Here is a 288,358-nt window from a genome sequence, read left to right on the forward strand (position 1 = left end):
TTGATTGATTTCAACTTTGGTGGTTGAGGGAGACACATGTTTAGGAGGATTGGAGAATTTCTTCCTTGGATTCACCATTTGTGTTATAATTGATCATCCTTCGAGCTGTTAGGATTTGTGTGAAGGTTCTGGCTCTGAAACCAATTGTTGGAAATACTGAGAGGGGGGGTGAATCAGTATTCCTTTTCAATTGTTAATTTTACCAGTTAAATCAATTATATTTGGAACACAAAATGAGAAATAGGAATAAATCATTTTATTAATATAATCTTTATAATGAATCAAGTACAATATATAAGGTTCCAACCCTTGACGAAGCCATCGATCTTCAATCCCCAGGATCCAACCTATTGCTAAGCACCAACTTTTTCTTTTGTGAGGCTCCAACCTCTAGGGCACCGACCCTATCTTCTCAACGCACCAACAGAGTATGTTGAAACTTCAAGGTGTCTACAATGAACTGCACTAATTATAGACTTCCTTTCCTTTGTTTCTTCTTTTCGCTTGTCCTTCGACTTCCTTTGAGTTCATGAGTTCTGAACTGTTACTTCCTTTCGATGTTCAATACCCGACATCAATACTTAAGGTGAAACATTTAACTTGTATTTATATATGTTCCACCTATGACCAAAAAGACACGTCTATTGGATGGAGTCCAACTTTTATATTAAAAATATATATCGGAGGGGCCTTTATGTTACTTTTATCATAAACTTGTTTATTTTCTGAAAATCATATATCAACATAGCTAAAACCACATAATGGATGGTCCCACCTACCACATCATCACCTTAATCGCAATTGCAACTTCTGGAGGTCTTCTCATAACATAGTTGATTCCCCTACTGCCAATGGAGAAGATGTGGCATACAATAAATTGTTTTTGATAAGCCCGTAGGGTCCACAACTTTATCGCAATCGGCGGTTTGAAATTTCTTTGAAACATGCAATTCAGTGGATGTGATATCATACTGAGTCATAGTATAGTGGTGCAGTCGACTCCACAGTAATATCACAATCAGTGTTTTAATGTGACATGCTTTAAGACTTGCGCTATGACAATTCCGATACAGTAGATGTGATATTTCATAAAGGTGTATTATAATGGTCCAGCGGGTCCGTAACTCATATCGCAGTCGAGGGTTTTGAGCGGTGGCAAGGCTTTAAAGTTCGCGATGCAACGGATGTGATATATTTCAATAGAGTTGTTACCATAAACAGTTCGGGTCCGTATTACATATCGCAATCGGGGGTTTTGTGCGGTGGCATATAATAGAACCCACCGATATTATATATGTCGATATGTTAACTCCTCTGGTTTGTTTTATTCCATGCACTGTGAACTTTTAAAGGGTTTCCATGGTTTATTCCTTCCTCCGATATTTCTCCTTAGTTCCTCTAATATGGCTCTTATTCTTGGGCATATGCTTTTTCTTAGCTTGTCGCTCCTATGACTTCCGATAGCTACTCTTTGATTCTTGATGGCTTCCAATGACTTCTTCCTCTTACTCTTTGGCTTCATGATGGTTACTCTTGCTTCGATTTATTTTGATGGCTTTCCTCGGCTTTCGATAGCTTTCCTCCTTGGATGCTCCTTGCGTCCACTTCTTCTACTTTGTCTGCATATCTATATATATATATATATATGGAGGACCCAAGAACTGAATACAAGATATATATATATATATATATATATATATATATATATATATATATTGTGTATTCAGTCCTTGGGTCCTCCATGGGCAACATCATGTATCATAATAATTTTCCATCACAAACACTGCCATATTATAATAAATGACAACCTTAATTAACAAACCCTTCAACCTAGAGTAATTATTTCAAACCATCTTTTGATTGGAAGTTAGCCCTTCCAATCTGAGAGGGCTCTCTCAATATTTTTTTAGAATACATATGTTTAACTCTGGTTTTCTATTTGATTTTTTGAGTGAAAGAGTGTGAGGAAAGCCACCATTGGGCATGGAGCCAATTGAAAAACAACAACAAACAACATTATTTTATGGAAGTTGAGGCATCTTTGGTTTGCTAATGTGGAAATGAAAATTCACAGTAATCACAGCAAATTGAAGGAAGTATGAGCAATGCAACATTGCATTCCAAGTAATCAAATAAGCTCTGAAAACTAATAACAAGGGAGCATGATAGGATAGGACTGAAACCATAATGAATCTTAGGCTAAAACAGAGTATGTTGAAACTGTATTTTCTATTAATTGAAAACAATACAATAGTGGTCTTCTCACTACATCGATCCCCTCTTGCAAAGTCAAAAATATACCTATTTATAGAGAAAGATCTCTTTACATAATCTGCCACCTGGGATAGATTCAATCAACAACTATGAGATCGAATAAAACCTTGAGCCTTCTAAGGGATTTTCTATTACAACAGAGTTCAAATAGAAATGGGAGTTGTATGAATTGTTACAATAATTAAAGCACTGTATTGGTGGAAACTCGAACATCTGGCTCTTTGAATCTGCTATGTTGTTTGCTATTGAAACGTGCTGAAAATGCCTCGTTGTATTCTTTTCCTTTTCTTCTTCTGTTGTTATTTTAGTTTAATCATTTTCCCCTTTTGCGTTAACTTATCCATTTATAGACTATTGGGAAATTTGGGGAAATAATTTTTAATCATAATATATTCGTAGCAAAGGGGGCCAATTCTTTCGGAAATCTCATTGTGGTTTGTGATTACGAAGGAAAGCAGGAGGGAAACTTCTCTCAGAATCGTTCATGCAGGATGGGCCACGTGGCAGCAGGGGATTGGGGGAAAAGAATACAATCGAGACAGTGAGTTATAACAGTAGCGTTAATGGAGGATAGGAGAATGGAATGGTAAGCGGGAGTGGGATCAGGCAGGAGAGGCGGAAAACCTCTTTCGGAGGGGGTCAGGAGTGGTAAACGGTATTGAGAGGGGGGCGTGAAATTCAGCGGTGGTGACACATAGGAGAGGGACCGGCGGGGAGGAAACCGCTTTTCGAACACCCCCCCCGGGGCGATAAAGGGAAACATGGCGGGGGGGGGCGCTGAAAAGGCCTGGGGAACCATCGATCTGGGTGGAATCAATCTTGGTCGTCCAAAGATGGGGAGTGTTTAATTAATATGTAGACTTTGAAAAGGGATGGACCCAACATCCCTTTAAATCCCTTGTATAAAATATCACATTCGTCGGCTTTGATCGCATCGCAAATGGAGAGGGGCCTGTGTATTACATGAGCGGGTATAAGAGAAGCGGACCTGAAAATTTTAAAATATAGTGTGAAATCCTTTCGGATCCTTGGAAATCGCAATGGCAGGGTTATTGCAATCGGCGGGGACTTATCAGTGATCGAGACATGTGATATGCGATATCAGTAGAGGGGGAAGGAAATTTGTGATATTGCAATCGGCGATCCGAGGGATATTACGATATACAAATAGCAATCGCAATCATCAGGAAAAGGGACAAGCGGAGATGTATGCAAAGGAAAAAGGGAAGGGTCGATAGTGATGTATTCTTTGGGACTCAGCTTTATAAAAAGGGTTGCGGCATATCATAAAGTATTTCAAAGGGGAATGGGTCATGGCTAGAGTTTGGAAAGGGTGAATGCAGTTAGAGTTAGAAATGGGGAAACACGACTAGAGTTGGAATGGGTGAAAGCAGATGAAATGGGATGAGTGAGAGAAATGGGTTTTAGAGAATATGGGAATTTATTCAAAACAATTAGAATGGATTTGTTCTTCCTTCTTAATCTCCAAATATAATGCACGGAAACTTCTTTCAGAAAAACAACAGATAGATGAAAAGATCAGTGGTGGAAAACCTTGACTAATAAAACTAAAAATATTTTTATGAATTATCATGGATAACATTGGCTGCAAAGGGGATGTTGCACCCCTTTAGTGCAGCAAAGAACCAGCATACCAGTTGCCTAACCATTTAGCTGATCCCAATATGAAGACTACATCAAACCCACTTCACCAAACTAAAAAGAAAACTGCAACATGTAATCTAAACTTGAAGGAAATTCTTTCCCAACAAGCTTATTTATGTCCTACTCTAAGATCTGAAAATCCACCTACTTAATTCAAATAGTACAAAATCTCCAGTATAACCAGTCAAACAGCAGATTCGACGCTTGGGTTGCTTGACTTTGTTTGAACAAAATCAGTAGTGGATCATATATGTGCAACTCAGAATAAAAATTCAATCCATGACCTAAGTTGATAAATGGAAGAGACTTCACTTTCACTGATGACTATAATAGACTTGCAGTAGAACTCATATTGAAAATATTCAAGCTATTGTTCTACAAGCAATGGACTCTCCATGAAACATTGATCTTCAGAATTCTTTAAGAGTGGAGTCATCAGGGTAATATCACAACCTTCAGAACTTATGATTTCCTGTTACCCTCGAGAATCAAAAAGAAGAGACTGGAAGAGAATCCTGGAAAAAGGATATTTTCGGCTCCTGGCAGACGCACCAAAATGTTATCAATCGGGCTGGTGGGGGTTGGGTTGTGTCAACCCTTCAACCCAACGTAACTATTTCAAACTAGATTTTGATTGGAAGTTAGCCCTTCTAATCTGAGAGGGCTCTCTCAATATTTTTTTAGAATACAGATGGCTAACTCCGGTTTTCTATTTGATTTTTTGGGTGAAAGAGTGTGAGGACAGCCACCATTGGGCATGGAGTCAATTAAAGAAAAACAACAACAAACAACATTGTTTTATGGAAGTTGAGGCATCTTTGGTTTACTAATGTGGAAATGGACATTCACAGTAATCACAGCAAATTGAAGGAAGTTGGAGCAATGCAACATTGAATTCCAAGTAATCAAATAAGCTTTGAAAACTAATAACAAAGGAACAAGATAGGATAGGACTGAAACCGGAATGAATCTCAGGCTAAAACAGATTATGATGCAACTATATTTTCTATTAATTGAAAACAATGCAATAGTGGTCTTCTCACTACAACGATCCCCTCTTGCAGAGTCAAAAATATATCTATTTATAGAGAAAGATCTCTTTACATAATCTTCCACCTGGGATAGATTCAATCAACAACTATTAGATCTTATAAAACCTTGAGCCTTCTAAGGGATTTTCTGTTACAACATAGTTTGAATACAAATGGGAGTCGTATGAATTGTTACAATAACTAAAGTGTGGCACTAGATTGGTGGAAACTCGAACATCTAGATATTTGAATCTACTAGGATGTTTTCCGTTGAAACATGCTGAAAATGCCTCGCTGTCTTCTTTTCCTTTTCTGCTTCTGTTGTTATTTAGTTTAATCATTTCCCCTTTTACATTAATTTATCCATTTATAGACTATTGGGAAATTTGGGGAAATAAATTTTAATCATAATATATTCATAGCAAAGGGGGTAAATTATTTTGGAAATCTCATTGTGGTCTGCATTTACGAAGGAAAGCAGGAGGGCCACTTCTCTCAAAACCATTCATGTAGGATGGGACACATGGCAGCTGGGGATTGGGGGAAAAGAATACAATCGGGATAGTGAGTTATAACAGTTACTTGAATGTAAGTCGGGAGAATGGAACAGTAAGCAGGAGTGGTGAAAAACTGCTTTCAGAGGGGGGTAGAAGTGGTATACAGTATTGAGAGGGGGTGTGAAATGCCACAGTGGTGACACGTAGGGGTGGGGTTGGCAAGGAGGAAACTGCTTTTCAGACCCCCCCCCCCCCGAGACCGATAAAGGAAAACATGGCAGGGGGGCCAAGAAGGCCTGGGAATCGTCGATCTGGGTGGAATCAATCTGGGTCGTCCAAAGATGGGGGGTGTTTAATTAATAGGTGGCCTTTGAAAAGGCACGGGCCTGATAGCCCTTTAAATCCCTTGTATAAAGTATCGCATCCGTTGGCTTTGATCGCATCGCAAATGGAGAGTGGCCTGTGTATTACATGGGGAGGTTATAGGACAGGCGGACCTGAAAACTTTAAAATATAGTGTGAAATCCTTTTGGATCTGTCGGAATCTCAATAGCGGGGTTATCGCAATCGACAAAGAGTTTTTATCGGCGGGGACTTATCGGTGGCTAGGACATGCGATCTGTGATATCGGTAGAGGGGGAAGGAACTTTTCGATATCGCATTTGGCGATCGGAGGGATATTGCGATATACAATATAGCAATCTCAATTGGGAAAGGGGGTGAGCGGAAATGTATACAAAGGAAAAAGGGAAGGACCAACAGTGATGTATTCTATGGGTCTCAACTTTATAAAAAGGACTGCGGCATATTATAAAGTATTTCAAAGGGAAATTGGTCACGGCTAGAGTTTGGAAAGGGTGAATGCGGCTAGAGTTAGAAATGGGGAAACATGGCTAGAGTTGGAATGGGTGAATTCGGATGAAATGGGATGAGTGAGAGAAATGGGTTTTAGAGAATATTGGAATTTCTCCAAAACAATTAGAATGGATTTGTTCTTCCTTCTCAATCTCCAAATATAAAACACAACAACTTCTTTCAGAAAAGAAAAAAACAGATAGATGAAAATATCAGTGGTGGAAAACCTTAACTAATAAAACTAAAAATATTTTTATGATTTATCATGGATAACATTGGCTCCAATGGGGATGTTGTACCCCTGTGGTGCAACAAAGAACTAGTAGACCATTGGCCTAACCATTGGGCTGAAACGAATCTAAAGACTACATAAAACCCACTTCAAAAAAATGAAAAGAAAACTGCAACATTTAATATAAACCTAAAGGAAATTCTTGCCCAAAAAGCTTATTTATGTCCTACTCTAACATCTAAAAATCCATCTACTTAATTCAAGTAATATAAAGTCTCTAGTATAACCATTCAAACAGCAGATTCAACGCTTGGGCTACTTGACTGTGTTCGAACAAAATCAGTAGTGGATAATATATGGGCAAATTAGAATAAAAATTGAATCCATCACCTGCGCTGATAAATGTAAGAGACTTCACCTTCACTGATGACTGGAATAGACTTGCGGTAGAACTCATCTTGAAAATCTTCAAGCTACTGATCTGCAAGTAGTTGAGTCACCATGAAACTTCAATCTTCAGAAATATTTAAGAGTCGAGTCGCCATGGTAATATCACAACCTTAGGAACTTCTGCTTTCATATTACCCTCACAAATCAAAAAGAAGAGACTCGAAGAGAATGCCGGAAAATGGAGCTTTTCGGCTCCCGGTAGACACACCAAAATGTTATCAACCGGGATGGTGGGGGTTGGGTTGTTTCAACCATTCAACCCAGTGTAACTATTTCAAACCAAATTTTGATTGGAAGTTATCCCTTCCAATCTGAGAGAGCTCTCTCAATATTTTTTTAGAATACAGATGGTTAACTCTGGTTTTGTATTTGATTTTTTGGGTGAAAGGCTATGAGGACAGCCACCATTGGGCATGGCGTCCATCAAATAAAAACAGTAACAAACAACATTGTTTTATGGAGGTTGAGGCATCTTTGGTTTACTAATGTGGAAATGGACATTCACAATAATGACAGAAAATTGAAGGAAGTTGGAGCAATGCAACATTGAATTCCAAGTAATCAAATAAGCTCTGAAAACTAATAAAAAAGGAGCATGATAGGATAGGATTGAAACCGAAATGAATCTCGGGTTAAAACAGAGTAAGCTGCGACTGTATTTTATATTAATTGAAAACAATACAACAATGGTCTTCTCACTACATCGATCCCCTCTTGCAGAGTCGAAAATCTACCTATTTATAGAGAAAGATCTCTTTACATAATCTACCACCTAGGATAGATTCAATCAACAACTACGAGATATAATAAAACCTTGAGCCTTCTAAGGGATTTTCTATTACAAAAGAGTTTGAATACAAATGGGAGTCATATGAACTATTACAATGATTAAAGTGCGGCAGTCTATTGGTGGAAACTCGAACATCTAGCTCTTCGAATCTATTGTGTTGTTTTTTGTTGAAACATGCTGAAAATGCCTCGCAATCTTATTTTCCTTTGTTGCTTCTATTGTTATTTTAGTTTAATCATTTTCCCCTTTTACATTAATTTATCCATTATAGACTATTGTTAAATTTGGGGAAATAATTTTTAATCATAATACATTCTTAGCAAAGGGGGCCAATTCTTTTGTAAATCTCATTGTGCTATGTGTTTACGAAGTAAAGCAGGAGGGCCACTTTTCTCAAAACCGTTCATGCAGTCTAGGCCACGTGGCAACTGGGGATTGGGGGAAAAGAATACAAATGAGACAGTGAGTTATAACAGCTGCGTGAATGGAGGTTGGGAGAATGGAACGATAAGTGGGAGCGGGATCAAGCGGGAGCGGAGAAAAACCACTTTCAGAGGGGGGTAGGAGTGGTGTGCGGTATTGAGGGGGGGGTGCGAAATGCCGCGGTGGTGACATGTGGGGGTGTGACCAACGGGGAGGAAACTACTTTTTGGACCCCCCCCACAACCGATAAAGGGAAACATGGTGGGGGGGACGAAAAGGCCTGGGAACTATCAATCTAGGCGTAATCAATCTGGGTCATCCAAAGATGGGGGGCCTTAATTAATAAGTGGCATTTGAAAAGGGACGGACTCGACATCCCTTTAAATCACTTGTATAAAATATCTCATCCACCAGCTTTGATCGCATCGCAAATGGAGAAGGGCATGTGTATTGATGAGCCCCAATTTTTGGTAACAAATTGGGCTCATTTGGCCTACTTACCTTGCTCAACCCTTCATCTTTTATCACTTATGCATTCATTTCTTGGTATATTCGTGTTATTTGTAGGAAGAAGGGTAGGCATTATATCTATGTGGCTAATACATGATGATTTCAAGTTTTTTTGGCATTAAAGGGAGCAAAGACCATGCAGAAGGAGACAAGGAGACAGCAAAGGTGGCATTGCAGGTTTATAGGGAGGTTGTCTACAGCCTTAAATGACCTCCCTCGTGATCTCCACCCTAACTCCGAGCTCCAACAGCTCTCCCCACCGAGCTTAAAGGCAGCCAACGGATTCTACAGGAACAGCAGTCTACAGCAGTTTACTTTTAGTTGGACAGCCGAGCTCCATTAATTGAGGAAGCCAGCTTGATCCTCATCATGTATAAATATTAAGGCCATGGCCTTTGATAGGAGCTTTTTGAACTTTTGAACTACTATTGCAATTTCTAAGCACGAGCTACAGCTCGGTTTTTGCTTTTTGTAAGCCAGTTTTGGCATGATATTAGACTCATGATTATTCAATAAAGGCAGGCAGCTTCGGATTCAATTCTGAGTTTTTAAGGGAGCTATAGCTCTCAGGTTAGGGCCCAACCTGAGAGCAATAGACCTCCTCTTCCTTGTATTGTTATTTGTCTTTCCTTTCAGCACTTTATTCCTCTGTTTTGCATTTAGAGATTACAGTCTGCTGATTTGATTTCTTTTATGTGATTGAGTAGGATTAGTTTACGGTTCAAGTGCTTTTAGTTGCTTAGATTAGAGTAGGAGGATCAGCATTCATTAGAGATCCAAGGAAAGGCTGACAGTGCACTCACTGCCATCTCTGTTTAGAGATTGGGGGTGTAGACCGTACCAGCCACCAAAAAAACGCAGTCATACACTTTCACTCAAGCTGCAACACAGTCATTTCAATCGTAGATTCATCCATGCATTCTGATCTTGAGCTGTATTTCTTCATTCCAACTCCATGCATGATTTTTCTCTGAAGTTTACATTGCTGTTCGTTGATCTAATAACACAGTTAGGATAGGTTGATGAATTCTTGGTTTTGTGCAGATTTGTTTCCTTTACACTGCGTTGCATCACTCTGTTATCTTCTTCTTCTTCTCAACCACACCTAAAGTCACCTACCCAACCTCTGTTCAGCTCGTTTGCCTTCCAACACTTCTACTGTTCACGTAGCTCCATCTTTTTGAACTTTTCATTACTTCCACCCTTCTATCCACCAACCAACTGTACCCACTCTTTCCTCATCTCATATCTCTGTCCCTGAGCCATCATAAGCTCCCTTTCCATTCTACCTATCCACCCATACAACTCCTCCACTCCTCCATCACCCAAAACTCTAACCATAGCACATCCTGTAGAAGTTAGCAGACTTCCTGTAGAAATCCCGAGCTTCCTGTAGGATCCCCTGCAGACATCCTATAGAAACCTGTAACCTCCGTTGTCGAGCATCTGAACGTTGTGGACTTCTGTGGAATGATGTTTTGGATCCTTTGGAACCTCTCCAAGCCCTCCTGACCTTTCCCAAGCTTTCTTTCCCTTCGAACTACCCCTGCGCAGTCAAACCCTAATAAGAAAAAAATCATAATAACTCCAACCACTTAAGAAAAAATACAAAAACAATGTTCTTTTCAGTAGAAGTAGCTTAGTTTCATGCATCTCATATCACTAGAAGTAATGGCATCATTTCTAGAAGTTTGCACTCCCACCATTGCATCATAGAGATTAGACTAGTCAGATTAGGGTTTACTAGGGTTTCCCTGTTTTGTTGGCTTTCAGTTCATTATTGCAAAGTAGGTCAATTTCCTTTGAGATAGTCTTCATCCATCATTTAGAAAGCTTCTTCTGAGAACATATAGAAGTTGGCTTGAGCCCTAGCGGACTTGTGCCAGCTGACCAAGTGACAGCTGCGACAAGAGCTAGTACTTGTGCATACAGCACCGTCGCTTCCAAGTTTGTTACGAACTACCGGGTTGATAAAATTAGAGATAGGAAGCTCCAGGAGTTGTAGCATTATTGCTACAATACTGGAGCCCACCATGTATTACATGGGGGGTGTATAGGATAGCCAGACCCGAAAAATTTAAAATATAGCGTGAAATCCTTTCGGATCCATTGCAATCGCAATGGCAAGGTTATCCCAATCAGTGGAGATATTTTATCGGTGGGGACTTATCGTCGGCCAGGACATGCGATATACAATATCAGCGAATGGGGAAGTAACTTTGTCATATTGCAATCGGCGATTGGAGGGATATTGTGATATACAATATAGCAATCGCAATCGGTTTAAGGGGACGGGTGGAGATGTATGCAAAGGAAAAAGGGAAGGACCAATAGCGATGTATTATGTGGGTCTCAGCTTTATGTCTAGTCAATTTAACGTCTTAAATTGCTCTACATAAATTATCAATCCGGGTATCGTAAACTGATGAAGTGTGGTGCACCATATGTGCTTAGTTAACCTTTCTCTTACTTCGTTGTTTTATAGTTTATGTTGTTTTTGGGGTTTTGTTCTTGTTGGTTTTCTAAAGTGTTTAATGCAAATGGAAATCCTATTCTAAGGTCTTAAGAATACTTTTAAAGGACAAGTATGGATAAAGATTTCAAGACAAGGCCTATGTCCCTAATGGTAACTTCCAAAACTTAGCACTTCAAAAGAACTTAAAACATGTTATTGATGGAATTAGTATTTAAACAAAAGTGTAAATATACAGCTAGTTCAATCAAAATAAAATGCAATAACCAAACAATGAGCTAGTGACTATGAGACCCAGTATCCTGCTGCTTCAGCAGAAGGACAAGATGATTCTATCATGTCATTAGTCATTAAAAGGCTATGTGCATCACTAATCTACAATCAACCGGTTGAACACACTTGCATGAATTAAAATTGCATGAATGAAAAATCTAATCTATCAAACTTGAAAGCAATTTATGTACAGCTAATATACAGAAGCATAACAAAATTAATGTAAAACAATAGTAATCAAAACATCTTGTTATGTACAGCTAATGTACAGAAGCATAACAAAATTAAATGCAGAATTAAATGACAACTATACAAGGCTTTAGTGTGCAGGGGCCCTCTGCCACTTGCATGAATTAAAATTGCATGAATGAAAAATCTAATCTATCAAACTTGAAAGCAATTAAATAACATAATGAAATCAAAACAATATTTACAAAATGAAATCTACTCTACCTTACATTCTACAAAGCAATATTTACAAAATGAAATCTACTCTACCTTACATTCTACAAAGCAATATTTACAAAATGAAATCTACTCTACCTTACATTCTAATATGCTCCATGACATCTACTTCACATCTCCTTCCATGTTGAGAACATCAAAGCTTTATTCAATTTCTTCAAAAGTACAAAGTACAACAAAGTTCTCCAAAGCTTTCAAAAGCCATCAAGGAAGAATTACAAACTTAAGAACTAGGGACTAACAAGCTTAAGCTAAAATAGACTAACAAATGAAGGAGAGAGATCTCCTATTTATACAAAAAGATGAGAGCCATCTTATTAATGAGAGTCCATGAATCTCTCCCTCTACCTCTAGAGTCCTAATCAAAATAGGAACTGATAAGACACATGTCTTCTTAGAGTTACAATACAATTAGGAGATGTGACACATATCCTCATGATCCCATGATTCTTTCCAACCAAATTCGAATTTAGCCTTAGAGTGCCACATAAGGGTCTTCTAGAAGTCTCCTTTCAACCTACACATGTCAACAACCTCAACCCATTTGTTAGGTATAAGCATATGCACATTATTTTCTAATTTTTAACCACAAATTCACTTAAAAGACTTAGAATTAATAAAGATTGGAAAAACATAAATGTGGCCCAATGATAATGAAAGTGGGATGAATGTGGTGACATAGTAGTGAAGTGGAGGTGATATAATGGACATAATAGTGAAAGTGTAATGGAAATGAATGACATTTTCAAGGCTCAACACTTTATAAAAAGTACTGCAGCATATTATAAAGTATTTCAAAGAGGAATGCGTCATGGCTAGAGTTTGGAAAGGGTGAATGCGGTTAGAGTTATAAATGGGGAAACACTACTAGATTTGGAATGGGTGAATGCAGATGAAATGGGATGAGTGAGAGAAATGGTTTTAGAGAATATGGGAATTTATCCAAAACAATTAGAATGGATTTTTTCTTCCTTCTTAATCTCCAAATATAAAGCACAGCAACTTCTTTCAGAAAAACAACAGATAGATGAAAAGACCAGTGGTGGAAAACCTTGACTAATAAAAATAAAAATATTTTTATGAGTTATCATGGATAACATGTCCAATAGAAATCTAAGTCTTTTGTTAGTAAACCAAACAAAGGTGAAGAAATTTTACTAAAATATTTGATAAATCTCCTATAGTATCTAGCTAGTCCTAGAAATCTCCTAACATCATTTTGTCTTTGTGGAATATGAACCCTTATGATAATTCCAATTTTATTAGGGTCAACCTAAATCCCCTCCTTAAAGATGAAGTGGCATAGAACAAGTCTTGCATTCATAGAAAATTAGAACATTTTTTGGCTTAAAGAGAGATTCATTTATTTGCATATTTTCCAAGCTTTGAACAAGTTAGATAGGGCATCCTAGAAAGCCTCTCCATAAGGCATGAAACCATCCATATAAATCCCAACCGACTAATCTGTAAGATTAGAAAAATACTCAATACCACCCTCTGGAAGGTGGGAGGGGTATTACACAAGGCCAATGGGAGGACCCTATAGGCAAAGATCCCCCATGGACAGGGGAAAGTAGTCTTATCATGGTCTTCAAGACTTATTTGAATCCGATTATACCCATTGAAACCATCCAAGAATGAAAAGTTATTTCCTACAAGAGAATCCAAAACTTGGTTAATAAAATATAAAGTAAAGTGATATTTCTTGGTATCCATATTAATCTCTCTGTAGTCAATACAAACTCTCCATGTCACATTCTTTTTGGGAACAATGACTAAAGGTGTCACCCACTCACTGTTTAAAATAGGATAAATAAAGCCTCCATCTAAAATATTTTGTAATTCCTCCTTTATAATGTTCTTTAGTGCAAGTTTCATCCTTATTTGAGGTTGGCAAATAGGTTTATGGTCTTCTTTGATGTATATATGATGTGAATAGACTGAGGGATAGACTCCTTTCATCTCTTTGTAATCCCAAGCAAAAGAATCAAGGATTTTCCTTAAAACAGTGAGCAATTGTTCCTCTTGAACACTTGAAAGGAAAATGATGATTTTCAGAGTTCTATAGGGATTTATTTCTACATTTTTTACAGTATTTTGATTTTAAAAAACAATGATTAACTTTTCCCATGGATTGTCTTCAGGATGTCCTAAAGGTTCCTCTTTTAATCCATCAATTTTCATGGACAAGCTAGACTTATTTTGCATAAAATTAACAATTAGACTATCCTCATCCAATTGTTAGCTACCAATAGTGGCTTCTAATGTACAAATCGTGTAGGGAGATGAGTGATAAAGTTCTTTCTCTTCTACCCACATAGAAAAATAATGTGCATTAAGGGGTTGAGCAGGGGGATAAAGAAAATCGTATTTTGTTAATTGATCATTACCCACCACCTATGAGTGACCCCTATAAGAGAAAGTTTCTCCTATATTTGTCTTCAACTGGTAGCCAAAAGCCCCTTGCAGCCACTTGATAGCTCAATGTGCTACCATTATCCACCACCTGAGCCAGCGATTGTGTATCTTTTCTCATTTTTCATGATCATATGTTTGAAGGTGGGCCTTCCAACCCCAAAGGTATGATTTTTCATTATGTAATTGGGTATTTATGTTTTCTTTTCTTAGGCACATTTTGACATGGATTAGTGGGGGAATTTGGCAAAAATAATCGGCTTGATCTATACCCTTGTTCCCTTACCTCAACTTTGAGGTTAGTCTTGTATCCTAGTCATGTGGGATCTCCTTTATGGGCTACCAGCTTTAGGAGTGGCACTACATGGGAAACCCTAATTTTGGTTTTATGGTTCTACTTCTTGACACCATATATCTCACTCCCCTTCACTCTTTACAACCCCTTTTCATACTTTTCCCATCCGGGTCCACATTTTTCCATTGGGTCACAAAGTGTTACCCTCCCCCTCCCCTCATCCACATTTGAGTCGAGCCTAAAATGATGCCCCGTAGGTTGATGCAGCTAAGGAAAATTTAAAATCATAATTTGGCCACTTACAACAGGAAATGTACCACAAAATGCAAAAGATGGTCAAGACATAAAAATTTAATGCATGGGAGAAAGCCAAACATGAGCTCTACCACCCTTTATGGCCATCACCCTTGTTCCTAGGACCCCTATGAGTTCCCCCCCCCCCCCCCCCCCCCCCTTCATCATTAAGGAACCTACAATTATCCCAAACCCTGGTGGGTGATGAACTTCCCAACCTTAAAGGGTTAATCATTGCTACATCATGCTCCCATCCGCTGGAGCCTCGAGCAATAAAAGAAAGAAAAACAAATAAAAGGAAAAAGGCATATGAATAAGGTTGTAAAAGCAAAGGTAAGGGTAACTTGTGTACCATGATTTCTCCTGCCTACATATACACACCCAATGTATGGGATTCCCTCATTATAGATACCCTTGTAGCATGGCATGTGTCTTGGAGCCTTCCCTATTGCCCCTCTATGTTCCACCGTCATTTCACATGACACCTTCCATTTGATGGATGTACCATGGATTTGTCTCTCCCCTAGAGGTTGAAACCAACTAATAGGGTCCTTTAGTAACCTCTATTTTCTAGCAAGGAAATGTGTGTACCTTCTAAAGCTCATTTGGAAGGGCATGCCACTATGAAGTGTCCACTTTTTCCCTTGATTCGCAAGCTTATTTCCTCAATTGCACTAATGGCTTGTTGTATTGGAAAGTAAGGAGACACATTGGATCTTATACAAGATTGCGGGTGAGTCTTCATCTTGGACTTGGTCTCCATATACAGGATACAAACCCTCCAAAGGGTCATAATGGCACTTATAGGGTGAGCATTGAGAGCCATGGGCCCCCACCACAACAGATCATTGATTTCCACACCATGGGGTCCTTCATAACCACACATTTCTTTTTCGTGCCCCGGTCATACAGAGACGATGATGTACTTGGATAACGTTGCCCAACTGGCCACACACTTGCACCTAACACTTGGCGGTTGATCCAAGGCCTATATGGGGTTTGTCTCATCTGGAGATACATGGGAGGGAATGCATCATCTTCTATCCTTAACTAGTGGAGCATCAACTTTGTATTTAGCCATTATAGACCCATGAGACCATCGATTGTGCCCCACAACTACTTGGGAGCACCATAGGATGTTTTTCTTGGAAATCAAGGGGCCACCCCCTTGATCATAATTTTTGGATCCCTCCTCTTCATCATGGCACTTAGAGGACTCATTTTGTCATTCCAACAACCCTTCCTACTCCATTATGCACTATTTCGGCCCCCTTGGGATGGCTCATCATTCACTTTTGTAGTCATTTGGTGGGCTTGTCACCAAAAGGGTTGTTGTTTGCACATTAAAATATTATTAGGGGCTTAATTAGGCTAATTATACCAAATCAAACTTGTGAGAGGCTCATATAAATTAAAGAGACCTCATTTGTATTTGATCATCACACTTGGGAATTTCAACCCTCTCACTAGAGTTTTTTGAATTGCAATTTGTGGAAATATTTGGATGAATAAATGAATTTTGATTTGTGGAAAGATTTTTCTATCTATCTTGGAACTTATTGTTAACAAGAATGTGGATAGATATACTCTTATTTGTCTTGTAAGTGCAATGTAATTCTATATTTTTGTTTTAATGGATGTTTGATAAATGGAATTATTTTCTTATGGTGAAATAATGTTCCCTAATTAATGTGAATTAGTGGAATCATTGAAACTATTGAAGAGTTTTGCATGTGTTACTCATTGGACAAAGAATAAATGAATTCTCCTAGAGGACTATTTTCATGCGGACCCTTGAAAATCCATAATAATTTCCATTGAAGTATAAAAGTCGAAATTTGTTGTATAGTTGCATCCATAGAGAGAGAAGTTTCTTCTTTAGGCCTCCTTGGAGAGAGAGGTTTTTTGAATCTTTATCATTTTGACTACAATCTTCCCAATAGCTAGGCATTGTTCCTAGATCCTTGATGATCACAATAACTCAACGAGGCATCAATCTTTTCACCGTTTTCTTCCTCCTTTTCCTCTTCCCTTCAAGAATTAGTGGCCTCTATAAGGCCTGATGCGAAATCATTTAGGAGTGATACCTTGCAAAACTAATTGGACAGGATTTTGCGTTGTTCTTTCCTCTAGCTCTCCTCTGATTTTGGAGTCATTCTCACGGTTCAATCTTGAAATAATTGATGTCCTAGATTTTGTACCAAGTGGGAACCCTTAAATATGCTTTGACTTGGGGATTTCATGAAGGCTTGTAAGTTATAGCTTATCATTCAAAACATTTTCTCTTATCTATCTTAACCTTGGCTAAGCCTTTATCTTGGCATACCTCTCAACCTTAGGTCTAGCATAGTATCTCTCTCTCGAGGGGTTTTTCATGGAAATTCATCGTAGATCCTCCCAAAGCTCATGCTTTAATTTAATATTTCCATTGAATGAGCCATCCTTACATCACCTCGAACCCTAGTATAGAGGTACTAATCAAAAGTGACGGTTACTAGGGCTCCTCACGTCGTTTAAAATCTAAGAGAAGAAGGGGACATAGGCTATGGTGATAGTGGGCCTTGTCCCAAATTATTATGTGCCTTCTAGCTTTAGCCTACAAATTAAGCTTGTTAGTTTGTGCAACAACATTTTTGGCATCGTTGTTGGGGACACAAGACGTGTGTCTTGTTTCCTTAGGACATCATTGATATATCATTTTGGCGACTCCATTGGAAGCATGAAGCCCTAGTTCGTCATTGAAATTTAAGGTCAAATGCTTGTAGGGTTAAGCAAGCATCTCTCTAGGAATCTATCATTTCACCCTAGTGACTCCTACATAATTGATATGTGTAAACCTAATAACAGGTCTTGTTTCGATGAATTCCCTACTTTGGACATCACTTCCATCCCTGGGCATCCTAATCATGTCACTTAGAATATCATACTTGGGATGCCCAAGTTTGATAGTGATCCACTTTCTACAATTAATAATGTAGTAAGGTTTGTTGCATATACCTCAAAGGTTAAAGTAATTCACCAGGATTTCCTCATATTTCTATTCATGAGATCCCTCCAAGGTCATAATTCATGTCTACATAATTGTGAACCTTGGAGTATCTCATATATTGAAGAATTTTTTGATAGATTTCTTAAACATTTTCAAGCATGCCAACCATTAGATATTCAAGAGGAGGCCTTCATTGAGCATTATGAATATATTTGAAAATAGATCGTGCTAGCCCTTTGGGCTTTGATATCAATGATTACTTACATATTGAAGATGGGAAATGGGAAGTTCATGGGAATTTTTTTGTCAAGGTCCCTATCTACAACACCAATGATGATGATATCAATGAGACCTTGTCTTTACTCACAATCTTGGGGATGTAATTGAGTCACATGCAAACCCTTTCTTCAACCCTTCTTACGGTATCGCTAATAATGAGGAATCCTCTTTCCCTCTCCTAAGTATGATCATCATGAGCAACCTGCTTGTTGTGTCTCTTCATGCCATCAGTCTCCATTTCCTTCCGATCATAACCTTATGATGGCCATAAAGCACGATATAAATGATAAGGACCATCATGAGGATGATATGTCTAAGGTTTCCATTCATCGTAGATTTATGAGCTTAATTGTTGACATCGCTATATTTTGGTTAAAAGAGAGGATCCCATGGAGTAGGTTGCATCCCTTTATTCCTTCTTCACCCATGATACTCCATGTGGGGTCATTTTATTTTCTCACTCCTACCCTTGTGACCTTCCATATGGCCATTCTTGCTCATGTCTTTGGATCTATTGCATGAGAAGAAAGTGTTCTCATATTGATTGGATGATATGTTGGTTTCATTGGGTCTATGCTTACATTTAGTACTTTCATGGTGTAATATGCATGTTAGAGTAGGATGCATTGCATATTGATTTTGCATTATAAATTAACATCATATCATATTTTTCATGCTATAATAGGTGCATTTAGATTAGAATTTCATATATTTTATTTCATGTTGATTTTTAAGGACTAAAAAAATCATGGGCGATCAAAGTACACCATCAAAATATGTTGCCCCATTTAATTTGTTTGTGATGTGCAGGTAATAGGTCTATGGTCCTAAGATATTGTTGGTGTTCTCATGACCTCCCTATTCGAGTACATGGTTTATGCACTCTACTGAGAGCTCATGTCCCAGTAGGAACCAGATGTTACCCACCACCTATAGGTTGTTATTTTTTGTAGCATCAGATGTGTTCTAGCCACGAAATTTGGTGGAGAAGCTAGAATGCATGAGATCTCTAAAACCTAGAAATCGTTTCTGGAAATTCCACCTAGATATGACTTAATTAGTTATTAACCTATTTTTTAATGTTTCCTAAGTCTAAACCTAGGAAAATTGGTTAATAAATCAGAATTAACTAAGTCAAGGTAATAATATACTAGAACCCCACACAGAACGACTTCAAGATGATCCTATCCCTTTATTAAGTTTTAATCTTGGTCGTTGGTGTTCCAACATATGATTATAAGAAGAAGTCGATGGGCACTTGAAGAATACACTAGTAATGCATATGATCTAGATTTAAGCAGGAACGCAACCAATTACAGAGATAACCATAAATATAGAGATACAACAGAGATAATACCTCATTTCATTAATGTAAAATACTGAAATACGCTTACAAACAGAAATGGAAATGAACTAGCTTGGGCGATGGTAGCTTATCTTTGAGGAGAGATGTGGCGGCTACATGCCTCTGAATTGTATTACAATGAGGCTCAAAGGCCTATTTATTGTTGAGAAACAATGGAAAACCCTGACCCTAGGGGATGAAGCGCCAAGTTATGGGCCCCGTTTTAGGTAAGTTGGTACATCAACTTCCTGGGGTCGTAACTTTGGCATACGATCTCCGTTTAATGCGCACAATACCTCGTTAGAAAGATCTATCTAAGGAATACAACTTTGGGAAGAGAAACATCAATCCGTGGACCCATGCTTCTCCCAATTTTCCCAAAGAACGTTGTTTAGGGCCTCAAAACAGCTCTGAAAGTTCAGGACCCGAAAAAAACTGCCAAAAATAGTAAATTGTTCTACTAATAAGGAAACTAAAAAACTGAAAGAAACAATGGTGGGGGTCCAAGTGGAATTGGCGGGTGGCCACCAATATCCACCTGGATCATTCCTCCCCCCTTAGGAAGCAATGGTCCCCATTGTGTTGAGTTCCTCCATGAGATGAGGAAACTTCTGCTGAACTTGGTCCCTAGTGAACCACTTGCCCTAGTGAAGGAGTTGGCTTGCTTTGACAACTCGATACAGTTGGATCTTCTGCTGGTGAGTGTGCTTGATCTGCATGTCCATGATCCGATCAGTTGTAGCTTGTTCCATGCAATCTGGATTTAAATCTATTGGTGTGAGTTGTTCTGCCATGTCGGATGTGTCTAGTAATGGTGGAAAGTATGGCCGAAGGCGGTCCACATTGAACAATGGGTGTAGGCCAAGGAATGGGGGAATGTTAAGCTCAAATGCATTGTCTCCCACAACCTTGGTAATGGTGTAAGGACCATATTGGAGTGATTTGAGTTTCTGATAGGCTCCGGTAAGGCATTCCTTTTGCAAATGCAACTAGACTTTGTCTCCCACCTGAAACTTGTGTGGTACCCGATGTTGATCATGCCGCTACTTGTACTTGGCATTTGATTTCTCTTAAATGTCATGGACTTGCTAGCGGATATGTTGGATGTGCTCAATGAATCTGTTTTCCTTATTTGTTTCGGACTAGACATGAGCCGAATCTGCCTGAGTAGCTGCAAATGGCATGGCCACATCAATGGGACATAGTGGCTCGAATCCCAAGCCCACCTGAAAAGGGTTGTGGCCATTCGAGTGGTGGAGAGCTCGGTTATAGTTGTGTTGAACATAGGAGAGGCTCTCATCCCATGTATGTGGATGCTTTGATTTTTACATGCGCAGAATGTGTATGATCATCTTGTTGACAACCTTTGTCTGGCCATCAGTCTAGGGATGGAAGGTTGTGGACTTAGTGAGTTTGGTGTCCAACGTTGACCAGAGACTGGACCAAAATGTACTGAGGAACCTGTTGTCCTGATCTGAGATGATAGACTGTGGGATCCCAAAGTGTACCCACACTTGTTCAAAGAAGAGTTTAGAAGTGGCTTCTGCTGTGATATTCTTCTTGTAGGCCACCATAATGGCCATCTTTGAGAACCTGTCAACGAACAAAAAAACACAGTCGTTTCCATACTTAGTAGAAGGAAGGCTCGACATGTAATACATGGAGATGGATTCCCAAGTTCGACTAGGGGTAGGCAGCAGAGTATAGAGGCCTTTCTTCTTGATGGTCAGTTTCGCAATGGCGCAGGCAGTGCAAGATCTGATGTACTTTCAAACCTCTTGTCAAAGATTCGGCCGACAGAAATACTTATGCAGTACTGCCACCGTTTTCTCGACCCTGAAATGCCCAGTAGCTCAACTATAGTGTGCTTCCCAAATCATCTTGTCACGCTCGCTTGAAGGAACACAAAGGTGACCCAGGTGGCATAACAAGGCATCCTTGAGGTGAAAATATGGAACATGCTGACCCTCCAAGAGTGTATGGTACATGTGGCCGAATTTTGGGTCGCTTTTGTAAATAAGTGGCCAATCAGAAGTCTCGTGCCCACAAGAGTTGAGCACGGTGGTTAACGCCATGATCGATGATCAACTGAGGCAATCTGCAACATTATTGGTGTTTCCCTTCTTATACTTGATATTCAAATGGAATTGTTGCAGGTATGTGGACCACTTCTGATAGTGATCATTTTGCAACTTCCCTTACGTCTATATGAACTGTAGGGGCCGATGGTCTGTGTGGATGACCGTTTCCTTCCCCAAAATGTAATGCTTCCATTGTCGGCAGACCTACACAATGGAATACATCTCTTTGTCATAAGTGGGATGATTCTGGACTGTGTCTGAAAGTGTCTCACTATGACAGACCACTAGATTCCCGTGTTGAGTAAGAACTGCCCCAATAGCATAGTCAGAGGCATCTGTCTCGATCTCAAATGGTTGTTGCAAGTATGGTAATGAAAGCACTAGTGCCGAGCAGAGGTGATGTTTCAACTCTGTGAATGCCTTCTGTTGAGATTCAGACCAAAAGAAATTTTCTTTCGCTCCTCCCTTGGAGACTTGACTCAAGGGCCAATTGATATGAGAAAATCCCAACACGAACCTGCAATAGAAGTTGACAAGACCCAGAAAGCTGCATAGCTTTGTCATAGTGGTTGGAGATGGCCAATCCCGAATGACTTGGATCTTGGCTGGATCCACATGCACCCCCTGTTCATCAATAATGTATCCCAGATATTGAACTTGGGTCATGCCAAAAGTGCATTTCTCCAAATTGGCACATATGTTGTGTTGCCACAGTGTTTCAAGAACCTACCGGATGTGGTGGAGGTGATCTTCCCAACTCTGGTTGAATATCACGATGTCATCCAAGTGTACCACTACAAATGAGTTGGTGAATGACCGCAAGATATCATCCATTAGCCTCATGAAGGTTGGAGGAGAATTCGTCAACCCGAAAGGCATAACCAGCGATTCGAAAAGGCTCGTCTTGGCTTTGAAGGCAATATTCCACACATCGGAGGGTTCAATTGGTACCTGGTGATATCCTGACTTCAAATCGGTCTTGCTGAAATATTTTGCCCCCTTTAGTTGGTCTAGAAGGTCATCAATCCGTAGGATCGGGTACCTATTCCAGACAGTGATCTTGTTCAGTGCCCTATAGTCAATACAAAGTCTCCAAGTCCCATCCTTCTTATGTACCAACATGATCGGGCTCCCACAGGGCGATGATCTCAGTCAGATGTGACCTTTCTGCAGCAGCTCTTGAATCTACCTCTTGATTTCATTGTTCTCCAGAACAAAGCACCAATATATTGGTCAATTGGGCAACGGCGCACCTGGGGTCAGATCGATGGAATGCTTGACCTGACAGTGCAGAGGAACCCCTGCGGGGGAGGTGAAGATGTCCTCGTACTCCTCCACGACCTTGTCCATCTGTAGTTGTCATGCAGAGGGGCATGTCTAGAGGTCGTGGCCACCGTCCTCTTCTTTCCTTCAGGGTGTATCATTAGGAAAACAAATTTCCCGGTTTTGGAAATGAGCTCACTGCATTGTTTTGCAGTAACCAAAGAGATGGCAGTAGGCGGTGCTACGTCTAGTATCTTGTACAACTTATTTCCCAAAGTAACAATAACAACATGAGGCCTTGAATCATATACAGCATGTCACTTCCACAAGTATGGTTGGCCTAATAATACATCACAAACATCAAGGGGAGCAACGTCACTCAATACCTTATCTGTGAAGGGCTTGATGTTGTATGGGAGGCGACACTTCTGGCTCACGTGAAGAACCTGTCCTTGGTGAAGCCACCCGATGGTGTACGGTTGTGGATGTGATGTGGTTGGCAAGCCTAGCCGCTTCATGACCTATACCGAAATGAGGTTCTTTTGGCTCCCGCTGTCGACAATGAACTATAGCAGGGAGCCCTTTACCCACATCTGGGAGTGGAAGAGGTGCTCCTCCTCCTCTGGATCTTCGGGTTCCTCCTTCTAGATCTTCGTGGTGGCAACGATGGCGTTGGGCTCTGCATCGATAATCTTCTTCCCTTTGTCATTACCCTTATCGGGTTCTGACTCGGAGTCTAAACATGCATCTAATTCTGAATACTTTAGCTCGACCACCAGTGACTGCTTGGCCCGACACTCACTTTTGTTGTGAGTTGATCTCTTATGGAACTCACACCACTTTCCCATGTCCTTCTGTAGCTTCGCAATGTTTTTCTTTGCTTTTGGCTTTGTGGGTTGTCTTGGGCCACCCCGCCTTGATTTTGTCCTTTTTTCGGTTTGGGGGTGCCTTTCCTTTGCTTCGGATTTGTAGATCCAAAGTCTCACTTCTTCTGTTTAAACTTCTACTTGATCTTGATAGCATTTCGGTACACCGTGCCTAGCGAGGAGATTTCCAGGAACTCCATCTCGTCCTAGATATACGTGTGTAGGAAGCCACAGTATTTGAGTACAAAATGTAGCTCAGAATCCTTGATACCCAACTTTGTGCGAAGGGTATGAAAAATATTGGTAAACTCCAGCACGTCTTGGTTCCTTCCCTGCCACAGCATGGTCCACTTTATGTATCTATCCTCATAGCTTCTGATAGGGTAGTATTGCTCCTTGATGGCATTCCGGAATGAATTCTAAGTGGGTGCAGCTGAAAAAGTGAATCCATACTTTCATCCTTCTGCTCGCAGTAGGTTTCCCACCAATCCTTGATGTGGGGGGCGGATTTGAGAAGAGAGAAAGTAATCTTTTCCCGGCCAAAAAAATCATGAATAGAAAAATACCCTTCTAGCAAATTTAACCATTTATCTACAGTGTCTGCATCTATTTGACCCTCAAATATGGGAATGTCAAAGTTAACTTGTACCTTAAAGGGTGTGGCGCTTCTAGAGTAGCTGCTGGAAGTAGATGTGTCACCCCTGGGTAACCGCTGAAGGATTTGGGCAAAGTTGTCCATCATCGCGTTCCTTTGTCGCTCGAGGGCCTCTTCGAGCAAGATTTTGATAGGATCTCCTACCCAGTCATCTTTCTTTTCATCCACCATGGGAATCTGTCAGGATTTGCAAGGCTGGTCTTGCAAAGGTTCGACCAGTTCAAGCCCTAACTCCTTATATCCTGACCTTGTTGGGGACATGCAAAGAAAAACAGAGAAAGAGTAAACCACTCTGATACCACTGATCTGGATTTAAACATGAATGCAACCAATTACAGAGATAACCATAAATACAGAGATACAATAGAAATAATACTTCATTTCATTAATGTAAAATACTGACATATGCTTACAAACAAAAATGGAAATGAACTAGCTCGGGCGATGGTAACTTATCTCTAAGGAGATATGTGGCGGTTACATGCCTCTGAACTGTCTTACAATGAGGCTCGAAGGCCTACTTATTGTTGATAAATAATGGAAAACCCTAAACATCCAAAACCCTAACCCTAGGAGATGAAGCGCCAAGCCATGGGCCCCGCTTTAGGAAAATTGGTGCATCAACTTCTCGAGGTCGTAACTTTGGCATATGATCTCTGTTTGACACGCACAATGCCTCCTTAGAAATATCTGTCTGAGGACTACAACTTTGGGAAGCACCATCGGTCCAAGGACCCATGCTACTCCCAGTTTTCCCAAAAAACATCGTTTAGGGCCTCAAAACGGCTCCGGAAGTTCAAGACCCGAAAAAAACTGCCAAAATTAGTAAATTTTGCTACAAATAAGGAAACTAAAAAACTGAAAGAAACAATTGTGGGGGTCCAAGAGGAATTGGCAAGTGGCCACTAATATCCACTTGGATCAGCATATTCATTGGAAGATCGATCTAGCAACAGCAGAGTTCGACTCAGAAAGGGACGCAGGTGTCATAGGAGCATAAACAACGATCATGTGGAAGTTTTCCAGATCTGGAGAGGCAGCAGCAAGGAGGTTGAGTTATTCCCAGTGAGGTGGCGTAGAGGACTACAGAGTTGCTTCAGAAGAGCAACTTGATTTAGTTGGTGGAAAAATCGTTTTCAGTTCTAGAGTTCGGGTAGAGGTTCCAGAGTGTCGAAGAAGAGATTTCCTCAACAGAGACAAGCATAATGACTTTAGCATAGGCAGTTCAGAGGCTAGACATTATAGGTTATGCACAAGAATTGTGCAGTGGTTGATGCAGAGAGTCCAGGAGGACGAGTTTTCTGAAGGAAAGTTGTGTTGGGTTTTCTTGTGGAAGAAGGGTAATTCCCTTACATAATTTTGGCCATATTTTCTTCTTGTTTCGATTGCTAGTTGGGCATCGATAGATTGTACTCAGAATTCACTCATGCATAATAATAAAAGCCTCATCTACTGCACTCATTTTCCTAAGTTGGGTTTTTCCGAGGACAGTTGTCCAAAACTAACGGTGTCATATTTTTATGTGTGTGCTAGTATTTTCTAAAATTCCAACACTTTTTTTCTTTCATAGTACTTGTTTGTGAAAATCACAGTGTGAATTATTTGGTATTTTCCACAGAAAGCTACAATTAAATTGTTAAATAAATTAACAATTAGGAAAATAATTTCCAATTGCTATGATAGATGAAATTTTCACATGGTTTCAAAGCGTGGGTGTTTAGCCAAGAAGCTCAAAAGCAGAGGAGAGAATTTTACTACTCAGAGGAAGCAACAAGATGAAATTCCTAGAGATTGTGCAGTTCATTGATAGGCAGGGCGAATTGCTAGGGCAGAAATTTGATTTTCAGTTGCAGGGTTCCAAAAAAGTTGAGTTTCTCAAGATAGTGATTCCAGCAATTAGAGGGAGCAATAGCAACTCAGAATTTTGTTGAGCAGATTCCTTGGTTGGACGCAAACGGTTTTGCAGCAGTGGAATCAACATCGAGTGGAAGAGAAAAGCACACACAAAGAGAAGAATTTCGAGATTTCTCATAAGGCTTCAAGATCCAGTTTTCTAGAGGATATCCTAGATTTCCAATTGTAGCAGTTAGTGCGGGTTTGCCAAAGAAACCAGTTCAAGTTGTTGGGATTGCAGTTCCTGTGTCAATTTTCGGAGGACATTCAGAAAGGTTGAGTGAGTAGTCTTAGAGAGCATCTAAAGGCAAAGATAGGCTTATAGTAGCAGTTTTTTCATTCTAGGAGAGAGCGCGAGTTTCAGAGCTGGTAGATGAGTAGGAAAGGGAGGAGATTCCTGTTTATTTTCTTCAGTTTTGAGTTTCAATAATTTGCAGCTCTACAGGGATGATTGTACGAGATTTCCAGAGGAGGTCATGCGAGTCATCTAGAATGCAGATCTAGGTAGCAGATCAACTTCCAGTTGTCAGAGGCAGATCCTCAAGGAAGTGCAAGTTGTCTAGTGTGAGTTTCAAAGAAAGGAAGGGTGCCAGCCAAAGACTAGGCTCAAAAGGAGACAGTGAGGAACCAAAACCAGGAGAAGAGTATGAAACTGCAACGTGCTGAATGGGCAAGGTCCAGCATAGTTGCAACAAGGAGATCAGTCAGATCAATTCCAGATTATTGCAACAGGACCATCACCCTCACTACAGGGGGGCATAGTATCATAGTAGTAGATTTAGTGTCAACAGGCACAGTCATTCATTTAGATGGTAGTTTTAGATCTAGTTGCATTGATTACACGTGAGATAGTTGCAAAGCTAAATGTTGTGACACGGGCAGTACGAATTGCCTAATTGTAGTATGCAAGTGCAATTCCATCCATAAGATTCCTAGCGTGGAACTACGCAGTCCAGTTTCCAGTGCAAGAGGACAGTGTGAGCTGCCAGGAGGGAGCAAAGAGATTTACCATAGGGAGATCGAGACCCAGAAGGAGTGTAGCTTCAGAGGGAGAAGCCCTATGGAAGCTAGCACTTCAAGGTATGGGGATATTAGACTCATTATTGTAGTAGTTGCAGCAGCAGTGCCAAAGCATCAGAAGAATAGTAGCAGCAGCAATATGAGTAGATCAGTTTTTTCCATGTTCGTAGACATACCTCTAGGAGTTAGGTGGGGTGATTTGGTGATGTAACCCCAGAGGGTTGCAGAAGTTTGGGCAATATCCTTGAGGAGTCCTCCTCATGGATCATTACGTTGCTACGAGGGGTCATAGTATTTAGTAGCAGGATGGATCAGTGTTAGTAGTTGCAGTCATATTCCCGAGCGAAAATTGCATATACTAGTAGTAGTCATAGAAGCGCAGTGCAGTGTTGATAGTAGAGAAGGTGGCTGAGTGCAGAGTTAACAGCAATGCATATTCTTTAGTGGCAGTGCAGAAGCTAGTAACAGTCAAGACTCAGCAGACAAATACATCATACTGAACATAGATGATTTAGTATTTTGGATGCTTCTCAGTAGCAGTAATTCTAGTTGCAGCCACAACAGATCAGAGGGATTTGCAGTGCAGATGCAGGGTTGGAAGCATTATGGAAATGCTAGTAGTAGCATACGTGTATCATCAAAGTTTTGCAGTGGTTGGTGGGAAGTATGGCCAGACATCAGCAACGTGACAATAAATAATATAGACACAGAGTGATGTGGTAGGGTGTGCAGCACTAGAACACAGTCATCGCTAAGAGGGAGTGTTAGTTTTTATATTATCAGACGTGTTCTAGCCACGAAATTTGGTGGAGGGGCTAGAATGCATGAGATCTCCAAAACCAAGATATCATTTCTGTAAATTCCACTTAGATATGACTTAATTATATTATTCACCTATTTTTTTATGTTTCCTAAGTCTAAACTTAGGAAAATTGGTTAATTAATAAGAATTAATTAAGTCAAGGTAAGAATATTCTAGAAACTCACACAGATCGACTTCAAGATGATCCAAGCCCTTGATTAAGTTTTAATCTTGGTCGTTGGTGTTGCAACAAAGGATTATAAGAAGAAGTTAATGGGCACTTGGAGAATACACTAGTAGTGTGTATTCCTTAGCATATCGAGCTAGCAGTAGCAGAATTTGAGCCAAAAATGGACTCATGTGTTAGAGGGGTAGAGACAGTGATCCAGAGAAACTTTTCCAAATAAGGAGAGGTGACAACAAGGAGGCTAAGTTATTCCCAGTGAGGCAGTGCAGAGGACTTCGTAGTTTCTTCAGAACAGCAACTTGATTTCGCTGGTGGAAAAATCATTTTCTGTTCCAATGGCTGATCAGAGGTTCCAGAGTCTTGGAGAATCTATTTCCTCAGCAGAGATAGGAATAACATCTTCATCAAAGGTAGTTCACAGGCTAGACATCATAGGTCATGGGAAATCACTGCGTAGAGGCTAACGTAGAGGGTCTAGGAGGACACATTTTCTGAAGGAAAGTTGTGTTGGGGTCGTTTGTGGAAGAAGCGTAATTCCCTTACATAATTTTGGCCATACTTTCTTGTTGTTTGGATTGGCAGTTGGGCATCCATATATTGTACTCATAATTCATTTTTACATAATAATAAAACCCTCATCTGCTGCACCGATTTTCCCAAGTTGGGTTTTCCCGGGGAAAATTGTCCAAAAATAATGGTCATATTTTTATGTGTGTGTGCTAGTATTTTCTCAAATTTAAGCGATATTTTTCTTCCGTAGTATTTGTTAGTGAAAATCACAATGTGAATTATTTGGTATTTTCCATAGAAAACTGCAAATAAATTGTTAAATAAATTAACAATTAGGAAAGTAATTTCCAGTTTTTGTGATAGATGTAATTTTCATATGGGTGACCCCTATAGGAGAAATTTTCTCCAAGAATTGTCTTTAGCCAGCAGCCCCTTGCAACCACCTGATAGATCGATGTGCCACCATTCTCCACTACTTAAGCCAACTATTGTGTACCCTCACTCATCTGTCATGATCGTATGTTTGAAGGTGGGCCTTCCAACCTAAAAGGTATGACTTTTCATTCTATAATTGGGTATTTAATTTTTCTTTTCTTGGGCACATTTGGAAATGGATTAGTGGAGGTATTTGATGAAAAGAATGGGCTTCATCTATACCCTTGTTCCTTTACCTCAACTTGGTGGTTAGTATTGTATCCTAGTCCCATGGGGTCTACTTTATGGGATACCAACTTTGGGAGTGGCACTACATGGGAAACCTTGATTTTGGTTGTGGTTTTACTTCCTGGCACCATATATCCAACTCCCCACTGCTCATTACAACCCCTTTTCACACTTTTCCCATATGGGTCCACGTTTTTCCATTGGGTCCACAAGGTGTTAGACTCTCCCTCCCCTTGTCCACATTTGAGTTGGGCTTGGAATGATGCCCAACAGGTTCATGCAGCTAAAGGAAAGTTAAAAGCATAATTTAGCCACTTACAATAGGAAATGTACCACAAAATGCAAAATATGGTTGGGACATAGAAATTTAGTGCGTGCGAAAAAGACAAACATGAGGTCTACCCCTCTTTATGGCCATCACCCTGGTTCTTAAAGCCTCTATGAGTGCCCCCATTTCATCATTAAGTAAACCATGAATATCCCATCCCCTGGTGGGCGATGAATTGCCCAACTTTAAGGGGCTAATCATTGTTACATCATTCACATCATGCTCTCATACCCTGGAGTGTCGAGCAGTAAAAGAAAGAAAATAAATAAAAGAAAAAAGGCATATGAAGAAGGGTAGAAAAAAAAAGGTCGGTGTAACTCATGTACCAAGATTTCTCCCTCCTACATCTACACACCCAATGTATTTTCCTACATTACAGCTGCCCTTGTACCATCGCATGTGACTTGGAGCCTTCCCTATTGCCCCACTTTGTTCCACCATCATTTCACATCACACCTACCATATGATTGATGTACCATACATGTCCCTTCCCTAGAAGTTGAAATCACCTAGTAGGGTCCTTTATTTACCTCTCTTATTGAGCATGGAAACACTTATACCTTCTAAGGCCCATTTAGAAGGGAGTGCCAATATGAAGTGTCAACATTTTCCCCTGATTAGTAAGCTTATTTACTCAATTACACTAATGGATTGTTGTACTAGAAGGTAAGAAGACACATTGGATCTTATACTGGATTGCAGGTGGGTCTTCATCTTGGACTTGGTCTCCCTATACAAGATCCAAGCCCTCCAGAAGGTCAAAATGCCACTTATAGAGTAAGCGTTGAGAGCCATGGGCGTCCACCAAAATAGAGCATTGATTGCCACAGCATGGGCTTCTTCAACACCACACATTACTTATTCATGCCCTAACCATGAGACGATGATGTACTTGTACCATGTTTCCCAACTGGCCACACACTTGCACTCGACACTTGGCAGTTGATCCAAGGCCTGAATGGGGTTTGTCTCATCCGGAGATACATGGGAGGGAATGCATCATCTCCTACCCCTCACTGGTGGAGAATCGGCTTGTTATTTAGCCACGGGAGACCCATGAGACCATGGATTGTGCCCCACAACCACTTGGGAGTGCCACAAGATGTTTTTCTTGGAAATCAAGGAGCCACCCCCTTGGTCATCATTTTTGGAGCCCTCCTCTACATCATGGAACTTAGAGGACTAATTTTGGCCTTCTAATGGTCATTCCTACTCCATTATGGACTATTTTGGCTCCCTTTGGATGGCTTATCATTCACTTTTGTATCTATTTGTTGGGCGTGTCACCAAAAGTGTTGTTATTTGTACATTAAAATATTATTAGGGGCTTAATTAGGATAATTAGACCAAATCAAACTTGTGAGAGGCTCATATAAATTAAAGAGACTTCATTAGTATTTAATCATCACACTTGGGATTTTCAGCCCTCTCATTATTTGTTTTCGGTCTACAATTTCTGGAAAGATTTGGATGAATAAATGCATTTTGATGTGTGGAAATATTTTGTTATCTCTCTTGGAGCTTCTAATTTGCAAGATTGTGGATGCATATACTCTTCTTTGTCTTGTAAGTGAAATATAATGCTATATTTTTGTTTTAATGGATGTATAATCCATGGAATTATATTCATATGGGAAATAATGCGCCCTAATTAATGTGAATTAAATATTGAATATTTTTTCATGTATTATTCATTGGACAAAGAATGGAATAATGGCCCGAGAGGATTATTTGCATGTGGATCTTTGAAACTCCACAATAATTTTCATCAAAGTATTTAAGTCGAAATTTGTCATGTAGTTGCATCCGCTGCTTCTTTTGGCCTCCTTGGAGAGTGAAGTTTCTTGAATCTTGATCATTTTGACTCCAATCTTCCTAATAGCTAGGCATTGATCCTAGATCCTTAGTGATCACAATAACTCAATGAGACATCATTCTTTTTACATTTGTCTTCCTCCTTTTCCTTGTTCCTCCAAGGATTGGTGGCCTCTCTAGGGTTTGGTATGAAATCCTTTAGGAGTGAGATCTTACAAAACTAATTGGATAGGATTCTGTGTTGGTGTTTCCTCTAGCTCTCCTTTGATTTGGGATCATTCTCACGGTTTAATCTTGATATTATTGATGCCCTAGCCTTTGTACCAAGTGGGAACCGTTGAAGCTACTTCACTTGGGGATTCTTGAAGGTTTTCAAGTTAAATCTTATCATTCAAAACCTTTTCTCTTATCTATCTAGACATTGGGCGAGTCTTTATCTTAGCACATCTCTCAACACTAGGTCTCGCATAGTATCTCTCTTTCAAGGGGTTTTTCGTGGAAAGTCGTCCTAGATCCTCCCAAAGCTCACACTTTAATTAAATACTTCCATTGAATGAGCCATCCTTGCCTCACTTTCAACCCTAGTATAAACATTTGGGGCAATTTGGGGCTTCTTTGGATGAGGAAGATTGTCCAATGGAGGGAATTTATCTTTGAGCTTCCAAATTAACAAAAAAAAATGAAAGTTGGCTCTGGAACAGACGGATGGGGTACATCAACTTTGAAAATCTTATCAGAAATAGTTAAAAGGATGATGTGAGAGAAATTTCGTTGATTTCGAAACCAACCAACACTACATGTAAACATTGCAAACATGGAAAACAGACAACAGTTGAATTCAAAACCAAGGAACATTCCACGTCAAAAATATTGGAACTAATACACACTAATCTATGTGGACCGATGAAGACTAAAGGGCTAGAGGGTAAACAATAATTCATGCTAATGATTAACAATTAGACCAAGATGAGAGAAGTTAACTTTTTGAAGAAAAAGTATGAAGCATTTGTGTTGAGAAGTGTAGCAAGAAAGTCTCAATTTGACTTTGCCTTATTGAAAAAATTTGAATTTCCACATCAGCAGACAACTTGGAGGCAATTAACTGATGTGAAATGACTCTTTTCACTCAGTTAGCTCAGTAAATTTGAGTTAGAGGGCTTGGAGTTCAGTTATGCATGTGTGATTGTTAATTTGTAGCAATCCAGTTTAGTTGTTTCCAGTTGTATTCAGTTAAAATAGTTCTAACTATTGATAGAAATAGTTGGAGTTCAAATATGCAGTGGGATAACAGTCTAACTCAGTGATCATCTAGTTAACTCATCAATGAACCAAAAATATCTAGTGCATGTAGAGAATTCGAGTTCCCCAGTTGTGGAGGAGTTTCCAATGCAGTGTAACATTAGTTGTAGACTAGCCTTGAGTGTACAGGTGTTGCAGGCAATCAAAGATGCAACCTTGGGAATTGCACAATCAATTGGAGGAAAATTCCTAAAAAATAGGGGCAAATTCCCCGATATTTATGCAAGGAAATAGGGGTTCAAGCATAAGCATAAATTGACTAAGTCTGGGTCAGAGCTTCTCATTTAGCAGAGAGAACAGTTATACACTTGCAAGTTTAGCTCAGAGTGAGAAGACAATTGTAATACATTCTCTATTCATTTGTTTAATGTAAGCAAGATTAATGGGTTTTTACAAGTTGGTTTCCCCTAGATAAATTTGTGTACTTGTGTATGTCATTGATGCATGTTTGTGAATGTTGTTCTACATTGTGAATTAATTTTCATAGAGCAGTAGAGTAGAAATGTGTCTCTTAATTTAGATTAACTTTCTTGAGAAGTTGCAATTATATCACCATATTTATACATGGTATCAAAGAAGGATTCACATTAGAACAAGAATTTTGATGTTGTTTCTCAGGAGGTTCTAATTTGCAGCTTCATTGTAGCATGATTTCTTCAGAGTTGGGAGAATGACCTTCAATGGACGAGATTAGAGTATGCCTTGGAAGGCATCTTGAATTCCATTTCCTGGAAGGATCGCATGGAGGCAGTACTCGATGAAAATGGATTGTTGGAATATGTCAAGATATACATTCCAAAACCAGGATCAATTGATGCCTAGAACCTAGCCCAATGGAATAAATATGTAGGCAAGGCGAGGAGAATAATCTTGGAGGGAGTGCAATACCACATTGTCTCAAATATCCATGGGAAAGAAACTCCTTTCGCAATGTGGAAGGCACTGACTGAGCTATTCGAGAATAGAAATGACCATAGAAAACTGGCCTTCAAATACAAACTTTGAAACATCAAGATGTAGAAGAATGATACTATTTTGCACTATCTCACCAGATTTACACAAGTTCAGGATGAGCTTTGATGTTCTCTTTAAGTTTCAGATTCAAATACTTTTGTTTGACCTCAAACTTTGATTTTTTCTGCTTATTTTTTCAATTTTGATTTATGAACAAGTTTTAGCAGTGCTTCTTCTTTTATTAGCTGCAGTTAACTTTGGCTTAGCTTTTGAATTTGCTGCCAACTTTTTCATGCATTTAGCGTTCCGTTGTGTTTGGATTTAACTACCGAATTTGCCACTGAATTGTCACTTTATAGTTGGCTCAACATGGTGCAAAAAATAGTTATCGACTCATCCACACCACTGTTAAATTTCTATGCCAAATGTTATTAAACGAATGTTTCCAATTCTACCGCTTGTGGCCTTTAGCACCCTTTGTTCTGGCCCTTTACCTATTTTATGCCATAAGACCAGGTCTATGTGACCACTAGCTAGGCCTTTAGGTGCTAAGACGCTTTTTACATGTTGAGGGCCAAATTCCTTTGTTTTATGATCCACGCCCTTGGTATTGTTTCTACGTAAAATGTCCAAACATCGTGTCCTAGCACTAATCTTAGAGCCCCCAAGCCCAATGCTTTCTATTTTTGCCCCTTTGTTATTATGTCGCACCCCTAGTTTATTTCTACATGAAATGACGAAGGGTTAGGGCTTAGCCCATAGCCCTTTCTATATTGGCGCATTATCTCCCAATGGATTCACTTGGGCCCTCTTTATAAACCACTGACATCTATCTGTCGAGTCGACGTGTCCCGTGGGGACCGCCCCAACTCCTTTTTAATTGGATGTCACTGCCTGTTTTCAGTGTAATGTGTCCTGACACTTTCCTCTCCCTGTGCTTCCACTTCGTGCACTTTAAAAATCCTTTGGGTTGGGCCTTGCGGGCTTAACTATCCTATGGGGTCCTCCCAGCCTCATTTAATTGGTTGTCGTCTGCCAACCTGTCAATGTCGACGTGTCCCGAATCTTGCTACCTAACACCATCCTCTTGTGCACTGTCAATAAACCGTCGGGCTCCAACCAATGGGGTGATGTCACTCTGATGTCACCTATGTCACATGTCATTCAATGTTTGGTGACACATGTCACCTATAGATGGGCCTTTTGGGTGCCCGGCAATGCCAAATATGATTGCCACGTGTCCACCATTGATTGGCCTATGTTGATTTGATCACTTGCATCTTACGGGCTAAGTGTATGTTGTCACCTTTCCTGTCAGAAGAGAGAGAAAAGTGTCTCCGAATCCTTCATTTTGCAAGCAATTTCTTTGTTAGAGTTTTTAACAAAAAACCACCTAGTTCAAGCCATTTCTTTTTTTTTCACAAAAATCCTCAAGGTCGGCTCTCCTTAGCGTTGCATCTTTGTTATCCTCTTGGGATGCACCTCTAACTAGCCCTCAATGAGCTTACCTGTCTTTATGGGGCCTCCGATCATTTTTCATTGGACAATGCTCTATTGTCGTGTCCCGGCACCAGTCTCCTGACACTTGACATTTTGTGCACAAAAAGGTTGAGCCGAGGTTATACTGTCAGGCTTACCTCCACTGGGATGGCATCATATGCTAGCGTCATCCCGCTCCATACATCTCAGCACTTAAACTTGTGCGTTCGTTGCAAACTGTTGGGGTATTTCTATCGGGTGTGCTCCACCTGACATTAGAGGAAATTTTAGCCTAAAAGTGTCGATGAAATTTTCACACAATTTTCATGTCATAATATGTAAACCAATCAAAATACTTTAAATTTAGAAAGAGGTACATGTCTTAAATAATTTTAAATTCTTTAATTTGGGTATCCATGAAATATTTTATTATTAATTTGTGTATCGGTGAAATATTTTATTAATATGATTTACCTACCTTATCCATATGAATTAGAATATCAAAAAAGTTATTAATGCAATATAAATCTTGATATTAATGAAAATATATAAATTAAAAATTTGGGACCATTTGACATTAATAATTATACCTTAAAAAAACACCAAAAAAATAGTTAAAAATATAATATATATAGATAGTTAAATATAAACTATAAATATAGACTTAATTCGTAAAAAAATAGTTAAATATAAAATATAAAACAATTAAGTATTTAAACAAACAAACAAACAAAATATATATATATATATATATAGTTTAAAAAATGGTTAAAAATGTATTCTAGAGAGGACAAATTGTCAAATTCCAACCAAGAATATAAAATATATAGTTAAACATAAAATAGTTAAATAGTTAAAAAATATATTCCATAGAGGACAAATTATTGGATTCCAGTCAAAAAATATATTTAGGGCAAAATTGTGGCCTCAGGACACAACACATTAAAAAAACACCAAAAAATAGTTAAATATAAATTATATATAGAAGTTAAATATAAAATACAAATATAGACAATTAAATTTAAATATAAAATAGGTATAGGCAGTTATTTTAATAAAAGTATCATATATTGAGGGATTTCGATAGAAGTAAAAAGTTACAAATAATATATTAAAAAAAATTATTAAATCTTGTGCTAATAAATATTGTGCAACATAGATAAAGGTAAAGTAATATTAAAATATTGTCTACATGGCACTGTTTATTAATTTCTTGATTTTTCCTTAGGAGACAACTTTTAGTTTGAAATTTCCTCTAATGGCCAATAGAAACGCTCCTCGCTATTGTGATGTCCATCAATGTCAGCCCAGAACTCTTTTTGGCTACTCCGCCACCCTTGCCACTGGGTTTGGTACTTCTACCATCTTTGGATATGCACCAAAACTCATCCAACCAACTTCTTATTTCTGCTATCTTTGACTTGATATCACCAAACTTTTGTTGGCTCTATCTTATGACCGAGGCCATTTTCAAGCTTCTGCATATCACTAGAAAACTCTTTCAGAGCTCTTTCCATCTAATTGGGGTTCACCTATACTTGAGGTGGTATGATACACAAAAACTCGCTCTAAAGGCTCGGCACACCTCTTATCCATGTTGCTCCTTAGTTTTGCTTCTTTTGCTTGGAACCTATTCTATTGAGGCATCTACCTGATACATGTGCCACCTATTTCCATTCGTTGACATCAATGACAACATATTTCGAACACAAGGAAACTCATTTCTCTGCTACAAGATTCTAATTTTTTTTTGTGCAATGGAGGTTATTAAGAAAGAGGAAAATTTTACATTATGTTCTATAATGCCAAGGAGGGAGAAAAAAATCAAAATGTAGCTCAATCCATTCTATTCCTTCATCTTATTATGCTCATGACATGAATACTCAATAACTCATCTTTCTACCTTACTGAAATAAAAGTTATGGCAATTACAAGGTATTCTTTTAAGAATTGGAAGGGTTCTTCAAGTATTTATACCAAATGATGGTGAAGAGAATTCGTATTTACCCATTTCCTGATGATTCTCCTCCATTTCTTGGGATTTGTTGGCAATAGTATCCAAAATACAGCTTCCTATAGCACCTTGTGATTCTTTTGTAGTACTCATTCGCAGATCCTGTAGCTTCCTCTAGAATCTGTGAAGGAGGTATCTTGGCTATGCCATCCTCCTGTAACATTGGTGGGACTCCCTTAGGCACTAAAATATACTTTTTCATGAAAAATGGCATTCATGAGTCTAACTTATGTGGTTATTGGTTGAGGTGATTGGCTCAGCACATTATGTGAGATAGCCCCCACCTACCACGTCCGCACACCATACTTTGTGATGAGTAGGCATGTTGGCCCACTTCCTTAAGTTCTCATCTCCCCGTTCTCTTTTTCCTCCGCATGTGTGGGTGATGTAGGATATAATTGGTGTTTACTACCAAAGGTGGTCGAGACTAATCTACCAAATTTGTCCCATAAAACCTCTTCCTCCATACACTAATAACATTTTTTAAGCTAAGATGAGTTCGTAAGAGAGTTTAAGAGCACTTCATACCTGAGCCTTACCCAAGTGTGCTTTCGCAGGTGATAAAGCTGGTGATGTGACTACTAGAGCTACTTATGTGACTCTTGGAGCTACTAATTTGACTACTGGAACTCCTCCTAATGATCTTGAAGTTATTGGTGATGCAATCTGGAAGCTTCAACAATGCCTTTGGAGGTGTTCTGTAGTTTTGATTTTTGATGCAAATTTATCTAGTTTAGGTATCATGATGTTGACTCTCTTGACTCATGACAATAAATCCTATGACCTATCAAACACTAGAAGCACTAAGAACGTGCGTTTACATAGAAGGCCATCAATAATGAGCATGAAACTATAGATTGAAAGCATCATTACATTTGATGTATAGATTGTTGTTCAGTTTTCATTGACACATTATTTGGCAGGGAGTTGGAAAAGTATGGTTTTTAACTGAAGTAAGGGTTTCATTGAGCATCAATGTAAGTGGGTCATTGTCCCAAGAACGGGAGCCCGCCATTTATTTTATTCATCTCTCTTTTGAGGGTAGTTGGGTGGTGCAAGGCATGAGAGTGAGGTCTCCTTTAGGTTGTACCCTGAAAATACTTTAGAGTGGCAACGTGATGCTAAGGCAAGTTGGAGCTTGTAGGGTGTTGGAGCATCCTATTAGTGGAAGCTGATAAAATAAGGGCATTGGAGTGTCCTTCCAATTGGAGTTGGTAAATTGAACGCTTTTCAAGAGTACTAGGGTGTTGGGGCTTTCCTTTAAATTGGAGATGAAGCATATTTTGTACTCATAAAATATTAGAGAAGCATTCAGTGGTTTTTCTCCTCCAACGGTTTCCACCTAAAAAATTTGTGATGTGTTGATTGATGCAGTATTTTTCTTTCTATAAATAATTGAAAAAAAAAAAAACTAAATGTAGGTGAAATACTAATTGACCGCCCTCTCATTGTTTCCACAACCACTTCCAAGGACACTATTGTTCATACTGTATGTTATGCTTCAGTGATGGATGATGAAGCGTTCATTGATTTTTGGAGAGCAGTCGTGAAAGGGGATTTTGTTCCACTATGGGAAGATGAGATACTTCCAAGGAATGGAAGTGCCTCCCTCAGTAAGGGGGAGTGTTGAAAATTGGGTATTTTGGGAGGTACTCCTACAAGCCTTGGGTGTTAGGTTTGTGAGGAGAAAACCCACAAAATGGAGTGTTTGTGGGAAAAGTACCCAAAGTTGTGGGGTTGGAACCTAGGGAAATAAATATTATATTCTAATTAGCGTTGACGAGTCTCATAATAGATAAAGAGGGCTCCTAGGGCACCTATTAGAGAGATATAAATAAGAGGCCAAAGGAGAGGCCAACACACAAGTGCCAAGTGACTTCATTTGTGCAAGGAGAAAACCTAAAAGAGTCATGACTATCCAAGAGAAGATCGAGTGAGGAAGCATGTTATATTTGGAAAACAGAAAGAAACCGCGGGACTATTCTAGGAGGTCAAGCTTTTTGTGAAGTGTTGTATTGTGCCCTAGCCTAGGCTACAACCAAGAAGGAGACAATCTAAGGTCTGTTGGACTAGACAAAGTTGAACAAGTCAAGCCAAAGGGATAAAAGGGTGGTCGCAACCACAAGAAGTGACTCGTAGCCAAGGAAAGATAGGACAGAACCTGTTTTATGGCTAAGTAGAGAAATCGCAGCCTGGTCAGGGTTGTGTTGTTGTTGTGGCAAACACCCTCCAAAATTTTTCCTACATTAGAATTTTGGAGCCTACCTGTGATCCCATGATCTATCACCTTAAGTTGTTCATGGTCACTTCGCAATTGGTTGATGTTTTTTCTGAGTGTCAAAGCCACTTGCTAACACGTGCTCAAGCTTGAAAGTCAATGCCCACCCTTCCAAACAAACATTGCGCAATTCCCCATAATAGTGCTTGCGCAATCTTTGGAAGCAATGTCAGTGCAATCTTTAGAGACAATGCGTTGTGCACTCCTAGAAAATGCACTATGTAATCCATGACACTAGTCAGTGTGCAGCGTCAGTTGATAGATTCTTTCATTCCTAGTTGCAATTGTACCATCACTTGAATGAGTTTTCTCAACTATTGATTTTGCGCACTTTTTGCTTTCGCAAGTGTCGCTTTCACTTTTGCATCTGTCATTTTTGCTTTCTTTCACTTTCACAAGTGTCGTTTTTGTGTTTTCTTTGTTATAACATGTGTTGTTTTCACTTTTTCCCACTGTCGCAATTGTCATCATAAACGTTTGTATTTTTACATGTGTTGCATTTTAGCACACCACTGGAGGTTTATCTAGCGCATTCTTCTGCATTAGTTGATCATATATATCATAAGAATATGTGCTAGACACACTCCCACAGCTTAGCGCACTTTCTGGTTGCATTCGGCACTCATGTCGTAACATGTATTCTAAGTGTCACAAAGTGTTGGTTCAACTGTCGCGGTTAGAAACAAGTGTTGCTTTGATGTTGTTTCAAGATATGCATGTGGATTTTGAGTTTGTGTATCCTCTTGGCATGTGTTGTTATTTTAGTGTGAGATCAGCATGTGTCACTGAAGTCCACAACTGCGCAATACACTAAGTTTGTCCCTCAATCACTGTGCATTTTACAGTTACAGTAACTAGTCATGTTCCTCCTGCTAACTAAGATCCTACACTACACAATCCTTGTCCTGGCTTACTCCCTATTGTGCATTGCATAGTTACATTGGACAATGAGGTCTTCCTTCAGTCATTGTGATGCCCAGCTGCACAATCCATGTCTCTTCCTTCTTGGTCACTCCTCAATACAGATCATTGGTCTGCAAGATCAGAACCTTGCCTTCTGGACTCCCTCATTAAGCAAGAAGACTTGTCATGCCCTCCTATATTACACATTGCGTAGCTCCGGTCATTAGTGAGGCATCCTTGAGTCCCTAAAACTCTCAACTGCCCAATTCCCAGCCTCCTTCTCTCAAAACCCTTGCATGTTGTCTCATCTCAATCAGCATCTTCCATGAGTAAGAAGAGGTAGAATAGGTGGTTTCTAGATTGATGTTGGCTTATCATGAGCAATCACCATTTGCAAGTATCATCATCACAACATGACAGGGTAATGCTTAAGAGAGGTCATCAAGGAGAGGCCATCAAGAAGAGGCTACAGGAGAGTAGTTATGAAGGAGCAGAGGAAGAATCATCATGAAGAACACAAAGGAACCTTGGATCAAGACAAAGAAGTTGACTTGGAAGGTTTCAACATTCACCTAGACCCTTTGGAGGGTGAAAATGAAGAATAAGCAAAGATCTATCATGAGGTCAAAGTCAAAGCAGCAAAGAGAGCAACTTGGCATTGCCATATCATCATGAAGTTCCATGTCATCATTTCCAAGTCATGGCTTGTACAAGTGTCATCACAATTTCATATGTGTCAATGGGTCTTTCCACATGATGCGGAGTGTAATTATGTATTTAAAAAAAAAAAAAACATAAATGTGTGGAAATCCAAGAGTCACATGTGGAATATGAAAAGTCACATGTGGACCAAAAAGTCAATAGAAGTTCAAAGGTCACTTAGGAAGTCCAAGAGTCATGAGGGAAGCTCAAGAGTCATGGGGATATGAAAGTCACTCCTCTTGTTCTAAATACATCCTCATAACTCAAGCAAATGGCTTTTGGAGGCTTATGCTTTAGAGAGTCGGCCTTGGCTTCTCAAGCTTGACATAGAGAGAAGATCATTCCTTGGAGAAGCAAGAAGTGACTTAGTGTTCCACTACTAGAGTTAGTGTCTCACCATTGTAACTATGTACTTGGATCTTTCACTTAATTATCTAGAAGCTCATTGAGCCAACACATTCTCATGCATGTATCATGAATATTGTAAGACTATTATTTAGATGTTTATGGAATATGTTATGTTTATATGTACTAAAAAAAATGAACTATTTCATTGGTTTTGGTGCGCATCTTGTTGAATGTGTGTTGTATTTGCTTTAATGATTGTTATGTCTATGTGAACTATTTCACTAGATAATTAACGAATCTTTCCTTGTTCTCATGTGCCTCTCTTAGGATAGTACTATTACTTTCCTTCTAGAGACTCACTCTTTACTCCCCTCTCATGAAAGTCTCATTTTACACATTGCAATTGGTGTTTCACAGTGTCAACTTACTTACTGATTTCAAAGGTTATGTGCATACTCTCTTATGTTATTCATTGCAACCAAGGAAAACCTTAGAGTTATGGTGGTTGGCTCAATATTCTGGAAGGGACTCCTACTCCAAATAGTGTGAGGTCTAATTGGAACTTCACATCAGGGAGACCCCTTGGTTAACAGATTTCTAGCACTGTCATTAAACTAAGCACATGGCTACACTGCGAAAAAGTAGGTCCGTTGAAAGGAAAAAGGGTTAACCAGCAGTGGAATGAGGGCTAAAGGGGGCAGCCCAAGGCAAGGAAAGGTTGGTTGAGGTGATAGCAGGTAGTCTATGGGTTGAAGGGATAAGCCTAGCCTTACGAAGTTGATTGAGCTGCCAAGGGGGATGAAGTGGACTGTTAGCCTAAATTGAATTGGTTAGGCATTGTTTGGTGGCAAAGGAGAACCAGGACTGAAAGAGGTTGTTTTCCAAGGACAACAAACAAGAAGTAAGCTGATTTGTTTTGTCTATGTTTTTATGAGTAGATGAGGGCCAGAAGAATTAGGCTTCAACCCTAGTTATAATAGTATCATGGTTTGTAAAGGGCCAAGATCTCTGCTATGAAAGCCCTCTGGATTTCTTGTTGATGGACTAATAAGAAAAGTGTTTGGGCCAATAAATCTTGTGTATTATTGTTGATTTCACTGTTGATATATTCTATTGTACAAAGTGCTTCATTGTTGGGCATCTCTAAGGCATAGACATGACCTAGGGTGCAAGGAAAATTCAATAGATCTCACAATGGTGTTTTCTCCCTAGGTAGGGGTGGCTAAAGGTCAACCCTATTAGGTGTTTCAAGACCCTAAGAGGAAGTAACATTTCCATGGTCCACCCTCAAATTGATAGTTGTTGGTGAATGGTAATTATGGTAACAAAGGGAATAAGAATTCATGGCCAAGTGCCATGGTCAAAGGGACAAGCGGATGGGGGTGTCCACATCCCAAGTGTACAAATGTGAGGGAGTATTCGTAGATGCATGAGTTACCAATTCATCCTTTGTTTTTCCACCCCTCATTCACATTTTACTTCTTGATTTTTCTTTGTATTACTGTGTATAACTCAAGGGTTGGAGCTTACTTTGTATAATGTAACAATTGTATTACCCCTCTAAGACGAGTCATTTTATCACTCATTGTGATTGGGACATGAAAGGATTCCAACATTTGATGTAATGGAGCAATGAATACTCAGGGACCAGGAAATGGCCATAATGAATGAGATAGAGCTCATGTTAGGCTTTTTCCCATGTGTTAATCTTTGTCCCCAACCATCTTTTGCATTTTGATTTTCCTTCTTTAGTTTTTTAATGGTCATACACTCTTTCTATTTCTTTAAGCCGCATCGACCTCCTAGGGCAAAGTTTTTGGGCCCTACCCAGGTATATGGATATATGGGTGTCATATCCCAAAAGAACTAGCAAGAAGTTGAACCCAAAGAATGGAGGTGAAATATAGGCTTGTAATGTAAGATGAAAAGTGTTAAGTATGACGTATGAGAAGATTAATTACGCTATCTCAATCAGCACTCCCCAAGTAGTGCACCTCCTGTCCCCAAAGGGTCTTAATGGACGTCCAACTGGCCTAGGATCAAAGATTAACCCCCCAATAAGTTGAGCGAACAAGATCACAGTCAAAGTCCATCAATCTTCTAGATCACCCCATAATCCATACTAAATGCCCAAAACAAACAAGTATAAGCACTCAATTGCAAAATGATCAAAGTACCTCCTAAGAGGAATTTGACCTTCATCCATGTGCCCATGTCGGATGGGTGAGAAGTGGTTGATGCAAGTGGCAGAGATAAATGGCATATCATCAGCTAATGGGGGTTGGCAGGGGTTGTTGGTTTTCTAGCTAACTAGTTGGCTATCAAAATGTAGGAGGAAAAGTTTGCTCTTATGGGGTTACCCATTTTGGTGGGTAACAGTGAAAACATGGGTTGCTTTTGAGCTCCGACATATTGTAATTATATAAATTCTCAACATAGATAGTTCATTTACCAAGGAATATCCAACATAAGAATAAAGTAGTTTGAAGTCTACATATGATCAACAATATGCATTTAATTATGAATACGATATATGATAAATTGATCATTACAATGTCATATAAAGATATATGCATTAACTAGTAATAATGGTTGATGGATCATGTTCCTTGGTTATGTCCAATCCTTAAGTTAAAATATGTCACTAAAATTTCTATTAGTATTTAATGTTATATAAAATCAAATCATTAAATTAAGATACATCATTTCATTTTATTATTATTATTGTTGTTGTTATTATTACAACACATGTGTTAGTGTGTGTATTCATTACACTCCAAAAACATTAGGGTTGAAGACAAAAGGAGATATCAATCCAATGAAGAATACACGAGATATTTAAGTGTTACTCTCCTCACATCTCTGACATGAGATGATGGACAGAAAGTATGAATGAAAGGACCCTCTCCTTCCTTTATTCAAATAATTAGTAAGGGAGGTCAACAATATAAAGTGGGCCTCAATCTCTACAAACAACCTAACCTACAAACGTTGGTCAACACATGGCCTGCAACATTCCAAAAAGACGTAGGTCAAACTCCACGATAATGTCAAGAAGCAAAATTCCAAGGCATAAGAGCTTCACAAGATGTGTATAGTTTTCCTCTTTCTCAAGCCTCCAAACACTCCAACACCTCCAAAGCAATGTGTTCTTGTTGAGAAATCTAGGGCATTAGCATTAGGTGATTTCTCTTCTATTAGAGATTGCTTGTGAATGCTTTAAATTAGGATCTTCTTCATGTTAGATTATTAGCGTTCTTCTTCATCAAACAGCGACCAATGCATGAACATAAATACACAAGAGACACAACATGTAGGCTATGAGCCAGGGCCAAAACCTCTCACTTTTTGAGAGGAAAACCCGCACAAATTCTTCTTATAGAGATTCCAAATGACGAATACCAAGACCAAGACCCTTGACATATTAACTACTCCAAGACCAAGACACATGTTCTCTTGTCAATACTCTTCTTGACTCCTCTTCCACTTAGATCTTCATCATTGCCTTGATACCGAGATCTTCATTACTGCCTTGACATCAATGTTTCCTTCACGAGCCCTTATCACAGAGATATGACACCTTACTATGCTTTGACATGACACTGAGATAAAGGTACATATCACTATAAGGTAGCATCTAGCTATCCCTTTATCCTCCTTCGACTGATTTATCCGAACCTCTTCACTGCCACTGTGATCTGAGCTTCTGTCTCGCTGCCACCTTAGACTTGTTGCCACTGTGACTTGTTGACTGTCCATCCGAAATGCAGAGAGAGACATCCTATTCAAAACAAAGATCCAAGCTTACTTGTTAACTATGATAGAAGTTTGAATTTATCACTGTTGCAATCCATCCAAAACAGAGATCGAACTACTTGGAGACTAAACTCATCACTGCTCTCTTCATCCGCACTGTTGACTGTAGTTCACCGAAAACTTCAAAGGAATCTGAACTTTTGTTGCCACCGAAAACTTCAGAGAGAGATGACCAAAATTTTGTCTTTGGGGAATAGGTCGAGGTGCCTATTTATAGTGGTTTGTCTGTCATATATAAGTCGACATGAGTTTATGAACCGGTGTGTCTTCATTATGTGAGCCGACATGAGTTCCTTTATTTATCTTGAGGCTGACATAGGAAGAGGACTGTGTGCTTGTCGTTGGAGGGCTATTTAGACATTTTCATAGACTCATATACATTGATACATGCTCAAGAAGAGCTCTTCATACATGACATTAATTCTTTGACTTAAATGACAAATCCTAATGCTCTCAATGGTATCCATCTAAAATAAAATCACTTGCTTATGAAACCCATGAAGCAAGGCTTACAATAATAATTTTATTTTTATTTATTACATCATTTACAAAAGTCACAATTACATGTCATTCTGAAGACTGAACCTAGTTACACTTTTCAACAGTTCCTTGGGTCCACCACACCTACATGACCACTCCCTTAACCCCAAGCATCCTCAAGTATAAGGCATCATGCAAGCAACAAGTATATGCATGCGTCCAAGGCTCAACACCCTCCAAAATGCCAAGCGCTCCACCAAAGCAAGCTATCCTCAAAATAAGAAACTCTACCTCAACATGGCCATCATCAAGAAGTCACCAAGCCATCAAGGTCTCAAACACCCAAGAGAATCTCACGCAAGCATCAAGAAAAATCTAGCAACCAAGAGTAAGCCACCACCACTTTGTAAGTCCATCACAAAACAATTAAGAGTCATCCATATAGACCATGCACCTCACATTGCATGAAGCACCCCCACACATGATATAAACAATTTTAGGGTATCCTTAAAAGCTAACATAATGGTCAAATCAAATTCAACCTTGTTTTGCATTTGGTTCTTCAAGATATTTACAGATTTGATCAATCCTCCAAAAAAAATAGCACACAAACAAGTACACAAATAATTCCTTCATTTCTTGAAATTTAAAGTGTAGCTTTTGAGATCCATATAATTTCAGAACCTGCCCTGTTACATGTGACATTGTCTAAATTCAAGCTAATGAGAAAATCATGGTTTGCAAAAGTCAATTACACATTTTAAATTATTGGTACAAAAAATAATACAAAAAATGTCTAGTAAAGAAATATAACAAAAAGAAATTCATTGCTGTTGCATAAAACTAAACAGGATACGTGGTGAGAAAGAAAACAACAATAAAATCTAGAATGGAATAAGAGATGATATATGCTAAGAACACTTAAAGGCAATATCCTATTAATATATCATGATCACAGTTCAATGCGCTATATTATAGCCCAAGAATTTGCCATTTGCCTCATCATTGCATGTAGAATTTCATGTCTATATGTGAAAGAAAGTGGCTATAAGAGAATATGTGCCACAAGCAAACAATTTCTCGCATGTACAAACAAGCATCAGTTCAGTTATAACTAGCTGTGGCCATATTCTAAAACACAGAACCACAGCAAATGAAGGTCAACATGAAGCAATAAGAGGCCAATAAGTCATCCACCATATGGACATACCTATAGGCCACATAAAGGGTATTAGCAGAAACGGCCCCATGTTGATAGGACCATGGAGGGACTGGTAAACCGTAGCAGAACCACACAAATTGATTATAACCTTGCTTTCCTTTTCCATAAAATTGGGCCTTTTGTCTATTCACAGATTCTTTTTTTCATACCAGCTTTCATATCCAATAACTTTCGCAGATAGACTGAATACATTTAGTACATAAATGCATATCTTAATAGGCTTGGGAAATGTTACAATGATATAAATCTAGAAAAACAAGCAACTACACTTTGAACATTTTAACAACATTTGAAATGCATTCACCAGCAAGCTCAAAGAGTAGGCTGATTTTTCTTCCTGTTCTCTCGAGCACACCATCAAAATGGACTAACTTTTCTAGCTAGCTGCAACAAGATCTCTGGAACAAGGCGTCTTCTTGGAGGTGCAGCAGCATCATCTGCTTGTGCCAATGGATCCCCTGCATGAATGACTGAAAGAAGATCCCGTAGAAGTTCATCTTTTCCTCCTCGCAATGGGTCCTGCACATAACAATATGCAGTCACTACAAACATGAGTGTTTGTGACCCCAAAACCACATACTTATTTATCGTACAATTGACAGATATTCAAGGGGGTCTAATAGATCTACAGAAGGAAATTGTATGCAATTGTTCTAGATCTATATTATATTTCCTCCATACCTACCTGGCCAAAAACTCATTTTGACTTCTAAAAATAATTAAACCATATCAACTCAAACACTTGCCAAACAAAAGACAGCAAACCATTTTAACACAAGGTTAACAAACTACTACCATTCCCAGGACAAACCCAACAATTAGTCTAAAATGGCTTCAATTCATTTGAAAAGTAAATACAACATTCATCAGGAATACTTATTTGATGCCAATCTGGATGTTCAAATTGGCAACTAGAGCCAAATATTACTTTCGGCAGCCCATTTCAAGAAGATAATTGTGCCATTCAATTTCTCTTTTCGAGGGGACCAAAATCGACTTAAAGATCACTAAATTTGGATAACGGAAAATAAGTTTTAAAATAAAGCCCACTCACATGCAAATTATCAATGTCAGTCTCTTCCCCAATGTAGGCTTATGAAGCCCAAACATCATGTCTCTTGACCCTCACCGAATTGTATAAATAGAGGTGATCTCCAACCTCATTTGCACTCATCATCTCATGAGAAATTCATGTCTGAGGCAGCTGAGCTCAGGAAGAGGACTAGACAAGGAAGATTGGGGACTGTTTGGGTTATTTTGAAGGCCACATAGCTGTAGGAGGATAGCCACAGGTTCTGAGGCAACTTCTGGGCAGATTGTGTATGGGTTTTGTATCTCATGCAAGTCCTAAAGAGCAGCAGAAGACAGCCGTATTCTCTGGGAAGATGTGGGAAGGTTGTCAGTGTGGTTTATGGCCCCGTCTCATGATGCCGCAGCCCTAGAAGACAGAACAGATAGGCTGCAGGCCTTACCTACCCCATATCTGGGTGCCATGAGGGTAGTTTAGGGCTGGCAAATAGCCCTGGACCATTGCAAGTTGGAACAGAGATAGAGGAAGCCTAGCTCCAGTTTGGAGGAGATTGCGTACGCTAATGTGGTCTGCATCATGTTTGTTGGGTGCCCTAACTTGTGGATAAAATCTACAGCAGTATATTTAGAATCAGAGATATGTATATTTAGCTACGGACTCTAAGAAATCCTAATCAGATCATGCCTCTTCAGCAGTTTGACTCCAGGGCAAAGTTTGTCTCCTTCAGGATTACAATTTTTGGGCCATCATTTTATCTGCAATTTGTCAAGTCTATTTTGACTTAGAATTATTGTACTCTCTCTCTCTGCTGAGCACTTGATATTAATAATAAGGAAGATTGATCAAGGGTTGTCCCCATCTTGGGGTTTTTCCCTGGCTTGAGCCAATTTTGTGTTCTCTTGTCTTGGCTTGTTCTCTGCATTTATGGTTTATGTTCTTTCTTCAGTGGCCATCAATGTCATAATGGTTTATGTCAGTGAAACACCACCCATATAAGACCCGCAGGTCTTGGCGGGTTCTATACCAAGCCGGGTCAAGCGTATAGAACCCGCGCTTAAGACCCGGACTCGGCGGGTATTTTATTATGTCCGACTACCCGTATAAGACTCGTGGGTATGTTGATTTGGGGTAGCATTGGATGTGCTCTAGCCGTGGAGAGGCTAAAGCACATGAGATCTCCAAGACCCCGAAATAGTTTGGGGAAATTCCACCCGGTTAGAGAGATATTAAAATAATTAATATTTTTAATGGGTTCCTAAGTCTAAACTTAGGAAAATAAAAATATTAATGGCCATTAATATAAAACTGGGTGAGAATGTTCTAAAATAATTAGATCAAGCCAAATCTAATCTTAGCCGTTGAATAGAGATTTAATCTCGGTCGTTGAAGACTCAACAGAAAAGTATAAGAGGCTTGAGGGTCAGTTGGAGACACACCAAGATTGATCAATCAGTTTGATTTTCTAGAGCAGGGTTTGCTGAGAAAATTCGAACAAGTGATCTGAGTTGCAGTGAGGGGCAGCGAGTGCATAGCAGAGAGGCAAAGATAGTGTCAAAGGACAAACGCAGAGGCAGAGGAGGCTACGCAAAGCCAACAGAAACCACGCAGAGGGCCAGAGTGACCGCACAGAGGCTAGCAAGGCCTGCGTGGGTGACGCAGAAGGCCAGAGAGCCAGCACAGAGCAACAAAAGCCTGATGCAGGGGACTTTTGAGTGACGCAGAGGCCAAGAGGGCTGACGTAGAGCTTCAGAGAAGCGTCAGAGAGATTTTCATGGGGCAGACTTGCTGAATATCTGCTTCTGAAGAGAGGTATTACTGCCAGATTGATTTCTCTGTTGGGTGAGCTAGTTTGGCACCCTAGTTGTACTCAAGAAAGTTGCTTAATAATAAAACACTCAGAATCGTTGCACCGGTTTTCCAAAGTTGGGTTTTTTCGGGGACAATTCTCCAAAAATAATAATGTCCCTTGTGTGTTTGTCTATTCTTTCAGTTGATGATCTGTAGATGGTTGAGACTGCATTTGTGTTTATTTTCAGTATTTATATGGTTAAATAACTTGTTAAAGGAATAAACAAGTAGATGAAATAAACCAGATAGTGCAGGAAGAATTTCTGACGTGTTAAACTTAGAAATTTCAACATGGTATCAGAGCGTTGCAGATCACAGGAGAACTGAAGGCACCAGTGAAATCAGAAATTTGCAGCAGAAACAGCTGCCCGGAGAGATAGAGTTGTTCCTAAGCAGAAGGCAGCAAAGAAGGAGTGACGCAGAGGGCCTGCGTCATCATTTCAAGCCAGAGAGAGGGCCAGCGCAAAAGTAATAAGAGACAGAAGAGGCTCACGAAGAGCCACGTCATCCTACTCAGCCAAGTAGGAGTGACGCAGTTGGCCAGAGGAGCGATTCAACCTTGCCGGGATTGCGCAGAGCTAAGAGGCTCAGTTTCTTCAGCTGCTAGGGCCTAGGGAGCTATGGGCAGATTGTGGATTGTGAAGCTGGTGGGGTGTTGTTGTTGTCGAAGCAGAACAGTACCTAACGGGACAGAACCAAGGTAGAGGGAGTCGCTACCTAGGCGGATTTCTAGCCAAGAAATCCATATCAGTGTTGCAGGAGCAAAAGGGATCAGAGAGGAGCAGTTCGACAGTTGGCAGGAGGATTTCCAGAGGGAAATCAAGACTCAGAGGGAGTCGAGGAGAGGATTTCCAGGAGGGAAATCGAGACTCAGAGGGAGTCTAAGAGAGAACTTCCAGGAGGGAAGTCGAGACTCAGAGGGAGTCGAGGAGAAGAGTGGAGATGGCAATGAACAGACTGAGGGATCAAGACAGGTTGGACAGGGCATCCAACTTTGTCATCTGGAAGGCCAGGATCCTGCCTGTTCTGGATAGACATCACATCAAGGGCTTCACCTTGAGAACTGTGGCTATCCCAGTCAACCCAACTGATAACGAAAGGTATGAGGATGCAATGGCCAAGGAAAAGCGTATAATCCTTGATGGGGTCAAGGATCATGTAGTTCAACATATTGCCGAGAAGAACACGGCAAAAGAGATGTGGGATACCTTGACAACATTGTATCAAGGCACTTCCGTGCAAAGGAAGATGCTACTAGAGAATCAGCTGTGGTCGTATCAGATGCAGAAGGGAGAGCAGATAGATCTATACCTCAGCAGGTTGCAATAGATTCAGGACCAACTTACTTCCATAGGGGCCATGCAGGATCAGGAGTTCATGGTGAGGACCGCCATGAATGCAGTCTCCGAAGATTGGGAGATGAATGCAGTCCCCAAAAATTGGGAGACATTTTTCCAGAGCATTTTGGGCAGAGCTAATCTTCCAGGATGGGAAGAGATGTGGGCAGCTCTTCGCCAAGAAGAGATCAGACGGCTGACCAAGGCGATAAGTAGCAGCAAAGGAGGTCGAATCAAGAAAGAGCAGGAGGAGGATGCGGCTCTGGCATCTATGAGACAGCAAGGGAAGAGGAAGAAGAAGGATATCTCCAAGATAAAGTGCTTCCATTGTGGGGAGTTGGGTCATTATGCAACTCAGTCTCCCAGGAAGAAGAATACGGGAGAGGCCTCTAACTCCAAGGCAGCTTTGGCTAAGGCAGAGAAAGAAATCGAGACAAATTACGATTGTGCCATGAGTGCTCATGCCCCTCTAGAGAAGAGGTGGGGTGACATCGAACTGTAGTCAAGAGGACTACAGGAGATGTGGGGCAGGATCCTTGACGTACCCAAACTCTTGGATCATATCTGGCTACGGGAGCCCCGAATGACAATAGCAGGATGATGGATGTCAGGTGGAACAAGATGCGGATGGAGCAACAAGGCAATGCTAGAGTGCAGAGGTCTGGAGTAGCGTAGTGGAGGTTGCAGCAGTGAGAGAGACACAGAGGTGTTTGCAGCAACACAAAGGCAGAAGAAAAGACACTAGATAGCAGCAGAGGTAGCTTCAGCATCAAGAGGGTTCCAGGATTACAAGGATGTCAGTAGTTGAGCAGATCAGTTACTTACTTCTCAATAACTGAGTTGCAATGCAGTGATTAGCAATGGTAGTGCTACGGGCAGCACGATGCAACATGATGAGAGAGTTGTAGTGCAGATGCAGTGTTGGGAGGAAGGACGAGCAGCAGCACAGATGCAGAGGGACCTGTAGTACAGATGTAGCAGTGGCAGTCGCAGAGCCATGGGCAGCAATACAGGAGGCAGCAGTGCAGAGGATGTTGGGCAACAGGCCAAGCATCAGCACAGGTACCCGTGCCGGATCATCAGGGTGATGTCCAGTGGTGGAGCATTACTAGAGAACATTCCTCTCTAAGAGGGAGTTTTGATTTGGGGTAGCATCAAATGTGCTCTAGCCATGAAAATTGGTGGAGAGGCTAAAGCGCATGAGATCTCCAAGACCCAGAAATGGTTTGGGGAAATTCCACCCGATTAGAGAGATATCAAATTAATTAATATTTTTAATGGGTTCCTAAGTCTAAACTTATGAAAATAAAAATATTAATGGGTATTAATATAAAACTAGGTGAGAATGTTCTAAAAGACATGGATCAAGCCAAATCTAATCTTAGCCATTGATTAGATATTTAATCTCAATCGTTGAAGACTCAACAAAAAAAGTATAAGAGGAGGCTTGAGGGTCAGTTGGAGACACACCAAGATTGATCAGTCAGTTCGATTTTCTAGAGTAGGGTTTGTTGAGAAAATTTGAACAAGTGATCTAAGTTGCAGCGAGGGGCAGTGAGTGCATAGCAGAGAGGCAGAGATGGTGTTGAAGGACTAGCGTAGAGGCAGAGAAGGCTACGCAGAGCCAGTAGGAGCCACACAGAGGGCCAGAGAGACTGCGCAGAGGCTAGCAGGGCTTGCGTGGGTGATGTAGAAGGCCAAAGAGCGAGCGCAGAGCAGCAAAAGGCTGACGTAAGGGGCCTCTGAAAAATGCAGAGGCCAGGACAGCTGACGCAGAGCTTCAGAGAAGCGTCGGAGAGATTTTCGTGGAGCAGACTTGCTAAATATCTGCTTCCGAAGAGAGGTATTACTGCCAGATTGATTTCTCTATTGGGTGAGCCAGTTTGGCACCCTAGCTGTACTTAAGAAAGCTACTTAATAATAAAACCCTCAGAACTGCTACACCGGTTTTCCCAAGTTGGGATTTTCCAGGGACGATTTTCCCAAAATAACGGTGTCCCTTGTGTGTTTGTCTATTCTTCCAGCTGATGATCTGAAGATGATTGAGACTGAATTTTTTTTTCAGTATTTATATGGTTAAATAACTTATTAAAGGAATAAACAAGTAGGTGAAATAAACCAGATAGTGTAGGAAGAATTTCTGACATGTTAAACTTAGAAATTTCAATAGGGTATGCTATAGAACCCACATTGGACCCCTATAGAATCCGTCGAACCTCAAAAGGCACATTTTTTCTTTTTTTTCTTTTTTTCTATTCTAGAAATGAGGTGGAGAGAAAGGGAAATTGGAGGGAAGAAAATGCTTTATAAGCACCTCTTTCCCTTCCATTTGTCATTCACTTGTCATTTGAGTGTTTGGCTAATTTCTATGAGTGTTGAGTGACTCCATTGCACAGTGAAGAAGCTCTTGGAGGAGGCTCGAGGAGGCTTCATTGGATCAGACTCAGCTTCAGGTAGGCTTCATGAACCTTGTTTGAATGTTTTCCATGTAATTTTTTTGTATTCAATTTAGCAGTTAGCAATGGCAGTGCTATGAGCAGCACGATGAGAGGGGATGTAGTGCAGATGTAGTAGTGTCAGTGGTAGGGCCATGGGCAGCAGCACGGATGCAAAGGAAGCTGTCGTACGGATGTTGCAGTGGCAGTGGCAGGGCCATGGATAGCAGTACACAGTGTTGCACGAAGCGCCCCCCCCCCCCCGGTTCCAAGCCCCGAAGCGCGTCCCGTACGGAAGCGCCTAGGAAGCTTGGCCGGAAGCGCACTTCCGAAATTCGGAAGCGCCGCTTCGGCTTTTTTAGACGCTTCCTGGAAATTTGGAAGCGCTGGCGCTTCCGAAGCTCCGAAGCGCGCTTCGTACGGCACTTCCCAGACGCTTCCCAGACGCTTCCCAAACGCTTCCCAGACGCTTCCGTACGCTTCCAGAAAAGCTTCCGGAAAAGCATTTAGAAAATCGTTTTTTTTTCAATTTTTTTTTAAATTTTAGGTGAGTTTGCTTGTTGGGGGTGGGTCCACCTTGGGTTAGGGTGACAAATGAAAGCAAAAAAAAATATAAATATAGCAGATGCTCCCTCATGGTAATGTTAAATTCTTAAAGTAAAAGTGACATTCTCCTTTATTTTTCATTTTCATCCTTTTACTTAAATTTTTAACATTACCATGAAATGACTCAGAATGTTTGAGAGTGGTTCCAGCCTCATTGGACTTCATATGGAGAAAATAGAATTTCATATCCTATTCAAAATTCAGCAGACTTAACAGTTTTCAGGTATTCAGGATCAATGGGATTGTGGCATTTCATTAGATTATATCAAGTATGAAGGTATGCGATTAGCATTTAATCAAGAGCACCAAGCCCTATATGTACCCTGGTGTTGGTGGTGTTAATTGTTGAACTCCTTTGTCACGCGGCACGCCCTTAGCAAAAAATTACCTTTCAATCAAGTCAAAATCATCGATCAAACATGTTAAGCTTTTTCTACCATATTTTAAGTCTTGAATTAGGTAGTTTGATCAAAATTGGGCAATGTTGACTAATATCCCTAGACAATCGAGGTAGAGGCAAAGGCTAGACAAGAGGAGAAGAATCTAGATTCTAGATCATTAATGTACAATGGATGTTATATCTATCTTGATTTATGCAAAAATATGCATGTTTTCATGTCTTCTACAATTAATTTGGTATTTGGGATGTTTGTTTTGAGTATAAATGCAAAAAAATATAAAATATATATATATATATATAGCAGACGCTTCCACGGACGCTTCGCTTCCTAGATTTTTGGAAAATGACGCTTCGGCGTCCCCGCTTCCAAAAAACGCTTCCGCTTCGCTCTCGCTTCGTGCAACATTGGCAGTACATGATGCATCAGTGCAGAGGATGTTGCGCAGCAGGCCTAGCATCAGCACAGGGACCGATGCTGGATGATAAAGGTGATACTCAGTGAGGAGTATTACTAGAGCACAGTGCTCGCTAAGAGGGAGTGTTGATTTGGGGTAGCATCGGATGTGCTCTAGCCTTGAAAATTGGTGGAAAGGCTAAAGCACATGAGATCTCCAAGACCCAGAAATGGTTTGGGTAGAATCTAACCAGTTTGGGAGATATTAAAATAATTAATATTTTTAATGGAATCAAACTTAGGGAAAACAAAATATTAATGTGAATTAATATAAAACTGAGTTAGAATGATCCAAAAGTCATGGATCAAGCCAGATCTAATCTTAGTCATTGAATTGTCAACGAGAAAAGTATAAGAAGAGGCTTGAGGATCAGTTGGAGAACACATTGAGTTGATCAAGAATTCGATTTTCTGGGGCAAGGCTTGTTGAGGAAATCGAAGGAGTGATCAGAGTTGCAGTTGAGGGGCACTGAATACAATAGCAGAGAGACAGAGATAGTACTAGGAGTATCAGCGCAGAAGCCGGAAGAGGGTTGACGCAGAGCCAACTAGAGGCTACGCAAAGGCAGCGAAAGGCCATGCAGAGGCAGCTAGGAGCTACGCAAAGCCTGAGGAGGGCCAGCGTGGGAGACGCAGAGGCTCCATAGGCTGATGCAGAGCCCTGAGAGGCTGACACTGAGCCAAATAGGGTAATGTTGGGCCAGAGAGGCTGACACAGACCCTAGAAGCTGATGCTGGGAGATTTCGTGGGAAAAATTGGAGCTTAAATCTGTCTTCGACTGAGAGGTACTATTGTTGAGGGCATTCTCTGTTGGGTGAGCCATTTCTGGCACACAGATTGTATTCTGAAACTACTTAATAATAAAACCATTTGATAGCTGCAACTGTTTTCCCGCATTGGGTTTTTCCGGGGACATTAGTCCAAAAATAACTGTCACTTGTGTACTTATTTCTTTCAGTTGATGATCTGTACGTGTTGATACTGTGCTTGTATTTATTTTCAGTATTTACATGGTAAATAACTTGTTAAGTAAATGAACAAGTAGGAAGAAATAAATCAGATAGTACAGGAAGAATTTCTAACAGATAGACTTAGAAATTCCAACACAAACATCTTTTGAGGCCATTACCTCAGCCATTTACAATTTTTGTACTAGCATTTTCTATATTAATAAAATAAGGTTGAGTTCTATTGCATGTGCATTCTGTCAATTTTCAGTTGCAGTTCATATTTTCCTGTTTGTCGATTAATGTTATGGTTTCAATTTGTGAAATGTGTTTGTGAAATTAACAACATAAATTATGAAGCAAATTTTCTGCAAAAATTTTATTTGGGATATTACATAATTCCTCTGCATGTATAAGACTTGGCCTTTTTCTTCAAGGATATTGGAGTCAACATATTTGCACATAACCAAGAGATACATAAGAATATACCATTAATGCTTTGCTCTACAACATGTATATGATCATGTAAATATTGCTTTTGATTATAATGTTGCTCAAGATATAGAAGCTAAACCAATGTATATATGACGCCAATGTAAATATCTTGCCACTAGTGCTCATGATTGTGAATCCATATAATGCAAGGACCATATAGCAGTGAGACATACAAAACCATATCATGTCAAGACCATATGTATCATTACAATGTCGAGACTGTATATGATGTGCAGAACCATGAACATAAATAATGTTGACGTTTCTAAGTTTACTTAGTTAGAAACCCTCCATGCACTTTATCTGATTTATTCCTACCTACTTGTTATTTTCCTTAACAAGTTATTTACAATGTAAACACTGAAAATAAACACTAATGCATGCTCAACATATTACAGATCAACAACTAAAAGAAACAGAAACAAACACACCTTATGGCACCATTATTTTTGGACTAATGTCCCTGGAAAAACCCAATGTGGGAAAACCGGAGCAGCTATCTGAGGTTTTTCTTATTAAGCAATATCAGAGTACAATCTAGGTGCCGAAACTGGCCTACCCAATAGAGAATTTCCTTGGCAGTAATACCTCTCAGTTTCTGACAAATTTCCTGGCTGAAACCCCGAATAATCCTTCCGATAGCTACTCAGCACCAATCTGCCCCAGAAACCCCAGTGTCATCCTCTCTCTGGATTGCGTCAGCCCCCCGCTGCCTCACGCTGGCCCTGGGAAGCCCTGCGTCAGCCCTCTGGTCCTTTGCATCAGCCCTCTAGCTCTTTGCGTCAGCAACGCTGGCCTCTCTGAGGCTCTACACAGCTCCCGGCTGCCTCTGCATGAGCCCTGGTTGGCTCTGTGTCACTCTCCTTGGCTACTGCGCTGCTCTCCTGGCACTATCTCTGCCTCTCTGTCCTCAAATGCCCCTCAGCTGCATCTCCCGATCACTAATTCTATCTCTCTTTGTAGTAGACCCCGCTCTAAAGAATAGAATGACTGATCACTCTGGTGTGTTCTCCAAGTGACCCTCAAGCCTCCTCTTATACTTTTCCTATTGACATATCAACGGCCGTAATTAAGTTCCTAATCAACAGCTAAGATTAGATCTGGCTTGATCTATGTCTTCTAGACCATTCTAACACAGATTCATATTAATACACATTAATATTTTATTTTCCCTACTTTTAGACTTAGAGACTCCATTAAAAATATTAATATTTTAATATCTCCTAATCTGTTTAGAATCTGCCCCAAACCCTTTCTGGGTATTGGAGATCTCCTGTGCCCCAACCTCTCCACCAAATTTCGTGGCTAGAGCACATCCGATGCTACCCCAAATCAACAAATAATAGTGCCAACCACTTATATATATTTACGCAGAACAGAGAATATATATATATATATATATATATGAGACCATCCCAGTGATACCGATTTCAATACTGCTTTTGCCATACCATACCAATTTATTGATATAGAGGAACTGTATAAAGCCATACATGTTTCCATACAAGCCATAGTAATGATGCCAGACAGATAATTAGAATGCAAGCTATTGAAAGCTAGAACGCAAGCCTCCTATAGTAACGTGAGATCCATAACATACTAAGGTATGTGAGAGTCTTGTGAGAGAGTAGAGAATACGAGAATCTTATGCGATTCAATGAGCCATTATAGTCATGCAAAGATATAATGGCAACACCACAGATTTGATTCATAATCGAGGGTGATGCCATGAATTGTGGAAGAACTAATATATCGATACCATAATTATATTTGAGTGTCGACTTCATAAACAACTTTGCCTGCACCAACCAAACTACCATGGTTGTGAGACTAACCATCGCAAAGCTATAACAATTGAATCCCCATAATACCAATGTGGGCATACTGTTATGATGCCTAAGATAGAAATGTGATCACACTGTAATGATGCCTAGAATAAGAAATGCAACCATATTGTAACAATGCCCAGTGATCATACTGTAACGATGCCTAGGATAGAAATGCAACCATACTGTAATGATGCCCAATGATCATATTGTAATGATGCCCAACGATCATATTGTAATGATGCCCAAAATATAAATGCGACCATACTATAATGATCCCTAGCGATCATACTCTAACGATGCCCAGGATAGAAATGCGACCATATTGTATGAGAATCGTCCTTATAGTAAGGGAGGTTTTGCAATCGAGAGAGAGAACCTGTACGAGCCAAGGCCATAAACATATGAACCTCAAAATCGAGTCTTCTTAAGTTATTTGATTCTACTCCAATGAGACAAGGGCTATCTAATTATATAATTCGATGTGAGTTCCCTTTTGAGAAGTCGACCTCAAAATTAGAGGGAAATTCTCATATTTCAAATTTTGAATTTTGCCCAAATAGTTTTTTCTTTTTTATTTTATAATTCTTCTTTTAGCAGGATGGGCTTCATATGGGGCTTGAGTTTCCCTAAGGGAAAAAATTTCTCGATGCTGACCAATTTTAACATAGAGTATACAATTCAACAATATGATGAACAGAAATCATCTCAGCTTTATTATAATAATTAAACTGGGGTTTACAAGATGATACAACTAATATAGTTGAGATGGAAAAGTTGGCCTCAAGAATCTGCTCCAATGTTGCACTGGCCCTCCAAAACTTAACTGAAATGCAACTGTTATGCTCTCTTGTGAATTCTGGATGAATTCACCAAGGGGAGAGATGGGTACTCGACAACTCTCACTAAATCACCCAAGCATTTCTATCATGGGGCTATTGTGGAAGCTGGGAACTCCCGGTTCTCCAAACCTCTCCACAAGAAAGAAGCTCAACTCCAAGATGTTTCCAAATGGTCTCCTCCTCTTTTATAGATCTGATGGACTCCTCTAGAAGCCTTTATTTTATTATTATTTTAATCACTCATTACTTTTTCCCTCCTATTATTTTAATTAAAACACCTTTTAATTCAAGAAAATGGTAAATCGGCCACCATCCTATCTCATGCCACTGAAAGTCACTTCTCACCATCTCATCCTATAGATCTTCTTGTTCTGGTTCAAACGAGCTATTACACTGGGTGTTCTATCAAATATTCCTCCTGGAATGCCACCTTAAGCGTAATTAATTGAGATAGACTCAATAATAACTTTGGTTTACGAGAATTATCAAAATGCAACGGTGCAAAAAGCAAGTTGTGCGGAACTGATCTTGATGATGGAATATAGCAAGCGAACTCCTCCAAACCCCATAAAGCCCCTCCAGAAGCCCTTGGGTCTGCTAATGGAGTAAACCTACTTCTCTGACCTAGCTGCCTCCAACCCTGGAAGTCCATCCTGACTACATCACAAGGAATACCAAAAAAGGAACATCACAAATCCTCCTTCCCCAAGATTGCTTTCCCTCTAGCAATCCATTTCTGTGGACCAATCTGGTGATCCTGTGCAACTGAAAACCAATACCCAGATCCCATACAGACCATCGGGTGATACCATGCCTTTGTGCCACCCAATCATGGATAGATCCCTTAATGCCCAGAACCCAGACTAATCTCTGACTCATCCTGCCATCAACAAATCCTCCTGGATCCCAATGCCACCATGGCCAATCATCAGCACCCCTATCCCATGGCTCTAACTTTGTTCTGTCTCTGGCTATAGATGTTTCTCCATCAATCGCATACCAACTCATTACTTCTCTCCAATCCAACCCCTAGCACAAACCAATGTCAATCCCACCCTGTTGGTGTTGTGATGGAATGCTGAAGAGTTGTCAACCTACATCATGCTACCAACTAGAGCATGTAATATCCCTTATCTCTAAGGGCCCCTGTTGTACTATGCTTCTGACAAAGATTGACACTCCATCAATAGGATACCAACTCATGATCTCCTGCCAATCCAATGCATGGACACTTGTGTATGGAACAAGTCTACTATGTTGATGTGGGTCCATGCTCAACTCATGTTGTTTTTCTCAATCAATCAACACGATCTGTCTAAGAAATCTTGCCCCCCTCTCTCTATAATGGGAAGAAGTGGACAAGTTGTGCTACTAGCCCTATCCATGTACTCTTATAGAGGATTGTTTCCTCAAAATGTTGCAGCTTTGTTGGCTACCACTACATTTGTTTGCGCCTTATCAATGGGTAGAGCCAAAGATGGGTGCACCACCATCTCCAAAATATCCTCCCTCGTCTAACAGGAGAATCTATGCTCCTCTAGTCTACCAACCTCTTGCAAAACTATCCTGTCAGGCTCCAGCACCTACTAACGATAAGTATCTATAAGTACTACAACCATATTAGTTGTCTATGCATCTATCTGCTCCGCCAATGGCCGTCCAAACAACAGTTGTTCTTCTTCCTCCATCATGAGATCAACATGAACCACTAGCTAACCCTCAAAAAATGGCCCATCACGCACATTATGCATATCATCCTCCTCATCTGACTCATGCCCCACCATATGTTGCTCATGCTGAATCGTCACTAGTGACTCATCTCCCTGAATGTCTCCCATGGGGTCTACCGACTGTTGATCATATATACAAGAATGTATGTTTGGCCAGTTGTTTACAACTCCATATGACTACTCATGCTCCTCAGATGCATCATCGTAGGAACCCATGGACTCAACCATAAAATAAGAATCCTCATCCGGAAAGTTAGAAGAAACATCCTCCTAATCTACATCTGCCATCTCCTCTATATCACTCAAGCATGAGTGGTCAAGTCCCCAAGATTCCTTGCAGATGAAGCAAAGACCCTTCCTCCTTAGCTCATTCTTGTTGCATGGTTGATTACCACATTTATTAGCAACTCCTCCTGGGTCAACCATCTCTTGAACAGTTTTTTGTTTTGCTTAACCAACCCCTCAGCTAGATCATAAGGAGCAAGTGAGACCAATTGGTCCTTCCTCCAAATGGCCAACAATCTAGACTACAACTCCCTGCAAATGGCATCATGAACTCCCATAACTGAAGACAAAATGGACAGCATGTTTATTCTGACCGTGTAAGGAAGATGTTCCTTAATGTTTCTCAGGTCAAGTCATCACACTTTAGATCAAACATGAGTTCATCTGTTCTAACCATGGCCATCATTTCTAAAATTTCCAGCTTCTTCCCATATGTAGGACCCTCACTATTATCCAAGTCCTGAAAGGTCTCTACTACTAACCTGAAGACTCTCCTCATAATGCCATCGTTGTAAGGGGTAAAGGAGCGGTTAGCACCATGATATCACTGAGACAAGGCAACCAGAAGTTTGACCCCTTCACAAGGGTGCTCCAAGTACTTATGTTGTACAAGCATGGCTAGTTTTAGAGCCCAAATCAAACTCTTCCCATCTGATTGATCCACCTTGGAAAGGAGTGAAGCAAGTTCTTCCAATTTGGGAAGGGCTTTACTATAACCCTCATGGATTTTAAAATTGTCCCAAGTGCAAAGAATTTGTGTCTCATCTCATATTCCTCCTACAAATCATTTGGTTGTTCTTGCTGAAGAACAGCACGTATTCCCCTTGAAAAGGGTCTATTGTTTGCTATTGTTAAGTTATGAAGGGTATTTATGAAGGTCTTATGCATGTTTTAGCTGAATAGTGGCAAGTACATCTAGCTAGCTTATATATGACTTTTATCGAGAAACAACTCATATGCTCCACCATCATTACAAAATTTGACATGTACCTCACACTCTGTTGTACAATTATATCAGCCCTTATGCACTGCAACCACTTTCCAACAGACTCTATGACCAATGACAATATACACAAGTACATGCCCCTCAGCAGTTGCTTGACTATCAATATGTGAACATCATCTCACTAGCACTCCCAACACAAGATACAGGGCATGCTCATCAATAAAATTAAACCCTAGCAATATATATGACGCGAAACTCAACCAATACCATAGCATATGACCAAATCAAGACAATAAACACCAACAACTATGTTCATCAGCTAGTACCAGCAATAACACCCATATAGTATGGGCATCAATATACATAGCATTAAGACAAACAAGGTTGATAGACAATGTTATGGGGCAATACAAAATCAAACCCTCACTCAGCCATCATTGTTAAAACTCTAGCAGTCAGCATGACACAGGACTAACCAATAGTACAATAGGGACAATACAAATATGATAGCCCTTGCACCCACAACTGTGTTAATTTTATGATGCTAATCCTAGAGTAAATTTTATCAGACACAAACTTACAATGTGACATGGAGAGATTATACCTGGGATAGGCCTTGCCAATTGAAAATAACTTGAAAAGCTCCTCAAAACCAACTCGGCCTTTCCAAAAAGGTTTCTACTGACAGTTTATATAGTGCACACATGTGCCCAACAAACATCGAGGTAAGCTGATATATCTTACAACAAACCCAGAAATTAGCAAAAAGCACTTCTCTTTTTTATCAAAAAACCCTAGAAACACATCATCTATGAGTTCACTAACACAGAGTCATATGGACAGAGATTACAAGCATAAATAACATAGACTTGAACCTGATATTTGCACCAGTGAGGTAGATTTCAGTGAAAAAGTGGAACTTGGAGTGGAAAGAATGGCTGGACAGACCTTTGAAGAATTCAAACTATTGAGATTTGTTGAGAAATCTACTGCATTATATTATTTAGATTCTTTAGCTTGATTTCTCTTATACTTTGACATTTTCTTGTGATTAGTTCTTCTTTCAAATTATTATATTCTTTTCATTAAGACAAATGCCAAACAATGAAGATCACGAAAATAACAAGGAAGATTCTTTAGCTTGATTTCTCTTATACTTTGACATTTTCTTGTGATTAGTTCTTCTTTCAAATTATTATATTCTTTTCATTAAGACAAATTCCAAACACTGAAGATCACGAAAATAACAAGGAACACAAGATGTAGGCACAATGCCAGGGCAAAATACCTATGAAGAGAAAAACCCAGTCAAACTCTTTCTCATAGTAGATTCAACTCAAGTTGAGACACTCTCGACCTTTTGACCAAAGACATAGACTCACTCCATCCACCAAGTCAGCCCTTAACACAAATAGTCATCTAGATTCTTGTCTTCTTCTTTCCTGCAACTTCTACAACTCAATCTCTTATTCTCGGCCAGTGTAACCAGCTTCAAGATCACAAGTGTGACAGAGAAACATCAATTGGTTCTCCATAGCTTGACAAACTTCCCTTCTTCTTCGCTTGAATTGGATTTCATTTTCTAGGTCTTCGCATCACTTTCCTTAATTCAAACTGCAGATTGAATATATGGTTGGTAGTATATCACAATAGGTCGTGTTGCTTGTGTATATATAGTGGAATGAGGCTCTTTTGAGGCCGACTTGTAGGAGAAGTAGGCCAACATATAGGAGAGGGAGTTGACTTGGTGTAGGAGTCATCTTTGACATAAAAATATTTTTTCTTCTTTGACTTAAGGTGCCCAAAACATGACTATGACCTTGACTCAAGATATACACCTTAGAGCACACAATGGGTGCTTTGACCTATAAACCATTGACCCATTGACACAATAATAAAAAATTATTTTTCTTTTCTTTTGACAAATACATTACATCATGACTCAAATACAATTATGGAGACCGACACTAGTTACATTCTTCAACACTCCCCCTTAACTAGGGACGTATTCATAATTTATATACATATACATATGGGTACAAGGATGAACTCAGAATGATATGATTTACACAAACAAAGAGTCATACAGATACTTAACCAAGGTATTTAACCAAGTGGGGCTAAGGTGTGTTCCAACCTTTAGCCACTCTAGGTACCATCAAGCTTCCACTCTAACACCAACCTAGGGACCTAGGTGCATATCCAACGTCGAAGCTCCAAGACCAACGCCACCCTTCCTACTTCGGGATTAGGACATCAACACATAGGTCAGACAGATGTCCTCCCAAGCATCAGGCACTCGGCCCCATATGCTTACATCTCTCCCTGTAAACTAAATCAGATATATATATATATATATATATATATATATCCACTAGTTCAGGCATGCTTCCAATATTCGTATTTTTCATGGAGAGATCTTATATAAACACAACCCAAATTAGTAATAAACTTTCAATATATATATATATATAAGTTAACTCAAACCTCTGGGATTCTAAAATATATTGATGCTACTTAGATCATCATCCTATTATCAAACACATTTTCGTTGGAAGCTTTCTTCTTTAACTTCTATAGCAACACCAAACTCAGCTTTAGCATTTCTTCCATATCATCCAACTCTTGTTCACAACTTTGCCACTCACGAATATCTATTTATAATGGTTCGGCCTTGATCTTTATTCTTTCTTCAAGGCCTTTAATGTAGCTGTCACATTATGGTCTTTCTCTCAACTAGGGAGATATACACTTCCTTTCATCCAAGATCCCTTTTAACTTAGGGAGATCAATAACTTCATTCTTACAGGTTCTTTATCACAACATCAGAGAAACTTTAACCCTTCAAAGCTTCATTTCTTTAGAAACATCATTCTTTCTCATGGAAACAAGGTTATCTATTATCTATTCATCTTTTATGTAATCACCATTCTTACAGCTTCCTCCCTTCATCATGCTCATCATTATTATCAAATCATCTTCAATTATGAATATCTTCAACATCTTGAAGATTATGTACCTGCAAATAGCAAGTACAACCAAGTACAAATATACAAAAGCATGAAGTCAACTATATCAAAATAGGGTTATCATGTCATTACAATGGAAGCATCAAAACAATCAAGCTTTAGACATAAAAAAACTAAACCTAGTTAGGTTCATAATCAACAAGGGTTACATCTTTTATATTCTAGACTTTAACTCGCTAGGGTTTTGCCACAAACCCTAGATTCCATCATCTTAGATATTAGCAACTAAATCAAGTTAGCAATCCAACCATAGCATTTTACATGAGGAGCTTCAATATTATGCTCTAGAATTTCATGTTAAACTCTACTAGGGTTTTGTTACAAACCCTAGATTTCATCAAACTAAAACATGAATAATAATCAAGTTATCATTCTATCATTTCATATCTAGGGTTTCCTTATATCAATCTTTTACTAAGAATTTATTGTAAACCCTAGATGCAAACATCAAACTTTAACAATTTTGACTAGACTAGGGTTTCAATTATGTGGAAGCTCATACACCTAAGGTTTCATTCCTAGGAATTTACATTGACTATTGCAAGAGTTATGTCATAAATCTTAATTCATCAAAACCTAAAATCTAACATAGATATTATCGACAAACCCTAAAAGGGTAGGGTTTCTTCATAACATCACCAAAATCCTAAACATCAAGGGAGTAGGATATCATTAAGTGTTCTAGACTTTTTCAACAAACCCTAAGTAGACTACGGTTTATGGATTATTGTCAACATACCCTTAGCATCAAAAGATTAGGGTTTTACAGTGAACCCTAACGGTTAGGGTTTCACCAAAAATGAGCATAAAACAAGAGATAGTGTGATAAGGGTAGATTCAATCTCAAGATTAATCACCCTAACAAGAATCCCTATGATTCAAAATCCTAAATACAAGAAAGTTAGTAATACAAGGCAAATTTCAAAATAATCGTACCTTTTAATGAAGATGTTGTAGCTACAAATCGTGTGGTCTTAGACATACCTCAAGTTGCTTTTTTTAAAAACATTGTGGGGCATAAAAAGGCTTCTTTATATTTACCGGCAACATTTACTTGACAAAACCTAGTGTTTTCAATTTCTTTCTAAAATAACAAGCTTGGGTATTAGGATAAGAGGTTATGAGAATTTAGCATTTATCAAAAGGTTACAAACCCTAAAATAAAAACCCTTAATGAAGTTAAGTCAAAATTTATAAGAAAAGTGATTATACATAGCTTACAAACTACTTACCTTGGTCCTTTAAGTTGAATCTTCAAGATGTCATGACAAGACGTTGAGGTCAAAGGGTTGCCTTCAGAAATATTGCAATTTGGGGTTTCTTTCTGCTTCAATTTCATAATTGTTTCAATAAGAATCTCCACTGGTCTTTTATAATGAGCCATTCTTAAACAAACTTATCCTTATGCTTCTATTCTTGAATTATGGTTGCCTTTTAATGATTTCTATGGTCTTTTGGTTAGATCCTCACAATAGAGATTCTTTTTGTTGACTATAATTTCACCACAAGCCTTCCAAAGAAGAGTTGTTATAGACTTCTCTTTATGTTGACATAAACATGTCTTATAGTCAGCCTTTATTCCACTTTATAGGCTCGGTCCTCTGTATATATATGTGTTACAGGACTGCCAATCTTCGGCCTTTATTCCACTATATAAGATAGATACAGGATTGTAAATTAACTCCATATATGGTGACTATTCTATGCACAGGTTCTCGGCTTCTTTTGTAGATGCTTTCTTCCAAACAGACTTATGCTCAGAGTCTCGGTTCCTTCTTATAACTTCATGAGACACTTTGACTGTAAATTTGGTCATCCACAAAAGTGCAGAGAATTCGGATTTCTGACGTGGCAATAAGAGTTTGGATCTTTTTCAATCATAATATCTATGCCCAGGACTCCGATCCTTTCATCAAGGGACTTGGTATTGAAAGGGCTATTAATCTAGTCTCTCAGCCCTTAGAAACAGCGTTCCAAATTTATTTGTTATCTTTTCTCAAGTCTATGGTTTATTACAAATGTATAGACCTGTAGTTATGCTCAAAAAAGGAGCTCCTTTAAGGCTCGGGTTCCCCTTCTAAGAGTGATCTTTGATGTGCTTATGCTACAGACCATAGCTCTGATACCAAGTTGAGAAATCTAGGGCATCATATATTTTAGATTCTTTAGCTTGATTTCTCTTATACTTTGACATTTTCTTGTGACTAGTTCTTCTTTCAAACTATTATATTCTTTTCATCAAGACAAATGCCAAACAATGAAGATCACGACCATAACAAGGAACACATGGTGGAGGCATAATGCTAGGATGAAATCCTTATGAAGGGGAAAACCCAGTCAAACTCTTCCTCTTAGTAGATTCAAATCAAGTTGAGACACTCTAGACCTTTTGACCAAAGACATAGACTCACTCCATCTAAAAAGTCAGCCCTTAACACAAATAGTCATCTAGATTCTTGTTTTCTTCTTTCCTACAACTTTTGCAACTCAAACTCTTATTCTCGACCCCTGTAACCAGCTTCAAGATCACACGTGTGACAAAGAAACATCAAAATTTCAGTTCTCCATAGCTTGACAAACTTCCCTTCTTCTTCGCTTGAATCGATTTTCTTTTCCTAGGTCTTCGCATTACTTTCCTTAATTCAAACTGCAGATCGAATATATGGTTGGTAGTATATCAAAATAAGTCGAGTTGCTTGTGTATATATAGTGGAATGAGGCTCTTTTGAGGCCAACTTGTAGGAGAGGTAGGCCGACATATAGGAAAGAGCGCTGACTTGGTGGAGGAGTCCTTTTAGACATAAAAATATTTTTTCTTCTTTGACTTAAGATGCCCATGAAGGGTATTTTCAACATGACTATAATCTTGACTCAAGATATAAACCCTAGAGCACACAATGGGTGCTTTGACCTATTGACCATTGACCCAAGCATGAAACCGATGCTTTAATGAGTCAATCTTTTTGTCGAGTTGCTTGTGTATATATAGTGGAATGAGGCTCTTTTGAGGCCAACTTGTAGGAGAGGTAAGCCGACATATAGGAAAGAGCGCTAACTTGGTGGAGGAGTCCTTTTAGACATAAAAATATTTTTTCTTCTTTGACTTAAGATGCCCATGAAGGGTATTTTCAACATGACTATAATCTTGACTCAAGATATAAACCATAGAGCACACAATGGGTGCTTTGACCTATTGACCATTGACCCAAGCATGAAACCGATGCTTTAATAAGTCAATCTTTCTTTAATAAAAAAATATTTTTCTTCTCTTTTGGAAAATACATTACATTGTGACTCGAATACAGTTATGAAGACTGACACTAGTTACATTATTTAACTAGATTTCTCCAGCAAGAGTGGTTTCAATTAGCATCCCAAATATGCCTCCGGAATATGAGCAATTACATCAGCAAGGTAGGTTGCACTCCAAAAGAATCAATACACCAATGTATCACCCAAATGTGCTCATAAACACGCTCAGCAAGCAATGTAAGGGAACAGCCCTTAGTTTTCAAGCATATACCAGTCCCAAGTATAAGTAACTTGTGGTCCCTACACCTTCAAAGCATAAGATGTAAGTCACAGCCTTTGCCAACAATGGTGTCACAGCCTCTACAAGCCCAAAATGACTTCAGCAAACCCAAAAATCAATTCCACAGATATCCATGCACAGGGAATAACGACACCAGCTATCACGTCCCACAGGAGGAGGCTCACGGCTTGTCTATGTCTGATAGTCAACTCCAACAGTAGTGTGAGTCCAAATACCAATCACAACATTCAAATTATTTTGGTTTTATACTCTAATCGATCTCTGTGTAGCTCTCTGCCAATGCATCACATGGAGACCGAATTCTACCAATCAAACAACACTTCTAACCATCATCTTCAGCATACATTACACATGTGAACATAGTTGCGTACAGTTAATGTTATGAGCACAGTATTCCCTAACCTCTGCTATAGATGTTTTTGTTAAAAACAAAATGCTCACATGTATTGGCTTTTTGTCATGTGGCTAGTCCTCAGGCAGTCGTCACTTCCAAATTCAACAATCATCGTTCCACATCTACTTCTGCAAACCAAACTTCAAAAGTTTCGATTGGGCCCTCTGTGCACTAAATCTAATCTTCATATCGATCCCAACACCTCAAATGGCTTCAACTCACGCTCGTCAACTCTGTCACATATGCTTTTGCACATAGGCCATCCATCATCAGGATTACAGGTCGACCACTGTTAGATCACTTCCATGCATTGGATCACGATGGTTGCCATCGGTTTATCTCCGAGTAGGCACCATATCGCCAATTCCATGTGTGCACAACACCCTGTCTCAGCAACAATGCAGACTTGATTGATTCAATCTCTCTTCTACGTAGAAATTCGTCACTCATGCATAATTTCATATTTGATCTCCTAAGTAATGGAGAATTGGTCTCTTCTATTATTCAGCTTCAAGAAAGTTTCACCATGTGCTTCAGTTGTTCAAGCTCAGCCTTGGGAATATTATCCTCTTCAATCGACCTTCCAGTTCAGCCAGCATAGGACTAGGGTTTCGAGCTCTAAATAAGTCAACGTTCTTCAGCTTCTTTGAATTGACTTGCCTAGGAATTTTAGCCTTCACATTCAACAACTAAAAATCATACTTTAAAAAAAAAGGAATTGACTAGTGGAATGTCCATGGTGGCAATTTTGGCTTGGTCTCTGCAAAATCAAGCGGCACCTGATCTCAATCCAAACAATATGAGAATTTTGGCTCTCTGAATCTCACATAACTCTACTGCTACGGGATTCGGTCCACAATTGGTTGTGGATTTGGTATCAACCAAATAGTGTTGAAGAAACCAACAAACACAATCAATTTTAAATTTGGACCGGTGGGGACGAGATTAACCCTGCAATTGCAAAATCCGGCCTGGCAATTTCACAAGAAAAACCCTCAAGCCGGCAAGATGCACAACTTTGATACCACTATAATATCCCAAACGGAATATTTGGCTAAATCTCAAAATGGGTTAATTCTCAACAAGAAAATTTCCATTCATTTAGCAAAACATTGCCATGTAAAATATAACAAATAGAGTACTGCAATTCAATAATAAGATGAACAGAATAATCTCAGCTTTATTATAATAGATAAACTATGGTTTACAGGATGATACAACTAATATCGTTGAGATGGAAAAGTTGGCCTCAAGACTCTACTCCCATGTTGCACTAGCCCTCCAAAACTTAACTAAAATGCAATTGCCAAGCTCTCTTGTGAATTCTAGATGAATTCACCAAGGGAAGAGATGGGCATTCGCTCGCTCTCACTGAATCACCCAAGCATTTCTGCCCTAAGGCTACTGCTGAAGCTAGAAACTCCCAGTTCTCCAAACCTCTCCACAAGAAAGAAGCTCAACTCCAAGATGTTTCCAAATGGTCTCCTCCTCCTCTTTTATAGATATGATGGACCCCTCTAGAAGCCTTTATTTTATTATTATTTTAATCATTTAGTACTTTTCCCTTCTTTTATTTTAATTAAAACACCTTTTTAATTCTGGAAAATGGTAAATCGGCCACCATCCCACCTCAGAGCACTAAAAGTCAATTCTCACCATCTCATCCTGTATATTTTCTCATTCTGATTCCAACGAGCTATTACACTAAGGTGTTCCATCAAATATTTCTCTCGGAATGCCACCTTAAGCGAACTAATTGAGTTAAGCTTAATAATAACCCCATTTTACGGGCATTATTAAAATACAACGGAACGAAAAGCAAGTAGTGCGGAACTAATCTTGATGATGGAATATGGCAAGTGAACTACTCCAAACACCATAAAACCCCTCCAAAAGCCCCTAGGCCTGCTGATTGAGTAAACCTGCTCCTATGACCTAGTTGCCTCCAACCCTGGTAGTCTGTCCTGACCACACCGTAAGGAATACCAGAAAAAGGAACATCGCACTTTTGGGCATCACACCAACTGACATCCTCTGACAACTACCTCTCACAAGTAGCAGCCTATTCCGTACACAGATCTAGAGAATGTCATATGCACATATTTTATACCATGTAATTTTACATCCACGTGATATACAGATCTGCACTTGAATCTGTCCTACAACTAAAAACAGAGTGGCTAAACACCAATGAAATCCTCTGATCTGCATAAACAACAGTGCTGAATGGACAACTCAGAAATGCAAACACCAAGTATCAAGATATGCAATCAGCCCTGCAAGTACATGAAATATGACCTACACAAACTGCAACATGCATTAACAGAAATTTAGAACAGGAATCTCTATCTTATCATTCACAAATAATAAAAATACAACACTGTCCTCAAGGGACTACAATAGCTTCTCACAAACTTTAAGCAGCCTCTCACAATGCACATATGCAAGAATGAAAATCCTGACTAGAGCACCACCCTCACCTAGTCAAACTTGACAGCAGGGAAAGATGGTGACAAAATCACTTGCTAACAATATGCTTCCAAGATGGTGCACCACATCAAGAGGAATCTCTCCTAGTTAAGTGCCCTACCCATGCCTAGAATAGCTCCTACACTGTTCCATGAAAGAAATCTGTCATTGCTTTGTAACAGGAATTTGTGATAAACTGGCATAACTATGTAAAAGGAATCCATCATAATAGTCATAAGGAATCCATCACTGGGGTGTAAAGGACCATCTCCCATGTGACACACCAATGCTGCAAGGATTCCCCTCTAACTCTCATACACCCTCCTTCACAAGTGCACTGTCTACCTAGGAGAAAAACTCGAAGCAACCTAAAACTAACAAAGTCTAACTAATAAATCTATTACATACAGATCAACTATAAAGACTATAATACATACAGATCAAATATGAAGATATGATGAAAACTTAGAATTTGAAAGCATTTCCTAAATGTAAATTGCAACTATAAACTGGAAATGTTGAAAATGTTGAAATGCTTCATAATTTTCTCTGCGTGAATTACATTCCAAATAAATTTAACAGGTTGAAAAATCAAGAAATGATATGTAAAAATAAATCAAGAATTAGATACATCAATGAACAGCAGAGTGAAAAGGGACAAGAAAATAGAATTGATTTAGAAAAATGGCAGAATAACCATCAAGTCAACAATTAGACAAGAACTAACCTGCAAAAATAAATCTGTGTGTGTCTTTCCTTCATATAGTCTTACTTCAGCTTGAGCACCCACCGATCTAAGTGCATCAGCAAAATTTGTGCTGCCAAATAAAAGGAAAAAGCATGATAATAGATTAAAAGATTCTAATATTAATACATGATAATTATATGGAAGCTATGCAAAAAACTAAGAAATCTGAAACTTGTATGCATTAAAGTGAGATAACAAAAACCTGCATATGGTACCATTCAATTATTATATAGCTTTTTCAATCGTATGACGTATAAATAAAACGAGACTCTCTGCACATCCTTTATATACAATATACTCAGATCTGCACATATTTTCTTAGGTGGTCTTATCAAGATTGACAATCCACCATGTGCAAAAACTTAATTAATTTCGATATATTAACTATCCAATTACTGCTTCATCATTGTCTTGTTCTTTTTGTGAGATAGAGAAGCAGTTCCAACTAAACATGCTAGTCAAACAGCAGAAAGTATAACGTTGTGTAAATAAAATTAACTTCAAAAGAGTGTGAAAATTTGGAAGACCCAAATTTCTACTGCAGCAACTGATTAAGTTCCTACCATTTGTTAATGACACAGGATAAACCGCCTAAAGGCAATTTCCCTGGTTTTCATAATCACCTTACTGTGAACTTGTGGGTTATGGCCCACCTATACAAATCAAAAGCGTTTACATTGGTGGGTTTTAAGTTTTAACACAGACCCCACCAATCACCAAACAGCCCTTTAACATATAATCCGCCAACAAATGTCGGTCCCACCTAAATGCACAAAACCGGACTCCAAATAAAATAAACTCGTGTCCATACACTTCTCGGGTCCGCTCAGCAATTGAAAAGCAATCGGTCCCACGTTGACTTTCCATTTTTGCACAGGCGCTCAATCAAATCCTACAGCGAGAGGCCCTTCAACTAGCACGCAGATTACCAAACAGCTCAACCCCCGTAGTTGACTATGACGTAAGCGTTTGAAATTTAGATCGACAGTTGTGATTGAGTGCGGGCCTTCGACCATGATCAAGTCATCCGTACACTCCTATCCTCTGCGGTCTATTCCTCCGCCATTCTTATTTTAGCCATTAATACCGTCGATCTAAATGATCCGACGGCTCCCTCTGCGCTTGTTTGCTTATGATGGTAATTACGTCAAACATCAATTAACTCTACCATAATTTGTTTAAACACTCACAACACTCATACAACAATTAACGAGTTTTATCGTTGGATCGCCATCGATCCTTATAGTGATCGATGGTTGATCAACAATCTCATGACACGGAATTTAACTCATAGTAAAGAATATATATGTAATTGTACACAAGCATACAGAAATCCACATAAAATGTATATCTTAATTATATACAGAATCAGTTACAGTCTAAGGTATTTCAGCCTTATTCACAATTCCTCTATCGATTACATTGTATTCTCACCCTCTGTCTATGCTCTCTATCAGAACACGCAGGTTCATAATATATAGAAATAACATAGAATCATGGATCATTTCAGATCCATGATCTTCTCCTAAAATCATTCAAACAATCCCTAAATCTTTCGTTATGCATACATGGCAGATAATTACATTAAATTAAGTCTTCTCAAGACTTATCAATTCCATCAAATTAGCTCATTTTTAACAGAAATTTGCTCCTGGTTTACATGATTGTCCACGTCTCCTCCTCCATAGCTTTGACTTTGACTTTTGATTAAGGGTGGTCGGATGCTCCTGCATCAGACTCCTGAGACACAAAAATTTATGACCTCCTGGTCATATGCTTCTCCTTCATCCCATAGCAATTCTACCCACTTCCTCAGTGGAACTGCTTTCATGATCTTTCTGTGAGCTGCAACAAAACCTCTGCAGTAACAGTCTTCTCTGCTACACGATACCTCACCAAGCTTCCCTCCTGGCTTAGTCTTTCAGCATCTCTCTGGTTCTCTCTTCTGTGGAACCATATGAGCACTCCATGCTCTAGGCTGCTGCAAGTTTTCTCACCTTCTTATGTTGCTACCTGCATAACAACATAAAGATCACAAACTCACCAATCTTCACATAATTGTACCTCCTCCTTTCGCACACAAAATCTTCTTTCTACTCGCAGGAAACCTTTCCCTGCTCTGATACCACTTTGACGCAAGAAAAACCGCCTAAAGGCAATTTCCCTGGTTTTCATAATCACCTTACCGTGAACCTGTGGGTTATGGCCCACCTATACAAATCGGAAGTGTTTACATTGGTGGGTTTTAACACAAACCTGACCAATCACCAAGCAGCGCTTTAACATTTAATCCGCCAACGAACGTCGGTCCCACCTAAATGTACAAAACCGGACTCCAAATAAAATAAACTCATGCCCATACACTTCTCAGGTCTGCTCAGCAATTGAACAGCAATCGGTCCCACGTTGAATTCCCACGTTGACTTTCCCTTTTTGCATAGGCGCTTCAATCAAATCCTATAGCTAGCAACCCTTCAACTAGCATGCGGATTACTAAACATCTCAACCCCCGTAGTTGACTGTGACATAAGCGTTTGAAATTTAGATCGACGGTTGTGATTGAGTGCGGGCCTTTGACCATGATCAAGTCATCCGTACACTCCTATCCCCCGCGGTCTATTCCTCCGCCATTCTTATTTCAACCATTAATACCCGTCGATCTAAACAATTTGATGGCTCCCTCTACGCTTGTTCGCTTATGATGGAAATTACGTCAAACATCCATTAACTCTACCATACTCTGTTTAAACACTCACGACACTCATACAATAGTTAACGAGTTTTATCGTTGGATCGCCATCGATCCTTATAGTGATCGATGGTCGATCAACAATCTCGTGACACGGAATTTAACTCACAGTAAAGAATATATATGTAAATTGTACACAGGCATACAGAAATCCACATAACACGTATATCTTAATTATATACAGAATCAGTTACAATGTAAGGCATTTTAGCCTTAGTCACAATTCCTCTATCGATTACATTGTATTCTCACTCTCTGTCTATGCTCTCTATCAGAACACGCAGGTTCATAATATATAGAAATAACTATAGAATCATGGATCATTCCAGATCCATGATCTTCTCCTAAAATCGTTCAAACAATCCCTAAATCTTTCGTTATGCATACATGGTAGATAATTACATTAAATTAAGTCTTCTCGAGACTTATCAATTCCATCAAATTAGCTCGTTTTTAACAGAAATTTGCTCCCGGTTTACATGATTGTCCATGTCTCCTCCTCCATAGCTTTGACTTTGACTTTTGATTAAGGGTGTTCGAATGCTCCTGCACCAGTTAATAACTGAACAAATTATTTACTACATCCTACAGCAAATACTGAAACTAATACACTGCAGCTTTCACCAATTATATTAAATGTGGAAACAAGAAACTGAGCAAGAAAGAAATACACAACACATGACACCGTTATTTTTGGAGAAGTGTCCCCGGGAAAACCCAATGCGGGAAAATCGGTGTAGCAACTGGGGGTTTGAATTATTAAGCAGTAGTTTTCTGAATAAAAATATTTGGATGCCTTGTTGGCTATCCAATACAGAGAATCTGATAGGCAGAATATTAGTGAGAAATACCTCACACTATCACTGGCGATCTGACACTGATCCAGGCCCTAGATAGTTGGCGCCACGCTGGCTCTGCGTAGTCATTGCATCAGCCTACGCAGTTCCGCGTCAACCTCTCTAGGGATCTGCGTCACCTTATCACGGATCTCGTGTTGTCTAGTGCTTCGTTCCACTGGTTCTTCGGTCTCACACCCCAGGTTCTGGCACTGGAACTCGACTTCCCAGTTGAATTTCGGACCCCCTCTAAAGCTCTGCATTGCCTCTACGTGAGCTTACGTTGCCGAGCGTAGCCTCTGTGCTGCCTCTTCCAAATCTCTCTTTGCCTCCTCTACAATGTATTCCCAGATCAGGAAATCTCCCTCTGGAACTATCCCTGCCCCTCACTGCAAGAAATCTCCTCAATCGATTCTCTATCAACTTTTGCACTGCCCTCTTTGAGAAATTCGATATCTTGATCTCTCTCCAATGTGATTTCCAAATAACCATTGAAGTCCTTATAATCCTCCAGTTGAGTAATCAACTGCCCAAATTAGATTCTAATCAATGGCTCAGATCATTTGGGCTCAATCTTCGTCTTCTTTTAGAAGTTTCACCCTCGGTTTGATTAATACCTTTTAATTATTTTAATTTCTGAAGTTTATAGTTAGGCACCCATTAAAAATAATTGATTATTTTAATAAAACCTTCGGCGGGTGGAATTTCCCAAAACAATTTCTGGATATTGTGGAATGCATGTGTCCTAGCCTCCCTACAAATTTTGAAGCTTAGAGCACATATGATGCTACCAAAAGTCAACATTAGCACATGCAAGATAAAAGATGGGTAGTGACTCAACCCAGCTAGCCCCTAGCGTCAGGGAATTACTCAATAAATCCATTCAATTTTCACAATGAAATAAATGATTTAACATGGCCAATCAAATTATGCAACAGAAATAAGGCAACAATAAAATAATTAACTTACATTTTTCATAAGTAAATTGACCATGACCTTCTTCCAATCATCCCCAACAAAGGTCCTACCCATCCTTTTCAAAATCATTCGAACAGGAACCCAAAGCATGGCTGCTTGGGAGCAGGAGCGGGAGCGGGGAGCGACATTTTCAAAAGCTCCCAGGTCAAGAGTGATTTTGGGAGTGAATTTTATATAGTATACATTTTTATATACTTTGATGCATATGTTGCAACAAAAGCATGTAGAATGATGAATTAGTGATAAAAAACATAAAAACATGGATTAAACCATATAACATCATTCATCTAATAGTTATAATCTTCTTTAACCACAAATCAACAAATTACAAGTTCTCATTTATATAGCATGTAAGGGTGCACATAACCACTTTGTACCGTCAGTTGATCGGTTCATTGATGTATCTAGTCAACACTAGAGCGGATATTTTTTTGTAGTCAATACATTGAGTCAATATATGATGGAGCATAGGGGAGTACATTGGGATGTTAGTTTCTATAGCATCGGATGCGTTCTAGCAACGACATTTGGTGGAGAGGCTAGAATACATGGAGCAAGGCATTACAAAAATAATTTTATTCTCTTCTTTTCATTATTTATAAAGATCATAATTACATGTCATTATGAAGACCGAACCTAGTTACACTTTTCAACATATGGGAATTCTTACAATAAAATATAGCAATCTAGTGCAAAGCCTCACTAGGTGACCTAGACCGCGTGCAATAGACGAGTGTCACCATTGCCACCTTAACAGTATCACCACTCTCACCTCATGAACTACTCCCCTCCCTTTAGAGAAAGGCACAATCCAACACAAATGAGACTTCCCTAACACTGCTTAGGGATCAAGTAACCCAAGGATCTTAAGCGAAGTGGCCCCTAAGAATCTTACAATATAAATCCACTGGAATGAAGGTATAGTAAATTAAGGTTTGAGGTGGAGGGAGTAAATTTTCGATTTGGGTACAAGGGATCTATGTGTCAATCTAAAGACTAGGGTTGGCCTAAAGAGTATCAAATTGGTTACCCAAACACACCAAATCAAGAAATACTCAAGGTTGTTATAAACTAGGGTTTTGAAGTAGCAACTTGCAGCAAAACAATAGTTTATGACAGCAACAAATTTAGCCATGGGAAGAAATGGCTAAATTAGAGAGTAAACTAGGGACAAAATTACAACAAGTTTTGACGATAAATAAGGTGGCGTATAACAGCAAATAAAATTTGACATCAGCCCTAGAAAATGGTTGAAAATGAATGAAAACTTCAATTTAACTTCTTTAATGCACTTTTAAACAATCTCTAACCCTAGGGCATACATCAACAAGTCATTAAATACTTGAAAATAATTTTTTGGCGCAATTTACCCCTAATTTACCATAAATAAAAAGAATAATAACTTCTCTTTTAGAAGAGTGCCACAAGGGAGATAAACTAGTGCCTTCTCGAGACAAGGCATATGGAGTCTAGGATAGAAAGTGTTATAAGGATTATTTGGAGCAATTCTAAATCCAAAAAAACTAGCGAAAATAAACTTACCCTTGGATTTGAAATTTAGGGTTTTCAATTTTCCATATGATTAATGGAAAAAAACCTCTCTATTCCTCAAGTACTTGGAGAAAGCTTTTAGCTCAACAAGGGACAGTAAAGCAATACCAAATAATCTAACTTAGCACAAGAACATTAATCCCATGGAATATAATACCAAGATAAAGCAAATAAACCAGTGTTACGAAAACTGCGATTTTTTGCCTGACACAATTAAATCGAAGATCTTTTCATTTTGAAAAAATCACTATTTAATCCCGATTTTTTCGAAAAAAATCACAGCTTTTCCCCAAAAAATCTTGAATTTTTTTCCTAAATTTTTTTGTATTTTTTTAATTTCGCCGATTTTTGCCAATTTTAATCGATTTTTTCCGATATTGGACCCTCACCAATTTAATCTCGATCGCGATGTTCGCAACATTGAAATAAACTAATCTACTTCACCATGCAACATTCAAAATCCACCATAATCTTCCATCAAAATAGATCACATCACATCACAAAATTTAAACAAGTTGCTCAACTAGGCCTCCATAGCACACAAGAGAGAGAAATCACTAATCAAGAGTTGTTGTGATCCAAGTGTGACAATGGATTGAGGAGGTAAATCAACTCTCTATTTATATCAATAATGGTGCCTCATCACCAAAGAAAACAGTCTCACAGCCAATGTCATCCTCTCTAGAAAACCCATGCAATCATCAAATGCACCAAAAGGGTGACATCATCATGCTAGGGCATGATGTCATTAGGGTAGAAGGTGTGAAATCCCTTCCGAAGAGATACGAAGTCATCATCATCATCCTCATTCATCACCAAGAGAGGAGCTATGTCCATGAAGAAGGCACCATGTCAGTCGAGGGGTGTCATGTCATCTCTTAGGCACACCTAATCTCCATGCAACATCCTAGCCTGGATAACCAACGTCCAAGGTTCTAAGGTTGAGGGAGGGTCCCATCAATGGTGCCAAGTAACCTGCAAGGTCAATGTCCCTTAAAGGTTTCCCATCATCCTTTATCAAAGTGCTTTTGCATCATCATCAAAGTGGTTGGACATCATCTGTGAAGAGCTAGAGAAGCATCATACCATCCCTTAGGGGATCCTAGCTACAACTGGAAGAATCATCTAACACATACTCAAGGAAATAAGCGAAATCAACATCATGGGTACAAAAACTATAAGAGCATCAAGGTGGACCATATTCAATGTCAAAGCCATTAAAGTACTTACACAAACATCATCTTCAAATGCCATACTAGCTTATGATTCTACACAAGTTACAATACTTATGTATGCGAGGATTATCGCATGACCGTATTAGGTGCTTCCAACCCTAAGGGCAGAAACAATTCCTAGGCTGACCCTTTCAAACGATAGGTACAAGTGATAAGTGTTATGGTTTTGAATCTTCATGAAAGGTGTCATATTCTTATACTCATTTATGTAAAACCATTGTCCATGAGTGTTTTTGTAGAGGGAGCACTTAGTTGCTCGAGTTACCTTCCCTCTACTGACTTTTTTGGGAAGTTGCGAGAGATATTACCCAACTACACAAGTTAAAAGAAAGAAAAATTATATTTCAAATTAGAAGAAATAAAAAATTATTTTATTTCAAGATTAATTTGCAAAGAGATGTGCCCCTTGGGCACTCTAATATCACTATAAAAAGACACTTGAGCTTCTCATTTACTCACTCATCATTCACATTTTTCTCTCTGTCTCACACGTGGGAAGTAATCTAAGGAAGAGACTGAAGTTTCTAAGGAGTCAAACTTCTGAGACAATAAATGTTTTACCAATTGAATTTTCTATGTATGATAGGTTAATGATTCCTTGGGGTGTGCTAAAGTAATATCATAAATCATTGGAAGTAATTACCAGATGTAGAAATTTGAGCTCGTCTAATTAGCACTAGCAAATCAACACCCTTGCCTTTGTTTTTCAGAGACCCCACGTTCTTCTTTTTCTTCATTTTCCCATCCTGCACCAGATTCCTAATAAAGTGGAACTTATTGTTGATATGCTTCATTCTAGCATAAAACACGGGATCTCTAGATACAACTTTGATTGTCACAATTAATCACAGTAGGACCTAGAGACTTCTCGAACAAATACGTCAGAAGCTTCCTTAACCAAATAGCCTCCTTTCCTACTTCACACGCAGCCACATATTCTGCCTCAGTGTTACTTAAAGCAACGAGATCTTGCTTCCTACTCATCCATGAAATCATAGCAGTGTTGCAAATACTGGGGGGGGTGAATCGGTATTTCTTTTTCCCACTATTGTTTTACCAGTTAAAACATATATATTCAGAACACAAGATGAACGGCAAGAATAAATGCTTTTATTAATATAAACTGTGCAGTAAAATAGATACAATATATAGATGGTTACAATCAGTTGCCAAGCTCCAACTTGGACTTTGGTGAGGCTCCAACCTCCAGAGCACCAACTCTATTTTGCCAAGACACCAATCTTGGACTTAGGAGCACCAACTCCCAAGGACTTCAATCCTTCCTACTTCTGAGGCATCAACCCCAAGGACTCCAATCCTACTTACTTCTGAGGCACCAGCCCCAAGGACTCCTATCCTTCTTGCTTTTGAGGCACCAGCCCCAAGGACTCCTATCCTTCTTGCTTTTGAGGCACCAGCCCCAAGGACTCCAATCCTGTCAAGGCACTTTTGATAATAATGTTCTACTCTCAAAACTCTTCTCTGTTGAGTTTTGTCTGGTTATAGTTTCTCTGTAGTCTCCAAGCTACAGAATCAATGACAACCAATCTTCTCTTGAAGGAGTCTTTACAACTCTTCCTACCATCCACACAGAGTCTCCAATAGCTGACCTTTGATCATATCTCCACACTGCTTTAGTGAGTCCACTACAACTGCACTAAAACTCTGCATAAGAACCTACTTTGAGTTCAAGCATATGTTCTAATGTCACGGTGAATGTTTCAGCAAGACTACTTCTCTGTTGGCAACTTCTACCCTTCGAATTCCTCCTGTCCTGTTGGTCCTTCGGCCCTCTTTTTGTTCTGTTGGATCCTCTCGCTACCTCTGTCTCCTCCAGCTTATTTTCCACAACGTTCAACAGCATTCACCGCTGCTACTTCTGCTATCTCACACTCTGGTTCTTCACCATACCAACAACCACAACAGTTCTCTGGTTTTACTGTTTTATACATTCCCATGCCTTCGTCCATTTGTTTCCGCTTACACCGCCTCTTAGACTTCCTCAACGCTCGCTATCATTTCCTCTGTGCTCGCTTGCTTCTTCAGCTTACCAGCTTTCGGTTTCCTCTGTCTATTCGTGATCACAGGACATGTTGATTCAATGGCGAGGACCAAGTCATACGCAGAGGACACATATTCAGAAAACTGTAACAGCGCTCTTGTTTTCTCATGATAGCAGGCATACACAAGGATGGCATTATTTAACGGACCTGCCACGTCCTGATCGCAATCGCCATCGACATTATTTCAGCCTCCTGAACTATCGGGAGCATTCCGTAGTGTATTTCTGCCTCTAAACGCCGCGTAAGCCAAAAAATTCATTTACACAGGAAACACAGGCAAAATGGCTAAAGGGCAGACTTCAATATTAATTCACCCGCAACTATTCCTATATCGAATGCGCAGTGTATGTCGCAATCGGCACTCAAGGCTTCCAGGAGTCCTTTATACATCAACCCATGATATCACTGATGGCCGACGGCCGATCCACCACTGGACGCGATATTATATTAAGCCATGTTATAATGTTTAATCGGGTCCACATGCTTTATCTCAATCGGCGCTTCTAGTCGGACAACCCTCTGTGTAGCATTGCGATGGGTGGATGCGATATGGTATTAAACCATAGTTAATATTCTCGTCGGGTCCGCAACCTTATATGTATCGCTATCAGCGATTGCAAAGGGGCCACTTACCACTGTATGACTTCCGCTCCGAATTCCCGATGCGATAATCGCTATCGGCGATCGCAATGGTCCACTTGACACACTGTATGACTTCCCTCCCGAAGTCCCGATGCGATATTGTGTGCAGGACCCGATATAACTCAACACTCCCATGTATAAGGTTTCAAGTCCGCTTTCCAAATCAGCTAAGTGTTTAGCGTGGTTTCTCTGTGTAAAAAGCATTCGGTGATAAACAAGTAAATACACAGAGGCGATGCTATATGGGTTCTACGGCCCGATAGCGTTAACACTTCTGCCTCCGATAGAGTATTCTTTGCACACATATATAAGCTTTGCCTTTCCGCTCCGATAGTGTATTTGTGGATATGTGGCTCCCGATAGGCTCTCGATAGTTGTGTCTGCTACATCCCATGGCTCTGTTTGCTCTATCGCTGTGTCCTTCGCTCTTCCTCTATGCTCCTTTGATCGGTCTTCCTTTGGCATTGTTGCTCCGATAGCTGTGAATGCATATATAGATGGGTTTTCTCCTCTGATGGATCCTGATTGCGTAATCTGCTTCCTATGATGCTCTGTCTACTCCTCTGTTGCTCCGATGGTTGTCTGTGTCCTCTGTTTGCCATGTATGCTCCTCTTCTTTGGCATATATATATATATATATATATATATATATATATATGGCTCCTCTTGCTTTGATATGCCTCCTTGCTCTGATATGTCTGTTTCCTGGCTCTTCCTGCAACCCCTCTTACTTATGGCTTGGGTATCCTGATGGCCTTGCTCCTGTCTCTTCATGAATCTGCTCTACATCCCCTTGGCTTCATGTCATTCTCTAGTATCCTGAATATTTCCATATTGACATCAATGACAACCTAGGTCAACAATCTCCCCCTTTGTTATTGATGGCAATATTCTTCTTCTCTCCCCCTTTGACATCAATGGCAAAGGAATGCTCTGGGACTCCCCCTATCAAGTTGCTTCTGTTCTTCATGAATGGTAGATCTTCATGGGTCTGTGACTCCCCCTGTCATAGTGCTCTTCTTCTTTTTACTCAAGATAGAGGGATTGATGTTTTATCATCAATTAACACATTATTCCCTCTTCATGTCTCAGAACTGCTTTATCATGGCTTCAAAAATGCTTAAAGATGCTCTACTTTAATGCTTTCATTCAGATTGCAAACGGCCATACACCAAGTGTCCAAGCTTTTATGCTTCAATCCATATTGTTGTCTCCACAGGTAATATTGTTGTCCCTTCATAGTCCGAATCAAGAGAAAATGCCCCTGAGATTGTCTTTCTTGCTATCTTCCTTCAGATCTAAGTTCCTTTGTGTCTATGTGCTTCCCCTTAAGTTACTGCCATCTAGTATTCAATCATCATTGCATTTGGACAAAAATGTGAGGGGTTGTGCCTTATTGTTGCTATATTTCTTAAGTGATCTGTATCAACTTAAGTTATGCTTGACTGCACAACATTCTCCTTCCTATGAGCCATCTTTTCCTTGCGTTCTTGTACATATCTCAGCTAATTATTTCCTCTTAGCAGATTTAGATATCCAATCTGTGACTGTCTTTTAAATACATTCTGTTGATTTGCATCTTCATGCAATGCTTCAGTTTTGTTATATGTTGCCAGCTGCTCTTACTTCAAACTCCATTCCAGATGTATCTGTTTGTTTGAAGACTGCCTCTATTAGTGTCCAGAATTTATCTGTTCTCACATTAAATTCCTGAGTTAAGACATAAACTTTTGTGATAATAGCACCATGGTTGTTTGCCCTATTTCTTTAACAACAATCCAAAGAATGGTTACAGGATCATATGCTTCAATGGAGTGCTCCTGAGACATGATAGGCTCTCCCTGACTGTATGCATCATCTCTTTTGGGCAGAGTCTGCCCATCTAATGCTTAGATTGTCAAAAATTCAGGCCAATGACATATCCTGTTGGCTGAAAAACTCAAGGGACTTTCGGATTGTATTTCCTTCCTTCTCCATACTTGTGTAACTTGCTTCTTTTGCATGGTTCTAGCTTGTGTAAGAGCCCATGTTAAGTTACAATCATGTGCCATATAACCAATGTTATGACACTTGAAGCATTCTACATTGTTCATGAATAAGAATTCATGATTTCTTCACAAAATTGTTTCTTGGAGGTTGTCGGAGACTATAACATCTATCTCTATGAGATGGTTGGGGACCATAACATCTATCTTTATGATATGCTTTACAGTCTTTTGCCATGTGACCAAAGTTTGAACAAGAATAACAATAACCAAAAAATGAACTTTGGTACCTGGGAGATAGAGGTTTCCTTGATGTACTTCTGAAGCCTTTCTGCCTTGAGATCCTTTGATGATAACCATTGCCTCTCGCATCTTTGTCATCATCTACATTTCTTCTTGGAGCTGGTTTTCTTCTATTGTAGCCTTGATTTTTCTCCCTGCATTTGCTAGCACTGGGAGCATCACCATTTCTTTATGGCTTCTTCACTTCTCTTTTGTTTAAAGCATTTTCATTCTTGTTTGAGGGTTCACCTGTATACCCGAGACCTGATTTATCAGATGGACATTTGTGATAGTTGAGCATGTCATCCAAGGCTTGAGAGCTCTTCAAGATTTTGTTCATCCCTTCAACCTTTGTTCTGAGGAAGACAATCTCTTCTTCCAATCTTTCACACTCACTATTCTTCTTTGCAAGTTGTTCCTCAGTTTCTTCCTTGCTACGAGTAGCTTCAGCTGCTACTATTTTAAGGGAGATGATATCTGACTTCATTTTGAAGATTTCTTCATTCTTTGCTTGACTGCTCTCCATTTCCTTCTCAGCTCCTTGAGCTTGTTTCCTTGCTCCTTGTAGTTGAGATTTGAGAGAGGAGACCTCTATTTTGTATTGACCAATCTCTTCTTCAAGTTTGTTCAAGCTCTTGTGCCTTTGTTCAAGTTGACTTGACAAGGTATCTTCCTGCTTCTTTGCTTTATTCAGTTGATTTGTCATGGATATGACTTCTTCATGATGCTTTCTTTTACTTTGATCAAATTCCTTCTTAAGCTTGCCAAACTCTTCATCCCTTTCTTGTACTTGATGAGGTAAACTTTCTTTCTTGTTTGATCTTGGTCACCAACTGGAGCTATCTTCTTAAGTGCCTCATTTTCCTTTTTCAAATTGTTAATCTCTTCCATGGCAGTCATAAGTTGAGCGAGGAGTTCTTCTACAAAGTTTTTTTCATTCTCTTCATCTTCTAGATCTGCTTTAGCCTTGATGTCATCATTCTCATTTTCAACTTCTATGATGGGTTCAGGATCTCCTTCTTGATTGATGGTCATGGTCAGTGCTCCTTTTGAGTGAAGATCATGAAGTTTGTCCCATATGCCCTTTGCTAATGAATCTTTTCCTAGATTGTTCTTTACAGAATTAAGGAGCCCATTCAAGATTGCCTTTACTGCTTTTGCATTGTACTCCTTGGATTCTCTATCCATCCTGCTATCATCAATCACTGATTTCCAAATTTCAACGCCTTGAGTCTGTAAGAAATTCCTCGTTCTTGCTTCCCATATACTAAAGTTCCCGTTGAGCCTTGGAAACTCCTCAAATTGATTGTCTTCTATTTTCGTAGTAGAGGGAGACACATCCTTAGGAGGATTGGAGACTTTCTTCCTTGACTTCGCCATTTGTGTTCTAAGGGTCAACCTTCAAGCTGTTAAGCTTTGAATGAAGGTACCTGCTCTGATACCAATTGTTGGAAACACTGAGAGGGGGTTGAATCAATATTTCTTTTTCCCACTATTTTTTTACCAGTTAAAACATATATATTCAGAACACAAGATGAACAGCAAGAATAAATGCTTTTATTAATATAAACTGTGCAGTAAAATAGATACAATATATAGATGGTTACAATCAGTTGCCAAGCTCCAACTTGGACTTTGGTGAGGCTCCAACCTCCAGAGCACCAACTCTATTTTGCCAAGACACCAATCTTGGACTTAGGAGCACCAACTCCCAAGGACTTCAATCCTTCCTACTTCTGAGGCATCAACCCCAAGGACTCCAATCCTACTTACTTCTGAGGCACCAGCCCCAAGGACTCCTATCCTTCTTGCTTTTGAGGCACCAGCCCCAAGGACTCCTATCCTTCTTGCTTCTAAGGCACCAGCCCCAAGGACTCCAATCCTGTCAAGGCACTTTTGATAATAATGTTCTACTCTCAAAACTCTTCTCTGCTGAGTTCTATCTGGTTATAGTTTCTCTGTAGTCTCCAAGCTACAGCATCAATGACAACCAGTCTTCTCTTGAAGGAGTCTTTACAACTCTTCCTACCATTCACACAGAGTCTCCAATAGTTGACCTCTGATCATATCTCCACACTGCTTTAGTGAGTCCACTACAACTGCACTAAAACTCTGCATAAGAACCTGCTTTCAGTTCAAGCATATGTTCTAATGTCACGGTGAATGTTTCAGCAAGACTGCTTCTCTGCTGGCAACTTCTACCCTTCGAATTCCTCCTGTCTTGTTGGTCCTTCGACCCTCTTTTTGTTCTGCTAGATCCTCTCGCTGCCTCTGTCTCCTCCAGCTTATTTTCCACTGCGTTCAACAGCATTCAGCACTGTTGCTTCTGCTATCTCACACTCTGGTTCTTCACCATACCAACAACCACATCAGTTCTCTAATTTTATTGTTTTATACATTCCCATGCCTTCGTCCATTCGTTTCCACTTACACCGCCTCTTAGACTTCCTCAACGCTCGCTGTCATTTCCTCTATGCTTGCTTGCTTCTTCAGCTTCCCAGCTTTCAGTTTCCTCTGTCTATTCATGCTCACAGGTCACGTTGATTCAATGGCGAGGACAGAGTCATACGCAAAGGACACATTCAGAAAACTGTAACAGCGCTCCTGTTTTCTCATGATACCAGGCATACACAGGGATGGCATTATTTAACGGGCCTACCACGTCCTGATCGCAATCGCCATCGACATTATTTCAACCTCCTGAACTATCGGGAGCATTCCGTAGTGTATTTTTGCCTCTAAAAGCTGCGTAAGCCAAAAAAATTATTTACACAGGAACTAAAGGGCGGACATCAATATTAATTCACCCGCAACTATTCCTGTATCAGATCCGCAGCGTATGTCGCAATCAGCACTCAAGGCTTCCAGGGGTCCTTTATACATCAACCCCATGATATCGTCGATGGTCGACGGCCGATCCACCACTGGACACGATATTATATTAAGCCATGTTATAATGTTTAATCGGGTCCACATGCTTTATCGCAATCGGCGCTTCTAGTCGGACAACCCTCTGTGTAGCATTGCGATGGGCGGATGCGATATGGTATTAAACCATAGTTAATATTCTCGTCAGGCCCGCAACCTTATATGTATCGTTATCGGCGATCGCAAAGGGGCCGCTTACCACTATATGACTTCCGCTCCAAATTCACGATGCGATAATTGCTATCGACGATCGCAATGGTCCACTTGACACACTATATGACTTCCCTCTCGAAGTCCCGATACGATATTGTGTGCGGGACCCAATATAACTCAACACTCCCATGTATAAGGTTTCAAGTCCGCTTTCCGAATCAGCTAAGTGTTTAGCGTGGTTTCTCTGTGTAAAAAGCATTTGGTGATAAACAAGTAAATACACAGAGGCGATGTTATATGGGTTCTACGGCCCGATAGCATTAACACTTCTGCCTCCGATAGAGTATTCTTTGCAGTGTGCACACATATATAAGCTTTGCCTTTCCACTCCGATAGTGTATTTGTGGATATATGGCTTCCGATAGCTGTGTCTGCTGCGTCCCATGGCTTTGTTTGCTCTATCGTTGTGTCCTCCACTCTTCCTCTATGCTCCTTTGATTGGTCTTCCTTTGGCATTGTTGCTCCGATAGCTGTGAATGCATATATAGATGGGTTTTCTCCTCTGATGGCTCCCAATTGTGTAATCTGCTTCCTCTGATGCTCTGTCTACTCCTCTGTTGCTCCGATGGTTGTCTGCGTCCTCTGTTTGCCATGTATACTCCTCTTCTTTGGCATATATATGGCATACATATATATATATATATATATATATGGCTCCTCTTGCTTTGATATGCCTCCTTGCTCTGATATGTCTGTTTCCGCATATATATATGTATATATATATATATATATATATATATATATATATATATATATATATATATATATATATATATATATATATATGGCTCCTCTTGCAGCCGCTCTTACTTATGGCTTGGCTATCCTGATGGCCTTGCTCCTATCTCTTCATGAATCTGCTCTACATCCCCTTGGCTTCATGTCATCCTCTAGTATCCAGAATATTGCCTTATTGACATCAATGACAACCTAGGTCAACAAGCAGCTCCTAGACTAAAACATCCTCTGGTAGTGCTCCTTCCATCAATCTCACTGCCACCCCAATCAGAATTTGTATAACCAATCAGCTTAACTTCCTTACTATCATACTTTAGGCAGTGATATATAGTGCCACGAAGATACCTCAATATGTGTTTGGTAGCTATCCAGTGATCATGACGAGGTTCCAACTGAAACTGACTAAGAATGTTTACTACAAAACATATATCTGGCCTAGTATTTACCAGGGACATTAGGGAGCCCACCAACTGAATATAGGAGGTAGCATCCATGAGACTAGAATCAAATCCCCGCAACTTCTTGAGATTGGTGATCAAAGGAGTAGTCATCGGCTTGGAATCCATCATCCTAAATTTCTACAGCAACTTGATAATGTACTTTCCTTGCCCCAAATATATCTCCCCAGGTTTCTGCCATACTTCTAGACCCAAGTAATAGTGCATCAGTCCTAGATCCTTCATTTCAAATTCAATTGTCAACATCTTCTTGCATTCTTGAATGCTTCACTCCACACCTATAATGAATAGATCATCCACATATAGCAAAATAATGATGAGCTCATTATTCATGACCTTGATGTAGAGATTTAGATCAACGGAACTCTTTATGAACCCAATTCTAAGTAGATATGCATCCATCCTTGCATACCATGCCCTAGATGCTTGCTTCAAACCATATAAGGCCTTCTTAAGTCTATAAACATGGGAGTCCTTGCTATTAACTTCAAAGCCTTCAGGTTGTTCAATATACACTTCCTCGTTAATGGTCCAATTAAGAAACATCGTCTTCACATCCATTTGATGGATATTCCAACCCATTGTAGAGCCAATGAAACGAGAGATCTAATGGTAGTGTACCTTGTTGTGGGTGCAAAGGTTTCTTCATAATCAATGCCTTCCTTTTGAGAGAAACCCCTTGCAACGAATCTAGCTTTATACTTTTCTATACTTCCATCAACAGCATGTTTGATCTTATAGATCCATTTAGAGGTGACAACCGATTTGTCATTAGGTCTAGGAATGATTTCCCAAACCCCATTCTTCATAATGGATTGATATTCTTCCTGCATCACTTTCTTCCAAACTTCTTGATGAGCAGCTTCCTTGAATGTAGATGGTCCGGCTTATATCAACTTCGTCATATATGTAGCATAACCAGAGTATCTCTTCGGTCTCTTACTTTCCCTGAAGGTTCCTTTCGCAACTTCATGTCCTTTAGCATCTTCTAATGTAGCTTTTAACCAATTTGGCCTTTTCCTAGTGGTTGGGATGACCATAGATTGAATAGGCTCACTTGGTCCTTCTTCTTCTTCTTGATTTGTAGTAGGGTTTTCATGATGATCTTCTTCTTCTTCAAATATTAGAACTTCTTCATCATCAGAATCAATAGGAATATCCTTTGATTTCTTGTAGGCTTGATTTTCATTGAATATGAGATCCCTGCTTACTTCAATATGTCTTCCTTCCTTAATGTAGATCCTATATGCTTTTAAGGAGAGACTATATCCAACAAATATTCCCTTGATACTTGTAGGAACCAACTTCTTTCACTTGTCCTTTGGAACATGGATGTATGTTGGACTTCCAAAGATTCGGAGGTGATCCACACTCGGCTTCTTTCTTGTGAATACTTCTTCAGGTGTTGTATTATTAAGACTTCTATGAGGACTTCTATTTTAAATGTACACGGTTGTCATTGTTGCTTATCCCCATAAGAATTTTGATAGTTCTTGATCAAGGAGCATTGTTCGAATGACTTCTTCAATTGACCCATTCTTCCTTTCGGCCACTCCATTTTGTTCGGGATAATAAGGAACAATGAGCTCCCTCTTAATACCTGCTTCCTTACAATATGAAATCAATTCCTTAGAAGTGTATTCCCCACCATTGTCGGACCTTAGAGTTTTTGTCTTTCTTTCGGTTAGGATTTCCACTTCAAACCTAAACTCCCTGAACTTTTCAAACACTTCATCATTTCTTTTGAGAAGATAGAGCCATGTCTTTCTAGAATGGTCATCAATGAATGTTACATAGTAGAGATGACCTCCAAGTGATTTGTCAGACATGGGCCCACACACATCAGAATGAATGAGATCTAGTATCTCTTTAGACCCAGTTTCACTATTCATAAATGGCTTTCTTGTATGCTTTCCCAAAGAGCATCCCTTGCACACACCTTCATGATCTAACTTCCTATTGGGGATGCCATGAACCAATTGACTAAGAGAAGGGATGACCTTATAATGTAGATGACCATATCTCCTATGCCATAGCTCAATGGGATTGATTTCTATGTGAACCAAAGCTTGACGAGGTGGTGTAATAACTCTATAAAGGATTCCCTCACGAACTCTAATAACCCTAGCTTTATCAATGCTAGAATCTTTCCCCAAACCAATAATTTTCCATCAACAAAAGCAACTCTTTCCCCTTTATCTTCTAAACAAGAAATCGAAAGCAATTTTTTTTCAAACCTAGAACATATGGAATGTTGTTGAGGGGCAGCTTCGATCCATTTTCCAGCTTCAACGATGTTGCTCCCAAGCCTCTAACAGCATAGCTTTTGTTGTCACCCAATTCCACTACATGAGAAGATGGCTCCTCTGATAGAGTATGGAGTTGTTTACTTTCTCCTGTCATGTGTCTTGAGGCTCCAATATCAATGATCCATGCATTGTCATCACTAAGAGAACATGTAAGAGCAGCCAAGAATCCTTGACTTTTGACCTAGTTGAATAAGTAGTCGATGACCTTCTTGATCCATCTTCTAGCAGTGTTGATACCCATCTTCATGTAGTTTATCAAAGAGGGAGAATCCATGCAAAAAAGTGATGTTCAACTTTTCCTAACCTTAGCTCTGATTCCATGTTCAAAAATCAATGCAAGTAGATTAGGGTTTGATTCCTCTTTCTTGTTAATTACTTGTGAGTTATGTTGGCTTCGTTTACTTCATTATTATCTTATCTTTCATCAAACAATTACCATATTAAGCATGTATGAAGATCACAAAACAAGAGACACAAGATGTAGGCACTATGCCAAGGAAAAAACCCCCCGAGGGGAAAACCCAGTCAAAAATTCTCTTCCTTCAATAGTATTCTTTGAGACTCTTCAACCTAGACAAAGACCAAACCTTCCCTCCACACCAAGTAAGCCTTCCAGAACTTCGACACCTTTGCAACAACACTTCCTTCCTAGCAACTTCGACTATGCAGCAACTTACGACATCAAGCAGCAACTGGCAGCAACAATAATTGGAAGACTTTGATCTCCCAAACTAGGGCACGAAACAGAGAGAGAGTAGCTCCAAAACTTTGATTTTCTTCTTCTCTTTAGACTTGACCCAATGCACACTTCCTTTAGGCTTCTTCTTCCCACTTCACAGTTCTCCAGCTTCCTTAGAGATACCGAACTATCATGATATGAGATGCTCCATATGAATTCGTCTTCCATCTATTTATAGGCTTCAAGTGAGGTCGAATTGGTGTCTTTAGGCCAATTTGATTTCTTCTAGGCCAACTTGGTGTGGAGGTTACATAAACTATTTTTGACTCAATACTAAACCTTTTTACATGATTCAAAGGCCCAAGAAGGATCTCTTTAAATATACAATGACTCTATAGACTCAATACTAATCCTAGGAGTCCACAATGGGCACTTTGATTAATATAATGATGACCCAAGCATGAAACCCATGCTTTAATAAATCAATGTTACAATAATAAAAATTATTTTCATTATTCTTTTGACAAGTACATTACATGATGACTCAAATACATGAATGAAGACCGAACCTAGTTACATTTTCCAACACAACCATTTCAAAAAAGGTATGAACCATTCATCCCACTTAAATCTATGATTTAATAACAAAACTAGGGAATGTTTCTATGTATTTGTTTGTTTTGTTCTAGACTTGGTTCCCAAGTCTAGGAAGATATGTCTTGTCGGCAAGATAAGATTTGTCCAACAAACAAATTGGCAACTCCACTAGGGAACGACTTGCTCTTCAATTTTCGTCGTTTTCTAAAAAGTCAAACCTATTATGAGTCTCTGATCAACCCTTGTTGATTCTGAAAACCTAGATCTATAAATTCTTTTGAAAAAAAATATGTTTCTTAATTTTTTCCACCCTTCGCACCTTGCTATGAGAGACAGAGTGATGCCATCACACATTTTTATCTAACAGTTGTGACTATCCCTCTTCATCGCACTGATATGTACTAGATACTTGCGTCGGTCTTGGAAAATTTCAGTTTTCCCCTATGTGATCTTTGATTTGTTTATTACTGTTGTTTTTTAGTCTATTCTTGATCTGTTATAGGCCAAAAACTTCATTTTTAGCTTGTTGTGGAAAATCTTTTTGTTTGTGAAAAGTTTGCATTTTCATTTCTTTGACGTAATTAGTTTTTTATTTACTGATTGAAGTATTTACAGTCTTCTTTTACATTGGAATTAGATTGTCAAAGATTTGTTTGTTGGAGTGTTTTATGAAAAGAGTTCATATTCCTTTCCATTAAATATTTGCTTTTCAAAAAGAAAAATCTTGTATTGTAGTTCATGGGTGAAGTATTTTTTAGGTTGGATTTTTAAGCAAAGTTACAATTTTCAAAAATTTATTTGAATGTTACATTTTTCAATCGTGTATCCTGCATTTTCTTTGATTTGCAGTTAAAGAGTAGTTCATGTTTCTTGCTTTGAATGTTACACTTTGCTTGAAATCTCTCACTCCTTACCATAGTTAGTATTCATTGAATTGAAAAAAATTACATTTTCATATTCATTGCATTAAATTTGGAGTCGAGTCTTAATATCATTGGTTTCATCTTTGTGGACCCTCTTGAGTAAACAATAGTGTAAGGATCAATGCTTAATAAAATTAACTAGACTTTTTATATTGATATCGTAGTCAAACCTACATTAGATTAGTTGTAGGCCTTTGGAATAGGTGTTGAAAGTTAATGCTCCAAAGCTGCAAGAAAACATAAAAGCTTGTGATAAGGAGAGGAATCCATTTGCTACATCTCGTCTTTGGGAAGCTCCTCTTACACAACAATCAAGCACGAGGTCATATTGGACCCAACAAAGTAATCAACCCTACTTCATTAGTTACGATAGCGCTGATCTACGCACATTACAAACGGTGTCGAAAGGAACTTGGGAATCACATGATAAGACTACCTCATTTTGAGGGATCTCTCAAGGGGATTGAGCTTTGTTACTCTGCTCTTGCGTGTATATCCCATCTACGATTGTCCCCCCCAAGCCAGTTTGTTGTGCGTGGTAACCTTAGTGACCATAATCTTAGGGCTATTACCCAAGGTGATGACAAGGGGGAAATCCTTGTTATTCCTGAAAGAGACATTGGCTATACTCACTCGGGCCTTCTTGGAGGGTGCTTCGTTATATGTGGAGTTACTTGCACCAAGTTGTGTTGTTAAGCAAATTGTCAGCATAACTAGTTCCACCTGCTCTATCTCCAGCCACTTTTCATATTGATCTTTGTGTTGTTGGATTCCCTCACTAACTAGTGATTTCACTGTGAAAATGTTGTTTGCATGTTTTCTTACATTTATTAGCGTGTGCTATTTGTTTTACCATTTAGTAGACCTTAGGTTGAGTCTAATGGCAACAGTTCTAGAGTTTGCTAATCAAGGAACCCTTTTAATAGGGATCCTAGTACTTTTCCTTCCTATGGAAATGTTGGTCCTCCCTACATGGCTACATTGTCTCTTTATGGATTCATGATAGGTTTACCGGTATGGTTGTTTTCAACTCTGTCGATCCCAAATACCCAAGTTGCTTCACCTCAACCATGTTTTGCACCTCAACAACACCAACCTCATGTTGACCCTTTACCTTGTTCACCCATCATGTCTTCTTCCCTTTCTTCTTCTTCGCCTGGTGAAAGTCTTAATGTTAGTAACCATTGTTGTGATTGTTCATAATGTTGAGGAACCCTCCAACACCCATCGCAAGCCCAAATACCCTTGCAAACTTTGTAAGGGTGATCATCTTCTTATCGACTGTCCTAGTATTCCTAAAGTGTTAGAAGTGTGGTATAAGGATTCTCACTGACTTACTATTGGTCCTCCAACTAATGATTATAAGGTTCCACAGAGAAAGGTTAAAGTTAGGTTTCCTTGTAGGTTATGCAAAGGGAGTCATCAAAATCACCTTTGGCTTCATATGGATGAAGCCTTGAAATTGTTGAAAAACCTTAATGTTTCTCAACACCAACTTCCAATTGGTTACCGTAAGCTTTCTTCCAACCTACCGTCAGTTGACCAAGTGATTGATTTGATTCCATGTTCAGTGAATCCCACTCTTCCCTTGGAGAGTGAAACCCATACCACTCAGGTTGATGAACCATTGGTTGATGAAGTCGTTGATTCAATTCGCTCATTGGTCGATCCCACTCTCCCTTTAAAGAGTGATGTTAATACCACTCAGGTTATTTTTGTCGATTCAGATCTTCCCCGACAAGGGTGCATTACACTCGTTTCCACGAAACCCCCTCCACGAACTGAGGTCATTTCCTTTGATTGGAATAGACTAACAGAGCCTCGTCTCCCTTCTTGCATCCCTTTCCAAATCATTGTGAAGGCTTGTGATAAGAACATGTGTCACACTATTGTAGATGAAGGTGCTTTTGTTAGCATTCTATCCTTAACCGCTTGGCAAGCTTTGGGTTCCCCTCAGCTTGTGTCTGTTACTCAGAATCTATTGGCTTTTAACAAAAGAGTCAGTGAACCTTTAGGGATCATTCCTCAGTTGCCCATTACTTTTGAAGGAAAAACTATATGTATTGACGTTCCAGTAGTCCAAGGCCCCTTGGATTTCAATTTTTTCCTTGGGTGGGACTATGTCTATGCCATGAAAGTTATCGTGTCCACACTCTTTTGAGTGATGTCTTTCCCTCATAATGGAAACATTGTAAATGTTGACTAGCTTTTGTTTGTTGGCCATCATATGACTGCCAACAATCCAACTTCCCTAAATGTTCCCTATACACAAGTGGTATCCCCCCACCACAGGTTAATTGTGTGGCAAATGTCCCATGCCTTCATTTACGATGAAAAAGAGCCTCCCACTATATACTCGACTTCTTTTGACTTAGATTGGTTAGTTGACATGGTGAACCCTTCAATGGGGGCATTGGACCCTAATCTTCCTACCCCTATTGAGTCCCTTGACATGTATTCCTTCCAAAGAATGTTCTTTCCATCTAAAGAAGACCTCTTAAAAGCCATGATCGAAGTGTGTCCCTTGACATGTACTCCTTCCAGAGCTTTGTATTCTTGGAAGCTATGATCATGATCATTATAAGCATGGTTCTTTTCCTATGTCAAGCTTGTTAAAAAATGAAACAAGGTGTTATAAGCGTAGTTCCTTTACTGTGTCAAGCTCATTAAAAAATGAAACAGCTCACATGAGCAAAGTTCCTTTAATGTGTCAAGCTTGTTAAAAAATGAAACAAATCTCCCACCATAAAGTCTGAGGGGCATATGCCTCTGGTCATTATGCTAGAATTAAGCCACTGGCCTTTGCAAGTCATGCTAGGGGCAATGAAACTTATCTCGAGCTTAGTCTTTGTTCCTTCTTGTGCTCATAAATACATGAGAATAAGTTACCAAGTATACTTTTATCACTTTTCAAGCTTGTAAAAACAATACAAAAAAGGAACTTTGTGGAGTTTCGTTTAAGCTCTTTGCAAACTCCCTAAACATGAAAAGTTTGCCAAGTGAACTTGTTTCCTTTCACACTCGTTAAAGGGATTAGAAAGGGCATCTATTCAGTGTAAGTTTACCCTGTTTTCGGGCCAGATAGACTAATTACGAAAAAGGTATACTCTAATCAATCATGGCTAGAAGAGTTATCCTCTGTATTGTTTTATCCTTTTTCGGCCCTAGGAGACTAAATTTACAAAAAAAAATACTCTTGGAGTCTTCTTTACATTCTTTTCAAACTCCCTAAACATGAAACATCGCCAAGCTTTACTTTCTCTAGGCTCGTTAAAATTTTGCGTCGAAAGAACTGAACGAGTTATCTTTTATCGGACTCATTAAACTTAAACAAAAAAGGCCATTTTGGAGTTTCCTTTTCATTTCTTTTTCAAAACACTCTAAACGTGAAAAATAAGTCCAATTGTCCCCTCATTGGATTCATAAAATGTAAGCAATGTCGGACTCATCAATCATAATGAGACCGAACCACTCTTTCCTAGGGTTCGTTAAAAATACTCTAAAAAGGACTCGTCCGAAGGATGAGCTTATACTACAATCATATGTTATCCTCCTCAAGATTGTGTAAAAATAGAGAGGTATTTGCCAATAACGGTGGGGGGAATTGGGAAAGAAATATTCATATTTGTATTTGAAAAGGCAATGAGTCACTCTTGAACATGACACTCCGTCACTTTTTGTGTCAAGGTTGAGAAGTCCATTTCTCTCATTTGATCATACCTCAATGAAAGTCTCCATATTGGTCTCTGGTCTTGTTTTGAGTCAAGTGCTTCCAAGTCATTATAGTGACATCAATATGTTCAAGAGAAGTTCAACCTCAGCTAAAACTATTTTACAGTCCTTAAAGCCTTCTATTGTGTCAACCATCCCTGAGTTAGTCTTGAACCACTCCTATTTTGTTCTTCAAATCTTGATACTTGTTTCATCTCATAGGCCCTCCTGTGAAGGATCGCTTCCTATCGACCTCAACACATTATCTAGGAAGTTGGTCTAGAAACCTTTCAGTACCTTGGAGCTTGCATGCCTCAATGGCAAGTTTCCTCACTTTTGACGACAGGTTTTTATCATTGACCTTCGATCAAATGATTCTATGGGTGTTCGACTTCAAATCATTTAGTCACACCCCATAGATTGTACTAGAGCACCTTGAGGGCCATTGTCATTATTGGTGGTTTCTTTTGCATTTGTTAATGGTTTTCATCATTGGTCAGTAATCAAATGGTTTCTACCATGTTCGACTACAAGATGTTTATTCACATGGTTAGATTCGTACCACGGATAGATAGAGATGAAGACATTGGATATTGTTTGATATATCCAGGTTGCGTGGAGTTTTGAATATTCATGACTATGGCATAGATCCACGATGTATGTCTCGTGGTTGTGTTCCTGCTGAGTTTTCCAAACATGGATCCACGATGTATGTCTAGTGGCCATGACTTCATTTTATTGACATGGATCTTTGCACATTTCCATACTTTTACTTAGAGTTATTTATATTCCGAGAATGTGAATGCCTACCTCAAAGATGACCATATGATGATATTGTATTGTAATCTCTTGATTGTTGACTTGAAAATTTCCAACCAGTTGTTCCTTCATTCGAACCTTTGCATGATAAAGCACTTCAATCATCATACCTTTTTGGACTTCATAGATTAGGGGGCAATATATTACACATTAATTTGTCACATCTAGGAAAATGATGTCAAATCTGGATCTTTCGCTATCTGAAGAACTATTGTCACCAATCCCCAAAAAAGATGGAAGAAATAACTCTCTATGGAAGATAAGAATTTTATGAAAATACCTTAAAAACCCCTATTTTTGGAGACAGTCACAGTTGCTAGCATTATTGCCTACGATGGTCGCACCTTGAATAACTAATGTCTTGTGACATCACACAACTTGCCTTCACAAAAAGTGCAATGGTCTTTTAACGTGGGTAAAAAATAAAAAGGGACAAGAAACTTCTATTCTAGAAGCCTTGTGAAGGTATCTACTCCAAACGATGGGGATTTGGCTCGCATCCCTCCTATCTTGGATCTCATTCCTACCTTTGTGGATCCCATCCCTACCTTAGTGGATCGGTAACCTCCATCTCTTATCTCCTCTTACCCTTCTCTAGTCTATAAATTCAAAAGACTCTCATGGAGAAGGGGTTGGCTTTTTTACTCTTGAGACTATATGTTCATGCTGCCAAAGTATCCATTGGAGACTTTTTGATTGCAAGGTTGGACTCTAGGATCATTGGGAGGAAGCTTTCAACATCAAGGCTTGGTTGTACCTCTCTCCTTTTCTTCATTGTTAATACAAAGCATATTTCTTTCCCATACTCATTGTTATGATGATTGTTATGAAATTCTTTGATCACTTGTATAGTTTATGTTGAATCATTCATGTATCATATGCTTTGATCATTTGTACGTTTGTGTTTTTGCAAATCTCTTCTTGGAACATTGAGAACGAGATTGAAAGTTACATTAAACAACAACGAGGACAAGCATTTCAAGAAAGGTATGAACCATTCATCCCACTTGCATCTATGATTTGATGATAAACTAGGGAATGTTTCTATGTATTTGTTTGTTATATACTAGACTTGGTTCCCAAGTCTAGGGAGATTTGTCTTGTTAGCAAGATGATATTTGTCTACCAAACAACACCCAATAAGGCCTTCGGATAACCTTCTCATATCTAAGCATGATAACTTGTTTACAAACCCTAAGCTAGGAAGACACTTAAAGATGATGCTTGTGTGAAATAGGTGCCTTTTGCATCAAATATGGTCCACAGTGATACTCATCTGGTTATTTTACCAATGATGATGACCCCACCCAATTTTAAGGGTATGTTGTAGATGTTTTATGCTAGGTACAGTTGTCATCAAGGAATGATTGAGACTTCTCCAACACTTTAACGTGGACATCCGGCCCCACTTGACCCACCAGACACCGTAGCAAGGACTTTGACCATTTTATGAGGAACATTGACCTTGGGATGTATCCAGCACTGATGATGACCTCCTCTACCCCTAGAGCCCGAAACACTATATATTGGAGCTAGGACGTTGCTCACAAGGAAAAAGGACCCCAAAGACCATAGGATGCCTCCACGCTGGCATTGTAACTTTTTGATGGATGTTGCCCTATTTTTGGACTAGTTTGATGATGATGATGGCTTGGCATACTTCTAGTAGGGATGGTACACATTTTTGGATGATGATGTCATGCCCTAGATTTATGACATCACCCTTATTAAGCATGAAGTGATGACATGGGCTTGGTTGATGATGACACATTGATGAGGAGGGTTTTGCTTGATGATTGCACATTTCTATTCACATGTGTGGGCTAAAAGGAGGTTTTTTTTATGTTTTGGCATTGAGATAGCTATCTTTTAGGTCGACTTTTGCCCTACTTAACTTAATTACTTAAAATATTATTTTTAGAGTTTTTCGTCTAATTTTGCCCTAAATTGACTTGGTTTCCCTCATATAACTAGAGGGAAGCCAATTTGGGAGGATTCATTGTGACACACACCCATCTTACTCCATGAGAGAGTGTGCACTAGTGCTTTTTGTCACTTGGATGCAATGGAGCACTTGGATAGCAAATTGTTTTAGGGAAGATAGTTTTATTTGGAGGGATTTTCTCATGGATTGATGAAGTGATGCTATGGTGAATTGTGTTATTTTACTGTGAGTATCTTCTTCCATTTTGGAATGTTGTAGAATCAGGGTTTCTATGAAATTCTCTTGATATATTGAATATCATATGGTTCTAACATATCCCTTGCAAAATTTGTCACCAAATATCCATCAAGGAAACTTAGTATAGCATTCCTACAGCTTAAATCTCCAATTGATTGAAAGCTGTCAGGGTTAAACTGAGAGGCTCTCTCTCACTCTTAACCCACTCCAATCAAGGTCTTCCACTTTTGACCTCGCCCTTTTTTACTCCATATCCCCCAAGATTGATAAGGGCACTAGTCTCTTGTGTGTCAATCTTTAAAAAATATTATATTTTTACATTTTTCCATGTAAACTAGGGTTAGTTTAGTTATGGCAAAATCGGCATTTAATAGCATAAAATACCTTAAACATCATAGCACTAGGTTAGGCTTTGCATCTTCCAAATTGAAAAAGAAAAAATATCACTTTTGTGCATTTTTCAGCCACCATAGGCTAATGGCTAGGGTATTAGCAGTGGTTTATTGCATTTTCAGCCATTGAAAATTTGTTGTAATCTTTTCCTTTGCATATTCTTTAAATAGCCTTTGATTAATTATTGTCTATCATTAATTGTAGGCTGTTTTGCTATTTGACATAAATTTACATGCTATAAATTGTCCTCATTTAAAACCCTAATTTATAACAACAATCACTAAATCTAATGTAGCATGTGTTTGGAATATATTTAAACATCTCCAAGACTATCTTAGCCCTCTAGACATAGCCATAGGTTCTCGGAACTCGCAACCTCATCTCACCTGGCATCCTTCCTTGTTGAATATTATCCTGGAGTGTCTATTTAGCAGAATCCTAGAGGGTATTTAGCCTGAGAATTCTTTGGTCACTTATATCTGTGATCTGTTAGAGAAGCCTCCATCAATGTTGCAAACATCGACATTGGGATAAAATCATCAATGGTTCAAAAAATCATAAAAATTGAAAAAATATTAGTAAAAATCAGCAAACATCGCAAAATTAAAATATCACCAAAATATCAATAAAAATCAGCAAACATCGGCTAGGCCAAGAAATCATGATTTCACGATTTTTTCACAATAAAATCGGTATGTTTGAAACTTTGATCCCATTGTTGCCCTTAACCTAGACTGCCTAGTGAAGCTTTGCACTAGGGCACTAGATATTGTAGTAACAGGCCTTATAGACAACTCATTTTGCCATTCCCTAGTGTTAGAAGCATGTAGAAATACAGCAAAGGATTCCCCATACAACAAATGAACATTACAAGGTAACTTGATTTACAAAAATGCATTCAATGCATGACACAAAACCTTCAAACACATGCTATTTGAACCAATAACTTTATGCAGCCTAGTTCTTTATAATGAAGACAAAACAGGATTAGCAATATAATCATAACAATTTCTTTTGGTATCAGCGCATAGCATACCTGGCTTCCGATGGAATAGAGTAATCCCCTGTGCCATGTAACAGAAAAATTGGAGGCAGAAGCGAAACTGCCTGTCTAAAAGATGGATTTTTCACCAATATTTCTGGAGAAAAGCGAGCCAAAGAGTGTTCTCCTTCCATAACACTGAAGAAGACACCTAAATCAGTCTTGTTGACACAAAGATATAGTCACATATTAAATCAAAGTCAAGTTTCAAGAGACTGAGAAAGTAAACATGTACTGCTGTAGGCAACAGAAGTAAACTTACAAACTGAGATATGTTTTATAGTCATACATGAGTAGGTGTTTAAAAAGAAAAATGATAGCAAAATCACTTACCTCAGAAAAATAGAACTGTATAGGCCACGCTTGTGGAAGTGATCAATTAAATTCAATAGATTGTACCTGTATTGAAGAGAAAAAACAAAAGAGCAAATCAGGCACCTTACATGTACCTCCTACCAAAGTTAACCCCAACCATCAGTATGTACTTTTAGATATAGTTTGGAGTACAAGTTGAAAACCATAAGAGAGAAGCAGTATAGTAATCAAACAAAATAAATTCAAACCTGATTTAATATTTTAATTAGCAGATTCCTATATTGAATGGTTAAGTAGTCAGGGTTTGTGGATGCAGGTGCAGGGATGGGCACATGCCACAAGTGCAGATACAAGGACATCATTTTTGAAATCAGGATCTGTGGGGCTGCAGTGGAGGTGCATCACATATATATAAAGCTAAAATTTACGTAGAACAGTACAAAAGCTTGAAAGGTCAAACCCTGTGATCTGGGCTGTAAACCAATTTCTGTCCCATTGAACAGCAGCATTTTCCAATTTATAGGCTCTGCCAGAACTTGAGGAAAAGGGTACACAGTTGTTGGAAGTGTGACTCAAGGAAACTTGTAGGTGTTAGTCAATATTTTGGCTCTAAACATGTGGGTTGTGATACTTCTTGGGAGGTACCCCACTACTTTTCATGACAACACCAACTAAAACCAGAAAGATGCAAGTCTAGAGCCTTGTAGGCCATGTGATGATTATGTATATAGTATCCTAGGCTTATGGGTCATCCATGCCCAGCACAGGTCTCCACTTAGTCATCCTATGTCATAGCACCCTCGTTAATGGGATATTAAAGAATACCCCTAATTTCACTAGATATTGATAAAAACCTCGCATTATATTTTTGTTGGACCCCCTCCTGATACATTTTTCTAAAAAAATAACCCCTATTTTTAATAGATATCCCCTATTTTACCAAATACTCCTTTTTATACCCCCCAATACCTATAATTCCTTCTCAGGTTGCAAGGGATCCATGACCAGCTAACTTCCGTAGGGGCTACACCAAATCCTGAATTTATGGTCAGGACTGCCCTGAGTGCAGTCATTGAAGACTAGGAAACCTTTGTCCAAAGCATCTTGGGCAGGGCTTCTCTTCCCAGTTGGGAGGAGATGTGGGCAGCTCTTCGACAGGAAGAGATCAGACAGTTGACCAAGGCGAGAAGCAGCAGCTAAGGGATCAAAGAAGGAGTAAGAGGAGGATGCGGCTCTCGCATCAGTGGGACAGCAAGGGCAGCAGAAGAGAAAGAAAAATGACATATCCAAAGTCAAATGCTTCAGATGTGGAGAAATGGGTCATTTCGCCACGTAGTGCCTTCAGAAGAAGGACAAAGAAGAGAAGTTTGACTCGAAGGCTGCTCCAGCGCAAGCTGACAAGGAGGACGATGAGGATTGCGCCATGAGTGCTCATGCACTTCTAGAGAAGAGGTGGGGTGATATTGAGTTGTAGTCGGGAGGAATATACAAGGGTAGGATCCTCGAGGTGCCCAAACTCTTGGATCACATACGGCTACAGGAGCCCTTAATGACAGTAGCAGAATGACAAGAGTCGATTGGTGCGAGGGATGATGGAGCAACAGTGGCAGAGCTAGAGTGCCAAAGTCTGAAGCAACATAGTGGAGTGTTGCAGCAGTGCAGGAGGCACAACGCAGATACAACAGCAGCGCAATAGCATCAAAGGGTCAACACAGATTAGCAGCAGAGGTAGCTTCAGGGTCACGGGGCATCCAAATTGACCAGCATGTTTTTGGGTGGATTTTCAGTTGATTACTTCTCAACAACTGAGTTGCAATGCAGCAGTTAGCAGTGGCAGTGCTATGGGCAGCATGATGCAGCATATTGAGAGGGAGTTGCAGTATAGATGTAGCAGTGACAGTGGCAGTGTCATGGGCAGCAGTACAGATTGCAGCAATGCAGTGGATGAAGGGCAGCAGGTCGAGCATCAGTAGCGCAGAGGACCGATGTCGTGGATCAGTGTGATACTTCTGCTGGGAAGTATTGTTAGAGCACATTCCTCGCTAAGAGGGAGTGTTGATTTTTGGGTAGCATCGAATGTGCTCTAGCTCCGAAATTTTGTGGAGGGGCTAGAACACATGAGATCTCCAAGACCCATAAATCGTTTGGTGAAATTCCACCCGAATTGTATTTTATTAAAATAATTAATATTTTTAATGGGGTTCCTAAGTCTAAACTTAGGAAAATTAAAATATTAATGGGCATTAATGAAAATATGGTTGAGAAGCTTCTAAGAGACAAGGATCAAGCCTAATTTAATCTTAGCCATTGATTAGACACTTAATCTCGATCGTTGATTTCTCAACAAGAAAAGTATAAATGAAGGCTTGGGGTCAGTTGGAGAAGACACATAGACAGATTAAGGAAATCGATTATCTGAGGTGAGAAGTTTTCAGGGGAAAATCAATTGGGGAGATCTTGCAGCTAAGGGGCAGGGATAGTTCGGGAATACTGATAAAGAGGTGGAGAGAAGCTTGTGGAGGCAGCGTAGTAGCCAGGAGAGCTGATGATGGGCCAGTATGGGCCCACGCAGCCTTGACGTAGAGCCAGAAGGGCCAGCGGAGAGGGCGAAAGTTGCCTTCCACGCAGAGAGCCAGAACTGTCAGGAACTACCGAGAACTGTCGGAACAGCCGGGAAAGCTAACGCAATGGGCAGAAGAGTTGACACAGAGCCTCAAAGAGCTCCACGCAGGCCCACACAGTTACTGCAAAGGGGTAGCGCAGTTGTAGCCGGGGCTAGCTAGTTTTGCTGCCAGATCAGCCGAAATCTGCCGGGTGAAGTGAGGTAAAACTCACTCAGGTTTTCCGCCATTGTATTTCTCTGTCACTGGTTTGTTGGGAGGGCAACCAGCATTTGTATTCAAAACTTCTACTTAATAATAGAAAACCCTCAAAGTTGTTGCACCGGTTTTCCCACATTGGGTTTTTCCAGGAACGTTTAGTCCAAAAATAAGTGTGTCCTTTGTGTGTTTGTCTCATTTATTTTTCAGTACTTGATTTGTATATTGGTGTAGGCTACAGTGTATTTACATTAATATTTTCTGAATATTTCTGAAAATAACTTGTTAAATGAAGAACACAAGTAGGTAATGCAAATCAGTTACTGCAGTAGGATTTCTAACTTGTTCGATTCAGAAATTTTCACAATTTGTTGCCAAAGGAAGGTCAAAAGGTCATCAAGCAAAGCACAATGTATTAATGGATCAAAGGCCATCTCATTCGCACAGGACTAGATCTTGTTATTTGGTGATGTGTTAAGGAGAACGACATTTATGATATTCTCAAAGCTTGCTCTGACGAACCTTATGGAGGTCATTTCACTAACAAAATAACCATAAGGAAAGTACTCCATATAAGGTATTACTGGCCCATCATCTTCAAGAACACTGAGAAATATGTCAAAATTGTTGAAATTTGTAACTAGGTTCGATCTTCATAAATGTATTTGAGATGTACTTATCAAAAGAATGAAGAAACTATTTTTATTATGACTTATTAAAGCATGGGTTTCATGCTTGGGTCATCATGTTTTAGGTCAAAGTCCCTATTGAGGACTTCCAGGATTTATTCCGAGTCATTAGAGTCATTGTACATTAAAAAAGACCCTTCTTGGGCTTTCAAATCATGTAAAAAGAATTATTTTTCAGTCAAAAATGAATTGTCTCCTCCAGACCAAGTTGGCCTCAAGAAGATCAAGTCGGCCCCAAGAAGACTAATTCAACCTCCCTGGAAAGCTATATATACAAGGCAATTTGAACTCATTTGGAGCATCTCATTCTCTCTCACATAGTTCGATCTCTGAAGCAGGAAGCTAGAAAAGTGTGAAGTTGGTTAAGGGAGCTAGAAAGAAGTGTGAGTTTTCTAAAAGGAGATAGAAGACCTCAAGATCGAAATTTTGGGACAACTCTCACTCAGTTCTGAGGTGTATCAAGGGAGATCGAAGTTCTCCAAGTTTGGTCGAAGTTGTTGTTGCTACTGCTACTGGGTCGAAGTTGTTGTTGATGCTGCCAGGTCGAAGTTGCTTGTGAAGGGTTGTCATCTGCAAGAAGGATTGAGGGTTGACTTGGTGTGGAGAGAGTCTTTGTCTAGGTCTAGAGTCTTGGATTATCTCGAGAAACTATCGAAGGAAGAATTGTTCATTGGGTTTTCTCGTAGATAGGGATTTTTCCCTCGCTGTCCGCCTACATTTGTTGTCCTTGTGTTATTGTTTTGGTAATTGCTTGATGAACTAAAAGATAAAAGAAGAACATAAAGATAAAAGAATCACAAGTAATTATCTATATAAGAAAATCTTTCTACCTTTCTGATTTTCTAACATGGTATCAGAGCTAAGGTGAAGGAGGAAAAAGGCAGTCTTGAGTATCTACTAGAAGGAATCTAAAGGATTGATCTAGGGATCATATAAGGAGCTCTTATAAGAGAAGAAGCTCACTATCTTCAAGGACAATGTCTAACACATTAAAGAGTGAGAACAAATTGGAAGGAGCATCAAACTACAGATCTTGGAAGAAGAGAACTGACCTCATTCTTGAAAATAACAAGGTCTTGGATGTGCTCAAGCCTCAAAGGGGAGGTGAAGAAACTTACCGAAGAATCCAGTGATGCGGACAAGGTGAAGTATAGAGAATTGGAGATATTAGCTATGACTTTGATGGTAGAAAGCATTAAGGACAATCTTGTCCCATACATTTCCAATATAGACCATGCTCAAGAAATGTATGAAGCATTGACAAAATTATTCACTATCAAGAACATCGGTCAAGTAGCAAGCTTGAAGAATGAGTTAAGGACTGCAAAGATGACAAAGGATGATATTGTGGCTTCCTTCTTTGTAAGGATATCAAGGATTAGAGATGAACTTCAAGCCATAGATGAAATAGTACCAGAGAACGAGCTAGTCATCACTGCACTATTGGGATTACCACCTACTTGAAGTTCTTTTGCTTCAGGTCTCAATAGTTGGAAAGAATCTCCCGCCTTTGAAAAATTATGGAATGCTTGCACCCAAGAAGAAATGAGAATTTCATTAGTATCCAACAATGAAGAAGAAAAGGTGTCAAATGCATACTCTGCTCTCACAAGAAAGGACACTCCAAAAAGTCAAGAGGGCCAAGAAAGAAGGTTGATACGTCCAAAATAGAATGCTACCAATTCCACAAGATTGCTCACTATAGAAGTGATTGTCCTGACAATTCGAAGAACAAGAAAAGAAGCCAGAACCAAGCCAATGTAGCTGAAGAAGGATCTCTAAAGAAGACAGCCCGAAGAACTGGATTTAAGGGACTTACACTACTAAGCCCTTTGATCTAAATTTTAGTTGTTCTATTTTTTACTTTTAGTATTTGTAGGTTTAACATATTTTGGAAAAACATTTCTATTTGTTCTTAAGGTTATAGGTATCCTTCAAGCTTGGAGGGAGCCCATACCAACCTCAAAAGATAAGTACCCTATTACCATTCTCATTTTTAGCTTTCCTCACTTATCTTGTTTTCTTTGCATTAAATACTAATCACATTTCTACTCTTATTTTTCTTATTTAGGAAAACTTGAAGACTCATCGAAGAAGGCCTCACAAAAACAAAGCATTGGAATTACAAGGATTATTAAGAAACAAGAGGTATGTTTTGAATTACAAGTTTTGCTCTTTCTATTCATTCTTGATAAACTATTACTAACATCTTTTTGTCTAGCTTTCTTGAATCTTAAAGATTTTTGATTGGGTGATTCAGCGTTAGATAAATCTACCCTCCTTATATCTTTGATTATTCTTGTGGAACCCTAGAAAGGTTCGTTGTAAAAAACCTAACCTAAGGGTATGTCTATGATTATGTGTAAAACCCCAACCTACTTAGGGTTATTGTTGAAGGAAAATGTTTGATGCTTTAATGGTGACATGTTTGGGATTTTGGTATGGGTATGGAAACCCTAACTTGTTAGGGTTGAGTGGTAGTCTGAAATCCTGAACCTTTGAAGTATTGATAATTTAGGGTTTTCTATGCTTTGTATTGAAACCCTAGATCATTAAGGTTTGGTAAGGTGTATAAGCAAGACCCTTATAATGTCTTAGAAATGAAATCCTTGGCATGTGTGTATTTGTCCGATCAAACCATAGTCTGATCAAGGTTGTTATAAGTCTAACCCTTATTGATATTTTTGTAGTTGGGTTTGACTAACATATGTTATGATATGCCTGTACAAGATGATGTAATCCTAGATGTATAAGTTGACCTAATTATTGATGGTCATGAGTCCTAGGGTTTGGAACTAATCCCTAGTCAAAGTTTGACTCTCTAAGATGATAGTATTTGTGAATTCTAGGCTTTTGTAATCAAATGTTAGTAGAAGTCCAAATTAAACAAAGTCTTTCGATAGAAATGACATAAGAGAAATTTTTGGCCAACTCGTTTCGAACCAACAAGTGTGGTTCATCATCAGGACCAGATGAAGAGGCAGACCATGGCAAAGGCTTAAATCTCTAATATATGATGACTATGTGACAATTTGAGATTTTAGGATTGTTGCAATCTGAGTTTTAGTTATGATTGATGTATGATTGTTTGAAAAAATCTAGGGTTTGAAACAAACCCTAGTGGAAGCTAGCCATATTATTGATTGAGTTGTGATTGGTTTTGATTGTTGTATCTCATGTATGACATCTAGGGATTGTATGAAACCCCAGTAGGAAGTCTAACATATGAATTCTAAAGTTGTTAGATACATTGTATATGGATATTTGTTTGAATTGTTTTTAGGGTTTGCAAAATAATGTAGTAGGGTATGCCATACCTCTAGAAGCAACATTGAAACCCTAGATGTAATGAAAGTTGTTATGAAATGCTCAAAATTCTTGATGAAGTAATCTAGGGTTTGTGACAAAAACCCTAGCAAGAAGTTGAAGAGTGTGTCTCTTGTTTGCAATTAAGTTTGGGCATCTTATATATGAAGTTGAATGCTTCCATGATTTTGATATGGTTAACTCCATGCTTCTATAGATTTGATTGTACTTGCTATCTAAGTTGTGCAGGTACATAATCTTCAAGAGGGTGAAAATGTTTGTAATTAAGCTAAAATGATGAGCATGATGTGAAAAATGATGATCATGATAACTCTGATAAGAAGAATGGAAGCCATGATAGATTCCCCGATGTCGTAGAAAAGAAGTTGAGCCCCCTAGGTTAAGAGGGAGCTTGAATGAAAGAAATCTCCCTAAATCAAGAGAGATCTTAGATGAAAGGAATCTCCCTAGTTGAGAGGGTGGTCATATCATAGTCATGATGGACTCCATGATAGAAGAAATTGGAGAATGTATTTTGAAGGGTTGCTGAGATAAGAAGAGTCGGATCTATTTGTAGAATATGTTGTTGCATGAAAAGTAGGAAAGGAACTTGTATGGTTGAGGAATCTTCTATCAAGATTCATTTTGGAAAGGTCTAAGTCCTACTATGAAAAGTTGAGAAGCAACATCAAGTTGAAGACCCCAGAGGTTTGTATATATCTATGTATATTTAAAAGTTTGTTACTAATTGGGGTTGTGTTTGTACAGGTAAATCTCTCGGAAAGTTGATAGCATGCTTAGGGTTGATCAGTTTGATAGGGAAATATTTGTTGTGAATCTGTTTGATCAGGGAGGATTTGTTTGTTTTTTGTTTTTTGTTTTTTGTTTTTTGTTTTTTGTTTTTTGTTTTTTGTTTTGTTTGTTTGTTTTTCTGTTTTTTTGAATCTAGGATAATTGGTAATTGGTGAGAGTTATCCTGAACAGACCCAGGATCAAATCTAACTGGCTGCCACTATAAACCTAGGCTATGTGCAACAACCTGCAAGCCGCACAATAGCAGGTAACTTATGCCTCAACAAGAGCCGAGACGTCCTCTATGGGGTCGCCTACTCTTCTAGCCAAGACACAACAGGTCAAATATATACTCAATGAGATTTGAACCCTCATCTCGTGGGTTTCACCCAGCGAAACTCACCGCTAAACCCCATATCACTGTATGATCGGGGAGGATGTGTTACCGATTGGAAAAATCGGGAAGTAGAGGCTCTGTGTGTGAGACATTGCCTGGGAGGACATATGGCGAGCACTTTGTGTTGATGTCTAGTTCCCGAAGTAGGGAGGGTGGCATTAGTCATGGACCTCTGACCTCGAATACGCACCTAGATCCTTGGGTTGATGGTTAGTAAGTAAGCCTGATGGTACCTAGAGAGGTTGAAAGCTTTAGTCCATCTTAGTCCCACCAGGATAGATTTCCTTGGTTAGGAATCTAGTCCATGGCATTGAAGTGCCTAAATTGTTGGAAGACCTTGGATAGATTGCCTTGGTCAGGAACCTAGTCCATGGCATTGCGGTGCCTTAAATTCTTCATAGTTCATGTGTTTTGAGATCTTCCTGATACTTGTACTGATGAATACCTCCCTAGTTAAGAGGGAGTGTTGAAATTTGTAACTAGGTTCGATCTTCATAAATGTATTTGAGATGTACTTATCAAAAGAATGAAAAAAATATTTTTATTATGACTTATTAAAGCATGGGTTTCATGCTTGGGTCATCATGCTTTAGGTCAAAGTCCCCATTGAGGACTTCTAGGATTTATTCCGAGTCATTAGAGTCAATGTACATTAAAAGAGACGCTGCTTGGCATTTTGAATCATGTAAAAAGAATTATTTTTAGTCAAAAATAAATTTAGTCTCCTCCACACCAAGTCAGCCTCAAGAAGAGTAATTTGACCTCCCTGGAAGGCTATATATACAATGTAGTTCGAATTCATTTGTAGCATCTCATTCTCTCTCACATAGTTCGATCTCTGAAGTTGGAAGCTTGAAAAGTGTGAAGTTGGTTAAGGGAGCTGGAAACAACTGGAAGGAGATAGAAGACCTCAAGATCGAAATTTTGGAACAACTCCCACTTAGTTCTTAGGTGTATCAAGGGAGATTAAAGTTCTCCAAGTTTGGTCGAAGTTGTTGTTGCTACTACTACTGGGTCGAAGCTGTTGTTGATGCTACCAGGTCAAAGTTGCTTGTGAAGGGTTGTCATCTGCAAGAAGGATCGAGAGCAAACTTGGTGTGGAGAGAGTCTCTGTCTAGGCCTAGAGTCTTGGATTATCTCAAGAAACTATTGAACGAAGAATTGTTGACTAGGTTTTCCCCTAGATTGGGGTTTTTCCCTGGATATCCACCTACATATGTTGTCCTTGTGTTATTGTTTTAGTAATTGCTTGATGAACTAAAAGATAAAAGAAGAACATAAAGATAAAAGAATCACAAGTAAATATCTATATAAGAAAAATTTTTGCCTTTATCATTTTCTAACAAAAATTTGTGAAAGTTGTCAGCAAATGGGTCGACCAATCCAGATTGATGAAATGTTACCGCAACCTCAAATATTGATAGAGATATTTAAGAAATGGACAATTGATTTTGTAGTTACTAGAAGGGCAAATCCATTATGTCAACTAGAGCCAATAATCGACCAAGTCATAATGTAAGTTGGTCTACTCTCTAGTCGAACAAAAGTCGAACCACGCAGTCAGGTCAACTGACCAATGCAATTAGACAGTTGTTAATTGTTACATACCACCAGTGGGTGACCCCATAGGAGAAATTTTCTCCTAGATTTGTCTTCAGCCGGCACCCAGCAGCCCCCTTACAGCCACCAGTGTAGTCGATGTTGTGCCAGATATCACCGCCCCCTAAGCTAGTCATATGTCCCCTCACCCATATGACGAGATCGTATGTTTGAAGGTGGACAATCAAGTCCCAAAAGTATGATTTTTCATTATGCAATTGGGTGCTTATGCTTATTATTCTTGGGCACACTTGGGTACAGATTATTGGATGACATGGAAGGAGGAAGCGTTTTTCAACAATCTTGTTCCCTTACCTTAAGTGGGGGTTAATCCTCAACCCTACTCCTGTGGGATTTCCTGTTGATTTGGGGTAGCATCGGTTGTGCTCTAGCCATGAAATTTGGTGGAGAGGTTGGGGCACATGAGATCTCCAATACCCAGAAAGGGTTTGGGCAGAATCTAAACAAATCAGGAGATATTAAAATAATTAATATTTTAATGGAGTCCCTAAGTCTAAACTTAGGGAAAATAAAATATTAATGTGTATTAATATGAATTTGCGTTAGAATGGTCCAAAAGACATATATCAAGCTAGATCTAATCTTAGCCGTTGATTAGGGACTTAATCTCGACCATTGATATGTCAACGAGAAGAGTATAAGAGCAAGCTTGAGGGTCACTTGGAGAACACACTAGAGTGATCAGTCATTCTATTCTCTAGAGTGGGGTTTGCAAAGAGAGATAGAATCAGTGATTGAAGAGCAGCTGAGGGGCATTGAGTACAGAGAGACAGAGACGCAGAGATAGTGTCGAGAGAGCAACAAAGCAGCCAGAGAGAGTGAAGCAGGGGCAGCGAGTGCTCACGCAGGGCCACACAGAGGCAGCTAGTGTTGCGCAAAGCACCAAAGAGGCCAGCGTAGCTAATGCAGAGGCTCAGAGAGCTGACGCAGGGCCTCCTAGGGCTGACGCAGGGCTAGCGCTAGGCTAGGAGAGGCTGATGCAGTCCAGATTGGGCAGGCGCTAGGGTTTCTGAGCAGTTTTGTGTTGAGGAGCTGCCGGAAGGATTATCCGGAGTTTCAGCCAGGAGATTTGTCAAAAACCAAGAGGTATTACTGCCAAGGAAATTCTCTGTTGGGTAGGCCATTTTCGGCACCCAAATTGTACTCTGATATTGCTTAATAAGAAAACCCTTAGATAGTTGCACCGGTTTTCCCGCATTGGGTTTTTCCGGGGACATTGGTCCAAAAATAATGGTGTCATATGGTGTGTTTGTTTTTGTTTCTTTTTAGTTACTGATCTGGAATATGTTGAGCATGCACTAGTGTTTATTTTCAGTATTTACATTGTAAATAACTTGTTAGAGGAAATAACAAGTAGGTAGGAATAAATCAGATAAAGTGCATGGAGGGTTTCTAGCTAAGTAAACTTAGAAACTTCAACATGGTATCGGAGCGTGATAGCAAATCACAGGAGGACTAAAAGACATCAGCCAAGCGGAGCAATAGCAGCAGAAAACAGTTGTCCTGAGGTGACAGAAGTTATTTCTAGCAGGGCAGAAGCCAATGAGTGTGACGTAGAGCCAGCGAGCGCTCACGCAGGGCCACGCAGAGGCAGCCGGGAGCTACGCATAGCCTCAAAGAGGCCAACGTTGCTGACGCAGAGGGACAGAGGGTTGACGCAGGACCTCCCAGGGCTGACGCAGACCCATCAAGGGTGACGCAGGGCCAACGTAAGGCAAAGAGGGACTGACGCAGTCCACAGATAGGCAGTTGCTGGGGTTTAGAAGGCTGCAGGAATATTGCAAAGTGGAGTTGGTGAGGTACTGTAGTCAGAACAGTACCTGACAGAGCAAGGCCAAAGGAGTTGCTACCGAGGGTTTCCAGCCGAGGAACCTGGATCAGTGGTGCGGTTGCACAAGACGATTAGAGTAGGGGGCATCTCAACAAGCGGTGGAAGGATCTCCAGGAGGGAAATCAGGACTCAGAGGGAGTCCAGAAGAGAACTTCCAGACGGGAAGTAGAGACTCAGAGGAGTCGAATAGAGAACTTCCAGGAGGGAAGTAGAGGAGCATCATGGCACTACACGGAGTAAGAGACCAGGATAGACTGGACGGAGCATCGAACTTCGCAGTCTAGAAGGCCAGAATCTTATCTGTACTTGACAGGAATCGTGTCAAGAGCTTCGCCTTGAAGATAATAGTTGTCCCAGTCGACCCCAGTGATAATGACAGGTACAAGGAGGCGATGGCGAGGGCCAAGAGCATTATCCTTGACGAGGTCGAGGATCATATAGTACCACACATAGTCGAGAAGGAAACGACATTTGAGATGTGGGAGGCTCTCAAGCAGCTGTACCAGCATACTTCTATGCAGAGAAGAATGTTGCTTGAGAATCAAATGAGGTCGTATCAGATGAAGGGACAATCAATTGACACCTTCCTCGAAGGACTGAATGAGATCCGAGATCAGTTGACTGCTATAGGGACGACACCGGATCAGGAGCTAATGGTGAGGACAGCCCTCAATGCTGTCTCAGAAGATTGGGAAGTATTTGTCTAGAGTATACTGGGCAGAGGGAGACTTCCAGCTTGGGACGAGATGTGGGCAACTCTTCATCAGGAAGAGATCAGACAGCACCCGAAGACGGGTAACAACAGCAAGGGGATCAAAGTCAAGCAGGAGGAAGAAGATGTAGCCCTAGCATCTGAGGGAAAGCAGGAAAAGCGGAAGAAGAAAGATCTCTCCAAGATCAAGTGCTTCCATTATGGGGAGCTGGGTCATTATGCGACCCAGTGTCCAAGGAAGAAGAGTAAGGGAGAGCCTTCATAGACTAAGGCAGCGCCAGCACGGGCAAAGAAGGAAGTTTTGACAGACGATGACTATGCCATGAGTGCACACACGCCACTTGAGCGGAAGTGGGGAGACATCGAGCTATAGTCAGATGGACTACAGGCGATGAGAGGCAGGATCCTCGAGGTACCCAGCCTCTTGGATTAGACCTTGCTACGGGAGCCTCGACGAGGAGTAGCAGGACTGGCTGAGTGGGTAGAGACGGATGCGGATGGACCGACAAATAGAGCTATAGTGCAGGAGTCCCGAGACAGTGCGAGGCTAGTGGGTTGCAGCAGTGCGAGAGGCACAAAAGTGTTGCACCAGTGCAGGATGGCACAGAGAGGTGTGCAACAGTGAGAGATGCAGGGAGTTGTTGTAGCAGCGCAGAGGTCAGAGAAGGAGCACTTGTCAGCGGCAGAGAGAGCTTCAGCATCAACGGGTATCTCTAGCCCAACAGGGACGTCAGATTGGAGATCAGTTACTTACTTCTCAGTAGCTGAGTTGCAATGTAGCAGCAGGCAGCACGATGCAACATGATGAGAGGAGATGCAGTGCGGATGCAGTGCACGGAGAAAGGACCAGCAGTAGCACGGATGTAGAGAGAGTTGTCATACAGATGCAACAGTGGCAGAACCATGGGCAGCAATACAAGATGCAGCGGTGCAGAGGATGTTGGGCAGGAAGGCCTAGCATCAACATTGGTACTGCTGCCTAATGTTTAGAGTAATACTCAGTGAGAAGTATTGCTAGAGCACAATCCTCGCTAAGAGGGAGTGTTGATTTGGGGTAGCATCGGATGTGCTCTAGCCACGAAATTTGGTGGAGAGGTTGAGGCACATGAGATCTCCAATACCCAGAAAGGGTTTGGGCATATTCTAAACAGATCAGGAGATATTAAAATAATTAATATTTTAATGGAGTCCCCAAGTCTAAACTTAGGGAAAATAAAATATTAATATGGATTAATATGAATCTGTGTTAAAATGGTCCAAAAGACATGGATCAAGCCAAATCTAATCTTAGCCATTGATTAGGGACTTAATCTCGATCATTGATATGTCAACGAGAAGAGTATAAGAGGAGCTTTGAGGGTCACTTGGAGAACACACCAGAGTGATCAGTCATTCTATTCTCTAGAGCGGGGTTCGCTAAGAGAGATAGAATCAGTGATCGGAGAGCAGCTGAGGGGCATTAAGTACAGAGAGGCAGAGATAGTGTCGGGAGGCCAGCGTAGCTGACGCAGAGGCTCAACGAGCTGACGCATGGGCCTCCTAGGGTTGACACAGGCCAAGATAGGGTGACACAAGGCCAGCACTGGGCTAAGAGAGGCTGACGCAGTCCAGATTGGGTAGACGTTGGGGTTTCTGAGCAATTTTGTGCTGAGGAGCTACCGAAAAGATTATCCGGGGTTTCATCTAGGAAATTTGTCAAAAGTCAAGAGGTATTACTGCCAAGGAAATTCTCTGTTGGGTAGGCCAGTTTCGGCACCCAGATTGTACTATGATATTGCTTAATAAGAAAACCCTCAGATAGCTGCACCGATTTTCCCACATTGGGTTTTTCCGAGGACATTGGTCCAAAAATAATGGTGTCATATGGTGTGTTTGTTTCTGTTTCTTTTTAGTTGTTGATCTGTAATACGTTGAGCATGCACTAGTTAAGGAAAATAACAAGTAGGTAGGTAGTCGTTGAGATGTAATCTGGCCCTTGCTGTAAATCTACATCTTTGTCTCGTACTCACTGCCCCTCACTGCAACTGATCACTGATTCGATTTCTCTTAGCAAACCCCGCTCTAGAAAATCGCATGACTGATCACTCTGGTGTATTCTCCAACTGACCCTCAAGCCTCTTCTTATACTTTTCCTATTGTTACTTCAACGGCCGAGATTACATCTCTAATCAACGACTAAGATTAGATTTGGCTCGATCCATGTTATTTAGAACCTTCCAACCTAGTTTTATATTAATATCCATTAATATTTTATTTTTCCTAAGTTTAGACTTAGGAACTCCATTAAAAATATTAATTATTTAATATCTCCTTAACCGGGTAAAATCTGCCCAAACCATTTTGGGTCTTGGAGATCTCATGTGCTTTATCCTTTCCACCAATTTTCATGGCTAGAGCACATCCGATGCTACCCCAAATCAACATCTAGGTCCACATGACCACTGGGTCCAAAAAGCTCTAGTAATCTGCCTCCCCTTGCCCACATGTCTAGGTCGAGCCTGGAACAATGCCCTAGAGGTTGATGCAGCTAAAAAAAAGATAAAAGCATAATATGGCCACATACAAAAATAAATATACCACAAAATGCAAAATATGTTCGGGACAATAAAATTTAACATGTGGGAAAAATCCAAACATGAGCTCCCCTCTTATCATTATGGCCATAACCCTGGTTCCAAGAGCCCCTATAAGTGCCCCTCACATCATTAAGGAATCCATGTATGCCCCAAACCCTTGTGGGCGATGAACTGCCCCACCTTAAAGGGGTAATCATTGCTATATCATACACATCATGCTCTCATCCCTTGGAGCCCTGAGCAGTAAAATAAAGAAAAACCAATAAAAGGCAAAAGGCAAATGAAGAAGGGTGGAAAAAAAAGGTCGAGGTAACTCATGTACCACGATTGCTCCCTACTACCATTCATACACCCATATATGTCGACATCCCTCATCATTCCCACCCTTGAGCCCATGTCATTTGGCCTTGAGACCCCTATGTCCCAATCCACCTCCTCACTATCCACAAGACACCTACCACTTGAAGGATGTACCTTGGATATGTCCTTCACTTTAGGGGTTGGGAACACCTAATAGGGTTGTTCATTAACTACCCCTACCAAGTGAGGTGTTGTCGCTCAAATTGTACACTAGATTGTGACAACGCTCAGGACAGTGGTTGTCACTCTGCCCTCTCTAGTTAAGTTGTTTCATAATCGCAGACTAAGGGGGGTAGTCCCTATGGATGAAGAGATGACTCACTTGTTGGGTACCAACAAATGAAGGAGACACAACTGAATGGCCTAGCAACTTGATTGAAATTAAAGGCAAGTATGATTAATTAAGCACCACTTGATTAGATTTATTGAAATTATTAGTTAGAAGCTAGTGCCTTGGGAGTTTATTTACTTGCACAATATGAATTAAAATTCCCAAGTTACTGGATGAACAATTGTTGCAGGATGCAAATCTATCCTAAATGAAGTGCAATCCCTAGACCTAAGTGAAATGCAAGATCTTGGTAATTTTTAGTTAAATGTCGTATCTAAATGAGTCTTTACTCTCAAGTGTTTTGAAGTTAGTCTCGAATGTAGGTTGTAGAGAGAAATCCAAAGGAAAGAGGCTAAGGCCTCATAAACGATACCTCCCACGGAATTGTTACCACCCAAGTGTCTCTGTTCCTACAAGGGATTGCCCACAAGAAAATTACAAGGTCACCTGTGTTAACCACAAATGAGGGTCTAAACTTCGCAAGGTGGGTGAGAAAGGTGGTCCTACCTTCTTACAACCAAGCTTGTGCTTGGAGGTATATTTTAAAATTCACTTCTATGCCTAGAATGAAATGCAAGATGTGAGTGAACAATTTAACCATAATAAGTTCCTTAACAAGATTTTATTTGTTTTAAACACTTATTATGATGCACAATTAACAAGAGGAACTTGAGATTACAATGTTACGAAAGAGAGTGATTAAGATGCCCAATTTGCAAAAGTGAGAAGGATCCTTTACAAGCAACACACTTTAAGTTACCAATGCTCTTTAATGATATTCAATGACAATAAACAATATTACTATCATTCATTCTAAAATCCCACAAATGAATCAATTTTCCTCAACTTCATAGATGGTGAGAATTACTATGAACACAACAGCAAAGTCTCTTTAAACTTGATGTGTCAATTAGGAACAAGAAAGAGACAATAATTACATTCACCACAATGATTATCCAAGTTTCTTACTTATGCAACTTAGATCAAAGTAAACCAATACTTATTATGAAAGCCAATTAGAGCACAATTCTCTTGAAATGAGATTGCTAACAGTGATCTTCAAGAATAGGGAATACAAATGAAATGTAATGATAAGCACTTTCCAATGATAATGAGATTACCACTTTGAAAACAAATTTTCATAAGAGCAATCACTTTAACACTTTACCATTAGCTTAGAAATATAGAAATAATGCTCCTAAGACTTAGAAATGATTTCTTATGAATGTTAAGCCCTTGCAAGATGTTTTCTTACCACTGTTATCTTACATATCAGACCTTTATATGTTCCTATCAGACCTCAGAATATTCACATCAGACTTCAAAAAAACAGTTAGAATGTTATCAATGGAGAAACATAAAATGTGTAATGTCCCGGTTTATAATTTTTCCTAATTTTCTCGGGGAATTGCTTAAAAATTTCTACCATAAATTTCTCCAAGCAATTGCAGAACAAGAACCATGAAATTGCAACAAAAAAATAACATTTCCAAATAAATCCATAAATGCCACAATTGCAAATAACACAAGAAATGGAAAATTGAGCAACTTTATTTATTTATTGGAGCAATTACATACAAAGCTCTAGATATGAATAGTTGCAGTGATGAACACAGAAGATATGCTGAAATAAAAAATCAGTTCTCCAAAATATAATTGGAAATCAATAAGCTGCACTTGTCAATTACTGCCCAGAAATTCTATTGTTGTTGCTGCTGGAGGTGAATTGTGATTTATGCCCTCAAATCTACTCCAAAATTTCTGCAAAATTAACTGGAGGCTTCTCTGGGCTAATCCCAGTTGACCCTGAAAGCCACAAAAAGTGTGAATTACCCAGAAAATATTGTTATTGTTGTTGCTGCTATTGGAGAAGAATTTGAATTTCTACCATCGAAACTACTCAAAAAATTATGAAAATTTAACTTGGACCTCCTCACACCAAACCCATAAAAACCCAGAAATGGTTTGGCTTAACTCCAAGCCAAAATCAAACCCACAATGTGATGCAAACTTCTTAGCTAACCAACAATATGCCCTACACTAAGAATGGATGATTCCAGCTCGAATATTGCCTGAAAAATTCTATAAAATTAGTTAGAGGCTCCTCACTCCCAAACTAACAAAACCCATAAGTCGTTTGGGCTAATTCTGGCTAACCCGGAATGCCCAAAATCGAACAAATTTCCAATTACACAATTTTGCGCCCAACCAGAGAGGAACCGCTGAGAAATGATAACACTCTCTGGAAAATGGCTGAAAGATTGTGCACAAATATCCTCCGACAAATAGCTATCACTCCCAATTAAAAACAACCAACAAATACCAGCACCAAACATCAACAAAAAATTGTGTTCCCCAACCCCTGCATAGGCTCTATAAGATAAATTCATCCCAGCCAAACGATACAAGAACAACTCTGAAAAATGGTGTGAAACTCCTCCCCTAAACAGTAGAAAATCTCCAGCAAATCCCTGAAACCTGTAATAGAAAGATGTTACTCCAAATAACCTCTGGGGTCTGTTTTCTGCACCCAGAAATAGCAGCTTTATGTGTGAATTTTCTACAATAAACTCCAATGGAAGTCCTGAAATAGACTCCCCCAAAGCCTCACTAGGGAGACACTTGAAGTTCTCTGAAGATAGAGGTGGAATTTTTGCCTAGAAATCCCTTGTGCTAAGCAAAATTGGTTGTCTTTGTTGAACAGCTCAAGAGAACTCAAGTTTGGATGTCAAATAAAAATAATAAGATAGAATGATTTGCAATTGAGTTCCTCCGCCTTTTATAATTTTTCGTGGAGTCTCCCTCTAGCTTCTAGAGCCTTCCATTTTCCTTATTACTTTATTGCCGAAGGCTATTTTCTACTTTTTGCCACCATTTGAATAAAATAATAATTTGTCGCCATTCCAATAAAATAATAATTTTCTTCCATTCTCCATTAAAATAATAATTTCCGCTTTTCTCCCACAAAATAATATTTTCTCCTTTTTATTTAATATCTCCAAAATTAGCAAAACTCCTTAGTGAATTTTGCACTCACAAAAATTGGGGACTCGATAGTCCTCCCCGCCAAAAATTGCTTGTCCTCAAACGATGCCTGAGCAAGCTCCCACAACTATCTGCGGACCCAAACAGTCACTGCAAACAATATCAGGGTCCCAAATGTGCCACTGGGTCATCCCTATCTCATGCACTATCTTGTCATAAAGGACTCTCATGATAACAGGATACCAAGCCATCCTAATCAACATGAAACACCCCTCGCTCCACTCATTGTCCAACCATGTATAAGCCACAGAAGCCCTCTGCATACTATCCATGATTTGAGCATCACAATAATATAAAATCCTAAGCGACTCATCGTGAAGTTTACCTACTAAGTAGTCAATCTCATGTAATTCAAGAGTAAGCTTCTGAAAATACAATCCAACCCCTGTGGAGATGAATTCTCACACATATGATCACACCCTAATCTCCTCCTGTTGATCATCCTGCCATGCTGGTGAAGTCCCCCACACCAACAATAAACCACTAAAACCTAGTGGAAGACCTGAACGATCTCCTCCTGTAAGAACCAGATCACCCTTGAGAGTAGTTGAATTGCGATATCCTTTGATGCCCTAGTCCCAAGCTCGTCCCAGAAGGGTGCCACCACGCTGACGATGTGCCACTCTGACTATGACAGACTGCCCATCGTGCGCGGACTTTATCCTCCTCTCCTGGAACCTGATGACAAAAAATATGTGAAGGCCAAGCTCATCCTGCCTTGCCATTTCCATGATATCAATGTCTACCCATCTACTACCAATCTCAATTCGGAGCAGTAACAAGAAAATCGTCCTTGCCATGAGATGAAGGCCTCAGTGCTCCCCGTATGTCAAAACAAGAGTGAGTTGCGCTACTCTCTGCCTTGATCCCGCTCATCACGAAATAGAGTGACTAATCATCCAACCGAATCCCTAGATCCCATAGCCATATCGGTTGTGGCATAGTCCTGACAATTGTTGGCACCAACTCGTACCACATCTCATGTCCCTGCATGCAACCAATATATGTACTCCATACATCCTGAATCAGTCTGGTGCATGCAAGACTGCCCTGCGCCTGCCATACCACGTTGTGAGATCTGTTATCCTGCTTCTTGTAGGTGCTGCCCAAAACTACCTGGAGTTTAAACATTTCCTTCAAGATGGGTCCACAAATCGTTGTATATGCTCCTGAGATATCTTAGAATGTCGCACCCAACAGGTGTCATGCATCTCTGTAAATGTGGGCTCAAAGGTGGAGCACGTGGTACCCCTGTAACAGATCGGACCACCCCCAAGCCTGCACCTGCCAACTTGCACCCTGACCATATGCCATGGCTGAAAAGCCTCTCTCCTAATGCATTGTGTCCTGTCCATCTATCTCGGATGAACCTCTTGGGTCTTGTTGCTGTGATGAGAGCATAAAGAGATGATTACCATGTCCCATGTGTCGGTGTGTAATGTTGGAGAGTGACAAATGGAAACTCATGTTCAGCTATGTGATCAACTCACTCTCCAAATTTGGGTGTGCCAAACTCAAAGGTGTGTCTGACGTCCCCGTCAGGAGATCTATCTAGTGGCAACACTCCAACAACCTGTTGTGCATCATCATGCTCCTTTGTACATAAATATGCACCCCTGCACTCCTTTGCATAACACCGAACTCTGTAACAAAACGTTATGCACCACTATCTCACTGTCGTACCACCCTGTACCATATGGCATCCCATATGTGTCAATGCATCCACCACGCTGCTAGTAAGCCCTCCATGATGTGAGCCATATCTCCTCATCTGCCCTGACAGACCTGAGCGGTTTAACTCCCCACAGGCTAACAGAATTGACACTATTGTGCCTATCCTTAGTAGCTTATGTGTCCAATATACCAATAAGAGAGCATTGTCTCCATGCAATGCCCTGTTTGGTGGCCTACCGATGCCACCTCCTACTAGCTCCTGCTAGAGTAGGCTAATCACCCTGTGACCCCACACACAATCAATATGCCAAGACAACTCATGAAATCTGTTCGCTCCCCTGTCAAACCATCTTGTCACTAGTGTTGATGGAGATATGAAAGTGTGTGGGTGCTCGGTCACCAGATCCATCGCACTGCTAATACCACCACTGACCAAACCCATGTTGTGGCGGGGAATCCCACCTGGATCCCAACAACAGTCTGGCCCTCGGACTCCTCTAGTAACCCATGGACCCTGCTGGACTATGCTACCAGCCATGGATATATCAAGACACCTAGTCGGCTCCACCAGATACCAACTCAATTATCTTGCCATCCAACCCCAAGAGAGGGATCGAATTCACAAACACACATACACAAAACAACTCCCACCTATGGACATTGCACTCCACACACCTCATGTCACATCATCTCACAATCCTCGTCAACGCATGAGATATGTCTAGGTAACTCTGCCTCCTTCTCTCTCCAATGTGCATAGGTAACCTAACAATGCTATCAACCTCACCTATGTATGCCTGAAGAGGGTTGCTCTGACACTCCAATGTGTACTCTAATTGTACAATTATGGAATCCAACCGTTCCCCGATGTGATTCAACTTGGCCACTGACTTAGCATAAACTGCTCTCATGCCATCCAGCTCCTCGTTTTGTTGCACAATGGTCTCTCAGACTATCATGGCCTTTTTTTTCAATGCTAGAAGGTCGACTTGGAGCTGATGAAACTACTATGGGCAACTAACATCTGTAGACTCGATCACAACTCTGGGTACCTTTGTGTCTCCTGGCACCTCATCAACCAGGGATATGTCTCCTGGCACCTCATCAATGGTGGGTAACTTTGTGTCCCTTGGCACCTCATCAACGGGTGTATGCTCAATTGTCTCCACTAATGTCTCAACTGGGGCTGCTAAAGGAAACTCCAACAAGGGTGGCTCCTGTGTCACACTGTTATGAATATATATATAGGAAATAATGTAAAATAATGTAAATGATAATAAGCATAAATAATTATTAGTTAATTACTTAATTAGTAATTAGGTTGAAGAGGCATGTCTAAATGAGACATGACTCTCCATGAAGAGACACCTGCTTGGTATATAAGCAAGCCTCTCGTTCACATTGTAAGTAATTCTTATACACACATTTAATATATAATATTTGTATCCTCATGGATATCTTTATATTCCAAGTCTTTTGGAGTAATTAATTTGTAGAAGGAACTTTGTTCTCTTCATTTGGTATCAGAGCAGTTGATCCTCTGGCGCTTCAGTGCTGCACAGATCCACGCTCTTCGATCCAAGCCCTTGGCCATCGACTCTTCGTTTGCTGTTGGAGTTCAAGCGTTTCGCTACAATTGGGGTTTCTCCACCATCAGGCTTTTGGCCACATAGAAAGGGTAAAAAAAAAAAAAAAACTAAAGTCATTTAAAAAAAATGTAATATATATATCTCAAAGAAAAATAAATAAATAAATAAATATATATATATATTAAATTAATTTAAAAAAATAAATAAATAAACAAACAAACAAAAAAATAAGTAAAAAGGAAACTATATCATCTTGAAAAAAATAAATTATTAAAAAAAAGAAAAAAAATCGTCAACCCTGCCAACGACCGCCATCGAAAGCTTCATCATCCGACTGTTGTCTGCTACCACTGCGATCGCCAAACCCCCACATCCGGACAACCACTATTTTGCAACCGCACCATAGCCACAACCCTACTCGTTGTTGCCGCCGCCGCCCGACCGACAACCACCACTGTTCAATACCGCAGGCCTGTCCTCATTTCGTTCCACTGAGTTGGAGTCTTGATTGTTGACCACAAGTCGCCACAAAAATTTCTCAAGCCAACAAACCAGCCATCACCTCGGTTGCCACCGCCTTGCTCAAGCTACGTATAAATCAACGCCATTAATTCTGTCACCTCAGCAAAAAAATCGTGCCGCGACCGTCTCTTCCTCAACTGCTACTCTGCCTATTGCTGCCCAATACGGGTTGCATTTCATGTTATAAATATAATCATATACATAATATAGATTGTTTGCCTACAATCTTGTATGTACCGATGCTGTAATAGTCTGTTTGTCATCGAAGGCTTGACCAATCCGCTAAACTCGTGGTTCACTTTCAACATAATCAACAGGTGAGAAGATACGTTGCCACCATTTCAAAACATTGACGCCACTTTTTATAACAAAGTCAAACGATTAATTTTGAGAGTTGAATTAATCCTAGAAGGCACTTATGTAAGGATATGTTAGTGAAGTTTTAAGTTCTTAAAAACAAAAAGTGAGTTATTAAGAAAGGGAATTTTATTGGATGATAATACTATAAAGCTAAAGGTATTAAAAAAAGGGCAAAGATTCATAAAGAGATTTTTTTTTTAAATTATAAAGGAGTAATAAAAAAAAGATATATTATATAAAAAAAATACAAAAAGAAAAAACATTTTATTTGCTGAAAGGTTAAACTTTAAAGAGCCGTTGAAGTTTATTATTGTTGAGTGGATAAAAAGATAAAAGGTGTATATATATTCAAAAAGGTGATTTTAGAAAAAGGCTTATAAAGTTATTAATATATACCAAAATACAAAGGATTTAATTTTTATTTTTTTTTAAAGAAATTAATAGAGTCAAGGTTATTTAAAAAAAAAGGAGAATATTTGAAAAATATATATAGAAAAAAGGGATTTGTTTTAAAAAAAAAGTGATTTAAAAAGTATTTAATATTCAAGAAGCAAAATGGACCCTATTACAGAAATGAAGGTCAAAAGGTTCCCAGAAACCTTACCCAGAGACAGTAAAGCACTATTTAACATTAAAGGAACTCTCGCAGGAAAGGATGTTATTATTTCTATTTCTCCGGCAGAAGACACAAATTATATAACACCTAAAATCGCAAACCAATCACTGATCCCGGAGTCAAATATAACTGAAAAATTAGACTTTTTTGGCAATAAAAAATATGACATAGCCAATTTACAATGAAACATTGAAGATTATACATTTATCGCAATTCTCAGTTCACACCCTATGGAACAATCAAGGTGACATTATTTTGGGATCACCCTGGATGGACACGGTAGGATCTGTCATCTTAAATATGAAGAAAAAGTTTCTAACATTTTCTTACAAGAAGAAGAAAATAACACTCCAAGTTGTTACACTGAAACCAAATTCAGTAACACTAGAAGATATATCAAATATTTCAAAAGTAATTTCTCAAGAAGGTAAAAAATTATTACAAAATATGCAAAATGAAATTGACAAAATCATTGCGGATAGAAATGAAGAAGTCTTGCAACTTAAGGATCATAGTGAAAAATTACTAACACAAATTAAAAAGCTTAAAAGGGACAAAAAGTCATTAACAGACAAGTTAGAGCAACTTAATCAAGAAGTATTGAACTCTCCAGGTGTAACAGTCCATGTTGAAGATAAGGGAATTAATATTGAACCAGTCAGTAGCAGAACTCAAGAAGAGGATCAATCAATGGAAGGAAAAACACATTCACATGTTACAATCCAGACGATGAAAATTCCAAACAAAGATTATGTACCTAACTCAAAAACTGTAGTACCAGAAGGAAATCAAAAAATTTCCACACACCTAATAAGGGGAAGTCAAACCAAAAAGGTTTCCTATCGACATCCGAATCATGAGAGTGGACAACCCAACCATGCTACATATTGGGACCATTCATAACAGAAACAAGAAATTGATGTTCTAGAGAAGAGTGATGTAACCTCAATCGAGTTATGATGACACGTCGTTACAAAATTCCAGTGATCAGAATATTCCACGAAAGATTAAATTAGGATGGTCTGATCCCTTCTAAGTGCGACAGTTTTGTTTGTCACTTAGAAGATCATATCAACTTGTATCGAGGAAGATGACTATTCTGAGACAGAAAAACATTCGAAGCCGAAAAAGAGATCAAGCATTTTTCATTAACAAGCTTTGAGGACAAAGCTTTTTTAGGAGGAAGGCAATGTTATGAATAAATATATAGGAAATAATGTAAATTTTAAAATAATGTAAATGATAATAAGCATAAATAATTATTAGTTAATTAGTAATTAGGTTGAATAGGTATGTCTAAATGAGACATGACTCTCCATGAAGAGACACCTGCTTGGTATATAAGCAAGCCCCTTGTTCTCATTGTAATTAATTCTTATACATACATTTAATATATAATATTTGTATCCTCATGGATATCTTTATATTCCAAGCCTTCTAGAGTAATTAATTTGTATAAGGAACTTTGTTCGCTTGACACACTGGGTGTATCTACGTGCTCCGCACAATGCTGTGTGCCCTTAGTCTCCTGCTCAACCTCCTCCTCAGGCTCATTGTCAGTGTACCTGCACCCTAGGCCCCATGATATGAAGTAAGATCTCATCTTGGTCCTATCATCTAACTGAACTCGCCCTGTCCACTCCTCTTGAGAAGATCTGGTGCCTTGATTCTACTGCTTCTCCCACATGGTGTAAGTGGCTTCATTCTCGTGGCATGCGCACCCCTAGTACCTATGTTATAAGGATGACGATAGCTCGGTTTTATTCACTTACTGATACACAATTGGGCTAACATATCTATCATCTCCTCATTGTTTCTGAGGATCTCCTCCATGATTACCTGTGTAGTCCTCCCCATTTGCGCCATTTCACCAATCACTATGTATACATGCCTACACCTCCATGATCTTGTTAGCTTTCCCACAACTAGCCAAGATCATACTCTGATACCACTGTAATGTCTCGGTTTATAATTTTCCCTAATTTTCTCAAAAAATTTCTTAAAAAATTCTACCATAAATTTCTTCAAGCTATTGCAGAACAAGAACCATGAAATTGCGGCAAAAATAAAATAACATTTCCAAATAAACCCATAAATGCCACAATTGCAAATAACACAAGAAATGAAGAATTAAGAAGCTTTATTTATTTATTGGAGCAATCACATACAAAGCTCTCGATAGAAATAGTTGCAGCGATGACCACAAAAAATATGCTACAATAATAAATCGGACCTCCAAAATAGAATTGGAAATCAATAAGTTGCACCTATCAATTACTACCCGCAAATTCTACTACTGCTGTTGTTGGAGGTGAATTGTGATTTATGCCCTCAAATATACTCCAAAATTTCTGCAAAATTAACTGGAGGCTTCTCTCACCAAAATCTACCAAACCCAAAAAAATCTTGGGCTAATTCCAGTTGACCCTAAAAGCCCCAAAAAGTGTGAATTACCCAGAAAATATTATTGTTGTTATTGTTGCTATTAGAGAAGGATTAGAAATTTTTCCATCGAAACTACTCAAAAAACTATGAAAATTTAACTTGGGGCTCCTCACACCAAACTCTTAAAAACCCAAAAATGGTTTGGCTTAACTCCAAGCCAAAATCAAACCCACAATGTGATGAAAACTAGCCAGTTAACCAGCAATACACCCTACATTAAGAATGCACGATTTCGGCTTGAATACTACCCGGAAAATTCTATAAAATTAGTTATAAGCTCCTCACACCCAAACTAACAAAACCCAGAAATCGTTTGGTCTAATTCTAGCTGACTCGGAATGCCCAAAATAGAACAAATTTCCAATTACATAGTTTTACGACAAACCAGAGAAGAACTGCTGAGAAATGATAAAACTCTCCGGCCAATGGTTGAGAGATTGTACACAAATATCCTCCGACAAATACCTATCACTCCCATTTAAAAACCAATTAAAAACTCCTAGCAAATTCTAGCACCAAACATCAATAAAAAACTTTGTTCTCCAAACCTTGCGTAGGCTCTATAAGAAAAAGTTCATCCCAACCAAAAGATATAGAAACAACTCTGAAAAATGGTGCCAAACTCCTCCCCTAACCAATAGAAAATCTCCTGCAAATACCTGTAACTTGTAATAGAAAGATGCTATTCCAAATAACCTCCGGGGTTTGTCTTCTGCGCCTAGAAATAGCAATTTTTTGTGTGAATTTTCTGCAATAAACTCCAATGGAAGTCCTGAAATAGACTCCCCAAAAGCCTCACTAGGGAGACACTCGAATTTCTCTAAAGATAGAGGTGGAATTTCTGCCTGGAAAACCCTTGTGCTAAGTAGCACTGGTTGTCTTGGTTGAACAGCTCAAGAGAACTCAAGTTTAGATGTCAAATAGAAATGATAAGATAGAATGATTTGCAATTGAGTTCCTCCTTTTATAATTCTTCATGGAGCCTCCCTCTAGCTTCTAGATCCTCCCTTTTTCCTTATTATTTTATTGGTGGGGTTATTTTCCACTTTTTGCCACCATTTGAATAAAATAATAATTTGTCATCATTCCAATAAAATAATAATTTTCTTCCATTCTCCAATAAAATATTACTTTTCACCATTCTCCATTAAAATAAAATTTTCTTCTTTTCTCCCACAAAATAATATTTTCTCCTTTTTATTTAATATCTCCAAAATTATCAAAACTCCTTAGTGAATTTTCCACTCACAAAAATTGGGGACATGACAAAATGTTTCTTGGATTACGAAATACCTTAGATATATCTTAGGGCTATTAGAAGGTAATTAATTGAGATGTTATATCACTAGTAAGAGCTCTTTAAGGTCTAGTCATTAAAACAGAGTGGAGAAGAGGTGATGAGAAGCAAGCCCTTAAGCCTACAGGCCTTCTTGAATGGATAGATGGACTTCCAATGTGCACTAGGGCTCCTCCAAACACCAGAAACACCAATTTTAGTATGATGAGAACCCCAAAATGATAGATCAATCGTCTTATGACAATGGCTAGGGTTTCTAGGGCTAATTCATGGGCTAGTGAGACTTCAAGCCCCTTGAATCCTTCTTCAAACTAATGATAGGTCTGCAAATCCAAGTGTTGGCTTGAAACACAATAGATCAATGGCAAAAACAATATGGAAGCCCTTGCCAAACTTACGATAAACTTGCAAACACAAAGATTAGTGCCAAAATCAAATGTAAAAGACAAAAAAATGAGCCAAAAGGGAGTGCGCTAGCAAATGAAGGCCTAATGAGGCCTACGACTAGGGTTAAAGAGGGAAAAGGGGTCGCAGCCAAGGGCTAGAAGTCCTCTCAGGCCTGTGGCAAAGAAGAACAACCCTTTTTAGGGTTGTGGCTAAGGGAATCAAGCCTCAAAAAGGCCTCAAAACGGTTGTGGCAGCCAAGAAATCACTGCAAAATCACCTCCATAAACCCTCCAAGGGGTTGTGGCCTACCTTCTTTGACTAAACATTAAGAAACTGAGGCCTGGAATGGTTAGATATAACCCTCACACTTGGACGTCTTCCTTGGGTTGGGCAGCTTCTCTAGAGGCCTAGAAACCCCTAAAACCCTAGCCATTTGGGCTAGGTGAGGCTAGGGCTCTCCCAAAATCAAATCTCATTTCAATTCCTTGAGTTAGCACCTGCACAAATGAGAAACAGAACGCCCAAATACCCAATATATACAAAAATTCAAATAAAACCCCAATGCTATACAAAATAGAAACAATGGGTTAGTATTAAAATACAAGGGTTAGAGAAGAAAAATTATTTATAAATATTTACAAAACTAAAATTGCTCTTATTAGCATAGTAAATCCTTGTAGCACAAGTACATAGATGAGAAAGTTTGAATAAATTAAGTTTTGGCAAAACCCTCCTGCATCGAATATTTGTTAGATCAAGGCTTGAAGTCAAACGAAGTGTTATCCCCTCATAGTCTATGAACTTAGAGTTTCCAAGGGTTGTAGCGACCTGTAACTCAATGCACTTCGAAAAAAAGATTATTATATCAAAAGGGGTTTAATACACACAAGAGGTCAAGAAGTCTAGAGATATATGCCAGATCTAATAAACCTAGAGTGCTTCCTCTACCCCAACACCTAAAGCAAGATACCTGTACTAATAGATGTTCCTACTACTGAAAATTTGTTAAAATTGGCAACTAGGGCGAAATTCCACCTTGGGGCAGTGCATTTGATGGAGATGATGATTGCATTAAATTCCTCTTTTCAACAAGACCAAAATTGATATAAAGATCATCTAATTTGAACAAGCAAAAGTGTAATTTTGAATTTATGCCCACACATGTGCAAATTGTTCAGGTCAGCCACATCATCATGTAGGCTCATGAAGCACAATGGACATGTCACTTCACTCACAACAACTTGTATAAATACAAGTGACCTCTCACCTCATTTAGGATCATCATCACTTGCACATTCTTCTCTCTCCTTTTATCATTGGTTCGTACAGCTATTGGACATTCTCTCTCTCACACATGTGGCACAAGGAGGTCGAATTTCTGGAGAGAATTGCAGGACCGAAAATTTCAGGAGTTGACCAACTTTGACCAGCATTGACCAGGGACTCTTTGACCAGTTTTCACCACGATTTTTGGAGGATTATTTCTATTTCTCTAGGCCGCATTACTTGGCACATAAATCGACAAAATTTGGGCACTTTGACCAGTATTGACTTTAGGGTTGACTACAACTTTACCATAGAAAATTACAACACACTTTCTCTCTCCTTTGACAAAATTTGATTGGACTTTGAAGGACTGTTTTGGGCTAACTTTGACAAGTAAGGAAGGCCGAATTTGACTAGGTTTGATCGAGCTTCAAGTGGACTATTTGACAGTTGTGTTGACCATCTTTGACTTTCTGGTTACGGCTGAATTTGACTGCAAATTTGACAGGGTTGTTTTGACTTTGATATGGCAAGTCAATTTTGACTTTTGTACTCTCTTTGTTGAATATTTGATATAATAAGAAGAATTGATCAAAGGGTTTTCCTCACATTGGAGTTTTTCCCTAGCATCTGCCAAATTTGGTGTCCTCTTGTCTTGGCTTGTCTTCTGTATTTTATTTTATGTTCTATCTACAGGTACTGTCAATGTGATTTATGGTTAATGTGATTGCTATTGGAAACTAATTTGGAAAATTGTCATTGGGCTACTTAAAGTACATTGAAGTAATTGTGCTAAGCATAGAACATACCATTGTTATCTAAATTTAACATGGTATCAGAGCCCAAGTGAAAACAAAGCCCAAGCAAGAGAGAGAAAAGCAATCACCAAGAAAGGTTTATTGGACAAGATTCAATGGCTTCTCATCTTACTTCAAGGTTGAGGACAAGCTCAATGACAAATCTGACTATCATGCATGGAAGATGACTTTGGACCTGACTTTGGAGGAGCATGAAGTATTAGACTATGTGCAGGGAAAAGTGGTGGAGCCTCCTTCAAATGCACTAGCTGTTGCTAAGTCGAAGTATAGAAAAGGTGAGGTCAAAGCCAAGAAAATTTTGGCTGATTCTATTCAAAAGCATTTGGTTGCCTATATTTCTAATTTGGGAACTTCAAAGGAAATATATGATACGTTGGTTGGGAGTTCAAAGTGAACAATGCAAATCAAGTCCTCTTTCTCAAAAACAAATTGAAGGACATCAAGATGGATAAAGGGGAGTCCATTCAATCCTACTTCATGAGGATCACACAAATCAAGAATGACCTTTTGTCTATTGGAGAAGTTATTGCTGACAAGAATATTACTCTCATTGCATTTAGGGGTCTTTCAAGAGCATGGGATGTGTTTAACACCAACATTCTCAACAATGACAGGATTCCTAGTTTCGATGAATTATTGGCTAGATGCACTCAAGAGGAGATAAGGATGATGGAGAGAGACAAGCCTTCAAATGGAAATGAACCCACTCCTTTCTCCACTCATGCAAAGAAGAAAAATAATGTTGATCCAAGGAGACAGGGTCAAGGGTTCAAGTAGGGATTCAAAGAAGGAAGAAAAGGACAATGCTTCAATTGTAACAGGTTCGACCACTATGCTAGAAAGTGTCCTCACAAGAAGAACTCTCCAAGGGATGATGACAATAGCAACAACAACAACAAAGGCAACCAAAGGAACAAAAGGCTCAACAATAAAGGAAAAAAGAATGCTCCCGTTGCTCAATATGGAAATGGTCTACCTCCCAAAAGATCAAGAAACTTTAGGTATGAGGAAAGTAATGTTGTAGAAAAACAAAAGGAATTTTATCTTATTTCTGCTCTATCTACTGCCTCTCCTCTAGACACTTTAGATCATTGGTTGATTGATAATGGAGCCTCAAGGCACTTCACTAGGTACAACAAGGCCCTCTCCAATTTGATTGAAAAGAAGATTATGTGGAGATCATACTTGGAGACAATGCCACCTACCCCGTAAAAGGGATTGGTACTATCATTCTTCACTTGAATCAAGGTCAAACCATTCATCTACAAGAAGTATTGTATGTGCCCGATTTGAAGAAGAACCTAGTGTCTATTTTTGCGATGGAAGATAAAGGCTTCAAGGTAGCATTCATTGATGGAAAGGTAAATATTTGGAAAAGAAACCCTAAAGATGCATTAACACTTGGATTTAGGGTTGATGGTCTCTATCAAGTTGGAGGAAGTCCTTTGGGAGCCTTGACTTGCGATGCTTCACTTCAATCTGAGCTATGTCACCGAAGGTTCGCCCACTTACATTACAAAGCCTTACCTTGGGTAAGGAAGATGGTCACATGTATGTCCGATTTCGACATGAATCATGAAGGAGTTTGTCAAGGTTGTGCAGCTAGTAAACTTACAAGGGGACCATTCCCTTCAAGTGAAGGCCAAACTACTGATATTCTCCACTTGGTCCATTCTGACCTATTTGGTATGTTTCCTGTAACATCAATGGGAGGATACTTATACTATGCAATTTTTGTGGATAACTTCTCTCGCAAAACATGGATCTATTTCTTGAAGAAGAAGGATGAAGTGTTCAAATGGTTATGTTCTTTCAAAGCCTTGGTGGAGAATCAAACAAAGAAGAAGATCAAAATATTGAGGACTGACAATGGAACTGAATATGAATCAAATAAATTCAATGACTTTTGCAGAGAGGCTGGCATTAAGAGGGAGACAATTGTTCCATACACTCCTCAGCAAAATGGAGTTGTTGAAAGGAAGAATCGAACAATCATGGAAACCACCCATGCCATGCTCCATGATCAAGGTCTACCAAAGTTCTTATGGGGAGAAGCTACCAACACTACTGCATATGTTCAAATTAGGAGCCCGCATGAAGCACTAGATTTCAAAACACCCAAAGAAGTTTTCACTGGTAATAAACCTGATGTTTATCATTTTAGAATTTTTGGTTGTTGTGTATATTTTCATGTGCCTAAAGAGTAAAGAAACAAATTGGAAGCATCTGGGAAGAAAGGTATATTTGTGGGCTACAATGAAAATTCAAAGGCAAATAGAATTTATGTGCCTAGTCAAAGAGATGTGGAAGTAAGCCACGATGTCACCTTTGATGAAGACACTGCCCTTGGGGAAGTCAGAGATCTCCCCATTCCAAGGAAGGATAATGATGATGTTGCAGAAAAACAGGATGAACCTCCGACAAATGAGCATATGCCCGATGTTGAAGGCCTAATGGATCCCACTAATCCACCTCCTGGTGATCCCTCTACCTCAAGGAAAAGACCTTTGTGGCTCAAAGATACTCTCGAAGATGTTGAAAGACATATTGCTCCAAGAGGGACATTCCGTGAAAGTAAGAAGTTGAACAGGTATCAAGGGTACTTAGCTGCTATGAGTACTATTGTTTAAACCAAGCCATGTACATTTGAAGAAGTCATAAAGCACCAAGCCTAGAAGGATGCAATTAATGAAGAGTATGAATCTATCATGAAAAATGATGTCTAGGATGTGGTGCCTAGACCAAAGGACAAGTCTGTAGTCACCTCAAAATGGCTATACAAAATCAAACATGGAGCAGATGGGAGTGCTCAGAAATATAAGGCCCAATTTGTTGCTCGTGGCTTCTCTCAAAAGAAAGGAGTGGACTATGACGAGATATTTGCCCCGGTTGCCCGATATACCACTATTTGATCTATTATTTCTCTTGTTACCACTCCAGGATGGAGCCTACATCAAATGGGCGTTAAGGTTGCTTTCTTGCATGGCTCACTTAAGGAGGAAGCCCACTTGAAACAACCTTAGGGGTTCGAAGTACAAGATCGAAGGACACATGTATGCAGGTTGAAGAAAGCCCTTTATGGTTTGAAGCAAGCCCCTAGGGCTTGGTATAAGAGGATTGATAGCTATCTTATGAAGCTAGGATTTACGAGGAGCGACGTTGACCCTAACCTATACTTCAAGGTTTAAAAGGACATGCCTCTCATCTTGGTCCTTTATGTAGATGATCTCTTTCTGACAGGTGCAAACCCTCGCATTTATCAATGCAAGAGGGAGTTGGCTTTCGAGTTTGAAATAAAGGACTTAGGGTTGATGCACTACTTCTTAGGCCTAGAGGTCTAGCAAAAGCCAAGTGAGATTTTCCTTTCTCAAGGAAAATACATTGTGAAGTTGCTCAAGGGATGTGGGATGGTGGCTTGCAAGGTCTGTGTCTACTCCAATGTAACTCAACTTCAAGAAGCTATGTGGAAGTGTTGTTGGGCTCGAATTGGCCAAACGCTTCTGAATATAGAAAACTTGTGGGGGTCCTAATGTTCTTGGTAAACTCTCGTACAGACATATGCTTCGTTGTGAATACTTTGAGTCAATTTATGTTCGAGCCTCATCACACACATTGGATTGTTGCTATTTATCTCTTGAGATATCACCGTGGCACAATCAACTATGGACTGAAATACATTGCCGGGAATTAGAGGCTACATGGATATACTGATGCTAACTGGGTTAGCAGTGTGGTGGATCAAAAAAGTACATCTGGATGTTGCTTCTCCTTAGTGTCTACTTCGATTTCATGTATGAGCAGGAAGCAGAAATTGGTTGTTTTAAGCACTGCCAAGGTCGAATACATTGCAGCTATTATGGATTGTTCTGAAGTTGTTTGTTTGAGGAAGCTCTTCAGTGAGCTATTTGAGCACATGCAGGACACCACCGTGATCTTCTACAACAACCAGAGTGGGATTTGCATTTCAGAGAATCTTGTGTTCCACGACCACTCCAAGCACATTGATATCAGGTACCACTTTATTCGGGATATGGTACAGCGGGGAGCAATAAGGCCCCAGCACATTAGCACTGATGAGCAGGTCACAGACGTCCTCAGGAAGCCCTTAGAGAAGACATTGAGCTCTGGGAGCTCTTGGGGGCTTGGGGTGCTTCTTGGAGCTATAAGCGACCATAGGGTGAATGGTTCACCTTCCCCTATTGGTGCACTGTGTACAAGGTGAGTGGTTCACCTTCCCCTATGATACCCCATGATGGTTAACATGTGTGTAGGGTGAGTGGTTCACCTTCCCCTATGATTGACATATGCATAGGATGAGTGGTCCACGCTCTCCTATGGCATATGAATAGGACGTGTGGTTCACCTTCTTCTGCTAATGCCCCAGCGTACATCCTACCCATTTAGTTCAGGACTCATGATAAGTACCTCTCATCTGGCCAATAAGTTGGGTAAAGTGGTTAGGGACCATAGCACTATCGATGGACGCATTGTGTACTGACGTACTCCCTATGATTAGGATGCATGATGTTCAACAACTTGATCTGGAATCAAGTCTGATTGGGGGTTCGACCTTTGGACTGGCTTTTGTCAGTCGAGAGTGGTAAGTTCTTGTGACTCACTCTCGATCGATTCCTCTTCATTATTCATATCAGTGTTCAGCAGAGCAAAGATTAGATGAGATACAAAGATGATTCATGACAAAAAGATGGCATGATGATCGATGATCATGGATGGATTGGCAAGTGGAATTATCCCTAGTTGAGAGGGAGTGGCAACTAGGGGCAAATTCCACCTTGGGACAGCTCATTTGATGGAGATGATGATTGCATTAAATTCCTCTTTTTGAGAGGACCAAAATTGATATAAAGATCATCTAATTTGGTCAAGCAAAAGTGTTTTTTGAATTTATGCCCAAACATGTGCAAATTGTTTAGGTCGGCCACATCATCATGTAGGTTCATGAAGCCCAATGAACGTATCACTTCACCCTCAACGACTTGTATAAATACAAGTGACCTCTCACCTCATTTGGGATCATCACTCACACATTCTTCTCTCCTTTTATCATTGGTTCGTACAGCGATTGGGCATTCTCTCTCTCGCACGTGTGACACAAGGAGGTCGAATTTCTGAATAGGATTGCAGAGCTGAAAATTTCAAGGGTTGACCAAGTTTGACCAACATTGACCAGGGACTCTTTGACCAGTTTTGACTGCGATTTTTGGAGGATTATTTATGTTTCTCTAGGCCGCATTACTGGGCACAGAAATCGATAAAATTTGGGCACTTTGACCAGTGTTGACTTTAGGGTTGACTACAACTTTTACCATAGAAAATTACAATAGACTTTCTCTCTCCTTTGACCGAATTTGACTAGACTTTGAAGCACTATTTTGGGCTAACTTTGACAAGTAAGGAAGGCCGAATTTGACTGGGTTTGACCGAGCTTCAAGTGGACTGTTTGACAATTGTGTTGACCATCTTTGACTTTCTGGTTACGGTTGAGATTGACTACAGTTGACTGCAGATTTGACAGGGTTGTTTTGACTTTGATATGGCAAGTCAATTTTGCCTTTTGAACTCTCTCTCTCTACTAAACATTTGATATAATAATAAGAAGAATTGATCAAAGGGTTTTTTCCCCACATTGGGGTTTTTCCCTGGCATCCACCAAATTTGGTGTCCTCTTGTCTTGGCTTGTCTTCTGTGTTTTATTTTATGTTCTATCTACGGTTACTGTCAATGTGATTTATGGTTAATGCGATTGCTATTGGAAACTAATTTGGAAAATTGTCATTGTGTTTCTTAAAGTACATTGAAGTAATTGTGCTAAGCATAGAACATACCATTGTTATCTAAATTTAACACAATTGAAATAATATTCATGCAATATATTAGCTCAAAGCGTAAAAAAATAAATCATCCAACATATACCACAAATTACTAAGTGAGAGACACCACGAATTGAACCCCAAAGTCTTATGCTTTGTCACAAAATCCAATAGAGCCTTGCTCAATACAAAATTTTGATCTAGTTAGATCATTCTTTGTTACAATGAGGAGCTTGATAGCTTCCTTATATAGAAAAAATGAGAATGAATAACCCCCCCCAGTGGAAATAACTACTAGTTCCTTGATATGTGGCTTGATCATCGTCAAAATAATTTGATCCATTCATCTTCTTGAAAAAAATCGATCTCCTTAGTTGATGGAGAGAAATCCTTTGATCCTAGTCAAAATTTAAATTTTATTCCTTGATTTTGACTAAAAATTCGAATTCCTCATTAAACCCCTTTTTTGTTAGTCCAAAAAATAATTTTTTGAACTTTTACCCTCAAAAACTCTTCTTTGACCTAACCACCATGGTCTAAAGGGTCATTTTCTTTTAAAATTTTGACTTTTCCTTTGTTGGAGGACCTCATAAAATTGATTTTTTCTGGACCCACGAATTTGGGAAGGATGATCTCGAGTTTAGGAATATTCAAAATTGATGAATGCCTAAGATCAAAACTTCCAAAATCCCTTAATAGTGATTGGTGTGTTTATACTAGGGTTCAAAGTGAGGCAGGGATAGCTCAATCAATGGAAAAATTCAATTAAAGTGTGAGCTTTGGGAGAATCTAGGGTGACTTTCCACGAAAAAACCCTTGAGAGAAATACAATAAGAGACCAAGGGTTGAGAGATACATCGTGGTAAAGGTTCATCTAATGATTACCTATACTTAAGAGAAAAGGTTTTGAATGATAAACTACAAAGTGCAAACCTTCAAGAAATCCCCAACTCAAAGCAGCGTCAAGTGTTCCCTCTTGGTGTAATAGTTAAGGAATCAATTTATTTGAAATTTTGTCGTCGAAATTCGTTCAAAACTGGAGGATGCCAAGAGGAGACAAAAATGAAGAAACTTGTCTGGACGGAATCCTAAAATTCCTCCTCCCTAAAATTTCGCACCAAACCCTAGAAAATCTCCTTATCCTTACGTGACAAAGAAAAGAGGTGAAAGAATGATATTTCGTTAAGTTAATGTGATCACCAAGGATCAAGGACTTGTGCCTAGTCTATTGGGAGAATGGACTAAAGAATGAGATTGATTTAGGGTTTTGTTCTATCAAGGAGCCTAATTGAAACTCCACATGCCCTAATGAAGCAACTACCCAACTACAACAAGGATTTATACTTCAACTTGTCAAATAATGGAGTTTTAGGGTTAGGTTTTCAAAGACAACTCTTAGGAACATTTGCTTTTTCTTGCCCAATGAATAATGCTTGCAATAGATCAAGATTACTAAAGTGATTCAAGAATTTTGCATAATTTAGAGCACAAGCAACATCATGATGCAGTATTCCATACATTAAACATATAATGAAAATTTCGCATAAAAGAGAAACTTGCATGGCAAAAAAAAAGTATATCCATCCATCACATTGCAAGAGAGAAGCTCCATAATAGAATCGCATTAATCCAAACATCAAAATGCATTAAAGAATCTACAATTCAACCTCCAATAGCTATAGCAAAATTCCAAAAGAAACAATTATCCGATGATGAGTTACAAATGAAGCCTCACTTGTATTTATATGAGCCTCTAATAGTTCAATGGGTCTAATTAGCGTAACAAACCCCCAAAAGTATCTCTAATGTGCAAAATAACACCCTAATTGGTGACAAGCCCACCAAATAGTTCCATAACATGAAAAATAAGCCTCTCAAGAGGGGCGAAATGATAATACAATAGCTAGGAGGGTCGTTGGATGGCCAAATTGAGTCCCTCGTGAACCAAAATGAATAGGAGGGTTCCAATAACAATGATAAAGGGGGTGGCCCCTTAATCTCCAAGCAAATAACCTATGGTGCTCCCAAGTGGTTGTGGAGGCACAAAGACATCCTCATGGGTCTCCAAGTGGATCAATAATGCTTGTATACCATCTACAAGGGCTAGAATGATGACATAAACCCTCCCTATGCCTCCCATGGTGAGACACATCCTCATCTAGGCCCTGGAACATCTGTCAAGTGTGTGGTGCAAGTGTGAAGTTGGTTGGGCATGGCGGTCCAGGTGCATCATCCTCATCCAAAAGATTAAACACGAGCAATCAATAAATGGTGTTGAAGGATCAATGAAGTGGTAATCTTCTCTCTTCTATGGTGGAGGCCCATGGCTCTCAACGCTCACCCTACAAGTGTTAATATGACCCTCTAAAGGGCTTGGACCCCGTATAGGGAGACCAAACCCTAAGTGGAGACCCACCTACAATCCTATATAAGATCCAATGTGTCGCCTTGCCTTCCAGTACAATTAGAGTAATCAAGTAAAAGAGCTTACAAATCATGGAATCAAATGGACGCTACATAGTGGCATGCCCTTCCAAAGTGGGGCTTTAGCATGTACAAGTGTCTCCAAGCTCAATAAGGGGGTTAACCAAGGACCCTGTTAGGTGGTTTCTACCTCTAAAGGGGGTGACATGTCCATGGTACATCCATCAATTGGTAGGTAGCATGTGATATAATGGTGGAACGGAATGGGGCATCAAGGTAAGGCTCCAAGCCACATGCTACAGTACAAGGGTAGCCAAAATAAGAGAAGTCCACACTTGGGTGTATGAATGTAGGAGGGAGCAATCGTGGTACATGAGTTACCCCGTTGTTTTTCCACCCTTCTTCATATGCCTTTTGCCTTTTATTGATTTTTTTTTGTAATTGCTCAAGCCTCCAAGGGGTGAGAGCATGATGTGTGAGATATAGCAGTGATTAACCCCTTAAGGTGGGGTAGTTCATCGCCCAACAGGGGTTGGGACAATCATGGGTTCCTTAATGATGTAAGGGGCCAATATGAGGGTCCCTAAGAACTAGGGTGATGGCCATAATGATAGGGGTAGAGCTCATGCTTGGCTTTTGCCCACATGCTAAATTGTATGTCCCTACCATCTTTTGCATTTTATGGTACATTTCCTATTAAGAGTGGCCAAATTATGCTTTTTCTTTTTTTATTAGTTGCATCAACATCTGGGGAAAAGTTCCAGGCCAGACCCAAAGTGTGGACAAGGGGAGGGGGCAGCTAACTCCTTGTGGACCCAATGGACAAATGTGGACCCGAAAGGGAAAAGTGATGAATGGGGTTAAAATGAGCGGAGGGGGGTGATGTATATGGTATCTGGAAGCAGGACGACGCAACCAAAATCAGGGTTTCCCATGTAGTATCATCCCTAAAGCTAGTAGCCAGTAAATGAGATGCCACAGGACTAGGATACAAGGTTAACCATCAAATCGGGCATAGGAGGCAAGAGTACAGACCAAGCCCACTCTTTCCACCAAATCCCCCAACTAATCTGTTCCCAAAAGTGTCCATGATAAGTAAATAAAAATACCCAACTACACAATGAAAAGTCATACCTTCTGGGTCGAGAGGCCCACCTTCAAACATACAATCATAACAGATGAGCGAGGGACCACATTGCTGGCTCAGGTGGCGGAGATAGTGGCGCATTGAGTTATCTAGTGGCTACAAGGGGTGGCTGGTTGCAGGTTGAGGACCATCTAGGAGAAAAAATTTCTCCCATGGGAGTCACCCACAAGTGGTGGGTAACAGGTCACTAGGAACCACGTTGATGGCCACAATGATAGGGGTAAAGCTCATGTTTGGCTTTTGCCCACGTGCTAAATTTGTATGTCTCGACCATCTTTTGCATTTTATGGTACATTTCCTATTGAGAGTGGCCAAATTATGCTTTTTCTTTCTTTTTAGTTGCATCAAGCTTTGGGCATCGTTCCATGCTCAACCCAAGGTATGGACAAGGGGGGGGGAGGCTAGCTCCTTGTGGACCTAGTGGACATATGTAGACCCAGATGGGAAATATGGTGAATGGGGTTTTAATGAGTGGAGGGGAGTGATGTATGTGGTGTCGGGAAATGGGACCACACAACCAAAATCAGGGTTTCCCATGTAGTGCCACCCCTAAAGCTAGTAGCCAATAAAGGTGATCCCATGGGACTAGGATACAAGGTTAATCATCAAATTGGACAGAGGAGACAATAGTACAAACCAAGCCCACTCTTCCGCTGAATCCCCCCACTAATCCATGCCCAAAGTGTCCATGATAAGTAAACAAAAGTACCCAACTACACAATGAAAAGTCGCACCTTCAGGGTTGGAAGGCCCACCTTCAAAAATACGATCATGACCAATGGGCGAGGGAGCATATGGCTAGCTCAAGTGGCGGAGATAGTGGCACATCGAGCTATCTAGTGGTTGCAAGGTGTTGCTGGTAGGCTAAGGACCATCTAAGAGAAAACAATTTCTCCTATGGATACTACCCATATGTGGTGGGTAACATCTGCCTCCAACTGGGACATGATCCCTCAAAAGAGTGCACAAACGGAATTGAACAGGGAGGTCTCAAGAACACCAGCAACACAATTTGTTAGTTTGTAATAGGATAGATCAGCCCTCTTATGACAATGGTTAGGGATTCTAGGTCTGGTTGATGGATTGTTGAGCTACTTTAGGCCTTGAAACCCTTGTCAAAGAGGCTAACAAGTCTGAAAAACAAATAGTTAGCAAGGAAAACCCAAGATTTATGGCTCAAAATGATAGAAATCAATTACAAACAATTGCCAAACTTACCCTAGGCCTACAACCACAAATATTAGTGTCAAATTTAATACCAAAGCCTCACAAAATAGCCCAAAAATCATTGAAATGAAGGGATGAATGCCCAAAGAGGCTAGCGGCTAGGGTGAGAAGGCCTAATAGGCCTGCAATCTAGGGAAAATGGCCCTCTGTGGTTTGCAGCCTAAGGTTTCAAGCCCACTAAGTGTTGTCGCTATCAAGAAAAGGCCTGAGGTATGGAGGAGGAAACCCTATAAGGGTTGCAGCTTAGCAAGACAAGCCCTATAAGGGTTGTGGCCTGCCCAAAATAGGCATGCAGCCAGGCCTTAGAGGTTGTTGTTAGGGTAGGGTCCATAAGGGCTATGGCTAGCCTCCAAGAGGCCAGAATCCCTCACAGCACCCAAAAAAATGACTTCGGACCCCTGCAAAAACCAATTTTACCTCAAAAAATCATTGCAAACGGCCCAAAAGGGGGAGCGGCTTCCTTCTTCAATTGGACATTGAGTTGTTGGGAGATGGAAAGGGCTCAAAATGATAGAAATCAATTACAAACAATTGCCAAACTTACCTTAGGACTGCAACCACAAAGATTAGTGTCAAATTTAATGCCAAAGCCTCACAAAATAGCCCAAAAATCGTTGAAATGAAGGGATGAATGCCCAAAGAGGCCAGCGGCTAGGGTGAGAAGGTCTACTAGGCTTGCGGTTTAGAGAAAATGGCCCTCTGAGGTCTGCGGCTTGAGGTTTCAAGCCCACTAAGAGATGTCGCTATCAAGAAAAGGCCTTCGAGGCCTGCGGTATGGAGGAGGAAACCCTAGAAGGGTTGCGGCTTGGCAAGACAAGCCCTATAAGGGTTGTGGCCTACCCAAAATAGGCCAAAAAGGCATGCAGCCAAGCCTTAGAGGTTGTTGTTAGGGTAGAAAGGGTCCACAAGGGCTGCAGCTAGCCTCGAAGAGGCTAGAATCCCTCACAGCACCTAAAAAAATGACTTCGCCCCCCTGCAAAAACCAATTTTACCTCAAAAAACCATTGCAAAAGGCCCAAAAGGGGGAGCAGCTTCCTTCTTCAGCTAGACGTTGAGTTGTTGGGAGATGGGAAGGGCTAGATCTTACCCTCTAGGGCCTAGATCAGCCTTCTACTCTTGAATGAATAGCCCATAAATTTAATTGTTGCTTCAAACCCTTGAGCTATCACCTACACAAATGAAAAAATGGAAAGCCCAAATACCCAAAATATACAAAAATTACAAATAAAACCCAAATACTATACAAAAATTAAAAAATGGGTTAGATTCAAAATTATTTTACAAATATCTACAATATTTACAAAAATAAAATGATTGCTCTCATTAGCAAATTGAATCTTTATAGCAGTGTTGCGAACATCGCGATCGGGATTAAATCAGAGAGGGGAAAAAATCAGAAAAAATCAGTAAAAATCGGCAAAACATCGGCAACATTAAAAAAATATAAAATTTTCAATTTTTTTTTCAATTTTTTAAATATCTAAAGCATCCACCAATTTTTTGACGATTTTATCGCGATTTTTACGACTTTTTGGCTATTTTTAAGATTTTTTGGCGATTTTTTCAAAATGTAAAAATTGTTGATTAAATCGGTCGATTAAATCACCATGCCGAAAAAATCGCGATTTTCACAACACTGCTTTATAGCACAAGAGAAAGAGATTAAATTTTTGTGAGATTTTAAAATAAATGATGCATGTGAAATGTATCACTGGCCCAAACCCTCCTACAAAGTACCCTGCAAAATGAAAGCTCAAAATCCAAACACGGTCAATTCTTCTCCACGACCTGTGAACTTGGAGACCAAGGGCTAGCGTACCTGTAGATTTCTATTCAAACTTAAAAGATGAATTCTTAAATCATGAGAGATCTAGATCTACAGGTGTAGATCTAAACCCAACAACTAAGGCAAGATACCTATACCAATAGATGTTCTGTCTCACAGCAAATGAAATAACAATTTATAAAGCCAATATAATATAGAGCATGAAAAATTACTAGCACGTACCACAAATCAGCAAATAGAAGAACACCATGAATTGAAACCCCAAAGTCTTTCTATTATGAGAAATACAATTCCAGCAGATCAAGGCTCAATACATGCATTATAGATTACATCATCCAAAGATTTTCAATGAGTACATCATGATCAATGAGGAGCTCAATAACTTCCTTATAGAGAAAATGAGAGAAGAAACCCCTTCAAGTGGAAAATAATGATTAGTTGGCTTGATCCTCATTAAAATAATCTCATCCATTGATCTTCCTTTAAAAATAACTTGATCTCCACTATTGATTTTTTATTTTTGAGGAAAAATTCGAATTTCTTTTAAAACCCCTTTTTTTTAATCAAAAAATAATATTTTGGACAATATCCTCAAAAAATTCACTTTGGCTCGACCACCAAAAATCCAAAGGGTAAAAAAAATTTAAAAATCCATTTTTCCCTTGGTGGAGGACCTCCAAAAATTAATTCTTTTTTGACCCACGAATTTTCTATTATTTTCCACTTGGATAGAATTTAATTTCTCTCAAATTATTTTTTTACTCAAAATTAATTAATTTTCTGCCTATTTATTTTCATTTTATTTTTGCCAGAAAAATTAATTAAAAGACTCAAGAGGGTAATAAATATTTTCAACCATCCAAGCGTGTCTATAATTAAATAATTTAGCCATCGTATCTAAATATGAGTAACTATGCACTAAATTATTCATAAACAAACTTTTACATCAAATATTGCATTATCAACCTTTAGAAGGGGGAATAAAGATTTAGACATAGACCCTCAAGACATTACCCAATTTTGCGACAGAATATGATCTAGTGTGAAAAATATATAGACTCGATAAACACTAGGACTCACCTAAGACCTTGTCAACGAATTCCACCCTAGCTTTGAGGTTATAGTTGGGAGAAAAACTCAACCAATTATCCATGTTTACAAACACACATAATTTGAGGAGGTTAAAAAACTCCCTAGGATGAAATCCTTCGACAAAAATCATAAGCTTACCTAGGTGTTATTACATGGCTTCATAGTCATACTAGAATCATTTACAATATTTTTTGCATAAATTGGGTTTACAATGATAAAACTGGAAGTTGAATGATGATAATGATCCTTGAGAAAATTTGTCTTCTGCTTTGTACTATGATTCTTGGATTGTTGACAATGTGTGGTCAACAGGTCTCAGCTCATATGTTTCCCTTTTCAACTTGACTAGATCAGGACTTTCTTGGCACCCAAGTGATCTGTATGATATAACCACTTTGATTCCTGATTTACTTATCTATTCCATGAAGTAATATATCAAGCATTTTCCATTTACCAAACAAAATGAACAAAAAAAAAATATTTCCCAATTCAAAACTAATTGCAGTTAGTCTCTTTAGAGACGCCATAAGGCAAATCCCATAAACTTAGCACCTAATTATAATCATAGTTGTCTTTTTGCATTCATAATTATCCATTTCAAGGATCGTGCATGTCTTTTTATAAAGAGAAAACGAATTTGTTAGGCTAATTAAAACTTGTATGAAAGGGAACACACTGTTTTTGTTTAAACTTTAGTGAATTACAACAAGTACCTTCATTTTATCTTTCATTGTACTCCATCATTTTATGTTGCACTCTTATGTGGTGTGCTAGGGTTCTTTGTGTATAGGTGAGAAAGGCATTAGAGATAGGCTTTTCCCTAAGAAGACAAGGAAAGATAGGGTTTGGGAGAAACCCTAAAAGTGCAAAATAAGCACTTGTTCTTGTGGTTCTTATGACAGAAGAAGACTAGGGTTTTGTGGCATTTTAAACCCTCATACTACTTCTAGTAGTAGTTATGGAGAAGATAGTGGAAGACCATCTTGTTTTCTCTTGCACACTTGTGTGATGCAAGTGTAAATGCCAAATAGGACTTGCCAGTGTGTGTGCTTGCAAGTTGTGGATCTTTGGTGGAGCAACCAGAATTGGTTGGGAATGATTCTTAGCTAGGAGAAGTTGATGACCAAGGTTTGACAGTTGGTGTGATGGTAGCTTGTTGAGGCTGCCATAGATAGGGTGTGGAGAACATTGAAGGGTCCTATCATGTTATAAGCTTGAAGGACTACCTTGTACCATTGTTGTTGTTGGTAAATTATTGAAACTTCATCTTATGTATATATGAAAATTTCTTTGCTATCCAAAAATTGTGTACTTGCCGATCTAATTTTCAGCTTATGTTCTCATGGTGATTGAGTAGTTACTATTGCAGTTATGTATGCTGATTTGAATTCAACATAATGGTGAGCAGATTTTGTCAAGTGATTAGATAAACATACAGAACCTGGGCACAGATTTATGGCTGCACTAAATCTTCCATAAACAGTAATTTTTAGATCTCATATGTGTTGGGATGTGTGCCCTGAAGGATGAAAACATTGTTCCCCTAAAGTACACTTGTTTGGCGTTAAATTTTTTGGGCTGCCTTGTGTATTTGGTTGAACAGAAGTGATATGTATACCACTGTACTTTATATTTCAAATTCAGTGCTAAGTCTGAAAAGTTCACAGGAAATAGATCCAGTGAACCTCAAGTTTGAGGTGAAATTTCTGAATTTGCATTAAGAGGTGTTTCACAAAATGTTCACAAACAGCAACTAATGAAATCCAATAACTGTGGGACAGATGAAGGACTAGGCTCTGGAAAACAAGCAAAGCAAACTAATAGGATCATTTATTTGATTTCTCACAATGCATGCAACTCTTTTCCTTGTGATGTTAAGGAATTCTTACCATAGGACCATGTTACCTTAAATACAATATCTTGACAAAATCAGATTCGCCATTAAACTGCTTGAGAGATTTAACTAAACAGCAAACTTAGCCTCAAATTTGAAATCAACAACAAAGCTTCTTACCCGCCAGAGATACCAAAATAAGCATTGATCTGAGAGACACTCCACGTAAGACCTGTTATTTCAGTTCCTGCTTCTTTTATCGCTTGATGCACCAGTGCACAAGCAGCAATATGTGCACCAGCTGATTGTCCAACTAAATAAATCCTGAATAATTTCAGTTGGATTAGGATGTTTCCATTATGAATGATTTGAAGGTAAAGGGAGAGAGGTATATTCATGCTCAAAGAAAAAACAGCAGAACTCAGAAAAACATTGATCATTATTAGATTATAAAGTACACTTCTGATGTAAACCAAGTATTGAACAGGCAAAGCTTAATTAGTACCTATTTGGATCACCCCCATATTCAGCAATATTGTTGCATACAAATGAAATCCCCTGAGATGCATCTTCAACCATGTCACTGATAGTACCTTGAGGAAAGTTTCTACCAGAAAAACATTGCAAATTAGAAGTTGTTCACACATTCAGAGGCATAGGCTGCTTTGTACAATTACAGGAAAAGTTAAAACAAAGAAAGTGGACCAATACATAAATTGGTACATGGAATTATGCTGCAACTAACCTGTAGTCAATGCATGCAACAATGACATTTCTTTCAACTAATTCTTGTCCCAGGAGAGAACCCCAAGCTTTATACCTGCATCAGTGTCAAGATAACCAAGTGAATCTTGCAGTTATATGCCCTACCTTGAATTGCATAAAGAAAATGTTTTTATTCATACAACTATATCCCATAATTGATTAACCACTTACTAATAAAATATTAACAGATGCAAATAAATGAAGCATAACCCTTATGCAGTCAACTATGAAACTGAGTACACTATGGGGGAAGCAGCTAGGGAAAACAAAGGTCTCCCACAAGAAGCAATGAGGGAGAAAAAGGTCCTGCAAGTAGCAATAGAATTTGTACCCTTTCTAGAGTGAATGTGGGGCTCTGTCTGCCAGATATCTGGAAAAAAAAGGAAAAGTTTGGAAGCCAAGTGAATTGAGGGGTGAATAGCATTGAGGCCCTCTAGCAAATACTTGGGAAAAGATTTCCATACTGTTGTACTTGTAACCATTATTACTCTTTCAAAAAAATTATAAAATTCTAGTTTGAATATCAATGAAATTTTAAAATTCAAAAATTTGGAGTTAGCAAACTTTAAGCTTTATGAAAAGTCAGTTTAAAACTCCAGAATTAATATGGATTTCAAAATAAAATTAGTTAAATTTTGCAAAGAGATAGATCATGATCGAAGAAAGGGGAATTTTATGATATATGCTTTTGTATTAAGTAGATAAGTTCCTAAAAGCCAAAGGCTAATTGAAAGTGTTTAAAACCAAGCTCTCAGAGCTAAAATTACAATCAAAGGCAATTTTGTACAAGCCAATCATAAGTAGCTATAACCCAGATCTGATGGCGAGTGGTGGCTTAAATCAACAGTTTATATTCGTTATAGGATTTCGAGTTGCAAAGGATTTAACAAAAACCAAAATCTCGATACCATTCTTTAGGCTTAAACCACTTTCTTCCACGCATCAAATTTTCATTGGTGTTGGACTTTTTTCTCGTACTCTGGAACAATTTGCGGCAAGACCCAATATCACTTATGGTTTACACATCATGGTTGCCAACTTGGCAAAGAAAGTAGTTGGAAAATTTATTGCACCACCAACATGAGTGATAATTACAAATAGGAAGCATGCACATGGATTTCAAAGCATGTCTTATTAATGACAACTATGTTCTAAAAAAAGGGGACAAAGGGAAAAAATCAACATAATTCGTCAACTTTTATGAGCTAGAACATAAACGTGCCAAAGGTTTATAACTTTATTGTTATCTGTCAACAGAGTTCATGCTCCTGCTGCCTTGCCCCATTTTTCATCGGCTTTTCCAGATATTTTCCAAGTGAATCATCTCTCTAAAAGAATTTTCACAAGAATTTTTTCCTAAAAATTAAAAAAGAGGGTTCATTTAAAGAATCAACATTAAAATTTTCAAAAAGGAAAAGAAAAGGAAATTAGGAAATTGTAAACCAGACATTTTAGAAAACCCTGATGCCAAATCTTGTATTGATAAAGATCAAAGATATTTTTGAAACACAAGGATCAGTATGCTGTCTGAGAAACTGAGAAATAGATCTTTTGCCAGGTTTAATGCAAATACATAAAATCTTCCTGCATGGGAGTGTGATCTGGCACAATCAATTGTTCCTATGACTCATCATTTTCCCGAATTGATCCATATGTGCACTTTATCCTGTAATTCTGTCAACAGAATTGTAAAGGATAAAAGTGGACACCATTCTATTATCCCTGTGTCAGAAAGTGCAATTTCAGAGTTACTATTGCTACCAGATAACCAGGTCAAAAATAAAAGATGATAAATTGGGAATACATTTTAGCTCATTAACTATTGAAGAAAAATAATTTTCTATCAAGATTGTTACCAGTGGGAGAAAGACTATCAGAACTAAAGTTCCCTTTGAGTTCTTCCATTTCCAGAAAATCGGTTAGGAAAGCTATATCAATGATTTGCATAATCTTGGGTTATGATGATGATGGCTTGGTAGATGATATATTCTAGGGCTTAACTTTGGAATAATACGGTCAGCAAGATTCAATTATGTTGGTTATTAATCTAATACCCTCAATGAGCAACTGGAAAATTTTGGGAATTGGAAATCATTCAGATATCAATCTTATTTACTATATCTTATCATATGCTATCAATCAACATACTTTCCACATTCAATACCAAGCAAGGTTCATCAGCAGGGAAGAGTTTTTCTAGCTTTTGAATGGACGTGGGTTTTGAAAAGCATTAAACAGCAGAATCGTTTCAAGGTTTTTGTGGATGATTTCATCTCTATTATATATACTCTGTTTCATAATGAACCTCCTCCTCAGATTTTCTCTGCATGCAAAAGTTTCTTGCAAATGAATCCAATTCATCCAAAATTAAAGATTGAAGAATAGTACATTTGTCAAGATTATATAGTCCTAAGAATCTCTGGTTCTAAAGTGAAACCTGTCAAACTCCCATTTTTTCTTACTCATAGAATTTGTTCCTTAGAATTTACCAGACAAAGGATAAATGTCAATCATATACATTTTGTATCAAAATTAAGTATATTTTCCTTTACCAACTGAAGTTCTGACTTTCATTGTCAGACACAGAAATTCTTTTGACAGTTTCAAATATGTTAAAAGCTTTGAATTTTGAAGAAGATATTGTTTGGCAATATGATCCTCTTCATGTAATATCTAATAAGAAGTTTGGGGCAAATAGCTCAGAATTTGACAGAAATATATGTATATTTTTATTAATTATTGAATGATGATTACAAATGTGGGAGGCCCCTTGTTTAAATACTGCCTTGGGTGCCTCTTGGTGAATGGGTATGATCTTTGATCATGCCCTCTGCCTAATTACTTAATAATTACAGACTTGATTTAATTTTTATATAGCATTGCCTTCCTCTTGAAAAGATGCTTTGTCCTCAAAGCATACGTAACGACGGGTGTTGTTGACAAAATGCTTTTGTCTCCCAAGAAGCTTCTTCTTCTAGTAAGTCCTTCCACTTGATCAGGTATTCTTTGATTACTCGTGATCACATCTTTTTCTCCCTGATGGAGATAATACCTTCTGGTTCTAGAATGACCCTTCGTCATTTAAATTCGTAAGTGTTGTTTGGGCTGATTGACGTTCGCCAAGTGTCTTTTAAAGGCAGGATACATGGAAAATGTTGTGAACATGACTTTTGTCAAAAAGGCTTAAATTGTATGCTATTTGCCTAATTTTTTTGTTGATCTAGTAGGGTCCATAAAACCTTAGTGCCAATTTGTTTTTTCTGTTCTGTTTTAAGGACAACTGCTTGTAAGGCTGGAGTTTAACAAATACCCATTCTCCAACTTCAAATTCTCTCTCTGTTATGTTTTAGTCAGCTTGCTACTTCATACGATTTCTAGCATTATTTAGATTTTCCTTTAGAGTTTGGACGATTGTTTGGGTTTCTTCTAACCGGTCTTTAACAGTTGGAAGTTTCATCTCGATGATAGCAAAGTCCTTCCATTTCAGAGGTTCGTAACCATACAGAGCTTGAAATGGAGTCATTTTCGCTGATGTGTGGTAAGTAGAATTGTACCACCATTCAACGAGATATAACAACTGAGCCCACTTATTTTGTTTGTCTGTGACATAACAACGTAGGTAGGTTTCTAAACATTTATTGACAACCTTTGTTTGGCCATCATCTGTTTGAGGACGGTAGGTTGAACATGTTGAGGTAGGTTCATATATGTTTGGAAATTTCCTTCAAAAAATTATCCTTGAATTTGGCATCTCTATCGCTCACAATGACATTGGGAAATCCATGTAATTTGTAAACATTTTTGCAAAAAATCTCAGCGATTTGTTTTTCCTCGTCTGATTTCCTCATTCCAATATAGTGAGCATACTTGGTGAGTCTGTCGACTACTACAAGAATTTTATCCTTACCATCAAACACAGATAAACCTTCTATAAAGTCCATTGATATTTCCTCCCATTTTTAATTCGGGATATTTGAAGGATGAAGTAGTCCAAGTATCATAATATTTTCATTTTTATTCCTCTGGCATTTATCACATTCTGCTACATATTTTTGAATATCGTTATTCATTCCCTTCCAAATAATGATTAGCGTGCATTATAGTAGGCTTTAAAGAATCCTACATGTCCGACTAATAGTGAATCATGCGACTCTTTGAGAATCTTGGCTGTAAATTTAGAATTTGAACTCAAATAAATTATTCCCTTGTACCATAGGATATCGTTTTTCCATTCAAATTTTGAGTTTTGAGAAAGGTTATTGATTATAGCACTTGTTTCTGGATCTTTTGCATATTCACTTTGAATCTCATTCAGCCATTCGGGAACAACAACTGAAATCGCAAGTAATGACGGTTCTTCGTCTTTCCTAGACAGAGCATCCACTACTATCTTATCTTTCCCTTTCTTATGTAATATATCCATGTCGTGTAGTTTTTCCACGATCTTAGGTCTAGGATAGAATCTTAGAATCTTTGATGCTACCAAACCAAGAATCACAACGATACTACTTTGCACAGCGGAATATAAATAACAGTAAATCTACTAGTGCACAAAATATGGACAACTTTTTACAATTTTCAACCCAACTTCGTTATATTAATCAACATATAATACAACAGTCTAGGGCTCCTGTACCAGGGATAATGACCCTCATACATCCACTGATACAAGACACAAAACTAGGGCTTGGTGTCAGTCCATCGACAACCAATCTGCCCATACAAGATACATTGACCATCTGGCTGATGTAGCGTGCTCTCTCAGCTCCTCTCCATCGTACCCTGGCTCAGTCCTGCGGCTCCCGATCTGCAACTCCTACCTCTATCAATGCATCCATCTGGACACTTAACCTCGACTATCAATCTGCTCACTAGTTGTGCCTTAGTCCATCAAGGGCACAACACATCAAGACTCATGTCGAGTTGTTCACAGCTCCACTTGTGAACAACTCTCAACTACCCATTACTACTCCTCAGCTACTCATGGACTTCAACCCACTATAGTGTTTCTGTGCTGCTCCAATGAAGACTAACATAGGGCATGGAGGGTTGCCACCTATCACTACAAGATGTCCATCTCCCACAATGAACACGAGATAGGAGGACTTCCCATCATCTGTTGTATAAGTCCTTCTCCACACACAAGTCTAGGGCTACTCAACTACTCCTTTGAGTTCAACAACTGCCACTCTAGCAACTACTTTTGTCCATCAAAGTGTTGCACACCAGGCTCCAACTTGGGGACTATCACGTTGTCCTCCACCAGAACATAAATGCCCAATCCATGTTCACACTTGGTCCACTCTCACGTTGCCCTCCAAATGTCCACGAGTAACCAAGTCTGTTGTAGCATCTACTCCTAGTTAGGGCATCCAACACCTAGGAAACCCTTCCACATTGTCGCTAACAGACTTCTCCAATCAGTCCTCTCCTAGGACACCATCCACCTCCATCAGTCAAGAATACATCTACAATATACTTTTGTTGCCTCCTTGCCTTGGGATCTGTGCATTCACAACACTGGTTAGGGCACACAAAAGCAACCCCAAACCACTGCCCAAACACAGTATAGTCCTCTCCCAAGGAGTTGCTCCCTTTGTTGTCCAAACTAGGCTTCTTATGCAATGTTATGGGCCTTAGAAAAGCTTCACAATACACCCTACAGCACCCTACAGCAAGCCTGTCATTCCAGCAACCAAACTAGCCCTCAATCACATGGAGAATACCCCTGTTCTGGCTGTGGCCTCCTCTAGGTAACTACGATTGGGTTAGGAGGTCCTTCCTAGGCCTTTAGGCCCACTCAATCAACCCTCCTACACACTGCTGCAACAACCAACGACCTGCGGCCCTTTATAGAGATATATCACACCCTATCTAGCATAGAAAACACCCTCTACATACCTCTGTTCTAGCGGTTGAACTTGCAAGGAAACTCGCACTTAGAAAACAAGAGAAAACCACGTCAACCTGCCCTCCTAGCCTCCACAAGGATGCCTCAAACCTGCGTTGTCTTCTCCCAAGGAACCCGCACCCAAACTCAAAGATATTTCTTCTCTTTCTCGGCTTCCTTGCCTCTTCGTCCTTGCTGCCTTAGACGCTGTCCATTTCAGAGCTATTTCTTTGATGGATGATCACTTCAATCTCTCTCAATGAGGTCTCACAAGGCCTCTATTTATATGTTTCATGTGGGGATCGAATAGCCCTCCAAAGCAGTGTTGCACGAAGCGCCCCCCCCCGGTGCCAAGCCCCGAAGCGCGTCCCGTACGGAAGCGCCTAGGAAGCTTGGCCGGAAGCGGCGCTTCCAAATTCGGAAGTGCCGCTTCGGCTTTTTTAGTCGCTTCCTGGAAATTTGGAAGCGCTGTACGGAAGCGTCGCTTCCGAAGCGCGCTTCGTACGGCGCTTCGGGGTCGAAGCGTACGCTTCGGAGGAGGAAGCGTACGCTTCCCAGATGCTTCCGTACGCTTCCAGAAAAGCTTCCGGAAAAGCGTTTAGAAAATCGTTTTTTTTTTCAAAAAAAAATTAAATTTTAGGTGAGTTTGCTTGTTGGGGGTGGGTCCACCTTGGGTTAGGGTGACGAATGAAGGCAAAAAAAATATAAATATAGCAGATGCTCCCTCATGGTAATGTTAAATTCTTAAAGTAAAAGTGACATTCTCCTTTACTTTTCATTTTCATCATTTTACTTAAATTTTTAACATTACCATGAAATGACTCAGGATGTTTGAGAGTGGTTCCAGCCTCATTGGACTTCATATGGAGAAAATAAAATTTCATATCCTATTCAAAATTCAACAGACTTAACAGTTTTCAGGTATTCAGGATCAATGGGATTGTGGCATTTCATTAGATTATATCAAGTATGAAGGTATGTGATTAGCATTTAATCAAGAGCACCAAGCCCTATATGTACCCTGGTGTTGGTGGTGTTAATTGTTGAACTCCTTTGTCACGCGGCACGCCCTTAGCAAAAAATTACCTTTCAATCAAGTCAAAATCATCGATCAAACATGTTAAGCTTTTTCTACCATATTTTAAGTCTTGAATTAGGTAGTTTGATCAAAATTGGGCAATGTTGACTAATATCCCTAGACAATCGAGGTAGAGGCAAAGGCTAGACAAGAGGAGAAGAATCTAGATTCTAGATCATTAATGTACAATGGATGTTATATCTATCTTGATTTATGCAAAAATATGCATGTTTTCATGTCTTCTACAATTAATTTGGTATTTGGGATGTTTGTTTTGAGTATAAATGCAAAAAAATATAAAAATATATATATATATAGCAGACGCTTCCGCGGACGCTTCGCTTCCTAGATTTTTGGAAAATGACGCTTCGGCGTCCCCGCTTCCAAAAAACGCTTCCGCTTCGTGCAACATTGCTCCAAAGGGCATCTCTAACACAAGGCCGACTTGCCTTTATGTCCCTCCTTGCCCACCATAACACATAAAAATTAATATCTTCACTTGTAGACCTCGGAATTCGATGATTTTTGTTGTGTTGGATTCGTCTCAACGTCCTCTATCACATGTTGAAATCATGTCAAGGTTTTGGCCCAACAACTTTCGGTGCAAAACCCCAGGCTTGGGTTTCAAGCCCACAAGGCCACTTGTGGAGCTCCTTCCTCCAAACCCTCGATCCTCAAGGCTCGGAGTACCTCCCAAGCTACAAAAATCAACATGTCGAAGGCAACGATTTTTTCAATCCATTTTTGTTGTTCTATAGATAGTGTTTTCTGTTGGAGGAGATGTTGAAGACTATTATGATCTATTCGTATTAAGAACTTACTTCCCAAGAGATATTGTCTCCACTTGGCTAACATGTGCATTATAACAAGCATTTCCTTGTTGTATGTAGACTTGAGACGTTCTTGCTTATTGAGCTTCCTACTTTCAAACGTGATTGGGTGACAATGCTGCATTAGTATTTCTCCTATGCCAAAACCTGAAGCATCACACTCAATTACAAATGGTTTTGAGAAGTTGGAGTTATCAATACAAGGGACATAACTTCCTTTAAGTCTTAAAAACACTTTTCTGCTTCATCATTCCATCGAAATGAGTTCTTCTTTAGAAGGTTCATTAGGGTTGCAGTTATATGGGCATAGTTTTTAATAAATCTTTGATAATACCCGGTTAATCCAAAGAATCCTCTTAGCTTGGAGACTCTCTATTCTCTTAGTTGTATCTTGGAGCTCCTTGATTTCATTGGAATGTCTAGTAACCTTATTCTCAAGATCAATCAATTTTTTACTAAAATCGACCATCGACATTGATGAAGACAACTATCGGGTATGTGGTGGAGTATATTTCTCCAGCTTAACTTCTTTTTTATTAACTATATAATATTTTTTAATATTAATTAATATATATAGTTATTAAATATTAATAAATTATATAGCTATAAATAATATAATTAATATTACAACTATATAACATTAATATAACTATTGTATACCTTGTTAAATTATTTTTTTTAATTGAATTAGCCAAAATAGTGGTAGTCGGGCAAGTGGTTGAGCCACGGGAGGTTGTCGGCGTGTACGAGGGTGGGTCACGGCGATTGAATTGGACACGACAAACAGCGAATGAGACAGCGCGACACTAGACGGAGATGTATGGACAGCAGATGGAAGCAGCAGATTGGAGATGGCGTGTGCAGAGATGTTGGCTTCGAGAGCGGAAGGAAACAAAGGTGTGTGCAGTCGAGATTGAATAGGGAATAAGTGGCTGACTTGCAGTGAACGTAGGAGGCGGCCAACGAAACACGACAGGCGGAAGGCAGGTAGTCGGAGAACCGTGAGTTATGCAGCAATGCGCCTAGGAGCGACTCGCTCTGATACCAAATGGGGCGAGTAGCTCAAAATTTGACAGAAATATATGTATATTTTTATTAATTATTGAATGATGATTACAAATGTGGGAGGCCCCTGGCTTAAATACTGCCTTGGGTGCCTCTTGGTGAATGGGCATGATCTTTGATCATGCCCTCTACCTAATTACTTAATAATTACAGACTTGATTTAATTTTTATATAACAAAGTTTGCAGTCAATGTTATCGAAACCAGATTGGTTATTGAATCGATAGACCCCCCAAACCGGGAACTGGTCACAACTGGACAAAAACCAGTAAAAAAACCAATCAACCAAAAACACATAAAATATTCAAATTTTAAAGTAAACCACATATATTCATGTGCATCCATATGAATCCAAACCTTTATACACAAATGAGCAAAATTTCTCATTTATAGAGCATGTAAGAGTGCACATAACCAAAATAACACTAAGTGCAATCTATATTTGAACTGAAAATACATCAAAAACAAGACCTAAATGGCCTCTAGCATCCACAAAAAACCATGCTATAACAAATACCTACATATCATCAAAATCTTTGCCTATATTGGGATCTTTGTCATCAATATCACCCTCTAAGCATTAAAATAAATTAAAATATGCTTAGCATGTCAATTCAAGATTTTGTTTGAGTGAGAGGTACATTTTTAGTAGTATCGTGATAGAGAAGTTCAACAAACAATGCCACTAACATCGAGGTATATAGAGGGATTGGTGCTCTTGATTAAATGCTAGCTTGATACCCTCATACATGACAAAATCCAGTGGAAACATTGCAATCCTCCTGTTGTCGCCCAAACTGTACAGGCAATACGCGACAATGCTCACGACGGGGGCTATCACTCTAATCCTCACCCTCTCCGTTCTAACCATCTCCCTACAACAAGCTATTAGGGGTAGTTCCTATGAAATGTGAAGATTGGGAGCCTTGTTGGCAATCAACAAGTCCGAGAGACACAAGTGAATGGCCTAGCAACTTGGTTGAATTAGCAAGGTAAATGATTTTATTAGATTATTGTTGAAGACCAGTGCCTTAGATGGAGTCAATTGCTTGCTTAAAACAAATTTTTTCCCAAGTCAAGGGATGAACAATTGTTGCTTAAGGATGCTTCACTCCTATATGAAATACAAATCCTACAATATAGGTGAGATGCAGAATCTTGATTTATTTTAGTTTATATGCCTAACTAGGTGAATCCCTTATCCCAGTTGTTTTGAGGGTAGTCTCGAGAATAATTTGCGGAGAGAAAAAAGGGGAAGCACGCTGGAGCTTGATTAACGATCCCTCCCCTTGAGATCTAACCACCCAATGCCTCCGACGCTGCAGAGACTATGGCTTTGACAACTGAAAGGTCACTGTGTTAACTACTAACGAGGGTCTATCCTTCACAAGCTAAGTTAAAAGGGTGGCCTTATCATTCTATCAACCAAGCTTATGCTTGGAGGTTAATTAATTAACGCAAGAGGCTAGTCCTAAAATGCCAATGCAAAGTATGAGTGCTCTTAAGGTGAGATTATTAAGTTTCTTAAGTACTTAATTACAATGATCTTCAATTATGAACAATGGAGTACTTAAACAATAGATGAATGACAATAGAATGTTCTCAAAATTAATGGTGTTAGAAAATGTTGCTGATAATATCAAAAGGCAATTGCTTAAAAGATAGACAAAATCAAATAGACAAGATCAATGCTTCTTAAGACAATCAGCAACCTTCAAGATTATAATCAATGAATCCCAATATGTTCCTTAGATACATAAGAGAGAGAGATTTGGATCTTTTATCACAAATATGATTAAAATAGCATCCACAAGAGATATCCAACCCAATTTTCCAATAATGTCAATAGCAATGAAAAACAGGATCACAATGTCACTTAGAGCAATTAGTCAATTTGATTAGACCACTTATGTGTGTGAATGCAAGAGTGCAAAGATGTTAATGACCAAATTTTAAGTCCAAATCACCTCTACCATAAATGACTATGAATTATAAGGGATCCTTAGCCAATTTTAGAGAATTATATGTGATTTATTATTATTGAAACCTTGTTTTCAGAGGTCAACAAATTTATATCAGCAGTCATGAAACAATGCAAGATGTCAAATATAAGCTAGAAAAATGATGCATTATACTTCCGACAATATCCAATTGATTATGAGACTGCATAGAAGCTATAGACCAGACTTTTAATTTTCAGATCAGACCTTAAAATAACATATATCAGACTCGTAATAACTCAGAAAATTAATGATTCAATCCTTCATAAACCAACAAGATGCCAAATAAGCTCCAATGATTAGCTAATTAAGTGGTCAATTTTAATGGATTTTATTAGATTTATATGACTGCATAAATGGTTGCATCAAAACAAAGAAGATAATGAGGGGAGGAAGGGCAAACCAAGAGGCCTGAAGGCCTAGTTGAGGGCTAGAAGGCTTCCACTTCTTGCAACCACAATGTTAGCAAGAAAATTGTTGCAAACACAAAGTGTTAGAGTTGAAAAACAATGTAGAACCTTACCAAAAGCCTACAACCAAAAGAAAATGTCGAACTTTGATGCCAAAACCCCACAACCAAGCCAAAAATGCCCATTGATGGAAGGGAAAGGCCCAACAAGGTCTGCGACTAGGGAAAAAAGGCCACTAAGGCCTACGATGAAGGAGGAGAAGCCCTAGAAGGGCAGCTGCTAGCCTAATTAGGCTTGCGGCTAGAGGGGGAAGGCCCTTAGGGCCTGCGGCCAAGGCCCAAAGGGTTGTCGCTAAAGGGAAAAGCCCTTAAAGGGCTGCAGCAGGGGATGAATGGAGGGTCGAGAGGGAGAAAGGTCTCTTAGAGGCCATGGCAAGGAGGAAGGAGGAGGGTCAAGGCCTTTTAGAGGTTGTACGGCAAGCCTATAGGAGGGTTGAGGGGGGAAAAATGCCCTAGAAGGGTTGACGACTAGGGGAAAGGCCCACAGCCAGCCCTTAACGGCTTGCTTCCTAGGGAAAAGGGAAGGTCTAGGGCGCTAAGATGCTCCCAGGCCTCACTGTTAGGCCAAAGGAGGAAAACGACTAGGTCTTGGGGCCTTAAAAAATTTCAAACCCTTGCAAACACAAAAATTTGCCACAAAACCCAAGAAAAGTTATTTTGATCAACTTGAAGACCACCTGCACAAATGAATCAAAGAATGCCAAACCCAAATATATATACAAAAATGTAAAACCCCAAGTGTTGTAAAACAAATGGGTTAGAAATAATTTACAAACTATTTACAATATTTACCAAATAATAAATTTTTGGAGTAATATTTTTGGATAAATAACAATAGATGAATATATTTCGAAAAATAGATATTGGCCAAACCCTCCTGCAAAATTAAATACCACAATGAAATCTTAGTGCCCAAACATAGTCAGCTCTTCCCCATAGTCTGTGAACTTGGAGCCTAAGGGATAGCATACCCGTAAATCTCTATAATATTCTGGAAGAAAATTGTTAGATCATATGGTGAATTAAATCACCTATGATTGGCATGTACCAATAGAATGTTCTTATCACCGACAAATTAAATAACAATTATTTAGCAATATTCAACAAAACATAGGATCACACATAGCTAACACATACCACAGATCAGCGGAAGAAAAATACTGTGAATTAAACCCCAAAGTCTTTCTATTATGATATTCTATGTTCCCAATAGAGAAACAACTCAATCTCAGCCTTCAAGAATTACATCATCCAAAGATATCCAGTAGAAGCAAAATGAATTCTTTATATAGAGAAACCCCTCCAAGTGGAAAATAATGGCTAGTTGGCTTGATCCTGGTCAAAATAATCTTGACTGTTGAAAATAGCTTTATCATCTTTTAATCTCCACCGTCAAATTTTTAATTTTGAGGAAAAATTAGACCCACTTTTAATTAATCCAAAAATAAATATTTTGGATTGATTTCCCCATAAATTTGACTTTGACTTAACCATCAAGGTCCAAGGGCTCAAATTTTCTTAAAATATCCATTTTTCCCTTGGTGGGGAACATCCAAAAATGTGTTTTCCTTTGACCTACGAATTTTAGATATTTTCCACTTGGAGAAAAAAATAATTTCTATATAATTATTTTTTACCCAAAATTAATTAATTTTTTGGCTTAAGATTTTTATTTAATTTAGCTTTTAATTAATTGACACCAGAGGGGATTAATAATTTTTCCACCCACAAATATTTTAGCCATGTTGTCTAAATACGAGGGACCATGCACCAAAAAAAAATTTACATCAAATTATTACAATATCAACCCTTGAAAGGGGAAAACACATTTAGACTCATACCCTCAATAATTTTTCCCAATGTTGTGAACATCATGATCGAGATTAAATCGGCGAGGGTCCAAAATCGGGAAAAATCATAAAAATTGGGATAAAATCAGTAAAAATCGGCAAAAATACAAAAAATACAAAAAAAATTAGGAGAAAAAAACAAATAAAGAATAAATAAATAAATAAAATCAAGATCTTTTGGGGAAAGCGATTTTTCGAAAAAATCGGGATTAAATCACGATATTTCAAAATGAAAAATTCACCAATTTAATCAGCCGATTTAATTGTTTCAGGGAAAAAATCCTGATTTTTCAAAAAAATTGCGATTTTCAAAACACTAATTTACCCAATTCTACGACACAATATGATCTAGTATAGACCAAATGTGTTTGTAATAGCATTATTTTGCCAAATGTGCTTAAATTATTCCCAAATGCACTTTTATAAAGACTCGATATAACACTAGGACTCACCTAAGACCTTGTCAATGAATTCCACCCTAGCTTTGGGGTTTAAGTTGAAAGAAAAACTTTGTTGATTATCCGTGTTTAGAAACACAGATAATTCGGTGAGGTTAAAAAACTTCCTAGGATGAAATACTTTGACAAAATCAAAGGCTTACCTAGGTGTTGGTACATAATTAAACGGTCATCCTAGCATCATTTACAATACAACTTGCAGAAATTGGGTTTACATTGTACAATGATAAAATTGTTGGCTGATGACTATGATCTTTGAGAAATTTTCTTCACATCTTTGTATTTTGCTTCCTTGGACTGTTGACAAAGTTTGGTCGACACCCCCAATCCTGAAATCCTGAAAAATTGTTAAGTCTGTTGGATTTTAAGTGAGATCTAAAATTCTATTTTTTCATATGAAATCCAACGAGGTCGGAACCACTCTCAAACACCCTAAGTCATTTCATGGTAATGTTAAAAATTTAAACAAAAGGATAAAAATGAAAGATAAAGGAGAATGTCACTTTTACTTTAAGAATTTAACATTACCATGATTTGCATAGCAATAGTAGGGTCATGCACATGAATATCAGGCTCCTATTGTGGGGTAGTGCCCCACCAAGACAAAAATTAAAAGAGAAAAGAAAAACATGCCCCAATTGTGTTCTACGTGGCTTTATTGAAACAGTATCGAATCAGCCAGTTCGGTGAAAATGGTCGGTTCGGTACCAATCCAGCTGGTTTTATTATAGAACTGGATGGTTTGGTATCGAACCGGGCAAAAACAGTTCAAATCACCAGGCCGAACCGGTTTTTGCCTCAAAATGGTCAGACCAGTTCAGTCTGGTCCTGATAACACTGCTTGCAGTAGGTGCATCATCATATAGTCATTTTGCAGACATAGAAAAAAATGATTGGCTAATAAAGATTCATGGGCAGAGATCCAAAAAAATTTACAGGCATCAAAAATAGCTATTGCAGTTGAAGATCCATCGAGTAAGGTGGATATTGAAGTAGAAACACCACAAAAGGGTGGGCAGCAAAGTAGTACAACAGGTGACCCTATGGAAGAAGACAACCACTGACAAAAAAGATCAAGATTGAATCAGAGTCTGAGGAATTGAATAAACCAGAGAAAAAGAAAGCTGAACACTTGAAGAATGCCTTAGTGACAAAACCAGTCATATCAATCACACAGATCCCATCAGCTTCTGATCCTCATCAAGTGACTCGTAAAGTTATAATGGAAGAAGATAGTGCAAAGGAAATCTTACTTGTTGAGAAAGAAAAAGCTGTGTTCACTGAAATGGCTTTGGGCAAGAAAGTTGCAAAACAAACTAAAGACAAATTATATTCACAAAATCAGCCATGAATGTACTACACCAACAAGATTATTTACAGCTCTCAATTATAAGAAAGGTACAATGTAGATGGTTATCCTATAGCCGAAAGTTGACAAACCAAAAAAGGCTCTGAAACCACATGAATACGAGACTACAAAAGTCACTTTTGATTTCTATAGGATGCCACCTTAAGATAAAACAGAATGGCATAAGCAAACTGGCAATTTAGGAGCTAGAGATCTTAGTCAAGCAACTATTACTGTAAGGAAGCTCGAAATGCAACTAAGTTACAAACTAATTCACATTTGAAAGAGGAACAAATAAGGCTGGAACGATACCCATCAATGATCTTCAACAGAAACTTTTCTCTTGGGAAAAGTTAGTTTATCTTCACTCTTAAAAGATAAGGAGAATGAATTTCAATCTCTCAGAGATCTTCCGTCATAAAAGATAAGGAGAATGAGATTCGATCTCTCTGAGAAAAGTTGAAGATACCTGTTACTAAACATTCACAAACTAAAGAGATAGTTGCATTAGAAAGGGAGAAAGAACAGTTGAAGGCTCAGCTCAAAATTCTTCTAGAACAAAATTCTAAATTTGAGAAAATTATCAAACAAGTCTATGATGAAAGAGCAGCTGCATTATCAGCTCGTCTTGCTGCAAAGGCTACTATCCCAAAGAAGAAATTCAATCCAGATCTGATCAAGATCAGATCACAAAATTGAAAAAACAATTATCAACAAAACAGGAAGAATTATAAAATGTTGAAGCTCAGCTGCTCAAATTCATAGGGAAGTTGTAGACTTACAAGTTTTACTTGATAAGAGGAATCCCTTGATTGAAAGTTATTTGGCCAATATAGCAGAGAAAGACAAGATAATTGCTGAAACTAAGCAATTTATCACTCAAACAAAGGAAAAACAAAAGAGGTTAAGTAACAAAATATATGCAAAGAAGTATTTAATTGGAGCAAAGAAAACATCAGCCTTGAAGGAAGTTGAAATCCTACAAAACCCTAGAGAAAAAGAGATGATCCAAAAACCCTAGTTCTGTAGTTGCAAAAAAAATTTGGGCAATGCCACAAGCCAAAAATCTCTAGATCAGCCACCGAACCGAGTAAGTGTGATTCACCCACTCTAAAACCATGTTGAGAATTCACACGAAAAAGAGGGAGAATTGAACAAAACCAACACAACCCTAATACTCTAAAGAAGAAAATAACCAACACTAGGGTAGTTCAACACTTGAAGGGATATCACACAAGAGAAGCAACGCTAGACAGAATTGAACAAAACCAAAAAAAAACCTTAATACTACAATAAAGAGAAAAACAACCAACATTAGGGTAGTGCAACAATTGAAGAGATACCACAAGAGGAGTGCGACCCTAAAGAGAGAGAAAATAAACTAAAGGAAGAGAGGAGCACAATACTTGACAGGTGCCCTTAGGCAATTCACTTATATTAGAAGATGAATGAGTACCTTGAATGAATAAAATACAAATGAGAGTTGATATTATACACAACTCAATAATGGGTGCTTTCCTCAATAGAGTTTTTGAGCCTACGTATTTAAGATAAACCTTAGACAAACCAAATGTAATAATGATACAAAAAAATATTGGTTGTGACAAAAATTGAAGACTATACTATTTTCACCAAATTTTATTTCTTGCAAGGCTTTTTATTTTAACATTAGGGGTCCAAAAGACTCAAACATTTTGACCTTATATTATTTAATAAGCTTGAGATCTGATAGAATGTCCAATAATTCCTGTTAGAGTATCAGTAAGGCCCTGTTTGCCAAAGGACAGGGGACTACGGCCTTGTTACTGTATGCTTTTATGCTCTTTGTTTACTTTACTCTTGCTTTAGGAAGGAGATGCCCTAAGAATTCCTTATTTTTCTAATTTTATTTATTATATTTGCAAGTCCCATTTGACCTATTTTGGTCATTGGTGAACACTATTTTCATTTCATTTATGAGAGACATGCAAGCAATGAACATTATTGAGTCCTGACAATTAGAAAACTTATATAGGAAAACTTTGTTTAAACAATGCCCAGTCAATCTCATCATCATGTTTGTGACAGGGTGTCTATTAAAATTTAAAAACCAAAGTGAATGAGATAATTTTCCATTTCCCTATTTGCCCAAATGAGAGGAGGTCAACGCCACAGTATAATGTATGCCCATTAGCGATCATGATAGTGCATGTTAGTAAGTCTGATAAAATTACAAAGAAACTAGAATGACTTACTTGAAATTCCATGTACTTTTTCCTCCTCAAAAACAATGATGTTTGTAAAAGCATAAAGAAACAAGCTCACCCAATGATCCACGCACCACCAGTTATGAAAGCTACCACTGGTTTTGGTTCATCCATATTCTCTGGTATATACAAATCCAACCTGTAACATAGTTCAAATTATAGTTTCAACCAATGAACTTAAGAACAATGAAAAGCATTACGACATTATTTAATTAGGATGGTAAATGTTATAATTCACCAAAAAGATAGATGAAAAAGGGTAAATCATACCTGTTTCTAGGTTCCTCCCCATAAACGATGCTTCGGTGAACACGTTTTGAAAAATAGTAATAATAAGCAACTGTGCATCACAAGATAGAATTGGGCTAAGCCATGTGCTTCTATTGTTAATTCTTGCATAATTTAAATTCCAAAACATATTTCAACTAAACACTAGAAAAATAGTAATGTTGAGATTCACAAATGAAAGCTTCAGTTTTGTATTTATACACAACTCCAACAAGGTGTCCCTTCAAGAAGGGATCCATCCTAATGATGAGGGAGTCCACAAAAACAAGGCACACACCCCAAGAGGGTTATTGAGCCTACATATCAACTTTGACTAGGTTGGCATTCATCATACCTAGTAACAGAATAAAATAATAAAAAATATGGCCGTACAAAGTATATAATGATGCATATGAATGTGTTGTAGCCACATGCACATATTAGACCAATAATTCCAACCGCTCCCCACCCCGGGCCCCAACTTGAGTTGAATAGGAGGGCACACAGAAAAGTCATTACGATAAAAGATGGCAAAACTGACTTCCCCACTTAATGCAGAGCAAACGCCCACATCACCCCCCTTGAACTCCAAATTTCTCCTTCATAAACCATCAAGATCATTAATGGCTTACATTGAGCTCCAAAGGCATTTAGGAGGGAGATGTTTCAGTTCCACATGGACATCAAAATAGTAAAATACTAAGCAATGGCTGGTGGTGGAGAGGACTCCTCCTAATACTAGTCAAATGGACCAACCAAAAACTCAATGATTTCAAATTTGTTCAAAAATAGTAAGCAATCTAAGCAAGAAGGCCCCAAGGTAGAGGACATTCCTCTTAATAGTACGCAGTTGGTCAAGAAACTATGTTGCACCACGGCCCATTTAACTATAGGCCTTCGCCCACCCGAAGGAAGAGTAACTAGTACAGGTGAGTCATGCAAGGCATCACCATCATCACTGATTAATGAAGTTGAACTATCAAGAGCATCTATGACGCAAGTGTTGAAGAATCTAGGGCAATTAAGTTTAGTATGATTCTTCTTTGCTTGATAACAGTTTGTGAAATCCTTTTTACTTTTTCTTGTTAGCTTAATCTTCTTCCTCTTCTTATTAATGCATGTGTGTGTACTTCATCAAACTGCTACCAAAAACATAAGAACAAGAACATAAGATGTTGGCTCTCTGTCAGAGCCAAAACCTCTCCTCTTGAGAGGAAAACCCTTTAGTAAGTTTCTCTTATTGAAGCTTCTTATTGATCAATGCCAAACCCTAGACCTTGTTGAAAATAGTGTAACTAGGTTCGGTCTTCATTATGTCAAGTTTTTGCATTAATGTATTTTTGTATTAAAAGAATTTTTTTGCTCTAATTAAGAGCTCAAGACAAATCATGTAAAATGAAGACAGTCATGTATTATTTATGTAAATGAAATGAATGTAAGTCCTTCTAGATCATCAAAGAAATACTCAAATGTGTACCCATAGATTTACTCAAGAAAACCGCTCAAAGGAAGACTATGGAAGCCTTCTAGATTCACGTCAGCCAAACTAATTAATCAAAGGGACATGTCGGCCTAATCTAGGCTCACGTCGGCTCAATGGATGAGAGGGAAAGCCTATATATAGGCTACGTTTGGCTCCTCCTAAAATGCAATTCATTCCATCTCTCTCACGAAGAAGAGCAGCAGCATTAAGGTCGAAGAAAGGAAGGGTAGCCGCAGCAAGTGAGGAAGTCTATCCCCTCATGCGAAGTCACCAACGAGCCTGCTCCTCCTCACGACATTCAGATCTGGGTTAGGGTCTTGCATTACTTAACTGTATGGTTGGTTTGAAGGGTTGTTATAGCCGCAAATACAAGAAGGAGATTGTTGTTGAAAGGTGCGAGGGTATCGTAGGGCTAGGAGAGCCCTAACTCCATTTTCGCATATACATTCGTTCTGAAATCAAAGGCTTCTACCCTCGCTGTGTTGGACAGTCAACGTTGTTACCCTTTGAAGTCTTGTAGACAAGCCCTAATCATCACTCTAGCAACGTATGAGGCATCTACATGTAATGCGAGGATAGATCGAGGCTGGGAGAGCCTATTCGAATTGTTTGGTGCAGATTGTCATGCTCATTCATTGCAGAATTGTACAGTATGATTGGGTACACATTTTGAGGTATTGTCATTTGATGTTGAAGGCATTTCTGAGTCAATGTTTGGGTCATGTAACTTCTCAATAAAGATTCTATAAGAAAGAGTTCAAAGGGTTTTTCCTCTCAGATTTTGGAGAGGTTTTTGCCCTGGCATGGTGCCAATATCTTGTGTACTTGTGCATGATTGATTTTCTTGTTTTGATAGCTGGTTGATGATAACACTACATGTTAATAATATCAATCAAATCTGAAGAAAATAATAGATCAAGCAGTTATCATAGTAAAGAGAAATAGAACAATTGCATTGCCCTTAATTTCTCAACATGGAATCAGAGGGTGGTTCATCAAAGGGCAGAAAGAAGATCAACTCCCTCAGGTAGTAGTTGGCAAGTATTGGGCTATGGTTAACAAACCTCATCAATCAAAAGATCAAGCAAGTATGGGTTTAAGGGCAAATAGACTAGGTCTCAGGTAAAGGGAGGCAAGTCTTCGACCTGTCCCCTACAGCAGGTATACTCAATCAAGAGTGATACAGAACTCGGGTTTGTTTGAAAATCTCGGATGGACGCAGGCAACTCAGAGTCTCAGATGAGGTCACAGTGCTATTCCTCGATGAGTATAACAGTCTCCACGCAAAAATGATCTCGGTGCTCTGTCCCTATAATACTTTGTCTCGAAGGCAACAATCTCATTGTCTCGAAGTCACGTTGCAGTTGTAATATGTTCATCAGTTTCGGCACAATTATGAGGACATCGCAAATCCTACAAGAGCATGGAGAGTATCGTAACAGTGTCGGCATTACAGTGAGGAACACTCTGTGTCCTAGCAACCTTAGAACATATGTATTTTGATGCTCTCACTACAGCGCATTAACACTAATTCATCCGCAGTCACCTATGAATGAATCAGTCTCGACACACACACACACACACACACATATATATATATGTTAGTCATGGATATAGTCTCAGCATAATCATGTTTCGGTAATGACTGGGATCATGATCTATCTAGGCATATCGAGGAACAGTGACAAAGGTTTTATATAATGCAAAGGGCTGCAGTCTTGGTATAACAAAAGGGAACAGTAATAACCATGATAATCACAGTCTCGACACAATGATGATGACAAGAATCATGATCTCATAATGCTACACATCATCTCAATCTACAGTAAGGTGCAGCTGATCTTGTTCTTGAAGATCATGTTCTCGATGAAGGTATAGAGATCACCTTGGTGGTAATCTCTGGAGCAATCATGATGCAGTAGTAATGTTGTCAATGATACGGAAGCAGTAAAGATCTCAATAATGTAGCAGTGAAGCAATGATGAAGATGTCAACAGTGATGGAAAAAAGGGTTGATGTCTTGATCTTGGAATGGCAAAAAGTGTCAAGGGTCATGGTCTACTCCAATTACTGCCAACATGATCAAGGTGAAGAATTCATCTTCACATCTCAAGTAAGTATTTTCATCAATCACTTTTTGAAATGACTTCATAATTGCAAGAAAATCTATAGGTTGTATGGGTTGACAAAGGTTCTTGCATAGAATAAGAAGGATTGACAGAATCCTTATGGAAAGAGAAGTCAGCGAACAGGTCTCCTTTGAATTCATGAGAAGGAAATCTTAAAAGTCCTCTCATCTCTATGTAGCAAGAAAGGAGACAGATAAGAAATGCTAGAAGAGGTACTCTCTGAAATGCAGTAAAGAAGAAATATCTTCATAAGATCTCAATTGTGAGATCCGGAAATATGATGAAATGATGATCATCATTGATATTGATATTGATAAGCAAGGTAACAGTTATCCATGAACAAGAAGGTTACTTCAATCAACAGTTTGTGCTCTCTATGCCAGATAGAGAAAGACATGTTGAAAGGACTAAAATAAGTGCAGAAAAGAAAAAGGAAGGTTGACAAGACAGCATAATACTATGGAAGAGGAGTTGATATCGCCGTAAGGGTGAAGAAAAAGGACCAAGGAAAGAGGGAGTAGCAGACCTCTAAGTGAAATGGTGTCCCTCACAAAAGGATCCTATCATTGGCTTCAAAATCCCTTGCAGATATGACCATGATAATAAAATGCATTATGACATAATGGAAACATTGGAAACAAAAGCTCGTAATATCACCATGGAAATCATGAAGGACAGAAATCCATGGCAGTCGAACATGAAGGACATAGCTCTTGGAAATCTCATTGAAGGAAAGGAAGAAGTCATCCAGGTCAAGGGGAACATTTGCCAAATGGGGATATACAAGATCCTAAACAATCTCTGATAGAAACCTCAGCGGAGGATCCCCTAGTTTGGGAAGGCAGCAAATGCTTCATCAGGAATTCCAACTAATGGAATTCATGAGATGAAGGACTGATGACTTGAGAAAGCGAATCAAGGGATTGAATATATTCTCAAACCAGACTTATTTTTATGTTATTGAGTTATCTTGGTGGGCTTGTCACCGAGTCATGTCATTATTGAGCATTGTTTTATTATCTGGGGCTAAATAAGACAAATTAGGCTATTCGAATCCCCTATTGGATTGTATAAATAGATGAGAGGATGATTCATTTTTATCATCACCACTTGGATTGGATTAGTATCTCTTATGAGATTTTCGTACTTTTTGCTAGGAAGAATTTTTGGAGCTTTTCTTGATGCACTATGATGTTTAGATTTTCGTTATGGTCTTTGGAGCTTCTCTAATGCAAAGTTTATAAATGGATATACTCTCTCTCTCACGTAAGTCGAAATTTCGATGTTATTCTTGTTATCTCACTGGTTAACTGGATGTATGTTGTTATCTTTATTCTTGTATGGGTTATATGTAATGTGGAATTCTTTTGGGACCTTGAATAAATGATTAAAGGCACACGTTGACCTTTGAGGGATTAGGTGAATGTTCCTAGAGGCACCTCTTAGGTTAAAGACCTCGAAACTTTGTCTCCTTCGCAAATTTGAAGTATAAATCTCTATTGATCTAGTTGTTGCCCTTGGAGAGGCTAGCAGTGATTTATTAGGGCTCCTTAGATCACGAAAATTCATAATCTATGTGTATCTTAACTCCATTACTCCCAAGCAATAAGGCATCGATCCTCGTATCCCTTTGGTCGTCAAATTAGCCTCTCTTTTCTTCACTTTTCCAATTTATAGGCCTAACCCTAGAAGGTCATCTAGGGCATCAAATGAATCTCTTTGTAGCCATCCAAACACCTTGAAATTGGTCTACTATTGCGCTATAGTTTGCTCAAGGGGTCCTCCAAATTTCAAGCAATTCCAACAATGGAATCCTAAGATATAGCATGCCCTAGCCACAAGACCATCTCTTGCCCTAGGCCGATTTGGGTTAGTGTCCTCACTTGGGTCATTGTATTTGTATTTCAAAAGAAAATAGTTGCCCTGGTCCCATAGCCCGCTACTTCCCTTTGTACGGCTCCAGATTAACCACCATCACTTACAGCATATCCAGGCGCAGATAAAGATCCATATGCATATCCTACAAGGACATATCCTGTCCCGGTTCCAGGTGTGGTTGAAGTTCGATTGCCAGTTTGAGATCCTCTCGTTTAAGAGGCAAAGCTACCATCGGCAGAGGTCAAAGTAAAGGCATAACCCCTAATAAGTAGAGTATATATGGTGGTAAAAATATGTAATGGTCAAATGCTTTCACTCGACCATTAACGGAACCTGGAACGGACCTCCCCAATTAGGTTAAACCCCTCTTTGAGTGATCAACTCCATACCCTTAACTAATTTTAGGTCCACTTGGTCTTTTGTGGTCCTGCAACTTTACAATTCTAATTTCACAAAGATCACATAAAGGCCAATTCTCCATAAGGATTCTCTGGTCTAGGAATCATCTTGACAAAATATATTCCCAAACCCTAGCCTCAAGAATCCCTTTAGCCCTTCTTAGAGAGCCCACCACTTTGGTTTTGAAGCAAGCAAGCCACCTAATTGAGTCTCTCTTCTGAATAGGCCTTAGGAATCATTTCCTATCCTTTCATAGATCCATCCTTCCTTGTGATTCCTCTTATACCGGGTCTCCTCCCATCAATGAAAGTCCGTAAAGAACAGGGAGCCTTAGCTGAGGTGACACTAGGTTATCGCTCCATTGTTGCCCTTGACCTAGTAGTTGCTCTGTAGGACCCCTACTAGTTTGAGCGGTAACAGGTCCTCAAATCAAGACTCAAAGCATCTCCATGTGTCCAAAATCCAGCTCTGGGTGCCTTGGTCATCTCCATGGGTATTATCTAAACAACATAGTGTACTCTCTCTCTCTCTCTCTCTAGCGTTAGGGCTCCATCAAGTACAATAACCCTCCTCAATCATCCTCATTTAGGGTCTGGATGAAGGCATGCCCATCAAGTAGTGTCAAGGTTAGCCTTGGGGAGGGTGGGGGGAGAGGAAGGGGGGAATGTTTGGTCCACTTGATACATCATCAAGAATCCTCAATGTTAAGCAAGATGAGCTCAGCATTCTCACATATGAAGGTGCTTTGGGGTGTCCATAAATTGCCAAGATCATCTAAGTGCCTAATGCTCTACTATAGAAAAGCAACACTGCATCAGCAAGGTCATCATGCTCTCTGAAAGTGTAGTATAGTCGGGGCATCATGTGGAGTAATAGTGAATAGTGTGCCCTCAAGGCCTTTGTTGTGCAAAACTACCTAGCAAAATCATCTCAAACTCACGTGAAAGCAACCATTCATTAGAGACAATAACCATAAATGCATATAAATAGACCATACTTAATTGTTAAGGGCAAATTAATACTTCAAACCAGGATCACCTTCAAATATCTAACTAGAACAAGTCTCGTAAAAGTGTTCCCTATCTTTGTAAGGGTGGTTAGGTAATCAACCCTACTAGGTGTTTCCAGCCCCTAAGGGGAGGAGGCATTTCCAAGTTCAACCCTTCAATTCATAAGTGTTAATGACAATAGGTGGTAATAGAGAGGATTGACTTCATGGCTAAGTGCCATGGTCAGGGGACCAACTAATGGAGAGGTCCACATCCTAAAAGTATAGATGTAATGAAGGGAGCAGTAGTGGAGGCATGAGTTACCCTTTTCCTCGGCTTGATTTTTCCACCCTTCTGGTGTGCCTTTTACTTATTTTTTATAATGATTTTATATGGTGCATAGATCAAGGTGTTGAAAAATGTAGCAAGAAATTCTTGATTTGAAATTACCTTAATTAAATTGAGAAAATTCTAAATTCCACATCAGCAAACAACTTGGAGGAGTTAACTGAAGTGACATGGCTCTTGTTACTCAGTTAGCTCAGTTAATTCGAGTTAGGGGCATGAAGTTCAGTTGTATGTAGTGATTCCTACATTTTAGGACCCTAGGTTGAGTTAATTTCAATTGTAATCAATTAAACTAGTTCTAACTATTAATAGAACTAGTTGGTGGTCAGTTAAGTAGTGGGATTGTTAATAGACTAGTTGGTGGTCAGTTAAGTAGTGGGACTGTTAATAGAACTAGTTTGTGGTCAGTTAAGTAGTGGGACATCAGTCTAACTCAGAGATCATCTAGTTAACTAATCAATTAGCTAATAAGCTCATGCATGCAAAGAATACGAGTTGCCCAGTTGTGGTGGAGTTTCCTAGGCAGATAACCAGCAATTATAAACTAGTTGAGTGAACAGGTGTTGCATGAGGTCAAGTGATCAACCCTAAGGAATTGCACAAGCATTTTGAAGGAAATTCCTAATTTTTAGGGCCCTATTCCCTCAAGAATTGCACAAGGAAATAGGGGCTCAAGAAGAGGCAGCAATTGACTAAGTCTGGGTCAGAGCTTCTCAGTGAGTAGAGAGATAGGTTATGCATTTGCAAGTTGTGCTTAGTTGAGCAAAGTAATTGAATACATCTCTATTCATCAGATTAATGCAAGCAGGCATTGGGGTTTTCAGTAGTTTTCTTTCCCCAAGAAAAATACTATTTGCATGTGTGTGATTTCTTATTGCATGTCTGAGATTTTTGTTCTAAACTGTCAATTAATGTCCACAAAGCAATAGAGTAGGTTTATGTCTTGTGATTTTGATTAAAACTTCATGAGAAATTGCAAATCTACAGCGTAATTTCTACATGTTATCAAAGTTGGATTCACATTAGAGCAAGAAATTCGAAGTTGTTTTTCAGAGGTTCGAATTTGAAGATCAATGTAGCAAGATTTCTTCAGAGCTGAGAAGATGGCCTTCAATGGACTAAGGCTAGAATATGCCTTGGAAGGCACCTCAAATTTTGTTGCATGGAAGGACCGCATGGAGGCGGTATTGGATGACAATGGATTGCTAGGATACATCAAGACAAATGTTGCAAAACCGCAAGCATCTGATGCCCAAACCTTGCTAAGTTGAAGAAAGATGTAGCCAAGGCAAGGAGAATAATCTTGGAGGGAGTACGGGATCACATTGTCTCAAGTCTTCACAGAAAGAAACTCCATTCGCAATGTGGAAAGCACTGACAGAATTATTAGAGAATTGTAGTGACCACAGGAAGCTAGCAATCAAGGATAAACTTCGAAGTATCAAGATGTAAAGGAATGACATTATTCTGCAGTATCTAAACAAGTTCACACAATGTCGTGATGAACTTGGTGGGGTTGGTGTTAACGTTGCGAAAGAGGAATTGGTAAGCCTATCCCTTCTAGGCCTTCCCTAGAGCTGGCTTAGCTATGAATATTTGGTGAACGGAAGGGAGAAACTACCAAATTTGGAACACTTATGGTTCGATTTGGTACAAGAGGAAATAAGGCGGAATACCAGAGATGGAACCTCATCCAAAGAAGAGGAAGATGACTTTGCTCTAGTCAGCAAAGGAATGAAGGCCAAGGGAAAGAAGTCCCAAGGTGAAGTTGAATCCAGCCAAGGGAGCAAGAAGAAGACTTGCCCAAAATTAAATGCTTCAATTGTCATGAATTCGGGCACTATGCCACTAAGTGTCCACACAAAAAGTCTAGCAAGGAGACTACAGTAACAACAGCATGTAAAGCTTTGGCTTCACAGTTTGAGCTAGATTTCACCCTTATCGCATGCATGGCTAGCACTGTGATGGGGGAGTGTGTGGTACTTGAATTTGGATGCTTCGTTCCACATGACTGGGTGTAGAGAATTTTTCAATGACCTGGAGGAGAAAGATATTCAGATGAATATTGAGTTTGGAGACGACAAAAGGTACAGCGCGACTGGTACAGTCACCTTTCAGAGGGAGTCGGGATCCCCTCTCAAACTCAAGGATGTCATGTTCATTCCAGGCCTAAAGAAAAATCTCATCTCTGTTGCAGTTTTGGAAGACCGTGGTTATGATGTGACCTTCGGCATGAAGAAATTTCAACCCCCACTCCGATTATCAGTTTTCCTTATCACTCCATGCATTTAGTTTTAAATCCAAGCATGATAAAAATTCTAAAATCTGGAAATGATAATATTTTTCTGAAAACACAAATTTAGAGATTTCACAACTGCTGAAATTGCAAAAATAAAACACAGCAAAATTATGACAGCCACACACAAAAAATAACACAGTGATTTTTGGTCAATGTGACCCTGGAAAAACCCCCTACAACTCTTGGGGAAAACCAGTTTGAGAGCTCTTCTTTATTTCTGAAAATGCTTTTACAGAGAAACTGAAATACATAGTAAAAATTCCAGCAACCACAAATTACAACTTATCTCGATTTTTGTGCTTGAACTCCACCTCGAAAATCGTGCCAATCAGCAAATAGCAAAAACAAAAAAATTTACAGTAATAAAACAACATTAAATGTTGTATGGCCAGCCTTGAAAAATGTGCCCAGAACTTGTTGTCCCTCTTCCTAGATTTTGTGCCTTTCTCCTATTGTATGATTTTTCCTTGGGATGTGTGCCAATAAATGCAGCTGCCCAGATTTGCTAAAATGTCTTCTTGTTGCTCTCCTTCACTTCCTCACTGCTGAGAAATTTTCTCCTTGCTCTCTCTTCTCTTTCTCTCAAATGCTCATGAAAGAATGAATTGATATTTTCCTCTTCTCTTCTCCTTTTATTCTCTAAATGACCTTTTGGGTTACCCTAAGATCTAATGGCTGAGATTCATTTAGATCTAGGGATGAGAATAAATGTGCATTTAATTCTCACTTTCTATTTTTTAACTCACCCACTTAAATAAAGACCCACTTAGCCTTTTATTTCCATAGTCACTTTTTCACTTTCTAATTCTTCATTCACTTTAATAAAATCACATTTAAAGTAGAACGTAACTTTACCACTTATAAAGTCACTTTTAAATTAGAATGTAACTTTACCACTTATAAAGTCACTTTTAAATTAAATTGACTTTACCACTTATAAAGTCACTTTAGGAGAAAAATAAAAAAATAAATTTGGACACTTTTCCCTAGGCCAAAGATCAAAGCCTTAGGGAACCACTTGTCCTCTGGTACCCAAATTTTAAAACTCCCTCTTACCGAGGAAAGTGTTCCTCACCACTCTCATCTTGTCTCTGAAGTATACGTGCTTGCCATGTGGTAAGGCTTTGGTGAAAATGTCTGCTACCTGCTCATTTGTAGAAATGTACTCAAGCTTGACAGCTCCCTTTTGGACATAGTCTCTAATGAAGTGATACTTGATCTCAATATGCTTTGACCTGTCATGAAAAACTGGATTCTCCGTGAGTTTTATGCAACTCTGATTATCAAAGTAAATTACTGAAGGTCTCAATGCCTGACCAAATAGACCAAACAACATCTTGTGAAGCCATATGGCCTCACAACTAGCCAAACTAGCAGTTGAGCTCAATGCAACTGACTGTTGTTTCCGGCTGATCCACGACACAAATGTTGAACCCAACCCAAAACAACACCCAGAAGTACTCTTCCTATCTGAAGCACAACCTGCCCAATCTGAACCTGTGTACCCCGCCAGTCTCACTCCATCACCCTGTCTATAATCCAAACCAAAATCCACAGTCCCCTGCAAGTAACGAAGAATGTTTTTTGCAGCTACCCAGTGCACTCTCCTGGTCTCACACATGAACTGACTCATAGTGTTAACTGCAAAAGATATATCTGGTCGAGTGTTGACCAAATACATCAAACAACCAATCAACTGTCTGTATAGAGTAGGATCCACCAACTCGGAATCAGAAGCGTGAAGCTTCTTCCAGTTAGTGATCATAGGTGTAGACATGGGTTTGCAGTCCTCCATGTGAAATCTGCTAAGAATATCCACAATGTACTTCCCTTGTCCCAGGAAGAAATGCCCCTCCTCCTGCCACACCTCCAATCCCAGAAAATAATGCATCAAGCCGATATCCTTCATCTCAAACTCTGAAGCAAGATCTCTCTTGCAGCCCTCAATGAGTCTCTCTGCACCAGTGATGATCAAGTCATCAACATACAACACTAGAATGAGAGGCTCCTCACCCACCACAATGAAGTATAGGTTCGGATCAACCTCACTCTTTGTGAAACCCAACTGCTGCAAGTATGTATCAATCCTCGAGTACCAAGCTCTAGGAGCTTGCTTCAGGCCATAGAGTGCCTTTTTCAATCTGCATACATGGGACTCCTTCCCATGCATCTCAAAGCCCTGTGGCTGCTCAATATAAACCTCCTCTTGAATGAAGCCATTGAGGAATGAGATCTTCACATCCATCTGGTGGATCTTCCAACCCATCTCTGCTGCAATCGATATAATGGAACGAATAGATGTATACCGAGCTATGGGAGCGAAGGTCTCCTCATAGTCAACTCCCTCTCCCTGTGAGAACCCTCTCGCCACAAATCGAGCCTTGAACTTCTCGATGCTACCATATGCAGCATGCTTTATCTTGTAGAGCCATCTAGAAGTAACAACTGATTTACCTTCAGGCCTCAGCACCACCTCCCAAACATCGTTCTTCATAATAGAAGAATACTCCTCCATCATGGCCTCTCTCCAAAGCTGCTGGCTAGCTGCCTCCTAACAACTAGAAGGCTCGAAGTCAACAATGCTTGTTACCAATGCCATGTAACTACAAAACCGCTCAGGTGGTTTACTCTCTCTAACTTGTCTCTTTGGCCCAACAACTACAGGGGCCTCGCGCAAGGTATCTTGAAGCCACTTGAGCTTCCTCTTCCCTGAGCATATTTCTCCCACCGAAGTGAAAGAATCCTCATCATCATCAGAAGCCTGAACTCCTGAAGGCCTGCCAACTGACCTCATGCCTAAATCTGTGCCTATAGATGCTGAAGTACCGTGCGAACTGTCCATTAGTGGACTACCCTGTGAACTGCTCTGTGGACTGCCCTGCATGCTGCCCGAAGAACCACCCACCTGACTCTGAGAGCCACTGCTCACTGATGGACCTGACACTGTAATCGATGTACCTCCTGATCCCTGACCACTGGATCCCTGTGACTGACTCAATTGCTCCTGAGGGTCTGGTGACTCTGGATACTCTAACTCCCATGACCTCCTGAAAGCTCTCTCCTCCTCGAACTTCACATCCCGCCTGACAACCACTTTCCTCTGCGCAGGAATATAAATCCGATAAGCTTTCGAGGTCTCGCTATAACCCACAAAGATGCCCTTGTCTGCAGTGGGCTCTAGCTTGGTCCTGTTCTCCTTGGGGACATAGGAATATGTAAGGCACCCAAAGATACGAAAGTGCCCAACATCAGCCTTCTTCCCAGAAAAATCCTCCTCTGGAGTCACATTCCCCAAGGCACGATGTGGACTCATGTTCTGCAAGTACACATCAGTGTTGCAGGCCTCTACCCACAAAAATAAAGGTAACCCCTGATCATGAAGCATGGCTTTGGCAGCCCCTGCAATGGATCTGTTCTTCCTCTCTGCAACCCCATTCTGCTGAGGGTAGCATGGAATTGTCAGAACTGCAGTAACTGCCGGGAATAGCCGGAACTGCCGGGAAAAGCCGGAACTGTCGAGAATAGCTAGAACTGTCGGGAATAGCCGGAATTGTCAAAACTGTCGAGAATAGCTGGAATTGCCAAAACTGCCGGAATTGTCGGGAACTGCCGGAACAGGCGAGAAAGCTGACGCAGAGGGCAGAAGCTAGAATTGTCGGGAACAACCGGAATTGCCAGAATTGCCGAGAACTGCCAGAACTGCCGGAACTGCGGGGAACTGCGGGAACAGCCAGAGCATCTGTCTTCGAAGGAGAGCAACATTCAAGGGACAACTAACTAACATTGGGACAGTTGTATGGTACTTAGCAGCAAATACACCAAGCATGCAATGTTCGAGCTAGCATGCAAGGGACAGCGAGCATGCAACATCAAGCATGCAAAGGACAATAAGCAAGCAAGATGCAGCCAGCACATAGGTCAGTATGGCAACATGGTGCGGCAATGGCACATAATGCAGTACAGTGTTGGGTACAGTCATGATTAATGAAGCATGATGAGATGCAGCATAGTGATGATGGGTGCAGCATGGTGCAGCACGGTGAGGTGTAGCATGATGACAAAATGCAACACAACAATAGGTGGAGTCACCTTGGAGAATCAGTTGAAGCAACATGTCTTCAACTGATCTCATGTATCATCTTCTTAGAGATGATCTATGCTCTTATCTAGATAAGGCAAAGTGTTGACTTCTGTTGTAAACGTACTATCTCTCTCTCTCTGTTGAACTATTGAAGAACATATAAGAAGAATTGATCAAGGGTTTCCCCACATTGGGGTTTGTCCTTGGCTAGCGCCACATCTTCTGTCCTCTTGTCTTGGCTTGTCTTCTACAATTTATGTTTATGTTCTATCTGCAGTTTACTTTAATGTTGATGTGATTGCTAATCTGGAAAAGGTATTAAGCTAACTGTGAAAATTGAAATAAATTGCTCTAAGCATAGAACATACCTAAAATTTAACAGGGTATCAGAGCTAAGGTGAAGACAATGCCGAAGCAAGAGTGAAAGAGAAATCACCGAAGACAGTTGGGAAAGGACAAAAGGATCAGTGGATTCCTCATCCCTCTTCAAATTCACCAAGGGTGAAGTCGAAGCAGAGAATATTATCAGAATGGCATAGCAAAAGTCTCTAATGGCCTACCTAAAGATCACTTCAATGGGAAGTCCGGATCTAAGGGTGGAAGGAAATGCAGATGCCTTGGTTGTAATAAGTTCGGCTATTATGCGAAGGAGTGTCTGAATGGCAAAGACACATCTCTTGATGAAGATAACAATCATTCCAGGGACATCTTCAATGATCAAAGAAACGACAGGTAATGCAGGTCATCAAGGAAATGGTCGACTCTTCAAAGAAAGTAAGGAACCCTAGGTATGAAGAATCAAATGTTGTTTTTGATAAGATAAAGAAGCGTTATCTTGTATTGGCCCTCTCCTTCAAATTCTTTGGGAATCTGGCTTATTGATTGTAGTGCTTCAAGGCACTTCATTGGATAGAAGGGTGCACTCTCTAATTTGGTAGAGATGGAAACAATCGTGGGATTATACTTGGAGTCGATGCCACCTATCCCGGAAAGGGTGTAGGGAATGTTACCCCTCAATTGAATGAGGGTAACTCGATTCATTTACATAATCTCTTTTATGTACCTGATCGCAAGAAGAACCTGGTGTCCATTTCAGCAATGGAAGTCAAAGGTTACGAGGTGGCACTCATCGATGGAAAGGTACATGTTTGAAAATAGAATTTTAAAAGATGTTTTTGAGTTCAGGGTTGTATCAAGTTGCAGGAAGTCCACCGGGGACCATGTCCATTGACACATAGAACCGGAGGTCTGTGAGTCAGATGGTGACAGGGATGCCTGAATTCAAAAAGAGCATGAAAGTACATGTCTGAGATGTACCGAAGGAAAATTTTACAAGGGGACCATTCCCCTCATGTAGCAGGTCCACAGGTTTGGAACAACCCGAGGGGTTTGAGATTGATGATTAGGAATCTCACATATGCAGATGAAAAAAGCCCTCTATGGCTTGAAGCAAAACTCCTTGGGCGTAGTATGAGAGGATTGATAGCTGTTAGATGAAGCTGAGATTCACTAAGAGTGAAGCCTATCCAAACCATTGTTTGAAGGTTGTGGATGATCAATGTTCCACAAAGACTCCGGGACAGGGAGATGCGGGTGTGGGGAGACGCACAAGGGGGACGTGTGGGAGTACCCTCAAATTTTAGGGAAATTTAGGGGGGATGGGGGGACATCGGGGTATATATATATATTTTCCTTTTTAATATATATATATATATATATATATATATATATATATATATTTCAAATTCATAATCAATAATGAAAGCATAAATGCAATGATACATACATAATTGAATTAAATAATGAAATACATTGATCTATACTCATCATCCTTACTAATACATACATGATTCATCCATAGACCACGAGATTCAATAATGAAATACTCCAATCCATATTCATTATTCATTATTCACCATTCTAGAATCTACATTGATTTAAAAATTAAATTCATCATTCATCATTCTAGATTCTAAATTGATTTAAAATTAGAATTCATTATTCATCATTCTAGAACCTAATTAGTACTAAGCAAAATAGACTATAATAGATACTGGAATATGAATACTGGAATAGTAAATTGATATAACTAAAACTCAAAAACAGTGGAGTGGTGAGTCTAAAAGTCACTCTAAAGTACAAAGAGGGCTTGGTGCTCTTGATTAAATACTAAATCCATACCCTTGTACATGACAAAATGCAATGGAAACATTGCAATCCATCGAATCCTGAATTCCTGAAAAACTATTAAGTCCGCTGGATTTTGAGTGAGATCTAAAATTCTACTTTCTCCATATGAAATCCAATGAGGTCGGAACCACTCTCAAACATCCTGAATCATTTCATGGTAATGTTAAAAATTTAAGTAAAAGGATGAAAATGAAAGATAAAGGAGAATGTCACTTTTACTTTAAGAATTTAACATTACCATGAATTGCATAGCATTAGTAGGGAAATATGGTCAAATACTAGGTTTTCCCTGTCATAAATCATTGTTTACAAGTAAATTTAACAGGGGACACATATTGAGGAGGGACGCCCAAGCATCCCCCTTTTGGGGAGTCGTGTCCCCCACGTTGGGGAAACGTCTCCCCAAAAGGGGGACATGGGGAAACGTTTCCCCAGACGTCCCCCCGTCTCGGGTGCGTGGGGTGCGAGCACCCGACCCTGGGGGACGCATCCCCATGGAACACTATGGATGATAGACCTCTCATACCAGCACCTTATGAGGACGACCTATTTCTGACAGGTGCAGACCCTCTCATTTGCAGAAGTAAGAGGGAGTTGGATTCAGGATGTGGAATGATAAACTACAAGCCTGTGACCCTCGAGGATGTTAACTTTCAGAAGTTATATGGTACTGATGTCGGAACAGATTTGGGAAATGCCTCTCAGTTTCATAAACTCATTCGCGTTGATGTTCTTGGTGAACTTCCGTCCGGACATATGTTTTGCAGTTAGCATGGTGAGCTCATATTTGGTTGAGCCTCACTGGATTGGTGCCAAGAATATTCTGAGATATCTCTGGGGCACAATCTCTCATGGATTGAGATACACTGCCGGAAATATGAAACTGCATGATTATTCGAATGCTGACTGGGCAGGCAGTGTGGAGGATCACTAGAGCACTTCTCAGTGCTGGTTCTCTTTGGATTCTGCTTCGATATCATTGATGAGCAGGAAGCAGAAGTCGGTTGCTATAGGCACCGTCGCAACCAAATACATAGCTACGAGTATGATCTCGTGTGAAGTTGCATGGTTGCAGAAGCTCTTAAGTGAGTTGTTTGTATACATGATGAATACCACTGTGATTCTCTATGACAACCAGACGGGGGATTCGATTATTGAGGAATCCCGTATTCGATGATTGCTCCAGCAGATAGACATCAGATACTGCCTTATCTGGGATATGGTAAGTCGATGAGCGAGGAGGCTCCATCGCATTGAGACTGATGTACAGGTCGCAGACATTTTGTCAAAGCCCCGGGGAAAGGTCAAATCTGTGACTTTCCCGAACAACTTGGAGTCGTTGAGAGACCTTATAAGGGTCCTGCATGTTGCATGCATTGAGCTCTAGGAGCTCTGGGGGGCTTGGGGTACTTACTGGAGCAACATACGACCACAGGGCGACTCACCCTCCCCTGGTGGTGCGCTATGTACAAGATGACAAGTTCAACCTTCCCCTGTGATACCCCGTGGCGACTGTGGAACAAGATGATTAGTTCTATTGTGAGCCGGGATGATTAGTTCTCCCGTGGCAACTGTGGAACAAGATGATTAGTTCTCCTGTGGGCCGGGATGATTAGTTCTCCCATGGCAACTGTAGAACAAGATGATTAGTTCTCCTGTGGGCCGAGATGATTAGTTCTCCCATGGCAACTGTGAAACAGGATGATTAGTTCTCTTATGGGCTCTGATGATTAGTTCTCTCGTGGCGATTGTGGGGCAAGATGATTCGTTCTCCTGTGGACAAGATGATTAGTTCTCTTATCGAGGCATCCTACCCATGCAATATGGGACTCATGGGAAGTACCTCTCATCTGATCAATGAGTAGGGAAATGGGGTTAGGGACCATAGTAGTACTATCGATGGACGCATCGATGTATCTACCGTACTCCCTATGCTAGGATGACCTCCATTGATCTGGGATCAGTATGAGTGGTTTGAGACACTCTCTTGTGATATTCATCTTGGATCACTAAAACTGACTTCGGGCCAGTAAGAGTGATGTGACACACTCTCTTCAGATGAAACTGACTTCAGGTCAGTAGAGAATGGTATGAGACATTCTCAATCAATTCTTCTTCTTCATGGTTCAGTCGAACATATGGATCAGCGGATGGAGTTCTCCCTAGTTGAGAGGGAGTGTTAAAATTGGCAACTAGGGCCAAACTCCATGTGGGTCATATTATTAATGGAAGCTGATATTTTTCTTGGATCCCTCTCATCGAGAGGTGTAGGATTGATCTAAAGATAATCTGATTCTGATAAGTGTTCATGGAGATATGAATTTATTTGTGTTATGGGACAATTCATCAAGGCCAGCCAGTAACCAAATAAACCCCACTTGTGCTCAACGTTTTAGTATAAACAGAGGTGGCCTTCAAGTCATTCCAAAATTTCCAACACACTTGGGATCTCTTCCTCTCTTCTTGTCTTTGGGTTTTAGTAGGAGGAGAGATCCTAAGGGATAACACTACCCTAATCCAGAGAGCAGAAGCCAAAACTGTTGGGAAAAGTCGGAACTGCAGGAACTGCCGAGAATAGCCGGAATTGTTGGGAATAGTCGGAACTGTCGGGAAAAGCCAGAACTGTCGGGAATAGCCGAAATTGTCGAAACTGCCGGGAACTGTCGGAATTGCCGGGAATAGCCGGAACTACTGGGAAAAGCCGCAACCGCTGGGAATAGTCGGAACTGCTTGGAATAGTCGGAACTGCCAGGAATAGTTGGAATTGTCGGGAACTGCTAGAACTGCCAGGAATAGCCAAAACTGTCGGAACTGCCGGGAAAAGCCAGTGTCGGGAATCGCCGGAATTGCAGGAACTGCCGAAACTGTCGAGAATAGTCGAAACTGCCAGAACTGCCGGGAATTGCCGGAACAGGCGGGAAAGTTGACACAGAGGGCAGAAGCCAGAACTACCGGGAACATCCGCAATTGCCAGAACTACTGGAACTACCGGAACTGTCGGGAACAGCCGGAACTGCCGGAATTGCTGGAACTGTCGGGAACAGCCGAAACTGTCGAAACTGCCGGGAACTACCGGAACAACCAAAGCATCTGTCTCCGAAGGAGAGCAACATTCAAGGGACAACTAACTAACATTGGGATAGTTGTATGGTACTTAGCAGCAAATACACCAAGCATGCAATGTTACAGCTAGCATGCAAGGGACAGCTAGCAAAGGACAAGAAGCATGCTAGGGATAACAAGCAAGCTAGGGACAACAAGCAAGCAAGATGCAGCCAGCACATAGGTCAGTATGGCAACATGGTGCAGCAATGGCACATAATGCAGTACAGTGATGGGTACAGTCATGATTAATGAAGCATGATGAGATGCAGCATAGTGATGATGGGTGCAGCATGGTGCAGCACGGTGAGGTGCAGCATGATGACGAAATGCAGCACAACGATAGGTGAAGGAGTCACCTTGGAGAATCAGTTGAAGCAACATGTCTTCAATTGATCTCATGTATCATCTTCTTAGAGATGATCTATGCTCTTATCTAGATAAGTCAAAGTGTTGACTTCTATTGTAAACGTACTCTCTCTCTCTCTCTACTGAACTATTTAAGAACATATAAGAAGAATTGATCAAGGGCTTCCCCACATTGGGGTTTGTCCCTGGCTAGCGCCACATCTTGTGTCCTCTTGTCTTGGCTTGTCTTCTGCGATTTATGTTTATCTTATATCTGCAGTTTACTTTAATGTTGATGTCATTGCTAATCTGGAAAAGATATTGAGCTAACTGTGAAAATTGAAATAAATTGCTCTAAGCAGAGAACATACCTAAAATTTAACATAAAGTCACTTTTAAATTAAATTGACTTTACCACTTATAAAGTCACTTTAGGAAAAAAGTAAAAATAAATTTGGACACTTTTCCCTAGGCCAAAGATCAAAGCCTTAGGGAACCACTTGTCCTCTGGTACCCAAATTTTAACAGCATGAAGTTCAGTTGTATGTAGTGATTCCTAAATTTTAGGAGCCTAGGTTGAGTTAATTTCAATTGTAATCAATTAAACTAGTTATAACTGTTAATATAACTAGTTGGTGGTCAGTTAAGTAGTGATCATCTAGTTAACTGATCAATTAGCTAATAATTAGCTCATGCATGCAAAGAATGCGAGTTGCCCAGTTGTGGTGGAGTTTCCTAGGCAAGTAACCAGCAATTGTAAACTAGTTGAGTGTACAAGTGTTGCATGAGGTCAAGTGATCAACCCTAAGGAATTGGACAAGCATTTTGGAGGAAATTCCTAATTAATAGGTACCTATTCCCTCAAGAATTGCACAAGGAAATAGGGGCTCAAACAGAGGCAGAAATTGACTAAGTCTGGGTCAGAGCTTCTCAGTGAGCAAAGAGATAGGTTATGCACTTGCAGGTTGTGCTCAGTTGATCAAAGCAATTGTAATACATCTCTATTCATCAGATTATTGCAAGTAGACATTGGGGTTTTTAGCAATTTGCTTTCTTCGGGAAAAATACTATTTGCATGTGTGTGATTTCTTATTGCATGTATGAGATTTTTGTTCTAAATTGTGAATTAATGCCCACAAAGCAGTAGAGTAGGTTTGTGTCTTATGATTTTGATTAAAACTTCATTAGCAGTTGCAAATCTACAGCGTAATTTCTACACAAGGATCAAAGTTTGATCTTTATGATAAAGCATTTATTTTACCCCTTAAGATGAGTGAGTTTATCGCTCATCAGGGTTGGGACATGAAAGGCTTCCAGAATCCGTATGATGAGATGGAGCATCAAATGCTCAAGAACCGAGTGATGGCTAATGAGGGAGGTAGAGCTCATGTTTGGATTTTTCCCATACGCTAATTATGTTCCAGCCATCTTTTGCATTTTAACTTTTCTTTTTCTTTTGTAGTGGCCATCTTATGCTTTTTCATTCTTTTATGTTAGACATCTAATCCTCAAGGATTGGTTGAATAAATTGTAAATATGTAAATAAAAAAAATGAATAGTTAGAATAGGAAGCGACCTTGGAAGATGAATCCCAAAGGTCACACCTCCATGTTATATAATTTTGTTCACATTAATGCAAAAATATCAACTCAAGAGTTATCTTTGGCCTAATATTTTAGCTATATCAACCTCCAAGAAAAGTTTTCCAGCCCTGCTCAAGCATGTCGATGTACGAGTGCCAAATCCCAATAAACCAATGACAGTTAACCCGAAGGATGGATGTGGTATGAAGGGAATGATGAAAGATGTCAAGTATGAATGGTAATGGACACACTACTTCAATCCAAGTTTCCCAAGTAGTGCCCCTCCTATAACCCTAAGGCCTTAGAGGAGATCCCACTAGACTAGGGCTAAAGACTAACACCTTGTGTAAGGTGAGAGAACAAGTTTACAGTCAATATAGGTCAATCATCTATATCACCCTTTTATCCATGCTAAAATGCCCAAAACATTAAGTAAAAGCAGTTGATTGCAAAACGGTTAAGTACCAGTAGAGTGGTAGCCAACCTTCATTCAAGAGGAGTGTGGGATGGTGAGAGGTGCACAACTAGTGCAAATGGCGGAGGAATGTGGCATATCATCATCATTGAGCAATGTATAGGGTTGTTGGTTGGCTAGTTGTCCAAGATAGGACAAAAAGTTTTCTCCTATAAGGTCACCCATTTTGTTGGGTAACAAGTGGCTTGCCTAAAAGTTTCCCCTTGACTCTCTTGTTGGGATTAGGACTTTTCCCTCTGGGAAAGAGTTTGAATCCTTGGTATTCTTCCCTAAGGCATTGGAATTCTCTTGACAATTTGAGGGGATCCTTCACGATGGCCACATGCAAAGGTTCACTTGCTTGGAATGCCCTACTTAGTAGGAGGAGCATTATGCATCTTGGAGGAGGGCATCAAGCCATAGATAGCTTGGTATAGCTTGGATTCCTATATGGAGGCTTGGAGTTAGCTTGAGGACACATGGGTTGCAACAATGTTCATACATGAAGAGTGGATCTAATGGAGTACATGGCTTAGGGGCAAAGGAGTTAATGTGGATTTGTGATAGAGCAATGTGGACACACCTTGTATAGCTACATCATCTTGGATCCCTTATTTGTGTATGACATCACCTTGGAGCATGACATGTGTACCCTTGGAGTGGAGCACTTCACTTATGTAGGTTTACAAGTGTTTATTGCAAGTTGCTTGTAAGGGCTTAGGCCCACATTGTATTGTTGGCCATCCTTACCTCCCATATATAGAGAGGAAGGAGAGAGCCCTTATTCATGTCATTATCTTCATTTGTATTTCACTCGTGTAGAGATGTGACTAAGAGGAACATACTAGTCATTTTCTCTCTCTTTGATCTTCATTTGTACTTGGTCTCTCACTCTCTTGGAGGTGTTAGGAGCATCTTGAATACTAGGCTTACATTTCATTCCTTAGTTTTAAAATTAGGGTTTTTAGATGAAACCCTAGGCATATTTGGTGAAGAAAGAAAAAAGAGAAGGTGTCTTGCCTTGGAGGACATGTTTGAGTGATTCATGCATGTTGGAGATCCTTGGTTGAGCTAGTGTTTTTCTTGATTTTCCATAGGTAGGGTTTTGCAGAGCTAGTGGATTGTACTAGCCTCGTGATAAGGATACAATACGTACAGCAACTTTATCTTATGCATATTAATGGAGTTTTCAACTGTCCAATACTTGTGTCAATTGCGGATTTGATTTTCAGCCATCTGTGTTCTTCATAATTTGTTATTTACAGCTATATATGTCTTCCTAATTTCACATAAGGGAAATTAAGTGATTTAACATCATAGTTGAAGAAGTTAAGGGCTGTTTTACTGATCTAATAGGGCGTTTTCAGATCTGGTTTATGCGCGATTAGATTGCCATAGAGGGCTGAAAATTAATAGAATTATTTGGTATATTTTCTCCTTGAATTGCCTAGAAGATTGGGTTGTTAAGGATTGATATATTGTTCACTTTCCACTATTGTTTTGCTTTATATTTAGAATATCCCTAAGGCTGACAATTCAAGAGGTTAGGATCCAAGAAACCTCTAGTTAAAAGGTGAATTTTCTTTTCGTATTAAACTATTAAAATGCAGAAATTTCCACACACAAGGAAAGACTTGAACATAGCCGCATATAACTTTTCCCTTCTGGGAGGATTTTGTATATTCCCCACCCTAGTCGAACTCAAATTTAAGAGGAGTTGAAATAGCCTTTGGATGGGCTTGATCTCAGGGGGGTAATTCTCCCATATTCCTCAAAATAAATTGACGCTGAACTAGGATTAGAAAAGAATTCCTTGAGGGTACAAGTTACAATATCCTTGACAACAAAAAGGTTGTTGTAGAATTCCAGAGAAAATTATTTGAATGCTGAAGAGATATTATTCAAAACAATACTAATGTTGTAGAATTTAAGAGCAAAATATTTGAATGCTAGAGAGAAATTATTTAAAACAATACTTGCAAGTTGCAAATCTAATTTGCTTTTTCCTCCTATTTTAATAATGTCAAACCTCCAGGTCTTTAAACCTTGCAGTATGCTACTCAACCATGTCAAAGTCACACATCTTCAGATAGGGGACTTCAACGTCAAGTTGGTGGACCTAAGTCGTATTCACAGTTTCAAAGTGGAATTTGAAAGTATCTCAGATTTCCTTTGCACTTTTGTTATCCTTAGTATGATGAATGAAACCAGGCTCAACATAAAGAAGGATCAAGCCAAGAGCTTCATCCTTCTTCAAACACAAGAGGTCATAATTGTCATCATCTTCAGTGGGAAGCAGTGTTGGCAAGTACATCTAGAGACCTTTGCTTTGAAGTAGCGCGGTCAGTTGATCCACCCAAGAATTGTAGTTAGCCCCATACAAAAGGGGAAATCACCGTGAATCTACAGGCTCATCACTCAACAGCAGTAGGTTGAAGACCCCTTATAGAATGAAGACTTCAAATATTAGCCTTTATAGATCCAAGTGGTACAAATATTAGCCTTTATAAATCCAAATGGTACAAAACTCTAGGTAACCTAGGAAAGAAGGCATTGACCTTAAATTATGGTGAAAAGTGTCAAAGAACACCCTAGGAGAAGGCGCAACCCTAGATTAGGGTTTATATCTCTAAAATCCCTAGAGAAAACCTAGAATCAATGATCCAAGAAAACCCTAGCTCTGTAGTGTCATAAAGATGCCACATGCCAATAGCTTTCAAATCAGCAAAAAGGATTGAGAGAGTAAGGTTCACACCCACTCTAAAACAATGTTGAGATTCACAAATGAGAGCTTGAGTTGTGTATTTATGCACAACTCTAGTGAGGTGTCCCTTCAAAATGGGAGGTATCCCTTCAAGAGGGGGTGATTGACCCACAAAGCAAGGGCGCACAGCCCAAGACAATTATTAAGCCTACATATGAAGTTTGATTAAGTTGGTTTGAACCATACCTAGTAATACAATAAAGAATAAAGAAAATGGCCTTAGCCATATTATAAGTACATGACAACATATATGAATAGGTCATGACCACATGGACAAATTACACCAATAACTCCAACAAGTAATGGATGCAAGAGAATACTAGAGGATAGCAGGTTATGGGCCCACAAAACAAGGGCAAACAACTCAAGAATGTTGTCAAGCCTACATCTCAAGTTTGACTAGGTTGACCTTAACCATACCTAGAAATACAATAAAAGAATAAAGAATATGGCCTTAGCCATAATTACAAGTGCATAATGATACATATGAAGGGGTGGTGGCCACATGTATTACACCAACATGCATGAGAATAACAGAGAATAGCAATAAGAAGACCCTGCTTTTAACAACAAATAAAAATAAAAATAAATCCTCATATTTGTATTATATACATACTGTCCAAAACATCTGCACAACCTCGTTGCACGTGCTTACCTTGGATAAAGCCAGGCATAAGGAACATTGCGTAACAGCCAAGAGCAAGGAACTTTATAATCCATCTATAACCTAACCTGTAAAAAGTAAATAGCCAACAAAAGACATTTAAGTATCATTTGAAGAGACTGCAATAAATATCGTAGTGCTTAAACATAGATATTTAAAAGAACTTGAAAATAATATTTGAAATTGAATTATTAAAGTTTCGTATAAATAATCATGCTTGACATTACATATAAGTCAGAAAATATTACAAGCCACTCCTTTTGAAATAGAATTGATGAGACTAGACTTTCTTGTTTTGTACTATGGACAATTCCTCGAGTCATTGATTGGAATGAACTAGTAGCAATTTTCCAGCTCTTAGACATGCACAACCAGACCCCATGTTAAACAAGACAACCTTTAAAAATGCTAAGCATTTATTCATTGTGGAGTATCCACTTAAGTCACTGTGGTTCAAACAATAAATGTTTACATGGCATAGTGACCACTGCCATTTAGAAAAATAGATGAGTTGGATCTCTCAGCGGCATTTGACTTGGCTCTGAGAAAACAATAGGACAGTCAACAAGGGATGGTAGGATTTGCTAGGAATCATTCTATTTAGATTTTATTCATGGAGAGATGCATTCACTGTCATGTGATTTTCAGACAATAGGATGAAAATGAAATACAGATTTTATAACATCAACTGAATAAACTTATATATTTAAAGGTCCTTTCAATAATTATTTTAATAGACAGACATCTATCTCTATTTGCATCAAAGAATATAAACGAAAGATAAATCACTTCTATTTCAGCATCTATACAAAATTGGCACCAAATGCAAAGGCATTTTTATTGATAATGTTCATAATCTATCCAAGTTAATAAAAAGCTATGGGGACAGTCACTCATGGGCATTGGAGACCTCTATACCCAAGGATGTCCATAAAAATGGACGTGACACAATCCAAATTATCAAGAAATGTTCAATTTAGAAGAACTTTGGAAAGAAAGCTAGGGTAGACAAGAATCATGAGACTTGAAGTAATGTTGACTAAAATTATTTCCATATAGCATAGTTGATCACACTCTGACAGATTTAGACTAGAGGCAACAAGATGTGCCTGATGATTGTGCAAGCAGTCAATAAAATTCCCTTCTCATTGGAGCAAAGAGATGGCTTCCATGGACCATCATATAAGAATATGAGGACAATGCTTTATGACTATTTCACACCAGATGGTATCTGTTACTTTAAAAAGCAAGCGTTCAAATATTATCTGCTAGTTTAAATAATACAAGCATCCAATGATGCAACTTCACACACAATAAACTTCCTTCTCTAGAAACTCTTACTAGTAATGAATAAAAAATGATCAACCAACTCCATAAAAACGACTTGCAACATCCAACTTTTCACTTCATCTTAATTGTAGTCTGACATAATAATGGCATTTCCATAAAGAATGTTTATATTATAAACAAATCATTGGAGAAGCACATAAAAAATTCTAAGGTGATCTTTTTTATTTATTTTCCTCTACAAGAGTTGAATTCTTCACATTCTCATGCATTATCAGTGGCTCCTTACACTATCCATATCATTCAGCATGTTTATTATTTTTACAGCTGCCTTATCGTCCATAATAGTAATGGGCACCAAATGAATTTAGTTACGTGCAAACTGTTAGTTAGTTTAGTTTGCATAAACTTAGGATGGCATAAAGTCGAAAGAGATCATATGTTTTGCTAAGTATTTAAATATTTTTCACCATGTGATGCACTATTAGTAGAAGCATCCCTCTAGTTTTGTTGATTAATCAATTCAAGCATGGAATACTTAAACGCGCCTATTATAAGAATCAAATCGGCCTCAACACTTCTGTGTAAAAAGTTAAGAGTTGATATTCTGATGATGTATCATGTATTCAAAATATCAAGCTTCCCATCATTAAAGTTATATATCACACACTTTGATACTGGATCTCTTCATAACTCCCCAAATCTTGTTTGTAGCTTCCTTCACCTTTCCGTTTCAACTTTCAAAAGCTTGCACTTCCTTTGTGTGCCTCTACAAATCAAGCAAGTTCAGAAGTTCTCTTACCAGCTTTATAATTTTTGCATCTTCCCCAATCCAAATTTTAATCCTCCAAAATATTTACTGCGTGATTTGCTTACACCCGTTGACAGTGAATAAAGGCAACATCACACATTCATTCACATACATAGCATGCCAGAATACTCAATCATAGCTCACTGTCAACAAAACAAAGACCTTAAGGAGTTGCCTACCCTCTTCAGTGATAGCTTGAAAACTAAGGATGTGAGCAATAGTCTGGTATTCTCCTCAAAAGCCTCCACTTCGCCTTCTGGTATTCTCCTCAAAAGCCTCCGCTTGGCCTTTGGCTCTAGATTTACTTTTCTCCAATTCCTCAGAGAGCCACATGTTCATAACTGTAACATAAAGTTTGGCAGAAGTATGCCCAATCATAATAGTCCTGTAATCATTTGGTTCACAACTGTAACAATAATTGAAAATTGGATGAATAATATCATGTGACTGTGCAGGAGGATAACCCAAGCCAACTACATCATTGAAAAGATCAGCAATATGAAATGCCAAGAGTCAATGCCGTACTTAAAAGTCCTTCCCCGTCAATATCTTTGCTATTGTTCAAATTCCATGTAGCTTTTTTTAATATCTCCGGGGGTAAATAAGTAACAAGAGATTAGAGGAGAAGAAACAAGCACGGAGTATTAAACAAGCAAATAATGAAGTGAGGCTGTACGAGAGACCTAAGATAACTGAGATTGGCAATCAATCTCTGAGGAGGAAGATTTTCTAAGGGAGGAGAGTATACCAAAAGGTCTTACGAGAAGTGTGGAAGGCTGAAAGAAACTCATGTCTTCTCAAAACAAGAAAATCGTGTTTCTTGTGCTGGAAGAGACATCAGTTCTCCTTACATCCAATCAAAATATAACATGGGTCATGGTTGAGAACAAAGCAGAGGTGCTTGTGGATAATTACATTCCACATCATAACAACGATGAATAGGACATCTACCTGAAGGGTGGATGAGTTTATTGTGGAAGATGATGTAAGGGTAGGAATCAAGAGCAACGTTCAAGAGGATATGATTGACCAACTGTGTCTGCTCATTTATTGGACACCAATAAAGTTATCTCATTTTATGCTATATATAGAGACTATATTTTACCACGTGCAACATCCAGACAGCCCTTGGATAAGGGACTGAAAGTTTCGTCTTTATATGCTTTAGTTTTTTACTGTGTAGAGACTCTCATTACACCTGGATTGTTTCACCCTGCTGTTAGTACCTTGGAATCTGCTACCAGATGTACTACTGAATCTTGCTGGAATTATTGTCATTATCACTGAACTTACCATTTTTAGCAATGAACTTCATGTTGTTTACTACCATTAATGCCCTATTGGTATCCCATGTCATATTAATTTCCAAGTTCCAGATCTCTATTGACAATGTTTTTCAGTTTAAAAACCAGATTTCAAATTAGGCTCAAATGAATGCACAAATTTCACTGAAGCAAGAAAACTGCAGGAGGCTCAGTATGTGCAGATTTGCGAGTTAGAGACTTGTGCGTAAACCATCTGTAGATTTCAGCAGGAAACAAACTGTAGGATCCAGAGATTTCAGGAAGCAGCGCTTCAACAAAGGAAAGCTTAGCTCCAGAATTGCATGTCCCTTGCACTGTGCGCAGATCAGCACACAATTTGGTACCGCACAAGGATGCAGAAGGCAAGAAGACACAACAACAAAACTACAGGACTTGCTGGCGAAACAGACAGCTGGCAATGGCTCATCTTCCATGCCTCTTTGTTACTTCCTTCCCCAAATGTACCCTAACTTTTGTAACTGTACTTTTATCATCTGGAAGTTGTAAAAACGAAGATAAACTAATTTACTTTCCCATAGAATCAGTATTTTATCTGCTACTTCCATTGAACAGGGTTTACAAATTGCAATAATTACTGTGATTGTAGATTTGCGAGCCAATAATGAAATTCAGCTTTCGCTGCTGCTAAATTTTCTGATGTGATGGCCAGTCAATCTGAGTTCCACTATGTAATCTTGTCTGGTGCAATTCAGCTGCACTACTTTTATAAACCCGGGATAGGGATCAAGATATGATAACAAAAATAATAGATGTAATGAGTCAACATTTAAGGATATTACAGATTTTGCTCTCTGTCGTGCAGACATCGCAAATGTTTAAAGTTTTCACATCTAATGTATAATAGTGATAGATAGTTTAGAAATATTTAATTATTTTCAGTCATAAACTTTCCTCCTGATAGAATAGAAGGAAATCCCAGAACATTTAAAAGGGTAAACATTATATAGGTCCAATCACCTAATAAACAGAGGTACCATAATCTATTCCCGCAAAGAAAACAGATAAAAGCAAAAGAAAAGAACGGCATAAAAGGCAAATTTACAGCAAACGGCATGGAGAAACCTAAATAAGTAGACGTCCCGGGATCGATTCGCAGTAAACAAAAAAAAAAAATAGCTGAAAAAAGAAATCTAATTTTTACCCGAGATATGCGAGCAATCTGAAGGTTAATCTGGTGATCAAATAGGTCTCTGCGGCAGCATGCCCGACGTCTTGCCTGAACGACCGCTGTCTCTCTGGCCGAAAGCCATAAATATTACTATCGCTCGCAGTCCTCCGCCTCCTGTTATTAAAACTATTATTTAGAGTCGTCGAAGCCACTAATAATGGAGTATCTGACCCTTCGTCTAACAGGGACAGGTGACGGGAAAGCGTCGTCTGGTTCTTCATCTCCAGACTCGACGGGGCCAAAACCGATGCCGAATTGGGAACCACCGTGGGAAGAATATCCAGGCTCTCGTCGTGAATTTCGCTGCTGTGGTTGGTGTCGGAGTCGATCTTCATTTTCTTCGGGTTTAGGGGCCGGGATAGCAATTGAAACGGAAGCATTCGGGTGTGAAGCGCTCCAATTACCTTCTCAGCAGGTACCATTGATGATGGATACCTGCTGTCCCGGCTCCTGAAACAATGAAACAAAAAGAAATTCAGATGAAGAAGTTACCCCGCATCTTGGAGTTTGAAACGTTTCGTGATCCAAAACATATCTGTTAAAAATTTCCAAGGAAAACTAAGGAGGAGAAAGAGGATTTCCTTTTACGTAACAGTCTGTCAAAATGGAATCTATGAAAGCTGCTTTTTGCCCCAAAGTATCGGGAATGCTGCTCTACTGCATGTTACATTGCCGACAGTTCCAGTCCTCTAATTGCACGCAATGGCTAAGGTAGCTTGTGTGTTCCAGGGGATTTCGTTGAACACAGGGAAAAAAAAAATTAACACATAAAACGAGTAAATGATTACCAGCCCGCCGCCCAGACGCATTTCTTTAATAATTACAGAGAAGTGAAAAAATACAGCTATGTTGTAATCCATGGTTTTTTTGTCTGCCAAAATGCATTGTAAATAATCATTATTATGATTATACACTAAATTAATTAAGTGTTAATACTATTGTTATTGTTTTTATGTTGAGAAGCATTTCTTTATTAAAAATATATATTTGATTTTTTTTACCTATTGAGCCTTAAAATGGCAACCTGGAATTTTTCGGAACAGAGTCCTTACTATCAAAGCAATCCCAGCACGCTGCCTCACCTAAGTTTTTTCTTAATAAAACATTACAAAAAAATGTGATAAAAAAGTAGTCATTTAATAAATTTCACTTTAAAACATTTTAATTAAAAGTACAGCGATGTGTAATCCATGTTTTTTAAATTTTCCCTTGTTTTTAAAATTTTCTATGTAACTTCCTGTATTATAGAAGATCATCGAGATTGTACATTAAATTAAACTTGTGTTTCAAACAGTGAATTTAGTGTTAATAATATCATTATGTGGAGAATTTTGAAATGGATGGTGTATGATTTGTTTTTGGAGTGTAAAATTCTTCTGAGAACTCGATGTAAGCAATCTAGGGTTTGGAGGTTTGTAGAACGCCAACAAACTTTGAGGGTTCTTTTTGACTACGCACGGCTTGTAGCTGACAAAGGCGACGCAAGCCCCAGGAGGAGATCCCCTCCTACGATAGTATAACGGCCGAAGAATCAAGTGGGAAAACTCGATACTAGTCTAGTCCCCTTAAAGTCGTTGGCCCTAACAATGGTCATGTCCTTGGAGCTTGATGGAAGGCAAGAAGTCATGGGTAATATCTGCCTTGCGCAACAGACCATGTTTCGTAATCCCACTGAACAAACTGGAAAAATACCACAGCTACATGAAGGACCATGCGATGATATGCAAATTCATCGGAGTCTGGCCGACAGAGAAGGATCTGATAAAATGGATATAGCAGAAATGGCAGCCAAAAGGTCATATAGAACTCAAACTGGGAGCCAGAGGATTCTTTACAGTAATATTCTCAAACCTGCAAGATAAGGAAAGGGTTTTTGAAAATGGTCCATATTTTTACCATAATGCAGGGCTCTTCATGCGATACTAGGAGGAATGTTATAACCCAGATAAGGAGCAATTTTTGGCAGCCCCTGTTTGGGTCCGCCTCTTCGGCCTCCCAATGGATTTCTGGGATCCGGAAATACTAGAAGGCATTGGTAACTCAATAGGCAGATTTGTGAAAATAGCAGAATCCACACGCAGGGGAAGATACACCTCCTATGCCCGAATCTGTGTCTATATGAATATCTCGGAGGCCATCCCCGACTCAGTGGAACTAGAGTACCGAGAAGAGATATGGCAACAAACCCTGGATTACGAGCACATCCTGTTTCGTTGTCGTCAGTGCCATGAGTATGGCCAGCTCTACAAAAGCATGTCTGTTGAACCAGGATGGCCTGGCAGATCTAAAGGAGGATCAGGAAAAGAACCCCCAATAAGAAATAAACAAGGCGTTCAAAGAGGTCATGCACAAACAGAAGAACACGAAGACTCCTGAGGAATGAAGGCACCTAAAAAAGATTCATTCAGGAGCATCAAAAGAAATTGTATAAAGAAACATTTCAACAATACATGGCTAACCAAGGACAAAGACAATGAGATATGGCAGAATAGCTAGGCATGCAACAAGACAGCTCAAGGGAACAACAAAGTTGAAGCAAAGGAGGGAAGAAAAGGGGACAGAGGAACCTGCAAGCATCAATACAAATAATGGAAGAGATGTTGGTTAACACAGGAAGGGTAATACCGCTCTCAACTGTATTCCAACAACTCCACAAAGTTACCCAATGATATTTATCTCATGGAATGTGAGGGGCCTTAACAGCCAAGGCAAACAGAGATACTTACAAGACATATTGAAAAAGGAGAAGCCACAGATTGTGCTTCTCCAGGAAACTAAGGTATCAAGGGAGAAAATAGAAGAAATTCTCAGGAAAATGAAACCCAAATACGAAGTAGTAGCAATTGATGCAAAAGGAAGTGCAAGAGGAATTGCAATATTGTGGAATCCCACAAAGGTAATGGTAGATTATTGGATGGGAATTCCATGTATTCTGACTGGTAGATTTCATAACATTGGCACTGGGGAATGGATTCTCATCTTAGCGGTATACGACCCTCACACTCTTGGAGAGAAAGAAAGCTTCTTTCAGAGTATCAGGAAATTGCAGTAGGCGACGAGACTAGAAGCCAAGGGGAGAACCTTGCCTGCAAGAGAAGGGATTGCCGCCACCACTTGGAAAACGCCTTCAACGCCTCAAAAGGAAACTGGTATGTAATTCAGGCCCTCCTTAGTCTTGATATGGAGTCAATGTTGTAAGAATGGAGGCTGGTCTGGCAACGAATGGTGGTGGTTTCGAATGTTTCGGAAGAAAATTTAGCTCAGTTCTCTGTTGTTGATGTCTGGTTTTTTACTTTCTACAATGTATGGTAGCCTGTTGGGGAATAAGGGGATCCATGGAGGGTTAGGAGTGACTTTTGGCTCCTGGGTAGTGAAATTTTCTACGGCCCTCGTTGAAACCAAAAGATTGGGACGAAGAAGGGGGTGAGGCTCCCATGAGGGTGTGCGGTCGTCTGGCAATCTCCAGAGCTAGAGAAGAACGAGAGGGGGGTATGGGATTAGTAATGCATACATGTCCGTTCATTCTCGCTTAGTATGGTTCTTGGGAGACCTCCAAACCCAGGGGGTTAGGAAAGGGGTGTTGGGGCACCACAAATTCGGAAAGCTCGACCAACTGATCACAACTTGTCTTCCTAGTAATCATGTGGAGCAAAGGGGCAATAATTGGGAGTTAGGGGACTTGAACCCCGGTGCAGCTAGTAATTCTGCCATTGCAAGTGCAACCCGTTGGAACTGGAGATATGGCAGGGTAGAGGGCTGTATGACTGACCAAGGGGGGGGGGGGGGGGGGTCTAGGTATGTTCTTCACCATTCTCTTAGCTAATCCAGTTAAAGTTGGGTCATAGGATAGCTTTAATGACCAGAGGGGCAGGAGGGAGGAACCAAGGGCTCCAGACCTCGGTGGGCTTGCAATTTCAGTTAGAACAGAGTCAACCTCTTGCATTTCTTTTCTTGAATTCCCCAAACCCTGCTTGTCCGTCAACTTGGGTGTCGTTGGGTCTAAGCCTGGAACCCAGTGGGCCGACTGCTCGAAGGGTGGTATTAAGTGGTTGAGGGTAGAGTATCACTTATCGTTGCGCGCAATGAGCACAATGAGGATGAAAGAAAGATGGGAAGGGACTGGGGGGAACTCGAGTCATCTCCCTCAAACCCGAATTTGAGAACTTGTCAGGGTGCTTCACATGGAATGGCTAAAGGCCAATATTGAAATATGGTCTGGTTATAATGTTTGTGCTTATGCTACTCTTAGAGGTTTATTTAATTTTCCTCCCCTTCTGACTCTGACGCTCTTACACTGAGAGCAGGAAAGAATTAGAGAGGAGCGATGGCTGGAAGAAATTCAGAGTGAAAGCAAAATGGTGAAGGCCGAAGCAGGGCCGGGAAGAAAAGGGGGTAGTCGTGCTTGCAAACAGATAGACAAGAAAAAGAAATCGCCGGTGGCCTCGATGAGCAAGACCTAGTGGAAGAGGGGTAGGAAAATTGGAGAGGAAAACATGCTGAACCTCATGCATGCATACCATGGAGGAAATCCAACACAGGTTAAGGCCATAATTTCAACATGGGAGGTAGAGCTAACGCCAAGGCAGCGACAAAACCACTTCCAATGGCGGAATGGGATCCCTTACTCGTAGATCTGGGACACACCCGAGGCCGACAAACGTCGTTTAGACAGACAGTCCAGCTTTACTAGGTGATGAAGAACCTGTTGGCCAAGGCCTTGACAACAAACAGGGAACTGGAAGAACCACCGCAAACACGACAAGAGGGGTCAAGCTTAAAGGACATTAAAATGGAGATTCAGGTTGTGCGGGCGCATCAATATCGTCAGAATGTTCGTTTTGGTTGAATGGAGAAACAAATTCAAAGCTTGCTGCAAAATTAAGTGTGCGGGTCGAGTGCTAAGGACCCGACTCCCATTGAACCATCAGATGACTGAAAGTAGATTAGATAAAAGTAATGTTTTTGGTTTCTATAATGATCTCGTCGGATATCATTTACTTTGTTAGTAGAAGGATTAAACACATAGTAGAAATAGTAGCATATTTAGCATGGATGGATATTCTCAAACTGTTTAAATTTTGGATGGCATATGATGTCGATCGGTGGCCAATAGACCTAGTTTCCCTCGGGCAGGTTGAGACCACCAGACATATTTTTTGTTCCCTACCTATATATGATTAATAGAAAAAGGAAGTATTGCCAAGCTTACACCAAAAAAATAAAAATAAAATAAATAAAATAAAATAAAATATCATTATGTGGAGAAGCATTTGTTTAATAAGGCATAAATCATTACTAGGAAGGTGATAACTCAGTCAAGTTGTTTAGTGAATTTCTCTTTAAAATGTTTTAATTAAGTATACTTTGCATCTATTCCTATTACACAAAATTGTTTTTATATATATTTAACTCTATATTAATGATTTGTTAGTGTTAATCAATTTTTTAGATTAAATATGTTATTTTAGAATTTTAAAATTTTATAATAATTACTAAATTTCAAAATATAATTATTAATAATTAATATTATCGTTAATTAACAATATCAAATAAATTTAAATGATGTAGTCTAAAGTATAGACGAAATAAACTTTTTCACCGGAATTTGGGAAAATAGGTTCAAAAAAGAATGTGATTTTTTGTTATTTAAAATGCATTTTTGAACGCATAAATGGATTACCCCACGGAGCACTCAAAATCTACAGATTAAACGAATTAAACTAGAGTTTTTAAAAAATTATGCGAAATTTTGGTTACAATTAACCAAACAAATTATTTTGAAAAAGTCATTTCGTCTATAAGTTAGACTAGACCAATTTAAATTAACATTTACTAAAAATTAACCCATAAATTTTCATTATTTCTATTATTTTACATAACACACTTAAAATTATTTTTATTATATATCACTTTTCAAAAAATATATTAAAATATGTATTGCAATTATTCACATTAAAATTATAAAACATCATTCATAAAGCATGTTTATATATTAATTAGGTTTATGACTAATAATTAAAAAAATAGCATAATTCTCTCTATTCAAATTCAATTATCACCCATAATAAGTGATATAATAAACTTTGTTATAATAATTTTGAACTCTTATTATATAGATAATCTATTAAAAATCAATATATATATATATATATATATATATATATATATATAAAATAATAGCATTTAAAAATATAATTGAATAACACAAACTTACTCCCATTCCGGAAGATCACATAATCGAATTTTAATAATAATTAAAAACAACGAAAACATTTCAATTCTTTAAAAATAAAATATAGAAAAATAACATTTAAAAATATAATTAAATAATAAAAATTTATTAATAAAAAATTTCGGAGAAAATCACATTGAAAATATTTGATCGATGCTTTTTGAACCAGTTAATATGATTCATTTTCATGACCAGATCGCATAAACAAATTTTAATACTAACGTTCAGAAAATTGCAAACTCAAATTTTAATAATAATTAAAAACAACGAAAATATTCAAATTCTTTAGAAAATTAGAAACGAAATTCCCAAATAAAACACTCAAATTTCTTCAAAAATAAAACTCGCATAAGATACTAAGAGAAACTATCGCTTTCTGGTCTCTGGGATTAAAAATAGAGCCCATGCGTGGTCTCGAAGATTTAAAATAGAGTGCAGGGTTGTGCGGTCAACCCTGGCTTACCTTTTTAAGTATAGAATTTAAAATACGGCTCATTCAAATCTATTTTAAGGATATCGTATTGGTTTTTCATTTTACGTCTCAATTAGGGGAGAGATTCCTATTCTTGTGCAGGGACCAGTAGTTGATATAATACTGGTCCCACCAAACCACCAGTGATTAAGACTTTTGAAACCAATATTTAAACAGAAATAAATAACATTATGTTTAAATAAGTTTTAAATTATGTCCAAAAATCACCCATATATTGACTGGGCCCACAACTGTCCATAAATAGTATTTAACTATTTAATATTGCAAAACATATTGACCCAAGTAGAAAACAGCTAGAGCCATAAAGGCTTCCAAACTGGTCTATTCCAGAAGTACAAAACAGCAGTCACTTCAACCCCCACTCATCAGAACTGCAACTTTGCATCCCAAATAAATATGCCTACCTGCACATAACAAAAGGAATGTATGTCAGCCATAACTGCTGTGTTGTTCAACAACTAAACACCCTATGTTCAATAAATGACACCCAACCCAACAACAATTAAATCCAATTTGTTCAATAAATGACACCCAACCCAATAACAATTAAATCCACTTTGTTCAATAAATGACACCTAGACCCAATAACTGCAATAAATGACACCCAACTCACTCTATTTCTCATTAAAACAGATCAAAGCACATGGATCAACAAATAAACAATTCCCAACCATTAGATCACAGCAAATTAAATCCATACCACACATTCAAAATGAAGCCATTGCAATCCATGTGCATCCATGTCCACCAATTAAAATCAAGTCCCCAAAACTATAAAAGAAGTCCACCCACTGTTGAAGTTGCATCTTATGCTTTCAAACTATTCAGCAAACTTCAAGACAACATCACAGAACAGTAGCCAATATATTCAAGTCAGTTATATGAATTACAACTCATTCTTCTTACAGTTCTGTTTTTATTGTTTTCATTTATCAAATTTCTTACATTACAGTTCTTTCCATTCATTTATCAGATTTCTTACATTACAGTTCTGTCCATAGGGTGGTGACAGTTAACCTATACAGTTACAGTTAACTTTTTTTATACAGAGTTTATGTATGTGTTCTAGCTTATAGAGTTAAGCTATCGAATACAGTCGTATCCATCTAATCAATGTCACAGGTTGCTTACCTTACAGGAATTGAAGGTTAGCTTACACGAATTATTCGATCATCAACTTCATAGGGATTACAACTTACATATCACAAATGTTACGTATGTCCAAATGTTACGTATGTCGTGCTAGTACTGTAGTCATAGCTTGTTTACCTAACAGGAATTGAACCTTCAACCTTAGCTTACAGGAATTGAACCTTGAACCTTAGCTTACAGGAATTTAGCGATAGCTTGTTTACCTAACAGGAATTGAACCTTGAACCTTAGCTTACAGGAATTGAACCTTTATTATGGCTTGGGTTCTATGGTTCCTCCATAAGAACACTGAACGCCTAGCTTCGCAGAGCAGCTCTCCCCCAGCCCACAACATAGTGTGGAATCTGGATCGTTTCATCGAGCACCATTTCTTTTAGATATAAAGGTGTTCTGACTCTATTGGATCAAGTCATAATCTACGCCTTTTACTAGTATACTACTATGGGGAGAGACTAAGCTCTATTTCAGAGATTGGACTCTCTTATTTTGATTAGCCCCTACTAGTAAGAAGTTGTTCCCGAGCCAGGTTCCCTGGATCCACTCCTAGTCGGGCCTAAATGAATGAATGAAGAAGGGGGCGGGCAGCACTCTAAAGAAAGAAGCCTTTGCTCGTTGGACAGCTACCGAACTGGCTTGCTTGACTTACTTTACTGGTCGACAACTATATTATTATAAGACCTCCTGTCAGAAAGAAGGAAAGGTTATTGTAAAAGAAAGAATGCCAGCCGATGTCAAACTGTACTCCTAGTGTGAACCATCCGATTTTGGGCAATTCAGAAGTGACAAGATCCGAGTGAACATGGATGAGTTAAAACATAGAACATAAACGAATTGTAACTTTAATGACTCTGATAAACTTAGTAATTTTTCACATATTTTTCACATATTTTCAGAAGCATGAAGCTATTGAGAAAGCAAACATTTTGATATTGAGTCGAAAGACTGCAAATAAGTGAATTTATACTACTGATGAATGGACCATAGAACTGGGGAATGGTATCTTAGAATGGAAACCCGAGCAGATGACCATTTCTCTTTATTGGATTAGATGACTGTAAGATTTTAGATAATGAGAAAACACAATTATAAGTAACATATCAGATGACAGTCTTATTGGCCTTCATATCTTTTCACCTCGTTGAGCTCGAGACCTTAGGGTATGGAGAGCCCGAGCCATACGGAGTTGTAAAAGTTGGACCAAAGGAATGGGGATTTACATAATTCAGCACTGTAAATTAAGTCACAGATAATGGAGAGAAATCTTGGAGCAGAGATTGTTCTTCACAATATTCAAAATAAGTAAATAAATTATATGAAAAAATATAAAAAAATAAATGACTGCAATGAAACTCAATTAAACTGAAGTAAAACCATTTGCCTATGACACCTGGGAGACCATAGAATCATAATGTAACAAGCTCTGTATCCAAAATGTTTTGTCCTTACTGAAAAAATGAAAAATGTGGGTAACATAATTTTCAATTGGTAATAGAATTTGATCATGGGTAAACAAGTAGAAGGAATCAAAGACCAAGATTTTTTAATTCCAAAAATGTAGAGAAAATTAGGAATAGCATTAAATATCCTCAAATTGTTAGCAACTATAGAATAATATTTGTTCTGAAATATTTCATCTCTTATCAAATTGAAATTCAACACACAATCTCAGTGAAATATTCATGGCCAAAAAAGTTACAAATTCGATCCTTGTTAAATATCAAAAAACTGAGTCTTTCTTTGACAGCTGAAAACAAATGCTCTATCAGGACAAAATCAACAAATTGAGTCTTTCTTTGACAACGTTGAAAAAAAATGCTTTGTTAGGACAAATTGTTGCATGAATCTGTGACCTAAAGGCCTAAGCTCATTGTGTCCATGGGAAAATTTGCACTTCAACCCATTTGAATAGGTTCCCTTTTTCTCATAATGCATGGACAACTTGATTTTATAATTATTTACCTCGTCATAAATGTTGGAACTTATTGCATTGCCATAAATTGTTTCTAGTTTCTGACCAAAAATAGAAAGTTCGGGCTGACCCTTTTGAAGTTCTTCTTCTGAGTGAGCAAACTGACAATCAGTTCCCCACCCACACTTCTTTTTAGCCTAATAAAAATGGAAAATAACATATTTGTATGGAGGAAGTGTAACTATTTTAGTAGCACGTATCTCCTTCACATTTGATAATTTCCTGTAACAAGCTCTGTATCCAAAATGTTTTGATAATTTCCTGTAATAGAGGAAAAGTAATTTTTGCAGAAGTAATAAAGCATAATTTAACATATATTCTAATGTCTAAATGCATGCAATAATTTTACAGGTTGTTGCATCTATGGCAAAAGGAAGTTACTCTGCTCGTACAAGGAGAAGTGGCAGGAGAGTGACAAGGGGTGCGCAGCTGCGATGCACATCGTCTGATGATGACAGGCCAGCTGATGTCGATGCCAGCAATGCACCAGGGAACATTGTTGAAGATGACCATGTGACAGCCGCTGATGTTAACACACCATCAGCCACAGAACCACCATCAACAACAGTCCAAGGGGCAAGCTCAACTAAAAAGATCAGTGCTATAAGAGGATGGACAAAAGAACAAATGTTAGTTGCAATTGACGACATAGAGTTTAATGGATACTCAGTTCGGGCATCTGCAAAAAAACATGGTATTCCTCCCTCGTCAATACATTATTGGATAAATGGACTGACTCATACAAAACGTAGAGGGCCTCTTACAGTTATGACTGAGGATGAGGAGGCCGAGGTGGTTGAGTGGTGTAAAGAGATGGCCCAACTGGGACATGGGCTAGAGTTGATACAACTCAAATCAACAGTTGCTCAAATCTGTCAAGGGAGGCCAAACCCATTCAAAGATGGGTTTCCTGGTAAATCATGGTGGTTTGGGTTTAAAACAAGGCATCCAGAACTTGTATTGCGTACTGCTGAGGGCCTTGACAGAGACAGAGCATTAAATTTGCGCCCTGCAGTTGTGCAAAAATTCTATGACACACTTTCTAGTGCTTATGATAAACATTCTTATGGAGCAGACCATATATGGAACTGTGATGAAACAGGTTTACAGGCAGGGAGGAATTGTGGCATGCGGGTAATTGCCAAGAGAGGGAGCCGAAATGTGCCAAAGATTTTGCCCAAGAGCAGGGAGTGGATAACTATTTTATGTTGTGTTAATGCAATTGGTACTTCAATCCCAGGATTTTATCTATTCAAAGGTAAAAATCAACTGAAAAACTATATACAGAACTGTGAACCAGGTGCATGCATGGCTGCACATCCCCATGCATGGATGACTAAAGAACTGTTTCTAAGTTGGCTTTTTCACTTTGCTGCATCGGTACCAGGTGGCGTCTCGCCTAATAACAGACACCTTATGATATTAGATGGCCATGGGAGCCACATGGCTGTACAAACAATTGAGGAAGCAAACAATTTAGGCATCGACCTGTTGACATTGCCCGCTCATACCACTCATAGGCTGCAACCCCTTGATGTTAGTGTGTTTGGCCCTTTCAAGAACTATTTCAGGTCGGAGCGTGCTGCATGGATGGCAAAGAATCCAGGGGTTGAGGTGAAAAGGTTTGAGCTAGCAGAGCTTGCAAGTAAAGCTTTTAAAAGGGCTTCGACACCATCAAATATCAAGGCTGGCTTTAGGAGGACAGGAATCTGGCCACTGAACTATGATGCTCTTATGCATGACACTGGTTGTAGCCAAGCGTTTCATGTGGATGGTCAGGAAGAAGGGAATGTCCAAACATGTGTTGAAGTGCAAGAAGTAGATGACCAAGATGATGTTGTTGCAGCTGGTAATATGATTTCCCTGTCTCAAGGACAGTTATATGCTGAAGATGATGAAACTGTGTGTGAAACACAATATAACAATGAACAAATTCCTAGTAACATGGAGATTGTTCCACCAACTCAAGAACATCAAATTCCTGTCGCTGATATTGCTAATGATATTGTTGAACATGCAGTTGACAATGACCAATTGACATTGCCAAGCCAAGTAACCCCACCTTCATGGCTAGCAGAAGCAATGATCAATTTGAATGCACATAGTGTCTCAGCAACCAATGAAGAAAGCATGAACATGCCCTCACAACCAGCAGAATTGAACAGTGAAATTGTTCATTTTTTTGTGGACAATAGATCAATGGAAGAAGATGAAGGACATAATGAGGCATCAAATGAAGATAATGATATGGTTCAATCAGTTCCAACAGATACTGAAAGGGAAGTACCAAGCAATGACATGCAGGTGGAAGGGGTGGAGAAGACACTTGGACGGTTCCTAAAGCTACCAGTAGAGAGAGTATCAATGAGAAAAACGCAAGGTGCACCGGGTAGTCTTCGTCTGGGCCGAAGCTCACAGCTACTCACCTCAGAGGACTATATAAACCTGTTAGTTGAGTCAGAAAAAAAGAAACTTGAAATGCAAGAATTAAAACAGAAAAAGAAGGATATGGTCAAGGAGAAGAAGGCAGCAAGGATTGTTGCAGCACAACAGCGAGCAGAAGAAAGGATTGAAAGAGATAAAGCAAGGCAAGTTAAGGACCAACAAAAGCAAATGGCAAGACAGGAAAAGGAAAAACGAAAGGCACAACAAATGCTTGAAAAGGAACAAGGGATGATCAACGATACAAGAATAGCTGATGAAACTAGGATTATTTCAAACTCATTGGACTCCATTGCAGATAATACACCATTATTCCAAGATCTCATAAACATTCAAGTGCCCCACTATCAAACCGAGGGTTTACCCACTTGCCTTGTTCCTACCAGAGCTGGTGTCAATTCTCTGTATGCTCATTACACACCTCCACTTAATGCAGGGGTCAGTAGTGCAAATGTGAGGTATGGGTACTCAATACCTCCATGGTTGGAAGCTGCAAATTGGAATCAATCATATGGCAACAATCGACCATTTCCTAATCAGCCCTTGACTGGTAGGCCAACCTACCTGGCTCAAGAAGGTAACTCAGGGAGTTTTGGCACTCAAGATTCTCAGGGCCATAAAGAATAGGGGTGTCATATGTTTTCGGTTCTAACCACATTATGATGTGGATTTTGGATGGATTGTATCTTTTTCTTGGCACAGCAACATTTTGGCTTACAACCTAGTAGTGATTTCTTGTGGCAACCTAACTGTGTGTTGATAAGAAATTTTCAATGGAATATGTCTTTCTGTAAAATATTAATTATGATAAAACTATTTCTATAAGTTATTCTGTGCGCACTGTACAAAGCTCTAAACTCACTTATGGCTCCAATAAGTGGACCGTTATAATGTGATGACAGTGCTGGGCAAGTTTACAATCACTTAACACTGAATAGAAGTCTACACTGACAATTAGAAACACCTCCTGCTCGCTTCTAATGTACGAGGCACTAGTAGTAAGGAACTCTATACTTAGCATGTTATTGATTGAATTAGAATGAATAAGAACTTTACATTGCTGGAAACTAGAAATACAATAAAGAACATAGTTATGATTTTTATCAATCACCTAGGGGAGGGTCGCCAATACATGTGCGCCCTCCCCGCCACGTCATAATACCACGCATCAACCCACATGGCTCCGGTACGACACCTGTCCACCGTGGAGTATGCCCAACTTATAAAGAGCATGTGTTTTTATATGTGTCAGTAAAAATGATGGAAGTATCTAAATTAATCAAATCAGTTGATGAACAACTATGAGAATCATATTGTTCCATCTTGTTATATCAACTTTCCAAAAGCAATTGAGAAATTTGGGTGCACAGTAACCTAATCAGCTATATGACGAATTGTGGCTTAGTCATTAATTCTTTTCTAAGCACCTATTCACCTTTTTCATTTTCCTTCATGAGTAGATCAATTGTTTGACAATTACAATAATTTATAAATCTACAAAATATAAACCAGCGTAGACCCATCTTAAGATGGGATCTTTTAAGCATCAAGAGAATCATGTCTCTGTTTCTTTAGATCCCTTTTTACACTTATGAGTTCTGGGGTTAATATTGATCTATAACAGTGTATTACGGTACAGAAAAATTATGAATTGCCTCTAATACATGTAAGAAGGAAATTCCAAAGCAGTAGGTATACAAAAATCCCACAAAATTGCTTCAGAGCTCAAAATCTACAGCATGTTAAGCTTTCCTGTAATTTAAACTTCCCTGCACAAAACTAGGCATTGCAAAAATAAGAGAGATTCAAAGGAAATCAGTGTACCGAAAGGAAATCCAGGGTAACTGCAATTGTGGGTCTTGTCATCAACGCTGGAGATAAATAATGTTTAAAATTTGAATGAACCTTAGGAAAGATCAACAATCAGGCAGAAGCACATGCCATTCTTAAAGGGATTGAATTGGCTCTTGATAAGAGTGTTCACAGTATCTAATGCATGGCAACTAAGCAACAATAATTATGTTTTTTGGAATAGAGATTATACCGACTCCATAAATTTAAAATTTCAGTAGGTCATGTGCTATATACGGGTCAAGGAGGGTTTTGATTCAATATTCTTTTCACATATTACAAGAAATTTACATTCAGAGGTACACAATCTAGACAATTCAACAGCTACAATGGACACCAGCACCCTACAAATATATCACTATTATCAACACATTCTCCTCTCCCGATAGCTCTGCACTCCTTATATCCCTGTTCCCCAAGCAACTAGGAAGAAAAGTTTCAAAAGTGCATAGAAATCTGTTTGCAGAATCAAATATTCCAACTTAGCACAATTCCTACACATCCCTTGGAAGTACAAAGGTTGTCTCCAACACAAATGGCAGACCACCAAAGAAATGGACTCTCCTATAATTGTGATGAAAAATATGCTCCAGGTCATAGGTGTAAAAAACAGAAATTGTTCCAAATTGATATGCCCACTCAAGACCTGACCGAAGACATAACTACTGAGAGACACTGGAGTTACAGGTTGAAAACACCAACACTCTGACTCAAGCAGATATCGAACCTATTTCTTCATGAAGAACGGTCAATCTCTCTGCATGCATTATCGGGCATTTCAACTATAACAAAACCCTGACAAGGAAACTCTAACAAAACCCTGACAAAACTCTAACAAAACCCTGACAAGGATTTAATCCTATAAAGTTTGCTAGTAAAAGCTGAGCGATATTAAAAGGAAATAAAAGAGTAGAAGCTTTGTTCATAAAACAGTAAACCCTACCCATTTCTGGACTATATAAACTCATCAGCTGTAAAAACAAAATAACCTCCAAATAGAGATGCACCGTCACAAGTGAAAACGATCTCAAAAACTTAGCACTATGCAAGGTTTTACAGCATAAGGAAATCATAATATTCTACAATGAGTAAATCAAGAATAGTAGCGTTCAAACAATATCCAGAGAAGTCAATTTAAATAATAGAGAATGCAACTTGTGTGTAAAATTCGGAATAAGACTTTCATAGAAGGAAACAAGCTAACAGCTATGACTTCAAGAAACCATAAATAAATTAACAGTATAACTGTGATTAAGGTCGTAAAATGTCCACGGCTTCCATACAAATGTCCATACAAATGTCCACGGCTTCCATACAACACTGTAGCCCAAGTCAATTTAAATAATAGAGAATGCAACTTGTGTGTAAAATTCGGAATAAGACTTTCATAGAAGGAAACAAGATAACAGTTATGACTTCAAGAAACCATAAATAAATTAACAGTATAACTGTGATTAAGGTCGTAAAATGTCCACGGCTTCCATACAAAGTCCATACAAATGGCCACGGCTTCCATACAACACTGTAGCCCAAGTCAATTTAAATAATAGAGAATGCAACTTGTGTGTAAAATTCGGAATAAGACTTTCATAGAAGGAAACAAGATAACAGTTATGACTTCAAGAAACCATAAATAAATTAACAGTATAACTGTGATTAAGGTCGTAAAATGTCCACGACTTCCATACAAAGTCCATACAAATGTCCACGGCTTCCATACAACACTGTAGCCCAGAGAGCAACATGAGTAGCAAGTCTGCGAAGAAGCTTCATAAGGGTTTAGTGAGGCTTTAGAAGAGCCTTCCCCTCCGAGCAGTCGAATATAAAACAAACAATAGCACGAAGCAGAGCACTCAGAACTCAAGCAGAGCACTCAGAACTCTATGAAAGAAAAGAGAAACCCTCATATCCCAAATGAAAAAGATAAAATAGCAGGGACAATAAAAATGCAGCGTTTTTATCTATGTTCCATTTTCCCTTTGTCTTTCTGCTCGAGGCCGGCTATGCAAGTCAGGGGAGAGCAGCTACAGAGCTAAAACAGCCAAAACAGACAGAATGCCATAGAATGCCTAAAACCCTAAACCCTAAAACAGCAAAAATGCCATAGAATGCCTAAAACCCTAAACCCTCAAAAAATTGCTCAAAATACTGCCATAAAATGCCATAGAAAGTTCACAAAATATCCTGTTAGATATGCTTGTGTTGAAAAACACAGAGTAAAGCTGGTAGGATTAAAAATCCTACCGGTTACAGGCCATGGATGGTCGCCGACCTCCCCCACCTTCCCCACAGCTCGCCAGACCTTCTCCACACCTGCAACGTCCTTTTCCACACCTGCAACACCTGCAACAGGAAGAAAAAAGCCATTAGAAGCCATTAGAGATCACAAAAACAACAAAAACAACAGAGCTAAACCCTAAAAATGTTATGTTACCTCAAGCTCAGTAGAATGGCGACCGACTCCTCCCCAAACAACAATGCCGCCGAATAAGACCACCACCAGAGAAATGCTAAACAACCGGCATTCCATGTTAAACAACTTGCATTCCAGAACGACCAAGAAATCCAGGCGGAAAAGCACAAGAAAAGCAGAACCGCTGTCCCAGCCAGAAACACAGAAACTCCATCAAACCTTCGAACCAGCACTCGAATAAACGACTCTGCGCGCAACAATACAAACCCTGTCAACCGAACACAGCATTCCCCCAACACAGGTTCTAACCACCATGCGCGCAGGTTACAGGGCCGTCCCGCGCCATCTTCGGCGGGGGGCTTCGCCCAACTACCGGTCCCGAGCAGAAAGACACAGGGAAAATGGAACATGGTCGAAATGAGCCCAGACGAACCATGTAAATGGCGCCAAGTTCGTGTTTTAATGTGGGAGGTGATAGCCCACACGGCCAGCTCCACGGTGGACAGGTGTCGTACCGGAGCCATGTGGGTTGACGCGTGGTAATACGACGTGGCGAGGAGGGCGCACATGTATTGGCGACCCTCCCCTATACTACGTCAAAGGGCATATAAATTTTGTTTTTATCTGGATTAGATTGAGGTAAGAGTTAATATCAGGCATATAGCTTTAGATTTTTTTCAATTCGATTGAGGTAAGAGTTAATATTGGGCGTACCACTTTTGTTTTTTCCAATTAAATTGAGGTAAGAGTTAATATTAGGTATATAATTTTTGTTTTTTTGAGTTAATATTAGGTATATAATTTTTGTTTTTTTTTCAATTAGATTGAAGTAAGAGTTAATATTAGGTATATTATTTTGGCTTTTTTTGTTTTTAAATTAGATTGGGGTATTAGTTAATATTCAAGGTATAATTTGTGTTTTTTTATTATATTTGTAATTGGCATAGAACACAACTTATTTAGTTTTTCATTGACTTGTTATTAGTTTTTTTTTTATTAAAAAAATTAAAATCTATCCAAAGTTTAACATTATGAAATTAAAAATTTATTTCTATTTATCTGAAATATGATTGGTTGAAATGTCTCCCCTCTTATTGTAATGATGACAAGAATTGACTTTCGTGTACCATAAACACAAATGGTTTGTAATTAAATTCAAAAATTTCATTTTCTCATTGGTGTAAAGTATTGAATAGACAATTTTTATTGGTTTTATTTTTTAATTTAAAAAAATATAAATTTGAAAAAAAAATGTTAGAATAACATGTGTACAATTTATAAACTCCCATTATATCAATCTATACTCTAATAACATGATGCACCCCGCTGCGCTGAGCCGATCGCCGCTCTGCAACTGCGCCTGAGTTTCTCGGCCCTGCGGCCGCCTGAAGGCTCTCCCGAGAGGTGCATCGCCCAGCAAGGAATACGCATCCCCTGCAAACGCACCTTCATACAGGCTAGAACGACTATGCCCGCCGCGGTCTGGGTGAGCTCGATCCGGCCGAGCTAAGGCTTCCCTCATGGAGTCTTCATCGCCCTCCCCCGCCGAAGCCGAGGCCTTTGCTAAACTGCTGAATTCTTTGCCAAAAAAGAAAGCAACAGAGGTTTCGAAATTTGTGAAACGCCTGGATGATATCCCAGAGATCTCGCTCCCTCCTGAGAAACCGATCCAGGTTGCCCTTTCCTTGTCTGAGCGTGCCTTGGTGGGACAGTTCACTGGACTCTGGCCCTCCCCCAGATCCACTGAAAGTTGGGTCGCAAGGAACTGGGCGCCGCTGATATCGGGCAAGGTCACTTCATATTTTCTGGGGAAGGGTTTCTTCCTGTTCGAATTTTCTGAAAAGGAAGATAAGGATCTGATCTTCCGCAATGGGCCCTATTTCATGGGCCCCCAGGGACTGTATCTCAATAAGTGGACGCCCGACTTTGATCCAGCAGTTGACGTGCCCACTGCTGTCCCTGTGTGGGTTAGATTACCCAATCTGCCAATGCACTGTTGGAACTGGGAATCCCTCAAGCACATCGGGAATACCCTGGGTAAATTCATTGATCGAGCAAACAACAAAGATCAATATGACTGTGCTAGAATTTGTGTTGAAGTTGACCTCGAGGTTGGCCTACCTGAGGCAATAAAGATCAGAGTTGGAAGTTGGACGCATGTTCAAAAGCTGGATTATGAACAACTTCCGTTCAAGTGCAGGAAGTGCCAGGTCTATGGCCATTTCGCTAGAGGATGCCCAAAAAATACTGAAGCGGAGAAAGGCAAAGAGGATGGGTGGACGCAGGTTAAAAGGACCAAAAGCAAAGCCCCTAGAACAGGAAATGTCAATGGGAAAGCTCTCCAAACAGGTTCAGGGCTTCAAAACCCACATATGGAAGAGCAAGGAAATAAATTTATACAGCTAAGTTCAGCAACAGAGGAAGTCCAAGATCTGGAGACACAAAAGGAAGAATCGCCCCAAAAAGAGCCCCCCCAGGGACCAAAGCAAACAGACAGTAAAGCAGACAGAATGGAAGATACACCCTCAGAAGAGGCTGAGGAAGTACAAGGCTCAGAGGACTCAGAAGAAGAAGGTGAAATAGGTGAATCACAAACCTCGGCCAGAAGATCTTTGAGGGGCCGAAAATCAGCCCGTGAGAAAAGAGAGCAGGAGACCTACAAAGACAAACTGCAAGGAAGCCAACCCACCCTCGAGAAACTCCTGGCTAAAACTCCGAAGATGAATAGAAACCCGCCCCAGAGCTCTAAAGGAGCTCTCCATTCCAAAAATAAGTGATGAGGATCGTCTCCTGGAACTGTAGGGGTATGGGGAGCAAAATCAAAGAAGAAGCTGTCAAAAGTTTGATAAGATCTGAATATCCTGACATATTCCTCATCCAGGAGACTAAAATGGAGGACAAGGCCTTCCTCCATATCGGCAAAAATCTGTGGAAAAGAAGTGAAGGGCAAGTTGTCTCAGCCAGGGGTGCCTCAGGAGGCCTGGGCACCCTTTGGAATGCAAGCAAGTTCACAAGGGTGAAAGAGATCGCCAACACTCATTGGCTGTTCTCAAAACTGAAGCACGTTGACTCAGATGAGACCCTCTGTCTCTTTAATGTGTATGTCCCAGTCAGTGCAGGAGAAAAAAAGAATTGCTGGGATTCTATTAGAGAGCTGGCAGACTCTGAAGATTTAGCAAATATCATCATCGCTGGAGATCTAAATCTCACTTTAACTATGGCTGAAAAACGTGGAGGGAGCATAGTAAGGGATCCAGCGCGAGAATGGGTTGAGGATCTGCTCCAGGACTGGGACATGATCGACATCAAACCATCGTCGGGCAAATACACCTGGTCCAACAAAAGACTCGGTCCGGGCCACATCGCTGCAAGGTTAGACAGATTTCTTGTTCAAAGTTCTTTTCTTCTTCTTGGTCTAGATTCTAGAATGCATATTCTCCCCTGTAGTGTCTCTGATCACAGGCCCATCAAGCTCGATCTTTTGGCTCACTGGGATCAAGGCCCCATTCCTTTTAAATTCAATCCCCTCTGGATCAAGGAGCAATCCTGTTTGCAGTTAGTAAAAGATACTTGGAAGCAACCAGTCAATGGTTCTGCGTTCTTTGTATGGGAGGAAAAACTCAGGAGAGTGAAGGCTGCATTAAAAGTTTGGGCAAAATCTCTCCCAAATCCTGCAGTGGAAAGGAAGAAGCTACAAGAACAGCTAGAGACCCACCATCTTAACTCAGAAAATGAAGAGATCACAAAAGAAATTCTCGAAAAAGAGGCGGACCTTCAGCAAAAGCTGCTTAAAGCAAGCCTGGCTGAGGAAGAGTACTGGAGGACCAAATCTCGCAGGCTTTGGCTTAAGGCAGGCGATAGGAATTCATCCTTCTTCCATAAGCAAGCCCAAGCACGGAAAAACTTCAACTCCATCACCGAAATCAAGGAAGAGAACATCATCCATAGAGACATTCAAAGCATAAAAAATGCGGCCTTCCACCATTTCAAAAATCTATATAGCGAAATAGAGGGACAGGGTCAAATTCCATCGACTGTAAATGAGGTTCCCACGCTGATATCTAACAGAAAGAATCAGTTCTTGGAAGCAGAAGTCACAAATAATGAAATCAAATCCGCCCTCTTCTCTATGGAGCCGGACAAGGCCCCGGGCCCAGATGGCTTTACTGCCAGATTCTTGCAGAACTGTTGGCAGATAGTCGAAAAAGATTTGTGCAGAATGGTCCGGAAATCTCAAACCTGTCAGAAAATAGGGGGAAGCACTAACTCGGCTTTCTTGGCTCTTATCCCCAAGGAAAGAGGCGCAAATTCCTTCTCCAGATTTCGTCCTATATCCCTTTGCAATATAGGCTATAAACTGATAACAAAAGTGATTGCGAACAGATTGAAAACAATTCTCCCTGACATTATCCCAGAGAATCAGGGGGGCTTCATTCAGGGAAGACAGATTGTGGACAACTATATCCTGGTTCAAGAGGCGATTCATTCAAGCTTGGCCCGGAAAGAGAAAGGAATGGTTGTCAAACTCGATCTTGAAAGTGCCTTTGACAGGGTGAGGCATAGATTCTTGCTGGAGGTCCTACACAAATTTGGGTTTGGGCATAATTATCAAATGGATCAAGGCTTGCATCAGTGAGCCATGGATTGCCCCTCTGGTGAACGGGAGAGCCACAGACTTTTTCAAAGCCTCAAGAGGGCTGAGGCAAGGGTGCCCTCTCTCCCCTTTGCTCTTTGTCCTCCAAGCCTCAGTTTTAAGCTTCCTCTTGAATAGAAAACAGTCAGAGCAAGAAATAATGGGAATAAACATTGCAAGAGGAGTTAAAAGCATAAATCATGCGCTGTTCGCAGATGACTCTCTGTTGCTGGGTGCTGCCTCATTGGTCTTGGCTAATCGATTTAAAGAGGTAGTGGACGACTACTGTGCAGACTCAGGAAGCAAGCTCAACAAAGGCAAATGCCATGTCTTCTGTTGGAATACCTCTGTCAGATCGATCCAAGCCATTTCTAATTGTTTTGGTTTCGCAGCCACCTCTTCTTGGACATCATTCAAGTACCTGGGGCTCCCTGTCTTTCAAAAAAGGGCTCTCAGCAGAGAATGGATGCCGCTGTTGGAAAAATTCAAAGCCAAAATTCAGTCCTGGGGATATAATTGGCTCAACCTAGCAGGTAAGACAGTGCTGATAAAATCAGTTTTGAACAGTCTACCCATTTTTCAGGCAACAGTGATGATGGCTCCCATGGGCATAATGAGGAAGATGGAGGCTTACATAAAAAACTTTTTCTGGAAAGGTGGCAAAGCCAACGAGAAGAGAATCCCCTTAATAAGCTGGAACACGATCTCTCTACCCAGAATGGAAGGCGGTTTAAATTTTAAAAACCTCAGCAATCAAAATATAGCCATGGGTGCTAAATTGGTATGGAGGATCATCGCTCCAAAACCGGGTTGGGCACAGCTTGCACTGTGGAAGAAATATTATGGTGGGCAGAGAACACGCTGCCTGAATAATCCAAAGACAATTGCAGGTTCGATGATACATAAACTGTGCGAAAAATCCTCAACCCTTATCAAACAACACGCACACTGGATCCCAGGTAATGGTCAGCGCATTCAAATTTGGGACGACAGCATCATGGGCAGTGAGCCGCTTGCTGAAAACCGATCCTTAGCCTCTCTGAAAGATTGGATGAACGCTGTAGGTATTAAAACTCTGTGGGATTTATCCCACTGGGAAAACGACGAATGGCGGCGATGGAAGCACTTAGAGGTGCCACCGAATCTTGCCAATGAATACGTTGTTTTTCTCTCCCACCTGAAAGGCAAAGCCCCAATGAACAGAAGGAAAGCAGATAGCCGAGGTTGGGGTCCGATCCCTGGTAAATACACTGTTTCGCAGGGATATATCCAGCTCTCCCGCTATCCTAATGCACCGCCCGATCCGAGGCCCTGGCAGGGGATCTGGTCTTCAACAACGCTGCCCAAAGTTGACTCCTTCTGTTGGCTACTATGTCATCACAGAATTTTGACAGAAGATAGGCTCAGGAAAAGAGGATACTTAGGGCCATCTCGCTGCTCGCTGTGTGAGGAACAAGAGGAAAATGCCTCCCACATGATGTTGTCCTGTAAATTCGCTGCAGATTTGTGGAAGGAGGCTTTAGGCCCATGGAGCATGAATTTCGGCCCTTTCAATCACTGCTCAGAACTGTTCTCTAATTGGAAGCGAATGTACCCTGGTGGCACTGTTCAGAACTCCCAAATCAAAGATGCATGGCTCGCCCTGCCCAAATTAATCTGCTGGCATATCTGGTTGGAAAGAAACCAAAGGATTTTTAAGGACAAGAAGAGCGCTTCTAAGATAACCTGGGTAAAAATTAAAAGCCACCTCAAAGATTGCATGGGAGACCAGATTAACATGAAGGATCTCACTGAACAAGAAATAGTCTGGGGAGCCTCCCTGGATCTCCAATTTTCAGATAATGTAAAGACCCCCTCTCCCCCCTTAAAGCCTTGGCAAATCCGCCTTAAAGACACAGAATTTGCTGAATTCTGCATCAAAAAGGCGAGGAAAGCTCTCTTTTTTGACGGTGCAGCTAAAGGCAATCCAGGCAAATCTGGAGCTGGTGGTGTTATCAAAAGTGCAGAGGGCAAAACGGAAGCTAGATATGCTTGGGGAGTGGGCATTAACACCAGCATTCAAGCTGAAGCACTAGCTCTCCTCCAGGGACTCAAGGTGCTTAAGACTTTGGGAATCAAAGACGCAGTAGTTTTTGGGGATTCTCAGACTATTATAAAGGCCATTGTGGACAACTCCTCTCCCTCAGATTTAAGACTATCTAGATTGCTGAGCAGAATTAACTCCCTGACATACTCCTTCCAGAATTTGGAATTTCTTCACATAAAGAGGGATAATAACAAAGAAGCAGATGCCGAAGCCAATAAAGCGGTTCTCCTCCCTCTCGGAAATTATATAAGAGACGGAGAAGAAGGCTGGGATCCCATCCCCTAGCTGTCCGATAAGAATGTTTTACTGTCTACTACTAAAGCAGTTTGTTTGCATCTATAAATTAGGAAAGATAGAGAAATCTGCAAGAAGTACAGAATGTAAAATTTGCAAGATCATTAGGAGGATAGTTATATGGTTCCTGGATGAGGCGAAATCTGAGCCCTTCCTTCCTTTTTGTAATCTGAATTGAGGCATTTCAGCCAAGAAGTAATATATCAGTCTAACCGTTCCTGTTAAAAAAAAAAAAACATGATGCAAGGTTACCCCCGCTTACACCCACAGTATGCATAAAAATGCATAAACACATCTGTCCAGTTATTTAACTCTCAAAGGAGTCAAATCTTTTACCATAAATAGTTAAGGCCCTATTCATCAGTGCCTTTATATCAGAACTCAATCACATCGCTTTAAACATTTTATCGGGAACTTAATCAACCCTCGAGCCTTCATATAAGACTTTATTAAAGCCTTTCGTTAAATCCCTTCTATTGGGACTTAAAACCCCTTTCACAACCTTTATAAAACCTTATACCACACATATATAACCTTTCCTCTTTAACCATTGGTTACATATATTTTAACGCATAAACACTCTTTTCCTTTATAAACCATTTACAAAGGAAAACCCCGCAAAACATACCTTTTTGCCTTTATACGACTTCTGCACAGTTATCGAGGTTTCACCTTTATCGCAATCGGGGATCGCAGTTACCCACGATCTTACCACATATATGTTCTATCACCCCTCCGACTCCGATAAGCGACTATCAGAACGATAATATATGTTTTAGCCTTAAAAGACTTGGGCGCAACACTTTAACACAATACAGGAAATACACGGGAAAACCCCACTATAACCCCTTGGCCAGATCTCAAATATTATACACTCGCCGCTATAACTTCGTCAGGTTCGCACCTTTAGTCGCTCCACAGTGCTACTTCTCCGAACTCCGATAAGCTCGATCTCCGATCACCGAAGTTTCCAATTAAATCTTGACTGTCCATTGTATCCTCTGATCCAACGGTTGACATTACTCCCGACCGTTTAAACTTGCATGCCTATTCTCCATCGTCGATCTGCACCCAACAGATCTGACAACTGTCGTTGATATTGGGTAGATAACAAGCGAGGATTAACCACCCGATAAAGTGGTTTCCTCTCTCCTCTCGCTGCCATGCGTCGTTTGATGAGTGGAATTGGTGCTCGTCCTTCAATATTGCTTACGGTTTTGAGGCCGCCCGAAATCCACTTTCACTGTTACAAAACCGCCTTCCTTCGTTAAAGTTCACCGATGCGATCTTTCAACTCTATCTCATGCGACATGATCTGGACCGTTGATCTATAAGATCCAACGATTGTTGTGCACTAACACTTTACTCCTTCGCTCCTCCTTTTTACTTAGTTTTTACGCTAAGTCTTCAATTCTTCTGTGGTTTTGCTCTTCTTCAAAGGTTTCGGCCTTTCTGTTGTTTTACTGCGCGATTCCTCTTGAGCTTTGGCTTTGATCCCTCTAATGGATTCAACAATCCATTATGATCCTCCGAATTGCTCTTTTCCTTTGTGCAGTCCTTCAAAACTCTGCCTTTTACTTTCGCTGCTCAGCTACCTCTGAGCTTTACTCTTCTGCGAAATCTCACTTCGCTATTTCACCCCAGAGCTTCCCTCTGTTTCCTCAATTGGATTCAAGGATCCATTCATGATTCCTTTGAATCATTCTGTTCCTTTGCGTCCTTCAGAATTCTGCCTGCAACCTGTTACAGAGCCTACGAATTCACAAGTAATTCATTCATGAAATACTCTTCAACACACTGACACAGTCAGGAATAAACATCTATATATATAAATATAAACAGTCAATTACATATCTGAGACTCTGTGTCTCGCATAGGTCTGTTCTTCAATATTGGTGGCCTCTCCTTGTGCTCTGCCCTTAGGCTTACATTTATGCCAGAAATTTTTGTTGAACTAATTCTAGTTCGACTCCTGAATCCTCTGAACTGACTCCTAAATCCTCTGTCCACTTCTACTTCAATTAATTCCTAAAAGCTCTCTCTCGTCCCTCGAATCATAAAACTGTTTTAAGAGTCTTGATTGACTTTTAACTCTTGTCATTTATTCACCACTCATGTTCTCATTTATTTGAGAGCACTTACAATTTCCTCTCACTATCTAATTAATTTCTATTTCATGCACTCAAAAGCCTAATATTACATCAATTTATCACTTAGGAATCCAACTTCCTAAAAATACATGACCCCCTATGTCTACTTAATTACAATGATTTTGCTTGGGCTGAATGCTCCTGCATCATAACATGACATGTGTATAATATGAGCATTATATAAAAAATTACCATCATTCAATATTAAATAAATAATTATTAACTTGTTATCATTCTATTCAATGTCAATTATATATAAAACCTTTATCTACCAAAAGAATGTTTGATTATGTTAAAAAAATTAATAAATAAAATTTATTTTACAATTTTTTTATTGTTTGGAGTACATACAACACATCATGACATTAAAATATTTTATTAAACTAAGCAACATAAAACTCTAACTATGCAACTTTATTAGAATTTGATAAAAATTAATAAGTTAATAATTATATTTAGATTAAAATAAAAATCAATAATAAATTAATAAAATATTTATCTATTAATGTTATCATCAACATTATACAAGACTCTATCAAATTTAAATAAAACTCTATTAAATCTCAACCAGATTCTATAATTAACGTTGATTAGACGAAATGAAAAGCTATCGTTTTTCACTATCTCATTTAATTTGTTTGTCTCAATTATTTATGTATCTTGACTTGACCGCAACTTTCAGGCTTGAGTACTGAATCACACACGTTAAGCTTCAAGTGAGCTATTTGGAAATACAATTGAGGATTCTCATGATGATGTGCCTTTGTATTTATCGAATACATTCTTGAAGTTATATTCAATAGAATTTAATCATACTCACAGATGAATGTGGACAAATCTGATCATAGAATTTTACCCTATAGCATTTACCTTTTGTTATTTGAAACAGTAATTTCTAAGTAAATTCCTAGGGGCGGAGGAAATAGAAAATCCCACTAACAAAATTTAATGATTGTCTAAGTACATCACAAATTTGTTTGGGTGGTAAAAATTTTTTGGCTGAATTTAGTAAAAAATTCAAAAATTAAAATGTTTGAATTTTTTTAGAAATAAATTAAACATCATCAAAAATATCTGAGTCATTCAAAACTTGAAATTATAATTTAAATTTTAAAATTTTCTATCACATTTTAACATAATCTTGCTTGAATTTCTATTAATAAAATATAAAATTAATAAAATAGTAATTTATATAAAATTTAATTTTAACCATTTTGAATTTGAATTTTATGAAAAAAAATTGTGAGCGAAACCGACTCTAACCATAAAAATAATTTAAAAAAATCACTAAACTAGATGGTACCTTCCTTAAAAAAACAATTTTGAAACATATCCGACAATTCAACACATCATTTTCCAGTCAATATATGAACTTGCGCACCCCAGGCCAAATACACGTTACGAAATATCCGTTGAGATTTATTAAGTACCTTGTGCGATAAGGTTTCCGTGTGTGGGTGTAACTCGTGTCGAAGTGGAGTGGACGGCGTGCTCGCGCTCATACTTTTAATTACTTATTGCATTTACTTAAATGTTCATAAGCACCATCACGACGTTCATTACTTGGTCCAGTTACTTTACTTTATTGAAAATTTATCATAATTAGGTTTTCAAGCTATCACGGGATAGTTATTATGGGTTGTTATTTTAAAATTATCTTGATTCATCATTATTACTTAAAGAAAATGATTTAGAATTATTTATTAATGGTATATAAGGGGATAGTTTTTTATTAAATGTTTTTGGGTTTGAGTTGTTAAAAAGATGAATTCTTAGCAAAAGCAAAAATAGTGTTAGGACATATTCCATGCTTATATGTGGTCTTATGAATTTTCTTGTTAGTAATTTTGTTTTTAAATGATTTTAAAAAATATATGTAAATTAAAATTTAACAAAAATGAAAAATATTTAATCAATTATGGATTTTTTTTTTTTTTAATTTTCTTTTAATATAAATGCATATAAATTCTACAGACAAATAAAAGTAATGATAAGTCAAAATATTATAATGGATAAATATGTGTGGGATACATATTGAGAGGCATTGTCAGAGGGTGGATGTGGTAACACCACCCCCACTCCAATCATACCACAGTGCATCATGTCAACCTTGGAATCGTTGCTCCTTAACTCGATGCATGCATTACAGAGGATGCACATGCGAAGTCATTCAATGCCCCAACTCTCACAGTGCACTCAAGGACCAATGTGGTTTAATTTCTCTCATCTTCGTTGGTCGTCTGTGACATTTGAGATGAAGCTCATGATGCATATCAACCATTCATCAAGGCATAACATCACATCAATGCACAAAACCACCTCCAGGGACATGAGTTACATTGATTCTTGTTGGTTTGCGAGCTCAGTTCGATGGGTTTGGGTAATTGTGGCATAATTGGGTTTCATTTGGCAGCTCAAGTTTTAGGTATTTATTTGGTTTAAGTTTTTGTTACTTATTGTTCCTCATTCTTGATCTTCACCTTTCTTGTTATCTTGAGTACTTTTTGGGACTCGACAGTCGTTTCCTCTTGTAGCTATTGTGCCCCCCCCCCGCCCCGTGGTTAGGCTCATCCTCCTCTTTGGTTTCCAACTTTTGTAACCCTTCCCCCAGCTATTGCCTTATACTCATTTGGTTTCTCTTGCCTTCTTCAACTCCCATCACGTCTTCTCCTAAACCCCTCCATCACTTCATTCGCCCCCTCAACGCCCTCCCCCCAACCCCCCTCAACCTTAGCTCTCCCACATCATACGTTGTCATCCTTTGTCCCTCCCCTCAACTTGTGTCCTCCCTCTAGTTATACATTATAATGGCTTGTTAATGATCTTGTGTGAGGTGGGGTGCCACCTACTACCAAGAAATGGGTGGATTCCAGGCCCACCAAAGGGTGGAAAGCTTTGTTTCTCATCTTTGTGTTCATACTCCAACTCAAATCCAAGAAATAATTACTAATGCACAACGAGAAATCATTGATGAATGACAATGCCTGACATCTAACTCTAAAGTGCTAGCAAAGGTGGCGAATTGCGTTCTAGATATAAGAGACTCACAAGGATGCTTCAACTACTAAATGCACAATGCTGACTTCTATTGGGATCTAAAAGCATTACTAGGTAGGGTGTTGATCCACGAGAATGAGGCTCGAGAAGAAATCCTCCTCCAATTGGATGAAATTTAGGTGATTTTGTGCTCTATGGAATGTAAACTCTGTAAACTTGAGCGTCACCTAGGATTATCTCTTGCATCGGGCTATTCACCAAACGACATGAAGGACCCCATCCTAGTTGAAGCTCTGAATCTGAAAAATCCTAAATACTCTCTTGGTCAACTAGTTTTTTCTTTCTTAGCCCCAAGGGTTAGCTCAATTGGTCGAATTCATGTCATTAAAAACACCTTGCTAATGGGAGGTCGTGGGGTCAATTATCTTCAACACTCTCAAGGTTAGGCTCTATTGACGATCCGACAAGAAGTCTTTGGGTGGATATGCCTAGATATTTTAGTGGATGTAGCGACCACCAATCTTTGGTGTATGTGAACCACACTTAAAAATATAGTTTTTTCTTTCCTAAACTTAGTTTTTCTAGTTTAATGATGAAGAATATCCTCGGTAGTCGAGTCCCTGTATATGTTTTTCTTATGCGTTCATACAAACTTAGCAAACTCTTCATATGATTACCATGGAAACTACAATTTTGTGTTTGGTATGATTTCCCTAACGACATACCAACACATAACTTTGTGATTATGATATAATCTATGTTTTTAAGTATAAAAAAATTAACTTAAAAAACAAAAACAATTTAAGTTAACATAAATTTTATATATACATTATCACATAAATATAAAGATATTTGCATGGTGTGCCTTAATTGATATGTAGATTTGTGTCATGTTTTTTTATGTTGCATTTGGTTTGTAGTTATTTATATGATATTTGATGTATTTTCATATTGGAATTTTGTTTCATACTAATAATTATAATTTTTAATGGTTTGTGTTAATATTGTGGTAAGGTGTGTTGTGAATGAATTTATATCTATAATAATAATTATGAGATGGGGATGATTAATAAAGCATTATCTATGTCAAAAGCCTTACCAATATATAAGTTGGTTTTTAGGATCAATTTTTATATTGATGCTATAAAATCTCTTCTCACTTTAGCATTATCATTGTTTATGGTTTTGGTGTTATGCCACACAGGATTTCATTGGCTTGAAGTGGCTTTTGGCATTATATGTGTTATAGGTTATTTTTCGCTTGTGACATGTTTGGTGTCATACCTTATAAATCTTTTCTGTCTTATCATTATCTTGTTCTAGCGGTTCTCTTAGGGTTCATTACAATGACATATCTTATTCCATATTAATATTACTCTTCAAGCTATCATTGCCAAGTAAGTTCTATTTGGTTTATTCATTATAGTGACATTTCTTATTTCATATTAATATTTATCTTTTCAAGCTATCATTGTTATTGGTGTCGTGTCTTGTAGGTTGTCTTTAGCTTGAAATTTTCTTCTTCCAATGGTTATATTAGGATGTTTAATAGTGGCATATCTTATTCGATATGAATATTCCTATTATGAGGATATCATTGTTAGTGGCACATCTTTATCACAAAATTTCGTTCCATATTAATACTTATTCGTCTTAGGCCATCTTCTTACAACGAGATATATCCATCTTAAGATTTTGGGTCACAATAATAAACCCTATATTTTATATTCTATATCATGTTATAGGCTATCTATTTTATAGTGACATATTTATATCTTTGGATTTCGTTCCACATTAACACTCCTCTTCTCAAGCTATCTTAGTACAATGACATATGTGTATGTAGGGATTTCATCCCACAATAATAATCTTGTTTTCAAGGTATATAATTGTAACAACACATCCCTAATTTGGGATTTCCTCCCACAGTAATAATTTATCTTCTATGTCTAATATATCTAACTTACAATCACATATATTTATCTTGAGATTTCATTCACATTAATATTCCTCTTCTAGGATATCTTGCGATAGTGGCACATTTCTATCTTGGGATTTTGTTACACATTGATATGCCTCCTCTCAATTGTATATTTGTGTGGGATTTCATTCCACATTAATACTTTATTAAAGTAATATCTACTCTCTATGTGATGATACACAATATCTTATTATAATAGTTTATCTTTGTCTTAGTATTTCTTTCCACACTAATACTCATATTCTCAATTTCTTGTTTCAATTGTATAAACCTATCTTGGAATTTCATTCAACATTAATAATCTACCACATTTTCTCAATCAATTTTGTTATAATGACATATTTATATATTGGGTTTTTGTGCCAAATGAAACTCCTCTTCTCAATTATGTGAGGAGGGATTTCATTCTATACTAATGTACATTAATACTTTGTCTTATAAGCTTTATTAAATGTTATCTTATTACATTGGCATATATCTAACTTAAAAAATACTTTCCTCATTAATACTCTTCTTCTCAATATCTTGTTATAAGTGGCATATATCTATCTTTTTTTTGTTGGCAAAGGGATTCACATTATATTAACATAAAAATGTACATAGAATACAAACTGGAGGTCTTGGGGGATCTTGACCCATCACACATTTCTCTGCCCCTCAGAGGGGAAACCACATAAATTTGCACAAAAACTACAGTTTAAAACCATTGCATAACATGAGAAAGTCAAAATTTTGAAACTATAGATCGTTTTGAAACAAAGCCACATATTGACAACCCTTAGAAAAGAAACCATAGTTCTGAAACAAACAATGCTAACGAAAACTAGAGGAAGTTTGATCAACTTTACGAAGACCTGTTGAAATGTCGACCTACTGCAGTTGAGCACGACTTGTGCAAGGAGGGATAACGGTGACCTCTTCTTTCGGCTTGTCCTCGATGATGTAACACTCGTGTGGACTGGGGTGAGGAGGAGAGAGCGAGGGAGTCATTCCCGAAGGCAGATGTAACAACCCTGGTGAAAATTCCATGTAATAAAAGTAAATAAAGGCAAAATAATAACCACGGATGATGGGACACTTATTCCAAGTTGAATGTTGGGCAGAATCCTAGTGATTGGGATCACTTGTGATTGGTTATGGCTAAGGAAACTGGCAAAGGCAATTGTTAAGGCTTTGGAAAGACAAAATGACATTTTTGGCACATTTATTTATGAAAATAATGGAAATTAGGAGAAAAAGGAGGTGAAAGGTCACAGGTTGTATGTGAGGAGGAAAATGAAGGAAAACAATGGAAAATGAAGAAAATAGAGGTCGCATTCATAAAAAGGCTTCTGAGGATCAGTTGGTAACCTTTTACCAGTTCAATGTTGGAGCTCTCTCTCATACTCTTGGAGACTTAGAGTTTTCTTGAAGCACTCTTGGAGTGTGTGGCATACTTGGATTCTTGGAGCAAGAAGGAAAAGGAAGAGCAGGAAAGAACAATAGGGCATCGAGATCAGCAACTACATCAGATTTGCTTGCAGGTACTGAGTTGCATGTATGTTTCCTTCACTAGTTTTGGCATGCATGGCATATGCATGTGTATTTTTGGTTGTGATCTGTCATTGGCATGGAGGATGGTTGAGATTGACATTGGATTGCCTAGCCTTGGCATTTCCTGGATAGCCATGGCGATTGTGGGTTTATTTCCTTGTTGAGTTTTTGGTTGGTTCTCAGGTTTCCCTATCTTGGGTTGAGTTATTAGTCTTGTTGCCTTGGTTAGACAAATGCTCTGGAGCCCTGGAACAACATGGGTTGAGTTACTAGTCCCGTAGCCTGGGTTGGACAAATGCTCGAGAGACCTTGGTGGGTTGAGTTACTAGTCCCGTAGCCTTGGCTGGACAAAAGCTCTGGAGCCTGGTAAAAGTTGTGGGTTGAGTTACTAGTCACGTAGCTGGGTTGGAAAAATGCTCTAGAGCCCTGGATGGCTGGGATAAAGACCGATCTGATGATGATTTTGTGATGTCTGACCGTGAGGTGCAATCACTGTTTTATGGGTTGAGGAGGATGACCTCTGGAAGCCCTGGATGGTTTTTGATTGATTTTTTCTATGAGATCCCACATTCATGCTTAGAATATGGCACGAGGGTGAATGGCTAAAGAGAGATTTGGCTCAGCCATTCTACTATCAGGTGGAATGTGGAAGTCCCATCCCAGGTTTGGATTTTGCATCATTAATGAAAGGTTATTTCTCTTGGTATTTCTATGAGAATTATGATGGACTAAATTTAGTTTATATGACTGTGATTTCATGGATAATTGTCCCTATTATGTTGGTTATTTATATGTTTTATGACAACAACCATGTGTGGCTCTCATCATGTTTTTACTTGTAATTGAATGATCAATGTATCTATGACTAATGGATGGAATGGCAGTTGATGTGTTGAGGCATCAATGGTTCTTAGCGATTCTCAGCTAAGTATGATACCCCTATGCTCAAAACTATTAATTACACCTATAGATTACACATTTTCAATATGTTTGATGAAATACTTGTCATGGCTAGTAGGGTCCTGTTGAAGCCTTGAAAATCATTGCTACAACATGGGGGAAAACCACTCGGTCCGGACCTTGGTTGGCAGCTCCTTTTCCATTTGGTGTAGTGGCTCCAATTGGGGATAATGGGACTAGTTTCCCAAAAAGAGATTTTGATAGTGTTGATGGGGTGATATATGATGTATCGGGGGGATGATTAACAGGGAAAATTTTAAGAACCCCCCCAAATTTACGTGTATAATAAATGGGTGAATCTCCATGGTATATAGGAAAAATGGAAGGCGATTTTATCAATAATATGATATGTATATATAATTTTTTGGCGAATCTCTCACCAGGCATGGCGAATATTTTACTCAATTATAAAATCTTGTGTTTATTGAATACACAAATGAAATCATTGCATTTCTTTAAAATATCTTTTGAAATCAAAATTACCGAAATTACATATCGATAACCGAGTGGGTGTAGGATAAAATTCACCCGTGCCATTCACACAAAGCATGAGAAAAAACCTATTACCATATATAAAACCAAGAAAAATTCAAATTCATCACTTCTAGGGACCTCGTAACCACCCTGCCAATACACAAGTATGTTCCTGTTTGCAATTAGAAAAATTACCCAAATTACAATCTGTTTACTCCAGCATATGTTGGAAAGTTATAGAAGGATGACTAGTGCAATCAATCCTTTCCTTTTAGCCCTGGATTTGTTTCAGTTTAAAACAGAAGTATACAAATATACTTGTCCAATGTCTATGCTTTAACCATTCACCTTAAGATGTATACTTGTCCAATGTCTATGCTTTAACCATTCACCTTAAGATATTTTTACAATATAATTTCCTAAGTCTATTTAATTTCTTCATTATCATAAAAACCAACCTATATCCATCTTAACTCCACATCTATCACTCTTAGGGGGATGAAATCTATTTATCCCTCTAAGCACTTGGTAGACCTAGAATTAAGATGGATCTAAAATGATAGAATTTCCCCTTTAAATAGTCTATGCTCACATGAATACCATGGTATTACCATGGGTCAATACCATGGGTTATCATAAACCTGGAGCTTAAAAATTACTATTAGTAATTTATAAAAATTAATAAAATTAATAGTTGATTTTTATCTTATTTTTTATTTTAACCAAGCTAAAATGTTTAACATACATTAAATTACAACATCCATTTTTACTCTTTACCGGATCAATTTTTTTTTCACTCTATGCTAGTTTGCATATCACAATATTTGATACCTCTCGGGGGTTAGTAGATCCAGAGTAAAGATGGATCTATGTTGGTTTAATTCCCCCATTTAAATAGGCTACATTCCAGGTGAATACCATGGGTCAATACCATGTGCCAGGTGAATACCATGTGCCAGGTGAATACCATGGGTCAATACCATGTGCCATTTTTATTTTTATTAATACTAATATTAGGGTTAATAATGAATTTTTGCATGGTATTAATAACAATCTAGTCCATGGTATTTGTCCCATAGTATTTTGCCCATAGGTTTCACCTAAATATAACGCATTTTTTGAGTGTTCGTAAATATAAGGTGACTTATGGAGTAAATATAAAAAAATGTTTTATTTGTTTACCATACCTCTCGTTTATTTATATTTTTATTAATTTACCATACCTCTTTTACAAATATGGTATTTGGCCCATAGGATTCACTTATATAAAAACTCTTTATTGAGCCTTCATAAATAGAACGAGGGTTATGGACTAAATATAAAAAGAGGTTTTATTTACCTACCATGCGTCTAGTTTATTTATATTTTTATTTATTTACCATACTTTTTGAGTAAGTATAAAAAGACATTTTATTTATTTACCATACCTCCACTTTACTTATATTTTTATTTGTTTACACCCTTGCATGTATATAAGGTGAGTTATGGAGTAAATATAAAAAATGTTTTATTTATTTACCATACCTCTCATTTATTTATATTTTTATTAATTTACCATACCTCTTTTATAAATATGGTATTTGGGCCTTTGGCCCATAGGATTCACTTAAATAAAACCTATTCTTGAAAATGGGCGAATGCATTCACTTAAATAAAACCTATTCTTTAAGATGGGCGAATGCAAGGTTGTAACTCCTAATTTCAAGGGCTAAATTTACCTTTTTTACCCTCTCCCTTAAAATAAGGTGGGCTATTTGAGGTGATTTGTAAAAATGTACTATGATACAAAATATTCACCCACTAAAAATTTAAAACCCCTTAATTTCGCCAAAGGGTGAACATTCGCCTCTAAAATTTTCTATGATGATTAAGCTAAGTGTAATCTAATCTAAACTATTTGAACACATGCATATATCTTAGTTTAAACACTAGTAAACTATAACTATGCCCGGGAAGAAAGTAAGGATGCGATCTACAATAATGTCCTATAGCAATTGGTAATAAAGATCATTCAACTGCAATAAGAAGTGAAATCGTTTAACAATAATCGTTTTGGATAAATAGTTAGCCAAAACGATTGTGAAAGATATATCGCATATAGAATCGTTCATATATTCAGCAAAAAATTAAAGCCAACACCATACAAAAGTGCAATAATGCTAACCGAAATTCAAACTTTCATACATAAAACAATTAAAGAAAAGTTATTGCCTCATACTTAAATAAAACATAATCACTAGATAAAAGTACCATATATGATAAGTTCTGCTCATGTGTTTCAGCAATATCGACTTAATTTGAATCAATCCAACATCATCTAAGAGTGCAAAACTACAATTTCAGTAGAACGTGCCAGATATAAAAGAAAATAAATCTTGTTCCATTCATTCCACCAAAACCTCCTCAAAGTTACAGAAGTGCATGTTTTGAAGAATGTTTCTGATAAAATTTTTGGACCCCTCTCTAAATGCATGAGAGGGGTTTACATACTAAAACTATAGGTCCTAAAATAGATTATTACAAAAATAGCTGAGGAGGTTTAAACAACCTTCCTCAGATTATGCTAAATAAAACTAAAATAAAAAATAAAACGAAGTGACTAACTCCTTTGCATTTGATCCTTAAGATCGCAGATATATGTCATTGGTTTGTGCTGTGTCAGTTGGACGATCGTAGATTTCAACTGTTCAGTCAATATAGCGTCTGTCAGTGCTGGCACTATTTTTTGTGTGGAGGTAGTTAGGCATCGCAAGGTCATCCACTGTGATCCAGGTGGATATTGGTGGCCACCTGCCAAGTCCACTTGGACCCCAACCATTGTTTTTTCAACTTTTCAGTTTCCTTAATTGTAGCACAGTTTACTATTTTTAGCAGTTTTTCGGGTCCTGAACTTCCGGAGCCGTTTTGAGGCCCTAAATGATGTTTTGGGAAAACTGGGAGCAACATGCGTCCATGGACTGACATTTCTCTTCCCAAAATTGTAGTTCTCGGATAGATCTTTCTAACGAGATACTGTGCGCGTCAAACAGAGATCGTATGCCAAAGTTACGACCCCGGGAAGTTGATGTACCAATTTATCCAAACGGGGCCCATAGTTTGGCGTTTCATCTTCTAAGGTTAGGTTTTTGGATGTTTAGGGTTTTCCATTGTTTCTCAACAATAAATAGGCCTTCGAGCCTCATTGTAACATAGTTCAGAGGCATGTAGCCGCCACATCTCTTCTCAGAGATAAGCTACCATCGCCCTAGTTGGTTTATTTCCATTTGCTGTTTGTAATCATATTTCAGTATTTTACATTAATGAAATGAAGTATTATTTCCGCTGCATCTTTGTGTATATGGTTATCTCTGTATTTTGTTGTGTTCGTGCTTAAATCTGGATCAGTGGTATCAAAGAGGTCTGTTTTTTTCTCTGTTTTTCTTTGCATGTTCCCAACGAGGTCGGGATATAAGGAGTTATGGCTTGAACTGGTCGAACCTTTGCAAGACCAGCCTCGCAAATCCCGATGGCCTCCCATGGCGGATGAAAAGAAAGACGAGGGGGCAGGAGATCCTATCAAAATCTTGCTCGAAAAAGCCCTTGAGCGACAAAGGAACGCGATGATGGACAACTTTGCCCAGATCCTTCAGCGGCTACCCAGGGGCGACGCATCGGCTTCCAATAGCTACTCTGGAAATGCCACACCGTTTAAGGTACAAGTTAATTTTGAAATCCCCATATTCGAGGGTCAGATAGACGCAGATGCCGTTGATAAATGGTTAAATATGCTAGATGACTATTTTTCTGTTCATGATTCTTCTTGTCGGGAAAAGATTATTTTCGCTCTTCTCAAAGCAGCCCCCCACGTTAAGGACTGGTGGGAAACCTACTACGAGCATAAGGATGAAAGTACAGGATCACTATTTTCGGCCGCACCCACTTGGAATTCATTCTGGGATGCCATCAAGGAGTAGTACTACCCTATCAGAAGCTATGAGGATCAATACATAAAGTGGACCACGCTGCGGCAGGGAAGGGACCAAGACGTGTCGGAGTTCACCAATATTTTCCATACCCTTCACACAAAGTTGGGTATCAAGGATTCGGAGTAGCATTTGGCACTCAAATACCGCGGATGCCTGCACAAGTACATCCAGGAAGAAATAGAATTCCTGAACATCTCCTCGCTAGGCACTGCATACCGATATGCTGTCAGGGTCGAGCAAAATTTTAAACAGAAGAAGCGAGACTTTGGATCCGCGAATCCGAAGCAAGGGAAAGGTGCCCCCAAACTGCAGAATAAAGGACAAAGCCAAGGCAGGGTGGCCCAAGATAACCCGCCAAAGCTACAAGCAAAGAACAGTGCCGCGAAGCCGAAAAAGGACACGGGAAAGTGGTGTGAGTTCCATAAGAGCTCCACTCACAACACAAGTGAGTGTCGAGCCAAGCAGTCACTGGTGGCTGAGCTAAAGGTTTCAGAATCGGATGTAGGTTCTGACTCTGAGTCAGAACCTGACAAGGGGAATGACAAAGGGAAGCAGATTATCGATGCGGAGCCGAACGCCACCGTTGCCACCACGAAGATCCAGAAGGAGGAACCTGAAGATCCAGAGGAGGAGGAGCATCTCTTCCACTCCCAGATGTGGGTAAAGGGCTCCCTGCTACAGTTCATTGTCGATAGCAGGAGCCAAAAGAACCTCATTTCGGCATAGGTCATGAAGCGGTTGGGCTTACAGACCACAGCACATCCACAACAGTACACCATTGGGTGGCTTCACCAAGGACGGGATCTTCACGTGAGCTAGCAGTGTCGCCTTCCATACAACATCAAACCCTTAATGGATGAGGTATTGTGTGACATTGCTCCCCTTGAAGTTTGTGACGTATTACTAGGACAACCATACTTGTGGAAGCGACATGCTGTGTATGAATCAAGGCCCCGTGCTGTTATTGTTACTTTGGGAACTAAGTTGTACATGATACCAGAGGTAGCACCGCCTACCGCCGTCTCTTTGATTACTGCAAAAAAATGCAGTAAGATCATTTCCAAAACCGGGAAATTTGTTTTCTTGATGATACGCCCTTAAGGAAAGAAGAATATGGTGGCCATGACCTCCAAACAGGGCCCCTCCACACGACAACTACAGATGGACAAGGTCATGGAGGAGTACGAGGACATCTTCACCTCCCCTGCAGGGGTTCCTCTGCACTGTCAGGTCAAGAACTCCATCGATCTGACCCCAGGTGCGCCGCTGCCCAATGGACCAATCTATTGACGCTCCGTTATGGAGAATGATGAAATCAAGAGGTAGATTCAGGAGCTGCTACAGAAAGATCACATCCGTCCAAGTTCATCGCCCTGTGGGAGCCCGATCGTGTTGGTACAAAAGAAGGATGGGACTTGGAGACTCTGTATGACTATCGGGCACTGAACAAGATCACTATCTGTAATAGGTACTCGATCCCACGGATTGATGACCTCTTGGACCAACTGAAGGGGGGGCAATATTTCAGCGTGATCGATTTGAAGTTGGGATATCACCAGGTACCAATCGAACCCTCCGATGTGTGGAAGACTGCCTTCAAAGCCAAGGAGGGCCTGTTCTAATGGTTGGTGATGCCTTTCAGATTGACGAATGCTCCTGCAACCTTCATGAGGCTAATGGATGACATCTTGCAGCCATTCACCAACTCATTTGTAGTGGTATACTTGGATTCCATCATGATCTTCAGCCAGAGTTGGGAAGAGCACCTCCACCAAATCCGACAGGTTCTCCAAACACTGCGGCAATACAAGTTATGTGCCAATTTGGAGAAATGCACTTTTGGCATGACCCAGGTTCAGTATCTAGGATACATTATTGATGAACAGGGGTGCGTGTGGATCCATCCAAGATCCAAGTCATTCGAGATTGGCCATCTCCAACCACTCTAACAGACCTCCGCAACTTTCTAGGTCTTGCCAACTTCTACCGCAGGTTCGTGTTGGGATTTTCTAATATCACTTGGTCCTTGAGTCAAGTCACCAAGGGAGGAGCAAAAGCAAAATTCTTTTGGTCTAAATCTCAACAGAGGGCATTCACAAAGTTGAAATATTGCCTCTGCATGGCACCCGTGCTCACATTACCAAACTTGCAACAATCATTTGAGGTCGAGACAGATGCCTCTGACTATGCTATTGGGGCAGTCCTTACTCAACACGGACATCTAGTGGCGTATCACAGTGAGACACTTTCAGACACAGTCCGAAAGTATCCCACTTATGACAAAGAGATGTATTCCATTGTGCAGGCCTGCCAAAAATGGAAGCATTACATTTTGGGGAAGGAAACGGTCATCCACACAGACCACCGACCCCTGCAGTTCATACAGACCCAAGGGAAATTGCAGAATGATCGCCATCAGAAGTGGACCATATACCTGCAACAGTTCCATTTGAATATCAAGTATAAGAAGGGTAGCACCAATAATGTTGCAGATTGCCTTAGTCGACCATCGATCATGGCGTTAACCACTGTGCTCAACTCTTGTGGGCACGAGACTGCCGATTGGCCACTTCTCTACAAAAGTGACCCAGAATTCGGACACACATACCAAACACTCTTGGAGGGTTAGCATGTTCCAGATTTTCACCTCCAAGATGCTCTGTTATGCCACCTGGGTCACCTTTGTGTTCCTTCAAGCGAGCGTGCCAAGATGATTTGGGAAGCACACTACAGTCGGGCTGCTGGACATTTCGGGGTCGAGAAAACGATGGCAGTACTGCAGAAGTATTTCTATTGGCCGAATCTTCGACATGATGTTGGGAAGTACATCAGATCATGCACTACCTGCGCCATTGCCAAACCGACCATCAAGAAGCAAGGCCTCTATACCCCACTGCCTACCCCTAGTCAACCTTGGGAATCCATCTCCATGGATTACATGTCAGGTCTTCCTTCCACTAAGCATGGAAACGACTGTGTTTTTGTGGTCGTCGACAGGTTCTCGAAGATGGCCATTATGGTCGCCTGCAAGAAGAATATCACAGCAGAAGCCACTGCTAAACTCTTCTTTGAACGAGTGTGGGTACACTTTGGGATCCCACAGTATATCATCTCAGATCAGGACAACAGGTTCCTCAGTACATTTTGGTCCAGTCTCTGGTCGATGCTCGACACCAAACTCACTAAGTCCACAACCTTCCATCCTCAAACTGATGGCCAGACAGAGGTTGTCAACAGGATGATCGTACACATTTTGTGCATGTACAAATCAAAGAATTCATGCACATAGGACGAGAGCCTCCCCTATGTTCAACATAGCTACAACCAGGCTCTCCACAGCTCGAGTGGCCACAACCCTTTTCAGGTGGGCTTGGGATTCCAACCACTATGTCCCATTGATGTGGCCATGCCAGTTACAGTTACTCACGCAGATTCGGCTCATGTCTAGTCCGAAACAGATAAGGCAAAAAACTTCATTGAGCACATCCAACATATTCGTTAGTAGGTCCATGACATTCTGTAGAAATCAAATGCCAAGTACAAGCAGCGACATGATCAACATCAGGTGCCACACAAGTTTCAGGTGGGCGACAAAGTCTGGTTGCATTTGCAAAAGGAACGCCTTACCGGAGCCTATCGGAAACTCAGACCACTCCGATATGGTCCTTACACCATTACCAAGGTTGTGGGAGACAATGCATTTGAGCTCAGCATTCCCCCATTCCTTGGCCTGCACCCAGTGTTCAATGTGGACCGCCTTCGGCCATACTTTCCACCATTACTAGACACATCCGACATTGTAGAACAGCTCACACCCACAGAGTTAAATCCAGATTGCATGGAACAAGCTGCAACTGATCGAATCATGGACACATAGATCAAGCACACTCGCCAGCAGAATATCCAATTGTATTGAGTTGTCAAAGTAGGCCAACTCCTTCACTAGGGTAAGTGACTCACTAGGGACCAAGTTCAGCAAAAGTTTCCTCATCTCATGGAGGAACTCAACGCAATGGGGACCATTGCTTCCTAAGGGGGGAGGAATGATCCAGGTGGATATTGGTGGCCACCTTCCAAGTCCACTTGGATCCCCACCATTGTTTCTTTCATCTTTTTAGTTTCCTTAATTGTAGCACAATTTACTATTTTTAGCAGTTTTTCGGGTCCTGAACTTTCGGAGCCGTTTTGAGACCCTAAACGACGTTTTTTGGGAAAACTGGGAGCAACATGGGTCCATGGACTATTGTTTCTCTTCCCAAAATTGTAGTTCTCGGATAGATCTTTCTAACGAGATATTGTGCGCGTCAAATGGAGATCATATGCCAAAGTTACGACCCCGGGAAGTTGATGTACCAATTTATCCAAACGAGGCCCACAGTTTGGCATTTCATCTTCTAGGGTTAGGTTTTTGGATGTTTAGGGTTTTCCATTGTTTCTCAACAATAAATAGGCTTTTGAGCCTCATTGTAACACAGTTCAGAGGCATGTAGCCGCCACATCTCTTCTCAGAGATAAGCTACCATCACCCTAGCTGGTTTATTTCCATTTGTTGTTTGTAAGCATATTCCAGCATTTTACATTAATGAAATGAAGTATTATTTCCGCTGCATCTTTGTGTATATGGTTATCTTTGTATTTTGTTGTGTTCCTGCTTAAATACGGATCACATTGCTGTATGGTTTGACTAAGAATTGCTAGTATGCTTCCCAGTTCAACTTTCTCATTTGTCTGATCACCTCGTCCCTTTCCTTTGCTGCTTGTCTCCATTGTTGCCCCAATTGATTGGCATTTGGAAGAAATCATGGTATAGATTCTGCAACAAGGTTGGTGCCATGTAGATTTTCGTTAATGGCTTCAATGATGTTGTTTGTTGTTCCTGTAGCGACTGTTGTTTCCTTTTCTGCTTGCTTGAGCTGAGAATCCCAGTTTGCAAATAGAATTTCTTTATGTGATTCCTCCAGTTTTGGCAAATCAGTCTTTCTCCCATCTTTTGATTCTTTCCAGGTGATAAAGTCATAAATCCTTTTATGGATTTTGTCATACTTAAGCCTCATGTTGACGACTTGGCTTGTTAGCTTATCACTGATCTCGCAATAAGGATTTATTTGCGAGATTTCCTGGCACAAAAGTTCCTTTTGTTGCATTAGTTGGGCGTTAAGGCTGAGTGCTTCTTTTACGAACTGATCGATTTGCGGATTGTCTTTATACTTCTCTGTCATAGCTTGAATCCGCACATACTTTTCTGCTATGCTGGCTTGATGTTGTATTTGCATCTGTTCAAACTCCTGCTGTAGTTTGGCAATTTGTAACTCTGCTTGTTGCTTAGATATTTCTTGCTCTAATTGTTGTTCCAACAGTAGGATCTTTTCTTCCTTTTCTCTTAGAAGCATTTGAACCTCTGTTGCTTTATCAATAGCTGTTGTAGCATAGGCTCCCGCAAATTGCGACAACCTTGTAAGGTTCTCAGATGGGTCCATGGGTGAATCTTTCTAGACAATGTCCATTGGTTCGTTGTCGAGAGTGGTAATAGCTGCAGCATCTAACTTTATTTTATTCCTCTGCCTCTTGATGAAAAAATTATGGGTAGGGATATAAAACACATCTAATGGGGGAATTTCCTCAATTCTTAAAATAATTTCAGAAGTGGGGATGGCAGGAATGAGCTCCACATCCCGAGTGCCTACAATTTTCTCCACTATAATTTCTTGAGTTGATTTGTGTTGTGAAGTCTGTATCTTATATGTCTGTTCTTCTGTATGGAGCTTCTTATTAAAATGCTCCCATTCTTTTTCTAAATCAATAACTGGGGCTTTCATCGACTGAGTGGAAGTAGAGGGAAGTTCAACCTATTTCTTTGCCGAGGTTTGTTCAGGTGATTTTTTTGTGGTTCCGGCTGTGTCCCTTTCGGACTCTCTATTTTTATTGCCCCCATTTTGAGACTGTAGCTGTGAGTGCTCTGACTCACGAGTAGATTTTTCCTGGGACTCTGCTTCGAAATTTTCTTTGGAATTTTCTCTGGAGCTTTCATCTAAGCTTACACTGGGAGTTGGCTCCCTTATTGGTTCAATCTGTAGTAGGTCCAATGGGACCTATAATAATCTCCTTTCCCTATATTCACGGAAGGCTTCAAGATCATCTGGGGCAAAAAGTAGTGATGCCATATGCGTCACTTCTGAAAACGTCTCTTTTTGTAGGAAGAGGTCATTGAAGGCATCTTCCTCATGGGTGAATGGTTTCACTTTCACCATAGTAGTGAAGTCTTTGGCAGTGCCATTTGGGTCATATTGTCTTCCTGGGAATGTAGCCAATTTCAGAGATTTCATAATCTCTGCTTCCTTGCATGCATGTCCAAAATCGTGTAGTGCAAACACACCACATTGCAATGGAAATGTAGGCCAAATGGCCTTTTTCTGTTCCTTCAATCCTTTGCTCAGCCCACCTTCTCCTGTTTTTTGGTAGGTTATCTCCCTAGCCATTAACTTATCGAGGACATAGTATGGGAGGAAACGAGGTGAAGCAATGCTCCCGAATACTCTGATATATGTAAATGTCTCCTCCCCAAACCATCTGGCTACAGGTAGGATATCTACTTCAGCTTCTCTAGAAAATTTAGGGGCATTCCTGTTGTAGACTTGTTTATGAATAGGCAACATAACTCCTTGAAAAATTCTGTAAAAATGGGGGCAAAACTGAGATTCCCACATACTCTTATGATATATATGGATAGGAAGCGTGTCTTGGACAGTCCACTTCCATCCCATGATAGGAAGCGGGTCTTGGACAGTCCACTTCCATCCCATGATAGGAAATTTGGAACCAAAACAGATAGCATCCATTATATAGGCACTCATGAAAAATGGAGGGTAAACCCTAGAAGAGATACTCCTCTTTCTCCTATACTCCATTATGGCTTTCGCCAAATTATCAGACAAAATTTGGGCTCAATTCATTATTGTTGCATTTACGACTGCATCTATTAATGGCAACCATTCTGGGGAAGATTTAGTACTATCAGGGTTGCCGAACATTCTACATACCATGGCTGATGCTAAACTATGAGGGGGAGAGATAGATGATGTAGAATACATACCCATCTTATCCTTTTTGATCTTGCCTTCTTTTTGAGGCCAGGTTCATGTGACGTATGCTGGGTCTTCATTCTCCTTAGAAAATTTCTCGAGGAACTGTTTATTGTAAAGATTTTGTGGCTCTGGTAGGTTGTACATAAGCCGCAGACTGTCCGGTGAAGAGGATCCCATAACCTCCTGCCTTCTATTCTTTAATTCTCCGTCTGAGATGTCCACCTGATCGATTATCCACTTAACCATATATGTATATGGCATTATCTTCGGCCTCACAACTATGCGGTGCAGAAATGAGCATGCTGTTTCGAAGAAGGAGGCGTCGGAGGAAATATGACCATCGGTTGTGGCCTTTGTTACCAGAGGTCTTGGATTCTCTTCTTCTAATAAATCATACATGGCCTCCCATGTTGAGGTTCCTCCGTCTTTACTGCATGTACTGTCAGAGAATAGAGGGATCATTTCTGATTTTTCAGACGCGGCTGCCTTTCCCCTCTTTGCCATTTCTCCCAACAACTCTTATTGTGGATTGTTCTTGAAAATGGAGTGAAGCAAAAGCTATCGGATAGACACAAGTAAAAATAAACATACGAATGAATGATCCAAATGATTTTGAAATGGTGACAAGAAAAGAGTTTTTATTAAATGAAATTGAGAAGATATTGTATCACGTCGAACAACTTTTCAAACGTAAATGCCATTTACCCGTAGTAAAATCCCACTAATAGTTTCTTATCCATAGCTTTATTGCTCATTAATTTTTTGCATCGTAAGTCGGGAAAGAAACTTATTAGGGTGGTGAGATTTTCATCTGCGAAAATGCCGATTTTGCGATTTGTGATGCAATATCGCAGATCACATTATTGCATTTCGTGTATGCGCTTTCTTTCCCATTCCTTTGGTTTCTGCTAAATGCGATATGTGGGGTGTTCTTTATTAGTTTTCAAAGCATATTTTATTTGGTAGGGTTTTCTTTGTAAATCCTTTCTTCTTCGCACAACAGACTTGAGTGTTTTTATAACATAATTAGCAATCGGGTCCGGGGTCCCATCGCATTTCGCAATATCGCATTTCACATGGTTAAGGATACTTTGTGAAGGTGCTTTCTTTGCAAGTAGTGATATGCGATGCAGGCCTTACTTTAATAAGAAATGTTTTTAGGACTTAGTTCAAAATGAAAAGTCTAATAGTTTTAGGGTTAAGTGCGGTAATCCCTTTTGATTGCTTTTCCACGAGTTTTGGTCGTTAATAGGGCTTTTGACACGCTTGATTATGCAATATGCGAAAAGGAAAGCATCTGCTAGCTTTTCAAAGGGTTTCATCTTGATATCTTTCTTTATTCCAAAAAATAACAAGAAAAATGTCTAAATGTTAAATTTATTTTTTGGAAGGAATTTTTAAGGGTCCCCATTTATTTATAGAATATTAGCTATTATGTTAACAAATGTGCGGGGGGGGTTGTTGAACATCATAGTAATTGGCGATTCGCTGGAAGAACCGGTTATCTCTCATAGTTTTTTGAAATTTCTAAAAACTTCCAAAATAAAGGTAGTTTAGAAAAATAAAGATACATGAAATATAAGATAAGTAACATTACTCTGAATCATAAAAACAACATCTACCTAATTACCATTCTTTTGATCATTCTTTTCAATATGAAAGTTGGTTTGTCCACATCAGTCATTACTTGGTTTTAAAGATAAAAATAGGGGGACTCTCACAAATCAGCTTTTAGGTGTATTAAATTGTCATAGGTAGAGCCTCTGCTGCCAGCAGGCGTCCATAGCCTCGACAGGGTTACCTTTTAACTAGCAATGATTCAATATCCCATCTAGATAAGAATGCAATCCTTAAAGATAAGTTCAGGTTTATATGCTTGTTTTTCTAAACAATTCTCTTTTCTTTAAATTTTCATTTTACTCCTTAGTCTTGATATGGAGTCAATGCTGCAAGAATGGAGGTTGGTCTGGCAACGAATGGTGGTGGTTTCGAATGTTTCAGAAGAAATTTGGCTCAGTTCTCTATTGTTGATGTTTGGTTTTTTACTTTCTGCAATGTATGGTAGCCTATTGGGGAATAAGGGGATCCATGGAGGGTTAGGAGTGACTTTTGGCTCTTAGGTAGTGAAATTTGTTATGGCCATTGTTGAAACCAAAAGACTGGGATGAAGAAGGGGGTGAGGCTCCCCTGCTGGTGTGCGGTCGTCTGCCAATCTCCAGAGCCAGAGAAGAACGAGAAGGGGTTATGGGATTCACAATGCATACATGTCCGTCCATTCTGGCTTAGTCTGGTTCTTGGGAGACCTCCAGACCTAGGGGGCTAGGAAAGGGGTGTTAGGGCACCACAAATTTGGAAAGCTCGTCCAACCGACCGCACCTTGTCTTCCTAGTAATCATGTGGAGCAGAGGGGCAACAATTGGGAGTTGGGGGACTTGAACCCCAGTGCGACTGGTAATTCCGCCATTGCGAGTGCAACCCGTTGGAACTGGAGATATTTCAAGGTAAAGGGTCGTATGGCTGACCAGGGGGGTCTGGGTATGTTCTTCACCATTCTCTTAGCCAATCTAGTTAAAGTTGGGTCATAAGGTAACTTCAATGACCAGAGCGGCAGGAGGGAGAAACCAAGGGCTCTAGACCTTGACAGGCTTGCAATTTCAGTTAGAATAGAGTCAACCTCTTGCATTTCTTTTCTTGAATTCCCCAAACCCTGCTTGTCCATCAACCTGGGTGTCGTTGGGCCTAAGCCTAGAACCTAGTGGGCCGACTGCTCCAAGGGGGGAATTAAGTGGTTGAGGGTAGAGTATCACTTACCGTTGCACACAATGAGCACAATGAGGATGAAGGAAAGATGGGAAGGGACTGGGGGGAACTCGAGTCATCTCCCTCAAACCCGAATTCGAGATTTTGTAAGGGTGCTTCACATGGAATGGCTAAAGGCCAATATTGAAATATGGTTTGGTTATAATGTTTGTGCTTATGCTACTCTTACAGGTTTATTTAATTTTCCTCCCCTTCTGACTCCGACGCTCCTACATCGGGAGCAGGAAAGAATTAGAGAGGGGTGGTGGCTGGAAGAAATTCAGAGTGAAAGCAAAATGGTGAAGGCAGAAGCAGGGCCGGGAAGAAAAGGGGGTCGTCGTGCTTGCAAACAGACAGACAAGAAAAAGAAATCGCCGGTGGCCTCGACTAACAAGACCCAGTGGAAGAGGGGTAGGAAAACTGGAGAGGAAAACATGCAGAACCTCATGCATGCATACCATGGAGGAACTCCAGCACAGGTTAAGGCCATAATTTCAACATGGGAGGTAGAGCTAAACGCCAAGGCAGCGGCAAAATCGCTTCCAACAGAGGAATGGGATCCCTTGCTCATAGATCTGGGACACACTCGAGGCCGACAAACATTGTTTAGACAAACAGTCCAACTTTACTAGGTGATGAAGAACCTGCTGGCCAAGGCCATGACAACAAACAGGGACCTAGAAGAACTACCACAAACACGACAAGAGGGGTCAAGCTTAAAGGACATTCAAATGGAGATTCAGGCTGTGCAGGTGCATCAAATGTTAGTTTTGGCCGAATGGAGAAACAAATTCAAAGCTTGCTACAAAAGGAAGTGCCCGGATCGAGTGCTAAGGACCCGACTCCTATTGAATCATCAGATGACTGAAAGTAGATTAGATAAAAGTAATGTTTTTTTGTTTCTATAATGATCTCGTCGGATATCATTTACTTTGTTAGTAGAAGGATTAAACATATAGTAGATATAGTAGCATATTTAGCATGGATGGATATTCTCAAACTGTTTAAATTTTGGATGGCATATGATGCTGATCGGTGGCCAATAGACCTAGTTTCCCTCGGGTAGGTTGAGACCACCAGACATATTTTTTGTTACATACCTATATATGATTAATAGAAAAAGGAAGTACTCGCAAGCTTACACAAAAAAAAACATCATTATGTGGAGAAGCATTTGTTTAATAAAGCATAAAGCATTACTAGGAAAGTGATAACTCAGTCAAGTTGTTTAGTGAATTTTGCTTTAAAATGTTTTAATTATAAATACTTTGCATCTATTCCTATTACACAAAATTGTTTTTATTTATATTTAACTCTATATTAATGATTTATTAGTGTTACTTTTTAGATTAAATATGTTATTTTAGAATTTTATAATAATTACTAAATTTCAAAATATAATTATTAATAATTAATATTATTGTTAATTAAGAGTATTAAATAAATTTAAATGATGTAGTCGAATTTATAGATGAAATAAACTTTTTCACCCTAATTTGGGAAAAATTTAAAAAAAGAATGTGATTTTTTGTTATTTAAAATGCATTTTTGAAGGCATAAATGGATTAAACACCCTGAAAAACCCTACAGGGCACTCGAAATATACATATTAAACAATTTAAACTAGAGTTTTTAAAAATTTCTGCTAGATTTTGATTACAATTAACCAACCAAATTATTTTAAAAAAGTCATTTTTTCTATAAAATTAAACTATGCCAATTTAAATTAACATTTACTAAAAATTAACCCATAAATTTTTATTATTTCTATTATTTTACACTACACACTTAAAATTATTTTTATTATATATCACTTTTCAATAAATATATTAAAATATGTATTGAAATTATTTACATTAAAATTATAAAACATCTTTCATAAAGCATGTTTATATATAAAGTATGTTTATATATATAAAGCATGTTTATATATTAATTAGATTTATGACTAATAATTAAAAAGAATAGCATACTTCTCTCTACTCAAATTCAATTATCACCCCTAATAAGTGATATAATAAATTTTGTTATAATAATTTTAAACTCTCTTATTATATAAATAATTTATTAAAAATTAAAAATATATAAAAAATATAATTAAATAATACAAATCTACTCCGGTTCGGAAGATCACATAATCAAATTATAATAATAATTAAAAACAACTAAAACATTCAAATTTTTTAAAAATAAAATATAGAAAAATAACATTTAAAAATATAATTAAGTAATGCAAATTTACTCACGTTCGGAAGATTACATAATCAAATTTCAATAATAATTAAAAACGAAAACATAAAATAAATTTTAATAATAATTAAAAACGAAATTCCCAAATAAAACACTCAGATTTCTTCAAAAATAAAACTCGCATGAGATACTATGATAAACTATCGATTTCCTGGTCTCTGGAATTAAAAATAGAGCTCATGCGTGGTCTCGAAGATTTAAAATGGAGTGCAGGGTTCTGCGGTCAACCCTGGCTTACCTTTTTAAGTTTGAGGTAATATTAGGTATATGATTTTTGTTTTTTTTCAAGTAAGAGTTAATATTAGGTATATAATTTTTGGGTTTTTTAAAAATTAGATTAGGGTATTAGTTAATATTCAATGTACAATTTGTGTTTTTTTTATTATATTTGTATTGGTACGGGAGGATATAATTTATTTAGTTTTTCATTACGAATTTTTTTAAAAATCAATTTAAAGTTTAATATTATGAAATTAAATTTATTATTTTTAAATAAAAGTTAATTTTTATATATTTCAAATATGATTGGTTGAAATGTTTCCCCTCTTATTATGTAATGATGGCAAGAATTGACTTTTGTGTACTCTATTGTTAGTTACTAATGTACTATATCACTAATTACTATATACAATAAATATAACTAATTTGAAAAAGCACAAGAGTGCATGATGTAGCCGTGTGTTAGATTCCTGTGGAGTTGCGCTGATGCTGCAGCTTATGTGGCGTGTATTGGCTGTAAGGCCCATAATGCTTCTAAAGGGAACTAGCCCCTCCCATTAAAAAAAATAATAATTTGAAAAATAACATTATATATTAATTATTATGTACCATAAACACAAATGTTTGTAATTAATTCAAAATTTTCATTTTCTCATTGGTGTAAAGTATTGAATAGACAATTTTTATGGGTTTTATTTTTTAATTTACAAAAAAATAATTTAAAAAAATATATGTAAAAATAACATGTGTACAATTTGTACAACTCTCATTATATCAATCTATACTCTAATAACATGACATGTGTACTATAATATGAGTATTATATAAAAAAATTACCATCATTTAATATTAAATAAATAATTATTAACTTGTTATCATTCTATTCAATGTCAATTATATATATATATATAACTTTTATTTACCCAAAAATTATTCAATTATATTAAAAAAATTAAACAAATATAACTTATTTTACAATTTTAATATTGTTTCGAGTACATACAACACATCATAACATTAACATATTTTATTAAACTAAGCCTCAGAAAAAACTAACCATATAACCTTAAACTAACCATATAACCTTGTTAAAATTTGATAAAAATTAATAAATTATATTTAGATTATCTATGATTTGAATCAATAAATTATTAAAACAATATTTCACGGCAACTAAACCAACCAATCTACATGACATCAATATAATACAATTATGCTTTTCCGATCTCAATATAATACAATTATGCTTTTCCGATCTGAAAAAAAAAACCAATCTACACGGCATCAACATAAAACTATATTTCACACCAACTAAATCAACCAATCTACGCTGCATCATCATAAAAATTGTGACCAATATTCTTGTTTCTTTAAATTCTTTTTCAATTGAGTTATTTGCGGTTGTGTACACCCCATCGATGAACCTTCCTCACAAATACGTTAAAACCTGAACTTAACTTGATTGTAAATTGTATATTTGATTGCCTCTACTCCATTGTTTGTTGTGGCCGGCAGAAAGAACCAGATTCTATACGTAACGTTGATGGACAAAATGAAAAGCTATCGTTTTTCACTATCTCATTTAATTTGTTTTTCTTCACTGTGTTTAGATGTGGATGTCTCATTTATTTATGTATCTTGACTTTACCGCAACTTTCAGGCTTGAGTACTGAATCAAACACGTTAAGCTTCAGGTGAGCTATTGAGGAAATACATTCTTGAAGTAATATTCAATAGAATTTAATCATACTCACAGATGAATGTGGATAAATCTGATCATGGAATTTTACTATATAGCATTTACTCTTGGTTATTTCTAAGTAAATTCTGAGAGGCGGTGGAAATAGAAAACCGCACTAACATAATTTAATGATTGTCTAGTACGTCACAAATTTGTTTGGGTGGTATTTTTTTTTGTCGAATTTAATAATTTTTTTTTTTTTTTTTTCTTTGAAATTAGAAGATTAAAGTGTTTGAATTGTTTTTTTAATAGTGGATATATATTAAACATCATAAATTTTTTTGAATTATCTAAAATCTTGAAGTTTAACCATTATAATTTAGATTTTCAAATTTTTTTATCAGATTTTATCATAATCTTGTTTGAATTTCTATTATTAAAATATAAAATTAATAAAATAATAATTTATATGAAATTTAATTTTAATTAAATTTTGAGTTTGAATTTTATGAAAAAAAATGGAGTAAAACCGACTCTAAATATAAAAATTATTTAAAAAAATTCACTCAAACTAGATGGTACCTTCCTTAAACAATTTTGAAACATATCCGACAATTCAACACATCATTTTCCATTCAATAAGGTTTCCGTGTGTGGGTGTAACTCGTGTCGAAGTGGAGTGGACGGCGTGCTCGCGCTCATACTTTTAATTACTTATTGCATTTACTTAAATGTACAGAAGCACCATCACGACGTTCATTACTTGGTCCAGTTATTTTACTTTATTGATCATAATAATTGAAAATGGATCATAATAATTAAGTTTTCAAGTCGGCTATGGAACAAGGAACAAGGGTTGTTATTTTAAAATGTATGTTGATTCATCATTATTATTTAAAGAAAATTAAGTTATTTATAATTATTTATTGATGGTTTATAAGGAGTAATTTTTTTATTAAATGTTTTTGGGTTTTAGGTTGTTAATTTAAGGAGGAAGATGGACTCTTAGCAAAGCAAGGCATATTCCATGCCCATATGTGGTCCTATGAATGCTCTTGTTAGTAATTTTGTTTTTTAAATGATTTAAAAAGAATTATAAATTAAAATTTAACAAAAATGAAAAATATTTAATCAATTATGGTTTGTTTTTTAAATTTTCTTTTAATATAAATATATATAAATTTTACAAACAAATAAAATTAATGATACGTCAAAAAACTCTAATAGACAGATATGTGTGCGATACATGTGGGGAGGCATTGTGATACATGTGGGGATGCATTGTCACAGTCTCATCTGTTGATATAGAGGGTGGATGTGGCAACACCACCCCCCCTCCAATCATACCACAACGCATCATGTCAACCTTGGAATTGTTGCTCCTTAACTCGATGCATACATTACAGAGGATGCACTTGCGAAGTCATTCAATGTCCCAACTCTCGCAGTGCACTCAAGGACCAGTGTGGTTTAACTTCTCTCATCCTCGTCGGTCGTTTGTGACATTTGAGACGAAGCTCATGATGCATATTAGCCATTCATCACATCAATGCACAAAACCACCTCCAGGGACATGAGTTACATTGATTCTTGTTGGTTTGCGAGCGCAGTTCGATGGGTTTGGGTAATTGTGGTATAATTGGGCTTCATTTGGCAGCTCAAGTTTTAGGTATTTATTTGGTTTAAGTTTTTGTTACTTATTGTTCCTCATTCTTGATCTTCACCTTTCTTGTTATCTTGAGTACTTTTTGGGACTCGACAATTGTTTCCTCTTGTAGCTATTGCGGCGCCCCCTGCCCCGCGGTTAGGCTCATCCTCCTCTTTGGTTTCCAACTTTTGTAACCCTTCACCCAACTATTGCCTTAGACTCGTTTGGTTTCTCTTGCCTTCTTCAACTCCCATCACGTCTTCTCCCGAACTCCCTCCCTCACTTCATTCGCCCCCTCAACACCCTCCCCCCAAGCCCCCTCAACCTTAGCTCTCCCACATCATACGTTGTCATCCTTTGTCCCTCCCCTCAACTTGTGTCCTCCCTCTAGTTATACATTACAATGGCTCGTTAATGATCTTGTGTGAGGTGGGGTGCCACCTACTACCAAGAAATGGGTGGATTCCAAGCCCACCAAAGGGTGGAAAGCTTTGTTTCTCATCTCTCTGTTCATACTCCACCTCAGATCCAAGAAATAATTACTAATGCACAACATGAAATCATTGATCAACGACAATGCTTGACATCTGACTCTAAAGTGCTGGAAAAGGTGGCGAATTGTGTTCTAGATATAGGAGACTCACAAGGATGCTTCAACTACTAAATGCACAATGTTGATTTCTATTGGGATCTAAAAGCATTACTAGGTAGGGTGTTGATCACGAGAATGAGGCTCGAGAAGAAATCCTCCTCTAATTGGATGAAATTTAGGTGATTTTGTGCTTTATGGAATGCAAACTCTGTAAACTTGAGCATCACCTAGGATTATCTCTTGCATTGGGCTATTCACCAAACGACATGAAGGACCCCATCCTAGTTGAAGCTTTGAGTTTGACAAATCCTAAATACTCTCTTGGTCAACTAGTTTTTTCTTTCTTAGCCCCAAGGGTTAGCTCAATTGGTCGAATTCATGTCATTAAAAACACCTTACTAATGGGAGGTCGTGGGGTCAATTATCTTCAACACTCTCGAGGTTAGGCTCTATTGAGGATCCGACAAGAAGTCTTTGGGTGGATATCCCTAGATATTTTAGTGGATGTAGTGACCACCAATCTTTGGTGTATGTGAACCACACTTAAAAAAAATAGTTTTTTCTTTCCTAAACTTAGTTTTTCTAGTTCAATGATGAAGAATAGCCTCAGTAGTCGAGTCCTTGTATATGTTTTTCTTATGCGTTCGTACAAACTTAGCAAACTCTTCATATGATTACCATGGAAACTACAATTTTGTGTCTGGTATGATTTCCCTAACGACATACCAACACATAACTTTGTGATTATGATATAATCTATGTTTTTAAGTATAAAAAAATGAACTAAAAAACAAAAACAATTTAAGTTAACATAAATTTTATATATACATTATCACATAAATATAAAGATATTTGCATGGTGTGCCATAATTGATATGTAGATTTGTGTCATGTTTTTTAATGTTGCATTTGGTTTGTAGTTATTTATATGATATTTGGTGTATTTTCATATTGGAATTTTGTTTCATACTAGTAAATTATAATTTTTAATTGTTTGTGTTAATATTGTGGTAAGGTGTGTTGTGAATGAATCTATATTTATAATAATAATTATGAGATGGGGATGATTAATAAAGCATTATCTATGTCAAAAGCCTTACCAATATATAAGTCGGTTTTTACGATCAAGTTTTATATTGATGCGATAAAATCTCTTCTCACTTTAGCATTATCATTGTTTATGGTTTTGGTGTTATGCCACATAGGATTTCTTTGGCTTGAAATGGCTTTTGGCATTATATGTGTTATAGGTTATTTTTCGCTTGTGACATGTTTGGTGTCATACCTTATAAATCTTTTTTGTCTTATCATTATCTTGTTCTAGTGGTTCTCTTAGGGTTCATTACAATGACATATCTTATTCCATATTAATATTACTCTTCAAGCTATCATTGCCAAGTAAGTTCTAATTGGTTTATTCATTATAGTGGCATTTATTATTTCATATTAATACTTATCTTTTCAAGCTATCATTGTTATTGGTGTCGTGTCTTGTAGGTTGTAATTTTCTTCTTCCAATGGTTATATTAGGATGTTTAATAGTGGCATATATTATTCCATATGAATATTCCTATTATGAGGATATCATTGTTAGTGGCATATATTTATCACAAAATTTCATTCCATATTAATACTTATTCATCTTAGGTCATCTTCTTACAACAAGATATATCCATCTTAAGATTTTGGGTCACAATAATAAACCCTATATTCTATATTCTATATTATGTTATAGGCTATCTATTTTATAGTGACATATTTATATCTTTGGATTTCTTTCCACATTAACACTCCTCTTCTCAAGCTATCTTAGTACAATGACATATGTGTATGTAGGGATTTCATCCCACATTAATAATCTTGTTTTCAAGGTATCTAATTGTAACAACACATCCCTAATTTGGGATTTCCTCCCACATTAATAATTTATCTTCTATGTCTAATATATCTAACTTACAATCACATATATTTATCTTGAGATTTCATTCACATTAATATTACTCTTCTAGGATATCTTGCGATAGTGGCGCATTTCTATCTTGGGATTTTGTTACACATTGATATGCCTGCTCTCAATTGTGTATTTGTGTGGGATTTCATTCCACATTAATACTTTACTAAAGTAATATCTACTCTCTATGTGATGATACACAATATCTTATTATAATAGCTTATCTTTGTCTTGGTATTTCTTTCCACACTAATACTCATGTTCTCAATTTCTTGTTTCAATTGTATAAACCTATCTTGGAATTTCATTCAACATTAATACTCTACCACATTTTCTCGATCAATTTTGTTATAATGTCATATTTATATATTGGGTTTTTGTGCCAAATGAAACTCCTCTTCTCAATTATGTGAGGAGGGATTTCATTCTATACTAATGTACATTAATACTTTGTCTTATAAGCTTTATTAAATGTTATCTTATTACATTGGCATATATCTAACTTAAAAATACTTTCCTCATTAATACTCTTCTTCTCAATATCTTGTTATAAGTGGCATATATCTATCTTTTTTTGGTTGGCAAAGGGATTCACATTATATTAACAAAAAAATGTACATAGAATACAAACTGGAGGACTTGGGTGATCTTCGCCCATCACACATCTGATTTCTTTACCCCTCAGAGGGGAAACCACATAAATTTGCACAAAAACTATAGTTTAAAACCATTGCATAACATGAGAAAGTCAAAATTTTGAAACTATAGATCGTTGTGAAACAAAGCCACATATTGACAACCCTTAGAAAAGAAAGCATAATTCTGAAACAAACAATGCTAATGAAAAATAGAGGAAGTTTGATCAACTATACGAAGACCTGTTGAAATGTCGACCTATTGCAGTTGAGCACGACCTGTGCAAGGAGGGATATCAGTGAACTCTTCTTTCAGCTTGCCCTCGATGATGTAACACTCGTGTGGACTGGGGTGAGGAGGAGAGAGCGAGGGAGTCATTTCCGAAGGCAGATGTAACAACCCTGGTGAAAATTCCATGCAATAAAAGTAAATAAAGGAAAAATAATAACCACAGATTATGGGACACTTATTCCAAGCTGAATGTTGGGCAGAATCCTAATGATTGGGATTACTTGTGATTGGTTATGGCTAAGGAAATCAGCAAAGGCAACTCTTAAGGCTTTGGAAAGGCAAAATGACATTTTTGGCACATTTATTTATGAAAATAATGGAAATTAGGAGAAAAAGGAGGTGAAAGGTCACATGTTGCAATGGAGGAGGAAAATGAAGGAAAACAATGGAAAATGAAGAAAATACAGGTCACATTCATCAAAAGGCTTCTGAGGATCAGTTGGTAACCTTTTACTAGTTCAATGTTGGAGCTCTCTCTCATACTCTTGGAGACTTAGAGTTTTCTTGGAGCACTCTTGGAGGGTGTGGCATACTTGGATTCTTGGAGCAAGAAGGAAAAGGAAGAGCAAGAAAGCACAATAGGGCATCGAGATCAGAAACTACATCAGATTTGCTTGCAGGTACTGAGTTGCATGTATGTTTCCTTCACTAGTTTTGGCATGCATGGCATATGCATGTGTATTTTTGGTTGTGATCTGTCATTGGCATGGAGGATGGTTGAGATTGACATTGGATTGCCTAGCCTTGGCATTTCCTAGATAACCATGTCAATTGTGGGTTTATTTCCTTGTTGAGTTTTTGGTTGGTTCTCAGGTTTCCTTATCTTGGGTTGAGTTATTAGTCTTGTAGCCTTGGTTGGAAAAACGCTCTGGAGCCCTGGAACAACGTGGGTTGAGTTACTAGTCTCATAGCCTGGGTTGGACAAATGCTTGAGAGACCTTGGTGGGTTGAGTTACTAGTCCTGTAGCCTTGGCTGGACAAAAGCTCTAGAGCCTGGTAAAAGTTGTGGGTTGAGTTACTAGTCACGTAGCTGGGTTGGAAAAATGCTATAGAGCCCTGGATGGCTGAGATAAAGACCGATCTGATGATGATTTTGTGATGTCTGACTGTGAGGTGCAATCACTATTTTATCGGTTGAGGTGGATGACCTCTGGAAGCCCTGGATGGTTTTTTATTGATGTTTTCTATGAGATCCCACATTCATGCCTAGAATATGGCACGCGGGTGAATGGCTGAAGAGAGATTTGGCTCACCCATTCTACTGTTAGGTGGAATGTGGAAGTCCCATCCCAGGTTTGGATTTTGCATCATTAATGAAAGGTTATTTCTCTTGGTATTTCTATGAGAATTATGATGGACAAATTTAGTTTATATGACTGTGATTTCATGGATAATTGTCCCTCGTATGCTGGTTATTTATATGTTTTATGACAACAACCATGTGTGGCTCTGATCATGTTTTTACTTGTAATTGAATGATCAATGTATCTATGACTAATGGATGGAATGGAAGTTGATGTGTTGAGGTGTTGGAGAGGTAAATCCCCTCTACGGATAGAGGCGATCCCTACTAGCCCAGCAAGGGTCTAGCAACAATCAAACAATGCTGCTATGCATGTTCCTAATTACGATTAAACAAGAGGCAAAGAGCACCTACTTGGATTCCAGCGCTGTCGTTTGACGAAGGGATGCTGCCTTCGCTCCTTCGCTTCAGCTGGTCACGATCCCTCGCGATCTCTGCGAATAGATACCTGCCCACACGAAGAGGAAACAAACGCAAGCGTGAAATCTAGTAAAAGCAACCATACATCGGTCAGAAAAGATGTAATTCACATTTAACCATTGCAAGTACAAATGAGAATGGAACAATAATAGCAGTCATCTATTATTAATCAGAATAGAGAAGAGTACAACCAAATGTTCTGACGTCGGTAAACTTCTCAGGAGGGGCCGGTCAGCATGTATCTCAAGCATTCACCTTTGAGGATGATTCTCCCAAGACAAACAACTCTCTCTCACACACAAGCAACACAAAACAACCTTCCCTAAGCAATCAATCACTTCCACACCTAGCACACCAAATACCTATAGTAGCAGCAATCTGAGCACTATAAGCTCTATACAATCCAAGCTATGTCTAACTAGCTGCTCATGGTAATGGTGGAAGTTTATATAGGAGAAGGAGCCTCCTAAAAGGGTGGAAGGATGAGCTTATCTTCAAGGGAAGTGGTTGCAAAGGGTCGAACAGACATGCCATAGAAGGGAGTCGACATTCACAAAGCTAACAACCAAGCCTGGAGTGATCTGGAAGGCTGGCTGTTTGAACAAATTCGCCCAAACTGGATCAGCGCGGATTATGAGGCAACTGACGCGATGTCGCCGCGTCTACATAACTGGGACAGTCATGTCAGCGCGGAAGAACACGGGAAAGGCGCGCTGGCGACCAACGCGGAAAAGTGATGTCCTTCCGAGCTGGCAGCGCACGGAATACACTATGGAGCGCCAGTCATCGCGGGTATTTTGCAAACAGACGCGCTGATGAATAAAACTTTAGGAAAATGGGTTTTTGGGCCAGTTCAGAAGGCATGAAGCTTAGTGATTGGCACAGCAGGGTGACTGACAGGAAGGCAGTGACAAATTACTGTGTAACATGAGGCATCAATGGTTCTTAGCGATTCTCAGCTAACCCCTATGCTCAAAATTGTTAATTACACCTATAGATTACACATTTGCAATATGTTTGATGAAATAATTGTCATGGCTAGTAGGGGTCTGTTGAAGCCTCGAAAATCATTGCTACAACATGGGGGAAAACCACCCGGTCCGGACCTTGGTTGGCAGCTCCTTTTCCATTTGGTGTAGTGGCTTCGACTGGGGATAATGGGACTAGTTTCCCAAAAAGATATTTTGATAGTGTTGATGGGGTGATATATGATGTATCGGGGGGATGATTAAGCTAAGTGTAATCTAATCTAAACTATTTGAACACATGCATATATCCTAGTTTAAACACTAGTAAACTATAACTATGCCCGGGAATAAACTAAGGATGCGATCTACAATAATGTCCTATAGCAAATGGTAATAAAGATCATTCAACTACAATATGAAGTGAAATTGTTTAACAATAATCGTTTTGGATAAATAGTTAGCCAAAACGATTGTGAAAGATATATCGCATATAGAATCGTTCATATATTCGGCAAAAAATTAAAGCCAACACCATACAAAAGTGAAATAATGCTAACCGAAATTCAAACTTTCATACATAAAACAATTAAAGAAAAGTTATTGCCTCATACATAAATAAAACATAATCACTAGATAAAAGTACCATATATGATAAGTTCTTCTCATGTGTTTCAGAAATATCGACCTAATTCGAATCAATCCAACATCATCTAAGAGTGCAAAACTGCAATTTCAGTAGAACGTGCTAGATATAAGAGAAAATAGATATTGTTCCATTCATTCCACCAAAACCTCGTCAAAGGTACAAAAGTGCATGTTTTGAAGAATGTTTCTGATAAAATTTCTGGACCCCTCTCTAAATGCATGAGAGGGGTTTACATGCTAAAACTATAGGTCCTAAAATAGATTATTACAAAAATAGCTGAGGAGGTATAAACAACCTTCCTCAGATTAGGCTAAATAAAACTAAAATAAAAATAAAATGAAGTGGCTAACTCCTTTGCATTTGATCTTTAAGATCGCAGATATATGTCATTGGTTTGAGTTGTGTCGGTTGGATGATCGCAGATTTCAACTGTTCAGTAAATATAGTGTCCGTCAGTGCTGACACCATTTTTTTTGTGGAGGTAGTTAGGCATCACAAGGTCATCCACTGTGATCCATGTGGATATTGGTGGCCACCTGCCAAGTCCACTTGGACCCCCACCATTGTTTCTTTCAGCTTTTCAGTTTCCTTAATTGTAGCACAGTTTATATTTTTAGCAGTTTTTCGGGTCTTGAACTTCCGAAGCCGTTTTGAGGCCCTAAATGATGTTTTTTTGGGAAAAATGGGAGCAACATGGGTCCATGGACAAATGTTTCTCTTCCTAAAATTGTATTTCTCGGATAGATCTTTCTAACGAGATACTGTGCGCGTCAAATGGAGATCGTATGCCAAAGTTACGACCTCGGAAAGTTGATGTACCAATTTATCCAAACGGGGCCCACAGTTTGGCGTTTCATCTTCTAGGGTTAGGTTTTTGGATGTTTAGGGTTTTCCATTGTTTCTCAATAATAAATAGGCCTTCGAGCCTCATTGTAACACAGTTCAGAGGCATGTAGCCACCACATCTCTTCTCAGAGATAAGCTATCATCACCTTAGCTGGTTTATTTCCATTTGTTGTTTGTAAGCATATTTCAGTATTTTACATTAACAAAATGAAGTATTATTTCCATTTCATCTTTGTGTATAAGGTTATCTCTGTATTTTGTTGCGTTCTTGCTTAAATTCTGATAAGTGGTATCAAAGCGGTCTGTTTTTTTCTCTGTTTTTCTTTGCATGTCCCCAATGAGGTCGGGATATAAGGAGTTAGGGCTTGAACTAGTCGAACCTTTGCAAGACCAACCTCACAAATCCCAACAGCCTCCCATGGCGGATGAAAAGAAAGACGAGGGGGCAGGAGATCCTATCAAAATCTTGCTCGAAGAAGCCCTCAAGCGACAAAGGAACGGGATGATGGACAACTTTTCCCAGATCCTTCAGTGGCTACCCTAGGGTGACGCATCGGCTTCCAAAAGCTACTCTGGAAACGCCACACCGTTTAAGGTACAAGTTAATTTTGAAATTCCCATATTCGAGGGTCAGATAGATGTAGATGCCATCGATAAATGGTTAAATCTGCTAGACGGTTTTTTTTTTGTTCATGATTTTTCCAGTTGGGAAAATATTATTTTTGTTCTTCTCATAGCAGCCCCCTACGTCAAGGACTAGTGGGAAACCTACTGCGAGCATAAGGATGAAAGTACAGGCTCACTATTTTCGGCCGCACCCACTTGGAATTCATTCCGAGATGCCATCAAGGAGCAGTACTACCCTGTCAGAAGCTATGAGGATCAATACATAAAGTGGACCACGCTGCGGCAGCGAAGGGACCACGACATGTCAGAGTTCACCAATATTTTCCATACCCTTCGCACAAAATTAGGTATCAAGGATTCAAAGCAGCATTTGGTACTCAAATACTGCGGATGCCTGCACAAGTACATCTAGGAAGAAACAGAATTCCTGAACATCTCCTCGCTCGGCACTGCATACCGATATGCCGTCAGGGTCAAGCAAAAGTTTAAACAGAAGAAGCGAGACTTTGGATCCGCAAATCCGAAGCAAGGGAAAGGTTCCCCCAAACCACAAAACAAAGGACAAAGCTAAGGCGGGGTGGCCCAAGACTACCCACCAAAGTTGCAAGCAAAGAACAGCGCCACGAAGCTGAAAAAGGACACAGGAAAGTGGTGTGAGTTCCATAAGAGCTCCACTCACAACACAAGTGAGTGTCAGGCCAAGCAGTCACTGGTAGTTGAGCTAAAGGATTCAGAATCGGATGTAGGTTCCGACTCTGAGTGAGAACCCGACAAGGGGAATGACAAAGGGAAGCAGATTATCGATGCGGAGCCCAACGCCACTGTTACCACCATGAAGATCCAGAAGGAGGAATATGAAGATCCAGAGGAGGAGGAACGTCTCTTCCACTCCGAGATGTGGGTAAAGGGATCCCCGCTACAATTCATTTTCGACAGCGGGAGCCAAAAGAACCTCATTTCGGCAGAGGTCGTGAAGTGGCTGGGCTTACCGACCACAACACATCCACAACCGTACACCATCAGGTAGCTTCACCAAGGACGAGATCTTCACGTGAGCCAGCAATGTCGCCTTCCATACAACATCAAGCCCTTCACGAATGAGGTATTGTGTGACATTGCTCCCCTTGAAGTTTGTGATGTATTACTAAGACAACCATACTTGTGGAAGCGACATGCTGTGTATGAATCAACACCCCGTGCTGTTATTGTTACTTTGGGAACTAAGTTGTACAGGATATCGGAGGTAGCACCGCCTACCGCCATCTCTTTGATTATTGCAAAACAATGCAATAAGCTCATTTCCAAAACTAGGAAACTTGTTTTCCTGATGATACGCCCTCAAGGAAAGAAGAAGATGGTGGCCACGACATCTAGACAGGGCCCCTCCTCATGACAACCACAGATGGACAAGGTCGTGGAGGAGTACGAAGACATCTTCACCTCCCCCGTAGGGGTTCCTCTATACTATCAGGTCAAGCACTCCATCGATCTGACCCCAGGTGCGTCGCTGCCCAATAGACCAATCTATTGGCGCTCCGTTCTAGAGAATGATGAAATCAAGAGGCAGATTTAGGAGCTGTTGCAGAAAGGTCACATCCGTCCAAGTTAATTGCCCTAATGGAGCCTGATCGTGTTGGTACAGAAGAAGGATGGGACTTGGAGACTCTGTATTGACTATCGGGCGCTGAACAAGATCACTGTCCGTAATAGGTACTCGATCCCACAGATTGATGACCTCTTGGACCAACTGAAGGGGGCAAAATATTTCAGCAAGATCAATTTGAAGTTAGGATATCACCAGGTAACAATCGAACCCTCCGATGTGTGGAAGACTGCCTTCAAAGCCAAGGAGGGCCTGTTCTAATGGTTGGTGATGCCTTTCGGATTGACGAATGCTCCTGCAACCTTCATGAGGCAATTCACCAAGTCATTTGTAGTGGTATACTTGGATTACATCCTGATCTTTAGCCAGAGTTGGGAAAAGCACCTCCACCACATCCAACAGGTTCTCCAAACACTGCAGCAACACAAGTTATGTGCCAATTTGGAGAAATGCACTTTTGGCATGACCCAGGTTCAGTATCTGAGATACATTATTGATGAACAGGGGGTGCATGTGGATCCATCCAAGATCCAAGTCATTCGAGATTGGCCATCTCCAACCACTCTAACATAGCTCCGCAGCTTTCTAGGTCTTGCCAACTTCTACCGCAGGTTCATGTTGGGATTTTCTCATATCACTTGGCCCTTGAGTCAAGTCACCAATGGAGGAGCGAAAGCAAAATTCTTTTGGTTTGAATCTCAACAGAGGGCATTCACAGAGTTGAAAGATTGCCTCTACATGACACTCGTGCTCACATTACCAGACTTGTAACAACCATTTGAGGTCGAGATAGATGCCTTTGACTATGCTATTGGGGCAGTCCTTACTCAACACGGGCATTTAGTGACATATCACAGTGAGACACTTTCAGACACAGTCTGAAAGTATCCCACTTATGACAAAGAGATGTATTCCATTGTGCAGGCCTGCCGACAATGGAAGCATTATATTTTGGGGAAGGAAATAGTCATCCACACAAACCACCGACCCCTGCAGTTCATACAGAGCCAAGGGAAATTGTAGAATGATCGCCATCAGAAGTGGACCACATACCTGCAACAGTTCCATTTGAATATCAAGTATAAGAAGGGTAGCACCAATAATGTTGCAGATTGCCTCAATTGACCACCGATCATGGCGTTAACCACTGTGCTCAACTCTTGTGGGCATGAGACTTCTGATTGGCCACTTCTCTACAAAAGCGACCCAGAATTCGGCCACACATACCAGACACTCTTGGAGGGTCAGCATGTTCCAGATTTTCACCTCCAGGATGCCCTGTTATGCCACCTGGGTCACCTTTGTGTTCCTTCAAGCGAGCGTGCCAAGATGATTTGGGAAGCACACTACAGTCGGGCTGCTGGACATTTCGGGGTCGAGAAAATGGTGGCAGTACTGCAGAAGTATTTCTATTGGCCGAATCTTTGACACGATGTCGGGAAGTACATCAGATCATGCACTGCCTGCGCCATTTCCAAACCGACCATCAAGAAGCAAGGCCTCTATACCCCGCTGCCTACCCCTAGTCGACCTTGGGAATCCATCTCCATGGATGATCCGAATTGGATCCATAAAGAACTGTCAAAGAACCATGATTGTATTAGGTCGGGACAAACTTCTAAGAATTCAAAACAGCGATCAAAAACACCTTGAACTAGTGGCAATGGCAGCTAGCGTGGAACGATGAGGACCTCGGTCAAAGCGCACTAACCTAGGCCCATGGAGACTGCATGAGAGGCTGAATTAGCCTTTGGGAGCCCCAAATCGGGAAATGGAGGTGATTTTTAATGCGTGATTAATCGCGCATCGCTGGGCGAACGGGTCCGAAATGGAGGAAGCCCGAGCACTCAGATGCATGGGGAGCCGGAGAACCGCGGGCGAAAAGTGAAAAGCACTAAAGGACAAAGGCGAGACTCGTGCTCTGGAAACCAGCAGTATTGATCGGGGTGCCCTCAAATGGTAAGTGGTTTTGGATGGAAGCAGAGCGATCCCACTCAACGATCAACACATCGCAAGAAGAGGTGAGAGAAAACCATTGTTGATCGCGTGCTAACGACCGAGCAAGTCAACCACGTGAAATGTGCATATGGTGTCGGATCTGGAGGCCCCAGATCGGACGGCTGAGATCGCGCCCAGTGAGGGAACCAGAATCGATGAAGGAATGAGCCGCTATTTAGAAGAATTTGAGGTCCATTTGACTGCCACGGTGGAGGAAGACTTCATCCACGATGAAACTGAAGAATTGAACCGACGAAGCAGGCTAGCGCCGTTTATAGGAGGACATGTGGCCACTCCCTCAGCGCTGATGACGATGCCGAGCCAGGGAACTCCAAGCACAACTGTAGAAGGCGAATCGACAGAGGCAGAAGAGGAACCAAACAGTCTTGGAATGAATGGCTTCAAAGCCATGAACAGAGACAGAAGACAAAGGAGAGAGAATCCCGAGAGGAGGACGAGAGACAGAGAGACCAGAATCCCGAGAGGAGGACGGAACACAGAGAAAGAAGGCAGTGAAGCAAAAACAGAAGAAGACAAAGGGCCGAGCTGACCAAAGGCAACATCGAGCATCCGAGAGCTTGAGAGATTCAAGCCATCCCAGAGAGGATCTGTTTGGACTGAGCACCACATTGGGCTCTTTCCATTGTAGACCAGAAGGTCACAAAGCTGGTAGGCAAATAGAGTCTGTGCACTCCAGTGGCTTGGGGAATCCAAGAACCACCCTGCCAAGCAAACCTGCTTCAGGAGAACTCACATTGAGTCCCTGCATTGTAATTCTCTGCTTAAGACACAATAAAATAAGGCCACCACTAAGAGCTAGACCGGAGATGTAGCCCTGGAGAATAGGGTGAACTCCTTATTAACTTCTTGTGTTTTGTGTCTGCTTATTGTATTTCTCTGTTGTCTTTCCATTTAAATGTCTGTGTATTGGCAATCTGATCGATCCATTGCTTAAAGAACATAAATGCACACCAACACATGAATATGTAATACCTTTATTCAATAAGTCTTTAACTGAGGTCACTCATAGGGTGAATATCAGATCAAGTGGTATCAGAGCTTTAGGCTGTAAGGTTAGATAAGCTTGTGTTGGTTTAGCTGTGAATGCTCACTAGATCAAAGCTCAAATTAGGAGAAGGAGAGTCGGTGGAAACTAATCCTGAAATTGGGAGAGTCTATCCTCGGAAGAAAATGTTAGAGGAAGGTTCTATGGGGCCAGACCCTCAATTCATAGAAAGTTTCCTAGCTATAAAGTCTATGGTAGAAGAAATGTACAAGGACTTTAGAAAGCATAGGAATGAAGACTCCTCAGGTTCTAAACAAGATAAAGAAGAAGATGAGTCTCACTTCCATGACCACTCCAAAGGAAAAGGGAAAGAGGAAAGCTTTCTCACACCTCCTAATAACCCTGTGCATAATAAGAAAGCATCTTTGATTAAGTTAGATGTTAAATTTGATTTGCCTATATATGATGGAGAGCTAAATGCTGAGAAGTAGGACAATTGGATTAGACAAATTGATGTGTATCGCAAGGTATAGAACATAGACTCAGACAAGAGTAAGATTCAGCTGGCAAGCCTACGCCTAGGAGGCACTACCTTGGTTTGGTGGGAAGGCGGAACCCAAGCTGATATGAAAAGACATGGTAAGACCATCTCTGTCTGGATTGAATTTGCTGCTGCAATCAAAAAACAGTTCTATCCATTGGCCTACATGCAACAAGCCATGATGAGTTGGCAAACTCTTCGACAGTTGAAAGGGAAAAGTGTGCAAGGGTATATTCAAGAATTCAGAAAGAGAGCATTGATGTTGGGTATCTCACTAGACTCACTAGAGACTCTTTTGAAGTACATTGGTGGTCTACACAGTTACATGAGGCATACCATCCTCATGTTTAATCCCACTAGTATAGATGAGGTATCTGTACAGGCTACTCATCTAGAAGCTAGAGGAAAGAATGGAAATCCAGAAGTTGGGGGACCATCCCAACCCACTGTAAGCAAGAGCAAGGAGAAAAGAAAGCAGAAATGATAAAGCACAACTACAAGTGACTAGACAGTGCAAACTCAAGTTTTCTTTTGGGTCAACATTTGTAGATGAGGTTGAGTTAGACATAATTCCTTTGGATATATCTGGAATTGTTTTAGGAAGTCCTTACTTGTATGATAGAAAGGCTATTTTATATAGAGCTGAGAACAAGTATCTGCTTGTTAAAGATGGAATAGAATACTTTGTAAGAGCTCATAAGCTCAAGAATAATTATAATCTCATAAACTCAGGACAGATGAAAAGAATGATATATTCATGCAAACAATTCTTACTAATGGTTGCAAAGGAAAAGAAACCTGATAAAACCAATGTATTTGAGCACTGTAATGCTGAACAACAAGCTGATATAGAAAAGGTTGTTTCAGAGTATGATGTCTTATTTCAAGAACCTAAAGGTTTGCCACCCAAAAAGGGAATAGTACATGATATTATTTTGCAGCAAGATGTTCCATTGCCTAACATTGGGATGTACAGGTTGTCTGCTTTAGAGAATGCTGAAATCAAGAAGCAGGTGCAGGAGTTGCTCAAGAAAGGGTTCATCAGGCCTAGCACATCACCATGTGGGTCACCAATCGTTTTGGTGAGAAATAAAGATGGCTCGTGGAGAATGTGCATTAATTACTGAACACTGAATAAAATAACAATAAAAGATCGTTATCCCCTTCCTCTTATAGATGATCTTTTAAATCAATTAAAGGAAGTTGTTTATTTCACCAAGTTGGATTTGCACAGTGGATACCATCAGGTCAGGGTTGCAGAGCAAGATGCATGTAAGACTGCTTTCAAAACAAAGCAAGAATTGTATGAATGGTTGGTTATGCCTTTTCGCTTGCCCAATGCTCCTGCTACTTTCATGAGATTAATGAATGATGTACTTAGACATTTTCTTGATGATTTTGTTATTGTGTACCTAGATGACATTCTGATTTTTAGTAAAACGCAGGAAGAACATTTAAAGCATGTTAAGCAGACATTAGATGTTTTTAAAAGAGAAAAAAAATATGTTAAAATCTCAAAATGTGAATTTGGCAAAACATCTCTAAACTACTTGGGTCATATAGTAGGGGGAGGTGAATTGAAAATAGATCCCTCTAAAGTGGCAGTCATTGTGAACTGGCCTAAACCCAGGTCTACTACAGAAGTGAGATGCTTCTTAGGAGTAGCACAATATTGTAGGAAGTTCATTTCTAACTTTTCCTCAATTGCAACTCCCTTACATGCTTTAACAAGATTGAATAAGGTGTTTCAGTGGGGAGGCAAGCCTTCGACACCTTGAAAGAAAAGATTAGTACAACACCTGTACTAGCACTGCTAGATCTACAAAGACCATTTGAGATCCAAATTGATGCCAGTGACTATGCCATGGGAGCAGTGTTGACACAACACGGTAAACCCATTGTTGTGGGGGAAAGTATCCAACTCGGAATGACCCTAACCCACTCTAAGGGTGACAGTTCCTTAGCAACAGCTGAAAGCAAAGCTATCTAAAGTTTCTTCTTTATGACATGCAAGAGATAAAAGGAAGAGATCCACTTACCGATGTCTTGCGCAAATGGTCGATCCAATCTCCTTTGATTGCCGCTTGCTCCCAGCTCCAAGTCTTTTCACGGGCCCAGCTACACGAGATCCTGCAAACAAGACAAAGAAAGGAAACTACAAGAAGCATGCATTCATAATCGATTCAAGGATTAGCATAAATCAAAGACGCAAGTAAGACAATACACCATTGAAACACATGCGAATAGAAGAACCTCAAAAGCTTTATTAATATATGGAAGTAAGGTTCAGGCGGTGATACAACCATGAGAGGTCCAATCCAGCATCACCTTCCCGACGGAGAGAAATCTCTTCTTCACCTCCCTCAAGCAATCACCCAATGCTCACAACTGTAAACCAACAACAATTCTTTGCACAAAATTCCCCTTCTAGATCCCATGGGATGAGATCCTTATATAGAGTTTTGGAGTGAAGATAAGTCAGCTTGATGTGTGACTTGTTGTCCTCTTCAACTCCAGTTGTTCTTCAGTTCTTCACTCGGAGTTTCTGTCTTCCACTTGGAGTTTTAGAAGCTCTTAACTCATCATTAGGCGAATCTTATCATCAAGTGTCTTTTTAGAAGCTTCCTGGGCACTGGCACTTTGAGAAAAAGATTCCTCCACATGTCCAAGTACGCCCAACGCAGGTAGCCTTTGTTCTACTTGCTATGCAACGCAGGTAGCCTTTGTTGTACCTGCTATGCAACGCAGATGCCTAGTGGAGCAGCTGCAATGATCCAAAACTGACCTGTTTTTGAGTGTTTTTTAGTGGAGAACTGACTTGCAGTGCTGTGGTTTGCTGACCTTGTTCCTCTAAGGGTAAGAACAACTTTTTTAGGGACTTTGGATCCCTTAGATTATTGACATTTCATGCTCTATGCTGTAAGGCACAAAAATGTCTATAACAGTTGCCCCCTAAAGTATGAGGTCGTTTATCGGGTGAAATGCTTTATTAGGAGGATCCGAAGTTCATTCAATCGCCGGGAGGTGACCTGTAACAAAAATACAATACAATACATTATCTTTTCATACTTTCTTTTCATGATCTAGCTGATGCGGGCATTTCCCATGCTCAGCTTTATAAATACATTTGCTGTACATAAACAGACGATCGTCTGATAGTAGACTGATAATTCTCTGCTTTTAATTATCATCCTTTTAGTAGGATGATCATCTGCTGCACATGTCTATGTTTTTATCTCCTGAATATATATCGCAGCCCGGATGGATGAAACTAGATCCGGGGTCTTCAAACTTCCGATCTTCACACTAAGTACAAGTCGATCCATGTGAGAATTTCTTGGAGTCGAACATGGAAAGACATCGCTTGATTACCAGTCAATAATGTAAACTGTTAACAAGCGCGAGAGGAATCACCGATAATGATGATGACCCTCAAGGTACTGCAGCACAATTCACGTGGCGTGAATATAGGATCTGACGTCGAACACCACGCAAAGTCTCCCGGTCGAAGGTCATTAATGTATACCTATCGCCGGAAGTGAGAAACTTGCCATTGAGGCATGCAAGCTTCAAAGTACTGAGGGGGTGTTCCTAGATCAACTTCTTGGATAGTGAGCTGATGTCGACAAGAAGCGATCCGTCAAAGGAGGGCCTTAATGAATCCCACATCAGTGACACGGAACGGAACTAGTGATGATGGTGAAAACGATCTGTGAAATATGATCCAGGGTGGCGGTCATGGAAGGATGAAAGATGATGTATGGTAGTGGATGGGACCCGGTTGACACTTTCTGAATGACATCTCTTGAACATATCTCGACACTGATGTGATGGATCGGTAGCATTACCCCATTTGGATGGTATGGCGAGACCATGGTGAAGGGACCGGTGAATGATAATAACCCAACCCGATATTTACGGAGGCAAAAGTGTCATGTTCAAGAGCGAATTGCTACCATTAAGCTTTGAGGTTCTTCCCAATTTTTCCCCAGTCATTTCTGACCAGTACCTCTTTATTTTTGTCAAGCTTGAGGAGGATAACATATGCTTGTTCTATAACCTGCCCTTCGGGCAAGCCCATCGCTATGTTTTAACGAGCCTAACGATGGGGAAACTCGTTCTCGTCTAAAGACAAGTTTGTCGCTATCTAATATTTTTAATGAGCCCAGCGACAAAGACAACTCGGTCCTTTTCATTTTTAGAGAGTCTGAAAAGGGTACATAAAGTGGACTCCAGGGGTCCTTTTTCGTCATCTAATCCCTTAAGTCCGAAAAAGTATAAAACAATACAGAAGGGATGAATGTTCGATATCTTTATCGAGCCGAACTAGACAAGCGCTCGATCTTTTTGTGCAATAATCCCTCAGGTCCAAAAAGATTAAAATCTAGAGGAGGGATAGCTCTTCCGGTCCTTTTAACGAGCTGGAAGGCCAAAACTCGGCAAACTTTTCATATTTTACGAGTCAGTGAAAAGAGCTCAAAGAAGACTCGTCTTTTGAGGAACGAGTGATAAACAGGGATAGCAACAGATTCCAGGTACAGGTTGGAATTTTCCAATCACGGCAGTATTACAAGGATGGCTAGGTGAGATCACTCTTCGCAGCTGTTCCTCAAAATAGGTAAACAATCAAGTGGATGTGAATGATCGGCCAAATGAAAAGTGGAGGTGACGGTGCACAAACACGACCAAGGCTCTTGTGGCTGATGAATTTACGGTCTCAAATGGTTATTTACCGGTTCATTTTTTCTGAATGAGCTTGAACTCTGGGGGGGAAGCCTGCTCACAAGCTTATTTTATTTTTTAACGAGCATGAATTTCCGCGTTAAAACTGCTCGGATCTTGCGTTTATTTTTTAACGAGCATGAACTTTGCCAAAACTGCTCGTTTGATAAGATCAAATTCATATTTTACCATGACTAGCTTTTCTTTTTCAGAGGTAGTACTGTATCATCAATTGCTGCAACAAACTTTGTTAGAAACGGATAACATGAAGTAAAAATACTAATATTCCACTTTGAATTACGTAAAAAGCAATTTAAAAGATGTTTTTACCTCTCATTTTACCACTTCGTGTGCATTTGGTTTGTTGGAGCTTTGGAGGTGCCTCTTCCTCTTGATTTTTCACCAGCTGATTTTTAACTGGTGTGATGCAGTACTGGTTCAGATGAAAAACCAGTTGACCAAAGTAAAGGACGGGAAACTGAAGAATTTTGGCTTCGGTTCAGTTTTGACTGCCTTCGCTTTGGAGAAGATACCCTTGATGCAACCTCAGTATATTATTCTCGACTTGCCATCTCCTACTGAGCCACGCATGCAGAGGTGGGTTGACCACATGTCCAGACATGCAGGTCAATCTCAGATTACTTTTACTGATGCCTTCTTTAGGTGGTTCGAGCGGCAGGATATGGCTTTTTCCGTGTATCCATATATTGGCATGGATTTCCGAGGTGATCCGAATTTGGTGCTACCGGATGGCGAGCAGTGGGGTGATCTTGGTAAAATCTTGACCTTATCACTGTTTACTGTTTTTATTTGTAATGTCCTTGTGCTTTACTCTATCAAGACTCTAATGAAACTCATGTGTGCATGCAGATGTTGGTCCCGTCCGTCCAGCAGTTCGTCCGAGAGCCCCGGCCGCTGCCCCCGCAGGGGAGGCTCCTGGGAGAGCTATTCTCTGTGACCTTGACTTGGCCGAGACTCTTACAGCTGTGCAGGAACAGGTCGAGGGTCTTACCCTTGGGATTCCGGATGTACGGATCGACGAGTTGCCTCTACGATTGCAGCGACATACTGTTGGTGTTCCTAGACGATGGTCTCGTCTTCTGCGCATGATTGCACAGGCCGTGGCATGTTATCATGAGCATCACTAGGCTAGGGTGCCCCCCAGCCATTTTTGAGTTTTGGGGTCATATGACCGATTTTGTCTTGGTTACAGAACATTACATGTAAACCGTAAACAGTTATGTATATTTTTGATTTTCGGGGTTTATTCCAGTTTTTATGTGATCCATGTATGAAACATCGATGATGCTTCTCTTTTTATCAATTTTGCAGATGTCTATCTAACACATAGTTTGCCAATGAGTCGGTTAATGTGTTTAAGTTTCTGGAAATGTGTTGATATTGGATAAAATCAAACTGTCTTTCCAAGATTTTAACTCTTAGGAACTTGCGATAAATAGCTGGATTTCGGACAGAGTAGGTACCATTGAGCTGTAGTACCACGAGCTGTGAGTCTAGCCTGATGACTAGCCGGCGTATGCCATGGGTGATGGCATCAGAGAGGAGCTCTATCAACGCGCTATACTCAGCGATATTATTTGTTGATTGACCAATACATACCCCCCTGAAACTCACTAACTCGCCGCTTGGGTTAAAAATGGCCCATGCTGCAGAGGATAGGTTCCTCGAACTACGACTCGCTCCGTCAGCATATCCAACCCACGGTTCCAATGGATTTGACATCTGCAATAAGTGTAAAAAGCGGATTACTTAAACCGGAACAAACGCTTTAGCGAAAACAAAAATGTAACAAAAGCATACAGGTTACTATTAGGCATAGTAACGCTTAAGGTACAACCCGTTGCGGGGTTGCGCCAGTGGAATTCCGTCATAATCTACCAACTCGTAGGCACCTTTTGCTAACACACTTTTAACAATATAAGGGCCCATCCACAAGGACTTGAATTTCCCAGCTCCCAATTTATCGGATTCTTGGTCATAAAGCAAGACCAAATCACCTTCCGAGAAGATACGGGGTTTGACATTTTTGTCGAACTGCGCTTTGACTCGTTTCTTATGGGCTTCGTTGGCCAAGGCGACATCACGACGAGTTTCATCCAACTGGATTAACTCCAAGAAACGAGCTTCTTCTTCCGAGGTTCCGGGGAGGAGATCAATTGCGAGTTTAAGGGACGAAATTTCACACTGGATTGGTAGGATCGCCTCCAGGCCATACACCAGTTGAAACGGTGTGAACCCAGTGGCATTCCTTACCGATGTTTGGTAGGCCCACAAAGCCGAGTACAGGATCAAATGCCATCTTCTTTTGTGAACCCCCACCATCCTTTGCAGCATGCGCTTCAGGACCTTGTTGATCGCTTCAACTTGTCCGTTAGCTTGCGGATAGTACGGAGTAGAGCTGTCGTGAGACAATCCTAGTTTGGCAGTTAATTCAACCATCATGTGATTGCGAAAATGCGATCCATGATCTGTTACTATGGCCTGTGGCACGCCGAATCTGGCGACTACATGATTAAAAAAGAATAGGGCTGCTGTTTCACCAGTGTTATCCAATGTAGGCATCGCCTCGGCCCATTTGGTAAAATAGTCAACTGCGACTATAATATACCCATGCCCCCCGGTCGAGGTGGGGTTACATTGCATGAAATCGATGCCCCACTTGGCGAAAGGCCCCACAGCTATTATTGGCTGTAAAGGAGCGGGGGGTCTTCTGGTTTTGCTATCAAAAATCTGACATGCATGGCAACTTCTAACCGCAGTTATGCAATCTTTGAACATTGTTGGCCAGAAGTATCCTGCTCGTAAGATTCTTTGTGCTGTAGCATATCCAGATTGATGCCCCCCACAGGTTCCTGAATGACATTCATTCAGGGCTTTTTCGGCTTCCTCATGGGTTAGACACCTTCTCAGGACCGTATCGACACCACGACGGTAAAGCGTATCACCGACGATCATGTAGTCTTTTGCTTGGTATCGAATGCGTTTTCATTCTGAGTGAGAGGTGTCTGGCCGAAACTTTTGGGTTTGGAGATAAATTATTATATCTCCATACCACTCATCACTTGCTGATATCAGAAACAAACTTTTGTCCACGATCGATTCTTTGGACGTTTCATCGTTGTACGATGACGGGAGATCGCATAATAATTCTGCGAAAACTAAAGCTTTCTTTGATTTGGATTTCACAAATTCCAGATCAAACTCTTGAAGGATAGCTATCCACTTTGAATATTTGCCCCCAAGCAACTGTCGCGACAGTATATAAGTCATGGGGTTGCAATCTGACAATACAGTGGTCTTCCTAAAGAGGACATAATGTCGAAATCTTTGAATCGCTTGAACAGCTGCTAATGCCAACTTTTCAACATGAGAATATCTACTTTCCGTATCATTTAAGTTTTTGCTTAAATAATATATAGGGTGTTCAATTCCATCGACTTCTTGAACCAAAACCATTGCAATGGTCGTATCTGCTGCAGCCAGATACAGGTTAAAATCCCTTAGATAGTCTGGGGCGTACATTAATGATGCTTTGACTAGCGCTTCTTTCAAAGCATCAAAGGAAGCTTGTGCAACCTGGTCCCAGACGAAAGGTACATCCTTTTTCAGGAGACGGGTATAACCTTTAGCAAGTTCTGCGTAATTTGGAATGAACCTCCTCAGAAAGTTTGCTTTCCCTTGGAGTTTCTAAATCTGAAGCAAGTTCGAAGGTGGAGGCAAATTAATGATTGCCTGCACCTTGCAAGGGTCGAGACGAATCCCATCCTTGGAGACTATAAAGCCAAGTAAACGAACAGAACCGACGCAAAACACACATTTGTGTGGATTGAGTCTTATCTTGTAGTGTCGACAACGTAGAAATATTGCTCTTAAATGATGCGGATGATCAGTCCGCTTTTGCGAATGAGCCGGAAGATCGTCGAGATAAGGTTGAACGATGTTCTTGATGTCATGGAAAGCATAATTCATTGCTCTCTGAAACGTCGCCCCTGCGTTCTTTAAACCAAAGGGTAATTTTCGATAAGCGAATGTGCCCCACGGACAGATAAATGCAGTCTTTGACTGGTCCTGTGGGCGGATATTAATTTGATTATACCCGGAAAATCCGTCCATAAACGAAAAGATTTCACATCCGGCGCATTCATCAATTATCTGGTCGATGAAGGGTGTAGGGTAGTTGTCCTTTGGACAAGCTTGATTTACATCCCTATAATCGACGCACACTCGTATTGTTCCTTGTTTTTTCATAACAGGGACAATATTCGATACCCAATCGGTTAGAGGAACCGGGTAGATGAAACCAGCATGGAGGAGCTTTTCAACTTCCGCCTTGATGGCAGCGGCTTTCTTGGGGTGCACCTGCCGAAGCCGTTGTCTCACTGGTTTGACATCAGGATACATCTTAATTTCATGTTCAACGATACTCGAGTCAATGCCTGGCATTTCATCATATGACCAAGCAAAGACATCTCTAAATTCGCGGAAAAGAGCTTTATATATTTCTTGTTCTGAAGGGGAACAACCTTTGCCGACATAAATATTCTCTACAATGTCTGTTTTGGTCGAGATATTTATGGCTATAGTCTCTTCTATATTGGATAGGTTTCTCTCGGAATCCACCGTATTTACAGTATTTGTTAGGAATTCAAATACTGAGGGGTGATACAGGTCACCTTGAGTATCTTCCTGAGGAAGGGAACGATGGTGGTTATCATCCCATGGTGCCCCCTCAATCAACATTGACTGCAGGATTCCTTTGTCACTTGCATGCACTTGTGACCAAGGATCCAAAGGGGTACCACATTCTCCTGACCTATCTACCCAAACGCTTGACGAGCATTGATTTGGGCTCGCCTCCCATGCCTGAAACATTGATTGCTACAATATTTCGATTGGGCTCGGGTGTAACACCATTGCCCGATCCATGATGACTTTGTCTTTTGCGACCTTCGTGGAAGATATCATGTTGCAGGTGGCCACCAATGGTGCATTTCCTATGTACATATGATTTGGTAGCGAGAAAGTCCCCATCATCGTGGGGTCTTTCAACAGGCCTACTCCTATATCTTGAATTGAATGGTCGCTTTCATGGATCATGGGAATGCTTCCCGTAACTTGTGAACCATTAAGGAGGAAGTTCTGTTGGTCGACGACCGTAATCCCTCCTTCAAACGGGAAAGCGATCTTCCTAAAATAAGTCGACACGACAGCTGCCATGGCATAAATCCATGGTCTTCCTTGTAGGATGTTGTAATCTAGATTTCCATCTATGACTTCAACATCAATCTCTACTGTTTTTCCACCTAGTTCAACTTTCAAGTTACTTAGGATACCGTAAGGGGTATATGTCCTACCGTCGAAAGCCTTTAGTGTTGTCGAAGATCTCGACAAGGTTGGTGACCCCAGCGTTTTCCAGCAGCTCATCGACATAATACATGTCGATGCTCCCTCGTCAATAATTGTTCTGTGAACAGTTTTGTTGAGGGCCTTCACTTGAATCAGGAAAGCTAGCTGAGCTGGTAACTGAGGGTCATACCCTTTGTGATCAAAGGACACAAGATTGGAATCCTTAGGATCAACCCCCCCTATTGCCGATAACAATGCCTGCCTCTGGGATGGACAATTTTGTAGTACTTCTAGAGTCGACATAGCGGATGGCGATTGAGCCAAATCTTCTACTATGTTATAATGCTGCGCCGCTCTGGCACGAGGATTAAACGTCGACTTGTGTACTACACCCTTAGGTGGTTTTATCGTTAATTCCGGCATTATGGGTGGGACAACTTCTGACGAAGTCGTTGTCGAACTACTAGGTTGATCTTTACCTTTTTCGTTTGACAGTTGCGGATTCCCGTAATCTTTGCTCCTTGTCGAAATCAAAGCATCATTTTGCTGCTTAGAGATCGACAACATCAGCACTTGCGACGGGGAAGCATTTCCACTATCAACCATATTTTGACCTGGATTGGGAAATGGATCAGTCAGCACAGCCGGGTTCTTTGGACTTTTAAAGAATCTCTTGAGCTCAGCTTTGTATGGACAATCTTGTGTCCAATGATCCTCGTCACATACAAAACATGGATGAGGTGGCTTCCCTTTCTGTTTCCCTTTCCTAGGAGAGCTTGAAGAAGCTTTTTCAGGTGACGGATCATCCTGCTGCTTCTTCTTCCCTTTGTTTTGTTTCTTCTTGCTTCCTGGTTGATTGGTTTCTTTGCCTTTATCTGCTGATATGGCATTTACTTCCGAAGCAAGAATCTCTTCATGGGCATTTCGATCTGAAGTCTTACGGGCTTTCTGAGGTGAAGCCTTTTTCGACTTCGCGCTTGCAGTGCCAATCACGCCATCTCCGGCATGAGAGTCAATATTCGATTTAGGAGGGGGAGGAATTGAAAATTCAGGTCTGGGGGCATCAGGTATTTTGTCATAGAGCGTGCCAGACTGAGTATATACCAAGTCTAAATATTGAGCACGAGCAATGACTTGCTCCTCTGTTACGACTCCTCCCTTGGCCACATCCTCCGTTATAGCTGGAAGCAGTGACTTTATAAACCATTCAGCTAGTAGCTGATCAGGAACGTATGTTTTCACCATCCTACGACGGCGACGCCACTCATGTATATGATTAGATATGTGAGTAGCTGTCGTCTGTTTGAAGTTGGTCAGTATCTCGGTTCCTGTTTCATACCTGATAGGTAATTGAAAATGGGTTAAGAACGTCGTGGCTAAGGAACTGAAATTGTCGAAAGAGGCTCTTGGCAATTCTATATACCATTTGGCCGCCGGACCTGTCAATGTCCTCTTGAAGAGGCGAAGTCTTATCGAATCATCGTTCAGAGTGTTCGATGAACACCACAGATGAAAAGTCATGACGTGATTCGACGGGTCTTCACCCGGATTTCCATTGAATTTAGGAATGTCGGAGGGAAGTTTGTGAGGAATCGCTGGCCACCAAGGGGCATAAGAAATCGGATCGTTTGTCAACCGATGTAAATCGGGTAACTCCAAAGTTGCCACGAATGGCAGCTGTTGACTCAGGTTAGGCGAAGCGTACCCAGGATACGACGGAATTGCCTGAGCAGTTGGTCTTTGCATACCAGCATAATGTAATTGATGCTGATATGATTGATACGGTTGATGGACTACTCCACCATAGAGTGGTTGGTTTTGACCGTACTGTAGGTACGGTTGTCCATTGTTCGCAAAAATTTGCTGCTCGGTACCTTGGTACACTTGCTGGAACTGAGGTTGTTGATACTGCACCAACCATGGTTGTGATACCATTGGTTGTTGTGCGATGCTTACCACTGGGCCAAGATTAGGGGTAAGGGTACCCGTTTGTGTTTGTGACGCCTCGCTAGCCGGCGATTGCGGTTGGGTTGCAGGGTCAACGGGTTGTTGCATTACAACCTGAGAAAACTGAGGTTGACATGTAACAGGTATCGTTTGAACTTGCGACACAGTCACAATTGCTGGTGTCGTCGGGATGTTCGTCACAGGCATCTGTTGTTGCATAGAATACACAACTCTTGGTTGCTGGGATGGCATAGGTATCCAACCACTTGTAGTTGTTCCAGTATAACCTGAGTATGGTTGTGAACTCCCGTATGGGTAACCTCCTGGAGGGGGTAATGAGAAAGCATATTGCCCCCCATACGGTGGTGGTCCGGAACCGAGAGGATTTATTACACCTCGAGGACCGGATTGCCCCAACGGATTTCCAAAAGGATCAATCTGTTGAGTTCCAACATAGGAGTTACCGGGTATTATCCCGGGAGAACAAACAGGAACAGACCATACTGTCGTCATGGCCCCCGAAGGGACCCCTCCCAGCTGTTGAGAGTTTGGGACAGATGGTATGCCGGCGAACATTGTCGGAGTGACTGCAGGGAGTTCTGCTGTCGCTGTGTCATTTGGCACAGTCCTAGATGTCGACGGTTGTTCAGACATTTTTAGTCTATCCAGTAGATTGCCTAGTGATTCTTCAGGAACTTCTCTGGGTGGTAGGCTAGCTTCTGATGCAGTAGGAAGTAGAGTGATCCCTGCTCCAAAATGTGTTGGAGTAGTTGCTTGCGGATCTTCTACAATCTCTTCTATTGCGATCAGACCGGGTGGAAGAGGAAGACCGTCAGGTCCGTAGAATATTTCTGGTGCCGAAGAAGGGGTTGTTTCGACAGCGACAGTTGTCTGAGGAGCAAGACTCTCTGAACCGATCACTGATGGACCTGATTCAGTAACACAAGTATTTGTTCTCAGACTAGGATCAGTGTTACTGTCCTTCTCGGGCTGTTGAACTTCTTCAATAGGGGCAGGGTTTCCAGAAATGTTTGGAGTAACCGGAACCTCAGATGTCGTTGGAACACTTGTTCTAACTTTGACAGGTGATTTGGAACCAGTTGAACGAGGTCGCTTTGCCCGGGTTGTTTTCGATTCCGGGGACAAAGACGTTTGTCTCGTATTCCTCCGCGAACGACGGTTCATCGATTGACTTTTTTCCACGATTGCGGATTACTTGATCAACCAACTATGCACAGGGTAAAATGTGTTTTCGAATTGAATTAATTTTAGACGCTTTTAAGACACAACTTGCTTTTTCATGTTTTAAGAGTCGAGAAAAAGCTAAAGATGACTCTAGTCTCCTTCGATGTATTAACGAGCCCGAAGTGACAAATGCTCGGATGGACTTTTTCAGTTATAGAGTTTGAAAAAGGCCAAAAGAAACTACTCTGGAGTTCTAGGCAAGGGTGTGCCAAACCTTTCGCGAAACCATAGAATACGTTTTACGGTACGAGTGGTCGATCTTCGTGAATGCTGTGTTCACTGCATCGCGATCAGTAGGGCGGCCGACACGGCTTCCTATGGATAAAGGCTTTATTCCTATAGGGGTCCCCCAATATACGCGACGGTACGCGGGGGCACAAGTCCGTATTAGTGCTATCGTCCCTCAGGAGGAATCACCCACCTTCGTAGAGATCAACAGTCACTATGTTTAACGACGCCGGTTCACGTCTCTACCTAGACCTCTACTGTGTTTCGTTATGTTTCAAAGCGTTGTTAGATAAATTCAGTTCTTTTTAGGTTGATCTTGCTTAGCCGTTTGCCTTTATGGATCACCACGTGATGTATGAGACAACTCCTAAATGCAGTCTAAGAATGATAAGCAAGCTTTTTTTTTTTTTAATTCTTTCAACTTATGAAAACCTTAACTACTGAAGGAAAAGAAAGACATCATCTTTTCAAACAGATCATAGAGCACACACTGATGCACTTTTCCTAAATCGACATGCAAACTGTCAAAATGCACATGCACAATGCAAGTATTTCTTTTCTTCTTCCTTAATGTTGATGTATTACAAAAAGAAAGCTGTTGTATAATTTCGAATTCAATTTCAAGTGAAAGAAAACAAGTTTTTGTCCAATAATCAAAAGAACACCTTAAGATTCACTCGTTTCAACACAAGAAATACTGAAATTCGAACCATATAACGAAAGCAAATGCTCAAGCAGCTATGAACAACAATAAACTAACTCTTAGAATCACAACGACACTTTCTCACAGGTCTAGATTCAAGAGGTCATAGCAAGACTAGTTCACTTTCGCTATGGGAAACTGTGAATGACATCAAGAAATACAATAAGAACAATCACGGTTTCTTCATACAACTGAGGCGGAATGAAGGCAAAGAGAAGTGGTTTCAGCTGGGTATACAGGTTGACAACTGGCTGCAAAAACAATACTGAAAACTGGGCAACAGACAGTGGAGAATCCAAGTTGCACAAGGCAAAACTGGATCAGCGCAGGTGCTGCACTGTCAATCTGAGATGCAGCGCAGGTAGCCCCTTCGGGACCTGCGTTGCAGTGCAGGTAGCCCCTTCGGGACCTGCGTTGCAGTGCAGGTAGCCTTTGTTGCAGCTGCACTGATGAGACAACTCTCGTCTCTCTCAGATTCCGGGTCACAGTTTGCTCAAAAATGAGCGGTTTTTGGCCAAATCAGAGGCTGTCAGTCAAGTATACACTAGAGAATGATTAAAGGAAGATGAACACTATCACAAAGAGCTAAAAAGAGTCCTTGTGGATCAGCTCTTCAAATCATAAACATGCCCAGCACTGGGCTAGAGTAGCTGCCCTCTACTTTGCATTCGAAGGACTCGAATGCAGTTCGATTCGGTACTCCCTTTGTTTAAGAAATGAATAGCAATAAGCACAAGCTACCAACAAGACACGATCCCCAGCGGAGTCGCCAGTCTGTTTTGGGGGAAAGTATCCAACTCGGAATGACCCTAACCCACTCTAAGGGTGACAGTTCCTTAGCAACAGCTGAAAGCAAAGCTATCTAAAGTATCTTCTTTATGACATGCAAGAGATAAAAGGAAGAGATCCACTTACCGATGTCTTGCGCAAATGGTCGATCCAATCTCCTTTGATTGCCGCTTGCTCCCAGCTCCAAGTCTTTTCACGGGCCCAGCTACACGAGATCCTGCAAACAAGACAAAGAAAGGAAACTACAAGAAGCATGCATTCATAATCGATTCAAGGATTAGCATAAATCAAAGACGCAAGTAAGACAATACACCATTGAAACACATGCGAATAGAAGAACCTCAAAAGCTTTATTAATATATGGAAGTAAGGTTCAGGCGGTGATACAACCATGAGAGGTCCAATCCAGCATCACCTTCCCGACGGAGAGAAATCTCTTCTTCACCTCCCTCAAGCAATCACCCAATGCTCACAACTGTAAACCAACAGCAATTCTTTGCACAAAATTCCCCTTCTAGATCCCATGGGATGAGATCCTTATATAGAGTTTTGGAGTGAAGATAAGTCAGCTTGATGTGTGACTTGTTGTCCTCTTCAACTCCAGTTGTTCTTCAGTTCTTCACTCGGAGTTTCTGTCTTCCACTTGGAGTTTTAGAAGCTCTTAACTCATCATTAGGCGAATCTTATCATCAAGTGTCTTTTTAGAAGCTTCCTGGGCACTGGCACTTTGAGAAAAAGATTCCTCCACATGTCCAAGTACGCCCAACGCAGGTAGCCTTTGTTCTACTTGCTATGCAACGCAGGTAGCCTTTGTTGTACCTGCTATGCAGCGCAGATGCCTAGTGGAGCAGCTGCAATGATCCAAAACTGACCTGTTTTTGAGTGTTTTTTAGTGGAGAACTGACTTGCAGTGCTGTGGTTTGCTGACCTTGTTCCTCTAAGGGTAAGAACAACTTATTTAGGGACTTTGGATCCCTTAGATTATTGACATTTCATGCTCTATGCTGTAAGGCACAAAAATGTCTATAACACCCATATGTTATCATTCTAAGACTTTTAATCCTGCAGTAGTTAACTATCATACATATGATAAAGAATTGTATGCATTAGTTCAGAGTGTGAAAAAGTGGAAACATTACTTAATGGGTAAAGAGACAGTAATACATACTGATCATCAACCACTTCAATATCTACACTCCCAAACTAAGTTGTAGCAATCAAGACATTACAGATGGATGGGTTTTCTACAACAGTTTCATTTAGTCATCAAATATAAAAAGGGCATACATAACAAGGTTGCAGACATGTTATCTGGACCCATTATAAATGCATCTACCATACTTAAGCATAATTCTGTGTTACATGAAAGCTACATAGAACAATATGCTCAGGATATGGAATTTAAAGATGTATATGCAACTTTGAGTCAAGGCAAAAGAGTAGAAGAATTGGACTATCATGTAAAGGACCGACTCTTATATCATTGTGAGAAACTTTGCATTCCACAAACTGAGAGAGTAAAGATAATTAGGGAAGCACACACTTCTCTGATATCAGGTCACTTTGAGGTAAGTAAAATAGTTGCATAGCTACAAAGATTTTGTTATTGGCCGAAAATGAATGAGACAATTTCTAGATATGTAAGAGGGTGTGCTATGTGTGCTAAAAGCAAGCCCAGTAACAGAAAACTAGGTTTGTACACTCCATTGCCAGTTCCTTCTCACCCTTGGGAAAGTGTTTCCATGGATTTTGTTGGAGGACTGCCTAAATCTAGGAAAGGTCATGATTATCTATATGTTGTTGTGAATAGGTTCATCAAAATGTGTATTTTGATACCTTGTAATAAACAAATTACAGCTGAACAAACTGCAAAATTGTTTTTTGAACATGTATGGGTTCATTTTGGATTACCCACTTCCATTGTATCTGATCGAGACACCCAATTTGTGGGGAATTTTTGGTCGAGTCTGTGGGAACTGATGGACACCAAATTGAAGAAAAGCATAGCTTTTCATCCAAAAATAGATGGCCAGACAGAAGTAGTTAATAGGACAGTGATCCAGTTACTGAGAGGATATTGCAGTAAACATCCTAAGCTTTGGGATGAACACTTGTGTTATGTGCAGCATGCTTACAACAGAGCAAAACACTCTTCTACACAGAGATCTCCTTTTGAGACCTGTTTTGGTTTCACACCAAGGTCTCCTTTGGATTTTGTCTTTGGTAAAGATACCATGGTTGATGGACACAATGATGTGGACAAGGCAACTAGGTTCATTGAACAGGTCCACGAGATACACCAGGCAGTATAGGAACAGCTGGAAAAGAGCCAAGCCAAGTATAAGGCTAGGCATGACAAGCATCGGATGGAGCATAGTTTTCAAGTTGGAGAAATTCTGGCTATATATCAGCAAGGACAAAATGCAAGGTGAAGGTAAAAAGCTAAAGCCTATCAGGTATGGACCCTTTAGGATAATTGAGAAGATTGGTGAAAATGCTTTTCGCCTTGATTTATGAGCTTACATGCACATCTGCTCAGTCATAAATGCAGATTGCTTGAGATTGTTTGAACCTTCAATGATTGAGGACCCTGAAGAGCAGAGTCAATTGCCTTCTATTGATGACCTACTACTTGAATAACTCAATGAGTTGCAGGAAGACACAGTGCTGGACAGGAAGGTGAGAACAATGCATAGGGGAGATGTGGAGTACCTTAGAATTGGACTCAAAGGTTCAAAGCCGAGCAGTGCAAAGTGGATTGAGATTGGACAAGTGAGAAAGCAATACCCTCACTTAGTTGATGCTTGAAAACCAACTTTTTGTGGTCCAAAAGCTTTTTCAGTGGGAAGGTCGTGATCTGAATTGGATCCATAAAGAACTGTCAAAGAACCATGACTGTATCAGGTCAAGACAAACTTCTAAGAATTCAAAACAGCGATAAAAAACACCCTGAACCAATGGCAATGGCAACCAGCGTGGAACGACGAGGACCTCGGTCAAAGCGCGCTGACCGAGGCCCATGGAGACTGCGCGGGAGGCCGAATTAGCCCCTGGGAGCCCCGGATTGGGAAATGGAGGTGATTTTTGATGCTCGATTACAGGGCCAAAATCGAGGAAGCCCGAGCAATCAAACGCATGGGGAGCCGGAGAACCACGGGCGAAAAGCTAAAAGCGCTAAAGGACAAAGGCGACACTCGTGCTCTGGAAACCAACGGTATTGATTGGGGTGCCCTCAAATGGTAAGAGGTTTTGGATGGAAGCGGAGTGATCCCACTCAATGATCGATGCGAGGCAAGCAGAGGTGAGAGAAAACTGCCGTTGATCACGTGCTAACGGTCGAGCAAGTCAACCGCGCGAAATGTGCGTATGGCGTCGAATCTGGAGGCCCTAGATCGGACAGTTGAGATCGTGCCTGATGAGGGAAGCAGAATCGACGAAGGAATGAGCCGCGATTTAGAAGAATTTGAGGTCCGTTTGACCACCACGGTGGAGGAAGACTTCATCCATGACGAAACTAAAGAATCAAAATGACGAAGCAGGCTGGCCCCGTTTATAGGAGGACATGTGGCCACTCCCTGAGCGCTGATGATGATGCCGAGCCAGGGAACTCCAAGTGCAACTGCAGAAGGTGAATCGACAGAGGCGGAAGAGGAACCGAACAGTCTTGGAACGAATGGCTTCAAAGCCATGAACAGAGATAGAAGACAAAGGAGAGAGAATCTCGAGAGGAGGACGAGAGATAGAGAGACCAGAATCCTGAGAGGAGGATGGAACACAAAGAAAGAAGGCAGTAAAGCAAAAGCAGAAGAAGACAGAGGGCTGAGCTAACCAAAGGCAGCATCGAGCATCCGAGAGCTTGAGAGATTCAAGCCATCCCAAAGAGTATTTGTCCGGACTGAGCACCACATTGGGTTCTTTCCACTGTAGACCAAAAGGTCACAAAGCTGGTAGGCAAATAGAGTCTGTGCACTTGAGTGGCTTGGGGAATCCAAGAACAACCCTGCCAAACAAACCTGCTTCAGGAGAACTCACATTGAGTCCCTGCATTGTAATTCTCTGCTTAAGACACAATAAAATAAGGCCACCACTGAGAGCTGGACCAGAGATGTAGCCCTGGAGAATGGGATGAAATCCTCATTAACTTCTTGTGTTTTGTGTCTTTCCATTTAAATGTCTGTGTATTGGCAATCTGATTGATCCTTGCTTAAAGAACATAGACACACACCAACACATGAGTCTGTAATACCTTTATTCAATAAATATTTAATTGAGGTCACTCATAGGGTGAATATCAGATCAATGGATTACATGTCAGGTCTTCCTTCCACTAAGCATGGAAACGACTATGTTTTTGTGGTCATCGACAAGTTCTCAAAGATGGCCATTATGGTCACCTGCAAGAAGAATATCACAGCAGAAGCCACTGCTAAACTCTTCTTTGAACGAGTGTGGGTACACTTTGGGATCCCATAGTCTATCATCTTAGATCGGGACAACAGGTTCCTCAATACATTTTGGTCCAGTCTCTGGTCGATGCTCGACACCAAACTCACTAAGTCCATAACCTTCCATCCTCAAACTGATGGCCAGACAGAGGTTGTCAACAGGATGATCGTACACATTCTGCGCATGTACAAATCAAAGCATCCACGCACATGGGATGAGAGCCTCCCCTATGTTCAACACAGCTACAACCAGGCTCTCCACAGCTCGAGTCGCCACAACCCTTTTCAGGTGGGCTTGGGATTCCAACCACTATGTCCCATTGATGTGGCCATGCTAGTTGCAGCTACTCACGCAGATTCGGCTCATGTCCAGCCTGAAACAGATAAGGCAAATAGCTTCATTGAGGACATCCAACATATTTGCCAGCAAGTCCATGACATTTTGGAGAAATCAAATGCAAATTACAAGCAGCGACATGATCAACCTCGGGTGCCACACAAGTTTCAGGTGGGCAACAAAGTCTGGTTACATTTGCAAAAGGAACGCCTTATCGGAGCCTATCGGAAACTCAGAACACTCCGATATGGTCCTTACACCATTACCAAGGTTGTGGGAGACAATGCATTTGAGTTCAGCATTCCCCCATTCCTTGGCCCGCACCCAGTGTTCAATGTGGACCGCCTTCGGCCATACTTTACACCATTACTAGACACATCTGACATTGCAGAACAACTCACACCCACAGGGTTAAATCTAGATTGCATGGAACAAGCTGCAACTGATCGAATCATGGACACACAGATCAAGCGCACTCGCCAGCAGAATATCCAATTGTATCGAGTTGTCAAAGCAGGCCAACTCCTTCACCAGGGCAAGTGACTCACTAGGGACCAAGTTCAACAAAAGTTTCCTCATCTCATCGAGGAACTCAATGCAATGGGGACCATTGCTTCCTAAGGGGGGAGGAATGATCCAGGTGGATATTGGTGGCCACCTGCCAAGTCCACTTGGACCCCCACCATTGTTTCTTTCATCTTTTTAGTTTCCTTAATTGTAGCACAATTTACTATTTGTAGCAGTTTTTTGGGTCTTGAACTTCCGGAGCCGTTTTGATACCCTAAATGACATTTTTTGGGAAAACTGGGAGCAACATGGGTCCATGGAATGATGTTTCTCTCCCCAAAATTGTAGTTCTCGGATAGATCTTTCTAATGAGATATTGTGCGCATCAAATGGAGATCGTATGCCAAAGTTACGACCCAGGGAAGTTGATGTACCAATTTATCCAAACGAGGCCCACAATTTGGCGTTTCATCGTCTAGGGTTAGGTTTTTGGATGTTTAGGGTTTTCCATTTTTTCTCAACAATAAATAGGCCTTCGAGCCTCATTGTAACACAGTTCAGAGGCATGTAGCTGCCACATCTCTTCTCAGAGATAAGCTACCATCGCCCTAGCTGGTTTATTTCCATTTGTTGTTTGTAAGCATATTTCAGTGTTTAACATTAATGGAATGAAGTATTATGTCTGCTACATCTTTGTGTATATGGTTATCTCTATATTTTGTTGCATTCCTGCTTAAATCCGGATCACACTGTTATATGGTTTGATTAAGAATTGCTAGTATGCTTCCCAGTTCAGCTTTCTCATTTGTCTGATCACCTCCTCCCTTTCCTTTGCTGCTTGTCTCCATTGCTTCTCCAGTTGATTGGCATTTGGAAGAAATCATGGTATAGATTCTGCAACAAGGTTGGTGCCATGTAGATTTTCATTAATGGCTTCAATGATGCTGTTTGTTGTTGCTGCCACGACTATTGTTTCCCTTTCTGCTTGCTTGAGCTGAGAATCCCAGCCTGCAAATAGAATTTCTTTATGCGATTCCTCCAGTTTTGGCAAATCAACCTTTCTCCCATCTTCCGATTCTTTTCAAGTGATAAAGTCATAAATCCTTTTATGGATTTCATCATACTCAAGCCTCATGTCGACAACTTGGCTTATTAGCTTATCACTGATCTCGCAATAAGGATTTATTTGTGAGATTTCCTGGCACAAAAGTTCCTTTTGTTTCATTAGTTGGGTGTTAAGGCTCAGTGTTTCTTTTATGAACTGATCGATTTGTGGATTGTCTTTATACTTCTCTGTCATAGCTTGAATCCGCGCATACTTTTCTGCTAGGCTGGCTTGATGTTGTATTTGCATCTGTTCAAACTCTTGCTGTAGTTTGGCAATTTGTAACTCTGCTTGTTGCTTAGATATTTATTGCTCTAATTGTTGTTCCAATAGTAGGTTCTTTTGTTCCTTTTCTCTTAGAAGCATTTGAACCTCTGTTGCTTTATAAATATCTGTTGTAGCATAGGCTCCCGCAAATTGCAACAACCTCATAAGGTTCTCAGATGGGTCCATGGGCGAATCTTTCCAGACAATATCCATTGGTTCCTTGTCGGGAGTGGTAATAGCTGCAACATCTAACTTTATTTTATTCCTCTACCTCTTGATGACAACTTTATGGGTAGGGCTATAAAACACATCGAATGGGTGAATTTCCTCAATTCTTAAAATAATTTCAGAAGTGGGGATGGTAGGAATGAGCTCCACATCTTGAGTGCCTACAATTTTCTCCACTATAATTTCTTGAGTTGATTTATGTTGTGAAGCCTGTATCTTAGATGTCTGTTCCTCTGTATGGAGCTACTTATTAAAATGCTCTCGTTCTTTTTCTAAATCAACAATTGGGGATTTCGCCGACTGAGTGGAAGTAGAGGGAAGTTCAACCTGTTTCTTTGCCGAGGTTTGTTCGGGTGATTTTTTTGTGGTTCCGGCTGTGTCCCTTTTGGACTCTCTGTTTTTATTGCCCCCATTTTGAGACTGTAGCTGTGAGTGCTCTGACTCACGAGTAGATTTTTCCTGGGACTCTGCTTCAGAATTTTCTTTGGAATTTTCTCTGGAGCTTTCGTTTAAGATTACACTGGGAGTTGGCTCACTTATTGGTTCAATCTGTAGTAGGTCCAATGGGACTTGTAATAATCTCCTTTCCCTATATTCACGGAAGGCTTCAAGATCATCTGGGGCAAAAAGTAGTGATGCCATATGTGTCACTTCTGAAAACGTCTCCTTTTGTAGGAAGAGGTCATCGAAGGCATCTTCCTCATGGGTGAATGGTTTCACTTTCACCATAGTAGTGAAGTCTTTGGCGGTGCTATTTGGGTCATACTGTCTTCCTGGGAATGTAGCCAATTTCAGAGATTTCATAATCTCTGCTTCCTTGCATGCATGTCCAAAATCGTGTAGTGCAAATGCACCACATTGCAATGGAAATGTAGGCCAAATGGCCTTTTTCTGTTCCTTCAATCCTTTGCTCAGCCCACCTTCTCCTGTTGTTTGGTAGGCTATCTCCCTAGCCATTAACTTATCGGGGACATAGTATGGGAGGAAATGCGGTGAAGCAATGCTCCCGAATACTCTGATATATGTAAATGTCTCCTCCCCAAACCATCTGGCTACATGTAGGATATCTACTTCAGCTTCTCTAGAAAATCTAGGGGCATTCCTGTTGTAGACTTGTTTATGAATAGGCAGCATAACTCCTTGAAAAATTCTATAAAAATGGGGGCGAAACTGAGATTCCCACATACTCTTATGATATATATGGATAGGAAGCAGGTCTTGGACAGTCCACTTCCATCCCATGATAGGAAATTTGGAACCAAAACAGATAACGTCCATTATATAGGCACTCATGAAAAATGGAGGGTAAGCCCTAGAAGAGACACTCCTATTTCTCCTATACTCCATTATGGATTTCGCCAAATTATCAGACAAATTTGGGCTCAATTCATTATTGTTGCATTTACGACTGCATCTATTAATGGTAGCCATTCTAGGGAAGATTTAGTACTATTAGGCTTGTCGAACATTCTACATACCATGGCTGCTGCTAAACTATGAGGGGGAGAAATAGATGATGTAGAATACATACCCGTCTTATCCTTTTTGATCTTGCCTTCTTTTTGAGTCCAGGTTCGTGTGACGTCTGCTGGGTCTTCATTCTCCTTAGCAAAATTCTCGAGGAACTGTTTATTGTAAATATTTTGTGGCTTTGGTAGGTTGTACATAAGCCGCAGACTGTCCAGTGAAGAGGATCTCATAACCTCTTGCCTTCTATTCTTGAATTCTCTGTCCGAGACGTCCACCTGATCGATTATCCACTTAACCATATATGTATATGGAATTATCTTCGGCCTCACGGCTATGCGGTGCAGAAATGAGCATGTTGTTTCGAAGAAGGAGGTGTCAGAGGAAATATGACCATCAGTTATGGCCTTTGTTACCAGAGGTCTTGGTTTCTATTCTTCTAATAAATCATACATGGCCTCCCATGTTGAGGTTCCTCCGTCTTTACTGCATGTACTGTCAAACAACAGAGGGATCATTTCTAATTTTCCAAACGCGACTGCCTTTCCCCTCTTTGCCATTTCTCCCAACAACTCTTGCTGTGGATTGTTCCTGAAAATGGAGCGAAGCAAAAGCTATCGGATAGACACAAGTAAAAATAAACATAAGAATGAATGATACAAATGATTTTGAAATGGTGACAAGAAAATAGTTTTTATTAAATGCAAGTGAGAAGATATCGTATCACGTCGAATAACTTTTCAAACGTAAATGCCATTTACCCGTAGTAAAATCCCACTAATAGTTTCTTATCCATAGCTTTATTGCTCATTAATTTTTTTCATTGTAAGTTGGGAAAGAAACTTATTAGGGTGGCGAGATTTTTATCTGCGAAAATGCCGATTTTGCGATTTGCGATGCAATATCACAAATCATATTATTGCATTTCGTGTGTGCGCTTTCTTTCCCATTCCTTTGGTTTCTGCGAAATGCGATATGTGGGGTGTTCTTTATTAGTTTTCAAAGCATATTTTATTTGATAGGGTTTTCTTTGTAAATCCTTTCTTCTTCGCACAATAGACTTGAGTGTTTTTATAACATAGTTGGCAATCGGGTCCGGGGTCCCATCGCATTTCGCAATATCGCAGGGTTGATAAGTTTTCAAATATTTCTTAAGGGTTTCCAATGTGATGCGATAAGGGTGAACGCATCATCGCAATATCGCATTTCACATGGTTAAAGATACTTTGTGAAGGTGCTTTCTTTGCAAGTAGCGATATGCGATGCAGGCCTTACTTTAATAAGAAATGTTTTTAGGACTTAGTTCAAAATGAAAAGTCTAATAGTTTCAGGGTTAAGTGCAGTAATCCCTTTTGATTGCTTTTCCACAAGTTTTGGTCGTTAACAGGGATTTTGACACGCTTGATCATGCGATATGCAAAAAGGCAAGCATCTGCTAGCTTTTCAAAGGGTTTCATCTTGATATCTTGCTTTATTCCAAAAAATAACAAGAAAAATGTCTAAATGTTAAATTTATTTTTTGGAAGGAATTTTTAAGGGTCCCCATTTATTAATAGAATATTAGCTATTATGTTAACAAATGGGGGGGGGGGGGGGGGTGTTGTTGAACATCACAATAATTGGCGATTCGCTAGAAGAACCAGTTATCTCTCATAGTCTTTTGAAATTTCTAAAAACTTCCAAAATGAAGGTAGTTTAGAAAAATAAAGATACATGAAATATAAGATAAGTAACATTACTCTGAATCATAAAAAAATCTACCTAATTACCATTCTTTTGATCATTCTTTTCAATATGAAAGTTGGTTTGTCCACATTAGTCATTACTTGGTTTTAAAGATAAAAACAGGGGGACTCTCACAAATCAGCTTTTAGGTGTATTAAATTGTCATAGGTAGAGCCTCTACTGCTAGCAGTGATTCAATATCCCATCTAGATAAGAATGCAATCCTTAAAGATAAGTTTAGGTTTATATACTTGTTTTTCTAAACAATTCTCTTTTCTTTAAATTTTCATTTTACTCCTTAGTCTTGATATGAAGTCAATGCTGCAAGAATGGAGGTTGGTCTGGCAATGAATGGTGGTGGTTTCGAATGTTTCAGAAGAAATTTGGCTCAATTTTCTATTGTTGATGTCTGGTTTTTTACTTTATGCAATGTATGGTAGCCTATTGGGGAATAAGGGGATCCATGGAGGGTTAGGAGTGGCTTTTGGCTACTGGGTAGTGAAATTTGTTATGGCCCTCGTTGAAACCAAAAGACTGGGACGAAGAAGGGGGTGAGGCTCCCCTGAGGGCATGCGGTTGTCTGGAAATCTCCAGAGCCAGAGAAGAACGAGAGGGGGCTATGGGATTCACAATGCATACATGTCTGTCCATTCTGTCTTAGTCTGGTTCTTGGGAGACCTACAGACCTAGGGGGTTATGAAAGGGGTGTTAGGGCACCACAAATTTGGAAAGCTTGTTCAACCGACCACAACTTGTCTTCCTAGTAATCCTGTGGAGCAGAGGGGCGATAATTGGGAGTTGGGGGACTTGAACCCTGGTGCGACTGGTAATTCCACCATTGTGAGTGCAACCTAGTGGAACTGGAGATATGACAGGGTAGACAGTCATATGGCTGACCACCGGGGGGTCTGGGTATGTTCTTCACCATTCTCTTAGCTAATCTAGTTAAAGTCGGGTCATAAGGTAGCTACAATGACCAGAGGGGTAGGAGGGAGAAACCAAGGGCTTTAGACCTCGACGGGCTTGCAATTTCAGTTAGAATAGAGTCAACCTCTTGCATTTCTTTTCTTGAATTCCCCAAACCCTGCTTATTCATCAACCTGGGTGTTGTTGGGCCTAAGCCTGGAACCTAGTGGGCCGACTGCTCCAAGGGGGGAATTAAGTGGTTGAGGGTAGAGTATCACTTACCGTTGCACATAATGAGCACAGTGAGGATGAAGGAAAGATGGGAAGGCACTGGGGGGAACTCGAGTCATCTCCCTCAAACCCGAATTCGAGACCTTGTAAGGGTGCTTCACATGGAATGGCTAAAGGCCAATATTGAAATATGGTCTGGTTATAATGTTTGTGCTTATTCTACTCTTATAGGTTTATTTAATTTTCCTCCCCTTCTGACTTTGACACTCCTAAATTGGGAGCAGGAAAGAATTAGAGAGGGGTGGTGGCTGGAAGAAATTCAGAGTGAAAGAAAAATGGTGAAGGTGGAAGCAGGGCCGGGAAGAAAAGGGGGTCGTCGTGCTTGCAAACAGACAGAATAAATCGCAAGTGGCCTCGACTAGCAAGACCTAGTGGAAGAGGGGCAAGAAAATTGGAGAGGAAAACATGTAGAACCTCATGCATGCATACCATGGAGGAAATTAAGCACAGGTTAAGGCCACAATTTCAACATGGGAGGTAGAGCTAACGGCAAGGTAGCGGCAACACTGCTTCCAACAGAGGAATGGGATCCCTTGCTCATAGATCTGGGACACACCCGAGGCCGACAAATGTCGTTTAGACAGACAATCCAACTTTATTAGGTGATGAAGAACCTGCTGGCCAAGGCCATGACAACAAACAGGGACCTGGAAGAACTACCACAAACACGACAAGACATGTCAAGCTTAAAGGACATTCAAATGGAGATTCAGGCTGTGCAGGTGCATCAATATCATCAGAATGTTAGTTTTGGCCGAATGGAGAAACAAATTCAAAGCTTAATACAAAATGAAGTGCCCGGGTCGAGTGCTAAGGACCCGGCTCCTATTGAATCATTAGATGGCTGAAAG

At 39.5% G+C, this 288,358-nt stretch overlaps 1 protein-coding gene across 1 annotated transcript; it reads right to left on the reverse strand.

The window, feature by feature from the left end:
* Positions 1–47,210: 47,210 nt before the first annotated feature.
* On the reverse strand, positions 47,211–195,278 carry LOC149255814 (putative isoprenylcysteine alpha-carbonyl methylesterase ICMEL2). Its single transcript, XM_089460581.1, has 12 exons — positions 195,090–195,278; positions 194,470–194,946; positions 189,897–189,973; positions 165,198–165,267; positions 164,986–165,066; positions 147,675–147,749; positions 147,435–147,536; positions 147,110–147,253; positions 102,155–102,220; positions 101,816–101,959; positions 72,488–72,578; positions 47,211–47,652 (listed from the first exon to the last, which is right to left on the reverse strand). The coding sequence occupies exons 2-12, from the start codon at positions 194,916–194,918 to the stop codon at positions 47,491–47,493; spliced, it is 1,461 nt and encodes a 486-aa protein (XP_089316707.1). The 5' UTR covers positions 194,919–194,946; positions 195,090–195,278; the 3' UTR covers positions 47,211–47,490.
* Positions 195,279–288,358: the final 93,080 nt, after the last annotated feature.

Source organism: Pinus tabuliformis, chromosome 7 (assembly GCF_031772625.1).
Source record: "Pinus tabuliformis cultivar Carrire ecotype Pingquan chromosome 7, CPIR1, whole genome shotgun sequence".
NCBI lineage: Eukaryota > Viridiplantae > Streptophyta > Pinopsida > Pinales > Pinaceae > Pinus > Pinus tabuliformis.

What these genes read in the sequence shown, in the direction of transcription:
- LOC149255814 (XM_089460581.1), bottom strand. Translation starts at nt 194,918, where the DNA reads ATGGTACCTGCTGAGAAGGTAATTGGAGCGCTTCACACCCGAATGCTT. An exon ending in TACAGTTCTATTTTTCTGAG is followed by an intron (nt 101,960 to 102,154) that starts GTAAGTGATTTT and finishes TGTCTTCTTCAG; the next exon opens with TGTTATGGAAGGAGAACACT. An exon ending in TCTATTCCATCGGAAGCCAG is followed by an intron (nt 72,579 to 101,815) that starts GTATGCTATGCG and finishes TTTATTTGGCAG; the next exon opens with CACAAATTTTGCTGATGCAC.